This window comes from Natator depressus, chromosome 22 (genome assembly GCF_965152275.1).
Source record: "Natator depressus isolate rNatDep1 chromosome 22, rNatDep2.hap1, whole genome shotgun sequence".
NCBI lineage: Eukaryota > Metazoa > Chordata > Testudines > Cheloniidae > Natator > Natator depressus.
In genome coordinates this window covers 11,579,788-11,868,145 of record NC_134255.1, presented here as the reverse complement: position 1 = coordinate 11,868,145, position 288,358 = coordinate 11,579,788, and the positions used below count along the sequence as shown (strand labels likewise).

General features: G+C 43.7%; 1 protein-coding gene and 2 long non-coding RNA genes across 5 annotated transcripts; 1 reads left to right on the top strand and 2 right to left on the bottom strand.

The window, feature by feature from the left end:
* Positions 1-46,217: 46,217 nt before the first annotated feature.
* SORL1 (sortilin related receptor 1) lies at positions 46,218-145,871 on the top strand. 3 transcript variants are annotated; one of them, XM_074936847.1, is made up of 48 exons: positions 46,218-46,554; positions 62,824-62,940; positions 65,177-65,302; positions 67,607-67,768; positions 74,221-74,288; positions 75,977-76,157; positions 80,088-80,189; positions 81,535-81,704; positions 82,775-82,967; positions 84,893-85,010; positions 85,574-85,647; positions 88,535-88,623; positions 90,638-90,816; positions 92,930-93,116; positions 94,537-94,665; positions 95,040-95,125; positions 96,718-96,890; positions 98,299-98,430; positions 99,741-99,832; positions 100,416-100,662; positions 101,531-101,669; positions 103,826-103,999; positions 104,449-104,562; positions 105,358-105,480; positions 106,702-106,821; positions 112,852-112,977; positions 113,388-113,495; positions 114,001-114,132; positions 115,358-115,489; positions 116,343-116,477; positions 118,762-118,917; positions 119,626-119,772; positions 121,213-121,341; positions 123,287-123,413; positions 125,059-125,228; positions 126,028-126,140; positions 128,608-128,712; positions 129,851-129,923; positions 131,851-131,933; positions 133,230-133,326; positions 134,320-134,504; positions 135,762-135,881; positions 135,985-136,149; positions 136,936-137,110; positions 137,704-137,810; positions 138,978-139,170; positions 139,512-139,724; positions 140,923-145,871. In XM_074936847.1, the coding sequence occupies exons 1-48, from the start codon at positions 46,282-46,284 to the stop codon at positions 140,991-140,993; spliced, it is 6,630 nt and encodes a 2,209-aa protein (XP_074792948.1). In that variant the 5' UTR covers positions 46,218-46,281; the 3' UTR covers positions 140,994-145,871. The 3 variants fall into 3 exon arrangements, with proteins under 3 accessions (XP_074792948.1, XP_074792947.1, XP_074792946.1); XM_074936846.1 differs by having other exon boundaries at positions 46,219-46,554; positions 112,855-112,977; positions 119,623-119,772; XM_074936845.1 differs by having other exon boundaries at positions 46,219-46,554; positions 119,623-119,772.
* LOC141976068 (uncharacterized) lies at positions 62,279-70,664 on the bottom strand. Its single transcript, XR_012636062.1, has 3 exons — positions 70,604-70,664; positions 64,993-65,285; positions 62,279-63,475 (listed from the first exon to the last, which is right to left on the bottom strand). It is a non-coding gene; the product is annotated as an uncharacterized LOC141976068 (long non-coding RNA).
* Positions 83,307-282,958, bottom strand: LOC141976071 (uncharacterized). Its single transcript, XR_012636065.1, has 3 exons — positions 282,831-282,958; positions 217,131-217,216; positions 83,307-85,105 (listed from the first exon to the last, which is right to left on the bottom strand). It is a non-coding gene; the product is annotated as an uncharacterized LOC141976071 (long non-coding RNA).
* Between the last annotated feature and the right edge of the window lie 5,400 nt (positions 282,959-288,358).

Here is a 288,358-nt window from a genome sequence, read left to right as displayed (position 1 = left end):
AGTGTGTGTCCCTGGAAATGCTCACAATTTAAGTAAATGTTATATTTGCCTCCTGTGGGCATTTGTTCCAGAGTTACACTCACCCAGCCAAGGAACAGAAACAAGACCATGTGACGGATCACAACTCAGCATCACAGTTTGAATTATGGCTTTTGAACCTCTAGAGCAATGGTTCAGTGAGCCATTGGAATAAAACAGTTTGTGAAAGTTCACTGAACAATTGCAAATACCAAAAATGTGTGCAAATCACTAGCCCATTACAGACATTCCTCCAGCAGAAAAAGAGCTGAAATCTGTTTCATGATTACTTAATTATTCCCTCGGATCTGTAATACAACAAACAATTGCTGACTTTTAGGGTTGCAGACAATCTGGAAAACCCTAAAGGCTCAAACACCAACAAGCAAATAAAAAGAACCCGACACTTTTTATTTAAAAAAAAAAAAAAAAAAAACACCTCGTGATTTTCTAACCAATCTCATGGTTTTTGAATGGTTGATAGTCCTAGCACACTGGGATCCCGGTCAATGACTTGGACATCTTGCACTACCCAATCTAAATGGGACATAATAATTTACCTTCTGTGAGTAATTTGCATGTAAAAGCACACACCCCAAAAAATCATTTCCCATGCCTCTTTGAGCTAGTAAAACTCAGCTGCATGAATACTTGGGAAAGATAACCCCCAAAAGGATCAGAGCAAATTCACTGAAAAATTCAAGCAAATATTTAAAATTTTTGACCCCGGATCTTAGAATCTAGTCTAGCTCTAGACTGGAAACAGATGAGCTTTCTGGGCAGGATCACTGTATTTTATTTATTTATTCTGAATACAGGGAAGCCCTCCCCTAAAGAAACTCTGGTCCGCAGCTCAGCTAAACGCGTAGGAGATTGAGGCTGGGCCACAGACCGGCGTGACAGGGCTGTTACGCTGGGTGCCTGACACTCGGGAGCCCTGAGGTGTGATGGATCTTTGCATAATTTTCCAAGAAAGGTTTTAAATAAGAGATTCACAGGAGTGGAGGTTAGGACACAGACTAGGAGTAGGGGGACCAGGGCTCCATTCTCTGCTCCGCCACAGATTCCCTATGACCTTGGGCACATCTCGTAGTCTCTGTGTGCCTTGGTTCCCTGTCTGTGCAATGGGGATGAAAGCCCTGCTTCACATGGGTGTTGTGGGGACTCGCGTATTGAAGACTGGGACATACTCAGAAACTATGGTTGGGGAGGGCATGCAAGTACCTAAAATAGACACAGGAAGAGGGATGCCGTTCCAGACACGAAGGATGTCATGAAAAATTCTAAGTCATGCAGGAGACCAGGGAAGCAGCAGGGAGAGAGGAACGAGAGGTGCACAGGGAGAAGATGGGAGCAGAGATAGAATCCTAGAGGTTCAGGCCAGGAAGGACCACCTGATCACCCAGTCTAACCAACTGTATGTCACAGGCCAGGGAGATGGACTTGTGCAGGCCCTTAAAGGTTCACAGGGGATCCACTTTATTCTGTATTACTCCACAGCCAGCTCTGACACACCAAAAACCAATTAAAGGAACAGCAGACAATCAGATTTGGTGGTAGATTACAATAAAATGAGAAGGTTTATGGGTTAACTTTGGTAAAATCAATGATCAGGTCTGAATTTGGCCTTCTTCTCTTGATAGGTGACAGCCACAGATGAAAGACAGTGCGACTAAAAGGAAAATAACTCAGCACCCCCTTGCATGTTGTTAAGCCAATTCTCCCCACTGCATTAAAGCCAACCTTTAACTGGCTTCCAAGCAAGATCAGAAAAATTAATCTGAGTAAATCATCAAGTGTATTTAGCACATGCCTCACCTCCTGTTTAATCAGACGGGGCTAATCAGTATTTCTGTGATCACCTGTCAAGACAGACATCAGAGCTAATTCACCTTTCTTTTAAAAAGACAAAATGATTCAACTATCTATCAAACACAGATGACTCAAACTGCTCATACACGCTCTATTAAAATTCTCATTTTCCATCTCATTTGTCAGTGCTGCTACAGGTTTGCCTAAGAGCAAAATACTCCCCTTAGATAATGTTGTTGTATACATGGTGATCTTCTAGGGATATTTTTTTAAAGACTTATTTTTAAAACAGTAATCAGTCCCCTTCTTGGAAGTTTCAACAGAGACAAGGGGATCTGGAGTTCTAGTCTGCAGTCGTGCACTGACTTACTCTGTGTCCTTGGGCAAATCACTTCGCCTCTCTGTGTCTCATCTATAAAAATGAAGTAAAGATACTTGTTTGTGAGGCTAAATTTGTTAATAATGACAAAGAACTTTGAGCGGCTTGGATTGAACACACTTAAGAAGTATGCGTCTGTGTTTATCTAAACTCCCCCTCCACACTCATCACACACATACCAATGAACATAAGAACGGCCACACTGGGTCAGACCAAAGGTCCATCTAGCCCAGTATCCTGTCTTCCGACAGTGGCCAATGCCAGGTGCATCAGAGGGAATGAACAGAACAGGTCATCATCAAGTGATCCATCCCCTGTTACCCATTTCCAGCTTCTGGCAAACAGAGAGGCTAGGGACACCATCCCTGCCCATCCTGGCTAATAGATATTGATGGACTGATCCTCCATGAATTTATCTAGTTCTTTTTTGAACCCTGTTATAGTCTTGTGCAAATATTGTTATTATAGTAGCTCCTAGAGGCGCAGGGTCAGGGACCTTTGTGCCAGGTGCTGTACATATATATAACAAAAAGATGGCCTCTGCCTCACAGATATTTTAAATCGATATAGATAGAGATGTACCCACACAGCATACATAGTATGTATTTTTAATTACCATTTCCTATTAAATACCTTTTGAGAACTTTAAAAATATCTAATTAATGCCCCAAGAAACATAGTTCTGGCTGGCTCTGAGAACAGAACAAGCTACCCTAATAGCTAAAATGAAGAGATGTTTTTCTGGCCAGAGAGAAAGCTCCAGGACACAGGAGTAAACGATGAAATATCTGAACTGTAATTGTCTGGCTGACCTTTCCATCCAGCTGGGAAACAGCACAAGACACAATGTGCAGACAGTGTCCGGAGGGCAGGGCTTTGATGTAGCAGCCCTGCTTCATGGTGCCGTTAATACTTCCCCAGCGCCATCTCCCTTCATGGCGATCATGATAGAAGATCAGAATAACTAAAAAGCCTCTCTCTGTTCTGTGAGGACTGAGAGCGGACAGGCTGGGGCTGCCCCTTGGGATCTAGACCACAAAACCTCAGTGATTAGAGAGCTCCATGGAGGTGTGAGGGAGTATTGGAACAGCATCCTGAGGAGCATTTTTTGGTGACCTTTGTCATAACACGAGCTCCCCTCTTCTCTATCCACTTAGGTACTTATATGCCCCTTCCCACCACCACATCCGAGCTCCTCACAGCACCCTTGGGAGGATTATCCCCACTGTACAGATGGGGAGCTGAGGCCCACAGAGACAACAGGACTTGCTCACGGCCCCGCAGGGAGTCTGTGGCAGGGCTGGGAATCAAACTCAGCTCTTCCAAGTCCCAGCCCACTGTCCTACCCATTAGACAGTGGCACCAATTCAGATATTTCTTGGGAGAGGGGAGAGCAAATTCTGGTCCCCCCTCCCCTCTGCAAGGAACCTGTTCTGGTCCCCACTTGTCCAATCTCCCCTACTGCCCCCCCGCCCCGAAGGTCCCTTTCTCCCTTTTCCACACAGTGCATGAGCCAGGGCCACCAGTTCATTACAGTGCACCTAACTCCTTGCTCTCGACTTTCATGCAAATAAATCACATCTGCAAAAAGCCAGTGAACAAGGGAATAACAACAGAAGTGAAAGAAGAATGAAGAATCCGAACTAACTGGGGTGAAGAAGGGACTGGGCTGGGTCACTGACAATTCCAAAAACCTCAAAAGAAAAAAAAAAATCTGGTCAGGCAGGACCAAAGCCAAATTTTGGGGGGAAATTTTTAGCAAATCACAAAGTTAAAAAAAACAAAAAACAAAAAAAACCCAAGGTTCAAGTCAAATGAACCATTTTGTGTTCGATCTTTTCAAAACCTTTTTGATGAACAAATAAAATTAAAGGAAATTTTGAAACAAAACATGGTTTCTAACCCAAAAAAGGGTTTCATTTTGAAAATGTTGAAGAGAAACACTCAGATTTTCCTGATTTTTCTTAGGGTTTCTCTCTTTCTTTCTTGTTTTTCCTTTTTGTTTTCTTGACCCAAACAATTGGTGAAATGTTTGCCTCATTAAAGCCACATTTATTTATTTTTACAGAAAAAACGTTTCAAGCCCAAATTTTCACCCAGCTCTAATCCAACCTCGACTGCTATTAATTCTGGCTTTAAAATCTACCAATCTATAAACGGGCATTTCAGGGCTCGGTTTGTTTTGCATAAAGCTGTATGAGGGGACTTCATGCATCCGATGAAGTGAGGTGTAGCTCACGAAAGCTTATGCTCAAATAAATTGGTTAGTCTCTAAGGTGCCACAAGTACTCCTTTTCTTTTTGCGAATACAGACTAACACGGCTGTTACTCTGAAACCTATGAGGGGACTGTTTGGCAGCTGACTTGTGATGCCAAACTCAGGTACGACCAGGGCATGGGATACATTGATTGTATGAGTGCATCGGTTTAGTGTTGAGCATAATAGTTCAAAGGTCAATATCTAGGGACCCATATACCTGTGAGGCAGGTGTTACTGATATTCTGTTGGCTACAGATCAGTGATTTATTATGATAGGGCCTGTCTAGAGGAATCATCTACAAAAATGCAAGGAAGGAAATAAAAGAGTCCAGGATAGTAATGTCAGCAAATAGGTCGTGACAAGGATCTGGCAAGAACAGGGTCACGTGCAAGGTTACTAATAGCTGCTGGCACCAGTCAGCTTGGACAAAGACTAGCAGGAGATATTCCTTTGCTGGGATTTCTGCATTTGCTCCTGGCCAACTTGCAGCCAGGGAGGCCAAAGGAGTGTTGGCAAATATTGCAGCTGGGTTCGTGAACTGGATATTTAATTCCCTTAGGGCCCTCTGAATATCCCACCCTAAACCAATAAAAAGACCTGTCCAATATTAGGAATACAAAGGCAAAACAAATCGGCAGTGGGAAGCAAAGGGGAATCCTTTGACTGAAGGCCAGTAAGTCAGGTAGATTGAGAGGTGAATAAAGGAGAAAACAAACAACAATTAAGCAGCAATCCCCTCCGCCCTGGCTCGCTCTCCTCCATTGTGCTATAGCAGTGGTACTGAATGCTGATTCTATATTAGGTACAAGTTTAGGGGAAGATTGTCCCACCCTTGCAGACCCGAGTAACCCTGACTCATGCAGTTGAAGGTGTTACTCACATGAATGAGGATGACTCACAAGAGCAAGGGTGAAAGAATGGGGCTCTTAGGTAGCTTGTCAGGTTAATTAGTTTGAGCATCAAGCACGTAACATCACATTTTTTGTCTCCCTCCTCCCCAGTGAGAGTCAGGTAAACCCAAATCCAGTTCTGTGATAGGGCAGAGAGGAATGTTTTAAAACCCTTTCCTCCTACACAGCCAGATGGCTGCCTTTCACACTTCTAGCTGCCATGAGATCAAATATAAGCTTGCGTGCTGTGGGTGTTCTCACAACAGATTCAGTGCGAGAGCAACTTCATTAGGTTAAAGCATTCTTACTCCAACCAAATGGCCAAGTACACAGCATGACTTGGCCAATTACTTGAGAGCTCCTAACAAATAATAATCAGCAACAAGTTCCTGGACATAATTCCTTAGAAAGTTAGGAAGCATTCAAGGAGTTTAGCAGGCTATTTGACTCATTCAATTTAGAAATGGCAAGTTAAATTCTCTCACCTCACACATGATTGCCTGGTTGTTACAATGCCAGCTTCCCACAACAGAAGTGACTCGATATTATAAAATGTACTGAGAAAAGATGAGAGGAGTGTGCTGTGACATTTGATTCAGCACTGACGTTATTCAAAGCCACTTCTGATCCTTCCACAAAGGTGCTCTTGATTAAAAACCAAGCCTACTCCAGATATCACATGCCAGGGTATGCCCTCATCTCAGCCTAACAGGAGGTAAGGTGTGAAAAAGTCAACACCTCACAAGAATACTGTGTAACAGATCTCTGGTGACTCTGGACTTTCACAGTCATTATTCCTGCCCTTTGGAATTTCATGCTAGCAATGAGGATGGAAGTCATATCCCCTGATCCAGACGCACAAGATTCTACAGCTTGAGGTAAAAATGAAATTTCCACTAAACAACAGAGCTGGTCAAAATTATCATGTTTTTTCTTTTTTTAAATTTGAAATGTCAATAAGGGAATCAAAATGTTTTTTCTGCTCTAGGTCTAGTGAGCAGTACAGGGCCTATGACAGAGTTCAGCAGACAAGAGAACCAGTCACATCAGTAAAGGTGGTGTCCACACTGAAGAGCCCTGCAGCTGTGCCATTGTAGCATTTTAAGTGTTACAAATTTGATCAAGCCGTTTTTAAAAATATAGACAAATATAGATATATTGACTGCATTTAGAGACGAACTGACACCCTGGGGCAATGGAATCCTCTACTGATCCACAGAACAGATATAAAATGGCCAGGGGTCGGGGCAGGCAAGTGTTCTTCAACGCTGAGATGCATAGAACCACTTCTAAGAGTTTAGTCTTCATGTCTGAGGCCCAATTCCAGCAAACCAATGGCCAGTCCCTGACTGCTGGAATCAGGGCACATTCCTAACATGGCCAAGGCCTGAGAAGGTCATCCACAGGGCCAATGGGTGCCAATGGTAGATCTGGACATCTGTCTGCTAGAAGCTATGCTGAGACCACTGAGTTAATTCATGCAGATCACCAGATAGCTCCAACAATGGTAACTTCTGGTCACTATTGATCCAAGCCAGATTCCTGTTGTGGATAAAGGATCAATGTCCATTTCCCAAGCTCTGAGCTTCCCATTTTCCAAGCTCTGAGCTTCCCATTTTCCTTGGTCCAGATTTCATTATCTCCTCCATCTGAGATTCAATTATTGAGTGAGTTCCTGTGAAGACCCAGCGACAGTCCTGATGCACTCTGTATTGATAAGGATTTATGATACTGTTATAGGTTGGGTTAAACCTTGTTGTTATGGTTGGGTGTAACAGCTGCCAGCCAAAATGAAGGCACATCCAAGGCCACGGAGGAATTTTCACTATGTGGATAGGGGCTTGGCTGGGCATTGCATGTGTTTGTGTGTGAAAGAGAAAAGCAAGACAGGCTCAAAAGCAGCCAGAAAGCAAAACAGACAGTAACAGTAGCACTGGTAAGTGGTAATGTAGTTCTGAGAGAAAGCTATTTGGGCGCAGAGTGCTGGCTGAAAGGCAGACTTGGAACAGTGAGCAAAGAAATTGTGTCCTGCTGTTGGATTCCTACTGCATTCTGGGCCACTCCCCAACCCCTTGAATTTGGCTAACTGCTCAGGTCATCAGAAGTAACAATATTATGACTGAATGCAATTTTATTTTAGTATAGACATTATATGATGTCTCACTGAATTATTTTAACGTGTCCTAATTAGCTGGGACAAAATAGTTCTGTCTGAAATAGAATTTCACATTCCAACTTTCCTGAACTTTCATTCCTCTTCTATATTTTTTATTCCTCGCAAAGCCTTCCTTAGCTAATATCTCCCCCTTTCTTTTTAATATAGTTTGCATTCAGTACAAGATACTTGGGACATCATTATTGCGGCTGCTGATGACAACGGATTACAGCAAATGAGTGTTCCCAAACACTAGGTTCCGTCATTGAAAATCCCCTCAAGAAAATGCTAGAGAGCATTTGAGACTGACCACATACAGTATGTGGTGAGGATATTAACCCAGCCACAGAACTACCCGTATGTGACAGTATCTTATATACAGGAGCTGAACTACCAGGCAGGTGTTTTGATGGTTCCTGGTAATGGAATGAAAGAAGTGAATGCCTGTCAAGGTTCCTCCCCGACTCTGAACTCTAGGGTACAGATGTGGGGACCTGCATGAAAAACCTCCTAAGCTTATCTTTACCAGCTTAGGTCAAAACTTCCCCAAGGTACAAAATATTCCACCCTTTGTCCTTGGATTGGCCGCTACCACCACCAGACAAATACTGGTTACTGGGGAAGAGCTGTTTGGACACGTCTTTCCCCCCAAAATACTTCCCAAAACCTTGCACCCCACTTTCTGGACAAGGTTTGGTAAAAAGCCTCACCAATTTGCCTAGGTGACTACAGACCCAGACCCTTGGATCCTAAGAACAATGAACAATCCTCCCAACGCTTGCACCCCCCCTTTCCTGGGAAATGTTGGATAAAAAGCCTCACCAATTTGCATAGGTGACCACAGACCCAAACCCTTGGATCTGAGAACAATGAAAAAGCATTCAGTTTTCTTACAAGAAGACTTTTAATAAAAATAGAAGTAATTAGAAATAAGAAATCCCCCCTGTAAAATCAGGATGGTAGATACCTTACAGGGTAATTAGATTCAAAACATAGAGAACCCCTCTAGGCAAAACCTTAAGTTACAAAAAAGATACACAGACAGAAATAGTTATTCTATTCAGCACAATCCTTTTCTCAGCCATTTAAAGAAATCATAATCTAACACGTACCTAGCTAGATTACTTACTAAAAGTTCTAAGACTCCATTCCTGGTCTATCCCCGGCAAAGACAGAATATAGACAGACACACAGACCCTTTGTTTCTCTCCCTCCTCCCAGCTTTTGAAAGTATCTTGTCTCCTCATTGGTCATTTTGGTCAGGTGCCAGCGAGGTTACCTTTAGCTTCTTAACCCTTTACAGGTGAGAGGAGATTTCCTCTGGCCAGGAGGGATTTTAAAGGGGTTTACCCTTCCCTTTATATTTATGACAATGCCTCTAAAAAATAAAGCAGGTGACAAATACTTAAGCAGCCGTCTATCTCTCTCCCTCTCTCTCCTTTTATGCACAGGAGTTGAATTCATAAGAATTTATGAAAGTTAAGACAAGGGCGATCAAACCTGATACATGGTCTAAAGTTACCACTGCAGGAATCAAAAAGGAATTTTTTCACAGACATATTGATAGAGGTGGCAAGATACAATATGGATTATATATTAGCAAGTGCCAAAGGAAGGACACTTGGCTTGATGGATCAGTGGAGGCACGTAGGGGAGCCAGATCTTCTCAAATTATAATAAATAATACTTTGCTGTAAGAGAGGCCTTTTCCTCAGTAGATCTCAAGTGCCTTACAAAGAAGGTCCATATCATTGTGCCAGACAGGGAAACCGAGGCACAGAGACGAGAAAATGACTTGCTCAGCGTCACCCAGCAGGCCAGTGGCCAAGCTTAGACTAGAACCCAGGGCTCTAGAGTCCCAGTCCAGCAGCTGACTGACTGGAGCATGCCGACGATCATGCTGACAAGACACAGGACTGATGGAAAATTTTCCTTCTACATTTTTTTTCCCCATCAGAAAACTGGGTCTCTGGCAGAATAAAACTTTGCAGAAAGCATTTGCTCACCTCAGGAGTTGTTGGTTTTTCACTGGAAAACCAACATCGACAATGTTTTGACTGAAAAAAAAATATCAAAAAGTTTTCGCATTTCTGGTTTTTTGACAAAAAGTTGAAATTTTCATCCCCCGCTCATTTTCTGACCAGCTCCAATAATCCGATGGAAAATGGCCTTTGACCCGAGCATCTCAAAATCCATCAGACACAGTCATTTAGCCTGGTAACACCCCATGGGAGTTGGGGAAGTATTATCCCCATCTGACGGATGGAACAGAAAAGTCAACATGGTTACTAAATGCCAAGCCTAATGTGTCTGGGTAGTTGGACATTTCATAGAATCATAGACTATCAGGGTTGGAAGAGACCTCAGGAGGTCATCTAGTCCAACCCCCTGCTCAAAGCAGGACCAACCCCAACTAAATCATCCCAGCCAGGGCTTTGTCAAGCCTGACCTTAAAAACCTCTAAGGATGGAGATTCCAGCACCTCCCTAGGGAACCATTCCAGTGCTTCACCACCCTCCTAGTGAAATAGTGTTTCCTAATATCCAACCTAGACCTCCCCCACTGCAACTTGAGATCATTGCTTCTTGTTCTGTCATCTGTCACCACTGAGAACAGCCGAGCTCCATCCCCTTTGGACCCCCACCCCCTTCAGGTAGTTGAAGGCTGCTATCAAATCCCCCCTCGCTCTTCTCTTCTGCAGACTAAATAACCCCAATTCCCTCAGCCTCTCCTCGTAAGTCACGTGCCTCAGCCCCCTAATCATTTTTGTTGCCCTCCGCTGGACTCTCTCCAATTTGTCCACATCTCTTCTGCAGTGGGGGGACCAAAACTAGATTCAATACTCCAGATGTGGCCTCATCAGTGCCGAATAGAGGGGAATAATCACTTCCCTCGATCTGCTGGCAATGCTGCTACTAATGCAGCCCAATATGCCGTTGGCCTTCTTGGCAACGAGGGCACACTGCTGACTGATATCCAGCTTCTCGTCCACTGTAATCCCCAGGTCCTTTTCTGCAGAACTGCCGCTTAGCCAGTCAGTCCCCAGCCAGTCAGTCCCCCAGCCAAGAGACATTTCCCTAATGTTGCAAAGGATTGGGGAATTGGAGTCTGAGCCAGAAACTTCTGCTGCTGGGACTGATGACAGTGGCAGGAATACAACCATGTAAATAAATAATACTTAATAAAAAGGTGCGGAGGAGATGAAATGAAAACACATAAGTCATTCAGCTGCATAAGGAAAAGGAGTACTTGTGGCACCTTAGAGACTAACAAATTTATTTGAGCATAAGCTTTCGTGAGCTTCATCCGATGAAGTGAGCTGTAGCTCACGAAAGCTTATGCTCAAATAAATTTGTTAGTCTCTAAGGTGCCACAAGTCCTCCTTTTCTTTTTTGGGAATACAGACTAACACGGCTGTTACTCTGAAACCTGTCAGCTGCCTAAGTCATTCACACAGGTAGACTGGCCCCACTCAGATCATTAAATATTGAAGGAAAGGAAGCCTTCCTGCAATCAAGTCTCATCTTTGACCTATGACCTTGATGTCACACAATCATTTGGGCATGGAGATGCATGTCCCTTTAACTGAGAGAATACACAAGTTTGGGTGGATGCAGGATTTAAAAACGTATAAAGAGACGGGAGCCTGCAGAGCCCAACAGCGCTGCATTGCCTTGAAGATTCAGAAACAGCGTAACATAAGGAAGCTGACAGGTTTCAGAGTAACAGCCGTGTTAGTCTGTATTCGTAAAAAGAAAAAAGAAAAGGAGTACTTGTGGCACCTTAGAGACTAACCAGTTTATTTGAGCATGAGCTTTCGTGAGCTACAGCTCACTTCATCGGATGCATAGCATATTGTGGAAACTGCAGAAGACATTATATACACACAGAGACCATGAAACAAAACTTCCTCCCACCCCACTGTCCTGCTCGTAACAGCTTATCTTGATGATCACTTTAGATAAGCTGTTACGAGCAGGACAGTGGGGTGGGAGGAAGTTTTGTTTCATGGTCTCTGTGTGTATATAATGTCTTCTGCAGTTTCCACAATATGCTATGCATCCGATGAAGTGAGCTGTAGCTCACGAAAGCTCATGCTCAAATAAACTGGTTAGTCTCTAAGGTGCCACAAGTACTCCTTTTCTTTTTTCTTTTTATAAGGAAGCTGGGTGTCTTCATTCTGAGTAGAGCTGGCTGAAACTTTTTTTAATGGAACAGTTTCATGCCGGGAAAAACGCACTTTTGTCAAAATCAAAAGATTCTAGGGGAACATGCCAATTCTTTCCACTTTCTCATTTCCTCGGTGTCCAAAGGTTTTGTTTCAACAAGACAAAACATTTTTGACTCATCATTTTGTTTCATTTAGTTTAGACTTCTCTTCTATGAAAATATTGATTGTCATATGTTTATGTATTTTTAATGTTCATCTTACAATGTTTCAGCATTATCCAAATGAAACATCTTTACAAAAGGTTTCAACATTCTCCAAACGAAACAACGCAGCGTTCTCAAAATGGAAACACTGAACGGTTTCCAAATCAACATTTTCCGGAATTTCTGTTCCACTGTCAATTCTGAAATTTGGACTTTTCATTCTGAATGGGAACGAAAGCAAATTTCAAAAGGCTGGAGCTCCCTGCAGAATTCAGATTCCCAGCTTCCAACCAGCTCCTCTTCTGAGAATGGAACCCAGCTGGGCTGCTTTCTGGGCTTAGTAACTATTGGTGGTGGCTGAAAAACGCTGAGACTGAGATGAAAGCATTTTAAGTCTGACCTGACATAAGTGATATACAGTAGTGCCAACCTTAAGATCGCTAAAACAATGAGAGCGTGTTAAAAAAACCCTATGATTTTTCAGTCAATTAGGGCTGCTTTTATTTGCCTTCTTGTTTCTGAGCCTTTAAGGTCACATACTGAGCATCACTGCCAGGGCTGGCCCTAGATACATGCCCAGATGTGTGGGTCCACCGGGTCCCAGTATTTGGAGGTACAGCTCCAACAGTACCCCATTACGTTGTAGCCATGATCCCCACCCCAACCAGAAGAATGCCCTGATAACCACCCACTCCAAAAAACGGTTGAAATTCTCTTTCCATAACCACACAGGTAAGCGCTCCCTGATGCCATCGCATTGTCAGACTCTCTGAGGGTCCCACATGTTGTTCTTTTTATTCCCCGCAAGGTCAGCAGAACAAAGCCATCAATCCAAGGACTACAAACACAAGATTTACACAGCAATGCCTCTGGACAGGCTCCAAGAAACATGCTCGCGAGCTGATAGACTGCACTGATTCGGTAATCTGAACGGCTTGGGGGAGTCCCCTGCAGTATAGCATTACTGTTTGTTATTTGTGGCTGGCTCTCTACATGTCTGTATCACTAAGCGTGTGGAAAACCTGTTTAATTATTAAGAGAGTTTTTCATATTTGATGAAGGGGAAGGCCAGATGCCCGAGAATCTTTGACCTCTTTTTAAACAACAGTTTCACAGGATGGACGAGAAGTGGTTCGGATTTTTCCTTGTAAACTCAAACTCATTACTTAGAAGTCAGACACCCCCCCACACCCTCAGGACACCAATTTATTAAGCTGATTGCTTACTTTCAATGGAATAACATACCCTAGAGGGTAAATGACTGGCAGCATTTGCCTGAAACACTCCACCCTGCTTGCAAATGTTGATCCTGCTGTGAAAGGGGAAGGATGGTTCGCTGGTTAGAGCACAAGCTTGGGACTCAGGAGACCCCTTCGTGCTCTGCCATAGACCCCTTTGTGACCTTGGGCAAGTCACTTAGGCTATGTCTACACTATGGACCTTACAGCGACACAGCTGTACGGTCTTCTGTGTAGCTGCTGTATGCCGGCAGGAGAGAGCTCTCCTGCCAGCATAATTAAACCACCCCTAATGAGTGGCGGTATCATCTGTAAAATGGGGCTAATAGCACATGCCTACCTCTCACAGATGTTTTGCAGATAAATACATTAAACATTGTGAGGTGATCAGATACTAAGTATCAAGAATTAAGATTCTGCTGACTCACTGAGGGAGGCAACTTGTTACTGATCTAAGAGAGGTGGGAGTGGCTCTCTAGACATTGAGGAACAGGGTGTGGGCTGAGCAGCCCTTTGAAGGAGGAACAGCAAAGCCTGGGGAGAAGGTTTGAACTAAACTTTGCTACCTTATTGCTGATTTCTTGGTTAATAAAGACAAAGCCCAGCAAAAGGGTGAGTGAATTTTAGTGCACGGAATGGATTTTATACAGCACGTTGTTAAAACCTTGCCTTCAGAAAATTACAGCAATAAAAGGCATAACTTATGCCTAGTTGTGAATTTCATCACAGGACATATCTGCAACAATCCTGGTGGAAATTAGACACTTATTCTTTGGCAACATACCACAGCTGTTTATAAAACACATCTCATACCCCACCATGAATAAATGGCCCCCAACAGGGCCATCAATAAATCATATGATACCTTATCTCCTCTAGGATGCCCTTAGCAGAGACTATTATAGACTGTGAAATGCATACATGGTATTTGTGAGAGAAACTTTGGAAATGCCTGAAGGCTTCTGAGCAGAATAATAACGCTAATGGGTCCATGACAGATGGGTCCATGTTTCAGCCTAAGACTACGCTATTCAAATTCCAGGCAGGAACTTATCCATAACACACATTTTACGAGGTTACTGTGCTTCTCAGTAACTTAAGCAGTCGCATGAGCAAAGGACAGATAATTAGGACTCCTCACTTCTATTCCCCACGTGGACAATGCATGTGATATTGGGCAAGTCACATTATACCAGTGCTGAGAGCGCTGCCTGGCGTACTGACCCAATATTCTCTCATGGTTTCCTTGTGTCTGCCCATCTCTCTCTCGCTATCCATCTGTTGTCTCTTGTCTCACAGTTAGGTTGCAAGCTTTTTCCAGCAAGGACTGTCTTATTGTTGTTTGTACAGCACCTAGCACAACGGGGTTCCCATCTATAACTAGGGCTCCTCGGCACTACCTCAACCCAAATAACAAGTAATATACGGGGCTGTTTGTAAGGATCCAGGGGTCTGGAATCTGGATCTGCTGGCTCCTGGGTGGCTGCCATGACCACACGGCCACCCACCAGCTCTGGTGAAGTGGGAACAGCAGCCTAGGAGCCCGATGGGTTCAAGCACCACTGGATGTCCTGCCCAGGGAGATCCTGACTGGCAGAGCCTACCACTTTCCCTGATTGGCCCAGGCATGCTATTTAAGGCTAGGGAAAACACCTAGAGGCTGTCTGCGCAGCTTGGCAAATCCCTCCCTGGCTTGCTGCTGCAAACAGACCCTGCTGTGCATTACTGATACTTTGCTTTGCTCCTGGTTCCTGGCCCCAGCCCTGCTCCTGATACGTGGCCTCACTCCTCGTTCTGGTTCCCCGCCCGACTCCTGACACCTCACCCAGCCTCAGTTCCTAGTCCCCTGCTCCGCTTCTGATGCCTCGGTTCCACTTGGCTCTACTCTGGCTGGCTCATGTAGCTCCAGCCCAGTGTAGGTCATCAACCTCGACTCCAAATGTCCCTATCGTGCGACACTGATACAGACAGCTGCCGCTGACCTTGCCCCTCTGGACTGAACTCGGGCCACGTTCTCAAGCCCCCTGCAACCCAGGCCCTGGCCTTGACCTGTGCCTCCATAGTTGAGGTCCTGATACTGCCATCCAACAGCAGAGTTTCCATGCAATTGTGAGAAACATACTTCCCTTTGCCCTCAGAATACAGTCCCTCTAGTCCTGCAGGCGGTACTGGCCAGTGGATCCTGCCCAGGACTGGGGTTCCTATGAGCTAGTGTCATACAAATAAACAACAATAACACCCCGTGCCTCGGTTTATCCACCTGTAAAAGGGAGATAATATTTGCCTCACGTCTGGAGTATCTGGAGAGCCTCAGAACCAGCCTGCTAGAGAACTGCAAACAAATCATTCTTCTCTTGCACTAAAGAGAGTTTCAGCTGCATGTCCTGAAGCAGCTGCTTGGGTTGGGCCTGATTTGCAAAGGTGATGCACACACCTGCTGCTCCCATCGACGACATGGGGAATTATGGGAGCTCAGCACCATTGAGAGTCAGGCTCTCTGCCTTTTATGAGGCTGGCTTTGGCTGCGGATGAGTAGAGCACTCTCTCATCTGGAGAAGAGTCCGGTTTCCCGTTGCACTATGTGCTCCTCTTAGAAAAGGGTCCACAATTTGGCTAACAGTAAAATTATTCCGGACTAAAATTTGGCCTACAGTCAGTTTCTCAGCCTGGGAGCAAGTGTTTCCAAACAGGGTGGGGTGGGATTGTCGTTTAATGCAAGGCTGTTTTGATCCTGAAAGGCCTGAATTGACAGGCCCTGATTCTGCAATTGTTTGTGAGTGGGTACATCCTCTTTCGAGAAGTTGCAGAACTGGGGCTTCAAGGACGCTCCATAACAAGAGCGGTGTCAGCAGGGGTGGTTCAAGCTCCCTCCCCATTGCATCAACCTTGACCTGAGAGATCCCCTGGGAAAGGCTGAGAATGTTTCGTGGGCTCATTCAGTCCTTGTTCCCTTCCAAAGACTGCTGGCAAAGGGCCAGCTAGTCCCAGCTGTGCTGTGGGTTTTGTGACACCTTTCTGCCAGGACTAAGAGCAAGCAACCATTTCACATCGGCCACCAAACAGCTGTCAGCGGGCGGCAAACGTTCTGCCATCACGGAGCTGAGCTCAAGCGTGGAAGGCTCCATATTGCATTACCAACCTTCTGAACCAGCCAATCCTCCATTTCATGCCCAGTTCCAGGGATGTAAAAGGGGTGTTTTGCTGTTTGACACACTGCAATGCTTTAATAACCCAATGCAGCTCATTTCTTAATACTGGAACTGTGTAGCTAATTAGTGCATAATGTGCACCAACACCTTTGGGTATCTGGAAGGAGAAAAAATGGCAACATCAAGCCATTTGGGCTGCTGCATGAGCAAAGAAAGTTTTACAAAGATCATCAGGATTGTTAGACATGCTGGACAACTACATCGCTGGGGCCCCTGTGCTGCATAAATTCATGTGTTCCAGGAGAATTACTGACTGGATTCATAAGAACCATTGTATTTGTAGGACAGATTTTTAACACCTAGCAGTCCCCAGAATGCAACTAAGGTCCACGGGGTAAATATCACCCAATTCCCAAAAGACCAATGTGTAAGTAAAGGCTCTGCAAGCCACTGCAGTTTGTGCACAACAGAAGAGCCTAAAAGATGTTGCAGTGACATTTGCAAAACACACATCAACTTTAAGAAAATGCGTAGTATATAGCAAACCAGTTCCTGGAGTTAACAACGTTGCTGCCTGGAACAATCAATTCATTCTCTCATGCACGGTGACTTTACGCTATTTTAGGCTCACAGCAGAAATGGGTTGGTGCAAATTGCAATCAATCATTCATAATACCAACAGGCAGAGGGACTAGTGGGTATTCGCACATAGACACAATCTTGCTTTTTTGCATTTGATGCCAGTCAACACTTTCCTTAGAAATAAGAACAGGCTATGAAATGCCAGGGGACCTACATAACTCCCATCAAGGAGTCAGCATGGGGAATCCTCACCCACAGGCTGTTTGCAAGTAGAAAAACATTTGTCTTATTCAGACACAACCAGTCTGGACAAATGGTCTAATGGCATCAGGACTGGCCTTTAGTACTTGCAAACCCCAACACCGCTTCCAATTTTAAGAGCCCCTCACTGAAAGAGTGGAAGCAGCTTTCAGTGTTTCTTGCAAGCTGGGAGGGTCCAAAAAGTACCATTATCTCCATTTTACAGACAAGGGAAACTGAGTCACGGAGTGGTGACGTGACTTGCCCAAGGTCACCCAGCAGGCCAGTGGCAGAACTTGGACTCGAACCAGATCTCCAGAGTCCCAGTCCAGTACTCTCTCCACTAGGCAATACAGCCAAATGATGTTGCCTTCTAATCACTACACCCACCGAGAGGATGTGGGACTTGATACCACTATCAGCCAGAAGGCTGTCTGCTAGCTGAAGTGGCAGAGGCCTGTGTTTCGGAGTTGAAGGAACAAGTCTCTGGTGCCAGTTACCTGCACGGATGTAATTCCTATGGTAATTGTGGTTATGGTCTACAGCACACGACTTCACATCCCCAAACAGCACTACGACAAGAACGGCCCTCAGAGGTAAGCACACTCCCAGCTATTACAGGAAGAGCTCTCTGTGGCATCTCTACATCTAATCTACAACGGCTTGAAAGAGTGAGGGCTAGCTCTCTGTGCAGATCACTTCAGAAATCTATGCTACCGTGCACAGCCTTCTCTAGTCAGCAAGCAGCAACAGCTCCGTGGGAACGAGCGGCCTGTGGAAAAGAGGGACAGAATAGCTCTTCCACCAGCAACCACCGCCCAGCTCTCCAACAGAACCTCCCCTGAAACATGCCAGAAGCACAAAGAGCGAGGACAATGCTATTGCCCGCGTGATCTAACCAAGCAGGGGCAAATGTCAGAAGAGTGCAAAAGGGGATGGTATCTACCACCAATGGGATTGTAATAGCAACAAGGACAACAGCAGCTGTAGCACGGGATGGTGCCCCTTTCTTTGGCAAGCAGAAGCGGCCTCTGATCCTCCTGGTTTTTGCATAAGATGACACGCTCCAGCCTATGAGCTGTGCCTAGCTCTTCCCAGGCCTGGCACGTAGGAGCTTTGTTGCAAAGAAGCACACCCATCACCGGCGGTGGACAATGACACCGAGAGCTTCTGCATCAATGATCAGTTTTAAATGGCAGCACAAGAACAAATAAATCTGAACTGACCATCAATAAGGTTAGGCTTGAAATTAGAGGAAGGTTTCTAATTATCAGAGGAGTGACGTTCTGGAACAGCCTTTCAAGGAGAGCAGTGGAGGCAAAAAAACCTAACTGGTTTCAAGACTGAGCCTGATAAGTTTATGGAGGGGATGGAATGAGGAGGTTGCCTACAATGGCATGTGGCCCAGCTGCAACTGCTCATAGCACATATCCCCAATGGCTGGAGTTGAGACACTAGATGGGGAGGCTCTGAGTTACTCCAGGGAATTCTCTCTCAGGTGTCTGGCTGGTGGGTCTCACCCAAACGCTCAGGGTCTAACTGATCACAATATTTAGGGCCAGGAAGGAATTTTCCCCGACTTCAGATTGATAGAGACCCTGGGGGGTTTGCATCTTCCTCTGTAGAGTGGAGCATGGGTCACCTGCTGGTTTGAACTTGAGTAAATGATGGATTCTCTGTTAATTGAAGTCTTTAAATCAAGACTTGCGGACTTCAGTAACTCATCCAGAGAGTATGGGTCCATTGCAGGAGTGAGGGGGGTGAAGTTCTGTGGCCTGCGGTGTGCAGGAGGTCAGACTAGATGATCATGATGGTCCCCTTAAAGTCTATGATTCAGAGTCAGTCTCAATACCTGCTGGCTCAAATAACGTGTGGGATCATGACTGGGAAGAAACCACTGCTGCAACGGTCACAGACTGAGTTGACCTCAACTTGGAAAGCCAACGGTAAGCGACATTGTAACAGATGCTCCTACTGGAGCACATCAAAGCTGAACCCACTTGAAGTTTGGAAAAAGGGATCCAGACCCATCTGTAACAATTACTAGCTCAAAGGTATCTAACTAGCTAACCCAGATCTATGATTATTCTGCTACTGCTCATAAAATTGAATAGCTGTACTCTTGTTGCTAAGGCGCAGGACTGGGCCTTGGGAGAACAAGGTTCAATTCCTGACTCTGCAAGTCATTGAACCAACCCTGGGCCTCTGCTCATCTGTAAAATGGAGATAACAACTCTTCCTTTCCCACACCCTCCGCCTTCTTGGTTTAGATTATAATCTCTTCAGAGCAGGGAGGGGCTCTTGCTCTGTGGTGAGCCCGATGGGGCCTCAATTTCAGATTCTAGGCATTACCTTAATGCTACTAATAAAAACGGATTTAGAACTGACGACACTTCAGACACAAGACATAAAAGCCCATGTGATGTGTTTCAGTGTTAAACCGGGGTCTAAGAATCAGAACTCCTGGCATCTATTCCTGGCTTTTCCAATCACTCATTGTGTGGCCTTGAGTAAGAGTTTCGGTCTACCCCTCCTGTAAAATTGGGAAATGGACTTCTTAACCACAACCAAGGGTTGCAAAGCTTCATTCATTATAGTTTGTACGGTGCCCTGAGCACCTGGGGTGAAAGGTGTTACAGAAATGCAGAGAGCATTATTCTATTTAGATTGTAAGCCCTCTGGGGCAGAGACCATGTCTTTCTATATGTTTATATGGCTCCTAGCACAATGAGACCACCTGATCCTGACTGTGCCCTTTTGGATGCTGCTGTAATGCACTAAAAACAACAAGGCTGCCACTGTATCCTTAAGCCACTTCATCAAACCACCACTATTGCAGTAGACAGGGAAGCTACTATCATAAATTGCTTTTAGGTTTCATTGCTAGGCCAAACACACAGAGAAGGAGAAGCATCTTTGGCTCAAATTGTATCTGATTGTCTTTGATGGCTTGTTTCTAAACCAGAACACATTGTTTCAGATATTTTTTTGGAGAGGGGGCAGGGGGGAATTTAATATGTGGTCCTGATACTGCTGTTTATAAGGATGCTAAGTAAAGTGCTCCCATTTCTGAAAATGCTAATGCATTGGCTGGTACTTTGGTGTGAGGATTTTAGCTTGTAATTAACCTGAGTGGCGTATTCCAAATGAGGAAACAGCAGCAGACATTGAAAATGGCTCTCACTTCATACGCCAGGAAATCAGAGGCAAGGGTGGGTTATTAAGGAGAGTGTGCCAGGCGAAAGGAACAAAATTAATTGCAAGTGTCTTCAGTTTCCCTATTGGAAATGACAGACTCTAGAGCTGTTCATTTCGGTTCCATCTATAGGATCCATTTGTGCTGTTAGCCATACATCCGAATTTGGCACTTCAACTGTGTATACTGAGCCAGATTCAATTCCTGACCTCAGTGGAGCTTTGCTGATTTACTCCAGCTGAGATCTGGCCCTCTATGAATACAGATATGCGTGAATCAGCATGTAAAAGTCTGGGCACAATTATCTCTTGCCCCTTTCTCCAATTCCTCTATACTCCTTCACACTTCTGTTGGTTCAAGAGCCTTCTCCTCTGCAGCTCCTGCCATCTAGAACAGCCTGCTGGATTCTCTCCACTCCACTGACTCTCCAGTCTGTTTTCAAATCTTATCTGAAAACACAAGGATTGGGGGAAGTTCCTGGTTGCATCTCTTATTTTTTCTCCTTCATCTATCACTTGGTATGTGAATTTAGATCTTTAAAGTATTTTGGGGTACAAAATGCAAGACAATGCATTGAATATATTTTAAAAACATACCAGTCAAGAACAATTACAAGTAACACCTGGCTTTGATTACTAAATGCATCTGGTGGAGGGTTTTTGTGTGCGCACATATTGAGGGGGTTCCAGCTGATGTTTGTGGCATAATATGGGACACATTTGATTAGCGTCCACCTCTGTTTAGAGCTATATGAGCCAAGTTGCCACACAGGTAACATTTTTCATAGAGCTGCTGATGCGCTCAGATTTTTGATTCAGTGAGTTAGACCCTAGCAGCTTGTGGGTATCCATCTCTTGTTGGTTGCTAGCTTTTTGCTGCTGTCCCATCTGTGTTACCCAGCTCATTTTGGCCCAGTTTGCTTTATGTCTGTTTGGAACTAGATGGGGCCATCTGGTTAACTTCTAATTATAGAGCTGTGGGAGTTATGAGAGCATGGCAAATACTGCTCCACCTACTCTTCTGTCTATGTCTGGAGTAAGCAGGCAAGTTCTCCATCCTGTGAAATGATGAGTGTGCTCATCCTCCTCTGAAATCAAATCAGAGTTGAGGGTGCACCGCACATTGCTGGATTGGGTACAGCTCCTGGAAGGATCAGTTGTTTACTTGAAAGAACAGGAATGGTGCCAGGAAATTTAGCAGGATGGTACTGTACCATCAAACACCTGTGCAACTTAATCTAATTTTCTAAGATACTGCAGTGCTTCCTGGAATGATTCTAATGGTTCAGCATGACTCAAGTAGATAATTATTTTGGGGGTTAACCTGCAAGCAAAGTGAATTGTTAGTATCAATTTAGGACACTCTACAGCCGGATGCTCAGATGCTATGGTAATAGAAACTATAGGGGTATCTAGAGAGGGAAACGATGGGGATTACCTTTGCAAGAGAGGCTAGTGATTATGACTGTCTCTGTTTTTGAGTCCCCAACCCAAGTGACCTTCCATGGGCTTAATGTTCACAAAGTGCTGAGCACTTGGCTTCTGAAAAACAGGCCTAGAGTGTCCCAAGTTGGGCACCAAAAAAGGTCTCCAAAATCACTAGGCACTTTTGAAGTTGTAGACCAAGAGGTCTGACCCAACAGGCCTCACTCAGAAAAGATGTACTTTGAAGACAATAGATGTTTATAAGGACAATATGACTGGGCACCGACAACACTTAATTCATTCTGTACTTAAGGAAATCAGCCAATGGGGCTAAAAACTATCTACAACATTAACGAAGCATTTACACAGAGAGTTATGTACTTGATTAACAAAGGCACTGGAATCATTTGAACCACTATCCAAGTGGAATCATAGGTGTCTTTTAGATCACACTTGTCTAATCCCATTGGGATCTAGTGCAACATTCTTCCCTACAATATAGTCTCCTGGACTCTCTTTGATCTGGTTAAAAGTAACTCAAACTAAGAAGCCTCCACCCCACTTTCAGAAAAAAGGTTTCTTCAGAAATATTTTCATAAACAAGAAAATTGTTGAGGGGATTTTTTTCTTTCATTTCCCCCCCTTTAAACGAAAGAAAATTGAAGGCTCCTGTAAAGAATTATATAAATAGCAAGAGTGAACTAATCCCACAATGTTAATGCTCCATTCTAAGTGACATGCTAATCACTGAATGAGCAATCTGTGAATAAGTTGTGTTTAACTTTGTCATTTCATAACAATAGGAAGCCTGAGATGAGGATAAATTTATCTTCCTGACGCAAAGTGGAAATGATAATAAGGGATGCAAAAATATGCCCTGCCAAATAGTAGTAGCAAAAATAAATTAAAAGCCTGAGGACTAAAAATAACTAAGGGAAAGGGAGGACATTCACCCATACTGTAATAATTTGGGAGCTCTCAAGACCTGTAGGGCCTGATCTAATAAGTCTTTCCATTGACTTTATTGGATCGGGCTCCTCAGTCTTACAGAACAGATCAGGATTCTCTGCGAGCCAAATGTAACAATTCTTGTCTCCATCTAACTGCATTAAGGGGCAAAGTCTACTTTACCTCTTTCTTTCTTGGGAATAGCAGGCTCCAGGCACAATAGGGTCAGTACAGTTTTGTTGCACAGGATAAAGCAATAAATTTGGTCAGCTGACAGCCAGTGCACAGAGTGCAGATCCCCTGTGCACTAAGCAAGCTGCCCGTATGCTGGGACAGAGGGGAGATAAATCTTGAATATTTGAGGGAAGGATATTTGTTCATGAGCAGAGAAGGAACACACACACACACACATACACACACACGTGAGTGATACATGCCATCATGTGCCAGCAATGCCCCTCTGCCATGTACATTGGCCAAACTGGACAGTCTCTACGTAAAAGAATAAATGGACACAAATCAGACGTCAAGAATTATAACATTCAAAAACCAGTCGAAGAACACTTCAATCTCTCTGGTCACTCGACTAGAGACCCAAAAGTCGCAATATTACAACAAAAAAACTTCAAAAACAGACTCCAACGAGAGACTGCTAAATTGGAATTAATTTGCAAACTGGATACAATTAACTTAGGCTTGAATAAAGACTGGGAGTGGAGGTGTCATTACACAAAGTAAAACTATTTCCCCATGTTTATTTTTCCCCCATAACTGTTCCTCACACTTTCTTGTCAACTGCTGGAAATGGCTCATCTTGATTATCACTACAAAAGGTGTTGGTTTTTTTTCTCCTGCTGGTAATAGCTCACCTTAACTGATCACTCTCCTTATAGTGTGTACGGTAACACCCACTGTTTCATGTTCTCTGTGTATATAAAATCGTCCTTCTATATTTTCCACTGCATGCATCCAGTGAAGTGGGCTGTAGCCTACGAAAGCTTATGCTCAAATAAATTTGGTAGTCTCTAAGGTGCCACAAGTACTCCTGTTCTTTTTATTCTGGGTCTGGTTTCTCTGCCCTTTTCATCTCTCTCTCTCCACCTTTAAAGTGGGAGGATGCTTCCAGGATTTCTTAGGATCACTTATCTACCTCTCTCCCTCCACTCTCAATTCACCAACTTCTGGTATTGGAGGGATGCAAATTGGAATTTACCCACAACTTCAGACAATCTGCACTGGGAATATCTAATGCATCCTTTACAGAACACATGACAGATTTTATATAGTCTCTTTTCTCCTCCAGGTACAGTATCCCTGCTGTGCTGAATAGAAGAGACTTCGCTAAAGCCAGATGAAAATGAATAGTCCCTGGTGTTTGCATGATTAAATAAATACGCTATATTCTCTCAAGAACTGGCTCCTGTTTTGTTTGGATTATCTGTTGTCTTTTAGAGACACAATAATACTAGACCTATGTGCCCCATGAAGCAATAACTTCCTCTTGCAATAGCAGAAGGATGGGCGATGACGTTTTTGGTATCTTTTCACCTATCTAAGAGGCTCTGAAAAGCACAAGTTTGCCTGGAAAATGGCCCCCTCATAAAGGGCAAAATATATTTCCAACCACACACATGCTGCCACTTTTATATGTATGTTTTTTTATTGCAGGCTACACTGAAACAACTGTTCTGAAGCTGAAAAAATTTGGATGCAGATTTGACCTTTCCCGATTTCAGGCTCAGAGTTTTGGTTCAAGCATCATCCCTGGTGAGTTCTAGCAGACTTTTAACCAGTAGCTATGCACAGGGAGCTGTATTACTGCAAGGGCAGTAAGTAGGAATCACTCATCCAACAATGTGATATATGCCATCATGTGCCAGCAATGCCCCTCTGCCATGTACATTGGTCAAACTGGACAGTCTCTACGTAAAAGAATAAATGGACACAAATCAGATGTCAAGAATTATAACATTCATAAACCAGTCGGAGAACACTTCAATCTCTCTGGTCACGCAATCACAGACATGAAGGTCGCTATCTTACAGCAAAAAAACTTCAAATCCAGACTCCAGCGAGAAACTGCTGAATTGGAATTCATTTGCAAATTGGATACTATTAATTTAGGCTTAAATAGAGACTGGGAGTGGCTAAGTCATTATGCAAGGTAGCCTATTTCCCCTTGTTTTTTCCTACCCCCCCCCCCCCAGACGTTCTGGTTAAACTTGGATTTATGCTGGAAATGGCCCACCTTGATTATCATACACAATGTAAGGAGAGTGGTCAGTTTGGATGAGCTATTGCCAGCAGGAGAGTGAGTTTGTGTGTGGGGGGGGGGTGAGAAAACCTGGATTTGTGCTGGAAATGGCCCATCTTGATGATCACTTTAGATAAGCTATTACCAGCAGGAGAGTGGGGTGGGAGGAGGTATTGTTTCATGGTCTCTGTGTATATAATGTCTTCTGCAGTTTCCACAGTATGCATCCGATGAAGTGAGCTGTAGCTCACGAAAGCTCATGCTCAAATAAATTGGTTAGTCTCTAAGGTGCCACAAGTACTCCTTTTCTTTTCACAAGACTCTAGCCTCATTATGCCCAAATAAATCTGTTAGTCTTTAAGGTGCCACCAGACTCTTCGTTGTTTTTGTGGATACAGACTAACATGGCTATCCCTCTGATACTTAGCCTCATTATAGTGCAATTCTGAAAGCTTCACATTAAAGCAATGCAATCTTTTGCCATCTCTGCTTTATAGCTAGCTAACCCACCACAGAAAGGGCAGTGACTTATTCAGGGTTCCTGAAGCTCAGTGAATGGCATGGTGTGACCGTGGCTTGATACTATGTGATCATGCAAAAGATATTTTGCCCTCCATTCTGCAGGATTCCTTACAAGCCTTTTGTGGACGTTCCAAAGTGCTTTTATTTCAATTAAATCAAAAATAAGCAAAATGTTTGGGCACAAAGTGGGTGCCTTTGGCTGTTGAAGTTCTGCCAGGATCCAAAGCTGAGCCCTGGATCTGCTTATGCAGCGGCGAGCAAAAAAGCAGAGAAGGTCAGGGGGACATATGATAATGCGTAAGCACCCTCTGAGATGGATTGTCATGTGTGTACCAGGTTAATGCAGCACTAAATCCTGAGACACTTTCCCTGCTGTTCCCTTCAGAACAATTTGAGCAACAGTGTCTTTGTACAAGGAAAGGCCAGTCTGCTTCCCCCACCACGTACCCTGCTGATAGAACCGGTCTGGGCTCCAGGAGTGCTGAGGTTTGGACTAAGCAGGCTTTGCTCTGAATTGAGGCCAGATTGCTGCACGCCAGGCATTCTTGGGGTATAACATTTCTCAGATGTCAGGAAGCATTTTGCACCCATGGGCCCAAGAACAGCTGTAACCTGAGGCAGCCTTAAGCACAAGAAAGCCAGGCAGACATTTGGGGACCCTGCTGTTTTTTAAGTGGGGAGAGGGAGGCAAACCCAAGGGAAGGCTCAACTTGGCTGTGAAGCAAGACGAGAAGCACACACCAGCCACCGCGATCCCCTGCAGCAGAGTGACCAGATGCAAAGGCAACTCCTGGCCAGATATCCCCCTTCCACTCTTTCACTTGCTGCAGGCTGGGGCCCATGCAGACCGTAAGACCCTGGCTGAGACAAAAAAAGCCCTGAGTGATGGCCAAGTAAAGCGTTCTTCCGAACTCAACGGGGCTAAATATTTAAGCTGCAATCCCTTTGCATTCCTGCTAGCTGCTGCTGCTACTGAATGGGCCCTTTCCTTGCAGGGCGTACACTTTTTACCTTCCACACCAACTTCCTTGTGGCTGGACTTTACAAAAACTAGACAAGCCATTCACAACTCACACTTTGCTTCTCTACAAAAGAAAAAGGACGCTGAACTATCTAAACTACTACATGCCACAAGGGGCCACAGCAATGGTTCCCTTAACCCAGCCAGCAATACTGTTAGTCTATCCAGCTATACTCTTAGCCCAGCAAAAGAATCTGTCCTATCTCAGGGCTTGTCCTTCTGCCCCTCCCCCCCACGAACATGACACAGTTCTGTGGTGACCTAGAATCCTATTTTCGACGTCTCCGACTCAAGGAATATTTCCAACATACCTCTGAACAACATACTACTCCACAGAGACCTCCCTACCAACACTACAAAAAGAAGGATTCTGGGTGGACTCCTCCTGAAGGTCGAAACAACAGACTGGACTTCTACATAGAGTGCTTCCGCCGACGTGCATGGGCTGAAATTGTGGAAAAGCAGCATCACTTGCCCCATAACCTCAGCCGTGCAGAACACAATGCCATCCACAGCCTCAGAAACAACTCTGACATCATAATCAAAAAGGCTGACAAAGGAGGTGCTGTCGTCATCATGAATAGGTCGGAATATGAACAAGAGGCTGCTAGGCAATTCTCCAACACCACTTTCTACAAGCCATTACCCTCTGATCCCACTGAGAGTTACCAAAAGAAACAACAGCATTTGCTCAAGAAACTCCCTGAAAAAGCACAAGAACAAATCCGCACAGACACACCCCTGGAACCCCAACCTGGGGTATTCTATCTGCTACCCAAGATCCATAAACCTGGAAATCCTGGGCGCCCCATCATCTCAGGCATTGGCACCCTGACAGCAGGATTGTCTGGCTATGTAGACTCCCTCCTCAGGCCCTACGCTACCAGCACTCCCAGCTACCTTCGAGACACCGCTGACTTCCTGAGGAAACTACAATCCATCGGTGATCTTCCTGAAAACACCATCCTGGCCACTATGGATGTAGAAGCCCTCTACACCAACATTCCACACAAAGATGGACTACAAGCCGTCAGGAACAGTATCCCCGATAATGTCACGGCAAACCTGGTGGCTGAACTTTGTGACTTTGTCCTCACCCATAACTATTTCACATTTGGGGACAATGTATACCTTCAAATCAGCGGCACTGCTATGGATACCCACATGGCCCCACAGTATGCCAACATTTTTATGGCTGACTTAGAACAACGCTTCCTCAGCTCTCGTCCCCTAATGCCCCTACTCTACTTGCGCTATATTGATGACATCTTCATCATCTGGACCCATGGAAAAGATGCCCTTGAGGAATTTCACCACGATTTCAACAATTTCCATCCCACCATCAACCTCAGCCTGGACCAGTCCACACAAGAGATCCACTTCTTGGACACTACGGTGCTAATAAGCGATGGTCACATAAACACCACCCTATACTGGAAACCTACTGACCGCTATTCCTACCTACATGCCTCCAGCTTTCATCCAGACCACACCACACGATCCATTGTCTACAGCCAAGCTCTAAGATACAAGCACATTTGCTCCAACCCCTCAGACGGAGACAAACACCTACAAGATCTCTATCAAGCATTCTTACAACTACAGTACCCACCTGCTGAAGTGAAGAAACAGATTGACAGAGCCAGAAGAGTACCCAGAAGTCACCTACCACAGGACAGGCCCAACAAAGATAATAACAGAACGCCACTAGCCATCACCTTCAGCCCCCAACTAAAACCCCTCCAATGCATTATTAAGGATCTACAACCTATCCTGAAGGATGACCCATCACTCTCACAGATCTTGGGAGACAGGCCAGGCCTTGCTTACAGACAGCCCCCCAACCTGAAGCAAATACTCACCAGCAACCACACACCACACAACAGAACCACTAACCCAGGAACCTATCCTTGCAACAAAGCCCATTGCCAACTGTGTCCACATATCTATTCAGGGGACACCATCATAGGGCCTAATCACATCAGCCACACCATCAGAGGCTCGTTCACCTGCACATCTACCAATGTGATATATGCCATCATGTGCCAGCAATGCCCCTCTGCCATGTACATTGGTCAAACTGGACAGTCTCTACATAAAAGAATAAATGGACACAAATCAGATGTCAAGAATTACAATATTCAAAAACCAGTGGAGAACACTTCAATCTCTCTGGTCACTCGATTACAGACCTAAAAGTGGCAATACTTCAACAAAAAAACTTCAAAAATAGACTCCAATGAGAGACTGCTGAATTGGAATTAATTTGCAAACTGGATACAATTAACTTAGGCTTGAATAGAGACTGGGAGTGGTTGAGTCATTACACAAAGCAAAACTATTTCCCCATGTTTATCCCCCATCCTCCCCACCCCCCACTGTTCCTTAGTTCTTGTCAACTGCTATAAATGACCCACCTTGATTATCACGACAAAAGGTCCCCCCCACCCCGCACTTTCCTGCTGGTAATAGCTCACCTTAAGTGATCACTCTCGTTACAGTGTGTATGGTAACACCCGTTTCATGTTCTCTATGTATATAAATCTCCCCACTGTATTTTCCACTGAATACATCCGATGAAGTGAGCTGTAGCTCACGAAAGCTTATGCTCCAATAAATTTGTTAGTCTCTAAGGTGCCACAAGTACTCCTTTTCTTTTTGCGAATACAGACTAACACGGCTGCTACTCTGAAACCAATTTTTACAGTGATCTTGTTCCATTCCCACCAGATCCAAAATCCCGGGAAAGACTTCCACAGACTTGGATGAGATTTAGATCAGGCCTGTAAGATCCAAACAATTAAGGATACTCAAGTTATATGGGTCTGACTCATCAGGCAAACTTCAGGCATCTCAGGACCTGGGGGAGTTGTTACAACACCCAGCCCCAGTGGGTTGGTTCAGTCACTGGGCAACTTCGATCAACCTCAAATCAGAGTGGGAAGAAAAAACAAATCACGTCTCTATGTTCACACAACCCCCAAAATGTTGACACAATAACAGTGCTGGGCGAAAAAACAGTCTGTGTTCTTGCAGATAGTGCTGTGGCTTAATAGCTGCTTTATAACCTTGTATTCAAGTTCCCAGCAAAGATATCACTGGGCTTGCCCTTGAAGCCAGTAAAAAAACAAAACAAAACAGAAGGGGAATGGAAATCGTTATTCAAACATTTACTTGGAAAGAATTATTTCCTCCAATCAAAAAACCTTACACATTCTGAGCAAGGCCCCATTCAGACTGGCCAGGGAACCACATAAGCAGGTTGAATGACAGAATGTACTTAAGAAGAGTTTGTTACAGAGATGTGAATATGGAGCAAGCCAGTGTGCAACGAGGCTCGCCACCACATTCACCTCCAAAGTCAAGCATATGCTACTGTAAGAGGTGGGAGTAGGTTGTATAACTGGGACCTGTGCTTTCAAAGCTCAGGCCTCTACAGTCAGATGGTATGGTTATATCTTGTGATTCTGCCAGATGTACCTAGAAGGCTAAGGGACTTAGGTAATTTCAGCTATAAGAATGAATAAACAACTCCCAGCACCTGGCTTCAAAGAGCTGAGCCACTAACAAGAGTGTTAATCCTTTCCTTTCCATAGTGCCTTCCATCTAAAGATGGCAAAGCACTCTGTGATCAGTAGTTAAGCCTCACACCGCATCTGGGACGGCTTGAGGAGTAAGGTACTACACACCATGAGAATGGTGTGGCAGGATCATGATTTTAGACTGCAAGCCCCTCGCGCAGGAAATGTCTTTGTCTTGTAAAGTGCAGAAACACATCCTCGGTGTTCATAACAAAACAGCAGCCTCAGCCAATCCAGTCCCTGCCAGGCCATTTTATTGAAGATGGAGGGGGGAGGCTATTTTGTGGCTTGTAAAAATGCCATGAACACCAAGAGCGTTAGGTTGCATTATAATACATTAGGTTTCTTGAACTCTTAGTTATCTCCTTCAGGACATTTATTTTGAAAATTAAAGACTTCTACTGCAGATTACAAAAACCACATGCAGATGCCTTATTGGTCCCACCACAGCAATAAAACGAAATAAAATGTCAAATGGGCAGCCACAAAAGTATCTATTGCTGTGCAGTGGTTTTAAGCAGCAAAGCTGGCAAACTCCGATTGTACTGCAGGTCAAAAACAGCAGGAAACATGAGATCGAATATAACATGGAGGGGGGCATCTTACAGATATATTACAGTTATACTGCAGCTGTTGGAGGGATTCTATAGAAACACTTGCAAAGAAATATGCTAACAGAAGAGGAATCTGCCCGTGAGTTCCTCAGGAGGGTAGAATACTCTTGTAAAACACAATATAAAGGGGCAAACTAAACAAGACGTTGGCAGGTTTCAGGTGTTATTTTGTGTGACTGGAACATCACAATCCTATGTGAGATAACGCTCCCACCAAAATAAAATTCACTGGCCCTTTAAACACATTCTCAAGGAGGACATTGGCCGATTCTCAAAGTTTGTGTTGACCAAACACTTCCTTAAGTGATCTCACTTCCTTAAAAAACAAACTCTCTGGGTACGTCTACACAGAGATCAAAAATCCATGGTACCACATCGCAAAGCCTGGGTCAGCTGACTTGGACAATGGGGCTCTAAAATTGCCAGGTGGATGTTTGGGCTCAGGCTGGAGGTTTCCACAAGGGAGGTTTCCAGCCCAAGCCTGAATTTTGGGGAACTTTTTCACTGCATTTTTATAGCACCAGCCTGAGTCAGCTGACCTGAGCCAGCCACGGCTGTGCTGCGGGTCTTTTATCATAGTGTAGACGTACCTGTTAAGGTCTGACCGTTCTGATGGGAATGTAAACAAAACTGCAGCTATGCAAGCAGCTGCTTGGTAACATTTATGCCTATGAGAAAGAGACTTATGGCAGGCTCCACTTTTAAAATGTATTATTATTATCATTATTTATATTACAATAGTAAATAAAGGCCCCAATCAAGTTTAGTGTCCCTTTGCGTTAGGTGCTGTACAGATACATAGGAGAGACAGTCCCCAGCCCCAATGAGTTTACAATCTAAATAGACAAGACAGACAAAGGTTTGGGGTAGAAACAGAGGCACAGAGAGGCGAAGGCCCAGATCTCAAAAGGTATTTAGGTGCCTAACTCCCATTGATCTGGGCTGAAGTGATTTGCCCACAGTCATACAGCAGGTCAGTGGCAGATTAATTTTCTCATTCACTCGTTTTTGTCCTGAAGATAAGGATTCTCCCTCTGTAAAGGCCCACTTCTCTGTCCACTTCACCAACAAAACCTCAGGAGCAGGCATCATGGCCAAAGGTGCCCAGATGTGAACATATTCACAAACAAAACACTTTGGATGATATCCTGGTTCCACTGAAACCTATGACAATACTCCCACGGACTTCAAACGGGGCAGGATTTCAGAGCTTGTTAGAAAGAGAGAGAGATGAAAGAGTATTTCAGGCAAATCCAGTTACCACCAAAGTATCCTCCTGTAGCGCTTCCTAGATGTTGCCTGCTGGCAGGACCAGATAGCAACTGACAAGGATCTGTTCCAGTTCTGTCTGTCATTCTCATTTAGGGTTCATCTTGGTATCCCTGCCGGAGTCCATCACAAGTTTTACACATCTTAATTCCCCAATCAGATCCCTCTAGGAGTTTGCTTTACCCTCCTCCGAAATCAGAAGTGGCTTTACTGAAGCTCTATGAATAGTAAGATCCAAGACCTGTGGGAAATTATTATTACACTGGATTTCAAGCCAGGGAATCTTGGCATGAGAATGCTGGACCGTGCGGAGGGGGGAGAGGAGGAGTGGAGTGAGAGAAGGATTAGCAGCCTGCAGAGCTAGATTTGTGCCATGCTGGAAGGTTTGGCACTTGAGGAAATAGGTTGCTAATTGCTCACATAAAAGCTAGATGACCCATAAAATACTGCATAAGTGGGGTCAAATCTGCATCTTACTGAAGGGTGGGGACTTTGGCACAGGGTCCCTACTCTGGTATTCCAGTAGTTCTGGTTCCTGCAGCATGTTCCACCTACACCAGAATACGAACATGCTTACTGCACCTTAAGGAGTCATCACCACTCTTTGGGTTTCCTGCATCCCAATACAAGACATTTTCGCAAAATTCAACACAGGGCAGCTCTGCAAGGAGATGGAAGGTCCAGGGATATGGACCCTGTTGTTTCTTGGATGTTGGTTCAAATCCAGGCCCAAGGCTGTGGCGTTCATTTGAAAGCTGTTTGCTGGGCTCTCTGAAATGACTTTGGGACTTTAACCTAGTGCCTAATGGATGTGTAACCTCATCACACAAAGTACCTCCACTTTCACAGCAAACATGCCTAGGGCTAGAGCTGGTCACATTTTATCCCACTGAAATTTTTTTTGTTTTTTTTTGGTGGAAAACAGTTTTCAACTAAACATGAAAAGTGTCTACTTTGTGCTGGAAACATTTCTTTTTCATTGAACAAACCAAACACCCCAAAACTGATATATTTCAGTTTGGCTATCCAGCTTCCGTGCCTTAGGGAGTTGTAGTTAGATTTTCCCATGTCCAAATTCTTCCGAACACTGAGTAGCATCCACCCTTTCCATCCCTTTTCTATATATTATTAGATTGGTAATAGCTCTAGAGGGAACCTGAGACATAAATCAAGATTTCTTCCTCTGGCATCAAAGACAGATGGAGGGTGTCTAAAAGCATGAGCCACGTTCTCAACATCTACACAATTTTCTTCAGTAATTACAGTGGGGTCTCTATGGCAGCCAGCCTCCAAGCTCGGATCAGCTGACTCGAGCTCACGATGCTCATGCTACTCACTAAAAATAGCTGTCTAGACATCTTTCAGAGTAGCAGCCGTGTTAGTCTGTATTCGCAAAAAGAAAAGGAGTACTTGTGGCACCTTAGAGACTAACCAATTTATTTGAGCATAAGCTTTCGTGAGCTACAGCTCACTTCATCGGATGCATGCAGTGGAAAATACAGTGGGGAGATTTATATACATAGAGAACATGAAACAATGGGTGTTACCATACACACTGTAACGAGAGTGATCACTTAAGGTGAGCTAAAAGAAAAGGAGTACTTGTGGCACCTTAGAGACTAACCAATTTATTTGAGCATGAGCTTTCGTGAGCTACAGCTCACTTCATCGGATGCATACTGTGGAAGCTGCAGAAGACATTATATACACACAGAGACCATGAAACAATACCTCCTCCCACCCCACTCTCCTGCTGGTAATAGCTTATCTAAAGTGATCATCAAGTTGGGCCATTTCCAGCACAAATCCAGGTTTTCTCACCCTCCGCCCCCCCCCCCACACACACACAAACTCACTCTCCCGCTGGTAATAGCCCATCCAAAGTGACCACTCTCTTCACAATGTGTATGATAATCAAGGTGGGCCATTTCATGCACAAATCCAGGTTCTCTCACCCCCTCACCCCCCTCCAAAAACCACACACACAAACTCACTCTCCTGCTGGTAATAGCCTATCCAAAGTGACCACTCTCCTTACAATGTGCATGAAAATCAAGGTGGGACATTTCAGCACAAATACAGGTTTTCAAAAAAACACACACACACAAACTCACTCTCCTGCTGGTAATAGCTCATCCAAAGTGACCACTCTCCCTACAATGTGCATGATAATCAAGGTGGGCCATTTCCAGCACAAATCCAGGTTTTCTCACCCCCCCACCCGCATACACACACAAACTCACTCTCCTGCTGGTAATAGCTCATCCAAAGTATCAGAGGGGCGGGGGGGACCTTTTGTAGTGATAATCAAGGTGGGCCATTTCCAGCAGTTGACAAGAATGTCTGAGGAACAGTGTGGGGGGGAATTATAACATTCAAAAACCAGTCGGAGAACACTTCAATCTCTTTGGTCACTCGATTACAGACCTAAAAGTTGCAATTCTTCAACAAAAAAACTTCAAAAACAGACTCCAAGGAGAGACTGCTGAATTGGAATTAATTTGCAAACTGGATACAATTAACTTAGGCTTGAATAGAGACTGGGAGTGGATGGGTCATTGTACAAAGTAAAACTATTTCCCCTTGTTTATTCCTCCCCCCACTCCCCACTATTCCTCAGAGGTTCTTGTCAACTGCTGGAAATGGCCCACCTTGATTATCATTACAAAAGGTTTTCTTCCCTCCCCCCCCCCCCGCCCTCCTGCTGGTAATTGCTCACCTTAAGTGATCACTCTGGTTACAGTGTGTATGGTAACACCCATTGTTTCATGTTCTCTATGTATATACATCTCCCCACTGTATTTTCCACTGAATGCATCTGATGAAGTGAGCTGTAGCTCATGAAAGCTTATGCTCAAATAAATTTGTGAGTCTCTAAGGTGCCACAAGTCCTCCTTTTCTTTTTGCGAATACAGACTAACACGGCTGCTACTCTGAAACCTGTATATATGCAACGGTGCTCAGTAATACACCATGATGGAGCAGGGCTCTAGCCACGAGTACAACTTTATCTATGGGATGTCTCTTGGGGAGACACTGTTACTATGCTGGGAGTGTTCCTCCTTCCGTTGGCATGTGAAGCGTCTACACTGGGGGGCTTTGCTAGCATAGGCTGTGTAGGGTAGACATTGCCTAAAGGCTTGTCTATACAGAGACTTAGTGCATGGCAGGCTGGTGTACTGTCGACAAGCCCTTAATCAACTAGCTACTGGTTTAAGCTAAATCAAAATCAAGTAGTCAAACTGAAATAAGTGTCCACACAGTGGCTTGTTGTACTGGTTTAACTACATCTGTTTTATTGATTGCAACAGTTCAATTGAACTGGTGCAAGTCTGTCTAGACCAGGCCCAGCTCCTGTTAATGTCAATGAGAGCTGAGCAGGCAACTCTGTCAGGCTCCAGGGAAAATTCCAGCTTGGGTAAAGATCTCATTTTCTGATGTGTCACCAAGAAAAGCAAAGGCATATGAACATGGCGGAAGTTGTTTCTCAATTCCCCCAGGATTAGAAATTGATAATACGACACATTGATACAAGCAATCTAAGAAAAACAGGCAGGGAAAAGCACTCACACTGAAATTCTCATGCAGAGGTATAATCCTCTGTAAAATCATAGTCCCTTCTTCCTGTCTCATCTCCAATGGGATAGCATGGACAGAAGACAACTGATAGGTAGGGAGCAGACAACTGACGCAAGGGAGTACTTAAAAAAAAGCTTCCGGGGAAGGGGGGGGGGGAATGCGCTTACCATGCACAAAGAGAAAACAAAGATAGAAATGTCCCATTCTTCATGTATAAAGGGCCATATCTTGCCAACCTCAGTGCCGTGTCTTACTGCATAAAAGTCCGATTTCAATGAAACCTCTCACAGAATAAAGGGCTATTTGACAGGAGGAAGCGTGGAAGAATGTGGTCCAAAAGGAGAACTGTTTCTCAATTAAAATGTTTTTTGGAAGAGGTCATCTGCTCTTTAATGCCCTGTCCTAGAACTGTGTTCGAATAGAATGTTAAAAAATCCTAGAACCTATAAGCAATAGTATCCCAGCATCCTACGCTATAGCACTCTGCTAGGGCATGAATGAAATAGTCAGTGGCTTCCAAACAATGCCTGTCTGTGTCACCAAACCAGCTTATTTACTACAGCAGGTCTCTCTGCCGATGGGACTCAGATTTTTAAGGCCAGGCGGGAGCATTATGAGAATCTAGTCTGGTCTCCCGCACAACACAGGTGAGAGGATCCTACACAGTGATTCCCTGGCAGGGGGGAAGAACTATTCTTACGCACCATCTCGCCCAATAACTTGGGGCTGAGCTAGAGCATCCCTCTTAGAGAGAGATCTCATCTCGATTTAAAGACCTTAAGTGATGAAGAATTCACCACTTCCCTTGCTAAGATGTCTCTGTGGTGGATTAATTTGTGCCAGGGCTGAGCCTTGGCACCTCTGGGCTTGGTAGTTTGTAGCCCTGGCACCTCTCGGCTTGGTAGTTTGTAGCCCCGGCACCTCTGGGCTTGCCATGTCTGTTATGAATGTAACAATATTCTTGAGCCATGGCATGTCTTTCAATACAGATTAAGTGCCAGGATTACCCTCCTTATTGGAAAATCATTGGCACAATGCTGGCTCCTCACTTTTTTTCTTTTGGGAGAGTGGGGGGTTGTGTGTGTGTGTGTGTTACGGGTACGTCTACACCGCAATAAAAAAAATCTGTGGCACCAGATCTCAGAGCCCAGGTCGACTGACTCAGGCTTGTGGGGCTAACAATAGCAGTGTAGATGTTTGGGCTCAGACTGGAGCCAGGACTCTGAGACCCATCCCCCACATGGCGTTTCAGAGCCCGGGCTCCAGCCCGAGCCGGAACATCTATTCCGCAATTTTGAGCCCGAGTCAGCTCACCCAGGCTGGCTGTAGCCACACCTCTCAGGTCTTTTATTGCAATGTAGTTGGACCCTAAAAATTTTATCTCCCTCCTCGCACTCCTGGGATTTTGCCCTCTGACTGCTCAGGGAAAGGAATCATGTTCCACCTCACTGCCCCATCTAGAGTGTACCTTTTTACTCTGTTTCTCACCTGCCAGCCACATAAGAGATTGTTGTTTCAATTGCTTTATCGGCTCTTTATCCTTTAGCCTCTGTAGACTCAATTGTAGACTATACTCTAATCATGGCTGATGCATTTTATCTTACCACTCCATGGCTAGAATGCAGTTAAACATTCCTCAAAGTGCACACAAGTGCCTTTAAGAGAGTGGAAAAGGAAAGGGTTGGGGGGAGCGCCTTACCTCAAAGCTCTAAGTGCACATTGTTCATTGCCAATGAAATCCAGATGTTCCTTAACAAACTCTGCTGTGTTGTCCCTCTCCCCTTCATAATGTGGGATGGATTTTAAAACCTGCTTCAAAGGAAGGATAGGCTAGTTCCCTCAGCAAAGAAACAATTATGCACCCATTACCATTTCACCAGCACACTAAATACACTCAAAAGGTCCTTGGCACCTTCCCCCCACCGCTACACAAAACAACCTCAAACAGTTAAGTCCTTTAAGAATGAAACAGGCATTCTTGTCTCTCCTCTATATACAGTGGATGGCAGATAGCTTTGTCCACTGTATCAGAATCACTATATGGAGCATGGACAGGAAAGGCCAGTTCTGACAGGGCATGATCTAACAACCATTGAACTCAGTGGGAGTCTTCCCACTGACTCCAGTGAACGATGGATCAGGCCCATAATGCTTAACGAGATCAGAAACTCCTAAAACAAGGGAGGGTGGAATTCAGCTAGCTTAGAACCTCCGCATCCTTCATGAGAGGGAAGGGGAGACAGGTATCTAGACAAAACTTGACTAAATTACCCTTCCTCTTTCCAATTAGGTGAACATCAAGCTATTTTAGAAATGTAGAACCTAAATATTGATTTAGGAGCCTACCGTAGACAGCTGGTTTGAAAATCTTGGCCAGAGCATTTATGAAATACTATAATATGGTGGAAGAAAAGCTCTATCTAACAAAGCCAAATGCTGTATAATTAAGCCACCTCTAGCTAAGGGAATTACTATTTTAGCTCAAAGTCTCATGATTTTAGTTTGGAAAGCCCTGGGTTCAAACCTTGACTACAGCCCAAGTTGGGAGGGTTGTTATAAAGACTCCTCCATATTTGTTTGTAAAAAAAAGGGCCTTTTGTTAATTCAAGGGACATGGCCTAAGTAATCAGATTCTAGCAGTGGTTTCCAAATAATGACATGTTTTCCCCCAATTTCTCTTATCTGCACTGCACATTTGTTCTTGATAAGGATCAGTTTTATGGATTCTTGCACAATAAAAATCTTATAAGCATGACAGTCGACTCTGCCCTTATCCATCCTGACCTCTAATCCTCTAGAGGGACATTTACACTGAATCAAGATAGCTACACGCTTTATTAGTAAGGCTTATAGTTGAATTAACTCAGTAAGTGAAATACATTAACTCGGTTTCTAGGAGAAAAGTACCCCAGGGAAAGATCTGGACAACACTTCTACAGTTAATATCAACCAAAACATGGGGGACTGAATGGCCCAGGGGTCGTTCATGGGATTTATGAACTTTCAGACATCGGTTGCCAGTTTGAATCTTTTTATGTATTTCCCAGCAGTTGCAAGTCCCCAGACAGCAGCTAGTGCATGAGAAGCAAGAAGGGAAATCTACTATTCTGGTTTCAATCTCCTAGCTGGAAAACTATGAATGGAAACGACTTGAGACCTTCTCCTACTGGCGCAGCTACCATTCCTACCAGACATCTGTGGTTTACCAATAAGAGACCAAAAAGTGCCAAGTGGGAACCAAAAGCCATAGTCACATCTTTTCAGTCATCCAGGGTCACTGGTATTGTCTTCTCTAAGTAGGAACACAGACAGCTGCAGATGGCTAAGTACCTGAGAATGGTTGAGCCTGCCACAGGAAAAGGGAAGATCAGCAGAAAGCAAGAGCAGAATCCTAGTCAGACTCCAGGATGGTAAGAAGGAGCTGCCAAAGATGGTGAGAAGCAGGAAGATGGGAAAGGAAGGATGGGTCAGTGGTTAGATCAGTAGCCTGTCACTTCAGAGTGCTTAATTCCCTGCTCCATCACTGACATCCTATGTGATCTTGGGGAAGTTACATAATCTCTTTGTGACTCACTTCCTCATATACGAAATGGGGATTGCCCTGCCTCACAAAGAAGGTGTCGTAAGGATAAACATATTAAATATCATGAGGTGCTCAGACACTGTGATAACAGAGGCCAAAGAAGTGTCTGAGAGAGAGGATGACAGTGATGTTGCAAATTAGCTACTAAAAGGAACATTTGACAGGTGACCATTAAAGTTCCTGGCCAAGGCTAAGAATGAACTCCATGCAGATGAGAGTTTTAAAAGAAAAACCCATACAGTAAATACATTTTTTTACATTAGTTGCACATTGTGCTAAGCAGGTATTTGCTGCAGTTTGGCACTGTACGTGTAACAAATGTCATACTGTAGTAATTTGCAATAGCTAGGTGCCCAAACAACATCGAAAGCTAATGGCTGTTGGTGGCCCTAACGCTCATTTGGATCTTTGAAAATCTCTCCCTTTGTCACCAGTTACTGAAACGGAGCTTAACTCTGTTAGTGAAAGTTAAAACCCTTGGTTTGTGTGTGTGGGTGGGGGAAAATAGTAAAAGAAATGTGATGCATCTTGGTTACACTAGGTTAAAACGTTATTAATAAGATGATAAGGAGCGGTTTGAGTGTGCTGATTTGAATATGATTTAGACTTATTATTATAAAATTGATTACTTGTATTGCACTAGCACTTAGGAGCCCCAGGCATGGACCCGGACTCCACCGCGCTAGGTGCTGTACAAACACAAAACAAAAAGACAGGCCTTCCCTGCCACGGAGAGCTCACAATTTAAGTCTTGAGTCTTTAAGCATGCAAGTGAAAGTCTACTGTGTGGAGTACCCTTCCTTGCATTCTGCAATGAAGATTCCAGCTCCCCCAAATACTCCCACAGTAGAAATGAAACCAAGCGACACACACTTTAGAAGCATCCCTGATGGACAGTGTGCTGCCTGGGATATCCAGGGGGAGCTCTATCAAGTTGTTGGGGTCTCCTCATGCCCCACGATCGTGCAAGACAACGCTGCTGAGCCAAGACATGTGGAAGAACCATAATCTAACATGCTTCTGTATTGCCCCTATGTACATCACCAAGGGCAGGCGGATGAATTCTTTGGCTGTGTGAATCATGTTGCTCTACCCAGTATTTTGTGGTGGCGTAAAGGCCTGACAGAACAGCAGCAGTGCACTGCCTCGTGGATGGCTGCGTGTTAGAGGCAGCGAGGGCGCTAGGATGATAGTAGCACAATTCAGATGAAATATAGAGCTTAAAAGTGAGCCAGGCCGGAAGGAAAGGGCTGGGTTTCTCAGGCATGAGCACACTGTGCTAGCACAAAAGTAGTGGTAGGATGATTAATTGTGAAGGGCAACAGCCTTTTTCATTTCCTCTTTGCCTCTTGGCTAAGATCAACTGTATCAGTTTAATATCTGAGCCCTTCTGCAGCCAGAAATTATATCCTATTCTTGCAGGGCCGTGGACTCCTATCTAGCTGTTCTTCATGATCTTACATCCCTGCTAAAAGGGCTCTCTCTCGTGGGTTGCTAAGGAGCAGCCACTGTTCCTACCTGATGTTATGGTCAGATGAGGAAAGAAATCATCGTGGGTAATTCTAAAATAGTGTTAATATTCAGTAACAGAACCTCACGGTATGCAAGGGGAAAGTCAATCAATATAGCAAGTACGATGAAGTTAATCACATTCTCTCCCTCTTAACATAGGAGGAGAGTTTAAGCGCCTCACTCCAGGGATTTTTTCAAACAAGCTAGAGATGGAAAAAATATCTTAGGTCACCAAACGCATCTCTTTGCCAGGGTGGAATTGCTCCTACATTATCATCAATCATGTGTCTTATTTGCATTTAGGTCCTGATCCAACTCCCATTGAAGCCAATGGAAAGACGTGATCGATTTCCTTGGGAACTGGATACGTTCCTTTAGTCCTTACACCCGCTAAATGCCATAGCATGCTAAGAGGCTGTATCCAGAACTCCCTGTGGAATTCAAGGGGGGAGTTTTGCATTAATAAAAGCACAACAAAGCAAACAGAGGGCAGTGTACAGACCTAGGCCCAGATCCTCAGATGTCTTTAGGCTCCTAACTCCCTTGAAATCAATGGTACCTAAATACCTCTGAGAATGGGGCCCTAACTCCTTATTTCCTTCAACGCTTTCCTATCACACGACTCTGCTTTCAAGCAGCATAACAGGATCCTCTGCGTTTCCATTTCTTCCAGAGCAGCAGCGTCCTTCCCCCTGCACTGCTCAGCTGTGGCACGCAGGTAATAACCATGATGAAAAACTATACGTGTGCCAGTTCACTAGGCTAGCAAGTCACAAAAGCAGAAAGCATTTTGATTTCTGCTGGGCAGCCTTGGCCTAATTCTATTTTGATACAAATGTTCTAGCCTTCAAAATTATATATCGTTAATGGGTAAAAAAGGAAGGAGTGGTCTTAACTCGTAGTAATTTTATCCATGTGGGTGAGCAGCACACACACTGACAGATCCAACCCGTGGTGGATCTTCTGCTTTGGCTGTAAAAGCTTTCATCAGTAGACAGCCGTTTAGTGATTCATATGGTATTATCTGGTGATAACAGGCTAGTGCCTAGAGAAGAAGTATTCAGGTCTCCTTTAGCAATACTCAGCACCCTCCCTAGCAGACTCAGTAGAAAGGTTAATGCAGTGGCTCTCAACCTTTCCAGACTACTGTACCCCTTTCAGGAGTCTGATTTGTCTTGCATACCCCAAGTTTCACCTCACTTAAAAACTACTGACTTACAAAAATCACACACAAAATACAAAAGTGTCACAGCATAGTGTTACTGAAAAATGGCTTGCTTTCTCCTTTTTACCACATAATCATAAAATAAGTCAACTGGAATATACACATTGTACTTACATTTCAGTGTATAGTATATAAAGCAGTATAAACAAGTCATTGTATGACATATTAGTTTGTACTGACTTCACTAGGGCTTTTGATGTAGCCTGTTGTAAAACTAGGCAAATATCTAGATGAGTTGATGGACCCCCTGGAAGACCTCTCCGTACCCCTGGTTAAGAACCACTGGGCTAAGACATGTCTACGCTACAGCAGCACCACCATAACATAGATGCTTCCTACACTGATGGAAGGGGGTTTTCCATCAATGTAGCTAATCTTTCTCCCCAGGAAGGGGTAGCTAGGTCAACAGAAGAATTTCCCGTTGACTTAGCCATGTCTACACTGGAGTTAGGTCGACCTAAGTATGATGTTCAGGGTATGAAATGTTTCACAGCCTGGAGCAACATCGCCAGGCCTACCTAATTTTTAAGCGCAGACCAGACATAAGTACTGAGCGAGGCTTGTAGACTAGAGTGCCCTATTTGCATGACAAACAGCAATGGTTCTTTTACCTTGCTATAGAGTCTTCAAATGAAACAAGGTGCATTCTAAAAATTGTGCTAACTCACACACTTCCATGGATATTTCCTGGCCCCACAGGCTCCCACAAAAAATGGTAAAGAAAATTCACGTACAAAGTAAACTGTGCTAAGAATAACACGGTACGGCTGACTTAAAAACTGCCAGAAAACATAGAGTTATCACTGCAACTTTAATTTAGCCCATCAAGTTTCATCATGTATATGGCTGATATTCTATTCCCTAAAGAGCCTCTAACTCACTGCATTCCCTTCCATCTTTGAGAAAATGCGGACCTCTTTAGTTATGGTATAGTTCAAACATCTTGTTATTTTAATAATTTATTATGCGTTTGGGGTTTGGCTTAGTGTAAAGAGAAAATTGTCCCATGAGTGGGTTCTCTCATTAGCAATTTCTACTTGAATTCCAGAAGGAATACAGAACTACATTTGTGGCTAGAGTAACTGAGCTTTGGTAAAACAACTTACACTAAAAAAAAATGCCAGTGTGATGAACTTGCTCAAGGAAGACTTTCTGAGTAGCACAAATACAGGCCGTATTGAAAAAAATGTCATCTGCATAATAAACACATCATGTCCAGGCTATTATCAACATACAATATAAATGGTTGCACAGAGAATGACCCCAAGCTTTCAAACGCTTATGCATATTCTTAGCTTTAGCTGTGTGAGTAAAATTATAACTGTTTAGAAGATCAGGGCCAATGTTTGCAGATGCTCTGGCCCTAAACAGGACTCAATTTTGACCGGAAATATTCTCATAATTTAATAGTCTATTTGTTTTATACCATCAGACTCTTTTCATTAACTACCACATGTAAGAAGCTACTTTGGTATGAACTAAATTAAACCACTTCATTTGCATCTCCTTGCTTAGCTGAATAAATAAACATACATGGAGAACAAATGTGATTGGGATGAGAGGATTGTGCCCTCATTAAGTATTTTATCATTCAAAATCTTCCAAGATTTTGCACAAGTCACTTGTAGGCATCCACAGACCAAGTCTGGGGTGACAGGCGTGCGGAGCGGAAAGGGGACATGTACCCTTCACAACACGTTTGTGATCCGAGGTCAATTGATTCAAATCTAAATAAGAAACCCACCCCAAATACAGCCAGAGAGGTTTGAACTGTGAATTAATTGAAAAAATTAGCCTTCAAATCTTCATACTAAAACTTTTTTTTTTTTTTTTAAAGACCTGCTGCCGCCATGGACCATCCTGAGGTGTTTAAAAAAAAATAAATCATTCTTCCATTAAAGACTTAATGGCCACGTTTTCAAAAGTGGGGAGATTTGGTGCTCAGTATTATTAGTCAAGAGTAGCCTTTGAAATTAAAGGTAGGACACAGTGTAACCTAAGCAGCAATTTTCTCACAGTCTGCATTTGTTCTTGGTGCAGATTTAAGAGATTCTTGCTTTCTTCTTCCCTCACATTTCTTCTGTTCCAGTTTCTCCATTTGTGGATTGGTCCTAGGAATATATTGCAGAGGAAAGGTGTTTCCAAAGAGGTGGCTTTTGTCTTTAGCCCCAGATATACCAAGGTCAAGCTCCTTCTAATTTCTTTCTTGTAAGGTGCTCCCCAGCTGAGGTTCCACCACTATAAACCTTCTAGCCTCAGCTTCATGACTTACATTTATCATACCATCTTTATGCTGTATGTGTCTTGGAGCAATGTGAATGGCTTGGCATTCCTTGCGGTAGATTGGAACATCCCCATCATGTGGGTAGGGAGGTGATGTGTTGCTACCTGCCTTTGTTGGTTAAGAGATGTACTGCACCAGCTTCAGATGCGGTCACATGGCCTCTACCTTTGCTCACAAAATGTAGACTCTGAAACAATACGACTTGCCATCCTCCCCTCCAAAATGACTGTCGTGTGCAGTAAAATTTTAGATGCAGGCAATTTGAAACCGGTGCGTGCCTAAAAATATTGCACTTGCAGTTTCACGTGGGTAATCAATCTTTTGCTGGTGCAAATAACACTTGTAATTTATATGGCATTTAGTTCTCAAAATGCTTTTCAAACATTTTGTAATAAAGCCTCACAAAATCCCTGCTTGATGGGCACGTTACCCCCGTTTCATAGACAGGGAAAAGTTAACGCAAAGAAAGCTCCACCGCAACTTTTTGAGAGGCCTCTGATTAGCTATCTCATTTTTGCATACTCAGCTGTAGATATCTTGGGCATGATCTGCAGAGATGCCATGCATCCATCACTCCAGCTGAGTTTAGGTGGAGTTGTCAATGCTCAGGGCTTATGAAAATCAAGTACAAGATGTCTCAAGTTAGCCCTCCCCCCAGCGAAGACAACCAACACCAGTGATTGTCTATGACAGGGGTGGCCAACCTGGGCTGGAGAAGGAGCCAGAATTTACCAAGGTACATTGCCAGAGAGCCACAGTAATACCTCAGCAGCCCCCCATCAGCTCCCACCCCCACTCCCCGCGCCTCCCGCCCACTGTCAGCTCCGCAGATCCGCGCCATGCCCCCTCTCTCCCGATCAGCTGTTTTGTGGCGTGCAGGAGGCCCCGGGGGAGAGGGGGAGGAGCGAGGGCACAGCAGGAAGGGGTGGAGTGGGGGCAGGGCCTGTGGCAGAGCCAGGGGTTGAGCAGTGAGCACCCCCCGGCACATTGGAAAGTTGGCGCCTGTAGCTCCAGTCCTGGAGTCGGTGCCTATGCAAGGAGCTGCATATTAACTTCTGAAGAGCCGCATGGGGCTCCGGAGCCACAGGTTGGCCACCCCTGATCTCTGATCATTTTGACCTAAGACGTGACCACAAAGCCACCCATCTGGTGTCCACGCTCACTTGTCTTCTTAAGGAAAGGAGTACTTGTGGCACCTTAGAGTGCCGATGAAGTGAGCTGTAGCTCACGAAAGCTTATGCTCAAATAAATTGGTGAGTCTCTAAGGTGCCACAAGTCCTCCTGTTCTTTTTGCGGATGCAGACTAACACGGCTGCTACTCTGAAACCTGTCGTCTTCTTAAACCATTCTTCAGTTAAACCAGGATTGTGTAAGATTGTAAGTGGTAGGTGGAGAAAGCTGACTTATTCTAGCTCGGTGTAGCACCTTGCATGCTTTTGGGGGCTCTATAAACTAAACTGTATTTAGATAATTACCACCTCACAAATGCAAAAAGCTTGCACTAGTGCAGACATAGAGGTTACTTGTGAAAGTGCACGCAGATGCTGCAGTGGTAGGTGGCAGTATAAAACCCCGAGACAGAAAGGCCCAGATGTTATGTTCCATCTGCATCCAGACCCCTTTTCAAATGCACCCGAGTTTGCGGTGCACGTGGGATGCTTTACTACCCCCGCAAATGCAGACCTTGCGGCCTCACCGCCCTGTTAAGCGAACACACTGCCCGTTCCAGCTCATGCCTTGAAAACAGATTTAAAAAATCTTCAAGAGCTCGCAGCTAGGATTTCGGGGGGGGGGGGGGGGAGGAGGTCATCTGCTTCTGGGGCTGCCCTGTTTCCTCTGGGTCAGGAGAGGAAGCAAAGCAGCTTAGAGTCTGGCTACTACACGTGACTTGCAAGTCGCACCCGGGCGGCCGGTGCGAGCGAGCTCGGCGGCGCTTCCCTCCGCTCCCGGCCACACGCGCGGAGCAAGGGGCGCCGCGCAGCCCCCGGCGCCGCGCGTGCAGAGCCCGGCCGCGGCTCGCGCCAGCTCGGCCGCCGCAGGTCTCGGGCCGCCGCCGCGGTTGCGTCCCTCTTCCCTCCCCCCCCTTCCCTATTGCACATTCTCTCCTGGCGGCGGCGCCCCACTTTGCAGCAGCCCCACCAGCACCCGGGAGGAGGAGGAGGAGGAGGAACATGGCGACAGGGAGCAGCCGTGGGGAGCGGAGACTCCCCTGGCTGGCAGCCCTGCTGCTGCTCGCCTGGAGCCCCTACCCGGCCGCCGCCAGGACGCTGCGGCTGCACGGGGGGGCTGCAGCCCGGCCGCAGGACCGGGGCTTCGCGCTGCTGCAAGGAGCGGCGCTGAGCCTGGGTGACAGAGGGACGGGCAGGGCAGGCGAGAGGCTTCAGCCGCGGACGAAGAGGAGCGCTGCGGAGCAGCAGCAAGAGCTCATTAAGGTGTACGGACAGGTGAGTAGCGTGGCAACACCCTGCGAGTCCCCCGCTGCACGCTTGCCTTGCCGGGGTCCCCTTGCAGGACCCCGGGTTGCAGGCGTTCCCGGCCACGGAACCCCCCGGTTGAGAAAGGGGAGCGTCGCTTGCAATGAGGGGCATGTCGTTGTGTGCACGCCTTGCAACCCCGGCTTCCAGCGGCACTCGTTCCGTGCATCACGTTTCCCCTCCCGTGGCAAAGGGGCTGCTAGGAGCGCTGTGGCTCTGTGCAGTGCTCCCCTTATAGAGCGGGGGTGTTGAAAGCAATGCATGGAGTCATTCTCCCCCACTCCTCCCGCCCGGTCACTGGCACGCACTCTGCATATGACCGGAGCACCTTGCATCTAGGCTCGCTCACCTGTCCAAAGCACCAGACCCTCCGTGCACATTCCCCGAGCTCTCCCCCCGTTTTTTCAGGAAAGGTGGCCCAGGTCACGCACAGGTCCCGTTAGAGCCAAGCGGCGTGATTCGTTGCTCCCTGGTTGGAGAACTCAGAAGTGTTTATTTTAATATTTGGTAGTTAAAACCAAACCGAGCAGAAGGGAGAATTGCATCATTCCAGTGCAAGGGAGTAAACACTGTTCTGCTTAGAACTAATATTAAAATCACCCTGCATGCACCCCCTCATCAAATAATTTAAATGGCAACTCTGAACCGTTTTACTTGGGGGGGCTCTGGGTGCTGCAACCGGAAGGGTAAATTGCCTTCTGCCATACAGAGGTTAGGTTATCTTGTAAACAATCAGAAATAGTGCAGATGGTTTCCCCAGTTAGTGTGTCCTCTTATCAAGTAATCAGACTTCCTCTTGAGGACCTCCTTTAACCCACCCCCCCGACGGTGCTAATAAAACAATAGGCTTGGTGGTTAAATTCAGGGAGATCTGTGGTCGGGTTGTGATATTGACAATACCAAGGTGACATTGTATGGCCCACCTGTAAACAAATCAATTAAAAAAAAATCAAATTTCAGACTGAAAATTGTAAGTAGTTTGAAATCAACTGCACAGGCTCTGTTCTGACACTCGGTGCTGTGCAAATGACTTCCATTCCCCCTAAAGTGGCATCCAGTCCCATTTTGTGTATAAATACAACCTTCACCTTTTGCCTCGAGCAAAAAGGCGTGGGTGGCCTTTCCTGTAGATGGGACAGGCAGTTACAGGTTGAAAGTTTGGGTGCTGAAAGTTACTCAGCCTAGTAGGTGTCCTGAAATGACAGTTCTGAGAAACTGATGACAGATTTTGGAGACAGACATTCCTCCCCCTGCAGCTTGTAGCCCACAACACTCCAGCTCCTTCGCTGGCATGAAGTGCATTAGACTAGAGACTGCTTTAGGCACACGTAGCAGCAGGACTTGAAAGAAAACCTTTTGATTTTAGTCATCTAAATGTTAGCAACAGATAAAGACACGAGACTTTTACCCCTGTAAAAGAGGGTAGCATCCCCTATAGAATGATCTGCCCTTCTCTGGAAACGACGAAGGGGAAAGAGGGGATTGCATGGAAAAAATCACCCACTTTGCCGTGAAACTATAAATGCACATCTTGATGGGGTAGAGGCATTTTATTCAGACTGAACAGAATACAAAGCACAGCTAAAATGAATGTGGCTGAGTGATTTGCACTTAGTACTTCACTTATCCCACCCTTCCGCCATAAAAGAAATCGCATCCCAAGGCGGCATTTTATATGCACCTTTCTGAAGCCACCATGCAATGGATTCAGGATCTGCCTTCCATCAACCCCGGGGGCGGCGGGGGAAGAGGGAGGAGAGAGAAAAGGAGCTTGTTTCTGAATAAAGAAAAGGAGTACTTGTGGCACCTTAGAGACTAATCAATTTATTTGAGCATCAGCTTTCGTGAGCTACAGCTCACTTCATCGGATGTCTCCAAGGTGCCAGAAGTACTCCTTTTCTTTTTGCGAATACAGACTAACACGGCTGTTTCTGTCAACACTATTCAGAAACAGGTAAGTAAGTGGTGTGGAGATCAGAGAGTAGAAGTGTTTCACTGTAGTCTCCTAGCGCCAGTTTTGATACTGAACACGTTTCACTGCATTGACAACAGCTCGCAGAAACCCTTTTTGAGAATTGCAGGGGGTCACTTTAAGCAGGGACAGGAAAGGAGTGTTGTAATGCAGCTTGCTTGGTGCCTGCTAGAGGCAGCCCTGAAGTTAACAAAGCAGCTCATGCAATTTACAGAAGGCCTCACTCCATTAAGTTATTCAAGCGATGGCCTTTACTTGAACTTGGTTCTGAACCCCGCGTTAGCTCAAGGCTGCTCAGGGGAAGTGTAACTAGCCATCATTGAGCAACGTTTTGCTTCATGCTTCAGTCTGGGTTTTGCCACGTAAAGAAGTCTAGTTTCCCCACACATTCTGACCCTTAATGCCATTTCAGTTCATCACATCTTACAGATTTTTTTGCTGATATCCTGAAGGGAGAATCCGGCAAAGCAGCAAGATGTGGAATGGGATCTACTGATCCATCCCATTTGAAATAGAGGATATAGACTCTTTGGCACAGTAAGAGCTGCTTTAATGGTGAAGCAGGAAAAGAGCAGGTTGGGGAAAGGCTGCTCTGAGGTCATTTCTCCGAACGCCTGGAGAGAGCAGTTCCTACACATCTGACACAATGCTTGTTGGGTTCCCTGACACTTACTGCATTTGAGAGAGCATAATGAGGTCATTTGCAGAGAACCTGACACTCACTCTCGCTTTTGGTATTACTGTTCTATCAATTCCCACTCAGCCTCCAGTGGCTTTCATTCAACCCTCCTGAACAGCTCAGGTGGAAAGTTTTGGCAGCAGTCTGCAACATCAGAGATTGAATAAAACCGACCACAGTAATGCCATTGCCAACCAGACCAGGACAAATGGGAAGCAGCAGTAGGAGTAAAACATCAAAGTTCCACTTTATTTGGCCTTTTCTTGTTGCCTTTAATTTTCAAAGAGCGCTTTCCCTGGAGAATTGAGTCACTCTTCCTAACAGCATGATACGCTGTTTTGAGGCTTGAGTTTTAACCTCTTGTCCTTCCACAGGGCGACTGTCAGCTTGAAACTTCATTGCAGAAAGAAGTTTCCGGTACCATCTTGCAGTTTTTAACTATGGCATTTTTTCTTTTTTAAAGTGTCCTGTCCCCTGTTACTTACTCAAACAGAGGGAAAGGACGAGCTTAGTGATTAGGCAAGGGACATTCTAGAACTGAAGTACTGTCAAATGCACCAACGTAAAGGAACCCCTCTCCTTTTGTCACAGGTGTTTCTCGTAACCATAGTAGGAAAAGATTCAGACAGAAGGGCAATTTTAGAAAGGGTCAGCATCAGCTTTAGACTCCAGTTGAGTGAAGTACCTTGGATAGATCAGTCCAAGACTGCTTCAGTCAGCAAGACAAAGGAAACATGCTGCCCAGCTTCTATTCACAGTACCTTCTAACAGCTGCATATCGGGCAAAATCTCATGGAGGCCCCATCCAGCAATAAGGTCTTGCTAAGAGTCTGCTTGTCCATTGGTTCCTTTTGACTTGAACAAAAGCAGATGGGCAGCGTGATTTTTTGGGGATACATTGACTAAAAGCCCAATGTGATAGACACACGATTTGGGGCCTTTGCTAGTGGTCACGTCAGCTCTCATATCCCCATTTTGTTTCTCCAATAAGAAGTCCAGCTCTGCGTGTCCCCCTCAGCCCTCTCCAAATAGGAGATAAAGAACCTGAACGAAAATGCAATACTAAGCACTTCTCAGCTCCTCAGGGATCTTTACAAACCTAATCCTGGCTCTGCAAAATCTTGGACAAATCGCTAATCCTTTGATTCCCCCCCCCTCTGTAGCTAGGGGTTAGTACTTCCTATCTCAAAGGGAATGCTGCAGTTAAGGGTTTGTAGAGTCCCTGGCTCCTAGTTGTGTGTCTGGGGATCATCAGGGAGCCAGAGACAGGAAATGAAAGACCTAAAGCTGGGGGGCTCTATGAGACCAGGGTATAGCTTACCTAGTGCTAGGTGCTTTAAGATCATTCCCTGTTCCAGAGAGCCAACAAGATGGGTGGCAAGGACGGGGAACTTTCCCTCTCAGCTGTCATTTGGCTTAATGTGCAAGCTTAAGGAATTATAACATTCCTTTTCTCCCCCACTGCATTAAGCGACAGTTCCCTGGATGGTTTCCGGGAGCCAGTTTTCAGAAGCACTGAGCACCCATAGCTTAACTCTGTAGGAGCTGCAGGTGCTCAGCACTTCTGGAAGTCAGGCCCTGCATCAGAGACGTACAATGTATTTAACTTAGTGCTCTGCTCCAGGTCAGATCATCAGGAGCCTTCTGTCTTCCCTTTGCGCCCCTTTTCTCCATCTGGCTCTTGCTTATTTTAAGGCATCGGCCGCTGTGTTTCAGCCTCATAAGCTGCTCAGGAGACTCGGTTTCAAGATAAGAGTGGGTTTTTGCTCATGGGCGCAATTGAAACGAATCAAGACAACGCAACCCTGGGTTCTGCTCAGAGCTCCAGGCAGCCTGGCGAGACGTGCCGACAGTTCTGAAGGTTGCTCTTTCGACACCTGCACTTCTGGGGGTGCATCAGCAACTTGGTTGCCTCTGGATAGCCCCTTCCCTGCTGAAGGCATCATCAAGTGGTTGGACCAAAGACATTAGCTGTTGTTAACCTGCCCGCAGCTGCTCCTTTCCTGTCTAACAGTTCCAGTGCTTTTAACTCCGTGCTTCCTTACAACAATAGCACCCCTACACCCAGAGAATCCTGAGAGCGCCATTCGCAGCCCGCTGTCACAGATCTCTGTTGGCGTCCAGAGCACATTTCAGCCACCTGAAAAACTTCCTGGGACACCCCAGATGTGTCCCCCTTAGGAATAAGGGGAATTCCATTCCTAGTGTATATTATTGTGTGTGCAAGAGGGAGAACAGAGATCCCCACTGTCATTGCATGGCTTACCTCTTCTCTGGACTAGCTTTCCTCCACCGCCGTAGAATTCAGTATCTGAATCCGCTTCGTGCCGTAGCCAGCTTGGAAGAGGAACCAATGAACCAGCACAAGCGAGATCTCAGTGGCTGTCTCCCAACTCTGATGGAAACAAAGGAAATGGACACGTTAAGGAGTGGAATTTCCTAGTTTAAAGCGATGAAGCGGTGTGTAAAAATTCGACCCTTCTTTGTCCACACACAGACCTCCCTCATCCAGGCCTCGTCTCCTGCCTCAGTTTTTGCAGCCTCCTCCGCACTGGCTTCTGACACCCATGCCATCCTCCCCACTCCAGTTCAGACAAACTAGAGCAGTTAAAAGTCTTGCTCATTGACCCCACGTTAAACCCCTTTTGAAACCAGCCACTGACTTTCTCCGCCACATCAAGTTCAGACTCTTGCTGTTGTTGTCAAGGCCATGCGTAATTCTGCCCCTTAAAGACTACTTTACTACCCCCTTATGTTGGTGCTCCAGCCCTCTTCACTCTGCCAATAACAGCAGCCTCAATTCCCACTCAAGGGCTATGCATGGAGCATCGTCCCCAAAGGGGTCTGCAAAGCCCTTTTGCATTTATGTTAAACAAAAGAAATGTCACTAATAAACTGTAGGCCTGTCATCACCTCAGTAACCTTTCCTCTTAATGCATGTTCTTTGGGGGCAGAGACGGTCTCGTCCTTGTGTTTGCATAACACCTACTGCACTGAGCCCTACTGCAACCTACATTATATTACAATGTAGTAGGTCCCTACAATGAAACTCAGTCTGGGTCTTCAAGGTGTTAATTTGCCAAGGCTGGTGAGAAAAATCATTTGAGTCCCCCTGCATCCCACATCCAATAAATAATATCCAGCTGGCTTTTTAAAGAGTATTTTTAGCTGGGTTATGTAGCACACTTGCCCATTGCAAAGCACTGTCAGAAATATCAGATTGATAGGTTTCATCCGGGGGTGGCAGTGCGGGTGGGTGGGGGAGAAGAACAGAGGTAAAGTAACTTGCTGAAGGCCATGCTGCAATTCATGCTGCAGAGCTAAGGTTAGATTTTCGGAGTCCCAGGCTGGTACCCCATGCTCAGTTTGCTTCACTGTATTTTGTTTTGTTTTCAACTTGATCATATTTGAGGATTGCCAGATCACATTTTGTTAATTTGTTTAAGGGGCAAATAGCCCAGCATCTGTGGGAACAAACCTTTTCTGGGGATTGATCTGATTGTGAGAGGGAGGAGGGGGAGAGAGGAGATTTGGTGATGTGGACAGAGAACATTCTATTTTTGAAGAGTATAGAAATCTGCCTGGCAGGGCAAATTCCATCTTATGTGAATACAGAAATCAATTTCACTACATTTGAAATGAACCATACTTAATTTTGACCTAATTTGCCAGCCCATCAATAATTGTCCTTCCAAGAACAGAGTTTAACCTTCTAGCATCCAGCTTTTGTGCTGGGTGTTTGTTGGTGTCTAGTACAAATGATAATTAAACAACCCTTGAGCATTAGGTAGCCAGTCTGAATTGTCAAAGTAACTTTTGTATGGTTCAGACAAGCTTACTTGTAGCAATATAGAAAATCAGCCAAAAGCTCTATTTTCTCCCATTCATTCCCAAAAATCAGAGCAGTATCCAGCTGATATAAATCAGTTAGTTAACAAAAGCATCCAGTATCATCCCCCACACACCCTGCATACAGATGGTGCAATAAAGGCACAAAAGTGAAGTGATTTATGCAAGGGCACATAAGAATGGGCACTCTGGGTCAGACCTATGGGCTATCTAGCACAGTATCTTGTCTCCGACAGTAGCCAATACCAGAGCTTCATGGGGAGTGTACAGAACAGGGCAATTTTGTAGATATCTATCCCTATCTTCCCCTCCTGGCTGCAGGCGGTTTAGGGTCACCCCAAGCATAGGGTTACATCCCTGACCATCTTGGCTAATAGCCATTGATGGACCTATCCTCCATGAACTTATTTAGTTCTTTTTTGAATCCAGTTACACTTTTGGCCCTCAACATCCCATGGCAACGATTTCCACAGGTTAATTGTGCATTGTGTGAAGAAGTACTTCTTACTTGTTTTAAACTTGCTGCCTGTTAACTTCATGATGTGATCCCCGATTTACATAAGAACGGCCATACTGGGTCAGACCAAAGGTCCATCCAGCCCAGTATCCTGTCTGCTGACAGTGGCCAGTGCCAGGTGCCCCAGAGGGAGTGAACCTAACAGGTAATGATCTAGTGATCTTTCTCCTGCCATCCATCTCCACCCTTTGACAAACAGATGCTAGGGACACCATTCCTTACCTATCCTGAATAATAGCCATAAATGGACTTATTAACGAATTTATCCACGAATTTATCCAGTTCTCTTTTAAACTCTGTTATAGTCCTAGCCTTCACAACCTCCTCAGGCAAGGAGTTCCACAGGTTGACTGTGCGCTGTGTGAAGAGGAACTTCCTTTTATTTGTTTAAACCTGCTGCCCATTAAGCATTGTGCAAAAGGGAAAATAATAAATAGGGTAAATAGCACTCAGGAGACCAGGGGCAAAGACAGGACTGCAACCCAAGTCTATTAAGTCCTAGTCCACGGATCTATCCACTGGACAACACTGCCTCTTATAAACTTGACCATACCATTGCAGCTAGCGCTATAACTTTCTGCATTTACATTCTGTCCTCACCAGTAGGATTTTGGTGGGAAGAGGTGGCCTTATCTCTGTCTCTGATGCTTGCTTTATGCTGAAACTTGGCAGGCGAGATGTTTACCTGGGAACAGTGTTCCGTCACAGTGTTTCTACTGTTCCAGTTAAAGCAGGTGGGGAGAAGTATTCAAGGTTTCATTGTATTTTTGTTATACAACAGCAGGTTTCAGCGTTTATCGTTTGGCTGGCATTCGGGCACATTCTGCTCTTATTTATACTGGGGTAAGTCAGCAGGAATGCTGGTGTAATCAGTGGCGTTACTCTAGCTGCACAGTTTGACCCTGTGTCCTTCAGCCAGAGCGCTTAGTAAAACATTTAGCTACAATCTTAACCGAGAGGTCACAGCCCCCTAGCGTGGTGGCTGTTACATCTAATGCTTTCTATGGAGCCATCTCTAGAATACACTGACCTCAGCAGAGCCTTAACTTTCCCTGCTCCCATAACTGAAGCCCCCTTATATTCCCTGGGATTGCACCAACTCCCTCTCTGCTCCTGGAGACTCCACTCTTGCTGAGTAACTGAGGGCCCCAGGAGCATTGCTTCAATTTCTGGGAGCTGAATTCCAACAGAGTGCTGCTCCCACCTCTCTAAGCTGAGGACCCAGATTATCCTAAGCTTTGTAAAAGCCCAATGTTTCAGAGGTCCACACACCTTAAAAAGGGGTTGGTAGAGGAGGTTTCTTGACGGCAGAGATGTTAGGAGCAAGGAGAACACCCGGGACTTCACTGTAAAAGGATGAGGCTAGCCTGCTAGTTCTTTGAAACGAATCATCCATGTTTCATATCCAAGCACACGAGTGTTTTCAACCCCAGCGCCACAAGAAGTGATGCACGCTGGCAGGGATAGAAAGAGATGCTCGGAAGCAAAGCAGAAGGTACCATGATGGAGGTGATGGGGAACGTGACATGCAAAGGCACTAGCATGGAGACGACATTCAAGTTCTCACTCCATCTTAATGCATCCACGGTGCCAAGATGCTGCAGAACTCTCAGGAGTGAGCAGGAGGAAGAGAGGGGTGTGGTATTTACCTACCAGACTTAATGCATGACTTGCATTAAAGGACAAGTAGAAGAGGGTTAGGATGGCCTTGCCTTAAAGCCCCATTGCTTTTGTCAATACATGTCATAGCATAGTTTCCCTTCTGACCCACTAGAGAGTAGCACACAAGGAAATTGCACAACTTTCTCAGAAGGCTGTTCGAAGGTCTCCTAACTAAGCTTTTTAAAGCATTAACTTGTTTTCTACAAGGTTTTCTCTTGGGATTCCTTCTTCACCAATCAAGTTTGAGAGATCTCGGGTAACTGCTTAAATATTTGAGGAGGAGCATAGTAGAGTGAATATTCCTGTTACGATGTTGTGAGTACTTTTAAAGGGACATAGAAATCTTGTCAGTGGACAGCTGGAAGTCTAGTCAGTTTCAGATACTGCACTTGCCCTGCCTAAAACCACAGTCTGCTTTTGAGCCTCTCTCACCTGCTGTTGGCCTATGAAAGGTCCACAGAGATGGAAAACAAGGAGAGGACTCTACAGAGTGTTGCCAAATGACTTAAGTAAATAAACTGAAGAGAATTTTTTTTTTTTTTTAATCTGAGACACTACTTGTAACAAAGTTAAATGCTTCAGACCAATGATTTTAAGTGATGGTATCCCTTTAACTTGAATGTACACAGCTGTCAGCCTTTTGAATGACTGTTTTTGTTACATTGTTTTGAAGTCTAGGAGTAACAAAATTTGTTTAAATTCCACATTTTGGAAGAGATCCATACAAGGAAGGGAGAAGATGATCAAATACTTAGACACACATTTGTGCAGTGCCGGTTGTTTGAAGTGCAGAGCAGCAACCTCCAAGTATTTCTCTCTCAGAACTTTCATTAATAAAGTTGCTTGGGGGAGGGAAGCGGGGGGCCCATGCTGTTGTTGGAGTCATATAGTCAGATTGCTGATTCACAGCAGAATGAATTCACTGATGCAGATGACTGAGCCCATTAAGAATAGCTTTAATGGCAGGTGTTTGGCCACCACTGCATTTGTATGTTTTTAAGTATTATGATTTGTAATTTTTTTTTTTAAATTAAGTTCCAGTCTCAGTCATGGCCTGGAGAAACACTGTAGCATTAGGGGAGGGGGCTCAATCTATTGAGTCCTGCTGCTGAGATCCTTAGCAAAGGAGCTGGTCATTGTCAGCTGTGGTGGGGACACTTGCCCTCAAATTAGATTAAGTTCATCAGTTTATTTCAGAACAGCACCTGTTTAATTAGATGAGTGCAAACCCCCATACAGACACACTGGTTCAGCATCCACACAAAATTGCACTCATTTAACTTCGGTATAAAAATGATATTTTAGTTAAATAGGTACAACTGTGTGTGCAGAGCAGCCTCACAACAGCTACACAGCCTGGTAGTAACTTTTACGGGTATAAAATGTGTTTAAACAGCAGTATTTTTGTAGTTGTTGGAAGTGCTAAAATATGAAGGTAGAGGGTTGTTGAATCACAGCAAACCTTCTCCCCTCTCCCATTATTGCAAACCTTCTCCCCTCCTGAGCCATTCTACAGGCCAGGCTAAATAGATCAGAATCTAGCTTTGCTCATCTGTGTAGATATCTGCATTAGAATGCTGGGTGCCAGAGAATATTACCCCTTTCACAGAAAGAAACAAAATGCGGGAGCAGTAAAGATGCCCAGTGGCTGTTTCCCCAGGCTGGTCTGTTGGTCTACATTAGCAATTACCTGCTTGTAATTCTGCAAAGGACAGTGCTTGTAGGTGGAGCTGCTGGGGTGGACATCTTGTTGCTTCAGCTAAGCAGTGCTTCCAGTAAGGAGAAAATACTTAAATACCAAAAAAAAAAACTGGAAGAGACCCAGTAGCAAAATGCTAAACTACAAATACAGGAAAATCTTCACTGCATTTTGACATGATTTTTCCCTTTTGAACTTTTCAGTAGCTTCTGTATCAGTGGGACAACAATTAGAATTTCATGCAGATTTCATACCTACTTAATCACTTAGCAAAGACCAAAACACATCTCCATTAAGTGGAACTGATGCAAATACTGTCTCAATTAAACAGCAGACTTTGCCTTTCCCTCTCATTAGGCTAAATCAGTTCCTGGGGAGATTTTCCCCAGTTAAGCAGAGCACTGTGCACTCTGGCATATGGAGAGTTGCCAAGATTTAAAAGGTTTTTAAGGAAGGCACCCCGGGGCCAGGAGAGTTAGATTGTTAGGTTCTAGGATAACATAAACCTTCCTTTACAGTTCACTTTACATAAAACATTCAGGTGATAAGCATCAGACATTACCAACCTGGGGCATAACTTAGACCAGCAAACCAAAGAAACAAGGCTCAGAGTCCCATTACTAATCCCTATAGCCATTCAGTTCCTAGTAGTTTCCCCCCCAGGATCATAAGACTCTACAGCAACAGACTGGAGTCTCTTCAGGGAGGATCGGAGGAATAAAAGCAGAGGCAGAGAGAATTCCTAATTCTGGGTCAGCGCTTCACAGGAAGCTTGAGAATGAAAAAGGGAAAGCCCTTTTGCTGGATTCCCTACCTAATAGCTCAAAGAGCCTACATACTAACTAACCCCCTAAGACTCTTACTACCCTGCTCAGCTGTATGATCCTTCTCAGAAAAACTTTACCAAGTGGCAGTTTAGCCTCTATATAAAGACTCAACCTTAAATAGGCTTGTTAAAGGTAACAGGGTCACCTGGGGGCTGACTGGCTGATGTTCCTAATAAAACTCAGCTGTCTTCCTTCTCCTCCCAAACACAGTCCCCCCTCCCACTCCATTCCTCAGGAGTTTGGCCTAGAGCCTAAGGGATTTAGGCACCTAACTTCCATAGGTGTCTTGGGCAAGGTATATGACCTAGCATCATTTGAAAGAACCAAGGAGGTTTGTTCCTGTGTGTACAGCAGGGTGAGATGTTATGCCCACACCACAGGCTATCACATGCTGTCACAGTCTTGGGTTCATCCAAATTTTCCCCAGTATAAAGAAAAGGAAACAGAAAATGTAACTGTAAATATGATCAAGGGGAATCAAGTTGGGGCCAGAACATTTTCAGTGGAGGGGCTTCAGGTAGGGAACACACTCCCAGAGGAGATCAGGTGCATCCAGAATCTGACTGGCTTTAGGGAACGCTGCAAAACTGTCCTCTTCAGAAAAGGCTTTTGGCCATAAGAATGACACACCATTGACAGCCTCCCTAAATCCCTTCCAACAACCAATTAAAAAAAAGAGGAAATCCATAAAATCTATCCCCCAAACAGAAAACCAAACTACCCTATCCCCAGAGTTGTGACCCCAAAAGGGAGAAATGCCACAAATTCCATGAAATTCACTAGGGACTTCAATAGGTGTTGTTGATTTTGGGTGGCAAGTGCCCTGATACTGCAGTGATGGGTGGTGGTGGACTTTTTTGGCTTTTTTGTTTAATCCCACAAGTTTTCCATAATGGCCCAGTGTGGAGGAGGCTTTTGGGAATTCATAGCAGGCTAAAGCAAAATCTCTGATCCAAACCCTTGAGAATGTTGGGGTGCATGAGAGCCCCACTTTTAAACTTGGCATCATTTAGTAGCAAAAAACCCCATTGTGCCTCCCAAATGTTCCTCATCCCGTGGAATGTTGCTTATTTCAGATTTGATGTCCCCTCACTTTTGCTGCTGAAAATTATTGCGATTGCAAATAAAGCAGCATGGAACTAAGGGGCCAGAGAGAGCTATTTATGCTACAGGAGGGAAGCCTGCATTTCAGGTTTCCTGCAATCATAAGGTGTTTTTGTTTGTTTTTTTTTTGGGTGTTCCTCGTTTTGGGTCTCTTCCACATGTTTGGGCTTTGGCAGGTTGAGAGGTGTGTTGCCAGAATTATCTAGTGCCTGGCTTTTGCCTGCTTGGTGTGTGCACCGTAGACCCTCACGCTCACAGTAGCCTTGTTGGTGCTAGTCATTGACTGAGACAATAGTTGATGTAAGTCTGTGTGGCAGAATCGGGCCCATTGTTGTTGCTAGCCCTGTACAAATATTAATCCATACAACACCCCTGTGAGATAGGTATTATTACCTTCCTTGTACAGCGTGGGGGAAACTGAGGCACAGAACTGTGATGAATTTAAAGTCCAAGGACACCCATTGAGTCACTGGCACAGCTGGGCTTAGACCTCACAAATTCTGAGCCCCCCCCCGCACACTCGACTACCCCCAGCTCTTTTATTCATTAGAAACTGTGCGAGGCTGGTGCTTGCTTTATTTGCTGACCTACATCTCCTGAGCATTTGCTGACACGTTGCTTTGGCTCATCTCGCCTATGTCAGGGGGTTTCTCTTACTGACAGGCAGTGACTCAGCGAGGGTGCACCAGGGAGTTAGTCACGTGACCGCATGGGCTGCTGCTGCCAGGTCATAGGAACATTTTCATTTTTCCTTTTCTTTTCTTGCATGTAGCAGTTACATAAGTGCAGTTTTTATTTCATTCCCTTTTTCCCAGCAGCGCTCTCAGGATAATGGCTTTGTGTTTTAAAGGCTTATTTTCCAATTGCTAGAAGATTCTCCAAAAGCCTTAACACAGGCTGCAGTCCTATGGTGGACAGGGGGAGCTTTCCCATAGTAAAGAGTGTGAGGAAGGCTTGCAAATTTGGCCCTGCATTTTTTACAGGGCCCCCAACTCCCTGAGTCTGCGTCTCCAGTCCCTGTGACCATGCACAGGTGCAGAATGGATGTAAAATGCAAATCTGAATGGTAACCATTCACACTCACTTCACACTGCTGTAAATGACTGCACAGGGTGGGTAACTAGGCCCCTTCAATCAATCTGAGGCCTTATCTACACTCAAAACATGTACCAGTTTAGTTAAACTGGATTAAACTGCCATATGGACACTCTTATTTCAGCTAAAGCATGTGTTATTAGGGTTCCAGTCCAACAAGGCACTTAAACTTTAAGTATGGGTGTCATCTGCTAGGCATATGCTTGTGTATCTTGCTGGACTGGGGCCTATTACTTTACAAATTACTGCAGCAAGGTGTCAGAATAGCAGCTGTGTTAGTCTGTATTCGCAAAAAGAAAAGGAGAACTAGTGGCACCTTAGAGACTAACCAGTTTATTTGAGCATAAGCTTTCGTGAGTGAGCTGTAGCTCACGAAAGCTTATGCTCAAATAAATTGGTTAGTCTCTAAGGTGCCACAAGTACTCCTTTTCTTTTTGTAGCAAGGTGTAAATTTTTAATGGTGAGAGTAATTAACTGTTGGAATGATTTTACCAGGGGTTGTGTTGGATTCGCCATCACAAACAATGTTTAATTGCTGATTGGATGTTTTGCTAAAGAGATGTGCTAGGAATTACCTGGGGGGAAGTTGTGTGGTTTGTGGCATACAGAACGTCAGACTAGATGGTCACAATGGTCCCTTCTGGTCTTGGAATCTGTGAACAGGAGTGCCAGTAATAATCTCAGTGCTATGGCTAGAAATAGTCCTAAAGTGCCAGAGATCATCAGGGGGGTGAGGAATTGCCTGCTTCAGGTGGTGCCGGTTGAAAGCAATGGCAGAAGGATCAGCTCTACAGGAGGGCTTTGCTATGTAAACAGAGGGGGTTTTAGTCTAGGCAGAAGGTTTACCAGTCACCTTCCAAGCTGTCTTTCTGGTTGAATGGCAGCATGCGTATCTGTCACTCTCTCCCCTTTCATTGGCATCAGGAGAGCCTTGGGTATAATTGCTGGCATCCCTCTGACATAATTGCAGTAGGCCAACTTTTATACATGGCCTCTTGCGGAGCCGGAGAACAATGGAGCTGAGCTACACAACTGAATGGAAAGAATTGGGTTGGTCTGGGTCACAGCAACCTGTAGTGACTTTTAGATACAAAGCACTCTTGGCTTTTTCCTTTAAGCTTGGTTTAGGAACTGGTATAGTGTGGGCATTGTTCTAAGGAACTGGTTTCCTTAAAAAAAAAAAAACCAAAAAGAAAGTAGCACTGATGAGAGGCACTAGACACACAACCCTGCTGATTGAATCTAGTTATCCGAAGAACAGATATCAGTGTTGGGGAAGCTTGCACCGCTGCTCTTTGTTAACATCCTTCACCTCTCCTTGTTGAAGACCCTCCAGCATGAGGAGGAGGAGGAGGAGGGCTCAAGTCATAACAGCTCATTAAGGCCCTGATCCAGCAAAGCACTTAAGTACCTGAGTGGTGCCCTTGAAATCAATGGAATTGCCCCTGTGCTTAAAGCTAGGCATGTGCTTTGGGAGCCTCAGTCCTTTGAGGGGGACCAGTTATGAAGGCACTCTTTTGTGGTGTGTACTACAGCAGTAGAAGGGCACCTCCAAACTTATTTCTCAAAAACATCCACATAGCTAGCTGAGAATTACAGCTCCCAGTTCCTACTAACTGGAGCTGAATATGAACAGGCCACCTCAAGCAGTAGTTCTTACCACAAATTTTTTGGTGGCCTCAGGGTTCGGCCACCAAATCTTGCTGGTGGCCACTATGACAATTTTCCCTAAAATAATTAATGTCGGAAAAAACAAATATGTACATACACAAGTCCAAATCATAATAATTTATTTATGTAGGGTTTTTATTTGCACACAACAATAATAATGTAGTTGTCTCTTTTCTTTACTGGACCTAAACAGAATAAAAACACAGATAAGGTATTTTGCATGTTTTTGTCCTTTTTGTTGGTTTTTTTTTTTTTTTTTTGGTTGTGGCTTTTGGTTTTTTGTAGACTTGCTAGCTAGTAAGTCTGCTCCTGTGAAAAAGTGATATTCGTACATTTGTTAATATCACTTTTTCCACAGGAGCAGACTTGTTATCTAGCTCTGAGGCAGTGATGAGTAATACTTGCAAACATACATATACCACTTTTCACTGCAGATTTACTCAGCCCTGGCGAGCTGGGGGACAAATTACACCCTGGATGGGGAGGTGGGTAGGGAGACAGCGGGGGCCAAGGCTGATGGGGTAGATGGGTGAGGGGCTGGAGGTAGCAGTGGGGGGTCAGGGGTGTTGAGGGGGGTGGTGAGCGCAGAGGCCAGGGAAACGGCGCTCTCTACTGCATAGCCAAAACCCAGAGCCCCAAACCCCCTGGTCAGAGCCCATGGCTGGAGCCTACCACCTGCCACCCACCACCCTAGGCCTGAAGCTGGAAGCCTGAGCCCCACCGCCCCCGGGAAGGTGGGGAACGCACACCAGCTGTCTGGTGCTTGTGGCTCCAAAGGGGGGCAGGGCCCAACCCCTCTTTGCAGCCCCAGGGGAGGAACCACTGCTTTGCCCCCACCCTCAGTGACCGCCCAGGAGGCTGTGGCCACATTTGAGAAATGTGGACCTAGAGAATCCGTGCACTGTGTCAAAGCAGCATTTCCTGAGCTGTCTTGTCCTCCAGGGGCATAGTCCTAAAATCAAACATCTGTGTGCTAGTGTCTTCATGGTGACACTGAACATTCAGTTTTATATGAATTAAATTAGTTCCTACAAACATTTTTCTCCATCCTCGCACATTCCTAGGGAAGAGAGAAAGAAATTGACTTGTGTGGGGGTTGTCCACATATTTCTATGTCCAGAGCCCTGGCTCACCATTTTAATATTCATTTTGTTTGCGTTTCAGGTCAGCCTGAATGATTCTCACAATCAGATGGTCGTTCACTGGGCAGGAGAAAAGAGCAATGTGATTGTGGCCTTGGCTAGAGACAGTCTGGGGTTACTGAGGCCCAAGAAAAGTGATGTAAGTATGGGGATTTTTTATTATTATTACTACGGAGAGAGACTTGGAAGTACTTTTTTGTGAGGTGACATGTTTTAATCTATTCTTCCGCTTGGTAAGAGCGGGCTTTTCTGTTATATGCTTGAAAGACAATGGCCTATTCGTCTGGACTTCAGGTATAAGACCTATAGACTTTCTTGCCCCATAGATTCCCATGGGGCTAGGGCTGACTCAACCATAAACCTGCCCAGGCAGACAAATGGAGTCCTAGTGATCTGCATCATATTGTTTGTAAAATTTCCTTTACTGTGTGATGTTAACGGCAGGTAGGGGATAGGAATCTGAGACTTGACAAGTTTCCTGAATATCTTTTCCCTTGGTGAGAGGGGGAATCTGTCTCTCCTCAACGTATCACAAGGTTCAGCTTCCAAAGCCCATTGTTCCTTCCAAGACGCCATATCTCCATACTAGATTCTAGTTCCTTGCGACCCCCTCCACACTCTGCACGTCATGGCACCTGCTATCCCTAGGGCTTCCCCGAAGGGCGTTCCATGCACTGTAATAGAAAAGCCGAGACATGAATGCAGAAGTATAAGGCCCAGTATGAATACGTTATTTAGCCCTTCCTCTTATACTGGGCTGTGTTTATCTGGCTATCTTATAATCTTGGTGTGTTTGTGGTGGCACTCCCTACTTCACTGTATTCACCTGCCCACTAGAAACTGTTCATTTCTGTTTCTGTGAATTTGTGCTGGAGGGAGGTGGCAGATTGAGAGTCCCAGAAACTGTAGCTCTCGCTCTCTTTACACACTGAGCAAAAACAGTGTAGGCCTCTCCAAACTGGCCTGTGCCAACATACTTTAACCCAACTCTGGAGGGCAAAGAAGGGGTTTCATTCTCCTTGCCTCATTAAATCATTGGCCTCTCATCTCTGCCTGCCAAGAAGAGGGAGCAGAGCGCCAATTGTTGTGGCTGTTACTGTAAGGTGGACACCTGCTCAGAATGAATTAATCGGAAGCCCCTGCTGGTGCATTTCACACAGGCCAGCAAACGAGAATCGCAGGGTGATGACTTTTGGTTTATAGCAGCTCAGGCTTGATTCATAGGGGGGCAGCAGATACCCCTGAAAATAAAAACCACCATTTACTAATTATAGCTTTTGGGCCAGATTCACCCCTGCTGTGCACCTTATGTAGCCATGGCTACACCTATGGAAAGCAGGTGTAAAACACTACCCCAGTCAAAGGAGTAGCACTTGACATTCATTTTGCACTGGCATAAGTGACTGCCTAAGGTACAGGGCAGGGGCGACTGACTGCACTTCTGTGGTACCACTACACAGAATGGCAGATACCCCATTTCCGGTGATAAAGTCAACGACTGTGGTGATAAATGTTGAACGGCCCCCTCTCTAGAGAGGAAAAGTTCTATATCCCATTTCCAGGCACCTAGACAAGACATTCCTCATATCACTACAACAATGCGCAAGTAATTGTAAGCTCTTTGGAGGCAGGGACTGTCTTTTTGTTCTGTGTTTGTACAGCACCTAGCACAACAGGGTGCTGGTCCATGACTGGGGCTGCTGGATGCTGTGGTCATGCAAATAATAAATATTAATGCATACACTGAAATATTCGTGGACGTTGGCTGGAGAGAGAGAGGAAGTAGATAGATAACTACCTGTCTGTTCTGCCAGCTGGATAGAGACCACTGGAACAGCTTGCTTAGGAAACTACGTCAGGTCTGTCTCGGTGGGATAAGATAAGTAATATCTTTTGGTGGACCAACTTCTGTTGGTGAAAGAAAGCTTTCGAGCTGCATGGAGCTCTTCTTGGGGCCCTCATAGCTTGAGTGTCTCTTTCACCAACAGAATTTGGTCCAATAAAAGATTTCACCTCCCACCCCTTTGCCTCAAATATCATTGGCCCAACAAGACTACAATAATGCTACGAACAGTATTGGCTTAGGCTTTTATTGCCTTGGCTTTGGCACACAGCCGGTGCGGAGCGTACAAATCTTGTCATGTTATAGCCTCTCAGTCTTTCCCTTTGTGCATTACCCTGTGTATATTACCTTTGGTTTCCGACACTGTTGTTGCCAATAGAGAGGAGAGTGGACTCTGTCCCTTCTGTATCGTGTGTTTTTCCCCATAGTTGCATAAAAGTTGAAGAAGCCATTGTTCAAGAGCAAGGAAGGGACTGCCATCACGGAAATTAAACCTGTCTCTCCATAAAAGCAGGAGCTTTTTCTTTTGCAGGTTTATGTGTCATATGACTATGGGAAGACCTTTAAAAAGATATCGGAGAAATTCAGCTTCAGTGCAGGGAACACCAGCGATGTGGCCATCTCACAGTTCTACCACAGCCCTGCTGACAACAAAAGGGTAAGAAATGAACAAGCAGAAATAAATAAGGCCTTCCCATCACACACAAGTTGTACAGCTTTAACTATCCCAGTGGACAGGTGCTTTATACTGGTATCTCTATTCCTGTACGTGAAGGGGAATAAGCTACTCATGTATAAAGACACCTTTAGAGCAGTAGAACTGCATCCACACTAGGAGATGTGCCAGCATAATGATGCTGGTAAAAATTCACACCCCTAACTAAAATAGTTACACCAGTACAAAACCTAAATAGGCTACATAAATAAAGCTTCCCCTCTCCTCTTTTAAGAGGCTCTTAAAAGCCCAGTACTGCCATGCCAACTATAGTGAATCTTGTCCATTTGTATAGAATATTCTTTTTATTGTTCTCTTCCCCAGTGTCTGTCTGGCCTTAGTCTGTGAGCTGGAACAATACCTAATTCTTATGTAGCGTTGGTAAACAGTAGATCTCAAAGTGCTTTACAAAGGAGTCAGTATCATTATCCCCATTTTACAGAGAGAGAAACTGAGGCACAGAGCATTAAAATGATTTGCCCAAAGGAACCCAGTAGACCAGTAGGAATAGAATCCAGCTCTCAGTCCACCGTGCTGTCAACTAGACAAACCTGTCTGGTTAGGTGTTTTAATGGGGCAATCTTTCCCATGTGTCAGGAAAGCACTCAGCAGATTGTGTGTTTATATAATGTTCTTTGCTAGCTTTTTTATTAATTATTATTATTATTATTATTAAAGGATTGCTTAGTGTTGCAGGAAGTAGCTCCAAGGTTTACAGCAGAAAGAAAACATGTGTCTCTTGGGAGTTATAAATTGAATTTGATCAAGAAACTTGACTGTTCCTAGGGAAGAAAGAAGTACACCCAGTACTTTTAGTTTCTCTAGTAGGAACCTAGGCAGCTTTGTTATGTGCCATTTGTATAATTCTGTAGGAGCAAATTGTGCCCAGGGAGTGGGGGCAAACCAACAACAGGTTCCCACCTCCCACCCCTCCTGCAGGGTTTAAAATCTGAGGCAAAAAGGCAGGCAGATGGGCGAACAAGACAGCCAAGTTCAGTGCTTCCTGGAAGAGGTGGGGTTAATGGTTTCTTGAAGGTGGAGACAGGATGGTGAGGAAGAAGGCTTAGAGACAAGAATGGTGAAGGAGACCTTAGGGTTCAACAGCTGTCTGAGCAACAACTGTTCTCAGTTTGTGGAAGGTGCTAAATGCAACAGAAACCGAAATTCCTCTGTGCTGGATGAGGGCCAGTCTACGGCATGGGTCCATGACCCCTCTTTGGCATGCAGCCCCACTCCACCACCTACAGAATGGGTCCATGAACCCTCTGTAGCATGTGGCCCCACTCCACAGGGCTTCTCTTGCATCCCACTCTTAAGTGGTGCACAAACCCAATAACCTTCAACACTGAGCTGGAAAGCTGAAGGTGAAGTGGGTTAGTAATCAGTCAGCTTGACTTCACCCATCCCTAGTCTTATCTCCTGCCTGCCCCTGTGTCAACACCCTCCATGGGGGAAACTTCATATTTCCTCTGGGAAGTTACTCCATTCTGAGATTCCATTTAATTGTGCCCTAGTGACTGCAAGTCAAGTTTGCAAGTTAAAAGATCCCCCCCAACTTCCATCCCTGAAAACTTACCCTGGGATCAGAGAGTCAGGTTAGAACCTTCCTGGCTTGTATATCCCCCTAAAGCCTCTGAGATTTACATTGGGGACAAGACAGGACCTGTGCCTAGGAACCAAGAAACAGAATGAGAACCTACATCACCAAGTTCCGCCTTCAGTTACACCTTTGCAATTCCCTTGTCTTCAGCGTAGTTGCACAGGTGTTCCTTGGCCCTGCAATTGAAACTTAGCTACCAGTCCTGATGATAGTGGGGGGGGAGGGGAACGGCAAAGTCTCCAGCTAGCTCTGCTAGAGTGGTCTTGATCCTGCTGTGCTTACAGGGATAAAAAGCAGCAAGGCGCTTCTTTTTTCTTCCCTGAGCAGAACGGACGTTAGCGTGTTCCTTGTGCAGTAGCTAGGCCCTGAGACAGTGCTCTTGCCTCTTCCAGGTGCTGTCTTTAGTGTAGGTTGTATCATAGCAAACATCCCAGGTAGCTCAGCTCCAGTTCTGCTAGAATGAGATACAGGATGCAGATACAGGATGCATTCCACTGCAGATAGGTTTAGATGGTAAGCTCTCCTGCACTGCCTTTGCAGTCCATATTCCACTATGGACGCTGGCTTCCTTGTTCTGTACGGTTATATCATCTTCTGCTTATAATTCCCATTGGCTGACTGTTTCTGTTCCTGTTTCCCCTCTCCAGTACATCTTTGTGGATGCCTACACCCAGTACCTCTGGATCACCATGGACTTCTGCAGCAATATCCAGGGCTTCTCTATTCCATTCAGAGCCGCAGATCTGCTGTTACACAGTAGGATCCCTAACCTTGTTTTGGGCTTCGATAGGTCTCATCCCAACAAACAGGTGAGGAGCTGCAGTCAGAGATGAGTGCCAAGTAACGCTGCTTCTGTTGCTTTTCTGAGTACCTAAACTGCTACATACATGTTGGGAGGTTTGCTGTGAGATGTGCTTGATGGAAGAGGTGCAGTGCGCCTCTTCCCTTTTGCATATGGGGTTGAGAAGCATTTGACTCCAGTCATCTATCCATCCATCATTTTGATAAGGCAGCTATCCATCTTCCGTCCTGACTCTGGTGTTACAGTCAAACTGAGTAAGCAATAATACTTCAAGTGATGGTGTGTGGGTATATGCCACATGTGGGATATGCATGCACACCCTGTGCCCGAGTCTGGAATGTGTGTGTGTGTTTGTATGCATATTTATTTTACAAGCAGGGTATGTTGGTCTGCCCATGTGCTGTAGCTCTCATGCTCCAAATGGAGGGCATAAAAGATGGTGCGGGCTGATGCCTCTCCAGTTTCACATTCACAAAATTCATGGGGGCTGGAAGAGAGAGACTCAGAAAATATCTGATGGAAGAGGTAATGAAGCCCCTATCAGATCTGGGCCGGGGGACCCCTCACCCCCTGTAAATCAGTCTCAATAAACAGGCAGCGGCTCTCCGAGCACGAGCTGGGGAATGGAGGCTAAGGCTGTTAAGCCTAAGGAGAAGGTTTCACATGAGTGTAAGGGGCACTCATAGGTGTAAGGACAAGCCATCTTTGTCTAAAGCTGCCCTGAAGAAAAAGGATCCCTCTCCAACCCTATCAAAGTCAGGAGAGCTGGCATGTACAAGCGCCAAGAATTTCGGCCCGAGTAAATCTAGGCAAGAGAAGGAGGTGCACAAGGGTATGCATCCAGCAGTTCCAGTATTGACTCTGGTGGCGAAGACTTGAAACAAACAGCTCCTGGTGCTCCGATCCACTTCTGGAGTTGACGTTTTACTGGTAACAGCCCTGGAGGGAGCTGACTGCTATGGTGACCAGGGAATCTCTGGCTCCAGTGGTGCCACCAGTGGACACTCCTCTTACTCTAGGGCAGTCTGAGATCTACATCTACCGAGAACACATCTTTGCTCTTCCCTGTGCTCATTCATCTCTATCAGGATCATCTCTTCCTGACACAGGAAGAGACTCTTTCCTCCCACCTTTGAGGCACGGCCATCGATAACATCGGTTTCACTGGAGGTACGGGATCCAGCTTTCTCTTGGGATGAGTCACAGGCCCTGCAGGAGACTCTGCAGCATCAGACAGAGCTGAACGGGACAGGAGTGCAAGATCCGGGTTCCAGCCTCTGACCAGACATGATTGTCCAAGAGACAGGTGGTCCCCTATGCCATGGGGTCCTCCTCTGCCGATTGATCCATTCTGCTGGCTATATTGGGGACCAGGGGAGCCCTACATTAGTCACCCAGGGTTCACGAGTCCTATTTGCTGTTGCCTGGCCATCCACAACCAGCCCTGTTTGAGTATTTGGAGGAGGAAGGTGAGCCAGATCTGACAGTTTTCTGAGCAACCTCGTAGTCTTCCCCAGTGAGGCAGTAACTCCATCTTCTCCATCTCCACCGGATGACTTCAAGCAATATCAAGAGCTCATGCACAGGCTTATGGCAGAGCAACAAATTTTGCTTGAGGAAGTCCAGGAACCTCAGCAGAGTTTACTAGACATTCTTCAGTCTTGTGGTCCCAGTCAAGCGGCCCTCTACATCAATGAGGCCATCATGGACCAGCAAAGACAGTTGGTCACACTTCTGCTTGTTCTGCTTCTGCTCCCAAGAGGGACAAGAGCATATGCCATGGGGGGGGGGGGGAGGGAAAAAGAGTTTTTGTTCTCAACCACCACTGAACTCTTTGGTGGTGCAGGTGGCTGCAGAGCGGTCCAAGCAACAACACCCAAAGATTACTCCCTCTGATAAGAGATTCCGAGGAAGTCAAGTCAGCTCTTCCACCTCCCCCCAGTTCAGTTTATTGAATTATCAGGCCCTCTTGGCCAAATAGGATTTCACCAATTATACCAAGCTTATGAATTTAAGGACAAGCTCCCTGAAGAGGATAGAGTCTACTTCCAGGCCTCAGTGGATGAGGGCAGATTGGCCTCCACAGTTCCCTCCAGGCCGCAGTGGATGCAGCAGATACTGTGTCTAGGATGAGGTCTGTGCTGTTATGAGGAGAGAGACTCATGGTTGCAGTCCTCAGTTTTCCCTAGAGGTGCAGAGTACCATCCAGAATCTGCCCTTGGTATAACCAGCCTGTTCCACGAGAAGACAGATGAGTCTTTCCACTCCCTTAAAGACTCAAGGACAAAGTTTCACTCGCTGGACATTTATACCCCTGCTCTCAAAAGAAAACACCATTGATGGGGTGTAGGGCACCTCCTCAGCCTTGTGTGTTAAATCAGCGTCCTCAGGAACCACCACACAAGAGACGTGTTTATAGACGCAGGAACCCAGCCTCTGCAACATCCACCGCCACATCAAACTGACCCCCAATGAAGTTTCTTTTGACGGGATTGTCAAGACCCGCTCCCTTTATTGATGCCTCTTCATTCCCCTCCTCAGATATTCAGAGGTCGCCTTACCCCAATTTGCCAAAAACTGGAGGGCCCTAACTACAGACAGATGGGTATTAGCCACCATGAATTATTTCTATCTGATAGAGGTGCTGGTAAATCCTACGTACAAATCCCCTTCCCAGTTCCTTTTCAGCTACCTAACACCAGAAGAGTCAGTGAGCTGGTGGCACTCATGGAAGACCCACCACATACTCCCTGCTACAAAGAAAAAGTCTCATTGTGCCCACACCCCAGATTCATCCCTAAAGTAATTTCTAAGTTCCATATGAGTCAGATCATTCACTTACCTGTATTTTTCTCTAAATGACATGCCTTGGAAGAGGAGAGGCAACTGCATTCTCTGGACGTCTGAAGGGCTTTGACCTTTTTCTCTACAAAGAACAAAGGAATTAGAAAGGCTCCTAAACTGTTTTTTTTCCCATAGCAGAGCTATTGATGGGGGGGTCAAGCTATATAAGCTCAGATTTTCAAAATGGATCTTGCGGTGTATTACCCTCAGTTAACAATTAGCTCACATTCCTCCGCCCGGAGGGGATAAGGGCTCATTCCACCAGAGGGTAAGCTGCTTCGACTGCATCTCTGAGAGACATACCTGTACTGGAGATATGTAGTGCAGCTACGTGAAGCTCTTTGCATACCTTCAGGAGACATTACGCTCTGGTCCAGTCATCAACTGCTGATGCAGCCGAGGGGCAAGCAGTGCTCCAGTCAGCTATCACTTCTGTGTCCTCGCACCCAGCCCGTGTGGGACTACTGCTTGTTAATCTCCCACCTGTGGAATACACACTGGACCATCAAAGAAGAAATGGTGTTTACTTGCCTGGAACTGGAAGTTCTTCGGGATGTGTTGTCCCTATTTGTATTCCACTACCTGCCCTCCGTCCCCTTTGCTGCAAATGGTTTGGACTGCAGTAGAAATGGGAAAGTGGCCGCGTCACCTTTTATGCCCTTGATTGAGAGCATGAGGAGAGCTACAGCATATGTATGGGCCAACGGACACTGCTGGTAAAAATATCCTGGATGAGGAAATTGAGGCACACCAAGAGCTTAAGAGACTCACCCAAGATCACACAGTGCATCAGGGACAAAGCCAGGGTGTGAACCCAGGAGTTCCGACTTTCTGGTCCATTCCTCAGGCACATTCTTTAGCAATCTTACTTAATTTAAGACCTGTCATAGAGAGGAGGTGAACTAGAGCCCACTTCAAAGAAGACGTGAGCCTTATTTGTACTCTGCCCTGGGAAGAAGCAGGGAGGCTAATAAACACTAGGCTGTTGTATGATCTGCAGGCTTTATGGTTGGCAGTGGCCAAGTGTTTGTCTTGGAAAGTCACATACCACTATCACATGGGTGTGTGTTTTGATATTTCCTTGCCATAATTAGTAGATGATTTCTTCACCCAGGGTAGAGCACACAGAACATCCACTACTGTCCCAGCCCTACTTAGCCAGGATACTCCCTTTTAAATAGATAAATGCATTTTCCCTTGGGCAGCAAGGATAAAAGTGGTGGGATTTTTTTCGGGGGGGGGCAGAATCAGCCTTCGGCAGGCTCCCCTGTGCCTTCCCCTCAGTCCTACTGATCCACTGACTGCATCATTAGTAACTCATGCCAGATCACTGCCCGTGAAGTCAGCAATGACCTTTGGATCATTTACCATGGGCTGGCGGTTTTGCGTTGCAAAGGTTTGCATTGCAGATGTTTGCAGTTGGCCTTGCGCCGCACGTTGCTACTTTGGCACAAATGGCTTCTTTTTGGGCTGGGGGTGGGTGGGTAAAGCTTTTTAAATACTTGTGCCTACACCTTTTAAAGCTAGATCCCCCTCGCTTAAAACACAAATGAAAGTCTAGTGCTCTTTACAGTCCGATCTTTAAGTTACATACTAGGGGGCTGGATTCTGTGCTGCACCATCAGACAGCCAGCACAGAAGGCACAACGCAGGCATAGGTTGGAGAAAGGTAAGCTTTATGCCACCTGTGTGTGTTGTCCTGATTCTGGGCTGCTGCAGGAATGTGTTAAGTGAGTCCTACAAAAAGGATAGAGCAGCCCCCAAACCCCTCTAACTTAAAGCAGCCTCCTTGGGATTACCTCGTGCTCACAACCTGCACAGTGCTGAACTCAATACGTACTCCTGCGCTTACTCTCAGCCTCTCTACTCCTGTGCCTGACGTGCTCCTGCACCTTGGGAATTCACCCCCAGGACTTCGCAATTCATTTGCATACCCCGTACACAGCTGGAAGGATGTATAAGGGTCAGAATTGGCCCCTGTGTTTTTATTAGCTGCTGTCACTAGGCTAGCTGAGAATGCAGAGACAGGGTTGATCTTGCGGTTTGATCAGTTGTCCGAGTCAGAACTTTTGGGTTCTCATCCCTGTTTTGCAACTGACTCGCTGTGTGACTGGTTAGATCATGTCACTGAACTCTAATTTGCCTATTTGTAAGACAGATAATACTTACCTTCTTTGTAAGGGTCTACATTCATGTTTGCAAAAGCTTTTGGATATCTGCAGAAGAAAGGTGCCATGGAAGTACAGAGTAATATTTTAGAGGATTAAATAAATGTGCTGTGTCTCTGAAATGGAAAGGACCAAGACTAATGCTCACACGTCACTTCTATCAGACATCACCATTCTGCTAGATCAGTGAAAGGGCAATAACCAGTCCTTAGTCACTGTACTGCAGACTGTTACGGCCTTGTACTCTTAATTCTGAGCTAAAGAGCTTAATTCTCCTCTCTGAATGTGCGGAACTATATTGCTAATGGGTGGCAATGTTGCCTTTAGAAGTCATGCTAGATTTATTGGTGATCACTGCCTTTTGAAATCGAACTGTTACACTGAACATTGGGTCTGCGATCTGGCTGGTTCCTTGCACAAACCAGCAATAAATGTAATTATTATGATTTAAGTGCCAACAGGGTGGTTGGTATTGTAATAGAAACAGAGCAAGACGGGCTCTGCCCCTGAGGCATCACGCTTGCTATTGCTTTCCCATTAGAAGTTATTCCTAATTCTGGTTAGCCTCCTGCAAGGATGTCTCTGCAGGCAGTAATATGGCATCTGTCCGGGTTTTAGGACTGCACATGCACCTGAACCTGGCATCTGGCTCCTGCACATTTACAAGCAGATAATAGTTGCTCCTGGAAGCATTCACTTGTAGAGTAGTAGTGCATGGAGCTGCTTTGAGTGAGAATCCAGGTCCCCACGTCAGCCCTGCTTATGTAGTGTATGATTTGGGGAGCAATACAACAGATTTCCAGAATTTAGCCCTTTAGTTTTTATCCAGCCTGGACAATGATTTAGGCTCTAGTGCAGGGATGGGCAAACTTTTTGGCCTGAGGGCCACATCTGGGTATGGAAATTGTATGATGGGCCATGAATGCTCATGAAATTGGGGTGCAGGGCTCTGGCTGATGGTGTGGGCTCTGGGGTGGGGCCAGAAATGAGGAGTTCAGCGTGCAGGAGGGGGCTCCAGGCTGGGGCACGGGGGGGCGGGGGGGAATCAGGGCTGAGGGAGGGGGGTTGGGGCACAGGAGGGGGTCAGGGGTGCAGGCGCCAGGTGGCGCTTACCTCACACAGCTCCTGGAAGCAGCGACATGTCCCCACTCCGGCTCCTATCTGGAGGTGCGGCCAGGCGGCTCCGCACGCTGCCCTCTTCACAGATGTTTCCCCTGCAGCTCCCATTAGCTTCCGAATCTTGGCATGCGGAGTGGCCTCAGACCCCGCTCCTCGGCTGGAGTGTGGAGAGCAAGGTCTGGGGCTTGCCCTGCTCCCAGCAGGAACTCGAGGGCCGGATTAAACCGGCTGGAGAGCCGGATGTAGCCCACGGGCCGTAGTTTGCCCACCCCTGCTCTAGTGCCTAGAGTATCTCAGTCTCACCTGTGTCTGACATTTTGTATTGCAGCTCTGGCAATCTGACGATTTTGGGCAGACCTGGATAATGATTCAGGAACACGTGAAATCTTTTTCTTGGTATGTACTGGATCTTTGAGTCACTTTGGAACCTTTTCCCCCTTTATGTCCTCCCAGGCCTCCTTATTTCTCCCCCATCCTTTGCCAAGAACTCAGGCATAGAAGATGCTGGCAAGTACTGAGATACAGAACTCTTGTTCACCCCCAAAGTTAACCCTGTAATAAGTGGCAACCAGATATGGGGATATGGGGCAGAAGCATGACAGAAGAAAGCTAACAGTACTCTGAGCTTCTCCATATTATGCCCCCACAGCTTTCAAAAGCTAAGGATTATGAAGCTGTGTTGGTATTTGGATAGAGTCTGCAAAGGAAAAACCAGCACATAGCTGGTGTTGGTGGGTCAGTAGGTTGCCCTGTCAGTTGATTTTGACCTGTGAGGCTAAGGGACATGGATTATCTTTTTCTTCCATGTTTGTACAGCACCTAGCACCTGGAATACTGATCAAGGACTGGAGTCCTTAGGCACTGCAGCAAGACATAATACTAAGAGGCACTTTTAAAAACCATTTTTAAAACTTACTGTTCATTAAAGAGTAGGGATGTCTTGCCCCCCCCCCCCCCCCCCCCCCCCCAAAAAAAAAAAATCTAGCTCATGCGGTTATTCCCTGAACTCCTTCTGCAGTTTCAGGTAGAGACTGTTCTCCTTCACTTCCAGTCCTAAATTGTTGTTGTGCACTGTTAAACAGCTGCAGCAAAATATCAGAATCAAGATCTGTTATGTGGGTCTGAGGGGACAGTTTTACTCTAATCATTAACTGCAATGAGAGCCTTTTGAATGAAAGACCTCTTAAGATTTAAACTCTTATTGACATAAATGGCACATGCTCAGGCCTTAATAGAGCTAATGAAAGTCCCTGGAGATCAAAACTACTTACATCTATTTCATGCCATCAGTTTGCAGTGAAACTTGCACTAAGGGCCCCATTTTCGACTGGGAGGTGGTTTTTTGCTGGTTCCTTGAGTGGTCACTATAAAGAGATTTCAGAGTACTAAACAAAAAATAGTACATGCTCTCCAGTTATCGATTGCTCTGCCATTGTGATTACTTTTGTTGTCCAGTACAAGAATCCATCAGTTTCTAACTTGCAGGTTTTTTTACATTCTAGTGATAAGTAACTTGCCTTGATAAATCTCTGAAACATGCACATGGGACTGAACCAAAACCATCTCTCTGTATATCTTGAATGTTATTTATTAACTTTAATAAAATACTCCTCTTATAACTTGTATGGCGGTTGGGGAGAAAATGATGGACTTTCAGATGGATTACGAAGAACGAACAAGGAAAAAAATAATAAAACGTTGTAATTTCCTTGGTTTTCAACCAGCTGTTGAGCTGCCTACTTGGTCTTTTCAGTGTATCTTGAACATCAATTAAAAAATGGGGGGAAAATGTCAGATATTTTTTGCAGTTGTCACCCTTTATTTTGACCAGCTGTTCTGTGAGTGGTTTGAAAATCCAAATCAGAATTTCGATCCAAATTTTGCAAATAACCTCTCTTTATGAGGTGAGCCAAAACCCCGGATCTCATTATCCAATTTCAGGGTGTTCAAAATTCTGATCCAAGTTTTGATGTTTGAGCCCATCTCTTGTTAAATGAGTTGCTTATAAATACTTGGTGCTATCTTGATCGTGGCGTGAGCACAAAAAAAATATACCTGCCTTTTTTTTCTTTTTTAAATACAAGGGGCATTGACCCATATGATAAGCTGAAGACAGTTTACATAGAACGACATGAGCCTACAGGGTCCTCAACTATAATTCGCAGCACAGATTTCTTTCAAACCAGGGAAAATAAAGAAATCGTTCTGGAAGAGGTTGAAGACTTCCAGCTCAGGGACAAGTATCTGTTTGCCACAAAGACTGTGGTAAGTAGCATGTGAGAAAAATCACTGTGTAGGCTGATGTAATACATTGATCTGCTGGGTGACCGTGGGCAAGTCACTTCGGTGCCTCAGTTTCCCCATCTGAAACACAGGGATAGTGATACTGACCTACTTTGTAAAGTGCTTTGAGATCTATAGATGAAAAGCACTATATAAGGAGCTAGGTATTATGATTTGAATCCCATCTAACACCCTTTGAAGTCAGTGGAAGGGCTCTGATTTCATGGAACTGAATTGGGCTCTGAATATGCAGTATAGTAACAGACAGTGCTTAGCTAGTCAGGCTCCATTAATGAGAGAACAAAAGTAAGGGAACATACTTTAAGCCTTGAGGCAAAGCATTAAAGATTGTGTAAGGTCATGGTCAGTTTGAGAAGGAAAAATTGGTTGGAGTTAGTGAGCTGACTTCATTATCCTTTAGTGACTGGCGCTCAGCCTTGTGCTTTCTAAGAGAAATACAGTTCCTGACACCAGGGGTGAAAATTAAAAAACCCACAGCATATTAACAAACAGCACCCTGGACATGCCAGTCAGTACTTCTGCTGAGAGCTGACACACATTTGAACGAATAGTCTAGAGAGATGATTAGAGCATTTAGCAGGTCTAAAACTATGCCTACTGCTGCATCAAAGTACTTTGAGATGTTTTATTGAGCCCACTGTAAAAGCACCACCATGCTGTGTGGATAAATATAGGAGTCCAGTCTCCAGGGCTGTTCATCTGGTGTCTTACCCTAGCACACATGAACAAGAATGGCTAAATGGCTCTGTTGGAAAGACATCGTCTAAAATGAGCAGATAAAGAAAAATACTGACACTTCATCTAACAATTTGCAGTGCAGGATTAATAGGAGATCCGCTTAGAACAGCAGTATTTTTATATATTTATTTGATTTTAGGGAGTTAGGCAGAACTAGGTCAGGCTGCAAAGGGCTGGAATTCTGGAAGGAAAGAACTAGATGCTTATAAGTAAAGGGAAGGCAGAAATTGACGATAGTGGGGTGGAGCTAGGAAAAGAGGATATATGCCTGCAATAATTTAGTTAGAAGGACACGTGTCAAATAGATTAAGGCCACTAAATTGACCGATTTCAAAATTATTCTAATCTGATATGAAAAGCTTTATTCCCCCCCACCCCCGAACAAACACATGATGTTTTTATCTTAACACTATCGACTTTTTAACAAGCCAGCCCCTAGCCACTTCTCTGTGGTTCCCCCCAAATGTTTAATGCTTCTGTGGTTTCTGCAGCATTAAATTGCGAGCGTACACTGGAGCAGGAGTACTGTTTACCCTTAGCCATGTGAATATTCAACATGTAAAAGCATGCCTGAAGAGAATGGTTTGAAGGACACTTTAAATTGCTAAAAGTTGAGTCCTGCAAAAACTGAAACCCTCAACTTTTTGAATATTCGGCTGGCACTGGGCCTGTTCCGAAGCGGGATCAGGCCCTGAGTCATATGAGAGAGTTAAGATATTCTCTCTTGCTTTATTGTCAATGGGAGCTGCATGCTTTTTAGTGCTAAATTAACCCAAATAGAAAGACATTGCAAGTTTGTACTCTGTTGTCTTGTTCTGTGAGATACAGGCCTTTGTCCCCCACGTCTTTCTTATATTGCCCCCATTACCTTAGTATCTAAGCTCCTCATAATCTTTAATGCATTTTTCCTCACAATGACCCTCTGAGGGAGGGTAGTGCTATTATCTCCATTTTACAGCTGGGAAACTAAGGCACGGAGAGTCTAAATGACTTGCCCAAGGACATACCGTGAGTCTGTGGCAGAGCAGGGAATTGAACCTGAACCCCAGACTAGTGCCTCAGTCATTGGATCAGTCTTCCTTACTGCTGTCGAAGTGGATGAGATCAGTCCCCAGTGCTGCAGATTTGGGGGAGAGAGGTTTTCAGGATGTCCCTCTGCCCGTTGTTCCCCTTGGCAATACAGTTATAACAATCTGAGCACTTTTGAGTAACAGAGAAGAAAATTTGCTATTTTTAAATATCCAACTTGGGAGCATGAAGTTTAGCAGCATCGCCAACCCTAAATGTTCAAAATTCCCAAGTCAGGCCCCAAAAAATCATGAGATTTTTAATTATGTAATAACATCTAATTTTTTTTTTTGGTTTGCCTGCTGGATTTTTAGCCTTTAGGATTCACTTGGGTTACATTTTCAAATTTTCCTCTGCAACCGTAAGGATTAGTAAAAAAAAAGTTGAATCTCACATAATCCCATGACTCCTGGAGCTTGGGCTTTAAGTCAAACAACAACTATTGTGAAAATTGCAATAAAATTGGGTGAGTGGACAATATTGAGTTAGGCACCTAAATCCATATTTAGACATTGTAATGGGGGCTCAGCATTTTGAGTGGGGCCAGCCTCATTGACACAGTTGTCAGGATTCTCTGTTGAGTCAAACAATCATGATCAAGGAGCCCAGGACTCCTTGCAGGACTGAGCAAACTATCAGTCTGCAGCCCCTGAGCCTCCTGGCTAAGGCAAATAAAAGCAGTTTGGGGTAGGGGAGGGGAGAATCTGACCTTCTGTGCAGGGCAGAGTAAGCGATCAGTCTAAATCGGGAGTCCCCAGTAGCCATGCCTAGTGGTAAATGCTGAGGGAGGGGAACCCAGGCCCCCGGGTTCTGACCTAGGGCCCTATGAAGCCAGTAAACTCCCCATTAAGGGTTCAAGCATCAGCTCCTAACACATTCCCTGGGTCCCTTCCTACCATAAAGCCCATCTCAGGCATCTCCTGGGCTGGCAGTGACTCAGCATCTGTCAGTCTTTGTGATCAGCCAGTCATGCGCAGCATAATCCAGCTCCATAGTCCCAACAGCCTGAAGAATCAATAGTTCCTCTCCAGGAGCCTGCAACACATGTCCTTTTTCCTCCTCCACTAGCCCCAACTGAGCTGGGCTGCCTCCTTTTATCTGTCCCCTCCACCTGGAGCATGTGCAGCAGGGGCAAAGGGTGTGGTCTCCTAGGCCCACAGTGATTGGTCAGCCTCTGTTTGCTCAGTGGGGGGTTGATACATCTGGTTACAGGCACCTTCATTGCCCAGGTGCTGAGCACCCTTGACTCCTATTGATTTCAGTGGGAATTGTGGGTATTCAGCAACTCAGAAAATTAGGCCATTTTTTTTGGAGCCTAGGTACAGATTTAGGTGCCTAACTTAGACATCCCATGTATGGAAATTTTGGCCATGATTTTTATAACGTGATACTCATCCCTAAAACAGTAAAGATCAGCATTAAAGCATTGAGGCTAATCTGCAAAGGGCATACATAAAAACAGACACGTTAATTTCATGCAGTCTGGTTGGAAGAACTATGGGAGGAAAACATCAGCCTTTGACAACCTGGCTAATCAGTTGAGAGGTGGGGTTGTTTCCAACTTCCGAAAGAGTGCTCAGAACAATGAAGAATCTAAAGACTTAATGCTGTGCATTTGAAAGGGGTCTCACTCTCCTTTCTCAAAAGGACAGAAATCCCCAACAGATTCAAGCTAGTTTTCTAGCCATATGGCCAAGCTATCGGATTTCCAAGGCTCCTGTCGCCTTAGTTAGCACTGACAGTGTATGGGGCGAATAGATGAATAAATTGCAGAGAGGTTGCTATGTTACCAATAATAATATCTCATGTACTGGCATAAGGGGGCATACAGTTTTCAGGTTTCACAATGACAGGGAACAGTTAAGCCATTTTAATGTTTGTGGTATCCTAGTACCTCAGGATCCCATCCAAACTCGCCATCAAGTAATTGTGTTGTGGTTTTTTGGAGAGTGGGTAAGGTAGTTGCTTGCCTTTTGTACTGTTGAGTTTGTTAATTTGTATCTGATCTGTCTTTAACCTGTTCTCTATGGAATTGTGAATTTAGGAATAAAAAAAGATTCCTAGCACTTTTCCTCCTCTTCACAGCATTTATTGGGCAGCCAGCAGCAAACTTCAGTCCAGCTCTGGGTTTCCTTCAACCGCAAGCCAATGCGAGCTGCGCAGTTTGTAACCAGACATCCAGTTAAGGTAAAATGGAGTTGATTTATGGCATCTACTTATTCCTCCCTCAGCCAAAGGCACCTTAGGATCCGAATAGCATTTTTACTTGTAAACTAGTAACTACAGTAGCTAGATGGGTAGCAAAAGTAGCCTTATTCTATACTTAGTTCAAAACAGTTTGGCCTTCTCATGTTTGGAATGGAATGGAAGCAAAGTGTTACAATGATCCTGCTGTTTACACAGGAGTAACTTTACCCATGCGCATGATGCCTATTGATATAAATGGGGCTACAGACAAGAGTAAAATCACTCGTGCATACGTGTTTGCAGGATCGAGCCTGATAGAGCTGAGATAAATAGTTCTGACCATTTTTTTTAGGCATAGATTTTTAAATTAGTGTCATCTAGAGGGGAATGGCCTCTGGATTCTAAATACTGACAGCATTGCTGTGTCTCAGAAAATCGTTGTCGGCGGGGGGGAAGGGAGATCCTTCTCTCCCCTCGTGCAAGGGCCTGCCACAATAATCCGGGCCAGTGTGGGGACTGCTCCTGATAGCACCGTTGTGGATACAAATCAGCTCATGGGGGCAGGGAAGAGAGTAGTGTCATGGCCCACCCACCTTCTACACCACCCTGTGGAGCTGGCTGGCAGCAGATGGGACGAGCTGAGCTCGCAGCACTTTGCAAAAGGACGGTGTGGCGTACACGTGTCCCCCTCGGGGGGAGAGCTGGGGGGAAGGATTGTGCCTCCTGAGTGTGTGCGTATGCTCAGTGTGGGCCAGTGCTTTTGACAGAACAGTCTGGTCTGGAATGTTTCACGCTCTGTCACGCAGAAGGAGCACAATGGATCAATCAGGGGTTCAAACCCAGAGACGGTCTGGCACCGCTGATTCTGCCACTTCCCAAAGCAGGAGCTCACAGACAAGTGCCCTGCTGTCTTTGTGGTATTTGCTGAGGTGTATGCACAGGGGCATGTTCCCTGCTCGAGGCGCTGGCAGCCTTGTTCAGATCCAAACAGAAATGGGCCAGACAGAGATACGGCTTGGCGAGCCAGTGTGAGCGGGATGAATTTTAAGAATGGTGCCGCTCTAATAATCTTTGTTGGGCGACTTTGTGGGCAGACTGTGCTTGGAGGAGGGTTTTGGTGGAGGGGGAGAGAGCGAGAGAGAGAGATGACATGTGCAAGAAGCAGAGGGGAGATATTTGTTTGCCAAGTGGAAAAGCTGTTTTTGGTGGAGGGAGGAGGATTTATTTTTAGGCATCTAAGGGGAAACGACAAACAATGGAGGGTGGGAAAACCTCCCAGCGTGTGTCTATGTAAGTGATGGATAGGCTGAGTGAACTAATGTCATTAACCCCCCCCCGGACTAAGGAATACTACATTGCGGATGCGTCCGAGGACCAGGTGTTCGTGTGTGTCAGCCACAGTAACAACTGCACCAACCTCTACATCTCAGAAGCAGAAGGCCTGAAGTTTTCTCTGTCTTTAGAAAATGTGCTGTACTATAGCCCTGGAGGGGCGGGCAGTGATACCCTGGTCAGGTAAGGAGGGCTGGGCTGGCTTGATGGGACTCCCGGGCTAGGTGGCTTGAGGAACTCAAGATGAGAGAGGATGCAACATAGTGGGTTAGCAGGTAATGAGCATTTAACGTCACAGCTCCCTAAAAGGTAGGCATTATGCCCATTTTACAGAGGAGGTGGAGTTGTTAAGTGGTTCATCCAAGATGACAGAAGTTAGTAGTAGAGCTGGGATTAGATCTCAGGAGTTCTGGGCTCCCGCTCCTATGTTTAGACCAGGTCCTTAGGTGTAACTCCATTGATAGGTGCCGACTTCTACTCGCGCCAGTGGGCGCTCGACTCCCCTCCCCCCCGCCCCGACTCCACCCCTGCCCTGCCCCCTCCTGCCCTGCCCCGCTTCCATTCCAACCCCTTCCCCAAAGTCCCCGCCCCAACTCCGCCCCCTCCCTGCACCTATTCCAACTCTTTCCCCAAATCCCCACCCCGGCCCTGCCTTCTCCCCTGAGCGCACCACATTCCCACTCCTCCCCGCTCCCTCCCAGGGCTTGCTACGTGGCCCGGCCGCAAGCACTGGGAGGTAGGTGGAGGAGCGGGGACTTGGCGCGCTCAGGGGAGGAGGCGGAGGAGGAGGTGAGGTGGGACCGAGGGGGTGGGGAGGGGAGCTTGGCTGCCGGTGGGTACAGAGCACCCATTAATTTTTCCCCGTGGGTGCTCCAGCCCCGGAGCACCCATGGCGTCGGCGCCTATGACTCCATTGTGTTAATGGTGTAAGATCAGCGTGAGTGAGCGGAGCATTACTCCCTCTCTCAGTCTGAAGAACCTACACTATGAGGAAGGTACAGAGAGGCTGGGGCTTCTTTTTACTGGGGGCTTTGAGGTGACTCAGTAGAAGCATTTGATGAAAGGGCTCAGTATAGTTGACAGAGGTAAATTAGTCACTCTCGCTCAGTAAATTGGCTTTCCATGCTTTGTTTGATCTGGTTATTTCTCTGAGGAGAGAGGTCCCTCATGTTGAACGTACCTGCGCGTTCTCCCCCAGAATCCCAGCGCTTACTGCAGTTAACCAAACGACCCACATGTGCGTGCCGTTGCAGGTATTTTGCCAACGAGCCTTTTGCAGACTTCCACCGTGTCGAGGGTGTCAGAGGAGTGTACATCGCCACCCTGATAAACGGCTCGTTCAGCGAAGAGAACATGAGGTCTGTCATCACCTTTGACAAAGGTGGAACCTGGGAATTCCTGCAGGCTCCAGCGTATACGGGTTATGGAGAAAAAATAGATTGTGAGGTAACAATGAGCAAAACCTGGTGTTTGCAGGAGGGAGGGAGCATTTTTAACCTTGTTTCCCCTGTTGGGTCAGTCATTAACCATTTGCTCCCTTGGAAGGATCAGTGCAAGAATGAAAAGGAAAAGAAAGATGACAAAAATGAAAATGTAATCTGTTTTATGAAATATCCGGTCATCAGTCCCCGTGGTACAGACTGTGGTTGAATGATCATTTTAAAGGGAATTAGATTACAAACAGGAAGGATTACAAAATTAGATTACAAACAGGCTTAAGTACCCTACAGTACTAAAAGTGTCTGAGGATCTTGTCAGACAGGACCTTGGTTTGATGTTGCGGTCAGAATGATGGCACCTCCAGCAGCCCCCAGCATCATGCTGGAGCACTGGATCAGTACTGGGGCTAGAGTCTTTCCACTCATGTCCCTAGCCGGCTGGTTACAGGAGGCCGATGTTAGCCCTGATTGTTGATGAAGCTCCTGTGTGTCTATTGTAAAGAAAGGAAATGCCTGTTACAACAGAGTCGGTTGAAAGGATCTGAGGTGGTACCAGTTTGAAGACATTGTGGGTGTACTCCCGGCCCTGTTGAAGTCAGTGACAAAACTTCCATTGACGTCAGCAGGGCCAGGATTCCACCTGTTGTCTCCATATCAAATCACACAGATGCTAAAAATATAGGGCTCGATGTCGCTTAGCATGGGGTAAGAGGGTTTAAGGAGCAACCTGTCTTTGTGAATCCTGTGTATGGATGGATGTACTCTGTCTTTTTGGAGAGCCCAAGCCCTGCTCCCCTGCCGGCTTCACTGCCAAGTCTAGCCCCCCCAGTTCGGGGCTGGGCACAAGAACCTGGCGTGGGGAAGTGGCTTGATGCACTGGACAAGCATGACATATTTAAAAGGCCTCCTCATTGTGAAAGTCTCTTAAACATGAAGCAGATTAAACTGGACAATAGAACACTTTCTGTGTGTCTGTTAGTGGCTTTTTGATTACAGTGCTGGGAGTTTTTTTCCCTTGTGTTCTTTGGGATTTTTTTTCTTCCAAATGTAGCTTTTAATTAATGTTTTGAAGGTCACAGTTTTTCTAGGCGTTGTAAAGATTACAGTGGAGGCCCCTTTTATTTTTTTTATTATTCAGAAGAAATAAATGATATGTTTAGTTACATTTTGCAGGGCACTGAAAAAACCCAGAACACATCCCCTGTCAAAGGAATTTCATCGTAAGAGTTCACTTTCGGCAGATTTTACATCCTATAATCTTATTGGTTTTTGCCTTTTCTATGGTGGTGTCTTTATAGTATCTGAGCACCTCATGTAGACCTGTGAATTTATCCTCACAACGCCCCTGTGAGGTAGGGAAGCATTCTTCCTCTTCTTCTAGATGGGGAAATTGAGGCATGGAGGTTTGTGATGTTAGTTCCTGGGGGAGTTCAGTGCACAGTCTTGGGCCAGTTCTCTCTTCTGTATAGACAAGCGTTACCCTTATTGAAGAGATTTCCATTTTGCCAGAGGAGTAAAACTTTCCATGGTGGTCTTCATACTGGATCCTTAGTGGGTCTTTTAGATATCCTGGGCCCAGGCCATTGCATGCCTTGAAGGACCAAGACCATGAACTTGATTTGATATTCTGTGGGAGCTCAGTGTGGGAAGTGGACGGCAGGTGTGATGTGCTCGTGATACCTTGAGGTGACACGCTGCAGTGGGCTGTACCAACTGGAGTTTCTTAAACACTGAAGGCTTTATGCGCAGATATATCACCTTGCTGTAGTCAAGCTGATATGGTGACCAAGGTTTCTTCTCTACCTTATGAGGGTGTTGGGAGGTTGAAATTTACAAAGGTTTGGGAAGCATTTTGAGATGCTCACATAGGATCATGGCACATGAAATGCCTTTTACGCTAGCAAGTGGCATAGTGTGTTTTTTCTATTCCAGTTTTCAAAGGGCTGCTCTCTTCATCTGGCCCAGCGACTGAGTCAGCTGCTTAACTTCCAGTTGCGTAGGATGCCCATTCTCTCCAAAGAATCTGCTCCAGGGCTGATCATTGCCACAGGTATATTTTCCTCAAGTGCCTGATCCTGTGAGTACTGTCTTCAGTCCTTGTTGACTTGCAGGCCTTCAGCACGTTGCGGGTTGGAGCCATTGCATCTATGAAAAACATTGCGACAAAAAAATCAATTAAAATATGAATTTTGCAATCCTTTGTCCTCAGCACGCCTCATATAATTATTACTGCATATAAATTTCACCACCCTATTGCTGGAGGTAGAAACCCATTACACGCTTTGTAATCTGTGCCTGCCTCTCTCAAAATGAAGGCTTTTAAAAAACATACAGGGACTCATCTCTGACTCACTATTCTATTGCGGAAGGCTTGCTCTGTTGAACATTTCAAACAGAGCCGATTTAATCTGGCCACCTTACCTTGATGTGGTTTTCCTGCTTGCTTTTAAAACCTGTAATCATCTTTTAAAACTTATTTAAAATAACTCATAGATAGTGTGAAAAATCAACTCCTCAAAAACAACTCATTTGATTACAAGTTAAAAAATAGCTCAGAGAGAGCTGAGTTTGTTTTAAGAAACATCAAGAAAAATGACGCTCTCGTTCTCTTAGGCTCAGTTGGCAAGAATATGGCAAGCAAAACGAACGTGTACGTTTCAAGCAGTGCAGGAGCAAGGTGGAGAGAGGTAAGGATGCCATTTGCGTTGAACCTGCATGGCGGTTTGGCCAAGAAGGCACCTCCGTGGGGCAAGCATTGCTATGTTAGTCTGTAACTATTATATACAGTATGTTATGTATTAAAGGTGACCGACACATCCTTAATTCAAGCACAAACCAAGTAGCTTTCGTTGAAATGTGCTGAAAGCCCTAGAAATGGAATTAAAAAGGGCTTTGAGCGTCCAACCGATGTTTCCTGGTCCTACTTACTCTGACAGGTGCTATTATTCTGGTGATGTCATTTCAACCATAGAAGGGCTTGGAACAGTAGAAAGCACCAGATTTCTCTTTCTGTATTGCACGGTTCTGCGAGACGTTTTCCAAGTGTGTTAAAGATGCCCACATGTACCATAGGTATGCAAAGCATCATTTATTAAAATAATTAAAAACCATATAAAAATTGGGAAAACTAAACAATATAGAGTTAAAATCTGGCACACCATACAGCTAGAGCCTTCTGTGGCTGAACTTACCAAGACCAGCATGATGCAGCTGAACCATCAGCCAGAGTGGGTGGTTAGGAGGGTTGGCCTTGTGTTAAAGGCAGTGAACTCAGAAGATCTGCATTCAGTTCCTAGCTCTGCAACAGACTCCTTGCTTGCAAACTTGGTCAAGTCACTTAGTCAAGAGAGATTAAACTTCAGTCCCCATCTGCAAAGAGAGACAGTATAGTTTCCTCTGTTTTTCTTGTCTCTCTAGAGAGCAAACTCTTTGGGGCAGTACCTAACATAGTGGAGACCTGATGTCAGGTGGCACCTCTAGGTGCCAATGTAATGGAAATAATAATAATAGCACATACTGGGGCATCACTGAAGATTGCTGAGTTCAGGGGACGCAGGGAAGCGAGAATAATGTTTGCATTCCTCTTGCGCTTAGTGCTGTTTTCATCTGGATTTTCAGAGGCATCAGACATGTTGGATTAAAGCTTTCGATGTACCTATTTATATGTCTTCTATGTTTGAGTGCTGCCCTCTTAAAATGCAGACAAAACTCAGAGAAAAGCCAGTGCTTTCTGCCTGTTTGAATGGCTGAGAAACCCCTTGGCACCTTCCAGTGGAATGAGATGTTGTTCTCAGTTTACGGGTGTTGAATGTTCTTTACTGACTGGGTGTTCTGGTCTGTGGCATGGTTTGTGGTCTGTCTGTACATTTTGCTGTTAGTGTAATATGGTGTTTCAACATCTGTAAACTGTTTAATCCTGTGAATAAAACGGCCTCCTTTTCCTCCCCGTAAATGCTGTGCGGTTTGGTTAACATTTGGGCTGCTGGGGCAGCAGTGGGAACATGCCGCTGTTTTTGTTATTGCCGAGATACAACCTTGTCCAAAGAACCCCTGTCCTTGAAAGCATGTACATATCAAAGATTCAACCTAGGAAAGGCAATGGGGGAGCCATGTTTCTTCACGTAGGAGCTTCTGGGGTGACGTGGAAGTGTTTGATCTTTAAAAGCGAGATAGCCACATGCGTGCTTCCTGTTCTGACTTGACCTTGCACGGGGAGGGCTCCATGTAAAAGTACAAGGTAAAAATGTGATGAGCAAGAGGGAGCTTTAGTTCACAAGACCCTGGCTTCTGAGTTTCTTGTTGGGATTGTCTAAATCTTCCTCTTGGTGCAAAGAGGGGAGCAGAAGGGGAATGACTCAGCACTTTCGAGTTTGCAGCTGTGCAGGAGTGACCTCGGTTTCTGCCTCTCGGTTTTGGCAAGCAGCTGTGTGAAAATCATCTGCTCCAGCCTGGAAAGCCTAGCGGTCTGTCGAATGCTGGTATTGTTTCAAAACAGAGCTGCGGGTGGGACTGACACACGACAGTTCTTCTTCCCATGATGGATGTGTGAACTGGCTGATGGACCATTTAACATGTGGTTTCCAAGCACCCTTTGGTTTCTTAGTATTGAAGAAACCTCACAGACTCAAACATAAAACTGGCTGAAATCCTGGGAAACCAACCATCCTCCACTCAGCTCACCGGAAGGTTTGCAAACATAACAAACTGCTCTACATTTTGTTTACACCAGTGCAGCTCCTCTCACTTCGGTGACGTTATTCCTGATTTCCACCAGTTTAAGTGAGAGGAGAATAAGGGTCCAGGGTCCTATTCTGCTCTTGGTTACAGCTGTGCAAGTTCAGAGTAACTCTCCTGCGGACTAGATAATACTTGGTTCTGCCATGAGTGCAGGGGACTGGACTGGAACAGGGGTTTTCATCCTTTTTCTCTCTGAGGCCCCCCCAACATGCTGTAAAAACTCCATGGCCCACCTGTGCCACAATAACTCTTTTTCTGCATATCCAGCAGATTTTTAAAAGCCGTGGCTGACATTAGGGGGTAGCAAGCAGGGAAATTGTCTGGGGGCCCCCGCAAAGCTAAGTTGCTCAGGCTTCAGCTTGAGCCTAGGGTAGTGGGGCTCGGGCTCCAATGCGTCTAACGCTGGTCCTGCTTTCTGGTCTATTTTGATGGCCCCCCTGAAACCTGCTCGCGGCCCCCCAGTGGGCCCCGGACCCCTGGTTGAGAACCACTGGACGAGATGATCTGTCGAGGTCCCTTCCAGTCCGATGATTCCAGTTGACCCTAGACCACAGCCTGTAAACACTTGAGTCTCTATTGCCGAAGCCCAGGAGACCTGAAAGTCAGCACAGTTCAAATACCCAGTTCATATAGAGCGTGTTTTATACCAAGGATTTCAGCCCTGATTCAGCAAAGCTTCAATGGGACTTCAATACACGATGAATATACTTAAGGACTCAGATGAACGAGAGCCTTTGTGGTTATATTTTATTGTTCATATGATGCTTTATAACCTCATATCCAAGCCACCTCAACATTCTCTCATTAAGCTCCCCGTGTCGGTGTTTCTTTTCTCAGGCACTGTCCGGACCCCATTACTACACTTGGGGTGACCATGGTGGCATTCTCGTAGCAATAACGCAGGGCACAGAGACAGACCAGCTCAAGTAAGTTACTGGGGTGGATGGGTTTTCTTTCAAACTGCCTGACAGAAGCAGATGACTTCCCAAGAGATGTGAGCCAACAAAAACAATAGACTAGCAAGTGACCCCTTGATTTTGCCCTTAACATATCCTTGATATGCTAATCCATCACCCTCTCCCCTGCCCCTTTCTAAAAATTTTAAAGAAACTTCTCACTAGTGGAACAGGAATAGGCTGAGGTATACAGGATATCTATTTGTGGTACAGTGCTGTATTTCCATGGCTCTGCCTTATTCTTCACTGTTCTCTCTTTGCCTTGCTGCTTATATGGCCCCTATAGTCAAAGTGTCTGAGTGCGTGACCAACACTACAGGCTTTATGCTCACAGGCCTCTACGAGGTGAGATGGCATTATCCCTGTTTTACAGATGGGAAACTGAGGCACTGGGCCATTAAGTGTCCCACAGGAGATCCCTGGCAGAGCTAGAAATTGAACCAAGATCACTGGAACTCTAACCCAGTGCTTTAACCCCAAGTACATCCTTCCATTTTGCAATAGGGCAATTCCATTGACTTCAGTGGAGGTACGCTGTTGCAACGCAGTGGCGGGTCAGCCCCCGTCCAATAGAACTGGACTGCGTATGAGGGTTTGTCACATTGCCACACTTTGGACTAGGATATATATATTTTTTAGGATTTTTTTTTTTTTTTTAAACACACATCCCCAACTTGTCAGGGACAGAGCTATATATTACGATGGAACCGAGGAAAGGGTTTTTTAAATTATTGTTTTGATTTTACACATTCCCCATTTTCTCCCCTGTACAATCCCAGTCTCCCCTGGCTTTTACATGCATGCCTGAGACCCCAAATATTTAACACCCGCCGTTGACAGTGGGTCATTGAGCATGTAATTACTATGCTCGCTCTACCGGCATAGGGACTGATCCTGCAAGCATTTGCTCGTGTGTGGGTGGTCCCTCAGAAGCCTTGGGGGCAGCTAGCATGAGCAAGGGTTACTTGCATGCATAACAGCTTGCAGGATCAGTTTACAGCCCACCGTTTTAGATAACTGCAAAGAGATGTGGGAGAAGTCTAGCCTATTTTCTCCCGAATGCCATTAAATGCTTTGGCTTAATTTCCCTTGTTTTTCTTTTTGCACTGGAAGGGCTGCTTTTCTCAGCTGTTCTGACAGTGAACTAACTTAAGAGCTTAACTTAAATATTATACAGGAAAGGTTTCAACATGACTAAGAGCATGGATTCCTACAGAAGTTAAATATGCTACAGAGATGTACATTGAAAGGGAGCATCCTCTCTGAGATAGCTTTGGTGTCCAAAAAGTTAGGCCCAAAACTTAGTCTATGATATGAGCATCACTGTTGTGTCAAGGAAGCACATGTGTTGCCTCATACCAATGTCCCTTGGCTGCTTCGGGGTCAGTCTCTCTTAAAAAGGTCAGAGAGCCCTGTAGGGAATTTGCATCTGGTTCACATCTGTGGTGTTGGGAAACCAACTACCATCTACAGAGCAGCTTCTGCCACGTTCTTCCTTTTGTGCACAGACTCTCACAAGCTTTGGCTTTTCTCACTGACAGAATTTTAAGCCACATAGTTGCAAGCAGCTGTCACTGTCCTATTACATACATGTGCAGGTGTATCTATGAAAAAAAGATATCGTCCAGATAAAGTATGCAGCTGCTTGTTTCTGTTTCGTGATGAGTGTGGTCCGGTAGACTTGGAATTGAGAAATCTGGCTTCTAATCCTGGCTCTATCACTGACCTTGAGCAAGTCACATCTCTTTGTGCCTCAGTTTCCCTACCTGCAGAAGGGGGCTAATGACACTGATCTTTCTTAGTAAAGCACTTTGAGATCTATGGATGGAAAAGCCAAGTGTTACTAGTCATGACCATGACCTTAGTAAGGTTTTGAAAGTACCTGGTTTTGTGTAAATTTAGAAATGAGCAAATAAATCCCAACCAGGAGGCCACCAGGAGTTTATTTGCAGCAGTCCCACCGTCCTTGTCTCTCCCCCTCTAGGTACAGCACAAATGAAGGGGAAACCTGGAAAACATTCACTTTCTCGGAGAAACCGGTATTTGTGTATGGACTTCTGACCGAGCCGGGGGAGAAGAGCACTGTGTTCACCATCTTCGGCTCCTATAAGGAGAACGGCCACAGCTGGCTGATACTGCAGATCAACACCACTGACGTGCTTGGTAAGGGACCTGGTGTACTAATGTGGCATTGAGGTTTGCACGTACAGCGTCTGTTTTATCCCAACGCCTTGCTTTTCAAACACATGGGTGTCTGTCCATTCATTGAAAAGCAGCAGATCCCTGCAACTTCCCCCATTGACTATTAATGTGGGGACAAGTAGGGCCTTTAAAAGTTCATGTACTCATGGGCTCTTATCGCTTATCTGCTGAGAGGGAGAAAGAGGAAGTACAACCTAGTCACCTGAGTGCAACGATAACGTTTTCAAAAGCACCTAACTCACTTACGGGCGTTAGTCCTGTTTTCAAAAGTAACTTAGGAGCCCAAGTCTCATTGAAAGTCAAGTCAGCTCTTCAGCAGGGCTCTGCAAGGCTTGAGGGCGCCACCCACATGGTCCTTTTTGCAGGCTCAGAGCCTAAGGGTATGTCTACACTGCAATAAAAACCCTTGCCACCTAATGGCAGAGCCCGGGTCAGTTGACTCGGGCTCACAGGGCTTGGGCTGTACAGCTAAAAACAGCAGTGTAGACATTTGGGCTTGGGCTGAGACCCACCCCCCTTTGCAGGGTCTCAAATCTCAGGCTCCAGCTCAAGCCTGAAAATCCACACTGAAGTTTTATAGTCCTGTGAGCCTGAGTCAGCTGAGCCAGGCCAGCGGCAGCCTGTGCCAGAAGTCTTTCATTGCAGTGTAGACGTACCCTAAGAGAGGCTCACCTTCAGAAGCCAGGAACTTCAGTGATACTGTTCCTCTTCCTCAGGTTCTGTGCCCCTTCATGCCCATTGACGGAATTTTTAGATTGAAATGCTCGCCAAGGACATTTGCATTTTTCCTCTGTAGCTAAAATCTCCTCTCAGGGAATTGAAGGATTTTAAAAAGGGAAAACAACAACAAAACACCCCAACAACCCACTTCTGAAAGCCAGGCCAATGAATGATTTATAACCAATTTCAGCTTTGATTGTGCAGCAGCATTTTAATCAAAGGACAGTTACGCTTGGCAGAGGAATTTGCCTGACTAAAATTTATAACCGATTCCCTTGATGTTTTGTTATAAATGGATCTGTTTGGGGATCAGATTGACTTCATTTAAGTAAGTCGTTGCAAATGCACTGTCATTGCTTTGGAGTCGTTTATTGCCTTCTGTCACCGAACATCTCTCCTCTTCCCTACGCTGTGCGTCTTGAATCGGAATAGTCTCTCTTTTTCTATTTGTTTTGGGCAAGTGGGTCCTACTCCACTGATTCCTATGGAGCGACCCCTGATTCCCCCTGGTGTGAAAGAGAGGGAAAACTGGCTCCCTAAGAGGATTTCAGCGACTACCAACTTTGTCCGGAACTGAGCAGTTAACCTGGAGGAAGTGGAAAGGCTGCCTTGGCAAGCCTTTGAGCTAGCCAGTTCCCTCTTTTAAACCCAAGGCATCAAAGGTATTAAATGCAACTCTTTCTCCGCAGCACCGGGCCTGTAAACTGGGCTTGGAATCTGCGGACTCAGCAGGGCATGGTGGAGAGGAATCCCACTGCATACTGCCACCAGAGCACTGAGACCTGGGAATCACCTCCTTCCCCCTGCCCGCCTGCTCTGTAGGGCGAAGCCTCAGAAATCCATGTAGCAACAGATCTTCTAGTCCATAAATCCATGCTAAGAGCCTGCTCTGCAGCACACAAAATGTGCTCATATCCCCTGTATGGGCTTCTGGGAGCCCTTTATATTGTGAAACCCCAGCACCCCAGAGAGAGGGGCGGAGTATGTGGGAATCAGTGACGTTAGCCTGAGGTGCTGTTCTTGGGATAGAAGCGGCAGGGAATGTGAATGTTCATATGATGTAACTCAGGCTCCTGAAAAGACAAAACACTAGGCCTGATTCTCCACAGCTTTGCACCTTGTGTGGTTATTGGCAGCTGTGGAAAGATTAAAATGCTAGCAGATCAACTGGCTTCCAGCAGTGGTTAGTATCTTCAGCCCCCCAGCATCTTGCACCCATTCTGCACGGGGGTAAAAGACGACTCCCGATACAAGGACAGAGGAAAATCAGGCCCCCTCTTTTTAAATCTCAAGTCTGGGGTATGTAGGTCATGGTGACTTTTTTTATTTAACCCAAGCATGTCATTTATCATAGGCGTCCCTTGCACAGAAAACGATTACAAACTGTGGTCACCCTCCGATGAGCGAGGTAATGAGTGCTTACTGGGGCATAAGACAGTTTTCAAAAGGAGGACTCCTCATGCGACTTGCTTCAATGGGGAAGATTTTGATAGACCAGTTATGGTCTCCAACTGCTCATGTACAAGAGAAGACTTTGAATGGTAAGTACCAATTAATTCCCTTTAGTCTGGGTTGTTATTCAGTTATAAATATCAGTAACTAACAACAGTGAGCAAACAAACAGATCCAATTTATTTATCTCTTTGTATCTATGGCCTGGTTTTATAGCAAAGAACAGGCTAAATAGACTGAAAACATTCTTTCATTACTAGGAGGTAAGAGGTTTCATTCATGTCTTTGAAGCACTTTGAGAGACTCTGAAAGGTGCAATAGAAAAGCAAAGTATTATTACGGCATCACCTCTCCCTTAAAATGGATGATTTCCAATGACAGAGAGCTACTATAGAAAAGCTAAGAGACCATTTAACAAGATGGATGTGATTGGCACCGCTATGTAATTTTATTTTTAATTTAGATATCAGTGAAACTAAACAGCTGTCAGGATAAAGGAGCTTTGCTTTGACAATCGCATGTAAAGGTTATTTGTTGATGTGTGAATTGTTGGGCAGGGGCCAGATTTTTATAAAGAGTTCTGTTCCCTGTTAGGCACCTAAATAAGGAATAATGATGAATTTGGTTAGAACTGGTCAGAAGGGAAATAAGGACTGTGGGATTGGTTTCCAGTTTTGCAACTAACTCATTGTGTAAGCTTGGACAGGTCACTTGACCAGTTTGTGCCTCGGTTTACCCATCTGTAAAATTAAGATAATGTAACAATAATGCTTTTATCTAGCACTTTTTTGCATAGATTGCAAAGGAGGTAAGCATCATTACAGTAGAACTTTGGAGTTACGAACACCTCGGGAATGGAGGTTGTTCGTAACTCTGAAATGTTCATAACTCTGAACAAAACGTTATGGTTCTTTCAAAAGTTTACAACTGAACATTGACTTAATACAGCTCTGAAACTTTACTATGCAGAAGCAAAATGCTGCTTTCCATTTTTTTTTTTTAGTAGTTTATGTTTATCACAGTACTGTACTCGTTTAATTTTTTTGGGTGGGTGGGGTCTCTGCTGCTGCCTGATTGTGTACTTCCAGTTCCAAATTAGGTATGTGGTTGACTGGTCAGTTCCTAACTCTCGTGTTCGTAACTCTGAGGTTCTACTGCATTCCCATTGTACAGATGGGAAACTGAGGCACAGGGACTTGCCCAACGTCACCCAGTAATCCTGTGGCAGAGTTGGGCATGGAAACCGGGTATCTGGAATCCCAGTCCAGTGCTGGCACCCATGCCCTAATGTGTTTTGATGATAGTGAGGTTTAATTACTTAATGCATGCAAAATGTTTTGAGGTTTTTTGATACAAGCTGCTGTCTGATGTCAAAACATTGTTATTAATTTGAATGTTACCATTAATGGTTTTCCCAACACATTGTGTTTCTAACAGTGTTGCAAAGAATACATGAAAGTAGCAATATAACTTGATAGCATTTCCTTTTCCCCCCCCCTCTGCCCGCAGTGATTTTGGTTTTAAACTGAGCGATGACTTATCATTAGAAGTTTGCATCCCTGATCCCGAATTTGCTGGGAAACCATATTCCCCACCTGTGCCTTGTCCCGTTGGCTCAACTTATAGAAAGACTAGAGGGTACGTACTGCACATGGGCAAGAAACTTGTCTTTTCAAATTATTATTATGTATTTGCATTACTGTAGCTCCTTGGACCCCCAAGTCAGACCCCCATGGTGCTAGGTGCTGTACAAACGCAGAACAAAAAGAGGGTTCCTACCCCGAGGAGTTTACAATCTAAGTTTTTGAAATTTATTTGAATGGTATTAAAAGAAGGATCAAATTAATAAGTGATTAAGGGGAATGCACCCATGGAGTACACAATATAATGTGATTTATCAACACCCTTAATTCTAAATCCGACAAGAGCCGGTTGGTTGCACATGAGAGTATGCTAGCTTTTTCCTTTAAGAAATGAATGTGTGTGTGTGTATATATATATATATATTCCAGCTACCGCAAGATCTCTGGGGACACCTGTGTAGGAGGAGACATCGAATCACGGCTAGAAGGGGAACTGGTGCCATGTCCTCTAGCAGGTAAGTCTCTGTGGGAGCATTGCCACCCTGGTGGCTTCCTTGCAAAGTCTGTGTTCCTTTCACTGCCTGTTTAGGGACTATCCACAGATTCCCGTGAGGCTCTCAGAAATCTGAGAAAGGTAATGGAACTGCATCTGAAATATCTGAGCACGTAAAAAGTCTTTTCTTCCTTCTGGGTCCCTTATGCAGTTTTTGAGGGTTTAGCCTTGCTCACACTGGAGTCAGTGAGAGTTTCTGACATGGGAGCAGGTTTGAATTTACACTCTTAAGTGACATGGAGTTTGGATGCCCCAACTCCACTTGATTGGGTGTCAGAGTAAGGGCTCAATTCCACATGGTGCTAAACACCCTTTGTTCACTGAGGGGAGCTGAAGACATGAAAATAGGTGAGAACTGGGAACCAAACTCCTCCATGATTTCCTGACTCATACTGTAGTAGGTTTAGAATAAGATTAAAACAGAACAAATAGAGCAAGAATTCTACCTCTCCATCCCTTTACCGAGCCTGCAGAGCCCCCAGACAGCCACGGCTCCCCGTCCTGCCCCCACTGAGTCTGATGGCCATTTGGGGCTTTCTGTGCCCATGCGGGGCAAAATGTATGCCTTAGCACTTCAGTGGTGTGAGCCAGACAAGTCACACGAATATATCGCCTCCTCCCCTTCTCTTTCCAGACATGAGGGCCCTGCAGTGATCTCATTCACCCATGTGCTGCCAACGTAATTAGCATTCCGGTCATTAGAGCCTTAATTGAATCTTGCGTCATGCGCAATGTGATTAATGTGCAAGAGAGAGAGGGGGAGAGGTATCTGCAAGGGAGAAGGTACAGCATGATCCAAAGCAAGCCAAAATCAATGGGAGTTATTCTCTTGGTGTCAATCAAGATCCCCTACTCTTTTCCCTCCCTCTGTCCAGCCCCCAGCCTGACTGGTGTCTTAGGGAAGGGCCGAGTGGTAATCAGAGAGGCATGAAATGTTCTCTACAGGACCAGACCTCACCTGGTTTGGGATTTTGGTACAGACTTCCGTGCCTAGGACCCCCAGTCCTGGGCCAGGACCCCGTTGTGCTAGGTGTTGTACAAAACAGACGGATGGTCCCCAAGTTCTTACGTGTTAAGTATTTATGTTACATTAGACCCCAAAGACGCCAATTGGGATCTATCGACTTAAGCACTTTTATGGCTCGCAAACATTTAATGCATTTAGGCTCCAGAGAAAGCACTTGGACAATTTTTTTTTTTTTTTTGGTGAATGTTTTGAGCTGGTTAATTTTTTTTTTTTAATAAAATTTAACATTATAAATAAAAGAAAGAACCTACTTTTGCAATTTTCAGCCTCTTTTTCCACCAATCTGAATAAATAATAGTGGTAATAATTTCCTTTCACTTTTGTGGGTGAGCTACAGAAATCTATGGCTAGTGACATACACCAATTAAAATCTTCTCTCTCCAGAAACAAGGGCCTGAGTCTCATTTATGATAAGGTCCTAACTGTGTGGTTTTGGTCAGAAATGAAGAAGACCCCATTTATTCCCCTTATCCCCAAGGGAACTCGTGGGAAAAGGCTTCTACATAAATATTTCTCTGTACCTCTAGAAGAGAATGAGTTTATTCTGTATGCCACGCGCTACTCCATCCACCGGTACGATCTCTCTTCTGGAATCAGCGAGGAGTTGCCTCTAACTGGATTGCGAGGGGCAGTGGCTCTGGACTTTGATTACGACCACAACTGTTTGTACTGGGCAGATGTGACGCTTGACATTATACAGGTGAGCGGGGTTCTGGGCAGTCCCTGCTTAGCACAATGCTCTGGGATGTTTTCCTAGAAGAGCGTATACCTTGTGTGATATAGTAGCCGAGTGGATTGAGCAGTGGACTGGGATTCAGGAGACTGGGGTACTGTTCCTGCCACTGGCCTGCTGGGTGACCTTAGGTAAATTGCTTCACGTTCATGTGCCTCAGTTTGCCAATCTGTAAAATGGAGAGAATGCTACTGACCTCCTTTGTAGAGTGCTTTAAGGTCTGTTGATGAGAAGCCCTGTATAAGAGTGAAGCATCCTTATTATTAATGAAAAACACAGCCGTAGCCAGGACGGAGCTATGTTTTTCTGTCTTTGAGACCCTCATGTAACCCATCTTAGAAGGGCTAGTCTGGTCATGAATGTCCTTTAGGTTCTAAGGGCCAGATCCTGAGCTGGTGTAAATGACTTTACATTGATTTATACCAGCGGAGGATCTGGCCCTGTATATCTGATTTGTAAGATAGCAGCTACTTAAAGACAGATTTCAGAGTAGCAGCCGTGTTAGTCTGTATCTGCAAAAAGAAAAGGAGTTCTTGTGGCACCTTAGAGACTAACAAATTTATCTGAGCATAAACTTTAGTGGGCTACAGCCCACTTCATAGGATGCATAGAATGGAACATATAGTAAGAAGGTATATATATACATACAGAGAAGGTGGAAGTTGCCATACAAACTGTAAGAGGCTAATTAATTAAGATGATGATTATTATAATAATTAGTCTCTTACAGTTTGAAGGCAACTTCCACCTTCTCTGTATGTATCTATCTTCCTTCTTCCTACATGTTCCATTCTATGCATCCAGTGCTGTAGCCCACAAAAACTTATGCTCTAATAAATTTGTTAGTCTCTAAGGTGCTACAAGTCCTCCTGTTCTTTTTGCAGCTACTGAAAATGATAAGAGGAAAAAGTTAATAATTATTTTAAGCCACATGAGAGGATTTCATTGGTTAAACCCCAGGTTGGGAATTTTCTACTGAAGCAGAGAACCTTCTACCGAGGTGGAGAAGTTAAATTGAGTTAGTCTTGTCCTTGTGGGTGAGACCTTGAAAACCATTACAAAGCACTTTTCAAAGCGCCTATCTTCTGCTCTGAATGGAAGTGAAGGGTGGCACATATCACAAGAGGAGTATTTTCCCCTTTAGCCAAAAACGTCTCCTATTCCCTCTCTTGTGCTGGACACCTGTTTATCTCCTGGCCTCCCTACATCCCCAGAAATGGATGTATCTCAGGGGAGCTGTAATAGATATGCTTTGCAATGCAAATACTGCTGGTAGGTTTTTCTCGTTAGCGGCTCCTTTGCTAATTCCCCACCCCGAACAGCTGAGTGCACTAACCTTGATACTTAGAATTTTCTATTTATTTGTTTGTTTTAGCGTCTTTGTCTAAACGGCAGCTCTGGACAGGAGATAATCATTAGCACTGGCCTAGAAACAGTGGAAGCGTTGGCCTTTGAACCTCTCAGTCAGTTGCTTTACTGGGTGAACGCTGGTATTCCAAAAATTGAGGTATGTCTGCAACCGATCTTCATGATAGCAGGTAGCGGTAACCACATTGCTGTGTGTTTAGCAGGCCTTCAATCCGTTGCACCATGTGTAGCTTTGAGTCCCCATTCCTGGAGGATGGTTGTGGGGGGGCAGCTGAATGTTGGCTGACATATTAGGGACAGTAAGGCCATCCAGCCTTCTCATCCAAGGGCTTATTGCAACTACTCATGCATAAGGCAGAGTAGAATTCAGCCTTTTATATTTAAAATGGAAGATCAGTGAATTACAAAATGCATTTACCAAGGAATGACGCTCCACCATCGGTAATCATATAGGCATCAAAAGCTGCAGTAAGATGGCTAGTGAGGGACATAGACTGAATATCCAGCCAGACTGTCTTATGAACCTAAGTAGAGATCAATCTGCTTGGTGCTCGATCTGCAAGGAGACTACATCCCTTTAGGATTTGCTATGAATGATGATGGTAGAGGGCTTACACTGTAAATCAGTTTGACACTTTCAGATCCATATGACACATTCAGGGAAGGCTGAACAGTCCAAAAAGGGATTCACAAGTATGCTCATAAATAAACATGCAAGTTTGCTCTGTTGTTGATCACCAGTATTTGGATAACTGCTGGTTCCTTCAGGAAAACAGCGGTGAACCGTGAAAAGATGCACGAACGTTATCACAAAAGCTTACTCCCCCCCAAATTTTGTGCATCACTTGGATCACTCTTACTCCCCCCAAATTTTGTGCATCACTCTTCCTCATTCTCCTAGTTAAAAATTTTACTCATCCAGTCAGTGAGCAGAAACAATATCGTGGTTTATGGTTGGTGACAAATTACAGACTGCAAATGGTTCAAATGAAGAGTTCCCAGCAGAGCCCATAGACTCAAATTTGCTTGCGTAACCTGTTCTTCAACTACTGCCCAATAACAAGCACACTCGTCAAAATTAAGGACAAGTTGTGAGCGACTGGCAAACATAAGGGATAAATTTGTCAGGTAATTTACCTGCATCAGGTTATTTGAACGGCATTAAATGGAACAATTTCCTCTCTGTCATGTGGCAGGATAGAATTAGCTACACATAGTGCATTACGGCAGTAAGCAATTTGTTCAGCAATGTGGAAATCACATAAGTAAATGAAGCCCATAAACTTTTATCACTTGCCTTAAGATAACTGTTTGTCAAGTATGTATGCGTTGAACTGTCATTTGCTAAGTGGTTGTAATTAAATGCTCCAGAATTTCATTTAATTTTAAACAATGCAATTGCTCTTCATATTGCAAACAAAAACCACCCACCTCTACATCTTGTTCTAGGTTGCCAACCCAGATGGAGACTTGCGATTTACTGTTCTGAATTCCTCTGTACTCGAACGACCCAGAGCTCTAGCTTTGGTGCCTAAAGAAGGGTGAGTAGGACCTATCTGTGAATAGTCGTGTTAATTTGTATTAAAACCAACCAAGTCAATCCAGCACTTTTCATCAGTACTAAATTCATACCAGATCAACGTAGTGCGCTCCTCCGTGTGCTGTTTTGAAAGCTGTTTCCCTGCGTGGCTCTTTCTCACCTAAATACTATGATCTGGGTAACTGGGCTTCGGTTTGATTGAGATTGGGAGCAATTTTCCATTTCCCTCACAATAACGTTGCCTTGGTAAGAACCGGCAAAGCTGCCAATGGTTATGCAGTAGAGGAGGCAGAATACTGGTCTCTTCAGTGGAAGTATGTGAGAAGTTGACCTTTTCGAAACTGACTGTTTGCTGAATCACTTCTTTACTTGTGGTTCATGTGATATTTAAACACAGTCCTGGAGCCTTGATATTCCCCCTGCCAGGTGCATTCCATTGAATTCCATTGAGTTCCTGTTATAAAGACATACTCTTTCTGCGAGATAGGATTTAAAGAGTGGAGTTCACTGTTTCGTGTGGACACCTGTTTAGATGAGGCCTTGTATTATTATTTTAAATTAACTCTGCTTATGGACATAATCAGGTTGATGTTCTGGACAGACTGGGGAGACTCTAGACCTGGCATTTACAGAAGCGATATGGATGGTTCGTCGGCCAGTTGCATTGTCTCTGAAGGAGTGAGATGGCCAAATGGCATTTCTGTGGATGATCACTGGATCTATTGGACGGAAGCCTATATGGATAGAATCGAGAGGATTGATTTCAATGGGATGCAGAGATCTGTGATACTGGATAGTCTTCCTCATCCCTATGCTATTGCTGTATTTAAGGTATTTATACAGTGTGTGTGGAGATAAGTATAGTAGATATAGGGGCTCAGCCCAAACTGCCCAGTTTGGGACTGAAACTGTGATAGACACTGAGCTGTGTTGGGAGGCCCCAAGCTCACCATGAACTCTGACCCAGTTCACCAAATGGTTTGCAACCGTAACGCACACACATGGCTTTTGTTTCAGGTTCTGCACAGGTCCAGTTTTAAGCCTTTGTTAGCTTCTTTCCTTTGGACTTAAGAAACATTCTGACAATCCTGTTCTGAGATTCGTAGGTTTGAGAGCCGCAGTAATCTGGATAATCTTTGGCTAACATCTCTGAGATGTCTGTCTGCTTATCTGAACCCAGCTTCATGTTTGTGCTTCACTAATTCTTGTTTGTACTGCTGTGTCCATGCAAGCAGACACGAGCAAGCAGGGGCTGGGACTCAGAAGGCCTGGGTTCTGTTCCAGACCCTGCTGTTGACTCACTTTATGACTCCATTGGGAAAGTCATTGAACCCCAATACAATCCTACTTTCCCCATCTATAAAATGGGGGTAATGACACTGACCCAGCCTTGCCGAGCGTTTTGAAGCCACATGAAGAGCAATAGATAAGTGCAAAGTAGTGTTAGCGGTCTGTGAAACCTTAGGGGGCACAGGCAGCCGCCATGCAAAATATTACCCTCGGTTTTCAGTTGAAACTGACTTTATGAAATTGGTCTTCTGCACTGGCTAGTTGGATGAAAAATCAGGATTAACTGGGAGTTCCTGATCTGTAGATCCTCCTTCAAATCCTGAATTTGGAAAAGAATAGGTTTGCAGAGGTCATGTTATTTGCCTGTCTCCACCAAAGCATGGACTAAGGAACAAAGCTTGTGTTTCAGAATGAAATCTACTGGAATGATTGGTCGCAGCTGAGTATTTTTAGAGCATCTAAATACAGTGGGTCGAGAATGGAGATTTTAGTTGGTCGATTAAATGGGATCATGGATATGAAAATCTTCTACAGAGGAAAGACAACAGGTAATGTGGAGTGTTTGTAAAGACCTTTTCTAAGTAGACTGTACGCAGAGGTTTTCAAAAGCCATCTAGGGTGTTTGGCTGCTTAATTCCCATTGAATGGGGTTTGGGAGTCTGTCCATCTTAACTGCTTATATGGTCCCCCATCACCATAGTATCTGAGTGCGTCACCATCTTTAATGTATTTTATCCCCAGAACACCCTGAGGTAGGGAAGAGCTGTTATCCCATTGTACAGATGAAGAAGTGAGGCACAGAGGGAGGGAAATCACCCAGGGGGGGTTGGCAAAGCAGGGAATTGTGCCGAGGTCTCCAAAGTCCAGGCTAGTGCCCTAACCACTGGACCATCCTTCCTCAAATTTTTTGAGTCCAAATACATCCAAATTCCTTAGGTGACTTTGCAGCTCTCAGCCATAGAACTAAGCGTTGTCTATCTTTTGTGAATGAGGCTTGCTGATGGTAAATTTCAGCAAGATAGATGTACATTGTGATCTCTTTATCACATTTCAGCTTTAAAATCCTAAAATCTCTCTGTCACCTCGAGGTTGCTGGTTTGAGTCCAGTGCAGGTCTGGTTAGGTAGCAGTTGTTACTATCCGACAGCTCCTTGGTGACCTACATGAAAGGGGATTTGTTGGGTCTCAGACTAAAGGGCAGGTGTGCACTCATTACAAAACCACCGGCCTTGCTGGAGCCCATGTTGACAGTTCCAAGCGGAGAGGTCAGGGACTGAACGGGCTTTGAGAGTGAACTGTCTTTAGATGAAACAGTAGCACGAATATTTAGAGTTCAGAGCCTGTGACTGAGAGGCCTCCAGATGGCTTAGAATGAATTTAAAGTACCATCTTAAAATGAGCCCACCCGAGCAGAAAGTCAGTGACCCCTTAGTTTCCAGGAGATGCTGTGGACTTCATCTGATCCTTCTGAAACAAAAGGCCGTTCAGTTGTGTTTAAGCCTCAGCAGGTGCTCAGCCTGATCAGGAGGCCGTTAAGTGCCGATTAACTGGCCCATAAGTCGCTGTGTTTTCTGAAATGCTCTTGTTAGCATGGAAGCTGCTGATGAGAAGCCCCTGCTTCCTCCCTGACTCTTGAATGAGGTTTATTAGCGAGCCTTTGGAAAGAAATGCTTCCTGGGGTGGCCTTCAGAAGGGTCTCCAGGACGGTGCTTCTCGACCCTTTCCAGGCTGCCACAACTTATGAGGACAGGAAGAAGTTTTGGGACCCTCTGCAGGGTTTTTTTGCCTTCCCTCTGCAGCATGAATCGTAGGGTTAGAAGGGACCGCTTGCCAGAATGATCTGGGTTTATCTCCATCAGTTTCCTGGCATTGCAGGGTCCTCGGGCATTGGTGCACCTCGGTCCCTCCTATTCTCTGCCTGTGACACATAATAGTCTTCGCGCCTGTGGGCTGTAATCCTTCGGTCTCATTTTCGCTGTTGAGTTTAGTGTGTTTGTGGTTGGTAGTTTTGGTGGCCTGTGATATGCAGGAGGTCAGACTTCACAATTTGGTGGTTCCTTCTGGTCTTAAGCTCTACGACTCTTCCCATCAAGCGCTTAAGAAATGGAGGGTGGTCCCGAGCCCTAGTTGAAACTTGTGTTCTAGGGAATTAAATTAAATCTTCCCCAAGCTCAAGCGAGAGAGCACTGCATTCTCAGTGTTGGTTTATTATTAATTATTATTTATTTGTATTGTAGCCGTGGCTAGAAGCCTCCCTCGTAGACAAAGACCCCGTTGTGCTAGGCGCTGTACAAACACAAAATAAAAACATAGTTTCTGTCCCAAAGAGCGTGGTTTGACTTCGCCATCTCATTTGAGGCGAGGAAAAAACCTCCAGTCAATTATTCATATTTCACGACTATATAAGGCAGCGGGGGATCTGCTTGGTGTTTACTTATTAATCTGAAAACCGCCTCTCACTAGGATCGAAGGGCCTGATCTAGTGGGGCACTGAGCGTGCATTCAAGCCTCATTGAAGTCAGTGGGTGTGGAGGGCTCTTGGCATCTCCCAAGGCCAGACTCAATACGTAACCAAGTGAAGCTGACACCCAGGTGCCCAGAGAGCCTGCGTAGCAGCCTGAATCAAGGGGATGATGAGAGATGTGATGTCAGATTCCCTGCCCTGTACTGCAGTGCCAGATAGTTACCGTGTTCCCTCCTGACAGGGCGGAATGCCTGCATCACCAAGCCTTGCAGTTTGTTGTGTTTGCCCAAATCAAACAACAGCAGAAGCTGCAAGTGTCCTGAGGGAGTCTCCAGCAGCGTGCTCCCATCAGGGGAAGTGAAGTGTGATTGTCCACATAGATACGTGATGAAGAACAACACCTGCATCAAGGAAGGTAAAACCCTATTTAACTCCTGCTGCTATTTAATCCTGAAAAATGATAAATTCCTTCGTTGGGAGATAGGTCAGCTTGACTTTACTTTTTGACCAGCAGTTTAAAGCTTAGAAAGAGCGACGAACACTTGGCAAAGATAGGTTTCTGAGTAGCAGCCGTGTTAGTCTGTATCCACAAAAAGAAAAGGAGTACTTGCGGCACCTTAGAGACTAACCAATTTATTTGAGCATAAGCCTTTGTGAGCTACAGCTCACTTCATCGGATGCATGATGAATGGATGAAGTGATGCATCCGATGAAGTGAGCTGTAGCTCACGAAAGCTTATGCTCAAATAAATTTGTTAGTCTCTAAGGTGCCACAAGTCCTCCTTTTCTTTTGGCAAAGATAATGGTGCTGTGCCTAATTGTAGCTTGTTTGTTTGTTTTTCTTAAACACACGCTGGGCACTAGATAACACCTGTCTGCCTAACCAGTATAGATGCTTCAACGGGAATTGCATCAACAGCATTTGGCAGTGTGACAACGATAACGATTGCGGAGACATGAGTGATGAGAAGAATTGCCGTAAGTGTCCTTCTGTGGTCACTTTGTGTATGCGTCCTGATCGGTAATCATTTATCAAGCCTGCCTGGGGAGCAAAATGCTTCCACCAGTGATGGAGAGGGGATTAGTAATAATGAATATGGTCTTTCCACCCTTCCTACAAGCCCTTGTGGCGTGGTATATCCTAATGAAGCTAGTTCAGATACATTCAAGGAGAAAGCCATCCTCTGAATGAAAATCAGACAAAGAGCCCAATGAGCTTATGAAGGGAAGAAACAGCCATCTGGCCGAGTTGTCCCCAAGTCATAGAGGTGTGGCTCAGCCCATTACAGAAACAGGGCCAGGTTCAAAGTTAGGACCTGGATTTGGATCCGAACGTCAAGCAACTGAACAATAAGACAATAAAGTCCAGGCCAAACCGTCTCCCCAGGCTTAGTTGCTCCTAAGGTTCCTAACTGATGGCTGCTTAGACTCAAGGTCCCCCAAGTCAGGCCAAGCCAGCCGTGAAACCAAATTCCTCATCTTTTCTTCTCTCCGGTTGGAGGGCACTTTCTCCAGGTGTGGTATTGCAGTGTGGAACTGGTTTCAGTCCCATCTCCAGGTCAGACCATTAAGCCCTTACTGCCCTGAACTAGGAGAAATTCATCCAGCACATAGCCAGAATCTGTAGCAAGAATAGCTCCGAGGAAGCTCTTTCCCTCCATGTTATTCCCCTTGCTTTTATTTTAACATGCGAGTTTGGGTCAGGGCAGAATTATGTAATTGGTGGCCTTGAAATCTCTCTCTTCTTTCCCTCCCTCCCCCGCCTTGTTTTAGCCACAACAGTCTGTGATAGCGAGACTCAGTTCCGCTGCCAGGGCTCGGGGACCTGCATCCCGCTGTCCTATAAATGTGACCTGGAGGACGACTGTGGAGATAACAGTGATGAAAGCCACTGCGGTAAGCGTGATAAGGAGCGAGCTGTTTGTCTCAGTTGAATGTCCTTTCCCTTCCCCCCCTTAGGAAGAATATCACTGTTCTCTCCACCAGGCAGGGGGTAAGCCTGCCCGGATGGAGGCAGGGGAAGGCAGCATCTCTGGCTCTCAGGAGATCACTGAAGGGGACCCACCTTGCTGCACTGTCCAGGGCTTGCTAGCCCCTCCCTGGATGCCGTCAGGCAGCTAGTGCAGATGTGGTCCGGGGAGGGGATGAGATGCATAGGACAAAGGAGCAATAAAGTGCAATGACAGCCCATATCCACCCCACCCGAGGCATGACGCCTTGAGTTGGCAGGTAGGCGCTGATATCAGATGTTCCCAGCTCCCTTCACCTGCCATGCACATCTGCCATAAAACAAAATAATCGGGCAGGGATTAAAAATTATACTCATGCAGCTTCTGAGAGTTGATGTGTTCGGTCTTGGAGCAGGGTAAAAACACAGCTGCCTCAAGGCACCCAGACAGGCTAGACAGCTCCAAGGTCTGGTATTTCCTAAAGCCATTGGGGCTACAAATTCAAGTGCTGCAACAGTAGGTTCCCCTTCACCCTCCCCCAGTTGCTTCGTACTGGTAAGAAATCCTTGGCCATTTAGCAAGTTCATGGCTGCACATCATGAGCACAGTAATAGCAGGGTTAGGACTCAGCCTCCTGCATTAACAGCACAGGCTCCTAACCGAAAGGGGAGTCTCCATTAGTTGTATGCAGTCTAGGGTGCATGGCACAGTGTCGAGCAGCTCCACCTCCATCCAGCAGGGGGCAGTGGTGCAGGCACACACTAGCCAGTTCTTTGTAGCACTTCCTCAGGAGCTCAGAATCCCTAATTTCAAAGGAGATTCTGGCCTGATTTTCAAAGGCAGCTGAGCATCTGCAGCTCCCAGCATCTTGAATGGGTTGTGGGTGAGGCTGTCAACCTCTAAGGCTAAGGCAGGCTAATAGTTCCTGAGCAGCAGACTGTTAAATCCACGGGAAGAACAGAAGATGGGAATCAGAGTGACGTGGTAGCTCTTGATCTTTCAGGGCTAGAAACAATGCACTAAAAATACTTTCAAGACCAGAACAGATTTTCTGAGCTGCTTAGGCTGCCGGTTATGAAATGTCAGCTCTTTCTTCTAAGTCAACAGCTTATGTTCAATCCCCCCCACCCCCGTCACCCCATCTGAACTTTGGGTGCCTTGTTTGTAGACGCTCACCAGTGTAGAAGTGATGAATTCAGCTGCAGCTCAGGGATGTGCATTCGTCTTTCTTGGATGTGTGATGGCGATAACGACTGCAGAGACTGGTCAGATGAAGCGAACTGCACGGGTAAGCGTTGGGATGTGATCGAGAAACCCTCTACTGGAGTTGCTCGTTGCTAGCTATCAGCTGCTGTGCTTTTAAAGGGTTTGCATTCGGGTAGCTCTGTGCGGACGAGCACATGCTGCGCAGGAAGGCGTCAGTTTAACCCTGCCGTGTCATGAGACTGAATCTTCCATTGCCCTGTTGCTCCTGTATTTTGTGCGAGTGGCTACTGCAGGGGAATCCTGATGGGCAGTGGCACAGAAGTTAAGATGGAAACACTGCCGCAACTGAAGGACTGAGCCAGCGCTGGCTGAAGTCAGTGGAGAGATACCTGTGGGTTTTGGACTAGATCAGCGGTTCTCAGACTTCATTGCACTGCGGCCCACTTCTGACAACAGAAATTACTACATGATCCCAGTGCCCTGTATTACTCTAGATTCTAAAGTCCAGAATCAGGGGGCCCCATGCCACAAGGGACTCTGCTAAGTTGCTTGGGATTTGGCTTCAGTCCCAGGGCAGCGGGGAGTCTAATGCGGGGCCTGGCGACCCCATTAAAACAAACTCACGCCCCACTTTGGAAACCACTGCGCTCGATCCTAATATAGGAGCAAACGGGCGAGTGGGTTGAGCATGGAGCCAGAACCAATTTCTAATCCCATGGCTGATAGTAATTTGCCCCGAGACCGTGGCTAAATTGTTTAATCTCCATGCCTCAGTTTCCTCATCTGTAAAAGTGGGATAATAGTCCCCTGCCTTGCAAGGGGTTTTTGAAGAGGAGTACGTTAATGTGATTTGAAAATAAGGTACCTGTTAAGTATTTGTTCTGGCATGAATGAAGAATGCAGTGAGAGCCTTAGCTCTGAATTGTCCCTCTTCTTAGCTGAAGTGGCTACCCTACCCTTACAATACTCCCCTGTATTTAAAACATGCTCCAGGTTAGTTGGCAGACAGAAAATGTGGATCATCTCGCCTTTTCACCTTCTTAATATTTATTGGCAAACTATGTATCGTTTTGTGCTGTGATAAAGTTCCTGCTCTACCTTGGTGGGTCTTGCGCTTATTGGCGGATTTGCTCGCCTTAGAGCTTCACGGCAGCCCTCAGCTTGGCCGTTTTTCTGAATTCACAGTCCAGGTCGACTCCTCCTGTGTCTGACCAGGAGTTGGGAGGATTTGGGGGGAACCCGGGCCCGCCCTCTACTCCGGGTTCTAGCCCAGTGCCCTGTGGAATGCAGCTGTCTCGAGTGCCTCCTGGAACAGCTGTGCGACAGCTACAATTCCCTGGGCTATTTCCCAGTGGCCTCCTCCCAACACCTTCTTTATCCTCACCATAGGACCTTCTTCCTGGTGTCTGATAATGCTTGTACACCTCAGTCCTCCAACAGTCCGCATTCTCACTCTCAGCTCCTAGTGCCTCTTGCTCCCAGCTCCTCACACGCACACCACAAACTGAAGTGAGCTCCTTTTTAAAACCCAGGTGCCCTGATTAGCCTGCCTTAATTGATTCTAGCAGCTTCTTGATTGGCTGCAGGTGTTCTAATCAGCCTGTCTTAATTGTCTCCAGAAGGTTCCTGATTGTTCTGGAACCTTCCCTGTTACCTTACCCAGGGAAAAGGGACCTAGTTAGCCTGGGGCTAATATATCTGCCTTCTATTACTCTCCTGTAGCCATCTGGCCCGACCCTGTCACAGTGCGTATGAAATACAGTCTAAAACTCAAACCGTGGTAGGAGCCCAATACTTATGAGTGACCCTACAATAACAAACCAGGGCAAATACAAGCAATAGAGGAAATAATTTCAGGGAAACAAATTTTGGTTTTAAATTTCTGTAGACTTCTAAATAGTAAGGGAGAAACATGATTTTCAAAATTATTAAAAATAAAAACCTCTCACCAGCGAATGCCCTTTTTGCAGAAAGCCCCACAAACATGTTGCTACACGCCCTGTTTTTCACAGGTGCTGAACAACTTGTCAGTGGGTGACCCAGTCTGTGGGTGACCCAGCATGTACAAATTGGGCCAGGAAACTAATAAGATCTTATTCCTGAGAGAATAAGCATCTAGCTTACGATGTGTCGATTTTAGCAACTTAATTGCTGCGTTTCTGAAAGTGCTGACTGTTTTTTTGACGTGCGCAATGATTCATTTTTGCTTATATTTGCAAGATTGCACTGATGGAATCAAATCAACGTTGAGGTCATTCATCTGTAGAGCCGTTTACACCTGACAGTGCTTCAAAACTTGCTTAAAAAATGTATTACCCCATGGTCTGCTCTAAAAACAGGCTTGCCCTACCTTTGAAGATCTGCAAAATAAGGAGGCATAATTGTAACCGTTGGTCCTGAAGATCAAGATGTTAACTAATAAGAATACTTCTCCCTGAAAAGCGCTCAGTTGTTACAACATGTACAGACTGAAAATAGGCTAGGTGTGCACTGACCTAATTTTACAGCTTGGACTCTGATTGTTTTGTAACAGTAAAACGCATTGCAGGAAAGAAGGGTTTTCTTAGCAATTTCTAAACTATTTATCTCAGAGAAGGGATGCTCAGCTCCCATAGCGACTGGTCTTCAGCATGCTTGCCTCTTTGCCGAGCATTCCAGCTGTGGCGGTTGAGCTATAAAGAGGATGTAATTTATGCAAAGTCGTACGCTAAGGACCTGATTCCCCTTTTACTGACAGCTGATTTACACCAGTGCAACACAGCTGGAGAAAATAGAGTCACTCCGGATTGACACTTTTACATCAGGCCTTGAATTAGTGGACCGGATTCTCTACTCATACACTGGAGTCAACCCAGTGATGACAACGGAGTTTACACTAGTGGGTATAAGTGAGAAGAGTTCTAAGAACATACTAAAATTCCGTCCCCACTTTTCATACATTACATCTGCTCTGATATTTTCAGTTAAACAGTCTTCAAGTATCTACACAGTGAAGAGAATTCTGATTGTAGAAGGCTATTTAATCTAGCAGAAAAAGGTATAATGACGTTTGGTGGTTGGAAGTTGATGCTTGACAAACTCAGACGAGAAACAAGATGAAGATTTTTGAGGGAAGCTGTGGCAGGTTCCCCCTGGGGTGCCACCTGGAACTGGGGTACCACTGAGGCCCGTTTCCCACCAGCCTGGGCTCTCTCTCCCATTGTACTGCTATGATCACCTGCAAAGCCCTCCAGCCTTCACTTTCACCAGCATACATACAGGTCGGGACACAACCAGCTGCAGTTATATGCATGCTCTCTGACCAGCCCCTGCATAGGAAGGCTACAGCTTAAGCAACTCCCAGCTTCCCAGGCGCACACCCCTTCTGGAGTATAAACACAAAATTAAACCGTCTTGCGCTGCACAGGGAATTGTACAGCATAAGCTCATAAAATTCGCCCCCTCCCTCAGTGTGGAGAGGAACATGCAACAGCCTTTGCCCCTGAGTTATGATTCCCATATACTTTACTCCAACTCACTGGTTTAGATAAAGCAAAACCAAGTTTATTAACTACAAAAGATAGATTTTAAGTGATTATAAGTGATAGCAAACAGATCAAAGCAGATTACCTAGCAAATAAACAAAAAGCGGGAACTAAGCTTAATCTACGAAATAGATTGGATATGAATTAGCAGATCCTCACCCTAAGAGCTGATACAAGCAGGCTGCAGATTCTTAAGGGGCAAGCTGCACTTGCTTTATAGCTTGGAATCCCCAGGTGTCTCATTCACAGGCTAAAAATCATTTTAGCCTGGGTCCAGCACTTCCCCAAATTCAGTCTTTGTTCCTCGGGTGTTTCCAGGAGTCTTCTTGTGTGGGGAGTGAAGAAGTCCAGATGATGTCACTCCCTGCTTTATATAGTTTTTGCATAGGGCGGGAATCCTGTGTTCCCAAAGCATGATTCCCAGACTAGTCTGTGGGAAAATACTTACATCCCAAGATGGAGTCCAGAGACATATGGTTTCATCACATCCTTGTAGAGTCATAGCAGCCATTACTCAGAGGCTGTCTGTAGCGTTTTCGGGAAGGCTCCCCAGGTGGGAGATAAGCTTCTCCTAATGGCTATTGTTTTTTCCTACTGGCCCATTGCCCTGAATAGGCCCTTCCCCACCCACTATCTAGGCTGAAAACATCTTGTCTAGTGGGCGTTACCCAGGGGTGACTACATATGAAATACAGTTACATAGTCAATATTCATACCTTCAGATACAAAAATGATACATGCGTACAAATAGGATAATCATATTCAGCAAATATAACTTTTCCAATGACATCTCACATCACCTGTCTTTCATAAATTACATCATAATCATATCATAATATCACTATGAAAAATACGGGATGCAGTGTCACGGAGGCTAATTAATTTATTTAGAGACGTGGTGGATTCTCCATCACTTGAAATCTTTAAATCAAGACGAGCTGTCTTTCTAAAAGATATGCCCTAACCCAAATAGAAGGTATAGGTTAGATGCAGAAATTACTGGGTGAAGGTCTCTAATCTGGTTATGCAGGAGATCAGATTAGATTATCAGCATGGTCTCTTTTGGCTTTAAAGTTACGCAGTGTAAATTCTTCAGGGTTTAAATGCGGTTTTCCAAATATATATATTTTTAAACAATAAATGTCCTGGTTCTGGATCAAGTTCTGGAGAATTTACTTGAGCAAACTCCCTTTTATAGCAATGGGAATTATGCTTAAACCATAACCACAGAATTTAGACGTATGTAATTACTAAATCCATTACAGAATTTCTTCAGTATATATGGTTGGAACTGTTTAGCTTGGGGATTCCAGTAGTTGGTATTCCAAGTGTGTGGGTGTGAAAGGAGATACATATTGGTATCGCTGATCTCTCATGACTTTCTGAGTGAGAATTACTCGAGGAAGAAGTGAACCTACTTCAGAAAGTGTATTGGTTTTTTAAGCTTAAAATTGAAATTATCGATAAGAATCACAATTATTTGAGAAACATGTCATTTAACTCTGCTGGCCGCATTTATTGCTCTTATCTAAAATAATAACATTTCACAGTGAATACCTAACAGAATATTCCTACCAGACGACCAGTATTTTCAAATATCTGGAAGTTCATGTCACTAGCTAGGTTAAAATGTAGTAGCATGCAATTTAATTAAGTCAAATGTTGCTCTTTTTCTAGATGATGAAGAGTATTCTCTCATGTTACGGTGGTTTTTTTATTTGAAGAGGTATGGCACATAAATTAGGCTCCAGGATGACTTATTTAAACAAAATATATTTTAGGCAGAGATTTTCAAAGTGGGAGCCTAAGGGAGGTGGGTGCCCAAGTTCTATCGATATCCACTGGGAATTGGGTGTCTAAGTCTCCTAGGAAACTTTGAAAATCCCATCTTAAGTCTAGTTAGGAATATCTTCGAGAACCTAAAATACAAATAAGTTCTCTTTTTGACAGTCAGCGCCAAGTCAGACTTTTGTGTGCAGATCCTCCCTGCCAGCAGATGGCAATGGTGCTCAAAACCCTTTTGGTGGTATCACCCCCGATATAAAGGGGGGTGCCAGCTCACCAAGGTTTGTCAGTTGCTGTTTCAGCAAGGGCCAGACATCATTACCTTTGCCAGCTGACCCAAAGGACTGAAACGATAAGAAAGGGCTGACTCCAGAGGTCTCAGAGAGCTTTAGAAACAGTCATTAACCTCCATAGTCAACCTTATGAGCTACGGTAGGTTGGTAAGTACTGTCCCTATTCTACAGGTGGGGAAACTGAGGCACAAGAGGATAAGATGACTTGCTCAGGATCACAGAGCAAGTCAGTAAGCCAGCCAAATGGAACCCTGGAGCCCTGACACCCATTAGAGGACGATAAATCAACATGTAGCGTGCCTACTACAGTGGAGTCCTGGCTCATGACTCTGGCCCGTAGATGCTGCCACAATACAAATAATAATTAGTAATAATAGTATGTATGTGAACATATATTTAAATGTGTCACAAATAAACTTAACAAAAGAAAAGAATGGTGGTTTATTTACATGGAGCCTAGTTGAAATCAGTGAGTCTGTAAATGCTTCCTTTTTTTCTATTTGTTTTCAGCAGTATACCATACGTGTGAAGCCTCCAGTTTCCAGTGCCACAATGGGCATTGCATTCCTCAGAGGTGGGCATGTGATGGCGACGCCGACTGCCAGGATGGCTCTGACGAGGACCCTGTCAAGTGTGGTGAGAGCTCTCATCTCGCCCGAGGGGTGGGGGAAATTACAGTTGTTACTTTCTAAGTCACTGGCCTGTCGTCTTATGGAATGGACACTAGCTTTGTCACTCTTAAACGGATGCAACAGAACAGCAGCAAACTTGGGGAGCCCTAAAACCACATCATTATTCATTGGTTTATTGTGGCACACGCCCAAGACCAGGGCCCCTTTGCATGCGCAGTCCCTGTCCCAAAGAGCCTCCAATCTAAATAGACTATATGGACAAAGGGTGCAGCTGATCCTGGGGGTTTTCTTCATGGTGTCGAGTGCCCCTGGGATTTGGCCATTCTGGACTAACAAACAAAACCAAACCCTAATTACGTTCCTCTGTGCTGAAGTTCTTCCATACTTAAGGCTGCTTTTTCAAATGAATTTCAGAAAAAAAGTGCAACGGTTTCCAGTGTCCGAATGGAACCTGCATCCCAAATAGCAAGCACTGTGATGGGCTGCATGACTGCTCTGATGGCTCTGATGAACAGCACTGTGGTGGGTACACACAGGGACTCGGAATTTGCAGCACCAGATGGGTCAGTTGAATACCACATCCCATCTGGAACACCTCATGCTTCAAAGGAAAGCAAAAGCTCCCTGTATAATGTACATAGCCACCTATGTAGCTCTATAGACAGGGTGGCGGGCGATTCCTTCTTGATACCTACTGCATGTCGCTTTCATCCTGACACGTGACACAAGATAAGCCTGAATAGCTGCGTAGCTTGTATTATTGGTCATCAAAATTATCCAGCGCTTGATAAGATCTAGCCACTGTATTTGACTCTCTGTAAGTCAGAGAGGGTGGTTAAGTACAGATGATTAGACAACAAAAGAACTTGGTGTACAGTGTAGTTATTACATATTATTTGTATTACCATAGCATGTAGGAGCCTAGTCATGGACCAGGATCGCATTGTGCTAGGCACTGTACAAATGTTTCTTACCGCCATGCACTGAAATGCTGTCATTCCCCCTGCAATCCCTTTGATTCCTCCAGACCCCCTGTGCACGCGTTACATGGACTTTGTGTGTAAGAACCGGCAGCAGTGCTTGTTCCACTCCATGGTGTGTGACGGCATTGTGCAGTGTCGGGATGGCTCGGATGAAGATGCCAACTATGCTGGATGCTGTAAGTGTGACAGTAATACCAATAACCTCGCATTTACCTAATACCTAGTGCTTTTCATCAGTAGATCTCAAAGTACTTTACAAAGGTCAGTACCATTATCCTCATGGGGGGGAACAGAGGCACCGGGCAGTGAAATATCTTGCCCCATATCACCCAGCAGGCCAGTGGCAAAACTGTGATTAGAAACCACGGTCTGCAGAGCCCCACCCCAGTCCAATGCTCCATCCGCTAGGCAACACCGCTCTGAAGAGATACCAGAAGGGAATAAATAAGCATCCTTAGGGAGAGCACAGAGGGGTTTAGTGTGTCATTTCTGGACTGTGTCAATGACATACCAAGCCACTTGTATGTTCCTTTAAATCAGGCCCATTCTGGATGTAAATGATCTGAGTAGCACTTTGTTGACATTAAAAATCCTGGTTTCTGTTGGCTGCTGTTTTGGGTGGGTTGTCACCAAAATCCAAGCAATTACTTTTATCCCTGGGATGCTTATAGTCCAAGTTCAGTGGGACCAGTTGTTTCACCAGCATGTTTGACAAAGCTGGGCTTTTGGCCCATAGGACTCTAACCTGGCTTTTACAGCCAGAGGCTGCTTTGGGGCCAGTGCGTGCGTACATCCTCTCTCGCAGATCATTCCAGCTGAGTCAATGTAATGCCAGCCAGGGCAGCTGGAGGAGTGTACGTCTGTGTGTGAACATAGGGACTGCCAAACTGGACCAGTGGTCCATCTAGTACTGTATCCTCTTTCCTCCAGTGGCCAGTGCCAGAAGCTTCAGAGGAAGGTGCAGGGAAGCCCATAATAGACAGTTATGGGCTATTCTGCGTGCAGAGGATGTTTCTTCCAAGCTCTAGGCAGTTAGTGTTTGATGTCTTGCTGCTGTATAAGGAATCTGCTTCAGCTCTTTGTAAAGGTGCAGCTGGTGCTTCCCGTGCATCAGCCCCATTACCCCTGTCTGGCCAGAAAGCTGCTCCATCTCCTATGGGTTGCTAGCGGCATTGTCTGTGTGAAGCAGTGCCAGTCCTTGCAGGCCAGATGCACAAGGAACCATTGCACAACCATGCACAAGGAACCATTCTGCAATGAGGCAGACTGGATTCTCTGTGCCCTGCCCTCTCCTCCTCACAGCTAGCCACAATCTGAGCCCTTTGCCTTTGTACTAAAGCTCTCAGAAAGAACAGCTGCATTTGACTTTTTATTTTTTTAACTTCGCTTTGTCCCGTTTAGCTCAAGACCCAGAGTTTCACCGGACCTGCGACCAGTTCAACTTCCAGTGCCAGAATGGCGTGTGCATCAGTTTGGTGTGGAAATGTGACGGGATGGATGACTGTGGGGATTACTCTGATGAAGCAAACTGTGGTGAGCAGAGAGGATCATTAACCCTTCCTACCTCAGCTCGGTCTTATTTTGAGTATTAACAGCATTGCCTTACCCTAAGATACCAAGTGGTCACCATGGGGAAGACTGCAATCACTTTATAGAGAGAGAGATGGATAGCGTTTTTTGTTTGTTGATTTCACTGTTTTAATGAGAGCAGTATCATTATCCCTATTTTACCATTAGGGAAACTGAGGCACAGAGCAGTAACTTAGCTTGCTTAAGGCTACCCTGCAGTCCAGTGGCAGAACTGCAAACAGAATTCGGGTCTCCTGAATGCCAGTCCTGTGTCTATCCACTAGACCGTGCTGCCTCCCATGACCATATCCACTGAATTCTTGATAATCTGATATCGGGCCTTCTCTATACTGTGGTTGACTTGAAGCCATATGTGAGCACATTTGCTGGACAGATTCCCAGTCCAGTCTTATATCTGAGAGCAGGGTTAGTAATTATTCCCTGCAAGCCTTAGGAAAACGTGCACAGCCAACCGCACGTTCAGACTGTGTTAGCCACGTTCTCCACTCCATTCCCCCCGCCTCATCTCTTGCCTTACTGTGCGCGATCTGGTTTTCAATGGTAAGCTCCATGGAGCAGAGGCTGCTTCTATTCCCTGTCCATACACCATCTAGCCCACTTTGGGAGCTGCGTAAATAACAATGACAAAACCCTAGTGGAGATTGTGAGGGATGGGGGTTTGCTTATCAGGAAAACAGCACTGCTTCTGTGAGCTATGGAGCACCACTAGTCAGGCTTCACCTGTAGGATGGACAGAGCCTGGGTCACCGAGGAGTCAGGAATGCTGGACCTCATGACAATTTCCTATCATTGTTAGAAAACCCAACGGAAGTGCCGAACTGCTCTCGCTACTACCAGTTCCAGTGTGAGAATGGCCACTGCATCCCTAACCGGTGGAAATGTGATGAGGAGAACGACTGTGGTGATTGGTCTGACGAGAAGGAATGTGGGGGTAAGAGCAAGGGTGGCTGCTGCCTCAGTTATCTGTTCCATAGATTATAAAGCCAGAAGGGACCACTGTGCGATCATCTAATCTGACCTCCTGCATAACACAGGCCATAGGACTTCCCTGAATTAATTCCTGTGTGAACTAGAGCACAACGTTTAGAAAAACATCCCATATCTTGATTTAAAAATTGCCAGTGATGGAGAATCCGTTACAATTAGTGGTAAATTGTTCCAAAAGCTAATAACGCTCACTTTTAAACATTTACACCTTATTTCCACGCTGGATTTGTCTAATTTCAACTTCCAGCTGTTGCTATACCATTATCAAATTTTTGCTCCTCATGTAGGTACTTATAGACTGTGATCAAGTCATTCTTTAACTTTCTCTTTGCTAAGCTAAATAGATTGAGCTCCTTGAATCCCTCTCTCTAAGGCATGTTTTCCAATCCTTTAATCATTCTCATGGGTCTTCTCTGAGCCTTCTCCAATTTATCAACATCCTTCTGGAATGTGGACTCCAAAACCGAACACAGTATTCTAGCAGTGGTCGTACCAATGGCAAATGCTGAGGTAAAATAGCTTCTACTCCTACTCAAGATTCCCCTGTTTATATGTCCAAGGATCACACCTTAGCCTTAATGGCCACAGCTTCACAATGAGAGTTGATTATTCACCATGACCCCAAGTCTTTTTCAGTCACTGCTTCTCAGGATAGAGTCTCCCCTCTTGTAAGTACGGCCTACATTCTTTGTTCCTCAAATGTATAATTTTACGTTTAGCTATTAAGACACATATTGTTTGCTTGTGTCCAGCTTACTAAGCAATTTAGATTGCTTTGTATCAGTGACCTGTCCTCTTCCTTATTTACCACTCCCTGAATCTCTGTGTCATCTGGAGACTTTATCAGTGATGATTTTATGTTCTATCAAGCCACTCATTTTTAAAACAGCTGATACATCACAGTTGTAGCACTTAGCCCTCTGCTGAGTCCTTATTATTGCCTTGTTCAAGCAGTGAGTTCCATGTTTTACATTGATTGTAGCACAAAAGTACCCTGACTCAGTCATTTTTACACAGTATGTTTGTTTAAATAAACGGTACAGAAGCTTCCTGTCCAGCAGAGAATCTTTTAGCGTGGTCTACAGACAAGTATGTGCACCCATTTCACATAATCTGTTTAGAAACCAGTGTAGTTAAATTGATGCAGTTCCCTAGCATAGATGCACCTAAACCAGTTTGAGCACGTTCACACTAGGAGGCTGCACAGAGTTAACTGAATTGGTTTTTAAACAGATTTAGTGAAATTGGCACACATGCGGCATGTAGACCAGGCTCTTTGGATTGCGTGCTATCGTGTAAGCTGGTGGTCTCTGTGTCTGTTACAGCTCCTTCCCTCAGGCACAATATTGGTTAAGTTGAAAACTCGAGTAACATCAAAGCAGTTCCCCTTCCCCACCTGGGCTGCAGTCTGTAGAGGTCTTCTCCTTGCCTATTTCTCCTGCTAGGAGGAAAGCACACCCTTCCCTTAAATCCCCTGCTAAATTGTGTGACAGACAGGTAAGCCCTTCCCCCTTTCCTGACTGTTTTATCTGGTCAACAAGGCATCTGGGCTGTCTTGATCAAGGCCCCAATGCTGCAATCAGATCTGTTTATGGAAAAACCTTGATTTCAGTGGAACCTTGGGATTATATAAGGGTCCTCCCAGGTAGATCTGATATGCGGGACCATGGCTTTAGCATGTGGAGAGGGTTTCTGTGCTGAGCCAGAATGCATACTTTGTCTGTGTTGACCTACTGGAGTTCTCTGCATTGACCAGGCTGTGGCTTATCTGTATCCACTTATGGGGAGGGCGCATAGGAGCAGACCCATGTATATTGGAAGCTACTATAGGGAAATCTCTGCAGGAAATCTAGGGAGCAGTAGAATAGTCTGCATCCTGCAGGGACCAAGGCTACAAAGCTCACTGCAATCACTGTGCACCTTCCTGCACTTAAAGTGGTACTACCCTTTAAAAAACACATCAGTAAGATGCATCACTGTGTTTTCACCCTCGGGTTCCTGTCCTTTGACTGCAGCTTTGTTTTATGTTTAGGTCTGGCTCTCGGAGCCAGCTTTGTGCTGCTAGAATAAAAACACTGTGCTTGTGACATATTCCCCATCCTCCTCCTTTTCCAACTGATGTCCTGGGATTTTGCCTTTCAGTCTCCTAGGAACAGAAAAAGCTTTTAGCACATAATCAGACGTAGGAATGTGTCCAGTAAGATCAACTCTCACTGGTTTATTTTTAGGTTCACAGATCCTTCCCTTTACGACATCCGCCCCAGTGACGTGTTTACCTAACCACTTCCGTTGCAACAGCGGTGCGTGCATCATGAACAGTTGGGTTTGCGATGGATATCAGGACTGCACAGATGGCTCAGATGAGGAAGCCTGCCCTACTTTATGTAAGGTTCTCTCCTCCCCTGCCGCTTCGTTTTACACTCAGTGGTGGTTATTCCCTGCAAATGTGTTCCTGAGAAATAAAGACTCAAATGTAAATGTTAGAAAAGATTTGGGCCAAACTATATGCTGGGTGAAAAGGTGCCAATCTGTTCACTCACATGGAGTTGCACCCACTTGTAGCAGGAGAGAATTTGGCTCACTCACTCTGAGTTCTGAGAATCAGCGGAAATATTTGCCACGGAGCAGTGGCTGCTTAGAAAACACATCTCTGTCCCAGCTCAAAGTAGGTTGTTACATGCTTGCAGCCATAACAATCTCTGATTTTGTATAGGAAGAGACACCTTTCAGGTGGGAGCGTGCTGCGGTTGGTTCCTTTCCAGACTTAGAAGCCTGAGCACATGCCAGCCTCTCCATTTGCAGGTTGCCTTTAGAGTAGCAGGCCAGCTTTTGCACTGTAACCCCTGAAACAGTGAGGGGAGCTGGCCCTGGTTGGGACATGTGGGATTCGGATAAAGGAGGCAGCCGTGGATTGAGTTACTTCTGTATACAGGAAGCGGCTGCCATCTGGTGGAGTGGGGAGATGCAGACCGATTCTGAACTAGAGGAACCAATAGACAACTCAGTCTGTCAGTCATTGCCATTGCCCAGTGGGGGGTTCTGCTATTGCTTGTGTAGTCTGCTGACCATTCTCTTCCTCTGGTTCCCAGTAGTCAACGTAACTGCGACTTCCACCACCTCCCTCGGCCGGTGCAGCAGGTTTGAGTTTGAGTGTCAGCAACTGAGGAAGTGCATCCCTAACTGGAAGCGATGTGATGGCTTGAGAGACTGCCAGGATGGCACAGATGAAATGAACTGTCGTAAGTGCTCATTTCCCACAGGCTGAGCGGTGCGTTAGCTCTCTCTGAGCAAGGCTTTCTTTAAAGAAAAGACCACAGAAAATCGCATCAGTGCAAGCGGAATCCGTGCTAGTGGTATGCAATGAATAATGCGCCGTAATGCATTTAGTGCAGTACCAAAGGAAAAACAGACACACATTTATTAGCAGTATTACGGTAGCGCCTAGGTTAGAGCATCACGGTACTAGATGCTGTACAGAGTTAGTGCGAGATGGTCCTTGCACCCATAGAGCTCATTATCTCTACCGACAAGGTAGACAAAGAGCAGAAGTGGAAATGTGCACAGAGAGAGGAAGTGCTTTGCGCAAATTCACACAGCAGGCCAAGGGCAGAATAAGAAGTAGAGCCCAGTTCGTGTGACTCTTAGCCTACTGCGCTAACCACTAGACAAGACTGCCCTCTTTATATGGCTTTAACATCAGAGAAATAGCAAGGGTATGTTGCGAAAAGACTAATGCTTGGGTGTCTGTTCCTCCCTCCTATTGGAAAAATAAGTTTTGAGTGAGACTCAGTTTGTGTCTGTTTATAACATCATACCCTGACAATGTTATATGAGTTGATCAGAAAACATTAATTAAAACAGGATGGTAGTTGGTAGCTTCATAGTGTGATATTGCTCTCATTGGGAGTTTTGCTATTGACTTCACTGGGGCACTGTCAAGTTCTTGCTGGCCTGGTGTGAAAATGTGATAAGGATATGGAAAACAATACAAAGGCGGACGTCACATTCAGAATTCACGCGGTGGGGAAATATATATGAATATATATATTAAGTACAGACAGAAAGATATAGCACCAGATTTTCAGACATGCTCAGAGAACTATTGGAGCTGCTGGGGGCTGAGCACTTTTGAAAATCTGACTCAGTGTTTGAAAATTGGGCTTAGAGACTCAAACAAACCTGGGCACCTTTTTAGGTGCCAGACTGCCATTTTGCCTCAACTTCCCAAATTTGAAAATTAAGCTCAGTCCCTTCATCTATAGAGAGATGCATTAAAATTTCTGTTTTTATGCTAAAAGCTCACAATAAAACCATTACCTATCACTTGCTTTTTTTAAATTACCGTTTGGCACAACTGAAGATTAGTTTCTTAACCTCAGGGTGCAAAGTATAACCCTCCTAGAGCACTCTAGTTACCAGCATGGTTAGTGATTGACACTGTCATGCCATTCACACCAAAAGTTCTCAGCAAGATATTCTAATATGGACGTAGTAACAACAATAATTACAAATTCTACACTGGGATCACTTTACCCATGAACGAGATGCGGCCACCTCTGCATTTCAGTATGGCTGCGGTTTAGCGTCGTGCTTGACAGCACAGTGTGAGATGTTCCGGACAGGAAACTTGTAAATGAGCTCTCCTGCTTTGAATCATGCAATGCTTTTCCATCTTCCAGCTACTCACAGCACACTGTCATGCCCGAATGGTTATAAGTGTGAAGATGGGGAAGCCTGTATCATGACAACAGAACGGTGTGATGGATTTCTGGACTGTTTAGATAGTAGCGACGAGAGAAACTGCACCGGTAAGTAAATGCGCTGTCATGGAAGTTCTCATTTTTTCCATAGCACAGACCACGTTATAATACAGACATTGTCTCACGGGTGCCTGTCCTTCATTCACAATCACCTTGATCAACCCTCCTTGGTTCACAGTCGTATGGTCCATCTCCCCTCCCGCTCACAATCGGACACCTCCCTTCCTGCTTCCACGCACATAATTTCCTTCAGTGCATCTACAGCAATTGCAGATGCAGGCAAATAACATTAGTCATTTAGCGGCATACAAATACAGGACATTCCCTGATTAGCACAGCCAATAAGTGGGTGCATTTTGCCCACTGTGTCCTGCTCTGAAAATATATCCCTGAGTGCACAGGCACAGAGCTAAGCTCCCTCGCTCCCCCACTTTCAGTTTCCCCCTCCATAATTACCCCTGGAGCCAGACGTGTTACACGTTGATTGGAAGTCCTGGTCCGTTCTGGGTAGATAATAACAACATCGATCACTGTCTTTTCCCAGATGTGGGATTCAGCCATTTTCCCAGTAAACTGCTCGGGGTACTGAACATCAATCAGTTTGTAGTTCTTTAATTAAATATTGATTCTGAGAAGCGGCCCAGACTGGGGGCCAAGGAGCCACTGAGACCCACAGCTGGGCTGGAATGCTGAAGTGAGGCAAGAAACCCTTGCTTTATTTTGCTAGACTTGCTGGTGCTGGGAGATTTCATCTCCTCCCCCATGGGCTGGCAGGCTCATTGGTTTAATTTTCAGCTGATTAGGAAACTATCAGGAGCAGCTCAGAGCTCTCTGTTTAGTTTCCTTAATAAACTGGAAATGAAACCAGTGGGCTAAGTAGGGTCCTGGGAGCGGAGCTGGAGTCCACAGCTCAGAGGCCTGGCAGCTGAGCAATGAGGCAGGGGGGAAGTGGGACACAGAGCGCGACAGACTGCACATAAAGGGGAATAAGGTGGCCTGCAGATATGGGGGAGGAGGGGGTTGTATTTGCAGCGAGTGGAGAGTGTGGAACTACCAGACATTGGTTAGCTTTGATAATACTTCTAGGGCTTTCCAGCTGAGGATCTCAAAGTACTTAATGAACAGCTGGCGATTAAGCCTCATGTGTTTCAGATGGAGAAGGTGAAGCACAGAGAAGGGCAGGGCACTAGCTAGAATTAGAAACGACGTGTCCTGGTTGCAAGTCCCCTGTTGCAGCCGCTAGAGCGCGCTGCCTTCCACAGATCCGAACTGTAGAGCTGATTGGCAGCCCGGCTTACTCGGACATTGAGCCTCGCACACGTTCTCCAATAGGGAGAAAGAAGCGGGTGACCTAAAGGAATAAATGACACTATCTGAACACTGCTGGTTAGCACCAGCTATCTGTCTAGACGCTTACGCAGCCCTCAGCGCTGTATTATCCAAGCATCCCACAAACATCAGTGAATGGATCCTCCCAGCATGTCTGTGTGGTAATGAAGTGCAATTTTCCTCTTTTTTACAAGTGGGGAAACTGAGGCACAGAGAAACTAAATGACTGGCCCAAGGTCACAGAGGGAGGCTCCGGCAAAGCAAGCTACCGAATCCAGATCACTGAGTCTCACTGCCTTGGCCCCAAGACCAGCCTTCTTCGCCATCCTCCCTCTGTGTTCTAGGCATTATAAAGAAAAGTGTGCAGAAAAGGTCCATGATCCGGACAGTTCACAAGCTTCCTAGAGATTCATGACCTAGAGGAGTTCCACAAGTAGAGAAGTGACTTCTTAGATCAGATTGGTGAGAAGGGCCAATCCAGGACCATTAATGCTCTTCTGAATGATTTCAGATGGTGCTTTGTCCGTGGGCATTGATTATTTAAGTGTATGCTTCAGTCTACAGCTGTATGCACTGCTTATGCCACGTAACCCTTTGCCCCCTATTCTGTAAAGCACTGCTTTCATTTTCCTCTCTAAAATAGTATTTTCTATTGTCTGCTTAGATGACACAATTGTGTACAAAGTCCAGAATCTCCAGTGGACAGCTGATTTCTCTGGTGATGTCACTTTAACGTGGGCTCGACCTAAAAAAATGTCCTCAACATCCTGTGTGTATAATGTCTATTACAGGTAAACTGCACGAATCTTGATTATTTTTTTTATCAGATGAAGCATGTGAGTAGTCCTAAATTCATTGTGACTATTCATGTTTAAAAGCAGGGTAGATAAAAATCTGTGATTCTTTAATTGAGATCAGATTTTTTTTTTATTTTGTTATTTAAATTATAAGTTGTTTTTGTTTAAAGTGAAATCTGAATTTAATACAAACACATTAAGGCCAAAATTTATTATAATAGCTTACAATATTTAAATACAATTTTAATACAAAATAAATACGATAAATCCATGAGCCTCTATCAAAAACTTTGAGTTAAAGGATGCTTTTCTATACAAAGAAAATTGGGGAAAACTTTTGAGGTCAGGCTTTATAAATAAGGTGCAATAGCTCAGCCTAAGTAACAAAGGAGACGGTCTCATTTTCAAGAGGCTCTGGTGAGACTAGGCACTTAAGGGCCAGTCACTTTCACTTAGGCATATTTGAAAATTTTCCCAGGCTGACCTGAACTAATGTTTAATCAGCTGACTACACAGCTAACCCCTCCGTTTAATAAATCATTTAGTTGTAAATGTGAAACATATTTTGATAAAGGAAGTTTATGCATCCAAAATATGCAAGGCTGCTTTGTTTAATACAAATATTTGTATATACCATTTTGTGTTAAATTGCAGTTACCGTTCTCATCATAAGAAAAAAGTTAAGTATCAAGTAAACAAGCAACATATCTTTTACCATTTTCTAACATACTAACATGTACAATAAATAAGAATCTGAAAATATTAAGCTATATAATTGCTGAAATAAATGTATATAGTTATAGTGTGCCCCCTGGATAGCAAAAAAGATGTACCAAATCAAAACGGTTATATCAACCAGTGAGAATGCACCGCTCTTTAGAAAATAAGTGATGTACAAATGGAAAAGTTGATTAAAATTGATAATTTAAATCACTTCGTTTTAAATCAGTCCACCCTGGTTTAAGGGTAGACAGGCACTGTCTTAAGCACCTTGTGAAGTCAACTTAAAAAATCTCATTTCTGTTTTACCTATTAGTGTTACCAACAAGACTTGAAATGGCTTTAGCTAGAAGAGATTACAGAAAAATTATTTGTCTTTGTGTTTTTCAGATTGTTTACCTTGTGCATTTGCCAGCATTTTCTAAATTAATACTTTCTAAGGCCAGAAAGGACCACTGTGATAGTCTAGTCAGGGGTCCTGTATAACACATCCTGTACAACTTCCCCAAAATAATTAATGTGTGAACTAGATCATATCTGTTTTTAAAAAAGCCAGTTGTGACATTAAAATCTGCTGGTAATGTAGAATCCACCATGACCCTTGAATTTGACTAGCTTCAACTTCCAGCCATTTGTGTGTAGTCAGTTTCCCCTTTTGTTTGTTTAGGCCTTTGTGTGGCACAGAGCTACCATGAAAGAAGAAGTGTCAAGAAGCTAAGGCAGTGTTGTAAAAAAATTTAGAAAGTGGCAAGTGTAAAACTTTCAATGACTTTTAACTCATTTTTTGAAGCGGACTAGCTTTAAGTTAATAGTGTCCCTTTAAGCAGGCCTTAAATGATGATGGGTGCTCTTAGAACAAGCTAACACCTCCGGCTACTAAAATACTTCCTGAGTTAAGTGGTTTTATTCTCTCCCACAGGATGGTTGGCGAAAGCATGTGGAAAACTTTAGAAACTCACAGTAACAAAACAAACAGTGTCTTAAAAGTCCTCAAGCCAGATTGCACCTATCAGGTCAAAGTTCAGGTCCAGTGCCTCAGCAAAGTGTACAACACCAATGACTTTATCACTCTGCGTACGCCGGAGGGCTGTAAGTGGTCTTTGCATGTTCTGTTCTAAGTTCCTGGATATGTAACACTTCTAATCCGTCAAGTAGCCACAGCACTGTGCTTCCACAAAAGAGAAAGTGGAGACGTGCTTTCTGAATAGCATTACACAACTTTTTGCAGAAGGCAAGGGGACAGAGCCTCAGCTGGGGTAAATTTTAATAACTCCACTGATTCAAGGATCTGCCCCCTGTAATTTTGCGAATCTACCCAAAACAAAGGTGTTCCTGGGAAATTCATCTCCTCTTACAGAGCCATGAAGAGCTCTGTGGAGGGAATACAATGATATCCCTCCATTTGTGCTTTTTTTGGGGGTGGGGATGGGGAAAGGTACAAAATAAAGTTTGATGCTGACCGCATTGGGCAAAATCCTGGCTTCATTGCAGTCAACAGAACAACCCCCGTTGACTCCACTGGGGCCAGATTGCACCCTCTAGTTACAGCATCTCTAAGGGATGAGTGGTACACATTCAGAGCCTGGATCCTCTCCCTGCAGATCTGCACACAGAAGGCAGCCTCCCACATGTGGGTCTCCACTTCCCATGAGCAGTAGGTTGTTAGTTGCCCCTTCCGAGGGCACTCTGCTGGCTGAGGTTCCATGGGAAGGGTGCGCTCTTACATTGACCCCCCGCGCCCACTGGCTCCGTGGTGTGACCAAGCTCCAGTAGGGAATAAGTTGCTCACTAATATCTGGACACTTGTTCTTTACTTTTTTTCCCTTATGATTCTGATGAACAGATCCCTGTGGTCAGTCTGTCCCTAACTCACTTGTTTCTTTGGTAGTACCCGATCCCCCCCTTCATCTTCAGCTGTCCCTAAAGAAAGAGGTGGAAGGCGTGGTGATCGCCCGCTGGGCTCCGCCCATGTATGCCCACGGCCTCATCCGAGAGTACATTGTAAGTAGTTTTCTGCGACTTGTTCCTCAGTCAAGACCCAAAGCTGAATGGGAGCCCTGCATGTGCAGCTGAAGGAAGGATTCCTTCCTCACTGCAAAGGGCGTCAGTGGTTTATGGCTCTGGGAATTTGACCCTTCTGAACAAAACTATCTGCAGCTGTTCACTCATGGTGAAAATCACATCTGTGCAAGGCCTGTGCACCACCTTAAATTCCACAGAGGCCTGTTTTATGCACTTAAGTGAGACTGAAGTGGCCAGAAGTATGTTTCGCTCCCCCCCCCGGTGCATATACATACCATCTGCAGGAAGATTCAGCATAACTCAAGCCCTTAATACGGCCTGTGTGAGCCCCTTTGCACAGAAGTCCCAATTCAGCAAATCACTTAAGCACATGTTCAATTGTAAGCATTGATTGAATCTCATTTAAATCAATAAAAAGAAAAGAAGTACTAGTGGCACCTTAGAGACTAACCAATTTATTTGAGCATAAGCTTTCGTGAGCTACAGCTCACTTCATCGGATGCATTCTCTGAAACCTGACATTTAAATCAATGGGATTTAAAGATATGTTAAAACGTTTTCCTGAATTATTACAGTTAATTACTTGTATTAGTGTAGCCCTAGTCATGGACAAGGATCCTGCTGTGCTAGGCACTGTAGAAACACGGTAGAGCAGAAAGATGGTCCCTGCCCCACAGAGCTTACAATTCAAGTCATTGGAGATTAGAATGAATTTCAGCTCAGTTAATTTAGATTGTGAGCATGTTCTTTAACAATGATGAGAGACGGAGTCGAAACAGGAGCAGAAGACACAGTGCAGTTATTGCAAAGATCATGTAAATATTTTTTTCCAGGTCCATTACAATAATACCGAGGAAGATGAATAAATGAGATTGAGGTGCGGATGTTGGAAAATTGAGTTTTAGTGGGGAGCTCAGGCAAAATCGCCTCTGTACATAGTCACTGAAATTCCAGTTCAGATTTAATAACGTAAGAAAGTCGTCTGCATTTATTAGAGACATATGGGAGGACAGTGATTGTCCCTGTTTCTATGGGGTGGATTCCTTTTTCTTTCAGTTAGACCAGGGATGGGCAAACTACAGCCCGCAGGCCGGATCCAGCCCCTCAGGGCTTTGGATCTGGCCCGCGGGATTGCCCCCCGTGGTGCCGCAGGCCCCACACCTCTCTCAGAAGTGTTCGGCACAACATCCCTGTGGCCCCAGGGGCGGGGAGGGGGCAGAGGGCTCCGTGCGTTGCCCTTACCTCCAGGCACCGCCTCCTGCAGCTCCATTGGCTTCGAATGGGGAACTGTGGCCAGTGGGAGCTTCAGGGGAGGTACCTGGAGGAGTGGCAAGGGCAGCATGTGGAGCCCTGTGGGCCCCCCACCCCCGCCAGGGGCCACGCAGGGACATGGTGCAGCCGCTTCCCGGAGCGACACAGTGTGGGGCCAGGGCAGGTTGGCAGGGAGCCTGCCCTGACCCGGGGGCGCGCCGCTGCCACCCCAGAGCCACTTTAGGTAAGCAGCGCTGGGCCAGAGCCCGAACCCCTCCTGCACCCCACCCCCCAACTCCCTGCCTGCACCTCGCACCCCTCCAGTATCTCAACTCCCTGCCCTGAGCCCCGTCGCACCCCACACCCCTCCTGCACCCCAAAACCCTACCCTGAGCTCCCTCCCACAGTCCACACCCCTCCTGCACCCCAACCCCCTTCCCTGAGCCCCCTCATACACCCCTCCTCTGCACCAGTCCCTTGTCCTGAGCCCGTTCCTGCACACCGCACCCCCTCCCACACCATGCACTCCCTCTCGCACCCCAACCCCCTGCCCCAGCCCTGCATACAATTTCCCCACCCAGATGTGGCCCGCGGCCCAAAAAGTTTGCCTACCCCTGAGTTAGACTGATAAAAAATAATTAAAAAAAAAAAAAGTTCAAAAAACTTGGCAACTTTAAGATGCACCTGTCTCCTAAACACAGAATAAATCCAACCTTTATACTTGTCAGAGCTGGTAAGATGAAGCTTGTATTAGTTTTTTAATCAATTATATTAAGGTTTTATGTGCTTGATGGGGCCCCTGAATGAATAGCCTTGTTGATCATTGATAAAGACCAGGTTCTGCCTTTGGGTACAGTGGAGCAGAGTGGAATCTTCCATCCACTTTCTCACAGGAGAAATGCAGCCAGGGGTCCCTATACTCTGCAGAAAGGGTTCCACATAGCAAATACTGTAAAGACAGTCTCTCCCCATCTCTGGAGTTAGATAAGCCAGGGGGAAAACGTTGCATGGTTTTGATTACAAGTGTGCTGTGTCCCACCCCAGATCTGAGCATTCAGATTGAGGGTTTGAGTTCTGGCCCTTGTGTAGTTTTAATGGTCCGTGGTACGTTAAAGCTAGCCACCCATCCATCCCCCATCCCACCCTGTTGTATTGTTGACTGTGACCTTCCGATCTCTTGTTTTCACCCTGTTAGGTGGAATACAGTAGAAATGGTTCCAAGGAGTGGTCCTCACTTAGAGCCAGTAAGAACTATACCGAGATTGAGAATTTGCAGGTCAACAAATTATACACCCTAAGAGTGAGTATTTTAAAAGCCGGTGATTCTAGGTGTACTGTACACATTCTCAAGTGGGTTTTCTTTTACTGGATGATCGGAGCACTGCACTGAGTTAACTGACAGACTAGTGCCACAGACTAGTGGCAAGTTAAGACACTGTACTGCTAAAAGTACATAGAAGGCCAGCACATTTGCAGGCTCCTTCATTGTGTACTGACAAAAAAAGGCAAAAGTTAAGGCTCAAATTCTGTCCTTAGATTTTCACCCCATCCAAGAAACCCAGGTTGCAGTTTTAAAAGTCATCCACGGATGGCACAGTTCTGAAGTCACTTTGGTTGCACAGGATATAGGTCAGAGACAGATTTGGCTGTAATTGTATCATGGGGGAAAGAAACAGAACTGGTATCAGTCTTCAGATATGTTAAGGACTGTTGTAAAGAGGACTGTGATCAATTGTTTTCTGTCCACTGATGGTAGGACAGCAAGTAATGATGACATCTCAAGGTCCCTTCCAGCCCTATATTTCTAGGTTGGGGATGGGGCAGGAGAGATGCTAGGGAGGGCTAAAGGCTAGATTAAAATCAGATAGGATTTGAGTTTGAGAGGCAAGCCTGCAAAGCGAACACCGCGAAGAGTACAGCCTTAATTTGCCAATTTTCCACATGCTAAACTCTCATTGATATTAATGGCAATTCAGATAGCAGGATACAACCCTCATGAATCAAAGTTATTCTTACTGTTACTTGTATAATACCATGTGTGTGCAAGAAGCGGGTACCTTTTACTATATGCACTATCACTTCTGTATACAGGACACTTTCTAATAAATTGTTGGGGCTAAAATTGCTGCCGGCATGGGAGTTGTGTTAGGTTATACTGGGCAGAATTATTCCAGCCCCCCTTACTTTACATGCTTTTTTGGTAAAGATCTCGCCATATACTGTTATCTGCAATGTATCTCAATAGATTACTTTAATTAACTCTAAGCAGCTCTGCTTTATCTCTGTTCAAAAACCTTATAGTACCAAGTCATTAAACAAGCTGTTGTGTTTTGTTTCAAAGTCCATTTCTCATCAGTTCCACTGCACCAGTAACCCTTTTCTAAACTCATTCATTGTTCTCATTATAAAATTTTAACTCACCTTCTAATTTGAAAAAGGTTGCTGCAGTAACTAGCCGGGGCGTAGGAAACTGGAGTGATTCCAAGTCCATAACCACCATGAAAGGCAAAGGTAAACGTTTTTCTGGGTTTCAGTTTAAATGGACTCGGACAACACAGAAAAAAACCTTGAATTTAAGCATTAGCATGAATCGTAGTTTTCTGTCTTTTCCTTAGTGATTTCATATCTGTACTGAATTGGCTGTATTTTGTATTAAGAGGAGCTATAGCATTTACACCTTAAAAAGAACAGGAGCACTTGTGGCACCTTAGCGACTAACAAATTTATTTGAGCATAAGCTTTCGTGAGTTACAGCTCGCTACATCTGTAGCTCACGAAAGCTTATGCTCAAATAAATTTGTTAGTCTCTGAGGTGCCACAAGTCCTCCTGTTCTTTTTGCGGATACAGACTAACACGGCTGCTACTCTGAAACCTTAAAAAGAACATAGACTGTCAAATTAAAAATCATAGCTCTAGACAACCAAATTCAGTACTCCCATTACTAATAAATCGTTTGGTTATTTATACTGAAGAACTTTTAAAATCTATTTGGTTGGGGTTGTTAGGCTCCGTTGATTTTGCCTTCTGCATTTCATGTAGCTTGTCAACGTAGGCGAGTCAGTTTCACGCAGGAGCCCATGCATTAGAACAAGGGTGCAATGGTTAGATTGCAGACATTGCAGGGTAATGTTTAAATACAGCAACCAAACCCTGTTTCTGTGGCATTTTTTTAGAACAAGGTTGCAATGATTAGGTCGCTGATATTGTTTAAATACAACAAAACCCTGTTTCTGTGGCATGTTTTTTAAATCATGAAATCATTTAAATTATCAAGTTTTATATAAACTTTTTTGAAATAAAACATACGTTTTCATCCCTAAATTGCTGACAGTGTCCTTTTTTAAAAATTCAGCATTAACTTGTTAGATCTAAGGCCTGGTCTACACTGGAGGGGGAGGGGGTAATGTAGACAAGCCCTAAGTGCTCTCTCCCCATTGTAACAAAGACAGAGAAGAGGAAATGATGCTACTGAAAATGCAGTATCCTTGGTAACATGAAGAGCAACCAGTAACTAATTGTTAGAACTAGCTGGGAAAACAGAGGAGGAATAAATTGCAACAATTTTCATCTGCATTTTTTTCATCTGAATTTTTTAACCAGCTCTGCTTTCTCTAACCTCATTCTCCTCTCTTTACCCATTACTCTAAAGTACTGGCCCCATCAGGTCTTACGTTAATACATTTGGAAGCAGAAGTCTATCCTTCCTTCCACAATTAGGGCTTTTTGTAGCAGAGAGGACAGTTTGCCTATCATCTGCTGTAGGGAAGGGAGGCATATTTTACAACACCTAGGGGACATAATAGCAATCTAAACAGATACAGTAGGGCAGCAGATGGGAAGTAAGATGATAAGACTGAACAGAGGTGTTTGCCACGCATCCTGCTTTTATTAAACTTTCCTTCAAGGGAAGGACCAAGGCCTTCGGGCCTCTTGGAAGAAATGTGTTAGTGGTACTTGTATCTTTCTCAATACAGTCCTGGTTCTGCTTCATTGAAGTCAGTGGGAGTTGTGCCATTTACTTCAGGAGTTGCAAGAGCAAATAATTGCTTGTTTGAATTCACAAGCAATAAAAAACCTACATCCAATCCACTCTGTCTTCATCCTGTGGTTAGAAAGACAGGGAAGCCTAGGGCTGTATTTTAGGATGGGCTGGTGTATAGGATCCCTTGCATTTAAGCAACCCCAGGTTAAAACAGTAACTTCCCTTTAAGATGTACCTTTCAAGCGTCGGCACACTACTCCAACAGGTTCCTGTAGGAGCAGTGATGAGTGCTAGAAAGATTCTAGCAACTTTTATAGATGGGGAAACTCTTTTATGAAAAAAACCTTCAGGATAGTTAGTAACTGAAACTCTGCATTTATCCAGCCCCATAAAAATAGGATTGTGTTTTATGTTTTTGGCGTTTAATTCATGTCTGTTTCTTCCTTTCCCTTCAGTCATCCCACCGCCTACCATCCGTATTGAGAGTTGCAAGGAAAACTCCATAAGTTTCAGCCTGAAAGTGGACACTAACATTAAGGTAAAGTTTGAACTTCCTGGCTATAACCAGAGCAGAGGGAGCTAGATCAGTCATAAATATTTGGCAGGATATATAACATGGCTACAGCAACACTGCAAACATAAACAAGAATGACAATCCAAGTCTTGTTTGGCCAAAAATAATCCTGTCCTCAAGCAAATGACCTGATTAGAAAACAAATATACTGTCATTGAGGGTTTGGGGTTTTTGTTTTAAGAATTATTTAATACTTAATGTGTAAGTACCTTGCTTCAGTCTGGTATTTACCATGTAATGAAAGGGTTTCCAGCTCCCATACAAAGGCAGAGGATGCTGGTAGAACTATGTATGCCGTGTAATTTAGAGAATTAATGACATTTCCTTATGCTGTGGGCTAACACAGTTCATCTCATGTGAGAAGGTAGGTCTACCTGAGGTAGGTGTTTCCTGGAGAGTTTCAGATGAGCACGAGGGAAAGACAGAGAAGTGGGGCTTTTTTCTATCCTGTATAATCAGTTTTCACTCAGAACACAACGAAGGCACCTGCACTTATTGCATGGGCTGTGAATTGTTTGATAGAGATTTGTATGTGTTGGAATGCTAAATAACAACAAGCCAGCAAAGCAAGAACAAAAAATAGCTTTCCCTTGCCTTCATCATTAAAAATCACAGGGAGAAGGTTTTCCCAGCCTGCTAGAGTGAGATTTGGGGGGTGGAGGGGAATTGTCCTGTTTTGGGATGGGAAAAAGTCAAAATATCAACAAATTTTATGAACTGATAATCTGAAAAACACATTTTAGATTGGGTCAGTTGTTTTATTTCAGTATCAAGTTTTTGTTATTTTTTTAACTTCTTAGAAGCATAAATTAACTAATATTTTCAAACAAAACTATTTTGAATCAAAAAGTGAAAACTTTTCATTTCAAAACTTTTTTTTTTTTTTTAATTTTGATTTGGGAGATTCGGCGAAACAGACGATTTCTTGCAGACAGTTTCGGTTTCAACAAATCAACATTTTCTGACCAAAATTCCCAACCAGCTCTATTAAAAACACTCAGCCCTTTTTCCACAATCTGGTTTCCCTGATGGTCCTCTATTATAGTGCCTCTGAACCTTAGGGGAGGAAAGATGGGGAATGGATTGAGACCCCCAGAGATAGTGGGCTGGGGAGGGTAAATAAACTCCATTTTTGACGACACCAGGTCCCTTAGTTGTTACAGGAAATATAATATGAAGACTTAAAACTTTCATTCAACAGCATATAAAAACAGCATAACAAACAGATCATCCATTCTCTGTGGTGTTGCTCCTTGACAGGTGAATGGTTATATCGTGAACTTCTTCTGGACCTTCGATACCCACAGGCAAGAAAAAAGGACTTTGTTCCTAGATGGTGAAAAGTCAGCACAAACAGGTAAAACCTGTGGCTGGAGCTGTCTTGCCTTCAGACATCCTGATGAGCAGATTGGCATTGCGGGGTTCAGGGCTTGTCCTGCAAATAAGGCTCAACTGAGCAGTCCTTAGCTTAGGATGATTAATCATGTAAGTAGGAATTACTCCTGTGAGCAAGGGAGTTCAGGGCTGGGCTGCAAATCCTTGACCTTTGTGAAAACCCCAGGTAAGTTGGGATGAAGCCACCAGCCTCAGAGCGACATTGGCACATGTAGCCCCTGCCCTTTTCCTTTACACGGGGTTATGGCCACTGCGGCGGGGTGGTCATGAACCCGCACCCCCATTCCTCCCCCTTGCACTGCTCTGCACTGCCACAGTGGGAGCATGCACCCATGGATGCGCAGAGTTCGGCACCGGCTCTGCTGCTGGCTCTCTTCTCCCCCGCCAATACACAACTGAATCCCTCTGGGAAGGAGAAAGGATTAGACACAAGTGGAAACAAAAGAAAAAAAGATCTGCAGAAAATGCCAGATGACGAGCCAGATTTTCAGACACTGGCTCCCGTTGTGGAGACAAATTGTGAGCAAAGGAGGTGCAATTTTGCACCCCATGAGTATTTGCAGGTGTATTTTAAGCAACTTAGATGTCTAAAAGCCCAGATTGGCTAGATGAGGTTGAACATTTTACCTTCATATTAAGACTGCGGCTTAGAAATTCGTACCTTCTCAGCACTGGGTCAAAGCACCACTGAGGCTAATCAAATGTGTCCCTGCTAATCAGTTAAGGAGAAATCATTTCCATTTACTGTCATCCCAATAAAACAACGGTTTCGATTAAATGACATGTTCCTAGGTGCAACTGTAATAAAAAATGACTCCTAATGAATGAACATACAAAACAAATGGCCAGGTGACTGTGTATTAGTGCTTAATATTTATTAAAGCATTCATCTACTGTCCAAGTGATTACAAATAATTCACTTAACGAAATGGCTCAACTTTCTCTTCTTGTTCAGTGGGTAATTTGACAGCGCACACACCGTATGAAATTTCTGCTTGGGCCAAGACTGCACTGGGTGACAGCCCTTTGTCTTTTGCACATGTTGTGACCAGTGGTACGAGACCTGCGTCGCCAAGCCTCAAAGCCAAAGCCATCAATCAGACTGCTGTGGAGTGTAACTGGACCGGACCGAGGAACGTCGTAAGGCTCCGTTATTTTCTTACCAGTCATGACTTGTCTTCGGTTTAGCCTTGGAACCTCAGGCCATAAGCCATTTGGACAGAATTGTTTGATAGGCTTGTGTGGACATCCAGTCCTATCCGCTAGGAAAAGCATGGTGAACTTTGCACCATTTATAGTGATTTGCACCATGGACTCTGCAAAACACATGTGTGAAAAATGATGCAAATCTCATCAAGTATCCTCTTAGATTGTAAGCTTTTTGGGGCAAGGACTATCTTTGTTTCAGGTATTTGTACGTCACCTAACACAACAAGCCTCTGGCCTCTCAATCAGTGATACTCAGACTGAGGCTTGTGAGCTGCAAGTGGCTCTTTAATGTGTCCCCTGTGGCTCTTTTCAGCACATGATATTAAAACACGGTGTGATTTAATTATTAATCAATCTAAGTTATTAACCAATCAGAATGCTTTTTTCTAGGTTATTAACCAGTTGTAGTTGATAAAAATAAGAATACTTGGTCAGTCATTTTGCTGTGAGAATAATATGTATATTTAGTTTTTATCTTTATACATATATAAATAGCTAAGCTAAATATTTCCCCTTTCGCACTGTTTAAATATGAATATCTAGTAGTATAGTAAATGAAACAGCAGATTCACGTGACAGTGGCTCTTATGGGTAATGTTGATCACTAATTTGGCTCGGGAATCACTGAGGTCTGAGTATCACTGCTCTGCGGGCTGCGATTAGGTTCACCGTACCATCATATGCAATCTCGAATATAATTAGCTAAAGTGGGTGAGGTCTTTGTAAGGCTATATGGCCATCCTTGGTAGATACCAGAGGCAGAGCCGCGCACAGCAGTTAAGACAGGGAGTGAAGAAAGCAGCATCCAGCTAGGGGATTTAGGCAGACTGTGGATGCCTGTGCTGTAACATGGACAACTGCAATATACACATTTAACTCCCTCGATGTATCAGAGGTTCCATGGGATCTTTCATGACCCTAGTTGGTCTGGACCAAAGTGTTTTGTCTCCTCAAAAGGACAGGAACACCTCCAGTCCAAAATAAAACACCATGCTGTGACATCGGGTCATTATAGATTCAAAGGGAGGGAGGCTGAACCACATGCTAAATTTCCAGCACCTCTTTTGTCCTAGACAGTAATACATGACCCTAGATTTCTTCACACAGTCTGGGTCATTTGGTCGGTTGTATCCCATACAGCTGCAGAGCACAGCTGCTGAATAGTCTCTTCTTTGTTCTTCTCTACAGGTCTATGGTGTTTTCTATGCCACATCGTTCCTAGAACTATATAGAAACCCTCATAACACCACCACTGCTTTACACAACATCACTGTGATCGTGAACAGGGACGAGCAGTACCTGTTTCTGGTAGGGTGCTTTTCTGTTTACTTTTCACACACGTACAGCTTGGATTAACGTTTGCTACTGATATCTTAAGACATGATATTAACCAGCATGCTGTCACTTTAAGGTCCGAGTGATGTCTCCGTACCAAGGACCACCTTCCGACTACATCGTGGTGAAGATGATACCGGACAATAGGCTTCCCCCTCGGCATCTGCATTCTGTGCTCACCAGAAAGACATTTGCTGTCATCAAGTGGGAGTCTCCCTACGATTCGCCTGACCAGGATATGGTAATACCTTTGCGCACGGGACTTATGCTGTTGGAAAAGGATATTCAACTCTGTAAAGTGCTTTCGGATTCATTTGGGAGACACTTACTCTAACTGCAAGATCAGTGCCCTACTAATGGAGAGTGTTCAGCATCTTAGTGGTCCTGATTCTGATCTCACTTGCTTTGGGGTAACTCAGGACTAACTCCACTGAAGTCAATGCATTTGCAAAGGGGCATTCAGATCAGAATCAGGCCCTGGGCCATTGGCGGGCTGGGTCAGTGATGTCACCTCCCTGTGCCTCAGTTTCCCTATCTGTAAAATGGGGATAATGCCGCCAACCTCCTTTGTAAAGCTCTTTGAAATAATGCTGATCTGCTAATGAAAAGTGGTATGAAAGAGCTGGGATATTACTATTGTATATATAATAATACAAGAGTTATAAATCATCCTTGTAAAACTGGTATCTTAAATTGAACGTAAACATGGAAAAAGATTGTATTTTACATTGAACTACAACACAAAGCGCAGATATGAAAAAAAAAGAAAAATTATCTTATTCCCCAGCTGCTAGATTTAGTGAGTCAGTAAATAGCTTTCTGGGGTGTTGGTCCATCTGCTGCTAATAATGTGCTACAAGAAGTTTGAAATCCCGTTTGGCTTTATAGGTTTCCAACACATAGAAGACTTTGTTAAATTTGGTTCTTTCCCCGAGTCTCATGTGCTAACTGGCATTTTATATCACCAGCCTCTGGATGGGAAGTAGGAGCTTCCGTCATTCACTGTGTGTCACTTTCCTCCCTGCAGCTGTACGCTGTCGCAGTAAAAGATTTAATTAAAAAAACAGATAAAATCTACAAGGTGAAAACCCGTAACAGCACAGTGGAATACACCATTAAAAAGCTGGAGCCAGGAGGAAAATATCATATAATTGTTCAACTCGGAAACATGAGCAAAGAATCCAGCATGAAAATTACCACAGGTAAGGAAAGAGTATTAACATTGGATAGTGTGGCAGATTATTGCATGGTTGTCCACTAGGGAAACCTAGCACCTTTCTCCAAAACACCCAGTACTGCCCATAGTTCGAGGCAGGATACAGGGCTAGATGGACCACTGATCTGATCTGGTATGAGACTCCCGTGTTCCTGTGTCATCCAGTCCATCTTCCATACTTGAGGCTTGATCCTGAGAGATGCTGAGCCTCTGCAACTTCCAGGGAAAGCAATAAAAAAACCCAACCCTTTAATAGAGGGCACTCACTAAAGTGGCAGGCAGGGAATTTTTCACCTGCTTAAATGGAGGAATTAAAAATGTCCTTTTTGTCGTAGTGAGGAAACAGAATACCTACTAGGCCTCTGCCCCTCCCATTGATACCAGTTGCAAAACTCTCGTTGATTTCAATGATGCAAGTCCTGTGTGTCATGTCAGTGTACACAGAATACCGTGCTGAATAGAAGATAGATAGATAGATAGATAGATATAAATGCTCAGTAGTGAGCTTGTTTAGTGCAGTTTCTAAAAACAGAGACATTATTGATAAGGAACGTGTTTGCCCATTTTCCCCATTTGCAGTTTCACTCTCTGCACCAGATGCCTTAAAAATTATCACGGAAAATGATCACATTCTGCTTTTTTGGAAGAGTTTAGCCTTGAAAGAAAGTAATTTTAATGAAAGCCGGGTAAGTCCCAGAGGTTGCTTTGGTTTTTATTTATTTATTTATTTTTAACTAAGAAACTGGTTTGGTTAGAGGTGAAACGGGTGACGTTTTACAGAATGGTTTGAGAACACAATACACTGATGTGCGTGTCTGTATATACATGCCTTTGTGTGTGTGTGTGTGTGTGTGTGTGTGTGGATAGATAGAGAGGTCGCTCCCTTATTTCCCAGCATGCCTTGCCCCACACTAGCACTGCAATACAGCTGTTGCAGTAGACTTCATTACCCAGCCTGCCTTTCTTTCCTGTTGTTGGAGGTGAGACACCTAGAACCACCAGGAACCAGGATAGACTGAAGGGAGAGGCAAGTTCCAACCCACCCTCCCTGCTCCTGGAACGCCACCCTCAGGACTCAGAGCTAGGGTCAGCATTCTGGTGTTTTTAATGAACTCCAGATTGCTCCTTGCCAGTTCTTCCCCCCTCACTGACCCAGATCCCCATCCTACAGATATTGTTCAAGGAAAACCTGGAATGTAGTAGCACTGGCCTAGGAGGGGTGTCTTCATAAAGTCATTAGAAGGGCAGTACACCCGATTCCACAAAGTTTTCCTGATATTCCTCCTGCATGCAGGTAGCTTTGTTTGTTCATTAATGATACGAGACCCATTCCATTGGCTTTTGAGGACATCGCTCTCCTCCTGAAAATCTCTACTACATGGGGCAATCAAATCGTCTAAGGGAACGGGAGTAGGACGCAGAGCCTTTCACATGTAGGTCACCACAGAAGTAGTGCCTGAAAAGTGTTAGTATCTAAAGACTGATAGAAGATCTATGGGAAGTGAATTACTGGGGCTCTCAGTCTAGTTCCTAGTGGATGGGGGTCCATGTCACAAAAGTGTCATTCCCTCTTTGGCAATTTCAGGGAGATGCTAAGCATTGAGTAATCCATGGAGGCTGAAATCTCTCAGTTCTAGACTAGTCTCTCCAGGTCAGGGGTGAAGCTTATTGACAGGGTTTCCTGAAGGAAGCTTTGCACTATTGCTGTCAGTGGGGTATCAACAGGGCTAAATACACTAGCAAAAAGAAGTTTAAAACGGTGTCAGAAGTAGCAAACCCTGAACGGGAGGGCTCATTCAGCTGAAGAACTGAGTGATCTGGGTTTTATTCTCTGTGTCCCCCCTGTATATCAGGGTTACGAGATACACATGTTTGACAGCACGATGAACATCACAGCCTATCTTGGGAACACCACAGAGAACTTCTTCAAAATTTCCAACCTGAAGATAGGCCACAACTATTCATTCACAGTTCAGGCCAGATGTCTTTATAGCGGACAGATGTGTGGGGAGCCTGCTACTCTTCTGTATGATGAACTTGGAACTGGTACGTTTTCATTCATTGTGTTTCTGCCTTCATCCAGACATGATCAAAGCCTAATTTTTAAATTTGAGAACAAAAGCTGTTTTGTGGTTTTTTTTACTGTGTGCTCTTCAGGCCAAGGACTTAATGAAATACAATATTGTTAATAAAATCTCTATTTGTGTTCTGCTAGAGAGCATCTAGAGGAGATCACCACAGTTAGCAGGATTTAAATGTTACTGTGATTTTACACCATGCAGATTCATTATTCCACTGGCAGATCCTCAGGAAACTGAATTCATAGCAGTTACCTGAACACTGTAAAGCAGCAGTTGCAAATGGCAGTTTTTTCCTCCCCTTCATAGGTGAAGATGCCTCTGCGTCTAAAACTGGTAAATCCACAGATGTAGCTGCCATCGTGGTCCCGATATTATTCCTATTGCTCGTGGCCGTGGGGATAGGGTTTGTTGTATTATACATGAGACACAGAAGACTACAGAATAGCTTCACTGCCTTTGCAAATAGCCACTATAGCTCCCGTCTTGGGTCAGCCATATTCTCTTCCGGTGACGATTTAGGTAAGTAGCGCTAGTCCATGTCCTGAAATTTTATGAGAGGTTTGTGGACCTGTATCCACTGAAGCTCTCCTGATGCATTGACCTGGGTAGTGGATAAGCTGTTGAAATGACTGTAGTTCCTGATCACATTTCCATTTCTGGGAGCAGGCTCCAAGCGATGCACAATTTCACGTGGCTGTAGCAGCATTATTTGCAGCTCCTGTCCCATCTGCCTTTGGCTCTAGGCTCAGCCTCCCTCGCAGACATCTACAAGGGTGTAATCTGTACAGCATGTGAGCAGCCCCACTGACGGTGCCCTCTTAGCCATGCGCAAACATGGCACATCACATGCACAGCTCTGACCAAGAAGGATGTACAGAGCGTGGACAGATTCATTCTTTTTCTCCCTTCTTATCTACCATCTCTTGGCATTTTTGACACATGGGAGCACAGGTTCAACTCCCAACTCAGCCAGTTCATCCTTCCGAGTCAGATAAATTGAGAATTCCATGCAGCTTACTATGTTGGGGTTTCCGCCCTATGCCCATTGGAGACAAGATTCCCATGCACTTCAAAGGTTTAGGACCTCTGGAACAAACTCTCTGCGAGCATAATTCCACTGAAGCCAGCAGAGAATCTAGTCTCATGTCTGTAGTGAGAGGATACTACAGATCGCTCATTGTAAGAATCCGAGTTCACTCTAGTGTCCTCAGCCAAAATTGTCCCAGTTCCACCTCCACCCCAGAGACAGCTGTATTTTCAACGGCAAATACATTCGTGTGTGTGTGTATGTGTATCAGGCTGTATCCAACTCCTGTAGAACTTCCATCGACTTAAATGGGAGCAGAACAAGCACCTAACTTCTGTTCTGGGATGAGTCTCTGTGGATTTGTTCTTATTCTAGTTGAGGTCTATTGGTAGGGTTTGATCCCATGTGGTGGATCACGCCCGACATAAACATAAGATGGTTTTTATTATTGTTACTCCAAGATCTCCCAATCGTGCAAAACTGCTGTGTTGGAACCGAAAAATTGTCCTCTGCTACTTCAGTTAGGGAGGGAAAATTGGCTCAAACGGTCGAGCGCTTGCTTAGCCTGCCCTGCTACATTTCTCCTGGGTTATGCAGGAGGTCAGACGAGATGATGTAATGGTCCCTTCTAGTCTTAGAATGCATGAAACTACTGTAGCTGTGTGACAGAGCGTTGCATTTACTTTCCAGGAGACGACGACGATGACGAAGCCCCTATGATAACTGGATTCTCAGATGACGTTCCCATGGTCATCGCGTGAAGCGCATTTCTGACTGTAAACCAAATGGTGTAAATATTTCATTTGATAAAAATAGTTGATGGTTTATTTTAAAAATGCACTTTGAGTTGCAATACATTATTTTTATATGGGCCAAAAAATAATAAAAAAAATACACTTTGTAGTAATCAACTGTGAACTGCAGACCAGGTTGATTTAGAACCGAATTGCTTTGTTTTAACATTAATTTAGTCTTACAAGGCTATGCTTGCTGGGCATGCTTTTAAGTCTGTGAGATGTTTTCTGTTGACTAAATTGGCTACTCTTTTTATTTTTCTAAGACAATAAGAAATTTATTTTAAAAAATTCAGGAGATTATATATATAGAGAGAGAGAGCACGCGAGAGAGAGAGGGAGATAAGTAATATAGTCCCTGAAGGTTTTACATTTACTTTAAAAAAATCCTTTGGACTTTGTTTTATATGAAAGTATTTTTGTTGTGTTAATTTATTGGAAAATATGCTTTAGATCAGATTTTCAGAGTCATCAGACATTGTACACATTGTGTAGATAGAATGTGTGCCACTTTATCTTGACCTGCAGTAGATTTTTGGTATCACAATCATTGTTACTGCAATAATAATAAAAAAATCATTAATTTTAATTCCCCCCCTCCATTATTAAAAAAACTGGGTCAAAATTTTAAAACATTGGGGCCCAATTCAGCAAAGCACTTCATAGAACCATAGAATATCGGGTTGGAAGGGACCTCAGGAGGTCATCTAGTCCAACCCCTGCTCAAAGCAGGACCAATCCCTACTTCAGCACTTCCTTATCTTTAAGCACGTATTGAAATCCCATTGATTTCATTGGGACTTTTGCACTTTCAGTGCTTTACTGAATCAGACCTGGGGGCCTAAAGTGAGGTCTGCTTAAAGACCTAAAAATGTAAGTGGCCTGATTTTCAGAAAGGGGACCCACAGCTCCCACTGGCTTCAGGGACAGAGTCAATCAGGCCACTTTTTGATCCTGATTCAGTCAAAGTACTGAGGTATGTGCCTACGAATATTCACGTAAATATCCCTCATGGAAGTCACCACTCATGTACATAGAGTTATGCACATACTTAAGTACACTGCTGAATCAGTGTCTAATTTAGGGGATTAAGGTCCAGACTGTGCAGATATTTATGCACGTGGGTGAGTTTACACAAGTTAGTGATCTGGCCCTTACCATGGATTTAGATGACTAACCCTAAGCCCCAAAGTTTTCAGTTCTGGCCCTTACTTTCTGCCTCACAAACCTACAGTCTATGCAGTTCTGTGCATCACCAGCATTGTCCTAAATGCTTTAGGGTTACGTACAGTAGTGGATTTGCTAACCTTGCCCTTCACTTGTAGCCTGATCCTTTAGTTAAATATATTATTGACAAAAATTGTAAACTAACAGGAAAATGTGGCCACTGACTGTCTTTAAAAACACATTTCAGTACATGCTGTCACATGCAATTAGACAAACGTGTTTCCTCTATGGCACTTCTTTAAGATGCTAATATATTGATGGGCAGCTGGGGTGGGGACATGCTGCCTAAAACTAGAGGAAGGGCTTTGATTGCAGGTTTTCCGCAGTCTTACGAAGCTAGAAAATCTGAATTCATTTGAGGTTACAAAAGGATACTATATTCCTTCATTGCTTTTTCCTAAAAGTAGCTGTGGTTTTAGCTTCAACTTCAGAAGTAAAACATATATACAGATCACTATCTGTTATGCACTTACTGTAGACACACCATTGGCTACAAAGCTAAACGTTAGCTGTTAAAAACGTCTGGTACCATTGTCTAGCTTTTTTGTGACAGTAGAGTTTGAATCCCACCACAGAGTCAAAACGTCTTGCCAGCCGGAGAGCAAATGATGTAAGTGAGTGTTCACGGATCACATCTATACATACTTTGTATATGCAAAGTCTATCAGCTCTACACCACTAAAATACAATGTGCCATCTTGTCATGATATAAATATTTTAACCAAAAGTATCTTTGTTGTGTAACTTGAAAATATAATTACAGTCTTCCTATGGATAGAGTGAGAAAAAGAAGGGTCAACTATGTTTAGATAAACAAGTGATTCATTTAATTTCAAATAAGAAAATGTATAAACTGTAGAAGTTCTGTATGGTTCAATACACTAAACAAATACTAAATATATTTTCAGCTAGTGACAGAGTGTCATTCCCAAGTGACAAATTGGTTCTTTTTTCTTTCTTTTTTTCCGGGGGACCAGAATTGAATGGGTTTTTGTGGACACTGCTTCTTTATTTTAAGCTTGTAGAGTTGTGACTTGTTTTTTTTACTTGGTTTGAGGGCCAGATGCTATTCTGAGATACAAATTTTGAGCAGCAAACTTTGGTGTAAATGAAATCACTCCTGATTTACACTAGCGTACCCAAATCAAAAATCTGACCCTGAGTGACAAATTCCTAGATTTACTGAAAGATTCAAATACTTGAAAAGTGGGGAAATGGCCAAAAGAAAGAAAGAAAACCTAGGGATGTGGTTATTATTTTTATTAAACAGATATTTCTGCACAATCGCTACAAAAATTAGCATAAGAGTATCTCAAAAGGGGGGGGGGTCCTATAGAACACTGATATTGGTCAAATCCTGTGTGCTTTACTCACCTAAGCAGTCCCATTGACTTCAGTGGAACTACTCACCTGAGTAAGGCAAGCAGAATTTGGCCTATTGCCTTTTGTTCCTGTATAGGGAAACACACACTAAGGACCAACTCCAATAACTAACCTCATGGCCACTTAAATACGCTATGACAGTTCCTCAGTATGATGTTTTCAAACTTTTGAAGTTAAAGACCTACTTCAGCTTGGGTGACTGATCATTGCTGGTCACTGAGACCGGTGTCACTGCATTCACTTCTCAGCTGTACAAAACATAGACTGTTTCCAGTTTGAAACACTTGGTTGCAAATGAAAAATACTCCTGGTTAACAGTGCCTCAGTTAATGCAATGTGGGTGGAATAAAGCTCAGTGCATTGGGTCTGCACATTTGCCTGAGCATTGCTTTTGCTCGCTGAAGGGTTTAAATGGCACGTAAGCAGGTCATAGACCTTGTGCGAGTTCTCCTGGGGGTGAATTTCACCTTGTGTGAATAGTGCTATAATGGAGAGACATCCTCAACCCTCAAAACTTTCCCTTTCAGCAAAAATAACCACTGTGCTGTTGGCAAAGCAGCCTTACAGGGCTAGTGTATTTTATATAAATAGAAAATTATAAGCTCCGGGGAGCATGAGCAAGATCGACGCAGTTATGGATAAATTGTATATTTTTTATGAACTTTTGAAGCACAGAATCTTGTTCACAGATATGGGCGGGGGTTGTTGTAAATACGGTACACACGATCCAGATCCAGATCTTGTTCTTGTTTTGTTTCAGTAGCTTTATGAAATGTGAAGCGAATTGTTACTCTAAATGTTGGGAGGTGACTGGCTTTTTCCTACTGTAACAAAACAAAACTATTGAATACTTCAGCTAAAAGGCTGTTAGTTGTACCCTCCGTTATGGTGACTCTTCCAGTTATTTAACATTTGAGACTGGCTTATTGTTCACGACACACATTAGAAGCAAGCCTGCATTCTTAAGTCCATTTGAACGAAAGACAACAACAACTTTTAACTGTGTTGGCCCTTTGATTTTTGATCTTATATGGTGAATATACATTTCCTAAACTTGAAATCTGGGGGCCCCTTCAGGAAAATGAAACCAGATCCAGTTTTTCCCTTCACCGTGAACAAATTACTTCAGTTCGCTGTATAGCAAAAGCCTCATCCATAAAATGGTGATCTACACTCAGCTCTCTACTGAAAATGCTACACTGATTTCACACGTAGCACCCCCACTAAGTGCAGTATACATTCTGCATGTAGAACTCACACATGATTAGCAGTCAGAGATCAAAACTATTATATATGTAGGATCACGAAAATCCTGACTACCAAAACCCATGTTTACTCTTCTTGGCTTTCTAGCAGAATGGTACTACCAGTTAATGGAATTTTCACTTCCAGGTCACTAGACTGAATCCAGCACAAATCAGTATTTGGTAAATGAGTTGGAAGATCTCTGTCCATTTCTCAGTAGACAGGTAGCCACAACATTAAAACCTATCTACAACACAGCACTAATTAGTAAAGTTGTTTCCAGACTCAGAGAATCCAAAACTATATGGCCAGGAGTCATGGAGACTGAACTTTCTTCTCAGACCTAGAGATGGTCTTTCCAGGGCTGGTGTGAAGTAACATTGGCGAGGCAGGCGTAGCTTGCTCTACCACTGATCACGCTCTGTGGACAAAGGGGCGTCAGTCTCTAGGATGCAAAACATTCTCTTCCCAAAACAGTACAGCCTTGTGCCACAAAGAATCAGCATGTTTTTATCTGTTTAGAGGGACCTCAAAAGATTTAATGAAAGATTTAGCTGATTTGTCAGTACAACTTTAGGAACTGTATTCAAGAAAGACAAGAACAATATTTTCCTATACAAATTCCACATCTCTTTCAAATGGACTTCAGAATTTGACTGTCGTAATTGAATTAGTAACCTTGGATCCAGAAAGCGTCTTCATATAGTGCCAACTTCAAGGGTTTTTTATATATATACAAACAGTGATCATTCTAAACTTTCAGCATCCAGTATAGGCGACCAGTCTCAACTATTCTCATCAGCATTAGCTTCACCTCTGTAAGCTCTTAAAGTGACGTTTAGACATTTATCATTTCAATTGCTTTTCTATGGTTTTTCAGTCAAATGATTTCTGCTGCAGATTTTAGTAACTCATTGCACAATTTTGAAGGGTTTTTTTTGTCTTTCAATGTCAAACTTTTTTCACGGAATAAATAAAACTTAACTGAGTCAAGAAAACGGATGTTAAAAAAATCTATTCTACATGTGTCTTGAGTTATTTTTTGGAGTACAATAAAAATGTGTCCAGTGCTATTTCTGAACACTGCTTTTTTTTTTAATTTAAAGGATGTATTTTGTAAACAGAGTTGTCAATGACAGTATCTGAAATTGACCCACTGTGGCATGCCAGCTGTTCTCACTGAAGTGATGCCTACACACATGGTTTTAATCACAAGGCTCATGGTATTTGTTTTCCTTAAAGTCTCGATTCCTGGAGTCATGTGATTATATAAGATTCTCAGCTTTCCTTTAAAAAATAAGTTTCTCGCTCTTGTGGTTACAGAGATAAGCTTGTAAATATGACCTCTAAAGAACAAAACATTCATTAATTTCTCAAAAACTCATGATTTTCAAGGCAATCTCAAGATTTGGGGGGAACCTGACTTACGGTTTTTGAACTCTTGGGGTTGACAACACTGCTTTGGGGCTTAAAATATGGTGCACAGCACTGAATCTCACCCATAATGAGCTGTGATACAGTAATATGTGCATGTTTGTGTGATGCATGTACCCCATTGTTCCAAGTGCAGTACAAACAGAGATGATATGTTCCTACCCCATGGAGCTTAACCCACTGGCTTTCTCCTGTTTTTCCCCCACAAGGCCACTGTACCCTATCTGACAAAATGAAGAAGGTGAGCATCTATAGCAGGAGGACATGAGAAGGTGAAACAATACACACATAAGGGCAGAAAATCTCATAGCTGGAGGCCTGGACGTCTGTTTAATTTCCAGACTGTGTTTACATTGTATTTTTATTACGATAATACATGTATTACCCAGCTCTTTTCATCAGAAGACCTACAAGTCAGTCTCGTTACTCCCATTTCACAGATGAGGATACTGAGGTACAGAGTGTCTTATTTTTTCCTTATGCTCCCATCTGTCTGTCTCCACCTTTGGCTCATCCTCTAGTTACATTGTAAGCTCTTTGGAGCAGGGACTGCCTTTTGTCCTGTGTTTATACAGCACCAAGCACAATAGGGTCTTGGCCCACAGCCGGGACTCCCACCACAAAAAAAATAAATAATAATCCCATTATGCCCATCCAGAGCCCAGCACAGCAAACTAAACACGATAGCTGTGAGCAGAGCAAAGCCAGAATTGCAAAAGTATTTCCTGACAGGCATGAAGCATTTCAAGAAACAGTTGAACTCTGCCATCAAGACAACAGCTGAAGAACTGGTTCATGTGTTCCTTCCCTCTGTGGCCCAAGCTTCTTTTGCCCTGGCACCAGTGTTTGTGTTAACCCCTCTTGGCAGGAAATACGCGGAAAAAACAACTCCAAAGCAGGACTAGAGCTTGGTTTTAAGATTAAGAGAACGCAGCTTCCGACTGTCCCAGTTGTCACTGTCGGTGGGAAGAAAAGGGTCTGCGAGACGAAAGATTGGCTCTAAAAATCAAAACTCTGACTCTGGGTTTACGCCTCACAACCCGGCAAACGTGAGACACCAGAAAAACAGCGCAGGCTCTTCTAGGATGTGAGAAGATAAACTCAAGCCCACGTCCCCAAAATGTCCAGTGTCGAGTCCGGCTGAGGCGCCACTGATTTGCACTCTCCCGCCAAGGTGCCTAGGACTGAACATGTGGTGCTAAAAAGAGAGGATTGAACTGCTTGCGCTTGCAGGGGGAGCCACTGTACCAGAGTCACGCTGAAAAGAGGCCCCTAGGTGGTGGCAGGAGCCAGAGACAGCACAGGCAAGCTGAGGCCACATCAGTCACAAGGAAAGAAGCTGGAGCACAGAGCCAGAGGGGGGCAAGGAAAGAGGGCTGGTAGCTGACACCTAGGTCTGGGCAGGACTGCTGGTTACTATTACAAAATGTACCTGAGCTAACGTCAGAGGCAGCATCTTCCAGCCAAAGAGCTCAAAGTGCTTTACGATCATTGATAAGAAGAGCCTCATGAGGATTTTAAGGCCTGGCTTGACAAAGCCCTGGCTGGGGATGATTTAGTTGGGGATGGGTCCTGCTTTGAGCAGGGGGTTGGACTAGATGACCTCCTGAGGTCCCTTCCCACCTTGGTATTCTCTGACACTCACAGGCAGACAGTGTATTTCAGAGATGGGAAACTGAGGCAGCAAAAGGCGAAATGGCTTTCTCAAGGTCAAACGGAGCCATTGGCAGAAGTAGGAAAAGAATGCTGGAGGCCCGAGTCCCACTCCTGTTCCTTAATCTCAAAATCAGCCTCTCTCTAGTGGAGGCCCATTTGTTTGAAAGTAATTCCCAGCTCAGCAACAGTTTTACATAGCTCAGAGCTGATCTGTCTAGATAGTCAGGCACAATGGCCTCTTCAACCTAGCCTCTGAGCTGATAGGATGACAGGATAGTTTGGCTCATCTAGCTGAATACACAGCATTGCTTTCCCCATACACTTATGTAACCTTGCCCTGAGCACTGGCAATGGCTGCGAGCTATGTGTTGCAAGCACAGGTCTTCTGGGAGAATAAGCACGAAGAATATCAGGCAACCGAGGGTGAGGAAAGTGAAAAGAAATTGGAAAAGTGACTGAAATGCCTTGACCTTGGAGAATATGCCAAGGACTTGTTAGGTTCCAGTCACTGTAAATAAATAGACCACATTTATTGTCTGGTTTGGCAGACGAGCTCTGGAATGCCTGAGCCAACTCCAGCAGGTGGGGCTAACGAGTGGGATCAGTCCCTCATTCCGAGACGAGACAGATGTGGTGTCTTCAGCTCTGGTTGTGTTGTGCGATTTGTGCTGCTGCCATTTGCAGGCAATAGCCTAGTGCTCTGCTAACGTTTCAACAAATTTAAGGCAAAGCTCGTTCCCTGGGGGTGAATCCTAAGCAAGTGGCAACAATACAAAAACTGAGCTAAGATGGAAATATGGGTCGATTCCCTTTGCAGCAGACTCACTGGATGCTCAACAATGGAGTTAGAAAAGAGCAAGCCTGACTTCAACTATGCTTATACAGAGCTGGTGACTGGGTAGAGCATATAGAGCTCTGAGTGGGCTACTTCCAAAACAAAACAGGCGAGAGAGGGAATAATCAATTCTGTGTATGATCCAGTCCAAATGGAAGTATTAAACGAAGAATTAGTACTCTGCACAGTAATGCACATGTCCAGTAGATGGCAGCATATGCCTTATTTTACAGAAAACCAAACTGAAACTAGGTACCTTTCCCCTCTCCCCCTTCCCTTCTCTCTCCTTTTCTTCACTTTTGGTGGCCTCAAAAATTATTAGTTCCAGATGAGCTCTTGGCATTGTAATACTCCATTTAACCCAATCCACTCTGCGCCGAGTCAGTGCAAGTTCAAATGCAGCATTGTCACATGTAAACTATACATCAGAGGCATGTTGCTGAGGGGTTTTGGATACTCCTTATGCAAGTGGAAGGGGAAATATAAAAGGTTGACACACACACACAGAAGGGGAAATATAAAAGGTTGACACACACACACACACACACACACACACACACACACACACACACACACACGGAGGGGAAATATAAAAGATTCACACACACCGTCAATCCATGGTCATCAGTAACAATGGCACTTTGTACAAATGAATCTTACTAGAGTGCAACTGAATTTATGTATTGAACCAGGAACCTCTGGACTGGGTGGCTCTTTGAAGATTAGTGTTAATAAGCCATACCAGTGGGCATTTTGGTTTATAAGGAAAGAGCATTTCAAGTCACGCATGCTGCTATTGTTGGACACAAAACATGCACTGTCTGCTTGTTGTGATTCTACTGCTACTTGCTTGCCTTTTGCTGGGGTTACCTTTATTTGTACACGGTTTTAAATTTACCTCCCCCGGTTTTCCATTCCATCAGAATCAGTGCCACATTTCCTGGGGATCAGGCGAAAAATCTTGAAAAAGTTACACATATGCTATAAATTTAGATAGTCTATGTTTGTGCTACATTATTGACTTCAAGATTTTTATGCCATACGTAGATTACAGATATCAAAATTATCATAATTAAAGCTAGTGGAATTCTCCCCCGACAGAAGAATGTGTATATTCTGTATAAACAAGGTACGTTCTAGGGTTGTATTAACTGACTTGAGCCTTGCAAATAAGTAAAATCCTAGCAAATATACCAGAAATTGTACATTTGTTTGCCTGTATAACTCACTGTACACAGAGCCTATAAACTAAGGATCTCAAAGCACTTGCAGATTTTAATTAAGCCTCACAACTGCCATTTTGGGTTAGTTGATGGAGTATTATTTTACTGATTCTTTGCAGATGGGTAAACTCAGACAAAGTTTTATGCACCAAACAATGTGCATGTCCCCATTCAAATGATTCCCTAACGTTCTTCCTCATTGCCTCTTCAATAACGAAAGATATAAAAAATAAAAAACCCTGTCAAGGCCTAAATTTGGTCCTTCAGATGACATGGTACGTATCTGAACTCTATTGACTGAGTCTGATTTAATACCTTGGGGGCAGGAAATGTATCTTCCTCTATATCTGGACGATGCAGAGCCTACAGTTAGCTCTCGATCAATGATACTAAGAGGCAGAGATGGGCTTAGTCTGAATACCCCTTTACTTGTGTGGGAATTCCCACACAACTGGCCTCTCCGACTATATACATGGGTCGAACAAAAGCATGGAGCAACATGACCCCATGCTTTGGCTCCGGATCCGGACTCAGCTTTAGCAGTTGTTTAAGTGACAGGTCCAAGACCAAAGGCCGAGTGAGTGGTAGAGCTGAGAGTCTGGGAGAATCTTGGCTCCCAGATCCCCACTCTCAACCACTAGCCAAAGTTCCCACTTACGTAAGCTGTATGGAAACCATTCACACAGCGTGCCCATAGGTCAAAATCAGAGCTCGTACTGCCAATCTGTGGCTTTCCAACAGCATACCGCTCAACATTCAACTTCTAACAATCTAGGGCACATTCCGGTCTGACCATTAATACATTGACAATACCCAAATTATTGAGTATCTGGTGATTTAAATGACCCTCTGTTGAGGGACTAAATGGTGCGTAGACCTTTTGCACAGGAGTGAATTTCACTAAGGATAGTGAGACTACAGAGCACACCAGCAGCAAAGCTGGTATTAGAAATGAGGAGTCCCAGCACCTGCTCTTACGCCTAAATCCCCTAGACCACACGGCTTTCTTAACGGCCTCGGGAATATGTTAGTCGCTAGCTTTGGTAGAGGTCTGAATAGGTGCTGAGCAAATTCAGGTTTTCCCAACATTGTTTTAGCCTTCACTGCTTATCGGATTTCCATCGCTCCCTTTTCCTTGTTCCTTCCCCTTCTTTTTTGTTCTTGTCCTTTGTTCTAGTGTTTACAGTAGCATCGGTTTGCTGTCAGGCAGCAACATGGCCTTGGAGGTTCTGTATGTACAGTAGGACTGCGGCCAACTGGAAACTGCCCCCTCTGGCATTTATATCCCGGCGCGATGAAATGTGTCACGTTAAACTGCTTCAGGTGTTGATGCTATTTCCCTTCCCCCAGCCTCCCACAAGCATGTATGGGTAAATCCTTCTTCCCTTCCCAGTGGTTGTGCAGGGTCCATACTCCAGGGCCAGCATAGGGGAGTGGACGGCTGGAACCCCATGCAAGGGATCTGCAAGTTATTCTCTGTGTGTGGGCTTGGGGGCAGGCGGGGGAAGCTGAAGATGGGGTTAGTGAAGCTGAAGAGTCAGCAGGGTTCCAGAAGCTGCTGCGGCCACTGTAGCCCAGAGGCCGCAGAGATGGCCACAGGTGCTGTGTATGAGCGGAGGGTTTCTTCACTTTGTGCCCCCTTCCCCTGCCCCAGTGGAACTCTCCCAGTTTGTGCTGGCACGTGGGATTTTTCCCTAGCAGCATCAATCCACTTTGTGACACCCCAGAATATCGTTTAGCATGGCCGGTGAGCACTGTGACTTCCATTGCAGCCCTCTGTTGCCAAACACTAAGGGAAATAACCCTTTGCAACGTACATGGCATCTTCTGGGTAAGGATCTCAAAGTCCTTTACAAGCTAGTATGCCTCCAAACCCTCCTGTGAGGTAGGCACTCTCTCTATTTTATAGAACAGCTCAGGCACAGAGAGGTTAAGTGACTTGCCCAAGGTCACATAGGAAGTCACAGGAAGTGCTGGGAGCAGAACCCAGGACTCCTGATGCCTAGCCCTACACTCTTATGATTAGCCCATGTTCTCGAGTCTGACTCCACATCCAGCTACTTGGGAGATTTTACAGTCTTTTCATAATGTTTTCCTGTTAAGCTTTGATACAGCCGCCTCCTTATCCCCCTAAAGGAATGTAAATGCTACAGGAGGTTATTCTCATCCCTTCGGGTATCTAAATGGTGGCCGTCAAACGTCCTGAGTAAAATGGAATCCAACCCTGCCAGTCCAGGCTGCTTTTGAAACCTTTCGTGTGAATTTGGCCACTGGTGAAAGAGGCCACGTTGACAGCCCTGAAGACTGACCTCCCCTGTGTATCCTCAGAACAGGTAAACATGAGAGGCAGCAGGGTAAGCTTCCCCTGTGAACATGCCTCCCTCCTGACCTCTCAGGATGAGAGGGTAACTCAGTTCCTCAGCTCCATTCAGTCCTTGGCCTCTCTACGGGGGCTGCTAACAAGAAGGGGATATTTAGAGCTAGTCCTGGTAGTGGTTTTCATTGCCATAAACATATGTTTGCATGGACCTGTTTCCCAATAGGCCAAACATATAGAGGCCAGTAAGTAAAAGCAACTTTCAGGCATTACCTAACCTCAGACGATTCTGCAAGGTCAGAAGTGACAGGTTCCCCATCCTGTTAACAAGCATCTGGATCATCCAGTCTCCCATGTGCACTTTAGGGCCTGATCTACAGCCCACAGAAGTTAAGGAAAGACTCGTTCTCCATAATTTTCCCCATCGTGTTACCTATGGAGCCAGTCTACCCAGAACTAAAGTAATAAAGTATGATTTTGGGCACTCTACGTGGGTCAGCTTTTTCATGATTTTCAGCCCTTTCAAGGCATCTCAAGTCAGGCAACCAAAACCAATAGTAAAACCTTTGAAGAGGTAGGCCCTAATTTTTTTTTTTTTTTTTTTGAAATTTGCAAACATCTCTTTTCATCCCTTACTTTAGTGTCCTTTATTTAGAGTATGAATTGAGCATGCTCAGAAACAGTGCTGAATCTGGCTGGCCTCACTCTGCCCACCCCACTATCGGCAGACACAAGTCATCTCTGATGCTAATATCGATCACCTGAGGACCTGGGTGTTTTTCCTTTTGAAGATACTGTGAGGGCATGATCTGTAATGTAGTTCAATATGCATAATCCGATCATTTGCTTAAAAATGAATAGAAAAGCTTTTTTAGCAAAAATCAAACCCATCCAGATTTCTAGGGTTTGAGCTTCCCACCCTCACTTGCCCAGCGTTTCTTACTCTTGTGGGTAATTGTCTGGATGTTCGTGGGGCTACTCACCTGACAAAGGGGATACAGTGAATAAGAGTGGCAGGATAGGGTATCTGGCCCATTGCAGAAGGCCAACAAATTGCAAATAAATACATTTTACAATAAAAGAGCTGAAAATCTTTTTTTTGGAACATGGACATGCCAGTATTAACAGTCTCCATCACAGCAGTATCTGGGCATTTCCACTCTTCTTCCCATGCATCTTAATACACTTTACAAATCTTAAAGGAGTTTGCTGCCTAGGCTTCTCCCTAGTAATGCTACTATCCCCACTTGTGATGGAGGTGAAACTCAAGGACAGAAAGTTTTAATAGACCAGGCCCTAGATCGCAGAGGCGGGGGGAGAGCCAGCATTTGCAAGACTCTTCATCCTGCACTTTTCATAAATTCTACGACAAGAAGGGATCATTGTGATAATCTAGTCTGATTTCCTGTATAACAGGCCAGAGAACGGCCCTAAAATAATTTCCTGAGCACATCTTTTAGAAAAGCCTCTAATCCTGATTTTAAAATAGCCAGTGGTGGAGAATCCACCACAACCCTTGGTAAATTGTTCCAATGGTTAATTACTCTCACTTTCCAAAATTGACACCTTATTTCCAGTCTGAATTGGTCTAGCTTCAACTTCCAGCCATTAGATTGTGTTTTACCTTTCTCTGCTAGATTGAAGAGTATTAAATATTTGTTCCCCATAAGTAGGTACTTATACACTGTAATCAAGTCACCCCTTAACCTTATGTTTGTTAAGCGACATAGTTTGAGCTTTTTGAATCTCTCCCCATAAGGCATGTTTTGCACTCCTTTAATCATTCTCGTGGCTCTTCTTTGAACCCTCTCCAATTTATCAATGTCCTTTTTGAATCCTGGGCACCAGAACTGGACACAGGATTCCAGCAGTGATCTCACCAGTGCCAAATACAGAGGTACAATAATCTCTCTACTCCCACTTGAGATTCCCCTGTTTATGTATCCCAGGATCGCATAAGTTCTTTTGGCCACAGCCTCACACTGGGAACTCATGTTCAGCTGATTAGCCACCAGAACCCCTACATCTTTTTCAGAGTCACTGCTTCCCAGGATAGCTTTAACCACACAACCATCCTTCCTCTCCCATAATGATAGATCCTGAAACGAGTACCTGACACAAATGCCACAGTAAACAGTTATCTGTCTGTAGCATGTACATACACTTTACTCAGCCCCACTGTGCAGTTCTCTTGCACCAGACCCACTGCGCATTATAAATCTGAGAATGACTGAAGTCTGTGGCTTTTTAATTTTTTTTTTTTTTTTTTACAATAGCCATGAAAGGTGTGAAATATTCCCTGTGTGTATGCATCTGTGGATAAGATAATAGGCTAAAATGTGCAAATTCTTCTCATATTTAATGAACCAGGAAATGGCTCCAGTTTTGGCTGTGCATATTTCATATCCTACTCTATATATGGCTGCATATTTTAATAGTCTAATTAATTGCTTTGTGAGATTCCAGCTTAGTTTTCTTAATTATTGTGCAGTCACTGTAGGTAACAAAAAAAGTAAGTATTTAATAACTTAGCCCGGGTATTGCAGAATTATACAGAACTCATCTTTTCTGCCTCAGTTGTTGTTTTTGGGGGACACTGAGAGCTGAATTACGGGGAGTGTCATTTAGAACTGATGAACAAGTCACACTTTTCCTGGTGAGTCAGTACAGAGGTACTACCCCAGCAGTGTGCTGTTGGGAGGTGCCAGCTGTCATTTGAGATGAAAAGCCAAGGTCCTGACTGTGACGGGGAGATACGCTCCTGCCCCGACAGAAGAACTCCTGCACATCTGCACGATGGGGTTATGCTGGCACAGTCTCTGTAGTGAAGACAGCCTTTGTTTTAGTTTGGCCTGCCACAAGTAGTGACAACCTTGGCCAGGAGAATATCAGAAGCGGCGGCTATCCACCACAGACGAATTCATCCCTGTGGAGGGAGCTCACGCGAGGTCTGACCCCTATGCTGAGGGCTTAGGCCTTTTGCTCGGCCTCTGCACAGGAGTGAATTTCACCCCATATGACAACCACTGGGTTTCTTCCACAGAGAAGAACATAGATTGTAGGCAGTGTAGGGCAGAGACCATTTTTTCTTCTGTGTTTGTACAGCACCTAACACAATGGGGTCCTGCTCCATGACAGGGCTCCTAGGTGCTACCACAATATAAATAAATAGTAATTGTTCTACAATCCCTAGAAACTGAGATACCAAGTTACTAGGCATCATAGATCCTTTAGACAGAGAAATATTCCTGACTCTCCTTTTAAACTCATGGGTGGAAACCCTCTTCCCTTCTTACTACTCTAACCTAAAACAAGGAGCGGGGGGGGGGAACCCCACTCTGGCTTGACCTGGATGTCTGCAGGGCAGTCTCAATGTATCTCAAAAGTACTGAACCATTCAGAAAGTCATCGGCGTTATTTGTTCCTTTCGTCTGAATGCCTGGGAGTGAAATCCTCCAATTCATCTCTAGCCAGATGGATCAAATGCTGAATCCATAGCGTTTTACACACCAGTTCCTTCACACCCCTCCCGCTTCCTGTCTGTATCCAGGGCCCAAGTGTGAAACAATCAAGGAGAAATGCAAAGCAGGTACACGGTCGCCCATCAGCAGGTGCAACCGGGGGGCCAAATTCTGCTCTATTTCACAGCTGTAAATCTCAACCCGCAGATTATCACTAAAGGAGATGTCATCGCACAGAATGGAGAATTTGTTATCGGATTATTTCCTTTCTGAGAATAAAATCTTCCCGTGAGCAGACAGAAGGCTCAGTTCTGCCACTCTTACTCACATTAAGTGATCCCTTACTATGCAAGCTGTCCAGCTGGCATTAGCAGGGTGACTCACATAAGTAAGGAACCACTCAATGTGAGCAAAGGGGGGAAAGGGGTAGCAATAAGGCCCAAAGTCAATAAGAAGAGTCCGACACAATTTAATAGCTAACGAACCCATTTCTAAAGGTTTTTCTGAACCATCCTGTATGATTTCACAGACAGTCACATCCCTGCTATAGAATTCCACAGGATGGTATTTTTTTTTTTTTAACTATAGAAAAACATCTCATTCTCTATTAAACTCTATGGTGTTTAGCGTAATTTCAAAAGAAGCCTATTCGGTTTATCCAGTACTACATTGGTATAATCCCCATTACATTCTAATGGATTTTGCTGTAATGTAGAACTAATCACGTGGGTGAAACACATCCCTGTACAGAGGGTATCTATGCACTGCTTAATTCCAATTTAAGCTCTAGTCTAGTCTCGTCTATTCTGGTCCTTTTACTGCACTGATAAGTACGGTACCCATGTAGCTTAAAATTTTGCAGGATTGGGCCCTTTGAGTTTATAATTATTTTGTGGAATTAAAAACTAATTAATTAAAAGACCTTTTACACGATCTTAAAGCCAGGGAGAGCATTTCCCCTCATATAGGCTTTGCACAGACAGCGGATCCTTTCACCACGAGTGACAGTGTCAGTGGGGTCCGGGGCAAAAATAGGGGAGATGGGAGCAGTGCTGGGGTGTTGCCAAAACCCGTGCATGCAGGGATTCTGAGCAACATGACTCCCTTAATTGAGGCAGCTTGACACTGGTGCCGACCTCCCTTAGGGTCCTTTAAATATCCCTGGTTAAATGTAGAGGATCAGATTTTGATATTCATATTGTCTGTGTCACACCACTCACCGCTAGTCTGGCACCTCCTCCTGGTCACGCAGGGGATTAGCCATCAAGGTCGATGCCCCCATCCTGCGGTTGCATACCCACAGTCACGGACTCTCTCTCATCTGCAGCTCCTCTCTTGTCCCTGGAACCACAACGTCCCCTTTGTGACTCATCCCTCCGGCCAGGTCACTCAGTGGCATTTCCCCCTTCCGGGGTACACTCCTCCCATTCTGTCACTCCCACAGTGACCCTGGACAGCCTTCCAGTTCACTGCCCTGTTAGTCTATGCCATGCCTACAGTGGCCGGTAAGGGAACCCAGGCCTGCCTGGTACTCTGGGTTGCTGTCCGGGGACCCTCAAACCAGCAGTTCTGGGCTTTCCTCTCCCAGCCCTCACTGTTCCTTCCCTGGACGGCTTCCTGCCACTCCGGTTCCCCTTCTCTCTCTGGGTGTACCAGCTCCAAACACTATGCCCTGAGAGCGACTGCAGCCTCCATGTCTCTGGAGCCTCCAAACCCTCCTCCCTTTTCCCAGGGAGTGACTGCCCTTTCTCAGCAGCAGCAGCAGCCCCTGCCTGTGGCCAGCTTCCTGGATTTATACACCCTGCCTGTTCCTGTCCAGCAGGAACCTGCTTGCAATCACTTCCCTGCTCCCTGGCTCTCCCTCCAGGTGCAGCCTGTGGAATTAATAGGCCTACCTGACCATGTGTGGGGTGGACACCCCATCACAGTCTGGTTGACTGGTACCTTACTCTGTGAGTAGCCTCATCTAAGTTAACAGGACCATTCATGGAGCAAGATGCTATTCAGCATGAACAGAATTTGATCTATAGCTAACATACAGAGATGAAAATGGTTTATTTTCTGAAGCTTTACTATTGGACAAAACAAGCTTGATCTTAGCCACAAGTCTCTTTTCTCTTTGCCCTTCCAGGAATAGGAGCCAAGTTCAAAGTTTTGTAGGAAAAATGAAACGCGTCCCTGTGGAATTACACACAGTTTTATAGCTTTTAAGTGGGGCAGAAGTGGCACTGATTCACGACCACGGTTCTTTCAGGACCAAAAGTTCTCTAGGTCCTTCATTCGTCTGTCATTTCTCTCTGGCCCTGGCACGTGTTGGGAGCCACTTTCCATGGTTCACATATAAAAATATTAGTCTCTTGAGTAGCCAGTAGCTATTTCAGTTTAGGCAACTTTGGGTTGCTTTACTATGAAGCAAGACCAAGGGCCAAATTTCTCTCTCAAGTATACCACAGGGAATCTCTAGAGTCAGGATGGTTTTGTGGTGAATGCACTAGACTGGGACTTAGGAGAACAGTTTTCAATCCTCCACCTGGACACAAACTTCCTGTATGACCCAAGTATGCCACTTAATCTCGCTGTGCTTCAATCCCCATCTATAAAATGGGGATGATGATAATTCCTATGTCTATCTAGATCACAGGCTGTCCAGGGCAAGGATTGTTAGTATGTGTCCACTGCCTAGCACAATAGTGCCATGGTCTCAGTTCACACTGCTGTAATACAAAGACAGAGTTACACCGCTGGGTCTTACAGTGACGCAGCAGCGTAGAGAGTGTCCGAGTTCCATGGAGTTACTTGTCATTTACACCAGTGTAAATGACTCCAGAATTTGGCCCGGACTTGGAGGAAAGACTTCAGGTTAAGTCCTGGACCAGCAGTCCCTCCTATATTTTCCCTCTTCGAAGGATGTTCTTTTATTTTGAAACGGTAACTTGCAAAACAAGGTTTTCAGAATTCAAGCAGCTCTGAGAGCCCTGTCTGAAATAAGGAACATCGCTTCATGAAATATGGAAAAGCAATCAAAGATGGTGGGTTCCCAGTGCTTTTAGTCCAACAGGGAACCTTATATAAACTCACCAAAGATGTAATATTTCTTTGGTTGGAACAGAGGCTCTTAAATGGTTATCCTGCCTGTTTCTTTAAGGGTGTGCTTGGGTTAAATGGAGTTGTTTTTTTACATTTTGGATGTGGGCCGCAAATGTTTTAAAACTGGAATCTGTAAAAGTTAGAGTTTATGCTCCCTGTCTAATGCAAATAAAACAGCTGGTTTTATAACCGGTGTAAATAATTGTATTGATTTTTTTTCATTACAGAGCTAAATACTTTCCACTGTGTTACAGGAAGGTGTGTGTAGCACAGCGTACAGAAGTGCATGCTTTCTATTATGGTAGCACCTAGAGGCCTCAACCAAGACTGGACCCCACTGTGACAGGCACTGGAGGTAGTTAGTGCATGCTCTGAAGACTTTAACCTTTAAACAGACAAGACAAAAGAAACATGGACACAGGAAGATAAAGTGACTTGCCCAAGGTCACACAACTAGGCAGTGACAAAGCCAGGATTAGAACCCAAATCTCTTGATTCACCATCCACTGCTCAAATACATTACAGCACACGGTCTTCAATGGCTACCCTGATTTGCGTGCTACTGTAGATGCAAACATTGAACCCCAGGTTGTGGAAAACACTTTGCAGAGAGAGGCTACACAGAGCTATGTAAGGAAACACACCCCTTCTTCTGGTGTATTGCAGAAGAGTCTTGATATCAAACAGTTAAGGATGACGGACAGGCAAAACTGCCTACTTGGCTATTCCTCTGTCAAGCAAGCACTTTTATAACAACTTAAATGGGAACGCTTTTTATAGCTAGGGTCTGAAATAACAAACACGCTCAATTACACTTTATAAATTGATACTTTCTACACAAAGATCTTTGCAGGGAGAAGATTCCATTTGCCTTTTTTTTTTGTTTTGTTTTTCATCCTGAAATCACCATTTGCTGCAAAGCAAACTATGCCAACTAACTGCTTTCTCAGAGATGGTTCAAATAATCGGTGCAATCAATCATTTGCAATCGCCCATTAGTGTTTTTAATTATTTTCGAGTGATGGCCTTGCATAGTAAATAATAATAAATACAGGAAATCAGAATCTACCTAATCTACTTCTGCAGGCAAAAGATAATAAAAATGTTAAATAATCTGCTGTGCTATATAAGTAAAAAATGTCTCCTTTCTACGCTGTCATCTACTCTGATCTGTAAGCTCAAGCAGATCACAGTATGTCTTTTAATTGCTTTAGTCCATTAGGACAGAATCACCAACCTACACTGGTTAAGATTTTTTTTATTATTATTTTAAATGTACAGTACTTTGCTCTACAATTTGCTTTGACACTGCAAACACATTAATTGTCCCAGCCAGAAGCCTTTCTGCTTCTCATTTCTATTCCTATTTCTCCCCTTTGATTGGCTTGCAAAGAAACCCCAGAGAACCAATCAGAAGCAGCTTTTCCATTCATGTCCTAGCAACAAGCCCTGTTCCAATCTTTCTCCAGCAAACTGACACCTGAAAAATTACATCATGAATAATAGCGAAGCAACAAGGGCCAAGAATTTTTTTTTTCATCCGTCTGCTGCAGAGTTCATTTAAGGTGTTTCAGTCTAGATTCTTAAAGCTACACCGTTCTAAATTTCTGCTGCCCTTTTTGCATTTCTTTTCTTTTTTTTTTTAAATCAAATATGTTGGTTAACGGTCTACAGAAAATGAATTTAATTCCCCGCATCCAAAAAATGTCCATGGCATTTATCACCTTTGCTGCTGGGCTCTTTAATTACAGAAGATGGAAAGGAAAGCTGATCGAATGCTATACAAAATAAACATGTCTTGCTTTGTAATAAATAAATAAAATAGAGCAGCACAGATATCAATACCTGTGTGTGATGGGAAGAAAACCATTTTCTGTGATATTTCCATGCAAATTTTTGTCTAGAGCGTCGTGTGTATTTTCGGAGACAGACATTCCATAAAGGTTGCAATACATGTGTGAAATATGTAAATCTATTGCTTAAAGGTTTAACATCGGCTGCATATTGTTTTTCTGTACAAAGTTCAAAACCTTTTGCTCGCTTTCCTTGCTATCATTTTTAATTAATGAAGGCAGAATACAGCTATGGTGCAACAGAGAACTACCTCCCTCTTTTGTATCATATTTTCTGAAAAGAAAATTGGCAGGGAAAAAATTATGATCAGCAAAGATTTTAATAATACAACTGATGGATATGCTTAACAACAACAAAGAAATTAGGCTTTTTAGCATGCCAGAAAAAAATACAGCACAGAACTACAATTCCAGATGATTCAAGAGGCACAAAGACAATGGGAGAAGGGGGCTGATTCATTTAATTTAAATGTTCACTGTTCATTCCTGCAGTGAGACAGTTTCTTCTGCAAGTCGGAGAATAACCTTTTTTATTAGCACTGCACCAAGACTCATTCACTGAATAGTATTTGCCATTTTATGGACGGAGAGAAGAAAAAGAAGAGGGGGAAAAAAAATCTGCAGACCGTATAATACTGGCACAAAGAACTGTAGCTGCAGTTGGAAGTGTTTGCAATATCCTCACTGACCTTTTGGAGGACTCGAACACCACTCTGCCTTTTGGTTGGGAAAAAAAACCCCACATGTATGTCAGCAACAAAGTTTCATTTATTGCTCTCCGGTGAAGGCTGAAATGAGGTGGGTTGTTGCCTCGAACTACAGATTCATATTATGCTCTGGGTGTCCACCACTTTATTTATTTATTTATCTGGGCGTTCGCATAAACAGTATCTCATGATGCAGCAAATAGTTACATTAGTGTCTGAGTTCTGACTGAATTTTCAGCTCTTGAGAGCAATCAGCGCTGGCAGCAGGGTGAGGTTGGAGACTCTGGCATGCTGCCTTGCTACTTGAATAACCGCATGACTATATAAGGCCAGAGGAGGAGGAAGAAGGAGAGCGTAGAGGAGAAATATTGGGAGTATAAATATGAAAATTTAGCAAAGAGAGAAACTAATCTAAACCTTTTTGCCACTTACACTTTGAATCATGGGCTCAGGTTATAGAACTGGCTTCCTACCTTGTGCAACTGAATTGCAGAGGCTACTTGAATAATAATACTTTGCACTTAACTTCAGAGCATATTACACATTAATTAACTCCCTCCACCTGTCATCCCTCCTGTTGTAAGAATTATGACCTTCTGCTTTAGAGCTGGGGAAACTGAGGCAAAGAGGAACGATGGCTGTGTGTGTTAAAGGACTCAGGAGATCTGGATCCAGCTCCTGGCTCTGTGGCAGGGGCGGCGGAACCGGGGGGGACCTAGTGTCCCTGCAATGGAAATGTTGTGGGAGCTCCATCCCTTCATAAACTCGCTCATGCCTGGGGGGAGGCAGGGGTGTGGAGAGAAACAGGGGGGGGCCATGGGAGGGCTGGAACCGGCCCAAGAGCAGGTAGGAACCAGACATGCCAAACCCATGAAAAAATGCAAAAATTAGGCTTGTTTTTGGCATAATTAGCTTGTGAGTTGCTTGTTGGGCTTGTAGCTTGTTGCAGCTTGTTGCTTCTTTTTTTTTGATCGACTCCCAGCAAGCAAGGGTAAGGGGGGGCAAGCGGGGACAAGGGGGGCAGAGAGTCAGAGGTGCACAGTGGGCCCATCACAGTTCCAGACTGCTCACCGGGGGAAGCTAGTCACATAGAGTGCTGGGGTTATTAGGGATGGGCTTGTTTTGAAATGGGATTTACTTGATTTTTGGCTTATTGTGAAAGTCAGGGTGCTTATTTACTGCCTGAAAATTGGCAACTGTGGTAGGAAGCCCTGGGACCCTCCTCTCCGGCTGAAAGCCAGCTGCTCCACACCCCCGCCCCCACAAGTCTCAGTATCTCCTCTCACTCCCTCTCCTATTCTCCCCACCCCCATTCGCAAGGAGCATTGCCCAACCCCCCAATCCCGAGTGTGAATTTGGGCAAACCATTTAATCACTGGGCTTCGGTTACCTGTCTGTCAAATGGGGATAATAATCCTTCCTTTCTCCCCCCTTCCTTTGTCTGTCTTGTCTGTTCAGATTGTAAACTCCTTGGGACAGAAACTCCCTCTCACTCTGGGTATGTACAGCACCTAGCACAATGGTGCTCTCATCTCAGTACTATTATAACGTAAACAATTATCAGGAGAGAGGGTAAGTGACTTGCCCAAAGTCACTGAAGGATTCCAAGCAAGTTGGGGAAATTTCAACGAAAAACAAGCTAAACCTTGCTACCCACCCCCGGCCTTACATTTGCTCATCAGCCCTAATGAGAATTGCTAAGTCCCAGTGCCTGTGCACAGCCCTCTAGCTGGTACCTCTGTGTTGTGGTCAGAGTTTGCAGAGCTGCTGCCACACAGAGAATATGAGCTAGCGAGTCTCACAATTGGTCCATTGCTGACAGTCCAGCTGTGGGTTGGGAGTGTTGCTAAGGCAACATGTTTCAGCCCTTGTAAGTAGAACAACCCTCACCTCGCAGACCATCAGCAAGATCTGATCCCAAGAGGGCCTCTGCCACCCAAGTTCAGCACTGTACCCCTTTAGCGAACAGTCTGCATCTGTGAGCCAGTAGAAACAGTAGGCAGTTATCCTCAGAGGAACGCCCACAGAGGAAGGGACATCTCACGCTTAAGAAACATGCTGAATGCACTTTGAAGCTACCTTCTATTAGGCTTAAGGAGGGCTGCTCAGCTAGTGTGCTGGACATGGGGCCTTGAGGATGGGGTTAGGTAGAAAGCAGGTTCACTGGGGCAAGGGGATTTAGAGTTTCTACAAGTGGCATTCAGAGCAGCTGTAAAAAGATAAGATCTTTTGTTTCTGCAGAAGGGCAGCCTTAGGAGACAGCACTGTCTGGGATGGTAATATATTCAAACCTATGGACATTTCCCTAAAATAAATGTTCTCAAACATTGAGGGTTTTTCCGCCCCAAAGACAGGGGAGTGGTGCTCGCTGTTAGAGCAGGAGACTGGGTGTCAGGACACATGGGTTGCCCTTTGAGACGCTGGTCCTGTCCTGTCACTTGATTTCACAGTGCCTCAGTTTCTCCTGGGGCAAAATAGGGATAATATTGCCTCACTGGGCTGTTTTGGGACTTACTTAATATTTGCAAAGCCCCATGAGATCCATAAGTGAAAAATACAAGGAATTAACAATATTTATGTGTATTATGGAATAAACACCAATTGTTATAGTTAGAAGAAACAGTCTCTGGTAACACCAACACACGCACACCATCATGTAGATGTGATTAAGCATTTTTGTCCTGACCCAAAGCACATTGAAAGCAATGGGAGTCTTTTAATTGACTTCAGTCGGCTTTGCATCAGGCCCTTGATGCAATATGCATTTGTGCTCTACTAAACTTTCATCTAGTGCTAACAGAAGAGGATCTTGAATTAGACAAAATACCTAATCAACTGCATTTACTCCATGCTGCAGACACCCACCTGCATTAGTATTACATCTTATAACATGCAGACGGCACCAAAGATTTCTCTATTGCCCAAATCATGCCATTATGAAGCTGAATTTTGCACTGGTTATCATTTGAGATGACTTCAAGTTAGGAAGCAACTGATTACAAATAAGACTTTCATAAGCCAACATATTACAAACTCACAACTGTTAGATGAATCATGTGCTCTTGAGCGAATTTTAACTGTGTGAAAGAGTAGTCATATTCTGCCCCAGAAGTGAATGCATATTAGTGAGTGTCATAGTGAACCCTGAATTTTTTATGGATGTATAACTCCTCCTAAGATCAACAGGGGATTTGCAAGGAATGCATGACCCCACAAGTTGTAAAATGATATGTCCTATTTAAATATGTTACCAATAATACAATACTTTCTGGAATTTCCCTTATTCAGGGTGAACTGCAACACGGGCAGTAAAGCTGGAGTCACTCATGAGTTCGGGAGTCCTTTTTGGCTTGAGGTTTTCCAGGTATAAATCACATGTATCTAATGCTAGTTACAGCCTATACCAAAGGTATTACCAGGAACTAGCAGCAAAGGATGATATCTTTCAACAGATGGTTAAATTTCTGCTGTTAAATTACACATAATGTAATTACAAGATCAGCAGTAAAATAAAGGAAAACGGACAAGATGCAGGTTACGTAAATCCCTTAGGTCGATTAGAAAATCCCACCCCTTAACAGATAATGGTCTGAGTAGCTCTTCCTAAGGGCCCGAGTCTCATTGGCTTACAATTGGACTTATGCTCCTAAATCACTTAAAAATTGAACAAATCTTGGGCAGGATTTTCAAAAGCACCTGTGCTCTGATAGAAACTAAACATATCTTGACATACTTAATTTGTGATTTTAAATCCTATCTCAAGCTGTCAAACCTGGCACAAGGGGACTAGGGGGGCGGAACTAAGGATCATTTTAGAAATAAGGCTACCGCAGAGACAAATGAAGTGAAAGTCGAGATAGCATTAGATCTGTGGATCAAAAGGCAAGAAAGTTAGAGTCATGCAGGCTAATTAGGAGGAGGTTTATCTAGCACGTAATGAGACTGTGTGCTGCCATCTGGGTTAGATAAAATTCTTCATTAAATAAAGGGATGTGCTTCTTCGTTTGTTTTACAGAACTGTGATACCGAAAAGCTAAGATGGCCAATGGCCAACTAGAGTTGAGACAGGAAATTTAGGGGAAACGTTGCCTGTAGCAGTCCATGTAAAGAACAGTCCAGTGGTTAGCGGGTTAACGTGGGAGCCCCGAGTTCAATTCTCTACTCTCACATTATTCTCTGTGTGTGCCTCCCTTCCACCTCTGTCAGATGGAGATAACAGTTGCCTCACTGAGGATAAATATGCTCAAGCTTGTGAGGTGCTCAGTTCATAAAGTATTTCAGGCCAGATGAGCATCTCTGACACAAACAGATGTGTTGAGGCAGAGTTGCCCATTGGTTAGGGTAGGGTCTAGGAGTTAAAGGACCTTGGTTTTCTTCCGCACTGTGCCAGTAATTCACTGTGTGATCTTGGGGACAAGTTATGTAATCACCCCATGCCTCAGTTTCCCCACCTTGTAAAAATAGATATAATAATACTGACCCGTCACTGAGAGCACTTTGAGATCCTTGTATGAAAGATACTATGTAAGTGCAAAGTATCATACTTGTTAATCCATAATTATCCTCATTTTCCGCTAAATCATCTAGAGGTTGTGTTTCCTTTTTAAGCTAAAACATTATTCTCACAATGTGTAATGCCATGATGTTTCTCCTGGTATGTTCAGACATTAGTCCATGACTAACATTAGACCTCTATAAAAACTTGCCTGGCTACTGCTCTCAGATGGACATGCAATGTTTGGCTCTCAGTTTGTTTCTAAGAGAAACACACTCTACCTCTGTCTTAGAGCTCTGTATTTGGGTACTGTAGATATAAAGGCCAAAATGGCGGCTTTCTGATATACATGATCAAATACCTGAGCATAGTACCTGTCTTTCCATTGTTCACAAGTATTTTTAAAGGCTCTGGCGGCCAAAATAATATGAGATCTGGTTTTTCCCATGGCATGACTTCCTGATGTGTTAAAAAAGCCAGTGAAAAATGGAAATGCACAAATAAAAAATACTGAATGCTGGTGCATTCCTTAATTTCATCACGTAACACTTTTCATTTATGCTTGGAGATATGTTGTTTTATACTCAAATGCTAACCTATCACAGAGTCATTCAAGTCATCTTAATTTTAGGACCATATCGTTTCTTCCTCTGTGTGTGAGTGTAAAAAATGAATTTCAAAACCTTTCCAAGCGCTAATCCAACCACCATTATCTTGGAAGGTAGCTGGATCAAGCCCTTAAAGTTTTGGGACTAATTTTCAGAGATGCTAAGGACCTGCAGCTCTCATCGAGTTCCAGGGAAATTGTGGGTGATCAGCACTTCTAAAAATCAGCCCCGTCACCTTTAATCTGTCCCATGAGCAAAAGACTTTGGCAACGGCTTGGATCACTTGATGTTACAGAAGCCAAAAGACTTCAGCTCTAGTGGCTAGAAACTAGATTGATTTTTGTTGCTGTCATGCTGAACCTCAGTATTGGAACATTTAAACTAACAGGCTTGCAAAAAGAGGACTGTGTTTCCTTTGTTTTCAATTATAAATAGATTACACACACAACCCTCCCTCCCACTTTAAAAATCATTATTAAGGTTACAAAATCAAGCACTCCAAAGTTAGGAAATGCCAGAATTGAGCTTGTCTGTTCGACCTGAATTTGGCTCCTTTGCACATATGCATTGTGCTAAAGTTTTTACAGTTCATTTACAGTCTTTATTCTTTACAGGGCAACCTTAATACTAGGGGGTGCTACCCGTCTTGCTGTAATATAAACACCCTAACATATATGGACTAGTTTATTTGTTCTGAATGCACCGTTATTGACCTGTTTTATACATAAACCTGGTGCAAGCAGAACGAAACGGATTAAACACGAGACCCAGTTATGAGCCAAATCCTGCAGACCTGCCTCATGCAAATCTCCTGTTGACTTTAATAGGAGTTTTGCCTGAGCAAGGACTGCAGGATTTCTGCAGTTACTCCCCAAGAAGAAGAGCACATTGAATTCTACGCAGCATTTCCACCAGAGTCCATATAAAGGAAGCCAGTAGCTAGCCAGCCCAGGCAGTAAAGTATGCAAAGAAGCAGAGGGAAGGCACTGTAATTTTTTCTCACAGAATTATAAAAGCCTGGCCTAGCTCTCCGTGCCAGAGCCTGCCTAGAGTTTCTGTGTCTCTCTACTATTCATTAGTGATTACATGCCCCCTGAACACCTGCAAGAGCAACTCATAAAGCAAGCATTCATGGGTCCTGGCAGCACCAGCATGGGAACTGCAGGCTACAGGGCGACAGTCATTGTATCCCCAGATAAAAACATTCTCTTACCAAGGCCTCTGAAAATAGAAGCTGGCTGCAGTTTCAGTTCGGCACCACAGGGTATTAGGGAAAAAAAATAAAGAAGGGTTACTTCACCTCGGTCCTTTTTAAAGTCAATAAAGTGCATGGCTGCGGTGCTCTTGGGAACCCTCTGGACAGTCAGTGGCAGCCTCTAGTACTATAGGGTAAATTGCAGGGATCTGAAGAAATGTTTGCTCACTGGAGCATCTGGCTACAGTGCAACTACTGCCCTGCCACACTCCTAGCCTGCAAGCCGCTCAGAGTGACTGCAAGTTGGACAGGAGACGCCGTGCTTTGGTGTTCAGCACCGTAACATAAAAGGGAAAGAGGGCTGCTCAGAAATCAGCCTATAAATAATGTGGAAAGGTCAAGGTAATAAGAACGAGAGTGTACAAAAGATTAGCATATTTAAAGGCATTTTAAGGTGCTTTTGTTTTCACTTTAAGAAATACAGGCACTTGTGCTATATTAATGACTAAGTGGAAGAAATACCAACTGTAAAACCCCGAGTTAAAATGGCTCCCGGCACGTAGGACCCATGGTGAAGTGTTGAACTCACTGGCAGAAGTGCAACCTATTGCTGAAGTCATCTGAAAACTCACACACAGGTTTAGGGTTTGGTCTGGAAAGGTGCTGAGCCTATTTGAAGTGCTTATATGGCCCCCATGACCACACTATCCGAGTGCCACACAATCTTGAATCCTCACCACACCGCTGTGAGGTAGGAGAGTGCTATTATCCCCATTATACAGATGGAGACCTGAGGCATAGAGAGACTCAATGACTTGCCCAAGGTCACACAGGAAGTCTGTGGCAGAGAAGGGATGTGAATCTAAGTCTCCAGGGTCCCACCGCTCAACTACTGGACCATCCTTTCCCGTCTGCTGAGTGCCTTCAACTCCAAAAAGCCACTCAGAGCTTAGAAGGGATGAGCTGTCCGGTTCTAATCATTCATTGATGCCAATGGCAAAACTCCCAATTACTTTAATAGCGCAGGATCAAGTCATTATTATTTAGTGCCTAGGAACCCCAATCAAGGATCAGAGCCCCATTGTGCCAGGCACTGTACAGACATGTAACAAAGGACAGTCCCTGGCCGTGAGAGCTCAAAATCTACATGACAAATCCAAGGTGACTCTCCTACATTTCTGAATTATGCTCATGAAATGGGGAGAAATTGAAAAATGCTTCATTGCAGGTTTGCCATAAATATTAATATCTAATCCCTCACCATTCTATGGCACCCAAGACACTTTACAAATGCAGACTGAGAAAAATATTTGTACTCTTTCATTTTACCCACCACTGCAATGCAGGAAACTCTAGGGTGAAACGCAATAGCTGTCTAATGGCTCACACCACCACTCAAACCTAGTTTCGGACAGGAAGTGAAGAGGAATACAATATCCAACAGAAACTGTGAGGCTCATTTAGGGACTGATCTAAAGTCAGCCTTGTCGTTTTTTAATATTGACTTCAATGGCGTTTGGATCAGGCCACTGAAGAGCTAGAATGCAATTATTCAAGTTAGAATTTAGCAACACGATATGTAAAATCGAGTCCTTTGGATTGGAAAGTCTAGTGGGAGATCTAGTCCATCAGATCCCTGCATGACAGCAGGACATATTAAGCTATCCCCTATCCAGTACAAGTAAGCAAGCTGCCAAGATTCAATGCCTGAAGAGAATTTATTCAGAACCTGGTTATTTAGTCATGTATATAAAATACAGCAAATACAAAACCATGTTAAAAAACAGGAAGCAATAATCAAGGATTCCACGTACTCCACTGCCTTTGAAATGAGTAGTGAAGGTTGTTTTAAGACACAGGACTATTGAAAATACTTTTTCATTAAACATACCTTTATTAACCTGTGAAAGGGTTCATTTGTACAAGACTAGGACTTCACAAACAGCCATTGATGTCATGCCTCTAGTGTATTGACTAGCCAATCCTAGTTTGACCTGATAATGCAGTATTTTTTAACATGATCTCCTTCCATAGCAAAATGCAATGGGAGACTTTCCATCTATTCCAAAGGGTGTTGGATCAGCCCCTTAGAACTAATCCACTCTGGGAAACTGCATCATGTTATAAACACATGTGAACTACCTTGATGATAAACATGACTGAGCAGTGAGTGTAGACAAAAACAATTGTGTTTAAAAGCCAAGTCAGCTGGTCACTGTTAACCACAGGCAGTTCTAGGTAGCAGAATATACTTACACAATGGAAACATGCCAGGACCATAATGTTTAACAACCTTGAGAAAAGTGCCCTGGGGCTCTTCAAAGGCTCTATGTGGGCAGGAAGTTGATTTTGTACCTTAACTGAAAGAGAAAGATCTCTAGCAGCACAACTGCTCCCTAGCACTTGCTTGAGCACTGAGTTCTGAACTGACTGCCTGGGGAGAATGCCATCTACAGCACAAAGTCACCGGTACCATTGGTAGCTGCTGCTGCTGTGTTCCTTGAAGGTCTCCTGTCCATGTGTTGACCTTGCACAGATTATGAGATCTCAGAGGCTCACCGGACAGAGTGGCATGGATACAGCATACATAAGAAGACACCAGGCCCTAGGAACTGCTTAAGGATTAGACATGGGCTTGAGCAAGCTCTGAACTTCCCCGTATCTCAAGTGTGTTCAGACCCATCTCCCTGAATAATATCATAACATTCTGCTGTTTGGATGCCTAGGATACCATCAGCTTATTCTCTCCTTCATTCCTACAATTAACCCCCCACTGGTAATGAGAACTGTGCCTGAGGGGCAGAAGAGACCACATAGAGGGTAGCCAAATTTCAAGCTTCTCTGATGTTAAGCATGGACTCTGCAGTTTCAATGTCATAGGTTTACTACACGAGTTAGTGAGTTTAGAACATAAGGGACTGCTATATTCAAATCATTTTGCAGATCTTAGGAAATTAGGGTCTGATTCACATGGAAAGGGCGGGGGACAATATCATCTGCCCTTGAATTTCCAACAGCTTTAAATCCTCTCCACAGGCGCTCCAACACTGAAGGTAGCTGAGGGGACTCTGCTGGTTCTGCTCATCCTCCAGCCATGCCCCCTCTGTGGTCAGTGCCCACCCACCTTCCGCCACCCCTGGAGAATACTCCACCTCAGGGTCCCTGTGCAGGAGGGCATGGGAGTTTGATACCATCACAGATCCAGGGACAAACATATCGGGGGGAAATAATTTGCCTAGTGTGATCTGGACTGTCTCAAAAGTTAGCAGTATCAGTTCCTTTTTCTTAAGAGAGTGAATAAAATAACATCTTCTTCAAAAGAGGAAGAAAAAAGGAGGAAAATATGCAGGGAGCTCTGCTGTGTGTGTTTTTGACTTAGTAATATCTGTAGCAAATTTTCCCAGGAGACACAAACAAACACATGCCGAACCAGAATATCAATGAGGTCTTTTTTAGAACAGGCACATTAAAATGCAAAACAGGAGATAATGAGATAAAGCAGCAAGTTACAGGTTTCTTAATTCCAGATTTTTAAAAGCCACAAAGTAGTTTTAGGAGGAGATCTGGGTTAAAACCTAGCATACGGTTTGGCTGCTGGGCAACTTTGCCAAGTTTGCAAGCCTGAGGGAATGAACCAGGGTTAGAAGGAGGGGGAAACACCAGCGATCCCAGAAAAACCAAACCAATGTATTTCTTAATCATGATGCTGAGTATCTCCCTATAAGACGCTGCTCTGAATCTGCAGTCCTGGATTCCAAAGGGTTGGTTTTGACCCCTATACACTGCTCCAGCGGTGTGTAGGGACCACGAAGGAGCTGCAAAGGGGCAGGAAAAAATTCCCCATATTCAGGAGCAGCGTAGGGCTGACATAAACGGGCCCTGGCATAGGGGACATGCTGCGGATGGGAGAGAGGATGCTCGTAGCACTCAGCATGACAAAGCTTTGTACATAAGCTGCTGAAAATTAGAGCAACCTCCTAGGCCATTCTAATGTGTGCTCGGGTCCCTTCTGGACCCTGCAGCAGCCCAGAATGCAGGAGGTGTACTGCAGAGGTAGCAAAAAGCCACCTTTACCCTGGTGCTGTATGTCTCAGTGGGGAGGCATGAAACATGATCCCTGCCTCCTCCCCCTCCCTCCCTCCCAGCACTTCCCGCACACCGCTGAATAGCTGTTCCCAGGTGTGCAGGAGGCGCTGGGAGGGAGGGGAAGGAGTTGAGCATGGGGGCCAGCAGCCCTGGACATGATTCTGCCCCCTGCCCCAAGCGCGCCCCGTCTGCTCTAGTTCAAACAGGAATTGATTCAGGGAAGTCTTCTGTCCTGCGATATTCAGGAGATCAGACTAGATAACCATACTGGTGCCTTCTGGCCTTGGAATCTATGACTCCCACCTGCCTCCATGGCTCTTAAGTGGAAACTGGGATTCATATAAAATCATTTAGCTTTGGAACTGAGGCTCTAGGCACAGGCCAAGAGTGCCTGTGTCTTTGTTATTACACCTCTTCCCGGATATAACGTGGTCCTTGGGAGCCAAAAAATCTTACCACGTTATAGGTGAACCTGCGTTATATCGAACTTGCTTTGGCCACGAGCATTTCCGTTATTAATAGTCACTTCCCACCCCCTGACTGACTCCTCAGAACCCTCAACCCATCCAACCCCCCCGCTCCTTGTCTCCTGAATACCCCCTCCAGAGACCACCGCCCCAACCACCCCTCCCAAGACCCCACCCCCTATCTAAGCCCCCCTGCTTCTTGTCCCCTGACTGCCCCCTCCAGAGACCGCCCCCGTCCCTAATCACCTGCAGGACCCCACCCCCTACCAAACCCCCCTGCTCCCTGGTCCGACTGCCCCGCCCCTATCCACCCCACCCCACCCCCTGACAGGCCCCCCGGGACTTCCACGCCCTATCCAACACCCCCGTTCCCCGCCCCCTGACCACCCCGCCCCCAGAACCTCCAAACCATCCAATGCCCCCTGCTCCCTATCTGCCCCCCCAAGACCCTCTGCCCCTTATCCAACCCCTCGGCCCCGGCCCGGCACCCGTAACAGGCTGCTCAGAGCCGCATGTGGGGGCCAGACACGCTGACCCGCCGGAGTGCGCAGCCCACCCCTCCCTCCCCGAGTGCTGCGTTACTGCGTTCTAGCCGAATTCGTGTTGTATCGGGTCACGTTATATCGGGGTAGAGGTGTATTTATATTGTACTCGTACCCAAGGAACCACAGTCACAGACCAGGACCCCACTATGCTGGGTGCTGTACAAAGACAGAACAAAAAGATGGTCCCTGTCCCAAGCAGATTCAAATCTAATTTGACCCTGGTTGAATTATTCCTTTTTTTATAGATAAAGAAAACAAAGGACAAAGAGCTTAAATGCCAGATTTTCAAAAGTGCTCAGCGACGAGACCTGGGGCCAGGTTGGCTACATAGCACGGTACCCAGCAGCTCCTACGGAGACAAATGAGAGTGGTTGGGTGCTCAGCAGTGTTTGAAGATCTGGCGCAAAGTCCCACAAGGCATCTGTTGCAGAGCCAGCAGTCGACCTCTCGTCTCTTGATTCTCAGTCCGGCGCCTTCATCCCAGGGCCGACCATCCTCCCTCTTAGGGAGAACAAATCAACTGAAATTGAGCCATGTGGATAGTAAAAATATATAGTGCTCTTCCGGACTTCATGGGAGCTCCCACTTACTGCAGAGTAGCAGAGAGAGAGAGAGAGAGAGAGAGTGAGTGTGTGTGTGTGTGTGTGTGAGTGAGCGAGAGAGAGAGTGTGTGTGTGTGTGCATGCGTGTGAGTGAGAGAGAGAGTGTGCGTGCGTGTGAGTGAGAGAGAGAAATTTCTTTGCATGTAACTGATTTATCCTGTGCCCTTGACCCAATAGATGAAATTGTAAAATGACAAGGTCACCTTGAATAGGTGGCATTTTGGATACTGGTGCCAAAGAAATCATGAAAGGAAAATTGAAAGAATGAATGGGAGGAAATGGAGAGCGGGGGAAAGTATGTATAAAAAAGAGCCATTATTTAACCAGACCTGGTCAGGGGTAAAGGTTTTAATTCTTTCCAACTGCCATATGTGGTTGCCTGTGGGGGGAAAGGCAAAGCCATATTTATCTGACTGAACCAATAATTCATATCGGTTTCAGAAGCCGACTTTGGTGGATTGTAGCTCTACAGCTGTTCTTACTCTAGGTCCAGACTCTCCCGGTGGGAATCATTGTAGCAACACGTCTCACTTATAGGATTCATATGCGGGGGGACAGGAGACCCAGAACTGTAAATTAAAACCTTGTGTCTATTACTTCAATGTATTCCATTCAAAAGTATTTAGGGCTTCTCAAAACGGTCCTTTCACTATAGAAAAAAAAACCAGTTCCCCCACCCCAGTTGAAAGGAAACAGATCTTTCATGTTTTCCCTTCCTGTTTCTTGTAGGAGGTCTTGAAACAAAGGTAAGCATCCTAAGCCCTTTTCCAATAAAATTGAGAGGGAGCGAATGTGTGTCTGTGCGGAGGGGAATATCACATAGCTGAGGAATAAAGATGGAAGAAGTAATGCAAAGGTTAAAACACAGACCTGAATACTGTTGAAACCTCCATTATTTTGTTGGAGATTGTTCAGCTGCTTATCGATGGTGGGCTTTTTGCAAATGAATTTTCAACGTACAGTTTACAGTTCGATCTACATACAGCCAAACACGCAGGATGCAGTTCAACACAAATGTCTATATTATGGGCTAGATCCATGCAAGTCAACGGAGCTAGGTCAGTTTGCACCAGCTGAGGATCAGGCTCGTTCTTTCACTCTAGATTGTGTTGGAAGCATTCATATCATTGTAAGCTGTCCAAGGATTTGTCTTGATGATGCTCACACCCATATATTATAGCCTTTTTAAGCAGATGGTTACCTGGAGCTTTACTATGTCATGATCACGAGCCATATTCAGGGACACTGACACACAGAAAGACCCAAAGTTAACACAGCCAGTCAGTGGCAGAGCTGGGGAGAAAACCCATGTCCCCTGAGGCCCAGTCCTGTGCCCCATCAACTAGACCGCACTGAAACTGGCATTCAGAGTTCCAAGGAGCATTGAACGTGTAGGAAAGTTGTAGATTGCTACCTTGCATCCATTATTAAACTCATGTAGGTTAGACAGTCTTACTTGCCAACATATATCATCCCATCCAATACATCTACCTGATTATTGTGGTTTGGATGCTATCACTTGTGGTCATTTAAGATATCATGGCACTTTTCAGAACAGGTAGGATAGTAATCTCAGTGTCCTGAGCATATTCCAATTTCAGGCACTTATATTCTGCCTATAATTGGCCACAGAATGCTTCTTCAGCTCCTGTCTGAAACACAGCATTGCTGTGCACCATTAAACAGCTGCTGTGTTCCACCCCAGATGTAACTGCATCTCACTAGTGAGGCGAGTGATCATATTGTCCTCTCATGTCAAACGGGAGTTGTGAGGCTTATTGATTTGGTTTTTTTGTAAAAAAAAAAAAAAAAAAAAAAGCAAGCTTTGAGATTCTGGATTGAAAGGTGTTAGACAAGTCCAAGCTATTGTGACCACTAGGAGCAGTGTACAAATAGAGTGTTGCACTGTACTTCTGAGAATTATATGTATTTGGTTTTACTTTTGTTTTGTTTGTCTCTTTTTGTTTTTGTCTCATGCATTATGTATAATGGCTGTATTGTGTCTTATTTCTTGCTATTTCAAAAGAGATAAAGCATTTTGAACTTCAGAACATACCCTGTATATATTAGAAAACAATTAACACAACTTCTAACTAATATGGGCCAAATGCTCACCTGGAGTAAATCTGCACAGCCCCATCAAACTCAATGGAGCACCACCAGTTTATGCCAGCTGAAGATCTGGCCCCTTTTTTTCATCCACTATGGCCTCTCCCATCAAATTATTATTTTAAAAAAGATGTGGACAAATTGAAGTCCAGAGGAGAGCAATAAAAACGATAAAAGCTTTAGAAAGCCTCACGTATGAGGAAAGGTTAAAAAGTCTTGGCATGTTGAGTCTTCAGAAGAAAAGACTGAGGGGAGACCTGATAGCCTTCAAATACGTTAAGGGCTGTTATAAAGAGGACGGTAGGACAAGGAGAAATGGGGTTCATCTGCACCAAGATAGATTTGGGTTAAACATCAGAAAAAGCTTTTTAATTATAAGGGTAGTTAAGCTCTGGAACAGGCTTACAAGGGAGGTTGTGCAGTTGCCATCATTGGAGGTTGTGAAGAATTGGTTGGACAAACACCTGCCAGGGACGATCTAGGTTTACTGGGTCCTGCCTCAGCACAGGAGGCTGGACTAGATGACCTCTTGAGGTCCCTTCCAGCCCTATGTTTCTATGATTATTTTTATTTGTACTGCTGCTCCAGCCCCCTGGTGGTAGGTGCTTTGTACAAACACATAACAAAAAGATGGGTCCAGCCCCAAAGAGTTTACAACCTAAGGAAAGAGGAAAGACAACAGGTGGATGGAAAAACAGACACAGAAGCACAAAGTAGCAATGACATGATCAATGTAATAAGCAGCGGTCATAGCACACCAGCTACCTGTCCACTGTTGAGTTTTTTGTAGGCATCACAGAAGAGATGGGTTTTTACCAGGGACTTGAAGGAAATTGGGAAATTTGACAAACGAGCAAACACGACTGGCACTATTGGCAGTGCAAGGAAGGAGCTGATGTTGGCAGGAGCAAGGAAGCCTAAGAGAGACCCGTCCAGTGGGGAAATGAAGACACCTTGTTTATGTTTCATGCAGTGGAGAAGGGGGAGCTGATAGAGGGTCGCAAAGAGGACCATGGTATGACATGGTTGAAGCAGAGAGCCAGGAAAAATGACATTTGTCTCAGTGTTTGAATGGATATAAGTGGGGCGGGATGGCATTTGTCAAAGCCAGACTTAACGTTAAGAGAGTCTTTAAACCAGGAGGTAATTAAATAGTATTGCACTTCTGATCCAGATGCCAGATCTTTATTTCCCGAGCTATTGGTTGGATCGAGTATTTGGTTTTGGGAAGCATTACTTAAAACCATATGATAGAACTGTTTTAGTCTCAGAACCAAATGTTTAAAAAAATGGTAATATAGCTGGGGTAATACAACTGCACTTTAGCAGGGGGGTGGAATTTATAGTTGCAATGTATTTATTATCTGAACAAACGTCCACTTAGCCTGAATTAGCTACTCCATTGTGTTACCTTCAGCAGTTTAGAACAACCTGGGCCTCAAGAGGATGAAATCATTTATGAGATTTTAGAGGTAACACCCTATGGTCTGTCTGATGTTCTCTAACTACACATAGCAGCATATCTTGAAAATATCAATACAGAAATAAGGAGTGGGGGGAGAAATGGTGCTGAAAATGAGCAATGTATAGCACCCTGGCAGATCTCAGCGTAACACAACTCTGCCAATATGCCTTTTAATGAACTGGCTTTGTGTGTGACGTTATTGCCCATGAGTGGCTTGCTCATCTAGAACATAACAAACCTACTATTACTTCTACTCAGGGGGATCTCATTTAGCTCACATGGCAGGGGCCTGTATTTTTGGATGCTCCTATCAAGGTTCTAGTCCAGGGGTGGGCAAACTACGGCTCGTGGGCCACATCCGGCCCTCCAGCCAGTTTAATCCGACTCCTGCTGGGGAGCGGGGTCTGGGGCTTGCCCTGCTCCCACCCTCCAGCTGGGGAACGGGGTCAGAGGCTACTCTGCGCGTGCGTGCTGAGGCTCCCGGAAATAGCAGCGTGTCCCCCCTCCGGCTCCTATGTTTTGGGGCATCCAGGGGGCTCTGCACACAGCCCCTCCTCAAGCGCCACCCCCACAGCTCCCATTGACTGGGAACTGTGGCTAATGGGCGCTGCAGGGGTGGCATCTGCAGATGGGGCAGCGCGTAGAGCCGCCTGGCTGCACCTGTGCATAGGAGCCGGAGGCGGGACATGCCCCTGCTTCCAGGAGCTGCTTGAGGTAAGCGCCACCTGGAGTCTACACCCCCTGATCCCTCTCCCACACCCCAACCCCCTGCCCCAGCCCAGAGCCCCCTCCTGCCCTCAGTCCCAACCTGGAGCACCCTCCTACACCCCAAATCCCTCATCCCCAGCCCCATCCCAGAGCCCACACCCCCAGCCAGAGCCCTCACCCCCTCCTGCACCCCAAGCCCAATTTCGTGAGCATTCATGGCCTGCCATACAGATGTGGGCCTCAGGCCAAAAAGTTTGCCCACCCCTATTCTAGTCCCAGATGATAGGGTGTTATTTATTATTGATCCTGTTTATTATGGTAGTGCCTGAGGTCAACTGAGAATGGGACACAAGAACAAATGGATATAAACTGGCCATCAGGAAGTTTAGACTTGAAATTAGATGAAGGTTTCTAACCATCAGAGGACTGAAGTTCTGGAAAAGCCTTCCAAGGGGAACAGTGGGGGAAAAAAGACATATTTGGCTTCAAGACTAAGCTTGATAAGTTTATGGAGAGGATGGTATGATGGGATAGCCTAATTTTGGCAATTAACTGATCTTTGACTATTAGCAGTAAAGATGCCCAATGGCCTGTGATGGGATGTTAGATGGGGGGGCGGGATCTGAATTACTACAGAGAATTCTTTCCTGGGTGTCTGGCTTGTGAGTCTTGCCCACATGCTCAGGGTTTAACTCATCACCATATTTGGGGTCGGGAAGGAATTTCCCTTCAGGGCAGATTGGCAGAGGCCCTGGGGGGTTTTTGCCTTCCTCTGCAGCGTGGGGCACAGGTCACTTGCTGGAGGATTCTCTGCACCTTGAAGTCTTTAAGCCATGATTTGAGGACTTCAATAGCTCAGACATAGGTTAGGGGTTTGTTACAGGAGTGGGTGGGTGAGATTCCGTGGCCTGCGTTGTGCAGGAGGCCGGACTAGATGACTGTCATGGTCCCTTCTGACCGTAAAGTCTATGATTCGATGATTCATGTGCTGAGCACTGTAGGGACAGAAAAAGAGAGTAATTAATGTAAGTGTGTCAGTGGCATGTAGGTTCTTTGCATCCTCAACATCTGAAATTTGGGGTTTTTCATGTGCAATCAGTTATGGTTCTTTTATGTTCTGGGCCAACACTTAGAAGAAATCGAGACGAGACCATCAAATCTATTTTTACTTGTGACCTAACATTCTTTACAGTCTCAGAAGACAAATTAAGGATGGGTGTGGTCAAGGCAACCTGACTGGTTGATACACAGCGCCAAGGCACCAGGTGGGGAAGCTTGCATTTCTGGGACCTTACTGTTCCTCTGCAGTGGGTGACAGTCCCCAGGACTGTCATGTTGATACCATTCCTCAGCACTCAGGTCCTGATCCAATAAAGTTCCATGCACTTAAGCAGTAATTAGTGATACAGGAGCGTTCTGTAGCTGCCTATAGGCAAATAGTTATTTAATAGATAAGGTGCCAGCAGAAGGCACTCAAGAACGTGTAGCATAGTTCCCAGGTTTTGTAGGACCAATGCAATTTGTCCAGCACTTCAAAAGTCTTCCTCTAGTGGCTCTTCACATCAGTTCTTAACAATTATCCCTGTTGAAGTCAATGGGACTATGTTAATGCTTCAAATTTAGCCTGTGCTAAATGACAAGTGCTTTGCTGGATTGGGCCTAAATTCATCCAAACATTTTAGGGGAAAAAAACAAACAAAAATGGTGCCCGTGAGGAAAAAAATAGTTTTCATCGTACTCTTGGCCCAGTGTTCTTCACTGATAAACTGTCCCTTTATGTTTTCAAAGAGATTTTCATAGAGAAATACAAAGATTGAATGCTGTGTTTTCAAAGTCTTTCCATCTTTTTATTGGTAAATCGAAGCAGACAGAAAACGGCTTCTTTTGAATTTCCCCAGCTGATGTGTCACGTTGTGCTGTGTGACGGATGGGACTGCGGCTGACATGTTGTGGCAATTACTAGGTCAGTTGTGACTGATTCCAAAGGCAACAGCTCTCTGCAGCATGTGGTTAAAAACACCACCACCACCACAACAAACCAATCCTCCAACAATCCACAGTTGTTACTAATAAGCCTTAGCACCAACAGCATGCTCCACAGATTCAGAACACCCTGCACGCATCAACACCTTCATCCACGCAACGCTCCCGTGAGGCCGGTATTACTGACACCATTTTACAGAGGGGGATACAGACACAATGGAGAAATTCTCCCTCCTGCTATGGCACCTGTAGCTGTCCAGGGGAGAACTCCCCAACAGCTCTATGCTTACCCCCAGACGTACCCCAGCAGAGGAGCATGCTGGGGGTGAGAGGAAAGTCTCCTGCAATGTACTCCTGCTATGGGTACTCTCTGCTGCTGTGGGCTACTGAGCAACCCATAAGCAGCCCCCAAGGAGGTCTCCCGTGAAATTGAGCAGCTCTGGCGCCTCTATTTTACATCAGAGGCTTCACAGGCACCCGTAGCAACCCAGGAAGGTGGGCACAAAGGTAACTTCAAGCACCTTTTGCCTGTCCTCCTCCTGGGCTCCACCGTTCGGTGCTGCATCTCCAAGAACGTGCAGCCCAGAATCTCAGCCAGAGAGGTTAAGGCCAATGTGAACAAGCAGCTGTGCAATGAGCCCAGGTTGGATAAGTTGGGCAGTGTGGCGTTATGTAGGGCTTTGTAGGCCTTCACAAGGGATTTAAAGAGACAGACCCTCCACTGGTGGATTTCCATGAAGCAACAATTTACACCAGCTGAAGACCTGATTCAATGGCAGAGTCATCATCTGTGTTAAAGACCTTCCCTCGACCCAGTCTATCTAGGCATTTATACTGTGCTAATCACTATGGCCAATCCTCTGGCTACAAACTTGCAATAACTTCCCAGCCAGGAGATGTATTTTTCCCCCCCTCCTCTCTCTGTTTTTCTACGCTCCCTATTATCATTTGCTAAATATATTACTGCAGCATGTTATTTACTTTGGATTCAGAGCTTTGAGATGTCGGTGGGTCTCCTCCTTTTCCAGGAATTTAACGAACAAATCCCTGGCGAAGAGCTAGGAAAAACATGTTTCTGTTCTCCATATGGTAGGTGATTGCCTATGGATCCCAGGCTGTGCATATGGCTCTCCATCACATGATCATCATGCCTCTAGTATTGCGGCCTGTGTCGGCCTTCCACATCGGGGTCCGGGGCATCCTTTGAAAGTGGAGCAAATCTTGATGAATTTCAGGAAAGTCGCACTAGCTCAGATATAAAAGGTTTCAAGTTCTGGATCGCCCACTTCCCTTGAATGTTGGAACTCGCCAAAGTGCAAAAGCTGTTTGAATCAGTTTGGTCCCTTAGGCGTTACAGTTGTGACTTGGTGACTAGGTTTGTTGTTCGTAGCACGTTAGGGTGAACAGATGGCAATGAAGCAGTCACCCAGTGGTTGTGATTTGCTACTTAGGCCTTCTATCAAAGGCAGCATGACCTAGTAGCTAGCACACCAGAGGGGGACTCAGCAGACCTGGGTTCTATTCTCAGCTGTACCGCTGGCCTTCTGGGTGACCCTGGGCCAGTCATGCCACCTCTCTGTGCCTCTGCTCCCCTATCTCTGAAACAGAGGTACTGAAAGCGACCTCCTTTGCAGCTGAACTGCTGAAAAGCACTGTATAAGAGCTAGGTGTTATCATCATCTTCACAGTGTTGCTGCATTTGGGCTTTCATGTCAGTGAATTACACTGCAATGCCCCAGCATTCACATTTCTTGCAGTGTTTAACTTCGCAAACCTCCAAGCCTTTGGATATCAGGGTGGAGAGACAATCGCTCATGGTTCTAGTGTGCAGTAGAGACATTAGAGACAGACCTTATATGGATTGTAAACTCTTGGGGCAGGGACTGACTTTTGTTCTGCGTTTGTAGCTCCTAGTAATTGCCTAGGGCAATGGGGTGCTGGTCCGTGGCGGGGTGCTCCTAGAAGCTACAGCAATTCAAAGAATAAATAATTATAGATTCTGAGCCAAAACCCCAGATCCAAACATTCTCAGACTTCGAGCTTTGACTGAGATCCAAATTCTGCGAATGGACCAGATCAGATTCCAGGGAGCAGACCACTCCCATTAACTTGATTCCAAAATGTGCAGCTAGAGTCCATATCTAGCGGGCACTGCATTTATAGTTCTGCATTCTGGTCTTTTATGATGATTAAAATAAAATAGGCTAGAAGGTGGCCTTTACCTCTTCATGGCCAGCTCCTGTTTACTTCAATGGGAGCTGCAGAGGAGGATCAGAAAGCAGAATCTGGCCCTCTGTAGTTATGTTGCTTAAAAAAATAAATAAATAAAGCTCAGGACTGATTTGTCAAATAAAGGCAAAGGATTGCTCAGGGGATTAAACTGTTTCCATTCCACAGCCAGGCTCTGCTACCTTCCCCCACCACTGCCCCCTTCTCAGGTGATAGGAAAAATCAGTCAGTGGACCCTGAGGCCCTAAACTCTTCACTGACTCTCTGCCTTAAGTACAGATCTCTTAGAAAATGCAGATGAAAGGGAAGCCGGGGGAGGGCTTCTGGCTGGAAGAAACAGCCGCCCTGGCAGGTCCTTTGGCAGGGGTCAGACTATAGGACACAGATGAGATATATTAAAAGGAGGAAAACCAAGGAATCTAAATAATCAGGCTCCCCACTGGATAATGCCTTGACAAGAGGAGACTCGGCAAGAGCCAACGAAAACTGACTTGCACAGAGGGACAGAAAAGTAAAACGCCTCCTTGGAGGGGACAAAGAGGGTAGCAGTGGGGGGATGAAATCTGGAAGGAAATTAAATAATAGGCTGAAATTCCCAGGTGAGAAACAATGGAATTAGAAGCTGAAAGGCCCCCAAGAGATAGATAAATCGAAGCTGGGAGGCGAAATGGAGGCGGAGGGAAAGCGGGAGGCTATGAATGCAATCCTGCAGCATCCTGTGATTCATTTTTATGTTACAGGAGAGCTTCGAGATCCCAGGTGAAATCAGGGTCCAATTGTGCTAGGCACTGCACAAGATACAGCGAGACAAACTAGTCCCTGACATGAAGAGCTTACAGTTTAAACAGAACAGACAGAAAAAGAGTGAGACAAAAGGAATATTATTATCCCCAATTTACAGATAGGCTATGAGGCACAGAGGCTAAAGGCCTGATTTCACTTGCTCTAGAGACCCTTTAAGCTGCTCTGGCTGTGTAAAAAGGCCTTAGTGTACACGATGTATCAATGACTTGCCCAAGGTCAGCTAGGGACTCTGTGGACCTAATTCCAGGCTCTGCCACATTTCCTGAGTACCAGAAAAAAGTCCTGAATGGAAAGACCATTAGAAAGGCTGATTTCCTGGTATATGCTTCAGGTATTTTCCTGAAAATGTGGGGAAACAACAAGATTTCGGGCCAAATTTAGTAGAATCAGGAAATGTTAATAAGCTTCAGAGAAAGGGCTAGCAGCAGATCCTTAACAGGTGTAAACTAATGTAGCTCCATTGACTTCAGCAGACCTATACTGATTTACATCGGCTGAGGATGTCATTCTTTAAGTTTTGGAACTGATTAATTAGGAACCAAATAACATTTGGCAGTTCTATTGCTCCTTAAATACATTAGCTTGTGACTCAATCATTACAGCACCCAACACTAGTATTCCCATTTTACAGTTGGAGAAACTGAGGCACAGAGCAGGGAAGTAACTTGATCAGACAGTGTGCCACTGGCAAAACAGCAAATAGAAACCAAGCAACAGCCTGCATCACATTGTTCCCTGTGCTTTGCATATTCATCCGGACCACGGATCCAGATTTGACCCACGAAACTGAAATAATCATCTGGGAGCCAGATCTCACAACCATCCCCTGCAATATCCCTGCAGTGGGCTGAATCGATATTTGATGTGGCGTTTGCAATTCAGGCTGCTGTTTAATATTTTAATCAGCCTCCTCTTTGTGGCACACAGCAGGGCTGTCAGCAAACCCCTGTGTTTTTCTGAACCGAGTACAGTTCGCATTCAAGAGCCTTTTCGATTTCCTTTTCTAGTGCCACATGCTGCTGGGTCAACATAATACAGGATCCTCCTAAACAAAGGAATGTGTGTGTAGAAACTATCCACATAGAAGTGATGGACAGATCCCCACTAGAATAAAACGAGGAGGTCCCATACAATCTTTTTTTCATTACTCAGTTTAAACAGGGTAAGCTGAACGCTAGGGAGGTAGGACTAATTGTGTGTGTGTTTCCGGTATGTAGCGTGAAACACTAGACTGAACACAGAAGAAACAGTCTCAGGCAAACTGGGATGGTTTTCAAACTGCAGGAGAATATGCTGTTTAAAGACAATTCCCTCTTGGAATGGTGTGAGGGAGGGAGTAGATATTGTCTACAGCTGCTGACATGTTTCCGATAGGAGATCAATGAGTGAGTGCACATCTGGGAAAGCCCTGCACCCCTGAGAAGCATCTTCAGGAGAGCTGAAGGATTATCACGGTGAAATACAGCAGTGCAGTAATTGCATCGGGATTAGTTATGGCCGTTCTCTCTGCTCATTAAAGAAGAATGAGGCAGGTGAAGGTGTGTGTAGCTTAACTAGCATTCTGCTCGGGAACTAGGTTGTGAGGCAGTGTGGTCTAGTGAAAAGATACAAGCCTGGGAGCCAAGAGAGCTGGGTTCTGGATGGGAGATTTTCAAGGCAAAACCAGGGGGCTTCTGGAATTTATTACTATGATTATGGTGGCACAGTGAGGACTAGGGTGTGCTAGGTGCTGTACAAACACATTAAAAGATGCTCCCTGCTGGAAAGCACTTGCATCTTGGTGATTCAAGAGGAGTCCTTTTTTCCATCTGTCGGTACTGAGCGAATACCCAGCACATCCATACGGGGCACCATGCTGCAGGCAGTGCTGTATTTCAGAAGGGACGTAAAGTCAAAGTCCAGGCCGATGTTAAAGCATGGATGGGAATGGCTACCACTCCGAGCTGAGACTTACAAAGCCCACGAGGGGATTTCACCATATGATTCCCATTAACATAAATGGGTTGCCTGCCCTAGCCAGCTTTGAAAGCCTCAGCCCTGGTGCCTGCGTTGCATCCCAGTGAAGACCGCTCTGATCTCCATAGCTCTATAGCCGAGTGTGTAAACACCAGAGCTGGCTGTGCCCGATCAGATTATTGGCCTGCCCTGTCTGGAGGTCTGCTTCTGGCCTTGGCCATTCCACAGGTAAGAACTGTCACGTTAGCCTAAGATGTGGTGTTAAACTGGACAGCGGTGAAGGTCAAACTATGATTTAACCATGGTCTATGGGCTGGGGTGTACATCTAGGACATACTCCCCTCAGCCCAAGGCAGGAGGGTCTGCACTAAGATCAGGGGTAGAAGGATATGATCTCCTTGAAAGCCCTAGTCTACAAGGTTTAAAGAGGCATAAGGGGTTTAGGTGCCCAACTCCCATTGGCTCATTTGAAAATCCAAGCTTCGTTTACCATCAATATTAGCATGCTGCCTCCAGCATCGCTCAGTATGGAAACCTGCTCACCTCTAGGACTCTTGTTTCTCTCCCTTCCCCATCCTCCTCTCTGTTCCTCTCCCCTTACTGGTGTGTCTCCTCCCTGCTTCCCTCTGTTTCCTTCCCTGCAGCAGATTCCACCTTGCCCCTCCCCCAGCACGTTGGCCTTGCTCTTACCCCGGTCCCATCTAATGAACTGATCAGAGAAGACTAGTGAATGATTACATGTAAAGTCCCCTCATCTGTAGCCATAGAACTAACACTGCACTGAGTTGAATAGGGGGCAGTGGAATTCACACCCCTCAGAGCTGTTGTGGCAGGCTCTCAGCAGACTCAGGAAAAAGTCTCTATGGGTTACACTCATTTTGCCATTGGAAGGTCAACATAAAATTTATAAAATTACTTAAAAAAACCGAAAGCTCTGATTCTGGAGACCCGGCTTCCATGAGGCAAGCCCCATCAATACACCCAGTGGGCCAGATGTTGAATATCTCCAACCTAAATAATAACATGGGGAACCAGACCGTCTCATCACCATCTAGGTTTTCATACTTTACTTGCCACTATGGTAGCTGAGCTGAGCACTGGGGATCGGACTTGCTCCTGAAAGACCAACACAAATTACTTTTTCTTTACCTCCCTGTCTTTCTAGGGATTCCATGATAAATTTTGCAGCCCCAGTTTGAATTTTTCTGAGGCACAGTATATAACCCCCTCATTCCCACACTGACTCTAATCTTACTATTACATTTACAGTTGTAAGAAGATAAAGGGAAGCATCAGTGTGCCAGACTTGTCTCCCTAGGACTTGTCCAGTGTGTTTAGAAGAAGCCCTCAATAGTCTTGGTTTTAACTGCACAATGGATTCCCATAAACCAGCAGGCTTGTGTGCGGTGAGGTCCTGGATCAAAGCAGTCCTAGCATGTGGGCTCATCAGGCAGATGGTCAGGGAAAAGCACCTTGGCACAATCTTCACTGGCATCTTTCCGACAAAAGGCTGGTGCCGGGGCAGGGAGGGGCGAGGGGAAGCTTGCTGCTGCAGTGATGACATCATTTTATTCTTCATCCCAAATTTTAAAATGCTGGCTTGTGCAGGGTGCAAAGCTGGGCCTGTAAATTGTTGTTAGTCCACAGCTCCAAGTGTTTTCCTCCCCACAGTCTGACTGGAGTGGAAGAATGGCCTTTTGGCAAACATGCAGGTCCAGAAGATTTGGGTGCTATTGCTGGATCTGCCTGTGTGACTATGGCCACGCCACCTCACCTCTCTGTGCCTCATGTTCCCGTCTTGCTTTCTCAAGGTTTTCTGTTGCCTCCACCAGTGCAGTATCTGAGCCCTTCGCATGTCAATGGCAACTGTGGGGGAGTGCTCAGCGTTGGCCTAACTCTGCTCCTGCAAGGAGTTGTCATTGAGTTCTGCTTCTGAAAATCCCACCTCAAATCTACAGGATGCTTAGCTGAGTTCGAGGATTTTCTCTTTGCCCTAGACAAGTGTGCCCAGAAAGAGGGATCCTGGATTAGCTTGGCCTCCTCTGCAATCTCATTCCACAGCTGAATCCCATTAACAGAAGAGGCTTTATCTCTCACCTCTCTTCGTCTGGGAACAGGAGAACAGGATATTTTGACTAGGTATTAGCTGTATTGTGGAAGACGCTAGAGGCCTCAGTCAGCCATCACAGCCCGACTGCATGAGGTGCTGCACACAAATATTTCCCTGGCTCATGGGGAAGTTTATGAAGCTTAATTAACAAGTGTCAAATGAAATGTTTTGAGGTCCTTAAACGTGACATGCTTTAAAAGTGCAAAGCGTTCCTTTTCCACTGTCAAATTATGTATACCTGATGTACAGCAAGCCCAACCCCTTGCCTTAGAACGTCCTAACACTGAACTTCATGGAGGCAGCAGATTCACCCTCAAATAATGGTAGATTTGATGCCCTCATTCTCCCACCCTTAGCCCTCCTTTAGCCCTCCTTTAGCCAGTATCTATATATCTAGGCCTGATACTCCACCCTGTTACAACAGTTTCACACTGGTGAATTCCATTTAACTACTGTGTAGTTACACTGTTGTAAAATAGGTGAGTGGAGAATCACACTTACTTAGCCCTTTAAAATATTCCCCAATAATCAATCTCCCCAGCCCCTTAATCCTCTCTAAAGTCCCTCTACTTTCTCGCCAGCTAGTGAGGCAGTGTGATCCAATGGATAGGACAATGGACTAAAAGTCTATATGGGTTCTATACCTGACTCTGCCACTGACTTCCTGGGTGAACTTAGGCAAGTCCCCCATCTTTGAGATCTATGGTTAGAAAGCACTATGTAAGTATTCATATCTTTCTGGTACTGAGGTGCCCAGAGATGAATGCAGTAATTCCAAGCATGCCAGTCTCTAGGAAGGGGTCAGGTACTTGGCAGAAAAGTGGGGAATCTGATTTTTGAGATGGAAAAGAAACATTTATTCACTGTAGCTCAGACATGGTGCAGCAATCTCCAAGGGGGGCATCTATGTTTTAAGTGGAAGTTGGCTGTATAAAGTTTATATCTGGCTCAAAGTGATAACACAGTTTAGTAGGAGGTGAAAATAAGTCAGCTAACAGATTGTCACAAGACCTCTAGCTTCATGGGGGAAGAGATCTCATACAGATAAGCACCTGATATACTGCGAATGAGCTGAAGTTTTAAGAGGCAATCATTGCCAACAGGTAACAGCAAGCAGAAGAGATACTAGACAGCTCACGTGTTATCTGCCTGCCAGGTCCTGCTCATTTCATGTGTGATTTGTGCAGCATTCTAGGGATTTCACAGATGATGGGCCAACTTCCAAAGACAATGGAGCAACGTTGATTCACACCAGCTGAGGATCTGGTTTCCTTTTGTGCATGGTTTTCCTGTGCAGCATGGCGATGCTTCTCCCTTGTTAGTATTTATTAGAGCTGAATGAGTAAATTGACAAGAAATCTTTTTATGCAGCTACAGGAGCCTCTTTTCTGCAAGCAGATTGCGTTTTCTCAAGGATTTATTCATTATTTGAATTTATTAAATTATTTCTTTTCATTTTTCTTTTCCATGCAGATTGATTTCAAACAGTATTTGACAAAGCATATTAAACAATCATGCTGTGCTGCTCAGTTGTCATTGGTCAGATAAGCCACATGTTCTTGTCTTTCTTTGGTACGTCCTGCAATGCTGAAGGTTCTGGGTTCAAATCCCAGTATTGATACATGCTGGGACGTCATGACAGTAGCAGGTGCTTGTGAACACAACACGGGAGCTTGCTCTAATGTGGGAATATTGTGGTGTACTTGTAGATGTCCCACTGAAAATCTATCCCCCATACCATGCTGATGGCTAGTATATTTAATAAGCTGTATGTTAAAATTAGGGCTGTCAATTAATCACAGTTAACTGACGCAATTAACTCAAAAAATTAATTGTGATTAATTAACTTAATCGCAGTTTTAATCACATCTTAAACAATAGAATACCAATTGAAATGTATTAAATACTTTGGATGTTTTTCTACATTTTCATATATATTGTATTCTGTTATATTTGAAATCAAAGTGTATATTATTTTTGATTACAAAAATATTTGCACTGTAAAATGATCAACAAAAGAAACAGTACTTTTCTATTCACCTCATACAAGTACTGTAGTGCAGTCTCTTTGTTGTGAAAGTGCAACTGTCGATTTTTTTGTTTGTTTCATAACTGCACTCAAAAACAAAACAATGTAAAACTTCAGAGCCCACATGTCCACTCATTTGTCTTAGCAACTGGCTGAACAAGAAGTAGGACTGAGTGGATTTGCAGGCTCTAAAATTTTACATTGTTTTATTTTTGACTGCAGGTTTTTTTGTACATAATTCTGCATTTGTAAGTTCAACTTTCATGATAAAGCGATTGCACTACAGTACTTGTATTAGGTGAATTGAAAAATACTGTTTCTTTTGTTTGTCATTTTTAGACTGAAAATACTTGTAATCAAAAATAAATGTAAAGTGAGCACTGTACACTTTGTATTCTGTGTTGTAATTGAAATCAATATATTTGAAAATGTAGAAAACATTAAATAATTGTTTAACCGTGTGATTAATCGCTTGACAGCCCTAGTTACAATTCAGTTAGACTGATTGTATGTCTAATACCTAGGCCTATGTACACTTCACCATGAGTGGATAAAATTCTTAGTTTTTGTGGAATTGATTTAAAAAGGGCTAGTTGAAAAAGGCTATTAGAGTACTACTACTCTTCTTCGAAACCATTATCATTCAAACATGAAATCAATAGCCTTGTGTCAGAAACATTAATTGCTTTCACAACACACCTGTAAGGTGGATAAATCTTATTCTACCCACTTTGCAGATGGGGAAACTGGTGCAAGGCATTAAGTGACTTGCTCAAGGCCACAACAAAAATGCAGCAGAACAAAGAATAAAACCCATGAGTCTTGACTTGCAGTCCTCTGCTCTATCCAAAAAACAATATCCCCTTACCATAACTGATGGATATTGGTGATTCATAGAGTTTAAGGCTGGAAGAGCCATTATGATCAACTAGCCTGACCTCCTGCATAACACAGGCCGGAGAATCACACCCGATAATTCATGAAGCCCATAACTTCTGGTTGAGCTAGAGCATGTCTTTCAGAAAGACATCCAGTTTTGATTTAGAGACTTCAAGTGGTGGAGAGGACACACTTATATGGACAAGAATAGTGGATTTGTATGCATGCAAGTTATGCTCCTCTCTTCTAATGTGTGTTTAGGTGAACTAATTGAATTCCAAGAACATGATGTCTCTGAGTAAAGGTTTATCTACATGGGGAACTATGCGAATTTATCCTTCCCCTTTGGATGTGGATTAAGCTAATATGGAATAAAGCACTCATTCTGGACTAAGAACATCCACACCCAGAGTTAATCAGGAATAGTTAATCCATTTTAAATTCACACCTTCCTTTATTCCAGATAAATTTTTGTGTGTAGATAAGCCCTAATTCAAGGTGATTTGGGAAACCTCTTTGTGCCTTCCTATGACTTTGGGGTCAGTTTAACCCATTTTAAAGGTCTAGTACAAGGAGTGTCACAATACTGGCAAAGGCTGTTAAAACATTAGCTTGCAGAGTATTCATTCAGCCAAGTGCATTAAGCCTACAGATCTTTCTGACAATTATTTTAGATAATTGCAACTACAAACAGTTTGAGATGCACAGGATCTGCAATTATCTGTATTTTATCCTTCCCTCTGTATATGAAAGGAATAAACAGATAAAACTGCCAGAGAAGAACTGAAAAGCTTCTATATGCAGAGGGGGAAAGCATCCAAACTGTGAGTTACATCATAAAATTGATTGTCTAAGGGAAAGGGGATGGGTGGTGGCAAATTTATTTGCAAACAGCCTGATAAAGGAGGCCTAGAAATAAGAGAAAGTGCTGACTGACATCCTAAGAATGAAAACAACAAAGAAATAACACAATAATAGTAGAAACAATTTGGTAAGGAATGTAGCTTAGCCAGACTCTCTGTGTCCTGCGTGTTTATTACATTATATAATGGCCATGGTCTAGGCAGACCACGCTTCAACAGGAATGAGTTCTCACACAGTAGCTAGAAGGACATCATCATCGTGTTGAAAGGGACATGTAAAAGCTATGGAAAAACCTCGGTGACGCTATCAAAGTCAGCCAAACACCTGAGACGGCTACTGCAGGACCACCATCATCGAAAGAGTGCATCAAACTAGAAGGGTCAGGTGCACTCAAATGCTCCTTAATGTACTCTTGAGAGATTCCTGAAATGACATGGATGTGATGGAGACTGCAGTGTTAACACACCAGCTGTTGCTCCCACTTTACGATGGGTAGGAGAGTGGTGGTAGTGGTGGGGTTACGCTCCTTTCGGTTAATAATTCACTTGTAGATAGCGCCTTTCAGACTGCAGACTCCCAGTTGTTGCCCTGAAGCCACAGCACTACTGCTCTGGAGGTGAAAAGGAAGGGGACTCACTCAGTGGAAGCTCCAGGGACAATTTCCCTTCCAGAGGCCATGGTGGCAGCAGGATCATGGCCTGCTACCCTGTAATAGGGTGGTGTAGGGTCATGGCTTCACTGCCTTGATAACCCTTTTAGGTTGGCTCTCGCCAGGATTAGTTGTAGACTCTGTTTGGCTGGACTCTGCATTTGATGAGGTGGAAGGCAGAAAAACGATCCTTGGGCCTTCCCTCCCTTGTACGCCCCACTCTGGGTCCAGCTACAGTTTTGCCCTGTGTGCATGGAGATCGCTCATCTTGCACTGAAATGGAGCACGGCAGCCACTCTGCTTCACTACGCAAGACTGTGCAACCGTTTTTAGGAGATGAAGTAAAAGAAGTAGAGAGCACCTAATATGGAAGAAACCTCTGGGCAGAAACCTCCGAGGTCGGCAGAATGTAATTACCTGACTTGGGATCTGGCCAGGATACCAGGGATAAATCTCCTTAACGCTTGCAAGAAGTGCCACGTGACCTTTTACTGACCATAAAGGTACAGAACTAGGAGACAGTACTTCAAGCAGCATCATTCCGTTCCTGGAAACGATTTGGTACTGATTCATAGGGAAGAATGCTACTCGTGGACATCCCAGCACCGTCGTGGTTCGATTGAAGACCTCCAAGGAGAACCAAAAATCAAGATGGACCTTTGTTAGCTTCTAATACTGCAAGCTAAGCCTGCAGAAGTCTGATTTTTCAAGCCAGAGTAGAGCATCCTGCACTAATTTGAAATGATCATTTAGAAATTCAGTGTTGATGACACAAACATAAGACAGATGCTGCCACTTAATCCAAGCATTTTAGATGAACAAGTGGGAACCATATATGAAAGCAAATGAAGGGACCATATAGTAGCTCTTAAGCTGTCCACATACTCTAGGGAGTGAAAAACTTGGCAGGAAAGAATAAAATGTTTACCACTTCGCTTAATCGACATTAACACACCCCAAAAACCCCTCCGAAATTCTTGATTGATCTAAATTTTGAAGCCATAATCAAAATCATAAAGCGGGGTGCTTCCCCGGGCTACAGATATTTCAGGAGTGAACAGAGCCAGCAGTTTGCAGCTGACTCCCTCTTTGACCACTTCTCTCTTTCTGCCACAAGAACAGTAGATTCCAGAATCACAATAGTTGCATGTAACCTGAAAGGTCCTCTGGGATCATTAAGGATCCAGTGGAAACAAGGGCAGCTGCAGCAACACACAAAGAGCAGCAGGTGCACAAGGAGGAATAACAAGACAATGGCAGTGTATTTTCCGGTCATGGTGCATTGCTGTTTAGTACATAGAGACACTGTAAGCGTGAGCTTTCCTGACACTTGCCCCGGATAAGGATTATACTATGAAGAAAACTAAAATGAGCAAGCTAGGAATGGATCCGACTCAAAATGCTGGTTTTGTATAAGGGCTACCAGCCACCCAGACACCAAGCATTCGCTCACAGCGCTTTTAGCGCAGCTGGCATTGTGTCAGACTGAAGACTCCTGCTTCGTGCAGGAAATACTGAGCACTTGGATTCTCTACGAGAGAACTGGGAAAACGTCCAAGATTAATGCTTCACATCTGCTATGTGCAAACCCCGTTTTAGCCTACAGCGTAAACAAGAAGATCACTAGTGAAACACATGCACAAACAAGTGTGTATATGGTATAGGACCTAATCCTGAGCCCGGCAACTGGCTTACGTAACCGGGCTGGGTGCTTGCAGATGTACTGGGGGATGGGAGAATCCTCTTTGCTTCAGGCTATGGAACCACATCCTGAAGGCTAGTCCAGCCTCTGGTTCAATGCATATGGGGCAACGGGAGTATCTGCATAGCAGTAGATTCCCACAGCCTCTGTGCATGAATGCACATGCATATATCCACCCCCTTGCAGTCCACACTTCCTCCATGGAACAACACTGGTTATCCAGTGAGTCCATTGCAAGAAAGGTGCAGGCAGGATTTCTTCCTGACTGATTAGAGATGGGCCAAAGCCATGATTTCTGGATAGGCAGCGTCTGAATAGAGAGTCTTGTCTTGGGGCTCCCTTTAATAGCGAACTGTGAATTTATCTAGGTTGAATTCAGGGAGGTGGCATTTTCAAGTTCAAAGCTTAGTCGATTGCTTAACTTGTACCATCTATCCTGCGACAGGATATTGGAATTCTGATCAGCACTACCCACCCTTTCTCCAGGATTTTGGATCTCTAAAACCTGTGTTTTATCACTGCAATCGGATTTCACACTTTTTATTAACACCCCTGTCCCACCATAATTCCACCTGCCATTGTGGCTAGCCTCTCAACTTTCCTTCCTTATCATCATCGGCACCTTCATGGAACACAAGCCTATTAAATGGTGTCCATTCCTATTTCTGACACCCAATAAATCTAAATTTTCAAGCTTGGGAAACCAGGCTAAACAACTGGCATAGAGATAAATGATTCCTCCCAGACAAATGTACAACTATCATTACTCAAGGGCTTCTTCAACCCCCGCAAAATGCAGGATTTCAAGTCCTAGAAAGACTGGGTCTCTCTCCCCCAAAACTAAAGGCACAAACTTATATAGTGGGTCCCTTCCTGCAGTGTGGTGATGGATTCTTAGTCCCCCTCCACAGGAGATTACTCATGGTGTGGCGCACACTCCCAGACTTGGAGCAAATTGCATTTTTCAGACTTACAATCTCCCAAGTCAGCCTTTCGAAGAAAATCTTTGAAACAAGACTTAATACCCAGCACACGCTCAGGCAGTCTAATGCATAGCGCTCAACTCACACTCTCCAGCATTGCAAGCAAACAGGAGAACAAAGGGTTCTGAAGCATGGATTAGATCATTTCAAATGGTCACATCATCAGGTTGTTGGGTTTTTTTTTTTTTTCCTGGTGATGGCAAGGGCTGGATTTGAACCTTCACGGACAATGTTTTGACACAAATATTTAAGCTGTTTAAAATAAGCAACCGCCTCCAGCTCCCTTCAAGAGTATTATACTAAAAACAGAGAATGGGATTAAAACAGATCAGTTTCCACCATTTCTTGATGTGGCAACCAGTGTCCATCAGATCGTATCAATGAATGCTGACAGATCAGTCAAAACTAAAGGGCCAGATTCTTCCCAGGAAAAATGAAAGACATTTGGTCAATTTTGTAAAAAAATTAAAAATAAATTAAAAAAAAATATTTAGGTTTAAATATAAATATAACGATCAATTAGCCCTTATTAGCATTTTGCCATCTTGACAATGCTTATGAAGCGTGAAACTAATTAATCCTTGTAGCATGTCATGAAGTAGTGAAACAAATATTCACATCCATTGTCCAAATATTATCGGCCAACATTTTAGACTTGGTGAAACAAGTGAAAAGTGACTTGCTTGAGAATGAAACTCTGATCCTGCATGCATGGAGCCTGAATGGTATAGAGCCCCACTGAAGTCAGTTGACCCATCATGTAAGATGAAGCCCAAGGTAGTAATTCAGTACCAGAGCCAAAGTTTAGAACACAGTTCCTTGTTCCCAGTCCCTTGTTCTTTCCACAGCTTATATTACTGCTCTCTCCATTGTATTGACCTACAAATGTATACGGGATGATTTGGAATTGATCAGCTGTGCATCATAGGAAGAGTTGGGTAAATACTGCCCATTTTCCACCTAGGAATATTTGCTGTAGTTTATTACATGTTCACTTTAGCCATTCTTGCATCCCTCTCGTGAGCTGTTGGAGAAATCACATTTCACTGATATGAATGCTCGCACAATGGGAGTTTCAGTGTTGCAAAGTCAAATTAAAGCAGGGAGTGCATGTTCACTCATCCAATCAGGGAACAAAAAGAATACCAGTGACCCAATCAGTAGCAACCAGTAAGCCACAGAGCTCCAGGGAGAGAGAAATTCCACCCCGTGCACAGGACCTGTATTACACTTACACCATGGATAAACTGAAGATTTAACTCTCTCATGCTATCAAATCTCGTGTAAATTTACAAGAGCAAACAGCTTACAACTGGGATTTTCAAAGGGTGTTAAAGCGCCTAAATCCCACTGAATGCTGTTAGACTCATTTGGATATCTCAATCTAAATATTTTTTAAAAATTCTATTAAATTCTGCAGATGCCTTAGTTAAAATGTCCTGATCTTCCAGCACCTGTATGCCAGCCCTGATTTATTCCTTTTTTTTTTTTCCTTTAGGCCTGGATAAAAGAGATAGAAAGGGAGAGAGTGTGTGTGTCTGGAGAAGCTAAAGAGACAATTATCTTCAGCTGAAAATAAACATCATAAAACCATAGATGTCTAATTTTCACACCTGGAGGATCCTCTTACAGCTATTCACTTCTAATCACTCTCAGCTAATAAATGAATAGAATAGCTAATGTGATTAGAATAATTTACCTATTCATCAAGAATATTAAACGAATGGAATATTTTTGCATTTGAGTACTCACACAGCCTGAGTATTGTCCCTGATATCGTAATTAGCCATGCTTTGCATGTTTGTGCCCCGTGTGGAAGCAGTTTGTGGCCCTCGGAACATACAGACAACACATTTAATCCAGTGTTGCTGAGCTGGTGGACACAGTGATTTATAAGCACAGTGGGTTGGGACACTGTAGATCAAGCCCACACAGGAAGTGGCTGCCCCAATCCTTCACATGAAGAAGCTGGTTTCATGATGGAGACCGAGATGGAACATAGGGAAAAACTCCCTAAAACTGAGCCCCCACATCCAGCAAAGGACGCTGATCATCCCGCACTTGCTGAGGTGGTCTCTCCAGGAGATGGGGCTGTGGAGCTAGGGGATTTGTTCTTTAGTAATATAGACAGTGGGGTATGTGGTGACCATGAGACCTACTCAATTACTTGCAGTCTAGGTGTGAAGGTGAGTCCTCTCAAAAGACATCTAGACAAGCTTCTAAAGAATGCCAAGGTGACAGGCAGGCAGGCAGACAGTAATAGCTCTCTTAATACAATCCAACAGGTCCATCAGATTGAAGCTGAACCCCACAAACTATAATACAAAGTATCTATCAACTAATAATATATGTACTACAGGAAAAAATGATTGAGATGGACAGCACTTCTGAAAGGGATGCTTTCGGTTTTATAAAGCCAGGGATAGTTTGCATCCAGGATCTAATTTATCCAAACCCATAAAAAAAAATTTTGGCGGGGAGGCGGGGGGCAGGGCTGGGAAGGAGAATGAGACTATTTAGATAAATAATTGTGGTTCTGGTCGATTCCTAGAAAATAAGGGGAAATATCTAATGCAATGCAGAAAAGATGTGTTTCATAAAATTGCCAAAGATGCTTGTCTATCATTTCCTGTTGGTAGGAAGCCAAAGCATTTTATAAAATGCACTCCTGCTTATCCAGACTCTCTCAATTTTCCTTAGTCACTGCTTTTCATGCTTTACTTGCGCTTCACCGAAGAGACATCAAGCCTTTGCAGTCTGCACCCTTAAAACATGGCATTAACATTAAAAAGGGAAGAGGCCATGTTTTAAAACTGCATAAATAGAATCACCTTCAGTGAAACCTTGTGCATAAAGTAAATGGCAGTCTGCATATTCGTATCAGGAAAGGAAATTAAGATGAGGAACAATGAATTATTGAAGGCTTCAGGGTTCTATAGACTATGGCTAGATAGATCTAAAATCAAGATGTTCCACTATAATCTCTTTTAGGGGCTCTTGCTTTTTTTTGATTGGAAGGTTGTAGGATGTGTGGCTGAGGGTTTTATTCACTGAGAAGGGACACAGACAAAATTATAGTTTCCATGGGGTTTCCCCTTCCCCCTTTATGTTAGCAGCTGCTTATATTCATTTCACATGGCACCAAATCTCTTCTCTCCCTTCGCTTACAAACTTTAGATGGTTCCGAAGCAAAATTGCAGAGCTGGACCCCTTCGCACTTGGAAAAAGCTGAGATCTGGATCCAAACATCATAGCAGGCCCTCAGTGCTACACTGGGCCAAGCTCACCCCCTAGATCTGCCTATTTCCAACAAGATCTGGATCCCAACTTTGCAGCTCAGGTGTAAAGGATTGCTAAGCAGGAATATCCCCAGCACAGCGGGCCACTATGCTAAGCACAGAAGTGACTCCACAAGCTTTCCACCACTTCTGCAGCAGCCCCTGGGGCAGGGCGTATGTTGTGGATTTTCCAGGATGGGCCAGAGGCTTGAGGAGAAGGGGATGGTGAGGGCATTAGACCCCAGAGACGATGAAGTAAAGTTGCAAGCTGCCCCTAGCCTGGGGTGGTAGCTGCACCAATCCCGAGCAGCCCATGAATAAGGTAAATGCGAATTGCCTCTCTTCCATTCCTGACCCAGTACATGGGGTAAAATCTGGCTCATCAAGCCTGATTCTCCAATCATGTACACCCCGTTGTACATTGTGCTAAATGCACGGGCTCTCTTGGAGTTATTTCTGATTTACGCTGGTGTAAAGGAAAGGAAAATCAGTATGAGAACTCAGGAGAGCATATGGAAAGAGTACCCATTACTGTACAAGGTATTTTGCACATCTAATTACTGATGTAATGTAGGCCAGGGGGTCATACCTTTATCCAACTTGAATATTTTCCTAGCCCTGCTTTCAAGTCAATGGGACTATGGGTGGAGTAGAGTACTATTCATTATGAATAAAGGCATCACAACCTATCCCTATATATGATTTTCTGGAAAACAGAAAAAACAAGGACTTCTCTGAGGTCCTTTTCTACCAAAGCCCAGAGCCAAATCAACTTTTGTTCTAATTCTCCTTGATCCAAAAGCTACTTTTGACATGACTGACCATACAGGTTTCTCCCCACACATTGATTGACTTCTCCACTTGGTCTCTATGGGGCTAGCTAGTTTTCAGTGCAAGCCTTGAATCAATCTCGCCAGCTAATTTATGTATTTTGTAACCCATCTCTTTCTCTGTTTTCATACTGCTTCATGTCAAACACTTTGATTCGTGTATGAGTTTGGTGGGGGGCAGGGAAGAATGCCATATGAATGAATAAGTTACAATAATAATAATAAATTACAGTGATAATGATGGATATATTTTCAACAAAGCCTCTGGCTGCCTGTGTGGAGGAGCTACGGAAAAATCAAAGATAATCCTGCATGAGAAGAATTGTAATGAGGAGGACCTGGAATTTGTTCTCTCTGAATTGCTCCTCTGCTGGTCCAAGAATGGAGTGCCCTAGTTTGACTTGGAAAGTGTCCATTTTTAAGCTACGTTTAAGACCAGATCCTCAGCTGGTGTAAAATGGTGTCACTCTACTGCCGTCAATAGAGCTATGCTGATTTATTATGACAATTATTTGTATTACAGCAGCAGCGAGTGGTCCAACTGAGATCAGGACCCTTTGTTCTAGGCACTGTACATGCACACTATCAGGGACAGCTACTTCCCCACAGAGCTTGCAGTCTAAATAGACAAGACGTCAGAGAGGAGACATGTGGAGAGAGGGGAGGAGACTTGGCTAAGGACCCACAGTAGGTCAGTGGCAGTGCTGGAAACAGAATCCAGTTCTCCCGACTCCCAGTCCAATGCCCTACCGACTAGACCACACTTCCTCTGATGTACACGAGCTGGTGCTTAATTGTATGTATCATACAAATGCACCTGTAACCATGCTTTTATGCATCTACAATTTTTTTAAAAAGCTAACAGAATTTTAGAAGCTATTAGGAAAGGGATAGACCATAAGATGGGAAATTTCATAATGCCTCTATATAAATCCATGCTATGCCCACATCTTGAATACTGCATGCAGATGTGGTCACCCCATCTCAAAAATGATATGTTAGAATTGGAAAAGGTACAGAGAAAGGCAACAAAAATGATTATGGGTATGGGACAGCTTCCTTATGAGGAGAGATTAAAAAGACAGACCGTCCAGTTCAGAAAAGAGACAACTAAGGGGTGATATGATTGAGGTCCATAAACTCTTGACTGGTGTGGAGAAAGTGAATAAAGAAATGTTATTTACTCTACCTAACACAAGAACTTGCAGTCACCCCATGAAATTAACAGGCAACAGGTTTAAAACAAACAAAAGGAAGTACTTCTTCACCTGATGCATGGTCAACCTGTGGAACTCATTGCCAGGGGAAGCTGTGAAGGCCAAAACTATAACAGGGTTCAAAAAAGAACTAGATAAGTTCATGAAGGATTGGTCCATCAATGGTGATTAGCCAGGGTGGTCAGAGGTGCAACCCCATGCTCTGGGTGTCTCTAAGCCTCTGTTTGCCAGAAGCTGGGAATGGGCGACAGGGGATGGATCACTTGCTGATTACCTGTTCTGGTCATTCCCTCTGGGGCATCTGGCATTGGCCACTGTCGGAAGACAGGACACTGGGCTAGATGGACATTGATCCGGCCAAGATGGTGGTTCTGTTCTTATGGTGATTTATTTTACAACAAAGTACAGACCTGGGGTCCAATTCACTGCGTACAGAATGTAAGAGGGATGATTCCAACAGGGTGCTTTAAGAGGATTGTCCACCAAACATTACAGAAACCTATAAAGTTTAATAGATGGTGATTTTTTCCCTTACGGGTTTCATGAACCAACCACTCACATAGTTTTGTATTTTTATTCTATAGGATGCTTTAAAAAAAGCCTACAGAAAGGTCCTGTCTGGCATCAGTACTAATTTTGATGGACAAGGTGGGTGAAATAATATCTTTTATTGGACTAACTTCTTTGGTGAAAGAGGCAAAGAAGAGCTCTGTGTAGCTTGAAACCTTGTCTCTTTCACCAACAGAAGTTGGTCCAATAAAGGATATTACCTCACCCACCTTGTCTGTCTAACATCCTGGGACCAATACGACGACAACTATGCTGCAAACAATTTTGATGGAGTGATGCCCAGGAAGAATATAGCCAATTAAGCCTCGCAGCACTCTTAAAGTGTGGGTAAATATTCTTATCGACATTTTACAGATGGGAAAACCAAGGCATGGAGAGATTAAATAATTTGCCCGCACTCGCAGAGAGAGTCCATGGCGGAGCCAGGAATAGAACCCAAAAGTCCTGACACTTCTCCCTTTTTTAACAGTTGAGTGCCCAGCTACAACAATACAAAATGTACCTTAAAAATTAACACAAAGAATGCCACAATACTACTTTGTTTAAATTTGAGAATTATCTTGAAATTTTGAGATGGAATTCAAGTGATCATGAAACTGGGGATCTTCTAAACACTGCAAGACTCAGAGCATAATACAGCAGCAGGGCTGGGCAATCTTCCTAAACTCACCCTATACCATTGCCCGTACACCTTCATCCACACATGAACATTCCAGCCTGTGTGATCCTACATATCTCCTGAGCAAGGAATGTGCGTTGGGGATTTTGTGATGCCCAATAGGCACCCTGCTGAAACCAACGTGCTCATTTCACCTGCCACCTAAGCCAGGCATCTCTCTCCTCTCTACACCTACACTGTAGCTATTAGGTGAATACGAAAAGGTGAAAAATTGCCATATGGTTAATCCGGAGTCATAACAATGGCAATAAGCAAGGCAGCACTTTAATCAGCTAATTCTGAGCTGAGTGTATTTTTTGACAGCACAATTTGGTACTACTTATCCTTTTAGCTTGAACTCCAACCCTTCCTTTGCCCAACACAGAGTTTAAGTAAATGGTCTGTGTCTGGGAGATATGTAGGCAAGGGGGAATTGTGTACCTCCTCTAATGCATGGGGCAGCTCTGAAATCCCTCCTTGACCAGGTGTCCAGCCCTGCGGTGGGAAGAGCTTTGTAAATGTTTAAGGTCGAAAGGGGGCTACAATCCATGCATGTCGCGCCCACTGTGTGTGGGTTTGCACACATTTCATCCCCATGAAAATAAGAATAGTCCGTCTCATTTTACGAGATGCGCACCAACATCTAAACTCCCACATCTAAACCCCTAGATGGGCCAGATCTTCAGCTGGTGTAAACCAGCATGGCTTCATTGACTTTGGTGGAGCTATCATGATTCATACCAGAGGAAGTGGCCTCTCTTTTCAGGGTAGGGGGATCGAGTTACAGTTTTGTTTTCAGATTGGTCCCAGCATCAGAAGGGACCTAATTCTCAGTTGCCATTTGGACGTGGTCAAGAATCTATCAAAATTTAATAGCCATTGAAATTAACAGGTTTCAGAGTAACAGCCGTGTTAGTCTGTATTCGCAAAAAGAAAAGGAGTACTTGTGGCACCTTAGAGACTAACCAATTTATTTGAGCATGAGCTTTCGTGAGCTACAGCTCACTTCATCGGATGCATACTGTGGAAATTGCAGAAGACATTATATACACAGACACCATGAAACAATACCTCCTCCCACCCCACTCTCCTGCTGGTAATAGCTTATCTAAAGTGATCATCAAGTTGGGCCATTTCCAGCACAAATCCAGGTTTTCTCACCCTCCGCCCCCCCACAGACAAACTCACTCTCTTGCTGGTAATAGCCCATCCAAAGTGACCACTCTCTTCACAATGTGTATGATAATCAAGGTGGGCCATTTCTGGATTTGTGCTGGAAATGGCCCAACTTGATGATCACTTTAGATAAGCTATTACCAGCAGGAGAGTGGGGTGGGAGGAGGTATTGTTTCATGGTGTCTGTGTATATAATGTCTTCTGCAATTTCCACAGTATGCATCCGATGAAGTGAGCTGTAGCTCACGAAAGCTCATGCTCAAATAAATTGGTTAGTCTCTAAGGTGCCACAAGTACTCCTTTTCTTTTTTCATTGAAATTAACACCCTCACTTAGATTCAGGCTTGATTCTAATCAGGTAAATCTAATAAAATCATGACCTGTTCATTAATTTTTTTTTTGCCAACAGGGCTAAAATTTGTCCAACAACCTAGACAAAAAAAATATTTTGACCATATCTTAGTAACACTTGATGTGCAAAAACATTGCCTATTATTGACTTACTTGATTTAAAAAGCCTAATACATACACAAAGCATATATGTGAGTTTAACTGGGATTAGGTTTGTGTTTATATATGCATGTGCATTGTGTCTCAGCTAGCAATGGGTCTGAGTCAAAGTCCCAGATCCAAACATCCCCTGAACTTTGGCTCATTAGGATCTGAATCAAAACCTAATGCTCTGGGTCCACATCTAGTGTAGCTCAATCTACCTACCCACTCTGCCATGTGTTATTCCTCACCCACGCCTGTAGCGTTTTACAGGATGAGGCATGCGTGTTAAATGTACTATTTATTTACACAATGTTTCATCTTATTTCTGCATCGCTCTGCTCGTGACAAGGAGGTAAGAAGCTGATTAAATTTATTCCTGCTCTTTCTACTACGCTGTGAAAACCAAGGAGAATAAAATAAAATATTTATCCAAGAAGAAGTGTGACTGTTTTAATGCTTTGTTTAAATATGCAGTTGGGAAACTGTATTTGTCATGCAATATCTTCTGCATGTTAGACTGAGAATATCTCCCTAAAAAATAAAGGATCGGATTCCGATATCACACTGGTTTTACACCCGTGTCACTCACTGAATTCAGTGGTGTTACCCTCGATTTACACTTGTAAACGGGATAAGAATCAGGCCCAAAGTGTCCCAGATTAGCACATTCCTTTTTGTATATGTTTCTCAGGTGAACTCTTGGTGGCAAGCTGTGTTTCCCATGAATAATTGGAGTATACATACACAGTGCGAGATTTATATTCTATGGGTCTGAGACTATATATAATAAGATTTAGATGGTGCAGGCTGTAGAGAAAGTGGACGGTAGAGCACACAGTATTTGAAAATAAATATAAAGCAAAATGGTTTGACATCCTCTTTCACTTAAAATGTAAATGTTGCGTATTCAGTGTGTGATTTACAGCCTTTTTAAAAGCACCAAATGGTTTTCTTTTAGGCCCCTAAGTCAGATGCTACAAATCAGAAAAAAATCTCCGCAGCATCTTGCTGATTTTCTCTCGTCTTTTGTTGCTTTCTGAAGAAACTGACACTGAATCCCAGGGATCTGTTTTCTTGACTGTTTTCCTGGGAAGTTAGAATTGAAATTTGGAGGTCTCCTCTCCTCTCTCTCATGATCAAGCGGATCCTGTAGATTTTAAATCTCTGGGTTCAGAGAGAAAGGCAGGAAATAAAATCCGTGTCAGAGGTGCATTTCAACACCGTGCTGACAATCAGAACCTTTTCATTCCAATAGCCTGGAGTGTAACCAGTGTTGCACGGAGAAACTGGTGTGAGCTAGGGGGTCCAAGGGCGGGAGAGGAAACCTGGAACTCCTCCGTTCGAACCCCAGCTCTGACACTCTCGCTGTCCCAAAACTTTCAGAAGTGTTCACTAGTTGGGAGTGCCTCACTTTTTGGAGTGTCCAACCGGAGATGTCTTGTGCCGGATGACCAGCCCTGTTCCGTAGAGCACTCCAGTTCTAAGACCTCTTCAAAGCCATCCCCTTACCCCAACACAAGAAAAGGAGAGAGAACACCAGAGAAACCAGCACAAAACAAGTCCATCATGAGCCATCACAGACCAGAGAGAATGCCTGGGCCTTTTCATCATGGCATCTTCACAAGAACTTGTCAAGGTTCTAAAGCAAACACACAGAAACCAACACCAAGCTGACAACCATAGACTCTGTCGTTGTTCCACCATAGACCCAGGACTACGTTGCCCTGTAATTGTTCACTATTTTGCTTCGTAGCAGATAGTATTGGGGAGAGGAAGGAGTGGCCACAGAATGAATCTTTATCCAAATAATGTGCTTTTGTGTTAAACTGTCTAATAATATCTATAAAGGACCTGTCCCTAGCAGTCGTGACTGTGGGCTCCGTTCTCAATTAAACGAGGTCATTTAATGCTATTTTGGCAGCGTAAAGGGGCGTTAAAGTAGGCAGAAGCAGCGCCCTCAGAATAGTCCCTGTGCACAGGATCTCCCAGTTGACACTGAACTGGTGGAAGGAGCTGTCTGCCTGCTCTGGCAGTAAGGGGTGTGTCAGGGAAATAACCAGAATGCACTGCTCGACAGCTATTCTCTGCTTCCAAAACCCTGCTCTAACTCACATCCCCGGGCTAAGCAGGACGTTGCATAATCCGAGAATATGATGGCAAAGGTTACTTGAAGCTACCTTTGCACCCCCTTCCGCCCGAATGGAGTATTGGAGAGACAAGACTCCATTTTCCATGAGTCACATTCAGTCCTTTAATCACCTCCCCCTCCACCACCTTACTCTGAGTGAAGAAACATGAACATACATCTTAAGAGATCAAACTGAATCCCTAAATTAACCAGCTGTTAATAAGGGTTAAATCTGCAGGCTGTGATGGCCCCTTTGCCTCTCTCTCTCGTTCTCTCTCTCTCACACACACACACACACACACACACACAAAATCAATGGAGCGGGAAGCCTGAGGGGCGTCCATTTTGAAAAGCCGTAATGAATCATTTTTCCTTAGTAAATCTGGCAAACTTCAGTCCTGGTTCCTGCAGCCTCCCTTTCACATGTCCAAGCCCTCTGTGACATATCAAATTTAATGAGACTGCACAGACCTCAAATAAGGCACCGTAGTTGTGCTGGGATACTTTATTAAGGAGGATCAGACAGACTGTGTTTGCTGTTTAAGAGCCTTTAAAGGCAAATTACACTTATTTGGGGGGGAGGGGGGAAGAGGTAGGTGGAGGGAGGCCGTACATGTTCGTTCAGTCACTTGCCCACCTCACAGAGCATTTGCTGCAGCCCACTTCAAACAAAGCATTAAGGTTTCCACAAATAGTGACAGCAGCAGATTTGGCAATAAACACTGGGAGACCTCTCGCACTTTCCTTAATTCTGTGGATTAGAGAGTGGACAAAGAAACACATTATTTAACAAAAATAATCATCTGGGGGTACAAAACTGGCAGGGAAACACCCCACCCTTTTAGTAGGTGTTGCTCCTGTTGGGGCATATTAACTTGTAATGTTAATGTAAGCTTGTTAACCCCATCTGGATATAAGGGAGATGGGAGTGACTCTAGAGAGAGGATCTAGTGTGTGGACTGAGCAGTGCTGAGGGAGGAACCCTTGGAGCAGCTCAACTGAGGGAGAAGTGGCAATCTGAACTTATTTGTTATCGTTAATATCTATGTTAATAAAAAAATCAAACCCCAGGACTCTATACACTGCATGGACTATGTTTGTAGAGCAGGTTGGGAAAGATACCTGCCCTCATTTGAATACTGCATTACAAAATGTATTTTGTCAATTTATTTTGGTGAGTTTAGTTTGACTTTAGTTATTTAGTTATATTTAGTTATTTAGTTATTGGGGATTGGTCCTGCTTTGAGCAGGGGGTTGGACTAGATGACCTCCTGAGGTCCCTTCCAACCCTGATATTCTATGATTCTATTCATAGCAATACGCTAGTAAAGTTAATGGGATTATTTATAGCAACATACTGGCTAGCATGTTTGTTCACCTTTGCCCTTCTAATGAATGGAATCAGAATTTTTTCAACCATGTGTGTCATAGGCCTTATATTGTTAACAGGTAATTGAGATACTCTGCTAGTTTAGCTGATAAGACCCTGTGCTTTTGTAATAGGTGGATCCGAATTCCTAACCCACGTTGTCATAAAGGTCTGCGTGGCTATGCTATAACATAGCAGTGATATTGAAATTCTATGTGGCTGCAGCTTTGTTACTATCTGACAGATTGCACATATATCTTTGTCAGACTATGAACTTCATTTTGTTCTGTGAACCCCATTTTGTTTCCGAGGCTCTAATTTGTATTGTAACCTTCATTTTGGAGTGTGACCTTCATGTTGCAGTACAAAACTCCTTTGTGGATTAAAGCATACATTTTGTATTCGGGGCTTGACACCTAGTGGAAAGACAATGTCTGAGAAGCTAGGACAGAGTCATCAAGGACTTCCAACATTGAAAGATTCTCCCCTACTGGAACATCAGTAGGGCCACTGAATTTAAAGGTTTCTCTACACACAGGGGGCTGAGGCCCAGAACTCCCCTGGCTAAAGCACATGGGAGAAAAAGGAACATAGACTGTTTTAAAACAGGGGTATTTCTCTAAGCAAAGGGCCAGACCACAGTAATATGTAAAAAGACTAGGCTAAGGAAGGCAGGAAGGACTGCCTAACCTAAGGATGCTGACCAAACCCAGGGCTCACAGGAGGTGTGACAGTGGACTTGAGGGGATGATGCTTTCAGGGTTTAGTTCTTTCTCTAAGATCTGGAACTCACATGCGTGCTTTGTTAAGAGTAAAGTGTCTGTGGTAAAGAAATTCCTTTGCTAAGATGGTGATTCTTGCTTTCCTGCCCCATTGGCCCTGAAGGAGTTAATCAAGAAACCAGAGCTTCCATAGCCAGATGGACTCTGGGGGAACATATCTAAGCAACTAGGGGCTTGGGAAGGCTAGGACAGTGGTTCCGGGGTCTCAGGCAGCTGGAATGTGGAGTTTCATCGTCCAAGAAGGGTATCAAACACGGGGCTGCTCATGAGAGTATGCCTGGGAGACCCAGAGCTAGGAAAAGTGATCAATCATTGCCCAGACCCAGCAGGACTTAAAAGGAAGTGGGATCCAGCCATTGATTCCACTCTCCACAGACTAGTGTCTGTCCAGAGAGGGGGCCTGCTTCAGGCAGTGAGAACAGTATTCTGTAAAACGAATGAAGTCATAAGAAGCCCCGACTGTTGATTTTTTGCTGTGAAGTGGGGTGCAAGGAAGTGGGGGGTTTTTTGAGGAAGGGGGAGAGAGAGACCAAGAGAATGACTACATTTTCAGATCAGGAAAGTGAAAATGCACAGCTTCTACAGTATGACAACAAATGACCAAAAAAAAAAAAAAAAAAGCTATTAAAATCAGAGATAGGCTAAGGAGGCCACGTTTCTGTTTTGCAGAGCAAACCCAGAGATGGTTTGCATACAAGGCCCATTTTAGTTGAACCCACAAAATCCCATGGGGTAATTGGATACAATGAATTTCCATTCACCATAACAAGCAATCCTGGTTGGTTTGGGCTTTGTACAATGAAATCAACGGTGGTTTGGATCCATTTTATCTGAACCATCAACATTTGGAGGGGCAGGAAGGGGGCAGTAAATGGATCAGATAAATGATTTCAGTTCTGGCCCATCTCTAATTAAAATGCATTTCAGTTTAAGTGAAAGGACTGCCAGGAACACAGTCAAGCATTAGCATTGGCCTGGAGGAAAGATTGTAAAGACAGGTAATGAAATTTGCTTATTAGACCAAATGGGAAGGAAGGATGTGGAGGGAAAGAAATCAATACGGAAAAGCAGGCCAATAGAATTTAGAAAATATTGGAGATGCACTGTACATAGAAAGATGAATGCCTGATGGAGTTCACTGCTGAGAAATGTAATATTGATATTGTATCTTGTACTTATTCAAGATGTTCATTCTGAAGGGCTCCTGACCAGCTTTCTACAAGCTCTTTTTAGGAATCACTTCACCCATCACTGAAATGAAGCCACCTCTGGGAGAAAACATGTTTACCAGCAACAGCGGCTCTATTAGGCAGTTTTAGACAGGAAGTGGTGACCAGAATCTCTGCTGGACTTTTGATAGGTAAACTGGAATATGGTCAGTTAAATGGAGTTAACACCTCTAAGCAATGGCAAATTGTGCTATGAGATTTCTAAATGCCTAAGCGGCCAGGACATTGGCTTTTGGCCTCCTCCAAAATATAGTGCCATTAGCACTTGACTACCAGAGACAAGTAGCACTGCTACTGAATTAACAAACCTACTCCCTAGGTGTCTCCTTTCCAAGGACTGATTGGATCTGTCCCTACCTAACCCTTGAGACCTGAGGAGATGAGAGCACAAAGTAGCGAGGCCATATGCATGTTGACAAAACCAAAGAAAAGGAACTATTCTGTCAGTGGCTGAGCAGGGGGAAGATTTGAGGTTAGGATTGTTTCAACTCAGGTCTTCAGTCGAAGGATGCATAGGAAAGCAAGGCAGCATACCAAAAACCTGGTTATAAGCCGTTAACTTTTTCATATCAAGTTTATAAGCTTTGGAGTGGAGCCTCCTGTGTCTAGCAAACCCACACATCTGCCCTCCTGCCTCAGCTCACCCAGCTGCAAAGGAATGTAGGTGGAATGCCTTTACACAGAGAGCAGCTCATGCAGAGACTACACCATACAGGGAAGAAACAGAAGCAAATCTAACTGAAGGATCAGGCAAGCATTAGAAGGAAAATAATATTGGGCTGTCTGCTATGACATCTAACTCTGCAAAATGCCTACACGGACCCCTAACTTCCTTCTGTCTAAAAATACCCTCCTCCTTTTTAGAGCTCTAGTGCTCTATATTCTGTAAAAACAAAAGGAGGACTTGTGGCACCTTAGAGACTAACAAATTTATTTGAGCATAAGCTTTCGGGAGCTACAGCTCACTTCATCGTAGCTCACGAAAGCTTATGCTCAAATACATTTGTTAGTCTCTAAGGTGCCACAAGTCCTCCTGTTCTTTTTGCGAATACAGACTAACACGGCTGCGACTCTGAAACCTTTCTATATTCTGTGTCATTCTCCCTTTTAACACCTAGCTTTTCCTTTTCAGTGGTCTCTCTTTCATTCTGCTTCTGCATGTACATTTACTGGCAACAGAGAAAAATCAATAAAGCAGAAGGAAATGACTTGGCAGTGTTCTGAAGTGTTCAAATAATTCCCGTTTAATTGAACCCCATTGTTTTAAACATTATTGCCAGTGGAACAGCTAAGTGACTCATCCTGAAGTTTCAAAAGCAACCAATGATTTCAGGTGGCTCAGATTTTAGATGACCAACTTAGACTCTTTAAAGGGATCAGATATTCCGGAAATGTTGGGCACCTGCTCTCAGAAGAGTAGGCCTCTCTAAGCTGTGGCATGTTGGAGACTCAAAATGTGAGCCATCCAAAACTGTTAGGCACATATGAAAGTTTAGCTCTGTGATCCTGTCAGGTGCACCTAGCTATAGAGAAGTCGACAGCAATAAAAGGATGAAGTGCAACCAAAAATCCAGATAAAAATATTGCATTCAAATTTTAACAGCAAAGATTCAAAGTGAGATTAACAGCAAATAGCATTAACCGAGTGCACTTCAATCAAGTCTTAGTGTAAATTACTACTGGTTAATATTTATTTTGCAGTAGCATCAAGAGGCCTCAGTTTGTATTGGGACCACATACAGAGACAGTCTTTTTGACCTTATCAGAACATTTCTGGGAAATGTATTGATTTTGACCAAAAAGTTTTCCAACGGAAAATGTCTGACCAGCTCTACTGCATACAATACAAGTATCCCCGTTCTCTATTTATAGGGCGGGGGGGGGGGTGAAAGAATGAATAGTAACCTCATAGAATATTGTGCTGTTTCTGGTCCTGATATTGCATTCTGTTTGGAGCAAGTGTAAGGTTCTGCCTGCGTGGCTCAGGCTGCAGGACTGGGTTGTCCACAGGAGCATAAAAGACACCTCCTACAGCTACCACCTAGCGGAGCTGTCCTGTTGTCTTGGAGTTGAAGGTCTATGGTATTATGCTAAGTCCAGGGCAAGTTCAGAACTGCCAGGAGCAAAGCTCTACCTGTAAAGCCAGACTCCACATTCCAAGGATTTACAGTGGTGGTAATTGTTAAGGGCAACATTTTCAAGTGTCCACTGATTTTTTTAGTGCCGGGCTTTTCGGGACCCCTACCTGAGATGCTTGGAGCTTGACTTTGAAAGGCTCTGAGCCTCCACTGCTCCAGCTGACTTCTGAATGTTCTTACTGACTTCTTTGTTCCCACTGACTTCCGGGTACCCAGAACCACTGAACCTCAGGGCTCAGATCAGTCAGTCAGCTCAGAGGCACGTAAAATTAGATGGAACTTTTGAAAATCCTCCCCCCACCACCGCAATTACTATGAAAGAAAATCAACTTGAATATAAAGAATGGGGCAAGTTCTGGTTGGTTGCAAAAATGCCCCTTAAAAGAAAGTACAATAAGGCTGCAGAAGGAACTACACTGTAGTCCCATGTTCTGGGTGGCGGCACCCCATCCCCCACAGACCTCCCCTCAGCCTGCACACATTATTTATGCCAGGAGTGTGAATAATATGCACAGGAGGAAGTAATTAATTGCTACTGGAGATTCAAGGGGCATATGCCCACAAATATGCAAGCCCATGCCTTTCCTAATGCTTATGCACCTCTGTGCCTTCTGTTGCAGAGATCCTGTGAAATACGCGCACTCTCTCTGTTTTAAGGCAACCACAATCAGGGTGGGAAAACATCTGCCCTCAAACTCTCTCATGTGGGGTTCTTGGGTTTGTTGGCAGGAGCATAGATCCACATGGTAGTCATAATGTAGCCCATTGTGTGCGTTACTGCAAATAGGTTAAATCAATAAAACAGTGAAACTCTTCAGTTCTTGTATCAAATAACACCCATATCTAATGCTTCCAGGATTCCATTCTGATCCCAGAAGGTCCTGCCTATTTGATGCCTTCACTTCCTGGGTATCCAAACATGCTTCCCAAAGGAAAAAGGGCCAAGATATTAGTTTTCTTTTTATAAAATATTTGCGGGAATTTAGTGGTGGTGAAAGGTGCCAGATTGACCAACCTCAGAGTCTGGAGTTCTCACCCTACACAAGAGAATCAGCACAGGCAAGCTTCCTCCTCAGCGTATCTCAGCCCTGACCTCATGGGGCCATTTGTAGGGAGGCAAGGGGGATTCTGCTTAGCTACAGTGATGAGAGTGCCAACAAGGCGGCCAATTAATGCTGACTATGTTGGCAAGCTGGAGTGAGACCACCAGACTGTTCCAATGTGTCACACAACAACCATCAGATGGAAACAATTTCAAGGCCAGATCTTCAGCTGGTGTAAACTGGCATAATTCCACAGAAGTCAAGGAGAGCTACGCTGATTTACAACAATGGTCTGGATTCAAACCAACCGCCAAGAGTTGTAAGGCCCTATTTTACATGCCAACCTCTGCCCTCCCAATATTCCAGGTGGTTTTTATTTTCTGCAAGTTGGCACAGGAGAGCCTGCTGGACTTTGAGTCAGTACCAAAGCCATCGTTGGCAAGAACTTGAAGAATAATGATGGGTTAAGGAGAAAACCCATAAAAACTAAATTAAAAAATCCCACCTCACTAAGCATTAGACATTGGACTTGGACGCTGAGTTCCGTTCAGAGAAAAACGGCCGTTTTTTAAGGCGGTTCTTTATGTAGTGAAATTCTCCTGCGATTTTGGGTTTCGTACACATGGTTACTCAAAGCTAGGAGGATCTTCAAATTCTGTGCAACCACAGAAGAGTTAGAGTATGTCAGAAAGGAAAACCTACTAGAATGCGCCATATTGGTATATATGTATATATAGACATACGTATTGAGGCCCAGCTGAGATGGAGGCAGAGCTGAGTATGGCCTGTAATGCAGCAGACAACTCACCCCACCTCTGCTTAGTAGAGCTGACTGAAAAGGGGGTAATTATTTTTCCATTAACAATTTTAAATTTTCCCCAAAATTTTCCATGAAAATGTTTCATATTTTAGACAAGAAAACCAATCCAAACGAAACAACACTTTTCAGTCTTTCGAGTCTCCCCTTTTCTCTCTCCTCCCCTCTTCCCCATGCCCCAGGGCAAAGTGAAAGGGGCGGGGGAGGAGGGGAGAGAGGCAAGAAAGGAGTGTGCCAGACAAAATGGGAAAATGTTTTGATTTTCAAAAAATGAACATTTTTCAGTTTTTAACTAAAAAACCCAAACCATTTAAAAAAAAAACAGTTTAAAAATAAAAAATTTCAACCATCTTTACTCCTAGTAGCCTGGTATACAAGCTGAATGGGAAAGAGACAGAATGCAACTCAGTTGTACCTTATATCAAATAAACCCCTCTGTTCTGATAAATTAGACCACATGCCCTCAAGAGCAAGGGGCTGTCTTTATCACTGTCTTTTGTACTGGACACATGAATAAGAATAAGAATTGATGACAGGTGGACCATTCCTAATTCACGATCTGAGCTCCCTGCCCCAAGTTTAGGGGGGGGGTAGATGTAACATTTGAATCCAGGGGGATGGGGAAGGTTTATAATTTGTATGTTATTTGGATTGCAGTAGCAGACAGTCCCCATTGTACTAAGTACTGTACAAACACAACAGGTGTCTAGAGGCCAGAGTGTCTAGAAAAGTCTAGGTTCCCATTGTGTTACTCAGCACACATGCATTGCAGAACAGTGCTCTGTGGAGTTCCAATTTGATTTGTACACTCAGATTTTCAGGGGTTTAATCTGGATCATTAAGAAAGAGGACTTGTTTTTTAAAGAAAGAAATGGAGTTTGGAAAAAGCATTCCTAAGAGAAATAGGGGTATGTGTGTGGGGAGGAAGGGGGGCACCCTCCTTGAGAAACACTCAGGTAAAAGTGGTGTCAAATTATTTGTCAATAGCTCCTCCCGTTTGGGGTACAAAAGACTCCCCCCAAAAAGGACCACACAATAAAAGGAAAGCCTGTCTGAAGTACTGTGTTTTGCACATTGTTAAACTGAAGCAATCTGTTCTAGTGAACCCTTTTCAAAGAGGCCATTTCTGTGTGAAAAAGCCAGTTGTGCAGAGCTGGAAGGCACACAGCTGTAGACAGCTGTGGGGCTGGTCCTGTTACAGAATCATTTTAAGAGGGAATTCTGGCATGCCGACGGGAGGCCCGAGAAGGGTTGCTTGGCTGGAAAGTACAGTTTGCTTCTGTATTAGCTGGGATGCATTCACCTTCCTTCGCTGCTCAATTTAACGAATAGGGAGCTTGTTGAAGCTAAATTAGTCAGAACTGGAGCTTTTTTTTAAAAAAAATAATTCTAAATTTTTTTTTTTTTTTGCAAAAATTTCCCTGCGGTGACCTCTTTCTCCTGGCAAGCTTCCAAATCATTCCAAGGATTCTACTGCTCTGTCAGTATCACCCTGTGCCTGGTATGAATAAATCCACCACTCCCCAGTGCTTAAGGAGAATTCTGCTGCTCCATGTGTTTCTAAATCGTTCCACACTTTCCTCTGAGGACAAGCCAATACCAAAAGGGTGCATCTGTTCTGTACTCTTGCTCTTTCCAACAATGCAAAACCACACACATTGCTATTATTAATTACTTGTATTACAGTAGTGGCTAGAACCCCATTTGAGATCCCCTCAGAGCAGCAAAATGAGGAGGGAGCCAGGTCCACCATGTCAAAAATGCTTTTTTGTATAAGACCAGAAGGGTTCTTTAACCACCTAATGCCCGTGAGGAATATCACCGGGTGCCTAGCTAATTAAGGTGAACCAGGGCAGTAGCAGTGCTATGCTGAAAGACGGCTATGTGTGGTTTTCGGAACAGCTGAAAACTATCGTGAGGAGCAAACATCAAACCAAATCACCTTCCCCGGGCTGAGGGCAACTAGTCTTCACGGGCTCTGCAATGCCAATGTAACGCCATTCTCCTGGTGGGTCACTGGCACAGGGATCAAACCTGATACTCAGAATCTGATCTAAAAGCGTATGCCTCTACTACTCGAGCTAAAAGACCCAGTGTTGTAGTCATCTTGGTCCCAGGATATTAGAGAGGCAAGCTGCTCTCTCTAAAAGACCCAGAGCAGTTTGCCACAGATGATGGAGACATATCAACATCTAAATGTGTGCCAGCTACCACTAGAGGGGGAGACAAAGTGTGAGTAACAGCAACATGACTCACTTCACTTCATTGCTGGTTTCTGAACTGCCTGTGAGGCTCAGGTAGGGTGACCAGATGTCCCGATTTTATAGGGACAGTCCTGATTTTTCGGTCTTTTTCTTATATAGGCTCCTATTACTCCCGACCCCCTGTCCCGATTTTTCACACTTGCTATCTGGTCACCCTAGGCTCAGGGCAGAAAAGAACCAACCTGGAGCTGGTAGCCATGTGTGTGAACACCATCCCCTTGGAATTGGGGCATTTGCAGTGATGTGGGCGGGGGAGACAAATGGAGAGCTTATCCAGCTGGGAAGGGAAGGAAGCAGGAGTGAGGAAAGAGTTTGGTCCATGTTACAGATGGTGCTGGAAGGACAATTATGGAAACTAAATTATTTGCCCTGCAGTTGGAGGGTTAATGGGATTTAAGCTTTCATCTTCCCAAAAAACATGCTGAAAACTTAGCCAAAGGCATATTTAAACAGTTTGCTAGTAAAACAATGCAATTTGGCTTTTGTTGTGTTGTTGTTGTTAAGAGGAACCTCATAGGAATTCTGTAAAATTCTGCCCACAAAAGCAATTTGTGTATTTTTAGTACTGCTCCTGCATTAGAAATATGTTTGTTTTTAAATGCACTTTTTATTGTTTTCATTGTATGCACATTAAATGCAAGATCAAAAGCAATTCATGAAGCTGGGCATCAAAAACCAAGTTTCATTCTCTAAAGAAGTGGCTGCAAACATGGGAGTGTAGGAAAGAACCAAGGTTCCTTCTCTCAGAGGGTAAAAATAATGGCCCTGATTCTTCACTACTTTGAACCTTGGGTAGTTATTTATAGCAATGCAAAGGGAAGGTAAAACGCTACCAATGGTGTGAGTGCATTGATAGCATATCACATCCACTTTGCACATGTGAATATGTCAACTAGACCTGGCTGAACTTTTTCAAGTGAAAAAAGTCTTTTCCCCCCCATCAAACAGCCTTCTCGGAAAAAAACTAAATATTGCATGAAAATGTTCCAACATTAATTACAATTATTTGTTCCTCCACAACATTTCCCATGTTATTTTTAAACAAATATTTAAACTGCAATTTTTTATCAAACTCCTGTTCAAGATGGCATGGGCTATTGGACATTTCCATTTGTGGAAAAGCTTGCTCTCTTATTTTTGGTCAATGGAAAATTCAGAAAATGATTTCAATAAAACACTGGGTAAATATATTACAAAAAATTGAATGAAAGATGGAAAATAGCTCTGTTCTGAATCCTGTGAAATAGAAACAACTTCAATATTTAGAAATTTTTCAGACCCCACTTTTTAGAAATTCTCTCTGACAACACAAGTGACAAAGTAATGGAGCATCAGGCCCCGAGGTTTATTTCACTTTTTAGGTATTGGATTGCAACATGGAAAACTTGCAAAGCTATAACAGAAAGCAGACCAAAGATAAGTCTTGTAGTTAGCACAGGGTCACTGAATCAAGAAATTTGGATTCTACTCCCAGCTCCCGCTCTAGCTTGATTGTTCAACTTCATACTAGTCTCTTCACCTCTCTATGCTTCAGTTTCCCCATCTGTAAAATGGGAATAAAAATACATGGGGGGGGCCCGAGGGGTTGAAGCTTAGTTCTTTGATGTTTGAAATGTGTTTTGCAGTCCTACAATGGAAGGCAGTAGAGAACTACAAAGAATTTTTATTATTAGATTTGTATAGCCTTATTGTGATGACAAGTATCGTGGCACAAAAGTGGTCAAGATCTCATTTTCAACAGAAAAATGGCACTTCAGACGGCTGCGCCTGTGCGAACAGCGCCACCTTCTGAATCACAACCCTTCTTGTGGCAGTAAAGAGTAATTTAACGGTAACTGTGCCCTTTACAAGAAAGCATCATCACAAAATGAGACCAGCTGTTTGTGGCGTGAATACAAAGCTGGCTACAAAGAAACCAACACAGCAATACAGAGTAATAGCAAAAATGGTAAAACCTCTGGATTTTGAATTGGACCTGTGTCAGTAGGATCTTCATGTATCCATCTGTGCATGTTAAGTAATAAGTTCAGTACATTAAGTAAAGGTCAGAGTTACTGGGATTTGGGGGTGGGGGAAATAGTACAAGGTATGGCCCTGCATTCCTTCACACTTCATGAAATCCTGTCTCCAAATAGTAAAACAAATGAGGAAAGCAGCAAGCTGCCTCCTGCAACAATTCTAGAGCAGCTGTAAACGTTTTATTGCGTAAGTGCATGCAGCTACAATCTGAGCAAATACAGTGCAGAAAGCAGACTTCCAGACCTTCTTTTAAGAAAGACAAGCTGATGTGGTTGGGCAAACATTCCTAATGAAAATCAGAATTGCACTGATGAACTGACATTTGTGCAGCACATTGGAGTAAAGCGCTATAGGTGAAATTCACTCCTGTGCAGAATGCCAACAAAGGCCTATGCAGTTGGATCTCTTAAATCCCATCTAAGCCCTTAAAATAAGGGTTCAATGGGACTTCAATATGCACACCGGCACTCCTCTTATTGTTTATGATGATGAAATCCACCACTTCCACGGCTACTGCATGACCAGCCAACTAGCTATCCATTGCAACTACTGACTCATCTTTGTTCATGCTTCAGCTGCTACAAACTAACGCAAGATTCATCCCCTGCTTAGGGTGCTAGCCTGGGAGAGTCCGGAGACTGAGATTTAACACCCTGCTCCACCACTGATTTCTTGCGGGACCTTAACCAAGTCCCTTCTAGGCGCTCTGTGCCTCAGTTCCCCACCTGCAAAAGGAGAACAGCACTTTCCTACTTCACAGTGGGGTTATGAGAATAAATACATCAAAGATGCTGAGGTGTTCAGGCAATATATTAATAGGGGTCATTAACAGTACCTAAGACAGATATACATAGCCCTCCAGTGGACCAAGTCCAATGTCAGATGACAAGCTTCTCACAGCAAGAGTTCAAATGAAATGGAAATAAGGCTCCTGCAATCAGAAGATTCCTCTGTGGGTGTAAATTAACATCACTTCATAGATATCTATGCAGCCATTTTGACTCATATCAGCTGAGGATCTAGCCCAGAATGTAACTACTGAAAGCTTTTCCATGGTCCCAGTGCTCTCACATCTAACTCTAATTCAGTCATCTTGAAGCCTGCAGTTAAGATTTCCATGATGCTGAAGACCCACAGTGGAATAAATTTACATGTGTTGGTGTCAAAAAGCGAAATATTCCAGACTGAATCTTACCTGCAGTCCTTGCAGAAGGTCTAATCTCCCCTGGGAGTCCCATGTGCCCAAGGATGTAACAGGTCCCTCGGTGTAAAATCTGTATCCTAAAAAGAACCATTTATATTAAATGTACCAAAAGGTTAAGCAAGACTTGAGAAGAGTTACTACTAATGTAGACCTTGAACTTGCAAAACCATATGCATATGCATGACTTTAAACAAATGAGTAGCCCCATCACATTCAATAGAACTACCCACATGCTTCATAGATCTTAAGGACAGAAGGACCCATTAGATTCATCTAATCCTGTATAACACAGACCATAGATTGTCACTCAGTTACCCTCTGTATTGAGCCAAGTAACTGGTATTTGACTAAAGAGCACTCATTCCAGAAAGGAATCTAATCATGAAGACATGGAGATTCCACCACTTTTCTTGGTAGTTTGTTCCAATGGTTAAATCACCCTCATAGTTTTAAAAAAAAAAAAAAAAGGTGACTTTTTTTCTAATTTGAGTTTGTCTGGCTTTAACTTCCAGCCATTGGTTCTTGTTACAGCTTTCTCAACTAAGTTAAACAGTCCTTTTAGAGCCTGGTATTTTCTCCCCATGAGGGTACTTATACACTGTAATCAAGTCACCCTCAGCGTTCTTTTTGATAAGATAAACTGTTTGAATTTCTTAAGTCTCTCAATGAAAGAAATTTTTTCCAGACCTCAAATAAGTGGTCTCTCTCTTCCATGCACTCTCTCCAGTTTTTCAATATCTTTTTTAAAGTATATACACCAGAAATGTATGCTGAGCTTGAAGTTAAGCATGGATGCAAGTCTTTGCAAGATCAGTGTCTTAATCTGACGTTTCAAGGAAGCTAAATTTTCCAGATTGAGTAATGTTTATGGTTTAATAAAGTGAATCCAATCTAGAGAGGATCATCACTGGAGGTAAACAAATAATGAAAAACAATTTCCTTGTGAGAAAGTTTCTTTTCCTTTAATGCTTTTTATTTACTATTAGGGCTGTCAAGTGATTAAAAAAAATAATCACGATTAATCGCACTGTTAAACAATAATAGAATACCATTTATTTAAATATTTTTGAATGTTTTCTACATTTTCAAATATATTGATTTCAATTACAACACAATACAAAGTGTACAGTGCTCACTTTGTATTTATTTTTGATTACAAGTATTTGCACTGTAAAAAAACAAAAAAAATAGTATTTTTCAATTCACCTAATACAAGTACTGTAGTGCAATCTCTTTATCATGAAAGTTGAACGTACAAATGTAGAATTATGTACAAAAAATAACTGCATTCAAAAATAAAACAGTGTAAAACTTAAGACCCTACAAGTCCAATCAGTCCTACTTCTTGTTCAGCCAATCACTTAGACAAACAAGTTTGTTTACATTTGCAGAAGATAATGCTGCCCGCTTCTTGTTAACAATGTCACCTGAAACTGAGAACAGGCATTTGCATGGCACTGACGTAGCCGGCGTCACAAGGCATTTAGGTGCCAGATATGCAAAAGATTCGCATGTCCCTTCATGCTTCAACCACCATTCCAGAGGACGTGTCCATGCTGATGATGGGTTCTGCCTGATAACGATCCAAAGCAGAGTGGACTGGCGCATGTTCATTTTCATCATCTGAATCAGATGCCAACAGCAGAAGGTTGATTTTCTTTTTTGGTGGTTCAGGTTCTGTAGTTTCCGCATCTGAGTGTTGCTCTTTTAAGACTTCTGAAAGCATGCTGCACACCTCGTCCCCCTCAGATTTTGGGCAGCTCTTCAGATTCTTAAACCTTGGGTCAAGTGCTGTAGCTATTTTTAGAAATCTCACATTGGTACCTTCTTTGTGTTTTGTCAAATCTGCCGTGAAAGTGTTCTTAAAACATACAACATGTGCTGGGTCATCTTCCGAGATTGCTATAACGTGAAATAAATGGCAGAATGTGTCTAAAACAGAACAGGAGACACACAATTCTCCCCCAAGGAGTTCAGTCACAAAATTAATTAACACATTTGTTTTTTTTTTTAACAAGCATCGTCAGCCTGGAAGCATATCTTCTGGAATGGTGGCCGAAGCATGAAGGGACATATGAATGTTTAGCTTATCTGGTACCTAAATGCCTTGCGACGCCGGCTACAAAAGTGCCATGCGAATGCCTGTCCTCACTTTCAGGTGACATTGTAAATAAGAAGGCAGGCAGCAGTATCTCCGATAAATGTAAACAAACTTGTTTGTCTGAGCAATTGGCTGAACAAGAAGTAGGACTGAGTGGATTTGTAGGCGCTAAAGTTTATTTTTGTGTGTGCCCTTTTGTGTGCAGTTATGTAACAAAAAAAAAAATCTACATTTGTAAGTTACACTTTCACAATAAAGAGATTGCACTACAGTACTTGTATGAGGCCAATTGAAAAATACTATTTCTTTTATCATTTTTACAGTGCAAATATTTGTAATCAAAAATAAAGTGAGCACTGTACATTTTGTATTCTGTGTTGTAATAGAAATCAATATATTTGAAAATGTAGAAAAACATCCAAAAAATTTAATAAATTTCAAGTGGTATTCTACAGTGCGATTAATCACAATTAATTTTTTAACTTGCATGAGTTAACTACGATTAATTGACAGCCCTATTGAATATCTGTTGTTTTACTCTGAGGATTTTGAATAGCCTAAATTTCCGCTGTGTTGCTCGGTTCCTGAAATAAGCAATATGCTATTGTTTCTGTTCTCTTACTGGATGAACATGCAGGTGTGTAGCACCCTTTACAAGTCCCTCTAAAGAGGATGGTCTACAGGGGATAACAGCCTACCACCGATGCCAGTTAGTGGAGTTATTCCTTTAGCACAAATGTAAGCGGTCCTGCGTTCAAACCCCACCGATTACCCAGTGTAGTATGGTCTTTACACAAGCATATCTGTCAAGAATACTTTAATGAGTGTGTTTTAAATCTGGTTGCTGTAAACACTTGTGTATGCAACTTTGACATTCTGTTTTCCCTGAACATTTTTGCAGGTAAAACATAATCAGCGTGAATAGTCACAGAAAAACTAAGACAAAAGAGTCGATGAAGCGGCCAAAGCAAATCCATTGCAAAATTCGCAGTAAGTTGTATGAGCTATTCACCACATATTAAGTTTGTTGTCCTTCTGGCACCAAAGAGCTAATATTTTCTGTCTGTACGTGTTACATTTGTATTAATTTCCTTGCAGGAACACTCAATACCAAGCTCAGACTATAATTATATTCTCTTTGGACATTCTTCATACTTTGTATATTTTACCAGTAAATATTTAATTTATCATACAGTATAGAATGCCACCCCACTTCTTAAGTGACAAATTGGTACTTTAATTAAAAAAAAGGTCTAGAATTTTCCAGATTCAGAGTCAAAGCTTAGGTTGTGTTTTAGGTTTCTGTCAACACCCCAATAGTGACTACAAAGTCAATGGTGAAAAAAACCCCAAACAGATCAGTATCTACATTGATTCATAGATTGCAAAGGCCGGAAGGGACCACTGTGATTATCTAGTCTACTCCCTGCGTGACACAGGACCCAGATCTTCCCCAAAATAATTCCTGTTTGAACGAGAGCAGATCTTTTAGACAAACTTCCAATCTTGATTTAAAAGTCACCAGCGATGGAGAATCCAACACAACCCTGGATAAGCTGTTCTGATGGTTAATTACCTTCACTGTTCAAAATTTACACCGCAACGCCTTCACTGACTGGAAGGAATTCTAAAAATGTTAGACCCGATTCCAAACACATCTCCCTTTGAGAACTCAAGAGAAACTGTTGTCATGTGTTAAGCTTTTAGGGTGATTCTGCCACTACGCGGTGATGACAAGAGATGAGTAATACTCAGAACACTGAAGAAAAGATAGCCTTGTGAGTAGACCATTGTGTTTATTCAGTATTTTTCCATGAGTTCAGGGCAATATGACGTGTGTGTTGTCTGGGGCCTCTCCCAGAGAAATGCTCACACCCTAATGATTCCCACGGAACTCACAACCAATGATCTGTCTGCGGAGAAAGATCAGCTGGAAAGCACAGACTCTGTCTACATAAAGATTCACATCTGAGGATTGGCCTTGTTGTACCTGGTCCAACTCAGGGATGGGAGAGGGTGCAAAGGAGGCTACTCTGTTTTAGGACTGTGGCCCCCTTGGGACATTCTAGCAGCTGGGGAATGGCTGGAGGCTGTAGTTCCTTGAACAGTGTCTCTTTTCCTACAAACACGCTGTCTTCCCAGAGGCTGCAAAGTTGGAGCAGGAGGAGAGGGGCCCAAGACTAGCCGATTTGCCTGAGTGTTTGTGGCAGAAGTGTTCCCGTGACTAACCGGAAAACTTCAAGAGTTACCCAGTCAGGAAGCAGAAACACCACCATGTGACTTAAGTTCAAGACAGTGCAAAGAGCGTCTGATCCCACAAGGTACTGAGCACGGTCAGCTTCCATTCAGGAGCACTTAGCAGATTCACAAAGGTACTTAGGCACCGAAGTCCCAATGTTAAGCTCCACTGAAATCCACAAAACTCTTGTTCAGTTGCTGGGTAACTCTGTAGGTCCCTAAGTTTCTGCCTCTGGACTAAGGCACTGCTGCCTCATTGAAGGTGTCCGGACACCTATCTCCTGCCTAAGCCCCAGCCCACTCCACAAACCAGGGGAAGAGAGTCAGAGGAGCATCTATCTTACCTGGGCAGCCTGATTGAGTAGGAGCAGCATCCATTCAGAGCCAAAGTGGCTGTGAATAGCATTAACCACTTGCTGAATAATTGAGAAGAAGAAACGAAATCAGTAAAAATCAAAGTCTGTTCCCAGATAATTAGTGAACATAACTCCATCCAATGTATTTTTCTCTACAGGAAGGTCACCTAGCACTGCTCACAGTGTCCCATCCTCCCTTTGATCCTGGCTTTCTTATGATTCAGTGGCCTTCCTCCTCCTTTCTAGCTGGCAGGATTGGATGTACTTGGGTAGGATTCAATACCAAGAGGGAGTTGAGCAACTGCAAACTGCTTCCTCCACCCCTTTCCCCTCCACTCTTCTGCTGCTCAAAAGGAGGTAAACAAAACTTCTAGGAGGTTGACTGTGTGATTAAGGTTGGCAGGGTTCAGGCTGCTTCAGTCCTTGCTAAGATCCACCAGAGAATATCAGAAGCTTCCTTTCCATTCTGCAGCTTAAAGAGGAGCTATCAGCAATCTCTGGGTCAGACCATGCAGTGTTAGCCCCGAGAAAGAACTTGGAGCATGTTACTCACTATTATTTATGTGAGAACTCCTTGTGGTTCCAGTTGTGATCAGGGCCCCATTCTGATAGGTACTGTACAGACGGGTCCATGCTTCAATTAGTTTGCAATTTAAATAGACAGGCCAAATAAAAGATGGGAGGAGAAACAGACACCAAGAGGGGACATGACTTGTCCGACATCACACAGCCAGTCAGTGTCAGAGCCAGGACCAGAATTCTCCTGCCTTTGGCCCTGATCAAGGAAAGCACTTAACCATGTGTGTAACTTTAAACACGAGTGTCGTAACATTGACTTCAAATGCTCTGTTGCATTGGAGCCTATCTACAATGTCCCAGTTCAGCTCTTCCTCTTCAAACCTCTTCTCCAAAGCACCAGCAAGGGGTGCGAAAGTATAATATTCTGATCTGCATCCAGATTTCAAAAACCCCTCAGTTCAGAAATGTTTAAATCCAGGTTTTAAAGATCAGGCCCATCTTGAACCACTGCAAAAAAAAAGGCTTGATTTGTTGTGTAGCTTGTTTTCAACATTGTGAGTCATTTCCCTTGACTTGCTTTCTCCTTCAGCTCTATTTCACTATATATTTATATACAATCTCTTCCTAAAACAATTTTAAATCCTTCTCTAGAGGGAGCCAAGGAGAGGGTTGGTGCCACAAGACAATTCTCACCTCTCCATCCTTACCCATCTCCTCTGCTCAAGGTTTACAAATAGGACAGCAAGCCTGCATTACATGCAACATCTTTGCATAAGGTGGGTTGGTTCCCCTCTAGTAGCTGGTCCAAAGAGAGGATAAAAGTCTACTACAGCTGCCAGCTAGTGAAACTAACAAACACCAAGAGAGTGTGCTACCAGTAGATACTTTGTAGACAAGACATGGGCCTTGTCCCAAAAGGCTAATATATCTAACGGTCTCATTTGTTCCTCTCCACCAATGGCTATGATATTCCTCTGACTTGTATGGTACCAAACGTTATGAAGATTGTTCTTTATCATTTTCACCTCCCTCATTTCTCTCAGGATTTCATCTCCATCTGCCACAACGTGTCCGAGTGAATCTTAACAAGCAGATTTTAGGTGCTCACTTTTTCTTTTCCTGTTTTTGAATTCCTATACTTGACATGAGGATTAAGAGGAGTTTTTACATTGTACACACACTGCAATCGACTCACCTCTTGACTTTTTTCTGCCTGTATCTCAATTCCTCACCACTCTCCTCCAGACTTTCATTTCATTCTTACTTTGGAAATGATAAATCTTCTTGGAAATGTTTTCTATGAACATCTCATCAGCCACTTTAGCCTTCACAGTACCAACCAGCGAAAACTCCAACTTTCTAGATGCTTTAGCATTTAGATACCCTTAATGTATCTAGGGCTATAGACTTCAGCATTCAACAATGCTTGTGTAGGGGCTTTTTTATGAACAAAGAATCCTGTTCCTTACTAATTTACACTTTACTTCTCCTTACATGGGTTCTTTGAGCTCCTTTCATCTCTACCTTATTGCTACCAAGCTTGTCATTTTCCAGCGTGTGTTCAACAGCTTTTATTTTATTATATCCAGCGAAATCTTCTACTAATATTATCCATTAGTTTACAATCAACTGTGTTACATTTTTCTTCCATCTACCTTCAAATTGCTCCTCTTGGTTTCTATGCTAGACACAGTTGCCTTACAATAGATAGGACAGGTTTTTCAGGATTTGCATTTCCTTTATACATCCTGATTTTTAGAGGGCCCAAACCAAACAGGGCTTACCAGCGTTCCAGCTATTACTGTCGCAGCAGAGCCAGCGTCAGCTGCTTTAGAGGAAGATACAAGAACGCTTGCAATTATGGGATAACCTGCCCATTCAGTTTTAGAATCCTGCAGTTTCTAAAGTTGAATGCCTAAACTTTGGGACCAAGGCCCCCATTCAAGAAAGCACTTAAAGACATGCTAAGTGCTTTCCTGAACAGAGATGCTATCCTGAATCAAGGGCAAAATTCAGTTCAACCCAGTCTTCAGCCGGGCTGACCATCCTCAGCTCTATTTAAAGTTACAGATACTCAGAACCACTGAAAACCAGATCAAGATTATTTTGGTCTCTAAATATGAATTTAAGTGCCTGGCTGTAAGGCACCTCTGAAGATTGGGTTGAACTGAATTTTACCCTCATCTTTCACTAAGGCTTCTAAGCACAACTAGCCTTAGTGAAGGATCAGGGTCCTATTGTGCCAGGTGCTGTACAAACATACTAAAATGCAGACCGGGATGAAAACTGTCTAAAAGTGGTACCATGAAATACAGAAAACTGTTGTAAAAAAATCTATATCAAGTAATAACCTGTAACAACAATAGAGCAGCACATTACACTTCCATATGGATTCTTTTTACTGAAGAACATCCAAAGCAATGACCTTATAGCAATTGACCAGTAGTAACACTTGTGATGCTACGACTTCTAACTTTGAAAGAGTTATGGGTCACTCACAGGAGGTGTTTTGACATCAGAGCCATCAGAAATGTGGTAGAGAATTATTTACCTTTGGCATGCCTGCTGCTAAAGCACTGGCTTCCATTCAATCAATGGAAATGTTAGTTCTTTGCATACCTTACATTCTTGGAGTAATACAATTCTGTAACAAAATCTATTCCTATTGCTTGATTTATGAAAATTGCTGCAACGTGCTGCATTCATAATAGGCTTATTGGATCAAAAAGAGAAAAAAATAAATATAGTAAATTTTTAAGCCAAGAGAGGGTGGTTATTGCCATCTAACATGTCAAGCTGCAGTTCGTACAGAAGTTGTTTGCCTCCTAAATGTGACAATTTTATTTCAGAAGGTGACGATGTTTTGAGAATCTGTTGCAACCTATGGACAAAGTCATGGCTGATTTGCTCTCCAACATTCTTTGGATTTTGTAATATGTCAATACATCGTGTTAATGCAAGCTTTTTTAAAATTGAGAAAAGAAAGCAAAAGCTCCCTTCCTTTTTAAGTATGAGTAATCTATCCAAATCCTACTGCGACACACAAAGGAATGCCAGCAATTTTTCTTTTCATAAGATGCGGACTTTCTTTAAACACTTCCTCCCTGAGTTTTCAAAGCACGATTCTATGAAATGAAGGGGAAATGACACCCTTAGCCATTGAAAAGGAGATTATGTAAAACTGGTTGGAGAAGCCAGCCATGCTAATGCAAATACAAGTATGATCTTATTCATAAGTAGCTATTGTGCGAGAACTACATGTGTTTCCTGGATGTGCGGTCTGCTTAAAATTTTGCATCGTGTGAATGTTGGGCATTTTTAAGGAGACATTATCCTGTTTATTAAATTTTTGTTTTTCATATGGTTTTAATTTTTTTTTTTTTTAAGAAGTCACGGGTCTGACTGTCCATTGTGCTGAGCACTCAACTCCAACTCAAGTTAATGGGAGTGGTGGGCAGCTCTGAAAAATCTGACCTTGAATCAATTCTCTGCTCCCAAAGACGCTGGGTAGACATCTGTCGGGAGTAGGGATCCGATTCTCCTCTCATTGATGGCCCGTGTCGGCCATGTGCTGAGCACTCTTAATGCCTACTCTTTTTGACAGGAGTCTGCACTTCCCAGACATCTTGCAGGATTGAACCCTTATAAACTCCATTGAGTTCAAGGCACATAAAGCCCTGATTCGGCAAACCCGCTTAGCATGTTTTTAAGCATATGTTTTAGTCCCATTTTGAAATCAAAAGACTTCAGCACATGCTGAATTGGAGCCTTAATTTGGTTTTACACCATTTTAAGTGGGATCAGAATCACAACCTAGTCGCAAAGAACCAGGTAAAGTTAACGCAAGCACTGAGTTGGAATTGCACACCAACCCCTTTTCAGTGCCTCAGAGGCCATGAACAAAAAAGGCGGATTAGAGGAGCAAAACCGGTGTCCAAACAAACTAGCTAATATCCTCAACCAAAGCTGAAGAACTGAGTCTTTTCTTGGTGATAACCTGGACTTCAGCTGGGGAAGGAGTAGATACTGTACACTTCTGTCTCACACTTTATATGCACTGTTTATGCTAAGACAGACACTGTGCATGTGCTAAGTATGTTTTTAAAAGTCACCTTATAGGGCAGCCGGCACTCCTTTTAGCTCTGGTACTTGTTAATCTTCTTGGCTTTCAATGGAACTTCCCCGGGGGTGGGAGGAAATATGTGGTCTTGAACGTGTATTTTACTTTTGATAGGTGGAGAAACCCTAATTACTCTTCATTATGTGGGGCCTTTGGAAAGCAGTGCCTGTACTGAATTCCCATCCTGTTCAGGTCTGCTCCAGATGAGTTCTGAGCTCATTCTACAAGACCCCCAGGTCTTATCATCTGAAGGCTGCTCAGCATTTTGGTGAGGAAATGATTATAAATTCTTTGTACTCGGGTCTACTTACTCATTTAGCAGCTGTTACTAGTCATAACGTTTTTTTTTTTTAAGGCTGGTCATTGGATTTCTTTTGACTAGCATCCTCTATGAATCTGTATTTGGTAAGCTCAAGCTAAATAGGGAAAATTTCATTTCACAAAACTGACCTCTCAGGCATGTCCATGAAAAGAAAAAGCCTTACATTTTTATTTTTGAATATTATCTTCAAAAGTTGTAAGTAGGAGACTCAATGTCCCTGGCATAAGTTCCTGCATCCAGGCTAGGCCCAATAACAGGACCATATATTCATACATTTTAAAGCCAAAAGGGACTATAATGATTATCTAGTCTGATATGCTGCATAACGCAGGCCAAAGTGCCAATACACCCTCATTGTTAATAAAGATTCTTCTTAGCATTGGTTAGAAAGTGGCGGCTCAGAGGAATTGGTGAACATTTCATTACTCCCTCCGCAAATTTTCATCAAAATTTCTTTTTTGTTGAAATTATCCAGCCATCTCAAGTTTAGTTCTTTGAACATTCAGAGCTATAGTCTCAATGGAGCCATGCTTGGCATACATGATGCACCAGGGCAGCTAAGGTGCTCTCTCTATTCATCCACCCTCCCTGGCACACTCTCTATTCTGGAGACGGTAGGAACAACTAGTGCAGAGCTGGCTTCACCGCCTTTATCCCACCTGGGAATCTCCAGATACCGTATTAGGTGCTCAGATATCAGAATGATGGGTGTGGTACAAAGTCTAAACAGAATTAGGACAGCACAAGATGGATTTACCAGGGCTGAGGATCTGGCCCTAAGACAACACACCTGGTTTCATAAATACCTAGGGGGTGGAAATCCAGATTTCCAAACAATGAATTACTTTGCTTAGCAGATCAATTTCCCATTGGATAAGAGCTCATTAGATCTTTGTCTAAAACCTTTATTCTAAAGGGTCACATTACTGAATGTTTTCCTAATGCTCTGAATATAACTCGATATGCATCCCGTACAGAAAAAGGAGCTTGCTAAATATAGATATCCGCTTACTTATTAAAAATATATTTACTAGTTTGATGGAATTGTGGCAAGAAAGTTAACTTCCTCCCCCTCTGTTCATTCTTTAATCTATCAGAAGAATTATGAAATCTTTTAAAAGATCAAACGCTGAGATTCTTCACAAAGGTTGTCACAATGAATTCATTTGCAGATCTTTTATCCCTTCTTCCCCACTGTGCTGAAGTAATGTTGACTATTTCTCTCTCTCTAAAGATCCAGTTGAAAAGGTTGTTGCAAGGACTCATTCTCCTACTCTCTTCCCACCTGGCACCAACATATTCTGGAAACTAAAACACAGGTGTTGATACCTGAGTATTCTTGCATTGTCCAAATGTGATCTCATAAAAGAAGTCTTTGAAAAGGTGGCATATGATATAGTAGAGTGGAGAGAAAGGAACAGCATGCTGCCCAAATTCCTCTCTTTCACTAATAGCACTCTCTCTGTTCTTGGAGATCAGATACTTTTTATTGTTTGGATGTCTGACTAGTACCAAATCAACACATTTCTTAAACACCCTTAAACAGCTGTTTAAGAATGCTACAAGGTTCTAACTCCTTTGGATTAATTAAGAGGTTTTGAAATGAACAAAACCTCACCGTGTTCTATCAGTGCACAGAGAGAATTAATTGATAAAATATTTCTTGCTACTGTTTCCCTCATTACATGATAGAGTCCCGTTTCCCTCGCCCCCGCCCTGTAACTTTCAAAAGAAATGAAAGAATGTTTTAGGGTCAGCACTTAGATGAGAGTTTGACCTTCCTTACAATTAGGTGTGCTTTATTCGGCTGTTAGTTGTATACAAATAAACTAGTCCCCGCGTTAGAGAATCTTGCTGAGTTTTGCCACATGTCCAATGAGTAGTGAAATATGTAAAATCATGTTACATAACCATCTTCCTGATGTGAAGTGAATATCAGACTAGGATGTTAGTTGCTCCAGATTTATGCAACTAAATTGTGCATTGACAACAGCTGTGAATCAGGCCTATTGGGTCTAGTGTTATGTTGCTAATGTTGCTCTTGGGTGAAATTTTTGGACAGAAGCATTTTTTTGGGTGGTGGAGAGGGGAAGGAAGATTTGGCAACACCATAATATTTTGCAAATTCACATCAATTCTGAGGAACTGTTTTGGCTGGGAAAAAAACTCTAAAAAAATCCCCCAACTTTGAAATGTTTAGCTTTGACATTTTCAGAAGAAATATTTAATTTTTTTTTTAAATTCAAAAACAACTTTTTTGTTTTGAAATGTCCTTTACTTTTATTTTAAAAACATAAAAAGTTAAAAAATGCACAAAATCAAATAAGATGTTTCATTTCAGGTCAAACAAATCATTCCATTCTACCCACGAGAAATGTTTCACATTTTCAAGTTGTCAAAAATTTCATTTTCAATTTGACCCAAATTAATTTTTTTCAGATTTTTTTGGTAACTGTCAGTGAACCAGAAAAATCCATTATTTGCCCAGCTCTACTTCTGATAACATTTCATACCTACTAGTTGTCATATTTATTACAAAATCAATGGGGAAGTTAAAATGTGGGGGTCTGAGTATGGATAATTAAAAAATTACTGGTTAATAATACCAAGAGGAAGGATAGTTGAATTTTTAGCATGCTATTCTAGGACCCAGAAAACATGAGTTCAATTTCCTTCTCCACCACAGAATTCCCATAAGACCTTGGGCTAGTCACTTACGGCTAGATTTTTAAAGATACTTAAGTGGCCAAAGAGGGGGATAGGTGCCTATTATGATTTTCAACTCCCAGCTGGTTTTTTAACTTTGAATCAACTAGCTGAATAAACTGAAATGAAGAAAATAGCATCCCTGCACCTGCAGAACAGGCTTTTGCTGTCAAAAGCTGCTTTAACATTTAAAAAAATCCCTCTGGTTTTCAGGGTTTTGGCAGTGACTTCCACCAGTTCAGTGGTCTGTATTTCTTTAAACTTCAGCAACAAACAGACAGCTCGAATTTTTATTCTAGTAAGTTTAGACCTTAACATCAGTTGTCATAATTTCAAATTTAATTTTAAATAGGTTTTTAAAAGAAAGATACATGCATTAAATTTAAACACCAAAAATCCAACTCAAATTAAAAAAAATCAATTTTTATCCACCCATTTTAAATGTATACACTATAAGTTGCCCATCCATGCTCTGGTTGTCATTATGTAATTAATATTCACAACAAATATCACAAATCCATCACTAATACATATACAGAAAACATACTAATAAGATAAGATTCCATGACATCGGACATTGTGCCCACATCCGCTAAATTTTGGAGGGGAGTGACTATTATGTTCTGGTTCAGCCCATTATGAAGATTGTGACTTTGAGCCTAAGCCCGAGCCTAGATCTGAATCTAGAACTGAACGTCCCTAATTTGCTGGGTGGTCAGAATTGGGAGTTCCAGTACAAGTCTTTCTTCAACTGTTTAGATTCTCCAACACACCCACATTCCTAGTATTTCCTTAAGGGTACAGAAATGATGCAGGTCTAAATATACAGCACTGTTTTAATGAACCAAGGAATGGGTCTGATCTAAAGATGACTGAAATTAAGATTCAAATGTACTTCAGTGGGAAATAACAGAACGCCACTAGCCATCACCTTCAGCCCCCAAATAAAACCTCTCCAGCGCATCATCAAGGATCTACATCTATCCTGAAGGACAACCCATCACTCTCACAGATCTTGGGAGACAGGCCAGTCCTTGCTTACAGACAGCCCCCCAACCTGAAGCAAATTCTCACCAGCAACCACACACCACACAACAGAACCATTAATTGGAATTAATTTGCAAACTGGATACAATTAACTTAGGCTTGAATAGAGACTGGGAGTGGATGGGTCATTACACAAAGTAAAACTATTTCCCCTTGTTTATCCCCCCCCCCGGTTCCTCAGACGTTCTTGTCAACTGCTGGAAATGGCCCACCTTGATTATCACTACAAAGGGTTTTTCTTCCCCCCTCCGCTCTCCTGCTGGTATTAGCTCATCTTAAGTGATCACTCTCCTTACAGTGTGTATGGTAACACCCATTGTTTCATGCTCTCTGTGTATATAAATCTCCCCACTGTATTTTCCACTGAATGCATCCGATTAAGTGAGCTGTAGCTCACGAAAGCTTATGCTCTCTAAGGTGCCACTAGTACTCCTTTTCTTTTTGCGAATACAGACTGACACGGCTGCTACTCTGAAACCTATATAAGACCGGATTTTCGTGTACGTGCTGCTCCCATTGACTTTAATGGAAGTTGTGGTTGTTGTGAATCTCTGAAATTCAGGCCAAGCAATTGGCTAGAGACTAATTGCTCTTGTAAACCATATTACTAACCTGAGTTATACACAGTATTGGAATGAGTCCACACTATGAGTTATGGGGAGTTAGAGAACAGGACCTTCAGCTCCAGAGCTCAGACCTCTACCACTGATGCTAAAATAGAACTCCATTAGCTACTAGCCATTGCAGATTTTGATTCCCTATGTGTACCAGTCACTAGAGGGGGATGCAACATACGTAGCCATCGTGTTACAGTACATACCATGCTGATGACAATATGTACTTAATTCTAAAACAGCTTAGGTGAAAGGAAAATCTAGAATGGACACACAACTGCGTATAATAATATAAGGAAGGCTTGCACACGATTGCTAACTCATGGAAAAAACCCTATGTTTTTCCCCACACATAACAATACAGCATAATGTGATGATGAAGATAAAAAAGCACTTAAGCGTATTGAATGACCAGCACTTCTGACCTAATTTTCAAAATTAAGCTCATTTCCATTTCTAACTTCTGTGCTCTCGCTAAATGGCCCAGCTTTTCTTACCCTGCAGTTGGACCTGCCTTCTGGCGTTGGCTGCTTTTGCTCTTCTGCTCCCTGCAGTTGTAGGCAAACAGTTTCCCATGACATCTGCCAGTCCGGGATTGCTTTCCCCATACTAACTGTGTAGAAAAAGGCCCCACTCAAGGGCCAGGTCCTCAGCTGGTCTAAATCAACACATTCCATAGAAATCATTGACTTGGATCATCATAAACTTGAGCCCCTGCTATCTCTGTTCCTTCAACCCATGTCTCTATGCCACTGCTGTCTCTATTCAGCAGTGGATTCACTATCTGCACTCTTTATGGGTCCTTCTTTCCATCTGACTCTGTTGTCTTCTTACTTCTTCAGACCTCAATCTAACCTCCTTCAAAAGAAGCACTCAGAGTTGGCTGGACTCCTCCTGCTCTCCAATGACCTGGGCCCACCTGATCTAGGCCACTGTGGTCTGATACACCTATACATCTCCAGATGTCATGTAGAATCTCATCATCTAGGTGAGTTTAATAATCACTGTTAAACACGAGCAATTCATATTCCTATTGAGGGCCCTGAGAGTTAATACTCGACTAGAAACTGGCTCAGAGCCCATTACATTGCCTGCTAGTCATGACTGTTTACATCCCCCTACCAACCACTAGTCTATATGTAATGATGCCCAGCATGACTCTGAACCACAGACCCCTACCACTTGAGCTAAAGGAATAACTCCATTCTATTAATTGGTAGCAGTATTACACTGTTATCCTATGTCTGGACCATCTGCTGTAGAGGGAACAGATGCATGCTGTGCAAATACATTATGTGCCATTTAGCCCTTCGCTATGTTTACCTGCTTGTAAACCAAAGCAGAGGAAAGACAGAGAAGGCCAGACAGGTGTCCTATATGCTCTTTTTGGCTTCCTTGGGGAAAGATTTAAAAGTTGCATGAGGAAGAGAATAGGAAAAACCACAAAGAAATATTTACTTGGATTCCCTTTGGAATCATTGACCATTATCAACTATTGGGGCTTCTTTAGGCCTGATCCAGGCCCATAGAACAATGAGAGGCTTTCCACCGGACTTCAATGGGCATTTGGATCACATCTTAATTGGGGAGAAACTTGCACAGAAGGTACTCATGGCATAATCCTATCTGTGGGTAAACAGAGGTTGTCGGTCTCCATAACTGTCAGTTTTCATCAGCACTAAAATTCACATTCAACTTTTCAAATTAAATAACATTTTATTAAATTTTCCTTTAAGGGTGCATATAAAAAAAAAATATCACCAGCATACCATGGTTGTAAAATCATGTGATGACATTACAGTGTCATAATGGTAAGAAAAATTCTTCTTTGACAGATTAATTTTAAATATTAGAATGAAACAATAATTCAAAGGAGAAAAGAAAGTGAAATGACTGAATGAGTAAGAAAACATGAGGCGGGGGGGAAAGTGACACAAAAGCTACAAGGATAAATAAAGTTCACTTAAGACAGAATGACCAACAGCTTGGTTAACTACCGAAAGGTGTGTAATGCAAGGTACATTTTATCAGACTTGCCATGTTAGAATTTCACATGAAATATCTTCTTGGCATATAGATTCTGTAAGACCTTAAAAAGTCCACCTAGCACGCTGTGTGAATTCCACTGAATAACACAGAGTTCCTCTATTAAAGACATTCCAGTTCTGCAGCACAAGTGGAATTTACAGGCCCCATATTTTAGAAAGTATTGCCAGATCTGGTCCCACAGAAGCAATTTGTTGCAATAAGCCACCTTTTCAAATGTAACTGTTTACAACATGGAGTTTCCCCATAGCTCAAAGCCGGACACCAAGTTGGCCTTCCAGAATTCCAGTAGGAGTCTTTATGCTATGAAGATAGTGCCAACGTACTAGTTCAACACTCCACTTTTGGGAACTGGAAGAGCTGAAACACATGGCCGAGACAGTCAGTGAAAATCCAGGGAGTTCTAGGTGAGGCCAGCTGCAAATTCACTCTCAGTAGAATCTTTGACCAGCAAGAGCAGCCAACGGAACTGTACACATGCTTAAATGTAAGCACTTGCTAAAATACTTTCATGAATTGGAAGATTGCCTAAATACAGAAGATTGCTACCTGTAGCCTCATTATTTTAAAGGAAAATAACTGTCCTGTGGTACTTCCAATATTGTAAAGCAGGTCCAGGCAACACACATTTTAGATATGATGCTATATAAATGTAACTTCATGTTATAGTTCCTATTCATTTAAAGAAGGACTGGTTCCAACTTGGCTGCATTATTTTAGCTCTTGTTTAAAATGGTGATACCATAACGAATCTGGAATAGCATATATAATATATAAATATAAATTAATAATTGAGGTCCCATAAATCATCAAGACAGCTCTAAAGTTAATAAAATGGCTGCAGAAGAGGAAAATGGTAAAATACGCCACAGAATGTGATTTGTATAATTAAAAGATTAAATGATTAAAAAACCCTCTAGTGACAGATATACGTATCCAGAATGTCCTAATTTGTCACTTTAGGGCCCAATCCTACACCACTAATGTCCCATAAAATGGTAACTTTACCATTAACTTCATGCCAAATGGGATAAGGGGTCTAGATTTGCTCTTTTCTCAGTGCACCTGAGAAATTCAGCTGCTACTCCTTACATGTTCTGTTGGCTAACCATGAAGAATTAGTGGCTGAAATTTTGGCTTCACTGAAATCAATGGCAAATCTCCCATTGACTTCAATGCAGCAAGGAATTCACTCAGTTTATTACTTCAGAGCTACACAATACATCATTTTGACTATCCTGTTATTTGGCAGTTTTCCCTCCTACTAACCTTAACATCAACAAAATGTCTGATCCACAAATTTATTGTAGACGTTATTTACAGGAAAAAAATGCATGCGGATTCATTCACTGGTGAATGAATCAGACTGTATTAGCTAATCTATTTATCAATATAAAGTCAATTATTCTGAATCATCATGGCCGGTTGGTACTTGTGCAATGTAAACATAAATAATGGAATCAGTTGGGTAATAAATGTATTCGTAAGCCAAAATATTGAAAAACTCTCATCATTGCACCATAAAACCTAGTCTACCTTAAAGGGACAGCATAACTTTAATCCCAAAATGTAATAAAGTATGTTTTTTTAAACACTGATATTAATATAAAAGTTTTACTAATTAAAAAAAAATCAGTGAAAACTTTTTAGTTATTTAAAGGTGTGGTAGGTAAATGTATACAGTGCTTAAAACAAATAAGAGTGTCAGTGTCCTGAACAGCTTATCATCTGAAGCCTTGATCTTGCAAACTTGATCTTGAGTAATCCCCTTGAATTCATGTATAAGTGTTTATAGGGCTGGGGCCTAACAAAGTGCAAAACATCCTTCTTCAGAACTGGAGCACCAAGCACCAAAACAATGAGCTAATGGCTTGAGAATCAAAAAATGAACCTGACCAGAAATAAAGTCAACTTGACCATCTTGCATCGTCCAAGGACATAAGCAGAAAAAATAGTGAAAAGTAAATTTGAATCATTCTTTCCATTTTAATAATCTCATGTAACAACACAAGAAAGGAAGTTTTGCTATGAAATCTATCTGGCTCGATCACAAGCGGTTTTGAAGTGTTTGTTTTTACAGTTCCTTGGAAGCCTTTATTTTTAATATTTGCCTGATATAACAAATATAAGGATTCTTAAATGGATCTGGTAATTTCCATCCTCTTCCTGGTCTGTTTATAAGTATCCAATCAATCAGGGCAGCTTTGCTACTTTTAACATCTGAGTCTAACCAGGTTCATTTATTAATTTAGTTGAATGTATACCTTTCAAATTAGATTGCAATTCTTGGAACCTTCATATTGATTGGTTAAATAAATAATCTGCTAAATGGCAATCTCCTTACTTCCAATAATGTGTCTTATTGAGGTCACCTACTCCATTCCACGTTAGAATCAGAAGCTCTGCAACAGCGAGCAAATTTATTGGACTTAACCTTTTTAAGAGTTACCAGCACTAAGAATAGCTCTACATTACTGGGCATTCAATTTTTAATGGAGTTATAACAGAAGAATCTAATCTATTCATAGCATATATTGCTTTAGCACTCACATTCTTCTTTCCTTATCCTCTTTGCCATACATAATGCATAATTAGGTGATACAATATTTTCTTATACCGTAGACGTAGAGTAACACTTAGCCAGGAATTTGCTATTTGAGTTAGAAGTTTTTCCAAGCTTCCTTTCCATACTGGCCAGATCCACAGCCCATGGATATTTCCTTCCCTCCTTCCAATCACTGCCTCAGCGTTCTTCTCTATTGATCATAGAAGACCTGATATCCAAAGTGCCCTGCATACTTTATTGGCCAATTTGCTAGTAACAGAATCTTTCTGTGTAGTGACAAATTTCCATGTTTTTCTTTCAAGAGCTGCTAACTACTTATAGGAACATTGTGTTCTGAATTGGAGAGCGTGCATATGTACCAATGCCCTCCATGGGATGGACCATCAGACCTGCCAATGTGTTGGTGACTAGTAGTAATTGGAGACCCACAGAGGATAGGATATAAGCCCTGATACTGATAGTGGAGATACTCTCTCCTCTGGCCCAAAGGTAATGGCAAACATTGCAGGAGCAAAAGGTCCTTAGCTCTGACCCTGCTGACCTTTGTGAGGCTGTCATAAATATAAAGGGAAGGGTAACCACCTTTCTGTATCCAGTGCTATAAAATCCCTCCTGGCCAGAGGCAAAACCCTTTCACCTGTAAAGGGTTAAGAAGCCAAGGTAACCTCACTGGCACCTGACCCAAAATGACCAATGAGGGGACAAGATACTTTCAAATCTGGAGGGGGCGGGGGAACAAAGGGTTCTGTCTGTCTGTGTGATGCTTTTGCCGGGAACAGATCAGGAATGCAGCCTTGCAACTCCTGTAAAGTTAGTAAGTAATCTAGCTAGAAAATGCATTAGATTCTCTTTTGTTTAATGGCTAGTAAAATAAGCTGTGCTGGATGGAATGTATATTCCTGTTTTTGTGTCTTTTTGTAACTTAAGGTTTTGCCTAGAGGGATTCTCTATGTTTTGAATCTGATTACCCTGTAAGGTATTTACCATCCTGATTTTACAGAGGTGATTCTTTTACCTTTTCTTTAATTAAAATTCTTCTTTTAAGAACCTGATTGATTTTTCATTGTTCTTAAGATCCAAGGGTTTGGGTCTGTGTTCATCTGTAACAACAGGTGAGGATTATTATCAAGCCTTCCCCAGGAAAGGGGATGTAGGGCTTGGGGGGATATTTTGGGGAAAGACGTCTCCAAGTGGTCTCTTTCCCTGTTCTTTGTTTAAAACACTTGGTGGTGGCAGCACAGGGTTCAAGGACAAGACAAAGTTTGTACCCTGGGGAAGTTTTTAACCTAAGCTGGTAAGAATAAGCTTAGGGGGTCTTTCATGCAGGTCCCCACCTCTGTACCCTAGAGTTCAGAGTGGGGAAGGAACCTTGACAGAAGCCCATACAACGACAGCGCGCAAAACAACAAACATGAAGTCTGTTCTATTATGCAAATAATAAGTAGTACCTAGAGGCCTCATTGAGATTTGTGCCCCATTGTACTAGATGCTAGACTGCAATTCTGGGGCAAGAACTTTGTGTGTGTTATTTATTTTTTTTGTACAAGGCCTTGCACAATGGGTCCCCGATCCCAGTTTGAGGTCCTTAGTCACTCCCACGAAGGAAAAAAAATAACTTCTATTCACCAGGGGCAAAAGAAAAATTGGACTCTCTCAACCACAACCCATATCCATCTTTAAAACATAGGAATAGCCATAACAGATCCACAGTAATGGACTAATCTAGTCTAGTTATCGGTCACCAACAGTGGCCAATGCCAGATGCTTCATAGGAAGGTGCAAGAAACCCTTTAGTTATAGGATAAGCTGCCTTGGACAAAGTTTCCTCCGGACTCCACAAGTTAGAGGTTAGCTTATGCCCTGACACATATGAGTTTATTTCATCCCCCCAACTTTTAACTTTTTTTTTTAGTATTTATCACTACAACTCTGGCTATTCTCATACATTTCAAATCCCCTTTTGAATCCTGCTATGTTCTTGGCCTCAATGATATCATGTGGCAAGGAGTTCCATTTGCTAATGATGTGATAAAGTATTTCACTTTTGAGATTGCCACCTTTCAACCCCATTGGCCCCAAAACAACATGAAGATTCCAAACTTTTTCTGAAGTTTAGTGGCGTTTTGTCCCCTCCTTGGGTTTTGCATTAGAAATGCACCACTCAAACTTGTATCAAGTACACACACCTAGATATTTTTATAATTGGTTCTTGAGACAGAGTGCACTGATAGTAGAGTATAGCATTTAACCTGTGTAATATGAAACGGGAGGCAGCTGAAGAATTTAAGGGAGAGACAGGGGGTGTCACATCCCAGGGAATTATTTTTAAATATCCGACACCTGGTCCATTTAGTAGGTGAAATATTTGCGCTTCAGATGTGTTTTAGGTATAAAATGGTCATTTCCTCGAAAGGATGATTTAGCAGCATCCGGAGAAAGGGGTAAAAAACCATTTGAGGAAGGGAAATCACATCCACCCATCTTTCAGATTGATGGTGGATTTTTTTTATGATAGGCTCCAGTTGGCTCCCCCACTCCAGTAGATCATGGTAATAATTTCTATCAACACCAGAATTTAAACAAAAAAAGAGTGTCTTCTAAGCCACTTTAAAAAACTTTTACATTATGGTTGGTTTTAATAGCGTCCAAACTTGGAAATGAATCAAGAATCAGAAGCTGAGATTGTACAGACTTTGCTATAGAAAGAAATGACAGAGCCCCTTACTCCCGCCCCACCCCTCCACTTCACAAACTCAGCAGGAATTTTCTGAAGGGACACCTTGAACATTTCTCAGAGGGGAAAAACGGGCAGCAGAGACTGAAAATCACGACCCTTCTCTCCAAAGAAAGGGAAACTGTGGGGTTAAGAAAATAAAGTTCTCTCCCACTAAAGCCGCCACATTGCAAATATGCCGTTATTATGCAGGAGGCCTCTGGAGAGGACGACCTAAAAATTCCACTTAAAAAGGAAACACCTGTTGGAATATTAACTAGGGCAAAGTCAAACAAGGAGAAAGAGGGTAGGTGGCCAAGTGGTTGGGAAAGTATTGAGGAGATGCTGAAGTTATTATTTTAAAACACAGCACTCCTAATATTTGAGTTCCTAAAGCAACAAGCTCCGTTTTTTTCATACAAATACCTTTTGGGAATGGAATACAAAAGATAGGGAGGCAGCTGGAGGCAGGAACTTTAAATATGATCTAGCTTCTAGAAGCCGTAGTTTTGGACATCTTCAAACCAGAGTGCCTAAAGTTAGGCACCCATATAAGTGGTCTGCTTCTCAGAGGTGTTGAGCGAGCACTCATCGAAGGCAATTATTATTTGTATCCCAGAAGAGGGCTCAGTGGAGATCTGGAACCCATTGCACTAGGGAGCTAACAAGACAAGGTCTCTCTGTCCTGAAGAACTTACCATCTAGGGCAGAACAAAGGAAGTATTTCTATCCCCATTTTACAGAAGTGGAATTTAAGCATTGAAGTGACTCGTGGCCAAAGTCACATGAAAAGTGTGTGAAAGACTTCTGTTGACTTCAGTGTGCTATGGATTAGATCCTCAGCCCACAGAAATTTAAGTGATCACTGCACTGCATAGAAATGAAACATCGTCAATGAACTCTTAGCTACTCAGAAAACTTTTCAAGGGCCCCAACTATTCATGTAGCAAGAATTTAAATAAAATTTGCCAGCAAAATTCATTTCCTCAAGGACCTCTTTTGTGGGTGTGCAACGACTGGGTTGCTTTAGTTTGCAAACAGCTAATAAATGGGAAAATAATAAAAAGCTAATTGCATAATTGTAAACGTATCACTGAAAAATATTTGCGTTTAAGCTGACCGCTGTCCTGTACCTAATATAAAGTTACAATTATCCAAGCACTGTGTTTATAGCTTTTTCCTCCACATCATTAAAATCAAATGCAATTCTACAGATCAAACAGTATTTAGAGAACAAACCTTTTTTTCTTTTCTATTTAAGAGAAATAAATCTTCAGCTGCCTCATTTTTCTGGGCATCAGATTGCTGTGAAATCTTCAAGGGCATTTTTATTAACAACAAAGATCTGGGTTTTTTAGAAGTAAAACCAAATTCGGTGAAAATAATTGAGTTGATCCAAAGGATATTTAGGGTTAGCTGGCAGGATTAGTTTTATTTACAAACTGAAGTGACTTAATTTTACTATGTGTCAAATGATTGGGGAGAAATCCATGCATCTCCAGAATGCCGGGTTCCCAAGATGGAGGCACTGATTTCTATAGGTTGGGAAGCTAGCTAGCTCATTGCATACCCAGGACAAGAAAAAGATGGGATTCTTAAATTTTAGGGATGGGCAAACTAATATGAAATTAAAAATCTCAGATGTGTGTCCATTTTTAGAATTACTCTAAATAAAGATCAGATTTTAGAATTACTCTAAATAAAGGATCAGAATTACTCTAAATAAAGCTTCTTACAGCCAGGCAAGACGAGCCTAGAAGTTCATCAAATTCAGTGGAGAATTCATTATGCCACTCAAGTTAACATGGCAGATATACTACAACACACTAAGAATTTTCTCAAGGTCTTGACGTGGTCATTTTCTCTATAGTCTCATGATTTAACAGTTTTATCCATCCCTGCAATTTCCACATGCCTGTCAGGACACAAAGGCTCTATGCCGATGCCACTGATACAAGGTCAGCCTCCACAAGTGTCAAATACTAGGAGGAAGGATGTTCTACTTTTATTTTTGGCCTAGGCTGGAAGCACCAAAAGTTTTACAAGAGAGCCTCTTCCCAGGAGATTTACCATTTGCAGTGTTTAAGAAATTGCTTTCCAAACTTGCCTGAACTAAATTATTTAAAGCAAAAAAAAAACTTCAGAAGTCATTACTAATTATATCTTGATTATGGAAAATTTCATATTAAGTTAAAACTCTTTCCTCCCCTCCCCCCTTAGAAGTGTGCAAAGATCTCATCAAAATTCAGCAAAAATACTAATGAGTTTGGATTGCTAGTTTTAAAAAAAATGGCTAATAATTCAAAGTACTTACACAACATTTCACATGCTCAAAGCTCTTTACAAATATTAACTAATTATTCAGGCATAGTACAATTAAGTAATTTGCCCAAGGCCAAATCACCCCCACAAATAGGAGTAGAACTGAAGCGTTCTGAGCTCTTTATTTGTGCTTAGACTTCCAGACTGCCTCTCTCTCAGGACCAGACCATGGCTCTGCAGAGTGACGGAAGTGAAATTTATAGCAAACTAACTTTGGGGCTGAACATCTCCAAGCCGAGTTTTAGCTTTGGGATGACCAATGTAGAAGAGTTTTCTCCGCAGAACTTCAATAAATAAATGCGTGCCTGAGAGGAACGACAATCTACAAGAGAGAACTTTGGTGACCCCAAGGACTCTGGTCTCAACCATGTCAAGAGCTAGGACATTCATTGCATGAGCTACTGCCTTCTATTTCCTATTCAACTGTGCATAAAAGACTAGGGTTTGGGGAAAGCCAAGCTCCTCTATGGTTGAGCATTAGAGGGCCATATGCAATTCATCTGGAAGTCAACAGGAGTTAGAAGAGGCTGGAGTGTACTATAAGAAATGGAAGGTTGGAGCCAGCATTAGAGGGCCATATTAAATTCATTTGGAAGTCAACAGGAGCTAGAAGAGGCTGGAGTGCACTCTAAGAAATGGAAGGTTGGAGCCAGCAGTCACCACAGCCTTACATGCTACGTTGGGAAACGCTACACTACAACGTATAGTGCACTTGTAAGGTTTTCCCACTTCAAATGTCTTCATATTAGCGGGCATAAGATTTCTTTCCAAATAATGCATCACAGACGTATCTTAACTCCTCTTGAGGAGTGCGAGAACAATGTAGTTCAAAGGTTTAAGCTTGACATATTGAGGAGGCTAAGTAGCCCAATCCGTGTGTGTGCGCGTGCGCGTATTTATCTTCACAAACATTCAGTGACTCTGTGCTGTGACAATGACGTGCGTTCGTAGCAACTTGCCCAGTTGACTTGCTTAAATGCAGAACATAATTATGATGGGTGCAAAACACAAAGCCTCCTCAGAGGGAATCTAGCAGCCAGTCAACCCGTCAGGCATTTCCCCCCTGCACTGCCTCAAAGAGTCACCTATAGGGGCTTTTCTTGGTAGCTTAAGGATGATGTACACTGCAGCATCAGAGCCCTGGGTTCAGGTTAACTCAAGTTACCATACCCAAGATGCAGAAACACGCTCAAAAATCCCAGCTTTAGTGTATTCCTTAACCAGTGCATCCCAGCTAGTGAAATAATAAGTGAGCAAGCAGCTAGCTTTGACCCTGTTGATTCCTAGAGTAAAGCCCCAATGTTCCCTTTAGCCTGATTTCAGTCGTCAGAAACCTCTCCCCTTCCAGCTCCCACTGAGCAAAGAGAGCCTGTTTGCTGTGCTTCTAAATATAAAGTTCAAGCCACACCTTTCTCCTAGGTGTTTCTGTTTTACTGAGTGATCAAAGCTGAGCCAGCTCATCCCTTTAATAATGAGCTTCAGCTGATCCTGATTACCTGGCAAGCACATCAATCTTGTATCCCCAATCCTTTTCTCCCTTAATCTTTAACCCTTTCTGTACCACTGTCCAGCATTAATAAAACAGTACGAGAAGGGCTGCACCCAATGATCTTTTGTGACCTTTGCTGTGACCATCAGAACTGGTGTGATGTAATGAAGATTGAATTAGGATGGGCACCTAATTGTCTTGGGCTTTTTCTTAAGTCCTACTTGCTAGCAACAGTGTTATTTTGAATTTTAAAATAGGAACACAATTTTTAACAACATGCAAAGAAGTTTCCTTATAAAAACCAGATGTTCTCACACTTCAAGGGAATATTTTAGCAGTTGTTTGTGTGATACACATAGATCCTCTTTTTCTCTCTCTCTCTCTGTGTGTGTGAGTGAGAGAAAGTATGTGTTTGTGTATGTATAACAGAGAGGAAATGCTTATTATTAGTAAATGTTGTCGCATGATCTAGTGGTTAGGGCACTTCCAACGTGAATTAAAGCCACTTTAATTTGGAGTAAGAGCATCCACACAGAGGTTTAATTCAGTTTAACAAATCCATTTAAAAAAAAAAATCAAACCTCTAGTTAGATTACCTTAGCTGAGAATCCCTGTGAAGACAAGCCCATAGCTTTCAATGTACAGCTGCCTCCTCCACACTTGCCCCAGATTCCTCTGTCAGCTGAGCAGGGATCACAGCAGACACATTTTGAACCAGTGGGTTTGTAGGAGGTAGAAGAATGGTGGATGGAGGTTTCCGGTTATACAGGAAAATAGAAGCAATCTGTAGTGTGTCTGTACCGACGGCGCAATAAACAGGGGGCATTCCTGATTCCCCAGGGTGGGGTTGCTATGTGCTTACCCAGAGAGTGCTCAATAAACATCACTGGCATTCTATCCTGTTCCTAATGGGACGGACCAGAGCCAGTCAAAAGGTCTTCCATTTTTGAAAATGAGGGGTTTGAGTCAAAACGGAAAGAAGAATTTTGGAACCCTCACTGAATTCCATTTTAAATACTTTGTTTTGAAACTGTGGAAAAATTCTCACCTTCTCTGACTTCTTTAATCTCCCCTACCTTTTTCTACTAGACAAGTGGTGGTAGTCAGGAGAGAGGGAGAAGAGGTAGAATTTTTTTAAAAAAGGGGAAGGGGGAAAGAGAAAATAATGCTGTCTCTTGCTCTTTAAACTTTCATGCTCTTCAAGTGAGAGAAAGTCATACTTTGACCTTAATGTATCACTATGGTCAATTTTTCCAAGAAAGCCACTGATTTTGTGCGCTCAACACCCAAGCTGCCTAATCTGAGACACCGTAGATGCTCTAAACTCCATTTAAAGTCAGTGGAAGCAGCCAGTCCTCAGCACCTCTGACAAAGAAACTCAGAGGGGTCACAAAAATGAAAGTATTCAAGAGGCAACTTTTGAAAAGGTGGCTGTGTATCCTCGACAGTTCAACCACGCAGAGCCCAACCAATGGGTGTGGCTAGCTGGTAAGTAGATCACAAGCCTATACAAGGGGAAAATTCATTTTGATAAAGGTAAAATACTGTCAATCCATCTTCCTGGGTGCAAGTGAGTCTTTCGTTTAAAAGCCGACTCTCAAAGATTGTATAGGATCATTATACTGATGCTCTTTATATATCTTTCTCGGGAAGTAAATCACAGGCAGTACCCTTGCTCAGTTTCTATGCCAAAGCTGAGCAAGTCCCTGATCACCATCTGTTAACCTAAATAAATGGTGCTAATTTTCCTATGGCAGCATTCTGATGGAGTCAGCTGTCTGGTCTGCTGCAACCTCCCCATGATTTGATAGTTCTCAAGACATGTCTGGGTAATGGCCAAATGTCCAATGAGCAGCTGCAAGAAGCCCTGTCAACTCATTAGCACCAATACCATCATTATCCAATGTGTTTCTATAACACCTTGTCTCCTGGAGATCTCAAAAGGCTTTACAAATGATCAGTAATGTATATCACCAAGCACCATACTGAAACACAGTAGCACACAGCATCTTTGAAGGACTGCTGAAAATTGGAAGCGAAGAATACCTAATCCAAAACACAGGGGGAATTTTAGGTGAATAGAATATAATTTCCTAGGTTGAAATTAGGCCGGATGATCAGGATTTACTACTCCACTCTTGTAAAAAGTACCATGGCACCATTAATGATCACAAGGAGCCAGGACCTTGATTTTTATGTCTCCTGCAAAAAACAGGCACTCCCACAGTATAGTGTTGTCAATGCTATGCCCAGGCAATGCATCATTACTGACTCAGAGGGGGGAGTCCCCCGCAACTGGGGTGAACAGGACACCACATGGGGGTTCAGCTCTGGCTTATATTCCCATGTGACCATGAGCAAATAATTCAGTCACTCTGTGCCTCAGTTTCCCCCTCTGCAAAATGGAAGAATGCTTCATTTCTCCAAAACTAGTGCAGCATCAGCTCACAATAAATGAGATTAAAAGCTACATTCTTCAAGGATCGCACCTTCAACATACGTTTCACACTGGATGCCATTCTGCCTTGGTGTCTGAGCAGCACATTACAAGTCAGGATTCCGGGGTTCTCATCCCATCTCTGCCCCTGACTTACTACCCACCTCCTTCACAGAGGTGCAGTGATGTTTAAATTAATTAATATTTGTGAAGGGCTTTGATATTCTCATTTAAAAGGCTCTGCATAAATGGAAAGTTATTAATTATTATTAATAGCTCTAAGATGAGGCCACAGAGCTCAGATTTGCATCAGCATCTGAATATCTCCAAGTTTGGGGATGTTTTTGGATCCTTAGTAGTAATAACTAATACATGAAACCGCAAACATTGCTCTTCCTACTGATCTATTATCTTTGTTTGAAGAGCCTGAAATCTCTTCAAAAGGCAAAATTTAAGTTGTAAATATGCCAGTGGACGCTGACAAGCATGCAGATTTTAATCTCCCAAATTGTGCGCCACACTTAATTTTTCCTTGTACAGCTCTTATTATTATAATCTTGATAAGGCACTTGAAGGTGAGAAGCCGGGTCTAATAATTCACACCTACTTGCAAAAAGGCAGCACTCAGACGAAGTGCTAGCTGTGAATTATTACACCTGAAGTCACACCCTGGAGTGTCTTAACATCAAATTCGAGTGTAGATGGTGGGGAAGAAGTGAATAAGAAAAGATGAGGGCTCTGCACTTATGTAAATATCAAATAAAATTCACCAATAGGCTCAGGTGTCCTTCTGGCAGGAAGTAAATTGGAAAAAAAATGCAGGTGGAAGTCATACAAGGAGAATTCAGTAGCAAACGGCTCTTGGTTACATCAGCCTAACAACTGTTTATGCAAACAATCTGGCTTACTCATTAAAGCGCTGCTCTGATCGGCTATTAACTGTAACTGACAGATTAAGAGGAGAACAGCATGCGACAGATACTTCAGAACTGAGAGCAAAACATGTCAGTAGCTTAATCTAGGTTTAAATTCCAGCACCCATCTTCCCTCCCCACCCCTTTCCCCAGTACTTCACATGCATATTTCATATTGTCTAGTGCAGATCTTGGTGCCCACCTAGACATTTGGATATTCTCTGCTGGTGTCTGGTAGCACCCACAGATTCATTTTACATTCCAAATAACCCACTGCAGCGGCCACACATTCTTCTTTGCAATTCAGAGCACTCCTAAGATTGCAGATGCTTCTGGTATCACCCACTGTGCTTCAGTACTTCAAGTCCGATGCACATTCTTTAAGGTCTAATCCTTTCAAATAATAGCACGTTCCCTAAAATGTTGCTCTGGTTCTAATGGAGAGAGGTATAAGATAGCTTAAGAAACTGAAAGAGAGTAAGTACTAACAAGGAGAACAGCTTAACAATAACGGCTCCTAAATAAATGCTCCTTTATATCATTCATGCTGCCAGCATCTTATAGGGAGGAAGATTTGGTCCCTATCCCAAGGACTTTACATTCTGAATTAAGCCCCAATCCTACAACAAGCCCCCAGTGGGCAGACCCATATACCAGTGTGGTGCTCCACTAGAATCAATGCGGCTTTGCACGGATGTAAAGATCCACCTGCATAGAGCTCATGGCGGGACCAGAAAGATAGTGTTGTCTGACGGACACCCCATTGGCTTGGGACTACAGTGAGATGGGTTCAATCCCCAGCTCTACCACTAAGCTTGGGCAAATTGATTTGCCTCTCTTTCCTTTGTCTGCCATGTTTATTTAGACAGCAAGTGCTTCATAGAAGGAACTATCTTTAACTATCTGTTCATAGAGCACCTGGCACAATGGGGGCCTGATCTTGGTTTTGAGCCCCTTGGTGCTGCCATAATACAAAAGAATAATCTATTCTTCACTACTGACTCAGATACCTCTGCGGGTGAATGCAGGCTCCATTGAGCCCCAGCTCTCTGCGTGGCCTTGGGTACGTTACTTCCCCTCTTTTTGCCTTGGCTTCCCTAGCTAAGTATTTGTGCTGTTTCTAAAACAGCAATTTCTGTACTTACCCACTGCATAAGGGTGGCGGGATAGTTAATTATTAAGGTTGGCACAGCACATTGCACACGTAATGCACAGTAACAGGTACTGACTGCATGCTGTTATTAATAGTGCAATAGCCCATTTTAAATTCAAAGAAGTTCACCAAAGAAGGGTTAATCCATTAATCATTTCTTTTATTCAATAAGGGCTACTTGCTTGCTTGTCTCCAATGCATGCTCTGCGCTCCGACATTCGGCTTTACGTAATCAAAACTCTCGTCAAACTCCACTGTGGAGGTTTCAGAGTAGCAGCCGTGTTAGTCTGTATCCGCAAAAAGAACAGGAGGACTTGTGGCACCTTAGAGACTAACAAATTTATTTGAGCATAAGCTTTCGTGAGGTGATTCCGCAGTCAAGTCACTATGGGTCAGGTTTCTCAAAACATCTCAGCTTCCATTTTGGACCAAAGTAAGTGGCTAGCATTTTCCAAAGAGCTCTGCTCAGCACTTTGGGGGGTGGAGGGGGGAACAACCCCTAACATTTTTTCAGGTGCCTAAATGGGAGCTGAGCTTCATGAAAATCTGGCCTCAAGTAACATTAGCCAAAGCAGAGAACCCCTGCACTTTACCTTCCATAGAACACTTTCCATTTCAAAATGCTTTACGAAGTACAGCCCCTTGGCGCCCAGCACACACACACAGCACACAGCAGTGCACAGCGGCCTGGAGAGGGGGGGCCACCCCTGTGGGAAATCCTGAGTCACGCCCACAGCACCTCAGGTTTTGTAAGTTTCATCCAAGAGACCTTTCCCTTAGTTCCCAACCCCGCTCTTCTACCAGGCACAGAAGTCAGTGAAAACCCCAGGAAGGTGGCGAGAGACACTTCAGGGAGCTCTCCAGAGTCCAGGGATTCTAAACAGAGCGGGGCGGCGTGTTGTAAATTTCCATCAAATTTCAAAACGAAATGTATAAATCCAAGACGAATTGAACTTTCTTCTGCATAAGAACGGCCATACCGGGTCAGACCAAAGGTCCATCCAGTCCAGTACCCTGTCCCTGACAGTGGCCAATGCTAGGTACCCCAGAGGGAATGAACAGACAGGTTATCATCAAGTGATCCATCCCCTGTTGCCCATTCCCAGCTTCTGGCAAACAGAGTCTAGGGACACCATCCCTGCCCATCCTGGCTAATAGCCATTGATGGACCTATCTAGCTCCCTTTTGAACCCCATTATAGTACTGGCCTTCACAACACCCTCTGGCAAGGAGTTCCAGAGGTTGACAGTGCGTTGCATGAAAAAAATACTTTCTTGCGTTTGTTTTCAACCTGCTACCTATTAATTTAATTTGGTGGCCCCTTGTTCTTGTATTATGAGAAGGAGTAAATAACACTTCCTTATTTACTTTCTCTACACCACTCATGATTTTATAGACCTTTATCATATCCCCCCGTAGTCGCCTCTTTTTTTGGTTTTTATTTTTTGACCAAACCATAGAGCTGGCCAAGTTTTTTTTTGAAACACTTACATTTCGAGTTTTAAAATCTTTCACCTTACGCGCCCCCCCCCCCCAAAAAAAAGACAACCCGAAAGAAATTTTAGGGAAAAAATATTTGCTAAATTTCCCTCCTCTCTCATTTTCAGTTCCAATGTGCAAGCCACAGCACCACCTCGCCAGGCTACAGCAATAAAAGTGTTAATGAGGAGCAAAGATATTAAAAACCAGAATTCTTAAAGAACAGAACAAGACATTAACAAGGCTGGAATGGGCACAGCTTTTTGGTGCATTAGTATATATGGCTTTTTTTGCCAAGTTCATATTGTTTGCACGCCGTCTTCAAGGAGGTTTAGAGTCTTTCACAGTGAGTCTGGGCTCCTTTAAAGAAACACCTCATAACAGGGCAGCTATAAATAGCCCCGAGGTGGAAATGTTTCTAGGTCCTCCTTTGTGTTCACATATTAAAAAAAAATAATAGTCTGGTTACATAATTAGTATTTATAATAAAGCTATTGCTAAGCAATCTCCACCACTGGCCAAACAGCAGGAAGAAATTGCCAATTATTCTTTTCCCCCCAAAGGAATATGCACTTAATCCTGTGCAGGGCATCAACAGAGACTTGATATTGATGTGTTTAAATACGGACCATGCTGGTTTTAATGTGGAATATACAAAGATGGAAGATGATATTATCTGTGCAGGAACATAAGAACGGCCATACCAAAGGTTCATCTAGCCCAGTATCCCGTCTTCTGACAGGTGCCCCAGAGGGAATGAACAGCGCAGGTAATGATCAAGTGATCCATCCCCTGTCACCCATTCCCAGCTTCTGGCAAACAGAGGCTAGGGACACCATCCCTGCCCATCCCGGCTAATAGCCATTGATGGACCTATCCTCCATGAACATATCTAGTTCTTTTTTGAACCCCAGGAAAAATAGGGGGTTATCTTCTATTTATGGGTGAGACTGTGACCCACTTACTCACATGAGTAATCTTACTGAAGCGAGGAGAACTACAAAAGTGGATCACGGTCTGGCCCGACAGGGTAGCACAATGCGCGCATGTGACAGCTGCTACATTGGTTAACACACCAGAGACTGAACACCTACTGTCTGAGCTAAAGAACCAACCATCCCTAACTGTGACGGTATCAGACTCATATGGATCAGCACATGGGGGATTCTCTACCACACACTCACTGGTGGGGTATATACATTGGCTCGGTTTAAAAAGGAAACAAACCTAAAAAATAGGTTCCGACCATGCCCACGCCCACAGGTAGAACAAGTTTCAGTGGGATCCATGCGGTGGAAAAGGGGCGCGGGACTAGAAAAGCCAGGAGAGGTGAGTGAGGACAGCACACTGGGTGGAGGCAGGGCCAAGAACATGAACCTCCCAACACACACAAACCTCTGGCTTTGCTGGGAGTAGGTGAAAAATGTAATCAAGCCTGGAGATGTAACAGGGACATCTAGGGACAAGGGGAGGCCCTGGTAGCTCTGCCTCTGGAGCCGGCAGTTGGTCTGGGGGTATATGTGTTTAAGGCTGATGAGGGGGAACAGAAAACATTTCAGTGGAAATGTATCCCGCTGACATTTTCGATAGGAAAAATTCCAGCCTGCGCTCATAGAAATGTACATCCTGTTGTAGGACTAGAGCCCAGAAACCTTCTGACCCACAGGCAAGAAATTAACTGACTGCAGAGTCCTATTGACACCTGCAGCAAAACAAAACCCACTGGTTAATAATAGACGCACTCAGGCCTCCAGCAAAAGCTGCACAGTCTGCAGTGCATATAACAATCCATTTTTGAAGAGGCTATCTTCCTTTTTGTTATTGTGTCCCACAGCCTTCTCTATAAGCTAACAACACCCTCCTTTAGGGAAGATCTGGGCCTGATTCTCTAACTGCAATGCAAAACAGGAAAAACTCCATTAAGGTCCATAGACCTTAATCCCCATAATCGGCATAGCTCCAGTGACATCAATGGAACAACGCTGATCCACAGCAACTGAGACTCTGGCAAAATGTACACATCCGAGTAAAACTGCTGCAAGGGCCCAAACCTGCAAGGTGCCGCGTTTCCTTGCCTCCAATTGTGTTGAGGGCTCGCAGCATCTGGCAGGAGCAGACCCTAATTGAACAGAGAATCAGACCCACAGTCCTGCTTTTTTGCATCTTTTCACCCCTGTGACTGTAGCTCAGATTAATGCTACTTAATTCAGGCTTTTGGGCCACCAGTTCTAGTCGCATAGGTTCCTGTATTCCTAACGGTTTGTCAACACACAAAAATTGCACTGCTTTAGCTATTCCTGTATAGTTAAAGCAGTAGACCCCTGCTGATGTGGATGCAGTTTGAATGGTATAATTGTAGAAGAAGGAGAATAAACTATTGTGAAATAACACACACTTATACTGGTGTTACTGGTCCACAGTAGGAGTTGTGCTAGGATAAACTTTTTCAGTACAAAAAAAAAACAAAAAAAACCCTAACTGAAATATACCAGTATAACAACTGTGTTTAGATCCAGCCATAAGGTAAAAACAATCAGTTTTATGCAGAGTCACTGCTGGATTGTATGTATTCACTATTTAACTGGTGGGGCGTTTGGTAATAATATAAATGCACACTTAAAAAATAAAATAACTTGAAAGAAGTTGAATCAACCTGAGGGAAAAAAAAAGATCACCCGATGAAATGCTTGATATATTGCTACTTTGATAAGTTCAAACAAGTGTGACTCACTATACAACTATTCTATCAATTCTGAACAAAAAACTGCATGGGATTATTATGCTTTTAATCCAAAGAGCTGGGTGTTTGGAATTCCTCAAGCCCTTTGTGGTGTCATATTAGCTAGGCCAGTCTCTCATGAAAAGAATGCATTGTTGAATAGAGTTGAGTCCGGATCTCTGCTCCATTGGGTTGATAAAATGGCAGTTGATTTAAAAAGAACCAGCTTGTCTGGAGAAAGGATTAGCAGATTAAGAACCTGCATGTAATTTTTTTTATGTAATGTAAAGTTACATTTCATAACGAAAAGGGATTAATTAAAACGTTAATAGAAGGAGAGATGTTATTTTTTTTCCAGGGACAAACGCCTCAACACACATATGAACATTCGCTTTAGCTGCTGTTGCCTCAACGGTGGGGAATGAATTGCTGATCTCTGCCAGCTACAGTTGACACAGAAAGGAAAAAAGGAGAGACTTGTGTGGTGGCTCAGCATTTTACTTTCCTGTTGCACTGATCTGGCTTTTAAAAAAAAAAAAAATCCAGTCGACTTTTACATCACAGTCCTTTATGCCTTCATTGGGGGTGTAAAAATATATATTTGAACTGAAAGCAGAACACTGTCTGAACTAGGATGATTCTTTCTTTCTTTGGGCCTGATTCTGATCTCACTTTTACACTTCCGTAGCTTTTCTAGGACAGACTTCAGCTGGTGGAAATCAATATCACTTCATTGACTGCAATGGGGTTGTATCAGTTTACACCAGCTGATGATCTGGCCTGTTCACATTAGCGAAATTACACCTAATTTACACAGCTGCAAAAGGAGAAATCATCCTAGAGGTTCTACTCAGGTATCTTAGTACCTTATTCCACAAACAGCGACAGCAAGGTTGCAGAATTGGGCCCTAACAATGAAAAAGGAAATGTGCCGTCTCCCTCTACCTCAGCCCTGCTTCAGAAACTTCTGTACTGAAAAGTTCAAAGTCAGTCACACCAGGAGGGGTGGCAGCAGGAAGAGAGACATTGTCAGTTTATTGCCTGTGTCACCAAGTTTCAGATCATTTTTAAAAATCCTGTCTTTCATTTTTTAATTCCCAGAGATTGAGTTTTGGCTTGTGAGTTTTAAACTTTGCAAGGTTTCTTTGATCCTTTTGTTAAGTGCTTCCAGGCAGGCTAAGCAAGTTTGGACTGGGATAGTGCTTTGATAGGAAGCGCCAGAGAAATAATTACGGGCTGATGATGAAATTGGTGTTGGCCGTTCAGTAGGTGGAGCTCTTCCCTTTGAATCATTAACCTGCTAATTCCCCTTGATTCTGCTGTTGGAAGTGCCATCTTTCAGCTGAGACATACCTCTGAGATCCCAGGGGCATGTAGTCCCACAGCTCCCCTGCCGCCTAAGAAGACAGGTATTCATTCTGGCGCTCTGGCCCCATTCTAACTCAGTTGATGATATTGAGTTCGCTAGAACTGGCCAACTACTCCTCATCAAATAATGTTTATTATATATTTTTAATCCTGTATGTTATCTGTATTGTTTACAAATAATCTGCGAATTTTGCAAGATGTTTCTAATGAAAGTATTCATAGTCCCCCCCCCCCAATCTTTCACCTATCTCTAGTATTTGAAGTGCACACATATAAATTTCCAGTAGCTATTATGCTCTTCTTTAGTTGCTGCTTAAAAGCATTGTATATCATAGGTGTGGGGTACTACTGCCACACTGCACCCCAGAGTTGGCTGCATTCCACTGTTGTTTGATATGGTCTCTATTTGCAAAGCACTTTGGGATGAACAATAGCATCTCACATAAGCACATAGGAATTGCCAGACTGGATCAGTGGTCCATCTAGTTCAGTATCTTGTCTCTGACATTAGTCACTTTCAAATTCTGCAATGGGGGGATGAAAAAAAATCATACAGTACTTAATAATGAATAACCTACTCATTAGGGCCTTGTCACTTAGGCCCAGATCCTCAAAGTTATTAGGGCTCCTAGTTTCCATTGATTTAAATGCAAGTTAGTAGCCTAAATACGTCTGAGGATGTGGGCCTCAATGATTAGCTTATGCCCTGCAGCATGAAGCTTTATACTTCATATTTTTCTAAATATATATCCTATACAATATAGCTGTGGATGTGCTCATTCTCCGAGACCATCCAGTCCATTCTTCCCTCTTGCTGAGCTTTTGGCTTCGATGACATCATCTGGCAAGGAGTTCCACAGGTTTATTGTACATTGAGTAAAATATTTCCTCTCATGAGGGACTTCAGTGCAGATCCTCAAAGGTATTTAGGTGCCTCACTCCCACTAGGAGTGAGGCACCTAAATACCTTTGAATATCTGGCCTTTGCCCAAAAGATTACTATTTAAATCCAAATAAATTATGTCAGCCCATTCTCCTGTATTCACCACTTTGCTGACCTGCTCAGAGATGCCTTAATTAAGCCTTACTGGTGTGTGATTTCCAGGATCAGCCCCAGCACCTTTTTAAAAGGATAGATACAACATTTGCTATTCTCCCATATGATAGCTGATTTTAGTAAGCGGTTGGATATTTTTTATTAGCAGCTCAATCGCTTCCTTCACTACCCTTAGGTGTATGCCACTTGGGCTTCTTGTTCTTCATTTATTATTATTTGTATTGTGGTAGCACCTAGGAGGCCCAGTCATGGACCGGGACCCCATTGTGTTAGACACTGTACACAAGAACAGTTCCTACCGCAAAGAGCTTAACATGTAAGCTTTCCATCATAAATTTATCACTGTGTTCCAGCACCTCCTCTCTTCATGCCTCACTACTGGACAGTATCATCTTTACCTCCCCACCATTCTTGATGTTGAAAATTAATGCACAGAAATTTTTTCACACTCTGCAATGTCCTTATTCTCCTTAACTGTTTCCTTTACTGTCTGGCAGTCCAGCAGGCCCACTGATTCCCCAGCAGACCTCTTGCTTCTGGTATCACTAAAGAATTCTCTATTATTTGTTTTCATCTCTTTGGCTATTTACTCTTCAAAGTCCCTCTGAGCCCTCCAAATTTCCATATTACATTTTATGTGCCACAGAGTTATGCTTCTTTCATTGGCTTCACTAGGGTCAGATTTCCATTTTCTGAAGTTATTATTACGAATGATGACCACAGTATGATAGGAATACATTTTCATAGCATTTTAAGAGGTAAGGTAGGATGTGAATGGATGGCTATGATAATACTCCTTTTTAGTTCTGTAGCACCTTCCTTCTAAAGAAGAGACTAAAGAACTGCAAACAATTATTACAAATTATTGGATTATTATTATTATTTTTGTTAGACCAACCTTCCTGACATCACAGAATCTAAAGGAGTCACATTTGCACCTTCACGTGGGCAAAAGAACAGCAGTAACCCCAGGGTTAAAGCATTCATCAGCTCGGCACAGCATCACGATCCAACTGTCATATCCTTATATATCATTTTATGCAAGCCAGACAACTGATTTAGAAGTTATTCTCCCCAAGTCTCAATTAATTTCACTTAGGACACTTTCACAGTTGTACAATAAATGTTTAAATTAAGACATTTCTCTTCTTTCTTTTCCCCCCATGGAAATTGAATTTAATATTAACTGGTTCTTGGGTGCCACTCATGGCCTGCACAATTACAGATAAGAACATCGATCTGGCAGGAAAACAAATTGGCTCTTAAAAGAGGGCAGTTTGGATCTGACAGGATAAGATGATTAGGCGTCTCTCTAATGGATACAGTATATTACTCCTGGCTATATGCAGGAAGGGGACCTGCCCATTCCACTCATGGGTACCAAACAATTATCTGCTCCATACAGGAAACCCAACTTGCAAATTACCTACTGAGGTTCAGGTCAGTTGTTTGCAACATAAATTCATCACCTGGAACTAAAACAGCACAGCAGAGCAGTGCAATAGGATCTTATCGCACTCGGTGGATTTAGGGTTGCCAACCCTCCTGGTTTTGCCAGGAGACTCCCGGAATCGGGCTCTATCTCCTGGAGGCTACTGAAGCCAATCCAGGAGATTTTAGGCCACTGAAAGCCCAGCGGTGCAGTGGGGCTAAGGCAGGCACCCTGCCTGTCCTGGCGCCGCGCCCCTCCCGGAAGCAGCCGGCACATCCCTGCTGCTCCTGGGGTCTTTGCGCACTGCCCCCGCCCTGAGCGCTGACTCCACAGCTCCCATTGGCCAGAAACTGCCCGAAGAAAACACCACCCAGCTGGAACCCGCACCCATCACACCCTCCCACACCCTAAACCCCTGCCCCAGCCCCATCCCCATCCAAATTCCATCCCAGAGCCTGCACCCCAACTCCCTGCCCCAGCCCTGAGCCCCCTCCTGGAGTCCGCATCCCCTGCCCCAGACTCAGCCCAGAGCCCCCTCCCACATTCCGAACCCTTCCGTCCCAGCCCTGAGCCCGCACCCCAACTCCCTGTCCCAGCCTGATGAAAATGAGTGAGGGTGGGGGAATGTAGTGAGCGGGGCGGGACTTTGGAGAAGAGGTGGAGCCTCAGAAAAGGACAGGGCAGAGGGCGGAGCAAGGGTGTTAGGGTTGCCAACTGTCTAATCACAGAAACCCCAGGTGGATTAGGAAATGTTTTAGTGGGTATTTGGAGGACGTGCGGAACAGGGCAGCTGGCTGCTTAAATGAAATCGAGCCCAGTTCTCCTGTTCCAGTCCAGGTGCGCCCTTGTTTAGTGTAATGAGGAGTGGTGGTGGACTGCCCCCAGGGAATTATACATGTGAGACTGCCCAAAGGTAAGGGGAGAGTCCAGAATCAGAGCAGAGCTGCAGGGGGGCCAATGTCCATGAAGGATCTGTAAAGAGAGCTCCCTAACTGAGCTGTGGAGTCAGATCAGGATGGTGGAAGTGAGGAAGAGAGAATAAAAGCAAGATGGAGGAGGCGCTGCAGTACCTGGTGCGGACCCTGGCTGTCCTCTTGCAACTTCTACAGGATGAACTTGGCCTAATGTGTCATGCAGAGAATGAAGTATCCTAATAGTGTAACTCCCCTTTAATTAATAACTGCATTTTGCATTATGTCTTCCAGAAAGATGTCCAGTTACCAAAGAAACGGCAATATCAATCCTATGTTCACAATTTACTCAGGAAAAACCTTTATGCTTAGATTGTTGACTATTCTCCTAAGGGAAGTGAGCCAAACAAAGACTCCAGGTGCAAACTTTGGGAAAGTTTTGACCTAGATCTGGATGCAAACTTTGTGGCTTGGATCCAATTCCATGTGACTGAACAAAGCCCTAGAAAATATAATGGTGGATATTCCTATTTTGGGTCACAGATTAACTGGGTGAGATTTAATTGTTCTTTTTCATGTGTAACTCTTATGGATCTGGGAATCCTATGCTCCCATTCTGCTCACCTCTAAATCTGTGAATTCATCTTTTTAAAAGGTCAGAAGATATTTTTCAGTAAAAAAGCAAAAGCAACATTTATGTCTCTGAAATGGTGTTCACCAGCACACAGAGACATACTAGAGCTGGTAAAAGGGTTCTAATAGGGACTATTGTCTAATAATTATAATACATTATATAAAAACTTATTTTATTGTGAAAGATCCTTAAATTGTATAGATTAGTAATGGGATGGTACGTAGGTACATATTCTGATTTCAAAGATAGACACGGTGGGAGGGGAGGGGGTAGTTTGGATTCAAATAACATGGGCCCTCAAATATCATTGGGAAGCAAACATTGACCTTGCAGGACCTACCTCATCATCTCATGGGGAAAAATAATCAAATTAAGGGAATATTTTTTTCTCCCCCAAGCTTGAAAGTCAAGGCTGAGTTTATATAATGTTTGTGTAGTCCATAGCACAATGGGGACCCATAGGCATTACTGTAATAAACACGATTCCTAATAATATAGCATCCTAATGTTGTTTGCAAGTTGAAATGTTGAGCTTCCTTCAAATTTTAGCTTCCTCTATTGTGATGTAATTAGAGCTGGTTGGAATCTTCCAAAATTTTTGAATTTTTCCATCAACATTTTTAAATCAACTCTAACTTTTTTTTCTCCCCACCAAAATAGAAACGTTTCACAATTTTTCACTCACATTTTGCAATCAACTATGGGGCCACTTGATTTCTCCAAAATTTCAAGAAAATTTCAAACAAAAACATTGGGAATCTTTTACAAATTTCCTCTCCTGTGCCAGCTCTCAGTATAATGAAATATATTTCCCACCCAGTTCATCCAGAGGTTAAGCCTTCCAAAACCCTTTCTGGGTTTTATGAGATCTTGTTATCAGCGCAGCCTCAGATATTGAAGTGACATGAACCTAGTGCCTCATGTTTGTAGATAATATAAGCCAAGCTGCACTTGGAAGGTACCTTATTAAGCCAGTAGAGGTTCTGAAAATCCCTTTTATTTTTTTTAAATAAATAACCTCTCCATCTCTTCCCACACCAACCACATTTCTTGATGTTTTAGAAGCAACTGGGCAACTTTCAATTTACTTGAATGAGCTTAAGATCAGGCCTTCAAAATATAAAAGAACCCGAATAAAAAATTGAAGATTTGTGCCCTTAGTTATATAGGTGCAATGCTCACTTAACTCACTGTCAATGTGGTACCCTGGTAAGCAAGTACAGAATTTGACATTAAATCACTAGCTCCTCCTTTCAGATCAGGTACAACATAGCAGCCATAGCACAAACTTTCATCAGGCTGAACCAGAAATAAGCCTTGCCCATGCACTGGGAGGGACCGCCTCAAGAGGTCAGAAGATAGTGCCCATCTTTTAAAAAGGGAAGAAGGAAAATCCAGGGAACTACAGACCGGTAATCCCTGGAAAAATCATGGAGCAGGTCCTCAAGGAATCCATTTTGAAGCACTTGGAGGAGAGGAAGGTGATCAGGAACAGTCAACATGGATTCACCAAGGGCAAGTCATGCCTGACCAACCTGATTGCCTTCTATGAGGAGATAACGGACTCTGTGGATGAGGGGAAAGCAGTGGACATGTTGTTCCTTGATTTTAGCAAAGCTTTTGATATGATCTCCCACAGTATTCTTGCCAGTAAGTTAAAAAAGTATGGACTGGATGAATGGACGATAAGGTGGATAGAAAGCTGGCGAGATCATCAGGCTCAACGGGTAGTGATCAATGGCTCCATGTCTAGCTGGCAGCTGGTATCAAGCAGAGTGTCCCAGGGATCGGTCCTGGGGCCGATTTGGTTCGACATCGGCATTAATGATCTGGATGATGGGATGGACTGCACCCTCAGCAAGTGCATGGATGACACCAAGCTGGGGGGAGAGGTAGATACGCTGGAGGGTAGGGATAGGGTCCAGAGTGACCTAGACAAATTGGAGGATTGGGCCAAAAGAAATCTGATGAGTTTCAACAAGGACAAGTGCAGAGTCCTGCACTTAGGACGGAAGAATCCCATGCACCGCTACAGGCTGGGGACCGACTGGCTAAGCAGCAGTTCTGCAAAAAAGGACCTGGGGATTACAGTGGACGAGAAGCTGGATATGGGTCAACAGTGTGTCCTTGTGGCCAAGAAGGCTAACGGCATATTGGGCTGCATTAGTAGGAGCATTGCCAGCAGATCGAGGGAAGTGATTATTCCCTTCTATTCGGCATTGGTGAGGCCACATCTGGAGTACTGTGTCCGGTTTGGGACCCCCCACTACAGAAAGGATGCGGACAAATTGGAGAGAGTCCAGCGAAGGGCAATGAAAATGATTAGGGGGCTGGGTCACATGACTTACGAGGAGAGGCTGAGGGAACTGGGCTTGTTTAGTCTGCAGAAGAGAAGAGTGAGGGGGGATTTGATAGCAGCCTTCAACTACCCGAAGAGGGGTTCCAAAGAGGATGGAGCTCGGCTGTTCTCAGTGGTGGCAGATGACAGAACAAGGAGTAATGGTACCTCAAGTTGCAGTGGGGGAGGTCTAGGTTGGATATTAGGAACAACTATTTCACTAGGAGGGTGGTGAAGCACTGGAATGGGTTCCCTAGGGAGGTGGTGGAATCGCCTTCCTTAGAGGTTTTTAAGGCCCGGCTTGACAAAGCCCTGGCTGGGATGATTTAGTTGGGGTTGGTCCTGCTTTGAGCAGGGGGTTGGACTAGATGACCTCCTGAGGTCCCTTCCAACCCTAATAGTCTATGATTCTATGAAGAGGGTTCAGTATCTGAAGGCCCCTTCAATCATTCACTCTTCTGCTTGGATTGCTGAGCGGGAATGATGGAGGGCGCAATTATTACCAGCTGCAGGGATGCTTTGTGTGACACTTACACCCCTTCGTTAGGATATGGACTGAAAACCAGTCACTCATTTGCCATAGGCTGCTGAACCACCCGTAGATGGTAGCAACTTTTTGATCTGGACTGGGTTCAAACCAGCCCTGTAGAGGTGAAATGTAGGGACTCCTATAAGCCGACTATAAAAATATATAAATAGATTTTGTAGGTTTTCCAGTGGTGTTTATCTCGGTAGTAGTTGAGCACCTCACAGATGCGAAATAATTCAGCCTCCCAATAAGCCTATGAGGTATGGAAGGACTGTTACTCCCTTTTTACAGAAGAGGCACCATACCCCAAGAGACTGCGTGACTTGCCACAGGTCACAAAAAAGCCTGTGGCAGATCTAGAAAGCCTGTGCCAGATCTCCTGAATCCCAAATCACTGCCTTAATATTCCTCTGCTATTCTATTCACCCTACTTATTAGGGAAAAACTTCAGGGAACCCAGGGCTGTTGCGTGGAAACTTGTATAGCTCCCTACCCCATTGCCCATCCTCTCAGCCATCCAAACCCCCTTCCCAAATTTCTATACTGAACACTCGCCATCCAGGACGTAGATGCTGAAAGTCAATATTCTACACAGCACCTCTTGCTTTCAAAACAACAATCGCAGAAGTTCTGTAATTATCAGACAAGATTAATTGAAGCCCGACAGTACAGCATATCAAATAAAGGAACAGGGACGCCATTTATCTGTTAAAGTTCTGAACGTGAAAAACATCTAATCACTCATGCCCTTTGATGAAAGCTTCATTGTTCAACTCTATCGAGAGGCGCATTTTATGTGGCAGAGGCAGTACAGTTAATTTTGTAAGTTCTCTCAAGATTTTAACTGTGATTATATTTCTACCCGGCTAGAAATTGCAAGTGACTATGATACCGTGGGGGATTTTTTGTGTTGTTTTTTTAAGGGGGGAAAAAAATTGTTCCTAAGGAGGAGCAATTGGAAACGAATACAATTAAATTCTTTATTTTGCCTGCCGAGGACGTTTGACTGCCACTGTGCTACATCAGGTATGTAATGAAAGGCAAATGACAGCGAATCTTAATGCAGTAGAGAGCTTGGGTAACTGTAGTTTTATGTCAGTGATAGCCTGCTAGAGAAAAGCTGCATTGTATCTAGGATTAGCAGAACTGCAGGATTTCATTAACTACTGACTAGCTTTTTAGCAAAACAAAGATAGTTAAGGAGTAAATGAACATGACTAGAATGTGTTCTGCTAATTGGAAATGTATATTATCTTCACTTTGTGAGGGAGGAGGTGCCGGGGGTTCCACATTGTCATTTGGAGAACGTCAACTTGTACAAGAATTTTCCCAGATTGGGATGTTGAACTACCAGGCAGCAACAGTCAGACAGGCCTCTGTTTAAAATTGGACCAATTAAAAACAACCATATATTTATCCATATGTGGCTTGATGGGGCCCATGAATATCAGAGGGAGTCTTTGCATTGACTTCAGTGGGCTTTGGCTCAGGCCCATGCTGCTCAAGTCCAGTAAACTCCCACTGAATTCAGTGCAACTTTGCCCAAGTAACGATCCACTTGGTCAAATCCTGCAGCCCCTTAGTCAGGACAGTATTGAGGACGGCAAGAAAACTGTTCCAAAATCATTAATGGGTCTGATCCTTATTTACACCAAAGCCCCTTTACATCACTCAGGGAGAGTAATTTACACCAACTCTGTATGTGGCCAAAGTGGTTTAAAATAGCTGGATGAAAATGAGAATTAATCTAGTGACTTGAGGTTTTTCTTTTTTTTTTTTTTTTTTTTTTAAATGCATGCCCTTGACCACCAGGCAAAGCAAAAGAGACATGCACTAAGGCAGTTTTGAAACATTCCAGTACTTTTCTGATCATTTTGCAAAGTTGAAATATGACTGCAGCCTTTTTTGCATACAGAGGGAAAGAATCCATTTAAATGAAAAATTAGCAGCCTTAACAGGTCAAGCACATAGTTACATTAACGTTGTGTAGAACAATAAATCAACTTCGATCTCCAATTGAAAAAATGCTAATTTAGCTCAGCGATTCACTGATTGTACTTCCCGTGTGCCCTGGCGATAGAAATCTTTTATTTAATGCGAGACAGTGATTTGACGGCCCTCCTAATGGCGCTTGCAGACTATCAGCATTTCAGTGGAATTCTGATCATGGTTTTAATATTCCATGCAGCTTTGCCCCCTCTGATTTCACGCTGAAACATTAACAAGAGCTGACACTGGAGATTAGAAGCAGACAGCTGGAATGCCAGGTCTTTGTTGCAGCATGGACATGAGCCAACATCGTTCAAGCGCAGCCAAGAGGGACCTGGGAAAGTCGTCTTAAGAAGAAGGGGAGGTAGGGAGGGGGAGACAAGGTAGTTTACTGAAGGGCATATACAAGAAGATAATTGCAGAGTTCTTTCATCTTTTAAATCCAAATTCTAATCAATATTGGTTTATTAAGGGGAAAGAGGGTTATTAAAAGGTACATTTTTCATTGGAGAAACAAATCTTCATTGGAACTCTGCAAGCATAAAAGTTTTGCATATAAAAAAACTTCATGATAATAACCACTACTAACTTTGTCTACCTAACAACTGTGATTACTTGAGGTGCTTCCATCTGTAAATGCAGTGCTGGTCTCCTTAAAAATAAATCCACTTAGTTCCAGGTGAATAAATTGAGAAATAAAATTGGATTTATGTGCTGTGCCGTTTGTCTCAACTGTAAACTCCCAGGCAAAAAGGAAGTACTATAACATAACATTCTTGTGCCTAATAAATTGTTTCCTGTGAACAGAAAGCTAATAAAGATACATAATTTTATCCTACTCCTTTCTCTGCACAATGTTCTAAGCGTTGGGAGATTCCAGCCATGCCCTGTAGCAAAGCTGTGGAGTCTTTTCTTTTAAATAGAACTCTGGAAGTGTTAACTTTTGTAACTATTAAAAGGACCAAGTAGTCTTTATTCAGGCAGATTCTCCTTGAAGTCAGTTGGCGTTCTAACTGAGCAATATGGGCCTGATCCAAAGCCAACTGAAGACAACAGAAAGTCCCCTACTGACTTCCTTGGACTTTGGAGCAGGCATTATTAACTCAAGGGTTTGGACCTATCTTTGGAAATCATCAGGGGGAAACAGGGTGGTCTAGAGAATGGGGACACCTCAAAAGACTTGGGTAAGTACTTTCCCAGCCTTGCCACCGACCTTGGGCAAGTTACGTCATGTCTCTGTGCCACTGTTTCCCCTCCCACACCTCGTCATCTGTTTAGACTGTAAGCTCTTCAAAGGAGGGGGTCTCTCTCCATCTGTTTGTACAGCACCCAGCACAATGGGGCCCTGATCTGTTGGGGTCTCTAGGCATAAATAATGAAGATAATAATGATTCCCCCAAGGGAATTTAAACTGAGGCAGGATCCCTACTGCGCTCGGCACTGTACACGCACACATGGTAAGACATGGTGGTCCTTCACCTGAGGAGATTACCATCTAAAATGAACTAGACAGGTTGTGGGAGGGGGTAAATCTTATAAGCAAGCTCCAATCCTGCAATAAGCTCCATGCCAGAGGACATACACATCCAAGCACAGCCGTGTGGATTTCCATGGGATTGTGTAAAGGGACAGTGTTTCAGCAGCCGGGAGATCCTTAGACGATGGGGTGTGAAAATGATTAATGTGGCAACTGGCACATGGATTATATGATTCCATGGTTTTTATTTTATTAAATAGTCCCCATCTTCCCCTCCAGCTAGCCGGTGCTATTTCCTCCTCTCTTTTAATTTTTAGCTAGACTAATAGTAATAAATAGAGAACAAATATTTGTACTAATAATTGAAAGGTGACCTATGAACTCAAAAGTATTATTAACGAGTGGTTGAATGCAAAGTACTGTTTTCATTACATTGCATTTATGTTTTTATTCTTCCAAAGGTATGAAAGCACTTCCCAAAAATGATTTGGGGCTAAAATCTGCTCTTTTACACCACTGTAAATCTGGAGTAACTCCGCTGAAATCTTTTGTTACTGCAAATTTTCAGAGGGCTGAATTTGACTGTTAATTAACCCTCACATCATCTCCTGTGCGGTAGGTAATCCAAGTGTAATTAGGTCTGTTTAAACAGATGGGTAAACTAAGGCACAGAAAGGTAGTGGCTTACTGAAAGTCACAATGGAGGCAGAGCCAAGAACAGAACCCAAGAATTCTGGTTCTCAATTCCCTGCTCCAAACAGACCACAGCCCTCCCTTAGTTTTCATTTTGTGGCATGAAAACCAAAACAAATCACAATCCCCTTCAGACAACTCCCTCTGCTAACATAGAGCTGCCAGCATTCAGGCTATTAGTACTCTTGGGTTTCGCTTTGTGGACCTGTTCTCTCTGCTATAGGACACTGATCCAAAGCCCACTGAAATCAATGAGAGCTCTTCCATTGGCTTCAGGGGGGCTTTAGATTAGGCCCCAAAAGTCCTGTCTGCGGCCAGGTCTGCAACAGAAACTTCTGCTTGCATAGTTACATCAGTTAGGGGTGTGATTTTTGGTGACCTCTCTGTACTGGCTAATGCCCTAATGTAGATGTAGTTATAGGGCATAAGAGTGCTTTTACTGGTATAGACTATTTTGCTCAGGGAACTAGTACAAAATATACCGGCAAAAGCCTTTTTTTTTGGTCAGGATTAGCTGGGTCCACACTAGGAGAGTTTGCCTGTATAACTTTACCAGTAAAGCTATACTGGTAAACCAGTGCAAGCCAGTCCTGGTTCTCTCCTCCAAGACCTTTTCTTGCCTTTGATATAGGAACTGGAAGAGACAGGTCTTTTCTACAGCCATACAGTTCTCACTGCAGTACTTAAAGGCACTGTTTAGAGATCTCTGGAGGGTAGGTGCTATATAAATGCAAAGCATGTTAAATTAAGTACCTCTTACTCTATCTGAAACTGCTTCCTTTCCTTTAATTACCTGGTTGTTGTCTAGACTGAAGTTCATTACACTAGTTCTATGGCTCAGCATCATTTACTTTACATCTCGGTCAATCTGTGAGCCAACTGGTAGACTCCAAAGTGGTTGAGGAACATGTTCGTGCAGCCATACATGTGCTCAGAAGGGGAAATAAGAGCTGAAATAGGTAATGAACAGAAATGCAATAGCTGTCAATAAATCTGCTAATACTATTGACCTTTCCCACATTTGCATCATTATCCAAAGTTCACTAGAGATCTTCCAAGCGTGTTATCATTATCCCTCATTAGAAGTCACTCTAGAAACATTAGCCAAGCATTTCAGGAGCTTGTTAATTGCTTTAACAAAGCAATGTCAATACCAAGCTGTGGTTCCTGTCATGAGTTATGAGTCAGGGCCTTTAAGGCTAAATTTTCTTGGGCTTCATATGCAATGTTTGAGGGCACGAGAAAAAGTTACCCCTCTTCCCCCAGAGGAGAATCCCACTTTTGGGTCCAGATCCTCTGTTGGTATAAATAGTTTTAGCTCCATTAAAGTCAGTGGAGGTACACCAACTGAGGATCTAGCTTTGTGTCTGTAGGATAATGGCCTATGCGAATTTGTGCATAGTCTCGAACCTGAGCTGTTAAGTTTAGATATGGAACTGAACTTTCCCCAACTCTGCAGGGAGCAGAAAGGGAAGACTGTAATGCAACCTATCGCTAGTACAACTATACACTGACTTTGGGCCAGATCCTCAGCCAGGGCAAACTGGTATAATTCAGTTTTATTTCAATAGAGCTACATTGATCGACAGCAGCTAAGGATCTGGTCCTTTAGGTCAATGCTTAATGTATCCGAAATGGCTTACCCATCCTTAATCAGCACTTCCTCTATATTTTTGGGCAGTACCCCAAGGATGATAACTAGTAAGTCCCATTAATTCTGACATGGGTTAGCAGCCTGAGTTCTTGGATGTGAAACTGTTGCTTATCAGAAATTTTCTTCATCCCTTGATTTCTTACACACCATTATTTAATACCAGCTCATAAAATTTAGATCTTCATGACTTAGTAGTTGGAGAAGGGAGGTAGCAGGTTAGGTCCATTGGTTTCTAATCCTGCTTCTACCGCTGGCTTCGTATGTGCCCTTCGGCAAGAAACTTTCCCCATTAGTAAAACAAAGATAATACCACCTTCCTAAAGTTACAGATGAAAGTTGCTATGTAACTGGATGTTATATTTGTCCTTGGAAGCATTCCTGTCATCTGACATCACCTCATCTGTCACATGATCTCACCTCCAATTGTACTAAGTCAAACAAAAGTTCAATTTCTACTGTTCCTTTCTTTGTGGTTGTTTAAACCACATTAGTGTTTCTTTTCTTTCCAGATTGAAAGGTAGAGGGTGAGGGGGGGGGGGGAAGTACGTGGGACCACCACACACACACACACACACAAATCACACAGTCTGCTTCCAACATACCTTATATTTATGATCTTGGAGATGCACAGCTTCCCCAACAATAACATATTTCTATCTACTCTGTGCCATTTTTGTTCTCTGGGGTATTACATTTATGGTTCAGTGATCATATTGGCCTGTGAATTTCATCAGTCAGAATTTTTCCTTTTACCCACTGATATGTATATGTTAAGAAAAATAAAGACACTTCTGGGAATGGTGGTCTAGTGGGAATGAAGCAGTGTTTCAAGTCCTGTTGCATAATTCTAGTGAATTAGGTACCTCCAGAAAGGATATTGAATATCTCGAGCTTGGTGGATCTAACCCCATGTTGGTTGGCCACTGACTCTTTGCAAGGGTTCATACAATTGGAGATGAGCAAGCTCTTAAGTGAGCAACCAAAGAGGTGAACTTTAGGGCTGGATTTCTTTTGATGGCTCAGCAGTTTCCTGCTGTGCAGGGTCATTATCCAGTTGATTGAGGAGTCTAGCGTCTTACTTACAGTGTATATCATCATGGTATCTAAGCACAAACAGTTGCTACAAGGCAGGGTAATTTCAATGCTGTTGATTCCCATTTTGTTTGGTCTTTCCTGTCCAAGTCTGTTGGACAAACTTAAAGGCAAACTCCTGAAGCAGTCACTCAGGACTAGATCCCACTCCAACTGAAATTAATTGCAAGCTGCCCTTTGACTTTAGTGGAACCAGCTACATACCAGACCTTTGTTTTTACTGGCCAACATTTTCAAGTATGACTAGCAATTTTGGGGTGTCCAACATGAAACACCCTAAAAGAGCCCGGTTTTCATAACATGGGTGCTCAGCACTTTCTGAAAATCAGGACCTTGTCCAAGCCCTTTGACTTTAGTGGGCTTCAGAATAGGCCCCAGGTGTCTCAAGTTGGGTACTCAAACTTGCTTACTGAGTCACTTTTTAAAATATCTTCTCCACTCAACCCTTCCACTGGCAAATTCTCATTAGGCCAAATCCTGAGAGGTTGTGAGCACTAGAAGTGCCCCATTAATATGGTTTAGATCCACCTTGTCTCCCTTGCAGACGTGTTCCAATTGCTGATCATAATCTTTTTGTAGGAAAAGTCTGTTTACTGATGGTTATATCTGATCTATTATTCTTAAATTTATGATCACCTCAACTCCACTTAAAGATGAAATTACTTCCCAGTGGTGACTGGCATGAGGAGAGGAAATATGAAGCCTGTTGGTAGGTGGCTGGAATTCAGCCTAGACTTGTATTGACTCGAAGGCATTACCATCATGGTAGTTCTCTGTGAAATGAGATCAGCAGGTCTCAGCCCAATTTCCGGTGAACAAGTGTCCATGTCACAAGTTGTCATGTTTTTACATAGGCAAAGAGCAATCTGGATTGCTTTTATTTGAGATGAAAAGAAAGCCCAAATGTAAAGTCTCCATGAGAGAGCACAGTGTGTGTTTCAGAGTAGCAGCCGTGTTAGTCTGTATCCACAAAAAGAAAAGGAGTACTTGTGGCATCTTAGAGACTATAAATAACTGTGTTAGTCTCTAAGGTGCCACAAGTACTCCTTTTCTTTTCACAGTGTGTGTGACTCACTCCTTAATAGCTGCAATTTTGAACCAACTCACAGGGAGTGTCTGGACAGGCTAGGGTTCTGCCTTCCCCTTAGAGGTGCAGCAGATAGGCCTTGCAATTGCACAAGGACATCCATGCACAAACACCATCATCATTGAAACTACTTGGCAGGTTCACCCAGAGGTCATGGACTGACTAAACCGTGGAAACTGAAGTGCCTTACTCCCAACAGGGGATTGCTAGAGGTACACTGATGGGACAGTGACAAAGGAAGTTTACGTTGCCACCAACCATGCTGGGCCTGTTTTATGGGCAAAGAGAGGACTTGGATCTCCAGAGGCTGTCAATCTGGCACCTTTCACTTGCATGAAGTGTAAGCATAAAAAATTTATAATGAATACAATTTCCTTCTTTATGATTCACCTCTATCTTCTTCAGTGTATGCACTTAATTCCCATTAACACTAGTGTGGTACTTCATCTAAGGACTTTGTCTTCCCCTTGCTGTACCATGATGACTACACACGTTAACCATTTCCATGCCGTGTGCTGCTTACTTCTTCCTATGCAAAAGGAAGGATAAAGCAAATAAGAATTGATGCATTAGCTCTATTGTCTCTAAAGTTTCCTCATCAGCAGTCGGTACGAATATGCATTCAGTATACCTACTCAGAATGATTTTAAACAGGGAAGAATAAAACCAAGCAATACATATTTAATGAGGTTCAATAGCTCCAAATTTACTTGTATTGATCACTGCAGAGAAAACCTGACTGTTCAACTGTAACTTGAGTAAGATTGCATGAAGAAGCACAAACAAGTTTCTTTGTACTACAGACAACTCAGGGCCCAATCCACCTCTCTACCTTCAGTGAAACTGCCATAAATGCAACACCATCTCTGCTGAAACTGGAAACCAACACAAAGAGCCAAACCGTAAATCCAACTGCAAATGAGTGGGAATTTTGCTTCATTGACCACGGCTAAGTTCTAAGGGCCTCCTTAAGGCTAAAGGAAGTCAATCGGAGGCTTTCCAGTGACTTCAAACAGGCTGTAGATCAAGCTCTAAGGCCCCATTTTAGGAAAGTACCTTAGCATGATCCTACAATTAAGCACATGCTTAAGCCCCATTGACGTTAACAGGAGTTGAGCACGTGTGCAAGTGCTCCCTCGAGCAACGATGCCAGCAATCATTTAGTAGAAGCACCCCCTACTTGCTGACAGGGTTGTGTTCTCCAGTCTGCTAAATTCACTTGGCGCCAATTACACAATTGCCCCCTATCCTCTAGAGCAGGGGTGAGCAAACTACGGCCCGCAGGCCACATCTGGCCTACCAGCCATTTTAATCCGGCCCTCGAGCTCCTGCTGGGGAACGGGGTCTGGGCTTGCCTCACTCCGGTGCTCCAGCCAGGGAGCAGTGTCGGGGGCCGTGCTGTGCGGCTCCCAGAAGCAGCATCATGTCCTTCCTCCGGCTCCTATACATAGGGGAAGCCAGAGGGCGCCGCTCTGCACGCTGCCTCCACCCCAAGCGCTGCCCCGGCAGCTCCCATTAGCTGGAAACCGTGGCCCATGGGAGCTGCAGGCACGGTGCCTGCGGACAGGGCAGCATGCAGCAGAGCCGTCTGGCCATGCCTCCGCATAAGAGCCGGAGGGGCGACATGCTGCTACTTCCGGGAGCTGCTTGAGGTAAGCGCCACCCAGAGGCTGCACACCTGAGCCACCCCGCATGTTTAAAAATGCACAGCAAATGAACAAAAGATTTTAAAAGACAGGAAGTGAGGAACTGTATCCAGTAAAAACTGCGTGGGGAACTTAGGGAAAGCAGGATAATTACACAGAAAAAAGAAAAGCAAAATTAATCTGTGAATGATTTTTGTGTTGTATAATGCCTTGAGTACCCATATGGGTTGTGTGTATGTTAAAATCATACGGTACTTCTGTCCAAATATCTCAAAGCACTGCACAAATGTTGGCATCATCATCCCTGCCTGACAGATGTGGAAACTGAGGCACAGAGCAATGAACTGGCTAGCCTAAAGCCTCTGAGTGAGTCAGGAGATTACAAAATGGAACCCATGTGGCATGTGCCACTAGACCATGCTGCCAACCAAAGAAATTAGGAATGGGAAACACCCCCTTTCCTCTCTTTAACATGCTCCAGCTCCCACACAAGCCCTCCCACTCTTCCTTTGGGTTTCCTCTCTCCGGAGAAACAGGTCTGTTGCTGTGCCCAGCTGCTCCATGGGAAAAAGAAAATGGGTGTATCATTAGGCCATTGAGCTACCTGACATTATGCAATGGAGCAGCACGGTGATGAGAAATGGCAGTTCGGAATGGAACCGGACCTGATTTTCCTATCAGCTCCACTGCGGTAGATCAGGAGTTGCTCCAGACTGAGTCCGTGGATTTATACTGGTGTGAGACCAGAATTGGGCCCAGCATCATTTAGCTGCTGCTGGGCAGATGGGGTATTGACACACTCAGGAAAACAGGTCCTCTTGCAATAACGAGGCAAGGCAACAGACGTGCCCTATGCTCCATTAAAACTATATTGAGAAAAGCATTCAATTCCACACTGTAATTGTCTCTCACTAAGGCTTCTATTTTCCTTGGTGAAATTAACCATGAGAGGAGAATTGGGGGCACTGGGTGTGAGAGAGAGACAGCGCCTGATTCCCCTCTCGCTTACGCTTGTGCCACTTCATTGGCTTCGGCAGAGCGATGCCCCAATTACAGCGGTGTAAGCGAGGAAAGAACCAGGCCGTCAGGGAACGGAATAGTTACAGCAGCCCACCCTGTTTAATAGCTGCACTGAGTCAGATTCATTACAGGGATAAAAACGTCTAAAGCAGGAAAATAATGAAAAGTGCTAAAGACCGGATCTCTATATTTATTACCAGAAGAATTACAGCCCTGATATTTATAGACAACAGAGGCATATGTATAAACAGAATAATTTCCATTATGTACATACATATATGACTTTACTACTCATTAAATATACTGGACTGACAGTCCTGGAACCCTTGGATTATCCACAAGGTATCCCTCAGGCAGGGACACAAACACACATTGCCCCCCCACACAAAAGGATTCATTTACACTACTAAGGATTAGTGGAAGTACTATAATATGAAAGAGAACATGCCTCCATGATGTACAGTTTGTTGCATAAGTGTACCCCAGGTTTCTCATTTAAAGTGTCCAGCCCTGATGGTTGTGAGGATAACCCTAAAAAATCGAGCCATTTAAAGGAAGCTCTGTCATCTTCCTGAGTTTCCACAAAGCCTGAAACAATAGCTCTGGGAAACGTACTCTCTCCTCTAAAAAGAAAAGGAGTACTTGTGGCACCTTAGAGACTACGTCGCCTGGATTGTTAACTGGAAACCTCAATGTAACACATTGGGAACAAATATTTAACAATAAGCTCTTCAATTTAGCAAAGAAAAGTATAACACAATCCAATGGCTGGAAGTTGAAGCTCGACAAATTCAGATGGAAATATGGCATACGTTTTTAACAATTTACTAAGGGCTGTGGTAGATTCTCCATCACTGGCAATTTTTAAATCAAGATTGAATGTTTTTCTAAAGATCTGCTCTAGGAATTATTTTGGGGACAGTCAATGGTCTATGTTATACAGGTGGTCAGACTAGATGATCACAAGTGTGCCGTGCCCCCAGAGGTGAAAGTGGGCCGGTATGGTGTACCGGTAAGAAGTGGCCATCGGTACCCACCCATACACAGCCAATGTTAAACAATGCGCAGCGGCCGGAGCCCCGGGCCCTTTAAATCACTGCCAGAGCCCCAGGCGGCACGGGCTGGGCAGCGTGGAAGGGCTTGCTGGGGGAGGCTGACCCTCAGCCCCACTCGTTCTGCCTGAGGCCCCACCCCTTCCAGGGGCCCAGAGCCAGGCCCCCATAACTGTAAGTCTTTTACGTTACTTTCACCCCTGCGTGTCCCTCTCTAGTGACTGGTCTTCACAGACGATAATATCCCTACTATTGCGAGTTGCAAATGGAGTTACTCCCTTATCTCAAGGGATAGAAATGTGCTGAAGGCGCTGTGGCTCTATCTGCACTGAGGATCAGTACAGAAGTTGTTGCTTAAAGCTATGTTAAAATATCAGTATTGTTAATTATTTTACTGCTGATCATTTTCCCAGAAATATCAAGCTCAGGTACTGTTAGGGGTGCTTGAACTAGGGATGCTGGGGATGCGGCAGCACCCGCTGGCTTGAAGTGGTTTCCATCATATCCAGGATTTACAGTTTTGTTCAATGGCTCTCAGCACCTCCGCTATACAAATTGTTCCAACACTGCTGTGTACTGTTTTACAGCTCCTAAATGCCTCTCGTGTTTGAGCCGGCAAAAAGCCACAATTGTCCACTACTGAGTTAGCAAAACCTCCCACTTCCCCAATGACAACAGCTTCTACAGTGCAGTTGTGCTGTTGACAATCTGTGGCACATGGGAAACAAACAATAGGCACCTCATAAAACTTTCTAATAGAGTCCCTAAGAATACCTAGCTCTTACATAACACTTTTGATTTGTAGAGCTCAAAGCACTTTACAGAGGAGGTCAGCATCATTATTCCCATTTTACAGACAGGGAAACTGAGGCACAGAGAGGTGAAGTGACTTGCCTAAGGTCAGCCAGCAGGCCAGTGGCAGAGCCAGAAACAGAACCTAAGTCTCAGTCCAGTGCTCATCCACTAGGCCAGACTGCCTCCTTAGTCAAGTTCCTGGGAGTACAGCAAAACCTTCTATTAAAATTAGAGATGGATCTGAATGGAAGAAATCCAGATCCAAATTTTCCCAAAATTGTGGGGTGCTTAGATTTGGGGTTCACGTTTGGGAGCACTCTAAGCACAAGCCGGAGATGTGAAGTTCAGCTCTGAACTTCCCCATTGATTACAGCAAAGTTTAGATTGTGGTGATTTGGGGCCAGCTAATCATTTAAATGCTGGGCAGAAGAAAGGGTGGAAAAATAATAATAATCACTTGAACCCGACAAGTTACCAGACAAGATGCTTTAAATAAATAGAGAGAAATTTCTTCCCTTCTATTGCAAGCAATGGAAACATAATTAATGGTTAAAATATTTTAAATCGGCTTAGTGCTGATTTACTACAGCGATGGATACTACAGACAGATAGAGAGCAAGTGACTGGGAGTCAGTATTCCTGGATGCTTTTCTATTCCTGACTCTGCTACTGACTCATTGTTAGTCCTTGGTTTAATCACTTAGAGATGGATTAAAAAAAACCCAACAACTTCGTATGCATAATTTGAAAGTGAAAAGCTATACGTTGCACACCTATTGGAAGAACTCAATACAGAAGAACCTTTATTTAACCTACCATGACTTTATATGTGCACCTAGCTAATCCCTGGCCAAAACTGCAACCATTAACGAAAAAATTTTCCATGACCTTTTTGTTCCCGGATCATGTCAGCCCACAGTATAAGGAACGAATCCTTTTATAAGTTTCATGTGTTGCCATGTCCTTATGGAACTGAAATAGTTACTAAACTATTAAATACTGGGGTGGGTGGGAGACAGAAAAAAAAAAAATCAAACCAACATTTTTGTTCATCAATTCCGATTAAAAAATTAATTTCATGGTACAATGAACCCATACAGAGTTATATCTATTAAGGTCACCTACTTCTAGGACTTCAGCTTACTGTAGGTACTGATGACTGTAAAACTCTTTAGGAGATAAGAATCACAGTTTCAGACTTCTCAACTCTCACAGTTTTAATGTGAGACAATTTTCCTGCCTCCTAACGATCTTGATTTTTTTCCAGTGAGAAAAAAAAACAAACAAACAAAATCTCTCTCAATTGCTGTATGGAGTTTTTAAATATCTGGCTTGAATTGAGGCTTTCGTTGTCTGTAGAGGAGATACAAGTAGTTCTAAACTAAAATATTTGCTTAATTTGTCTCTCCCTCTACTATGTCTTGAGAGGTGCTGAAAATCTCCCGGAATTGTCCCCTACAGAGGAGACAATTGCTACCCTGTTGGCAAAACAGAAAACCTTTGAGGAAAGGTCTTCTGAATACATATTTTGCAGCTAAATGTTTTTCTTGCTGTCTTTGGGCCCAGTCCTTATTCAGTTGCTACTCAGACAAAACTCCCATTCATGTCAACGAAAAGACAGCCCTTCATTAACTCAGGAATTTTGAAAATTTGTGGTTCATGTATCCAGAAATTGGTAACACGGAATTGATCGAATAATAATAATAAAAAAAAGATTTTCACCACTGGACCAAAGACGTGTGGCCACTTGGAAACAATTCAGAATAAACTGACTTTCTTAGTTAATCTATTTTTTCTTTCTTTCTTTTTTTATCATCTCTGGCTCTTAAGTGCTTATCCCTGGGTACTGTCAGATGCATTGCGTCAGAGGAACACAGCCATCTCAGTGGGTCATGAACTGAGAAGTGATCGTTGATGTAGCTGGCCTAAAACACACTGAGGGCCATAAAGATCAGAGGCTTGTATTAGTCTCACTAGTGACCTGGGATCCAGCATCAGTGCAAGTGTAACCCACTGGAGAGTATGTGTCACAGGTTACTTTATGACAGGTTTCAGAGTAGCAGCCGTGTTAGTCTGTATTCGCAAAAAGAAAAGGAGTACTTGTGGCACCTTCCCCACTGTATTTTCCACTGAATGCATCCGATGAAGTGAGCTGTAGCTCACGAAAGTTTATGCTCAAATAAATTTGTTAGTCTCTAAGGTGCCACAAGTCCTCCTTTTCTTTTTGAGGTTACTTTATGTCACTGGCAGTAGCCCTCAAGGGAAGTACCTCTTCTTTTTCCACTGCTCACTTGGCTCTGCCCCCATAAGAAAGACCATCGGTGTTCGTGGGAGTTTTGGCTGAATAGTGTGTTAATGGTCCCCCACTGTGCCAATCCACTGAGGATACAAGTCTGGGCTTGTCGAGACCAGCAGTGAGTATGTGGCAAGCTGGGTGCAAATCTACAGGGCACTCGCATGCAGTACACTAACTGTCCACGTGGATCCTGCTGCCATGCACTAAAAGCTCCCTCGTGCTCACTGACCTGCTTCCATTTCAAAGCGGAGTGGATCACAGCGCACGAGGGAACTTTTAGTGCGCAGCACCAAAATGCACATGGATAGTTAGTGCACAACACCCTAGGGAGCTGTAGATTTATACCCCAGCTTGCAGCATCCTGTTTGTTTAGACAAGCCCTTTGTTACAGCCCTGTCTAGAAAATTTGGCTTTTTAGCTCAAGCTGTAGCAGCTTGTATTTGTAAATCTGGAGGTCATTGGTTCAAGCCTTGTGGTGTGGCCCTCTGAAGATCACTTTACACAAGCACTGGTGTGAGGTTTCTCAGTGGTTTGCTTGATGGAGGATGGCTGCTACATTCTGAACAGACTGGAGTTTCCAGGTTATCTCCACCTCAGGTACAGCAAGCTTGCAATCGTCTAGTCTGGAAGTAACAACAAAACACATGGATTGCTATGGCCAGGTCCCTCTGGAAGGAGCACAGTTTCTAGAGCTGGTTGGAAATTTTTTTTTTCCTTTTTTTTTTTTGCAGAACATTTCCCATAAGCCCTCCCCCCCAAATGTTTAGTTTTCAAGAACTGTGTTCAGGAACAATTTTTTGGTTTCTGGTAAGAGTTTTCAATGTCCGATGTTTCACTTAAAAAAAAAAAAACAAAGTTATATGCAACTTTGGCCAAGATGAAAATTTTCCACAACTTTTTTCATTGTGGTTGAATAGCCATTTTTCCTAATAAAAAGTTTTTTGGGAGGTGGCAGAAGGGAGAAATAATTCTCCAGCTCTAGAAGCTTCCTTATAAGACACAGGTGAAGGAACTCATGGCACAGCACCATTTCCGTTTGTGCATTCAAGATTAGTGAGGAGTTCAATATAACTCCACGACTTCATTTGGTATCAGTGAACCTTTTCCTTAGTCCCATTAGTGAACGAAGCTTAACCACCAATAAAGACTTCATGGAGAAGAGTGAGTGATGAGAGACCCTTAAATATGTAGAGAATTTGGATCCAATTTAGATAGTTCAATGTTCTAGCCAAAACATAGCTGAACTAGCCAACCTTTTATTTCTGCTAAATTGGGTTTGAAATCTTGTGATTCCAAGTATTTCCTGTTCAGGACAAACAGGAAATAGAGCAAGAGGCGGCTTCCCTGTGGTACATTAAAATTTCTACTTCTTGTCCTGATGGCATTTAAAAGTGCAGAGGTGGTATAAAAACAAAAACCCAAGCCAACCGACTATCAAGCCTTTCATGAGGTTTAGCATGCAGAGAGGAAGGGTCTTATCTGATTTGAACCTATTTGGTTTTCCCCACCCATAACTTAGATTTTGCAATAATTTCACTTACAATTTGCTGTTAATGAAAAAAAACTCCACAAAAGCCTGATTCTATGCCCATTCAACTCAATGGAAGGACTCCTATGGGCATCAGTGGGTTTTGGATCAGCCCCCACCCCCACAAAAAATAGTTAAGCATTGAAATGTGTTTTATGTGTAAACAATCCCCTTGAAATCAGGGCGTCTGGAGAGGCAGAACAGAATCATTCAAGCAACAAACAGGCCGGGACATGGAGTTAGCACCTCATTTCTTCCAGAGAGTATTGTGGGCCCTTTAATGGCTACACATATTCGCAGCCTTAATTTTTATGCCTCAGCTGAGAGACCATGGCTGATATTTTCAGAAATGACAAGTCTTTGGGAATGCCTCAATTTCTGAGTCCCCAAACTGAGACACTGTAAAGAAGCCTGATGTTCAGAGAGTGGGTGCTCAACACTTTCTTAAAATCAGGCCCCTTTTAAGGTGCCACAAGACATCTGAAAATTGAGAGACCCGAAGCCACATATGTTTTGAAAATCTTGGACCATATTTGCAGCAGCATAGTACCTACTGCAATCAGTGGGATTTTTTGCAAGTAAGGTAGCGCTTCGTGTACGGACAAGTGGATCACACCCGTAAGTGAGGAGATGGTTCCAAGCTGCCAAGTCAGGATCCTAATCTAGACTTCTTTAGAATTTGGAGCTATTAAGATGCATGGGTTGGGTTTGGCTTTGCACAGACATAAAAGCCAGTTTGGAAATTGCGAGCTGGATCCAAAATTCCTCAAAGTTTGGGTTGTTCAGATCTGTGGTTTGCTATGGGCCTACTCCTATGAATGAGATGGAGCACTCTCTATTTAACATATCTAGAGATTTATTTTCCATACTGGAGTGCATGGAATCTGAAGGTAACTTGCGTGTATTTGCATTACATGAACCACAGTGTGAAAGGGTTTAAAAAGTACTGGAGTGAACGAGCAATTGACAGACCAGTGGATAGTCAAAGCTGGTATTATTTTTAGTAACTGTAGCTGGGCTCTGTAACTTTGAAACCTTTATCTCTGGCGACAGTCAGCCTTCCTTGAACACAATGCATCTGGGCTGATAGACGGGCGTGATCCGAAGTCCACTGAAGTCATTGGTAGTCTTTCCATTGACTTCAGTGGGCTTTGGATCAGGCCCCTAGTTTGGAAACTAACACTGGTCTTATAAGAGTCAAAGCCATTTTAGGCCACTGCAGGGGAAAAAGAAGCAAATACCTGTATATTGCCAGAAAACATACTTGACTGTCTGTGCTTGGAAGACAAAAAAGATAACAATTTACGAAGACTTTGATGCACATTATTGTTTGCAAATGCTATACTGGATATGTAAAGTGACGTACCACAGCTAAGCGACACAAGTCACAACAGAAGATATGAAGCAGACTTCAGCGAGGTTTTTTAGTTGCTGCATCCGATTTTCCTCTTGCAAACCAGAAGTGACTCCACTAAAATTATGTTCTCATGTACACCAAATGTTAATCTCCATCTCGATTTTCACTCTGTCCATGCTATTATTCAGTGCTCTAAGAAAGAGTAACTTTTGCCTAACTTTGGATAACCTGCATTGCAGTCTCCCCTTAATGTGCATAGCCCTGGGGATAGGCCCATGACTACTTATACAAGTAGAGTGGACTCTGCAATGTACTCAGTGCAGAACCATATGCGTTCATGTCATATCTAATCTGTGAGAGCATGTGTGTATTTTATCCACTGGCCCTCATGAACTTGAGTGCCATGCGCACCACAGTTGGGTATTTTGTTCAAGAGAGTGTTTCTTAAAAAGAGTTCTCTTGTCTACAAATTGGTGAGATGTTTTCACTGCAGAACTGGAGCAGTCCTCCTCCTCCTCCTGTCTGACCAAGGGGCAATCTACAAAGAGGGTATTTTTAAGCAGCTGGGATGACTCATGGGGAGGCTGGAGCCATGTTGTCTCGGCATTGGAAGCTATTAATGGTCCTGCCTTGTAGTATTCAGTAACAGGATTATCCACACTACTGTATATCAAGTTTATCATGTGAATGGATAACCCAGGGATGAGTTCATGCATGGATGTCACCTGTAATACACTAAAAAACAAAATAGTCAGTGGTGACCAACAGTCTGGGCTTTGCAGCTGGGTTCAATTCATCTTCCCATATGTAAGATGTTAATTTTCTTGTATAAGAGCCAGGTAAACAGAGAGACCGGACAGGAACTAGGAATGCAGTTGGGGAAGGATGTTTGACAAGAGCAGGTGGGGGAGGCTTTTTAAAAAAAGCACTTGAAAAAAAATGCTGGATCGGGTACCACAAAGGTCACAGGAATGTCAGCATGACTGTACTCGTGACATTATTAGTGGACTGTGGTAGCACTCAAAGGCCCCAACTGAGATGGGGTCCCCAAAGTGCTAGGAGAGACAGTCCCTTCCAATCTAAATAGACAAGTCGGACAGAACGTAGGAGCCGATACAGGGTGAGTGGCTTGTACATGATCACATTGCAGGGTAGTGACAGAGAGGGAAGAGACTGCAGGTCTTCTGGCTTCCAAACCAGCAGTATATCCACTGGACCAAGTTCTCTCCCCAGGAGTCTCAGTCTAGCAGAAGTTTCACGAGATGAACAAAAAATAATGAACAGAAAGGAATATTTGAGGGACGCCTCCAGCTACTGAAAACAATGCCACTCAGGCCTCCAGACCCTACAAGTCCATGTGCAGTGCCCACCACTGGCATAGAGGGCATTCTGCAGCCAGGAGGGGTCATATCAGCATGGGTAAAGGTAGAGCAGGATATTGTCCAGCCATCTCAGGCTGGCAGAATGGTCCCTGTGAAACTATTCCAGCCAATATAAGAGAAGTCCTGTGATGGCTGTTCTAACTTGTGCTGGTGACCAGTTTGCCCCCAGGCTTTCTCCATTGTCAGGGGAGAATTAAAAATTGCTTGGATCCCCACCCAAGTATGAACTTGGCACAGCTTAGCATTTAACCCATTTAGTGTATTCCCTTTCCCACCTCACTCGTGAGGACAATCCTACAGCACAAAGAAATGGAGTGGCTCAAGAGATCTTCCCCACCTATGATAAATCAATTCCCTAAAAACCTTTAAATCACAGTTGTTTCTTTGCTCTGAATAGCTACTTTTCAATACCAAAGGCCTGGGTCCAGAAGAGGACTTTTGCATTGTAATGCTTCCTCCTCTTCACTTAACTTCCACTCCCCCTCGGCTGTTTTGGTGGCCATAGAGAACACCTACAGGCCCTGCTGGCCAGCTGGGTGGAGGAACGCTTATCTTCTCTAGTTCATGGATTGCAATGGCTCATAGGTGGGACATAGGTGTTGCGCAAAGTGAGGCAACAGTACGCATGCCCAGAGGCAGAAACTTGGGCACCTAGGAAATTTTTACTGAGAAAATGCAGGTACTGAATGAGTTTAGGTGCCTACAGAGTTTGGCAGCAGCCAAGTGGGAGTGGCAGGGGGATTGTCGATCACAGGGGTGCCTAAACTCGGACTTAGGCACCTAAGTCAATGTGTGGATCTGAGCCAAAGTGCCCAGGAATTAACCCAGAATCCTTTAGTCCATTTATGAGCTGTTAAACCATTTAGAATGCATTCACTTTACCCCACGCATTGCCTAAGGCTGGACAAGGGAACAGACCGAGAACTTCTATACAGAAGGTTTTAAAATGTAAAAGGATACCATCTGAACTCGAGTACGGGCTGTTACACAATCAGTGCCATGCTTAGTAATTGCTTTCTCAGAGTCAATTGCGTTTCAACAACCACCACCACCACCACTCTATGTACATAGTATATTCACTTTGGATGTTTTGAAGAATATATTTTGACTCCAATTCCTGTTAAAAGGCAGTGGAGGCTAAATTAAAAAAAAGTGTATTTAATTAGCTTCCATGTTTATCACATTACTAATAAATGCACTACACTTACTCTGCTTAAATTCAGAAACAATTGCTCTGAAGGGAATAAAAACAGTAATAATTGTTACAAAGTTATGTTCAAAGAAAGGTGCCAATACAGGTCTTCAGTTTCAGGCAACTTGGTTATACTTTAAGTCCCATTTTAGTTTCTCGAAGAGAAGCCAAACCTCAGATGTAAACACCCACAAACTCTGAGGATGTGCTAATACAGAATGCTGACCTGAAACCAAGTTTTGTGAATGGTCCCCATCTTTATAGTGAGCCAAACTAAAACTGTGGATGTGTACACTTTGGGGGTGTTTGAAAGTAGAGGAGACTGATAGCCTTGTGGTTAAAACACTGTTCTGGAAGTCAAGAGATCTGGGTTTAATTCTTGGCTCTGCCACAGCCTCCGTGTGTGACCTTGGGCAAATCACTTGATCTCTCTACATTTCAGTTTTCCCCATCTGTAAAATGGAGATGATACTTCCCAGGGGTGCTATAAGCTTCATGAATGTTTCTAAGGTGCTCAGGTACTACAGTGATGAGGGCCATATAAGGAGACAGAGAACATCTGAAATATGCATCCACTTTTTGCAATTTGATCCCATCTCTATTTGAAAGAAGGACAGATCAGTGTCACTTATATTTAAGGGACACATTTAAGAGCAAGAGTTAACTAGTTTACCAATGAAAGAGACTGGCTGTGATGGAGAGGCGGGACAGTGTTCTACTTCTTCACTCACTGGTGAGCACTCACTGGATCATATTAATCGCAGACTCCAATGGAATTACACGAGGGATGAATTTGGCCCTCTCTCTTGAAGTTCTCACTCCTTCAGAGAGGCACTTAACAGCACTGATGTCTATGCAAAGCTGGTTGCTTTCCACTGATACAGTAGAACTTCAGAGTTACGAACACCTTGGGAATGAAGTTTGTTTGTAATTCTGAACAAAATGTTCGGCTGTTCTTTCAAAAGTTTACCACTGACCATTGACTTAATACAGTTTTGAAGCTTTACTATGTAGAAGAAAAATGCTGCTTTTAACCATCTTCATTTAAATGAAAAAAGCACAGAAATAGTTTCCATACCTTGTCAATTTTTTTTTTAAACTTTCCCCTTTTATTTAGGTAAGTTTATGTTTAACACAGTACTGTAGCGTACTGGCTTTTGTTAGCTTGTTTCTGCTGCTGCCTGATTGTGTACTTCCAGTTCCAAACGAGGTGTGTGGCTGACTGGTCAGTTTGTAACTCTGAGGTTCTACTGTATTTTTGCTCGCAACCTGTCCTCTCTAGAGGTTTGGATCCAAAGTTGAAAAAGCCAGCAGACGAAAGCATTCTTGGGAGATAGCTTGGGTCTAACTGGATCAATTGGATTCATTCTATAAGTTAAGGCACTGGGATAAATCTCTACTGTATCATCCATCTTCGTCAAAAAAGTGGTGGAAGGAAGAAATTGCAGTCAGAAAAAAAATCAACAATGTGGAGGGATTATTTTGCCTCGAGGACAGTAATTAATAGAGGGTCAGATACTCAGTTGGTGTCAAATGGCATAGTTACAATGGCCTAATATGGGCTCTGCAGATTTACACCAGCGGAGTGTCTGGGCCAGAGCATTAGCTGCTGAAGAGAAAAGGTGAAAGCAAAGTCACATCTCACATTTCTAAGGTGCCACAAGTCCTCCTTTTCTTTTTGCGGATCTCTACTACTACTACTAATAAAAAAGTGATGTCCTAAAACGTCTGAGGCAGAGAGAGCTGCAACCCCTGTGAGATGAGGAAACACAAGATGCCTGTCTGAGCTGAAGCCTGTCAGATTTTCATATGGACAAAATACTGAGGGTGCCCATATATCAAATCAAGGACCAGATCGAAATGGAAAGACTCCCACTGACTTCAATGGGCTTTGGATCAGGCCGCAACTCACTGAAAATTTAACTGCCTTGTTGGTGGGGCAAAACAGAAGGAGTATCTACAAAGCCAGGCAGGCACGTGCACACCCGTCTTCTTGATATGACAAATCAGAGCAGAACTAGGTGATTCCATAGGCGGCACTCTCCCCTGGAGTCAGACTGAGCGACTACTGCAGCAGCAGCCAGAGGACTGGGGGGATGGAGGAGAGAGGAGGAAAGGAGGCGACTTGTTTGTTATAGGCTCCATCCTTTGAAGGGGATCCCCTCCGAAAATAAAATAAAATGAAATTCTGACCGCTATTCATGAGCACGGGATTGTTAAATCACAGCGTCTTGGTCAGATTCCAACTCCCAAAATGATATTCGGCCTCCCTAAATTCCTCCCCGAAATATTTATCGCTTCCTGTCCAAAATGGACTGCGCAGAGCAGCTGGGCGCTGTAAAGATGCTACGGTATTCACCAGAAGTAGGTGCATTTCGTGAATGAACACAGTGAAGGCTCTGTCTTGCAAGATTGGGCCTTTAAGACATATAGAAGGAGCAATAAGCCTTAATTGCCAGTTCTTCGGGACAGGGACTGGCCTCTTACCGAATGCCTTGGCAGGGCTAGCACAACAATAAGCTAAGCTAGTTCGAGGCCTGCTTATAAAAGTAGAAATTCACAAATAGGTGCCAGGGAGAGCAGACAATATTTGGAAGAATGTGCCCCAAGATCAAAGCCCTCCATAAGGGGTAACAGCATATAATGAAAGCAAGGAAATGGTAAGCTGTAGTGAAAAATATATATTCAAATGCCCTAAAAATAATCCAAAAACAAATGAACATTAATTGTTATTGAGCTATCGTTATAAAGTATTACTACTTGCCTGATTAACTGTTACATAACAAAGGCTAATCAGGCAAGTAATAATACTTTATAATTATAGCTCAATAACAGTTAATCCTAACAATGACCCTTGCAAGGGAGGAAAGCTTTAGATGCATTCCACAGTTGGGTAAACCGAGGCACGGGAAAATTAATGGGAGTTAGGTGCCTAAATACTTTGGAGGATCTGGGCCTACAGACCTGGTCAAAGGTCACACAGTGTCACAGCAGTGAAGAAAGGAAAAAAGCCAGTATCTTCTCTAACCACCAGATAAAGTCCCTACCCAAACATATCCAATTTCAAGCCAGTCTGAATAAAAATTAGCCAAATAGCAGATTGCAAGATAGTTCCAGCCATAATTAATCATCTAGAAACATCAGATCCTGAAAATATATCCAATTTCAGAGACATCCATTTCAATGCAATTACTGAGCATCCAATAATTCCTTGAGTAAAAACAGAGGAGAGGGCTGGGAAATCAAAGCTTCACAAAATGCATTAGAGCCCTTCCATACAAATAAATGAGAAATATCCTACCCTTTGCTGACTGGCAATCCATTGGCTGCACTCCTTTATGGCACACGAGGGGTTAAACATCAGCCTTTGGTGACTGCTGTAGAAAACACCCAAGCCTTGGTTTATTCTGCCACAAACTGTCCAAGCCCAAAGCTAAATGTCTTAAGGTTCAAGGCAAACAAGGGTTCGTTTGTAGAGTTCCCAAGGAGAGTGAAACCCCTGCAACCTGCTTTGAGAGCATAGCTGTGGAGGGTAGCTGATTAGGAAGAGAACTCTGCAGCCTGAAGGCACAATTAACAAAGACCCTTCCACCTGCTCTCCTGAGCCTGCAGTTGAGGATAATTAGCAAACCAGTACCTGAGCATTGCAAAGTGCAAGCTGGAATAGAAGCAGACAAAAGAGCAGAGCAGAAAAGCAGAGCTAAGGCCATGGAGAGCCCTGTAGGTTAAGAATCAAATGTCTGATCCTTTGGCCATGTAGTGTCCAAGGCATGAGTGAATTATGCCATAGGAAGAAGAATCCATGTTCAGCTACAGATTCAGCTTAGGGGGCTGAGGCTTGAGGCTATATCAAAGCTAGGGTTTGAGAACATCTTGGGGCCAAAATCCCAGGAGCTCGTCCCATAAGATTTCATCTTCAAATGGCAGAAATTTCATGAGATTATTATTTGAGATCAGGGTCCCATTGTGCTTGGGGCTGTACACACACACACATAGTAAAAGGCAGTTCCGGGCCTGAAGACCTCACAGTCTAAATAAACAAGCCAGACCAGGGAAGTAGTGTTATCCCCTTTTTAGTGATGGGAATCTGAGGCACAGAGAGACTAAAGGGCTTGTCTACACTGGCACTTTACAGCGCTGCAAATTTCTCACTCAAGGGTGTGAAAAAACACCCCCCTGAGTGCAGCAAGCTTCAGCGCTGTAACGTGCCAGTCTAGACAGTGCACCAGCACTGGGAGCTACACCCCTCACGGAGGTGGGTTTTTTAGAGCACCGGGGGAGCTCTCTCCCAGCGCTGTGCTGCGACTACACAAGCCCTGTTAAAGCTCTGCCATGGCAGCATTTTAACGTTGCCAGTGTAGACGAGCCCTGAGACTCAGATTTTCAAAGGAGTCTAAGACAGTAAGATTCTCACCTCCCACTGATGCTTCAAAGGGCCTAAGGGCTATATTTTTAAAGCTATTCAAGTGTCTAAAGATGCAGATAGGCGCCTAGTGAAAAAGCACCTCGGTGCCTAACTCCCATTGAATTTTAAATGCCTTTAAGAATCAGGCCCCAAGTCCTCTTTGAAAATCCCCGCCTATGTAATTTCTTCACATTCACACAGACAGTCTGTAGCTGAGGCAGGAATTGAAACCAGATCACCTAAGACCCAGGCCAAGAGTGTTAATTTTAGAGACAGTGTGCTTTAGTGGATAGAGCACTGGACCGGGGTTTAGAAGATCTAGGTTCTAAAGGAGCTCTGCAACTGGTCTGCCGAGTGACCTTGGGTGAGTCACTTAATCTCTCTGTACCTCAGTTTCTCTATCTGTAAAATGGACATCATGATGCTGACCCCCTTGGTAAAGCACTTTATCTAGTCATCTAGTTCCTTCTCTCCAGAATTTTTGGCTGCATCCCAGGTGAAATGAGAAAATAAGTCCCTTGTGGTTTTGCATGTGAACTGGGATCAGAAAAAACACACGGATCTAAATCCTTCCCCCCATCTACCTCAAATTTGGCAGAGATTATTAGATGAGAGCTTCTGGTTATACCCCATCTCTTGACCTGACCAGCACATTTTGTGCTGAAAGCTAACCTTGTAGTGGTCTTACAAAAGAGCTGTGCACAGCACATCCTGAAAGACAAACGCATAAAGCAAACTGGAGCAATCAATAGGAGAAACGATGAAGGCCTGAACAAGCCAAATAATGTTGGCAGGACTAGGAGAGAGAGTCCTGAAGAAGAGCTCTGTGTCAGCTTGAAAGCTTGTCTCTCTCACCAGTAGAAGTTGGTCCAATAATTTACCTCACCCGCCTTATCTCTCTAGGAGAGAGAGGCACAGACAATATTTCTTAGGCAATAAAGAGGAAATCTTTAATGCTGTACTCTGATGCAAGAGAATCCACAGTAATTTTCAGCAGCCGATATGGGACAGAGGTGACCATTGTCCAGGCAAACAACTAATGAGTCAGTATATGCTCACCGACCTGTCTTATCTAGGTATTTATGCAGTGCTGCTCATTGATGTGTTAGATCTGAGTGAAATACAGTGGATTTAGTCCACTGGAGTTACACACCAGGTTTGAATTCAGTCCAATAGAACTACTCTCATGATTAAGGAGGAGCGAAATTTGCCCCTCTGTGTTGCACAAAATCCAGTTTCCCCTTGATAATATATTACTGAGGTCAGGATTTTTATGAGGCAACTATGAACCTGCTTTAAAGTGGTTAATGGAAGAGCCCTAGAGCCTGACCTTGACCTTGGCCTGTCTGTGTATTCTTTAATTGGATGTAATTATTTCCTACCCTTTGGGTTGCACTAAATCTTGCAAGGAGTTGGGAACCCAAAGTGATTCCCAGACTGATTAATATAAATAAGGAAACTGGTTTGAAATCACACAGATTCTGCTTTTCCATATTATTTGGGTCTTATTCTTCAGTTACTCTCCTCATTGCCATTAGGCATGCAAATTAGAGTTAGCACACTGATCTAAAGTCTTCTGATGAGTTCAGTGACCTGGCTGTTCAGTGTGGTGATAATGTATCCTACTATCTCCTGAAACTTACGCAATTTGCACTGGGATAGAGCAGAAGTGTATTAAGCATAAAGATACATTAGAGCTGGTCAAAATTTGATGAGATATCTTTTCATGAAAAATTTCAAAAAAAATTTAAAACTTTTCATTTTCTTCAAAATTTCACTTTTTACTGTTTTTCAGTGAAAAAACACAAAGCAAATTTTTTCTTTTAAAACGTTTACCATTTTTTCCACTGGGGGAAAAAAGAGTAAAAATGTGAGAGAAATTAGGTTCTCTCCCACTTTCATCTTTTTATGACTTCCCTCTGAAAATATATATTTAAAATTTTTAACGTTTTTATTTGAAATAGGGGGAGGAGTAAAAAGATAAGAGAAGGTGAGAAGACTGCAACTTGGAAATGAAAAATTTCAAAGAGACCAAAAAAAAAATCTGTAAATAAGTTCTTTGTTTTCTTGTGGGGGGGGGTGGGAATTGGAGGAGGAATAAAAGTTTCATGGAAGGTTACAAAATATTCAGTTCCTGATTCTGCATGTTTGGCACACATCTGTATACCCATCTGTTATACATACTGGATTATTCTGACCTTTTTCGATATTCTATATGCTTTATTATCCATCAATTTATCCAATGATTACAGCTTCCCCAACCTGTGGGAAAGGATTGGGATAGCCAGTCAATCAAGATGTAGATTAATGAAAAGGTCAGAGCAGTATAGCATACAACCATATTTCACAGATTATATCAGGCATTAAATTCCAGCACCTCATCTTCATAAGAAAGATTGTAATGAGATCAAAAATTGGCACAAGGTTGCCAATCTGGGAACAAGACTGTAACAAGAATAAAGAATCACGGGAAGGTTAGGATCCTGAAATCATTTTTTTTTGGGAGGGCGCTGAGGGAGGAGTGATTTTGAGAGCTAGATGGGAAAGAGATTCTGTTATCTCAGATTTAGACTTAAGATGCAATTCCTGCATAACAAAATAAGAAAAGAAACAGAGCAAACTCTACACGATTGCATCATTAGCAACAATTAGTTGAATCCAATGGTGACTGTTCCTCACTCAGTATAATCAAAAGAAAAAGCAGGGTATGCTGGAGACACTGATAATTAACCGGACTCAGTATACATTTTTTTTGTTTGGAGCAATAAAACAAACTTTTCCACAGTTCTGGGGGGGAAAAAAAGATCTGCCCCTCTGTAAATATTTGTACAGTGGGATTAGTTGATTATTATTAGTCATTTTATTATTTGTATTATGACAACTTCTAGTGGTCCCAGTCATGGAGTAGGGCCCCATTGGGCTAGGCACTGCACAAACACAGTCCCTGCCCTGAAGAGTTTACAATCTAATGAATTAAATCTTCCACTGAACACCAAGAAATTGGCATGAATGCATCTATAGGGAACCAAATGTGTAATATTCAGTAAATTAAAGTCTGATTCATCTTCAGCTTATTCAGAATGGTTGAACGACCCAGCGATCAGCATTGATGGAAGAAACAGCAGCAGCAGCAAATACAGGGTAAAGTCCACTAGAGTGTAATGTCACGTGGGTGGATTAATGCAGTCATAAGGTAACATGGCTCACACATAGTACCTTTATTAGAACACAATTTTTAGATTCCAGGTAGGTTTTTCAAATGGAAATTTGATTCACTCCACTTGCCTTGTCTTTCCTTCCCTCCTCCTTCTTCCTCTCCTTCTGCCCTGTCTTTCTCACAGCCCACTCTTCTATATCCTCACACCCTTCCTTTGTTTTTCTGATTAGCCCCTTCCAACATCCCCTCTCCAAAAAAATATAAAAACAAAAGAAAAATGGACAGTAACCTGATGTTACTTGCTTGGCTTAATGGTGAAATCCTAGCGGATCTTAAACATAAAAAAGAAGCTTACAAGAAGTGGAAGGTTGGACATATGACCAGGGAAGAGTATAAAAATATTGCTCGGGCATGTAGGAAAGATATCAGGAGGGCCAAATCGCACCTGGAGCTGCAGCTAGCAAGAGATGTCAAGAGTAACAAGAAGGGTTTCTTCAGGTATGTTGGCAACAAGAAGAAAGCCAAGGAAAGTGTGGGCCCCTTACTGAATGAGGGAGGCAACCTAGTGACAGAGGATGTGGAAAAAGCTAATGTACTCAATGCTTTTTTTGCCTCTGTTTTCACTAACAAGGTCAGCTCCCAGACTGCTGCGCTGGGCATCACAGAATGGGGAAGAGATGGCCAGCCCTCTGTGGAGATAGAGGTGGTTAGGGACTATTTAGAAAAGCTGGACCTGCACAAGTCCATGGGGCCGGACGAGTTACATCCGAGAGTGCTGAAGGAATTGGCGGCTGTGATTGCAGAGCCCTTGGCCATTATCTTTGAAAACTCGTGGCGAACGGGGGAAGTCCCGGATGACTGGAAAAAGGCTAATGTAGTGCCAATCTTTAAAAAAGGGAAGAAGGAGGATGCTGGGAACTACAGGCCAGTCAGCCTCACCTCAGTCCCTGGAAAAATCATGGAGCAGGTCCTCAAAGAATCAATCCTGAAGCACTTACATGAGAGGAAAGTGATCAGGAACAGTCAGCATGGATTCACCAAGGGAAGGTCATGCCTGACTAATCTAATCGCCTTTTATGATGAGATTACTGGTTCTGTGGATGAAGGGAAAGCAGTGGATGTATTGTTTCTTGACTTTAGCAAAGCTTTTGACACGGTCTCCCACAGTATTCTTGTCAGCAAGTTAAGGAAGTATGGGCTAGATGAATGCACTATAAGGTGGGTAGAAAGCTGGCTAGATTGTCGGGCTCAACGGGTAGTGATCAAT

Excerpts from the sequence above, each read along its gene's own strand:
- SORL1 (XM_074936845.1), top strand. The coding sequence starts at position 46,282 with ATGGCGACAGGGAGCAGCCGTGGGGAGCGGAGACTCCCCTGGCTGGCA. Across the intron at positions 80,190-81,534 it reads TAACCAGACATCCAGTTAAG|GAATACTACATTGCGGATGC; the intron begins GTAAAATGGAGT and ends CCCCGGACTAAG. Across the intron at positions 134,505-135,761 it reads GGACCGGACCGAGGAACGTC|GTCTATGGTGTTTTCTATGC; the intron begins GTAAGGCTCCGT and ends TCTTCTCTACAG.